At 46.0% G+C, this 288,358-nt stretch overlaps 11 protein-coding genes and 1 long non-coding RNA gene across 24 annotated transcripts; 5 read left to right on the top strand and 7 right to left on the bottom strand.

The window, feature by feature from the left end:
* Positions 1-12,707: 12,707 nt before the first annotated feature.
* On the bottom strand, positions 12,708-18,862 carry ids (iduronate 2-sulfatase). The gene is made up of 9 exons (XM_023819923.2): positions 18,621-18,862; positions 18,298-18,434; positions 17,615-17,792; positions 17,095-17,183; positions 16,250-16,450; positions 15,506-15,676; positions 15,270-15,396; positions 14,289-14,462; positions 12,708-13,917 (listed from the first exon to the last, which is right to left on the bottom strand). The coding sequence occupies exons 1-9, from the start codon at positions 18,685-18,687 to the stop codon at positions 13,391-13,393; spliced, it is 1,671 nt and encodes a 556-aa protein (XP_023675691.2). The 5' UTR covers positions 18,688-18,862; the 3' UTR covers positions 12,708-13,390.
* Positions 18,863-21,188: 2,326 nt separating this feature from the next.
* On the top strand, positions 21,189-49,729 carry LOC111848126 (uncharacterized). Of its 5 annotated transcripts, none has more exons than XM_072717307.1 (12): positions 21,189-21,331; positions 34,979-35,055; positions 37,593-37,767; positions 39,208-39,340; positions 40,699-40,857; positions 41,223-41,288; positions 43,533-43,691; positions 44,204-44,324; positions 44,684-46,318; positions 47,704-47,837; positions 48,399-48,483; positions 48,693-49,729. In XM_072717307.1, exons 2-12 carry the CDS (start codon positions 34,992-34,994, stop codon positions 48,872-48,874), a joined length of 2,913 nt encoding a protein of 970 aa, XP_072573408.1. In that variant the 5' UTR covers positions 21,189-21,331; positions 34,979-34,991; the 3' UTR covers positions 48,875-49,729. The 5 variants fall into 5 exon arrangements, with proteins under 5 accessions (XP_072573408.1, XP_072573407.1, XP_072573410.1 ...); XM_072717306.1 differs by lacking the exon at positions 21,189-21,331 and adding an exon at positions 21,601-21,771; XM_072717305.1 differs by lacking the exon at positions 21,189-21,331 and adding an exon at positions 26,864-27,135.
* Positions 49,730-54,078: 4,349 nt separating this feature from the next.
* On the bottom strand, positions 54,079-61,667 carry LOC111848133 (LON peptidase N-terminal domain and RING finger protein 3). Its single transcript, XM_023819911.2, has 12 exons — positions 60,900-61,667; positions 60,020-60,138; positions 59,723-59,845; positions 59,426-59,578; positions 59,069-59,264; positions 58,602-58,704; positions 58,027-58,141; positions 57,807-57,928; positions 57,369-57,527; positions 56,898-57,060; positions 56,601-56,750; positions 54,079-56,347 (listed from the first exon to the last, which is right to left on the bottom strand). The coding sequence occupies exons 1-12, from the start codon at positions 61,516-61,518 to the stop codon at positions 56,189-56,191; spliced, it is 2,181 nt and encodes a 726-aa protein (XP_023675679.1). The 5' UTR covers positions 61,519-61,667; the 3' UTR covers positions 54,079-56,188.
* Positions 61,668-62,462: 795 nt separating this feature from the next.
* Positions 62,463-69,180, bottom strand: commd5 (COMM domain containing 5). The gene is made up of 7 exons (XM_023819915.2): positions 68,750-69,180; positions 68,095-68,255; positions 67,931-67,959; positions 67,559-67,609; positions 66,236-66,331; positions 65,773-65,848; positions 62,463-63,245 (listed from the first exon to the last, which is right to left on the bottom strand). Exons 1-7 carry the CDS (start codon positions 68,889-68,891, stop codon positions 63,144-63,146), a joined length of 657 nt encoding a protein of 218 aa, XP_023675683.1. The 5' UTR covers positions 68,892-69,180; the 3' UTR covers positions 62,463-63,143.
* Positions 69,181-94,003: 24,823 nt separating this feature from the next.
* LOC111848142 (serine/threonine-protein kinase PLK2-like) lies at positions 94,004-100,458 on the top strand. 2 transcript variants are annotated; one of them, XM_072717080.1, is made up of 9 exons: positions 94,004-94,475; positions 96,734-96,828; positions 96,966-97,061; positions 97,159-97,275; positions 97,358-97,487; positions 97,669-97,747; positions 97,849-97,944; positions 98,275-98,473; positions 99,835-100,458. In XM_072717080.1, exons 2-6 carry the CDS (start codon positions 96,751-96,753, stop codon positions 97,683-97,685), a joined length of 438 nt encoding a protein of 145 aa, XP_072573181.1. In that variant the 5' UTR covers positions 94,004-94,475; positions 96,734-96,750; the 3' UTR covers positions 97,686-97,747; positions 97,849-97,944; positions 98,275-98,473; positions 99,835-100,458. The 2 variants fall into 2 exon arrangements, with proteins under 2 accessions (XP_072573181.1, XP_072573182.1); XM_072717081.1 differs by having other exon boundaries at positions 97,353-97,487.
* Positions 100,459-150,261: 49,803 nt separating this feature from the next.
* LOC111848125 (magnesium transporter NIPA2-like) lies at positions 150,262-156,075 on the bottom strand. Its single transcript, XM_023819892.2, has 5 exons — positions 155,646-156,075; positions 155,469-155,525; positions 155,041-155,131; positions 153,938-154,098; positions 150,262-153,505 (listed from the first exon to the last, which is right to left on the bottom strand). The coding sequence occupies exons 1-5, from the start codon at positions 155,785-155,787 to the stop codon at positions 152,937-152,939; spliced, it is 1,020 nt and encodes a 339-aa protein (XP_023675660.2). The 5' UTR covers positions 155,788-156,075; the 3' UTR covers positions 150,262-152,936.
* Positions 156,076-157,061: 986 nt separating this feature from the next.
* On the top strand, positions 157,062-165,243 carry taf7 (TAF7 RNA polymerase II, TATA box binding protein (TBP)-associated factor). Of its 2 annotated transcripts, none has more exons than XM_023819885.2 (13): positions 157,062-157,213; positions 157,556-157,619; positions 157,787-157,863; positions 158,248-158,326; positions 159,927-160,060; positions 161,351-161,468; positions 161,603-161,661; positions 162,551-162,623; positions 162,769-162,882; positions 162,980-163,171; positions 164,329-164,441; positions 164,776-164,835; positions 165,028-165,243. In XM_023819885.2, the coding sequence occupies exons 2-13, from the start codon at positions 157,601-157,603 to the stop codon at positions 165,070-165,072; spliced, it is 1,083 nt and encodes a 360-aa protein (XP_023675653.1). In that variant the 5' UTR covers positions 157,062-157,213; positions 157,556-157,600; the 3' UTR covers positions 165,073-165,243. The 2 variants fall into 2 exon arrangements, with proteins under 2 accessions (XP_023675653.1, XP_023675654.1); XM_023819886.2 differs by having other exon boundaries at positions 157,171-157,319.
* Positions 165,244-165,723: 480 nt separating this feature from the next.
* Positions 165,724-175,563, top strand: LOC111848128 (uncharacterized). Its single transcript, XM_023819902.2, has 9 exons — positions 165,724-165,819; positions 166,299-166,478; positions 167,524-167,712; positions 167,972-168,148; positions 168,448-168,589; positions 169,853-170,397; positions 170,827-170,974; positions 171,496-172,578; positions 175,559-175,563. Exons 1-9 carry the CDS (start codon positions 165,724-165,726, stop codon positions 175,561-175,563), a joined length of 2,565 nt encoding a protein of 854 aa, XP_023675670.2.
* On the bottom strand, positions 173,944-238,881 carry drp2 (dystrophin related protein 2). Of its 5 annotated transcripts, none has more exons than XM_023819917.2 (23): positions 238,769-238,881; positions 204,242-204,410; positions 200,056-200,212; positions 198,231-198,351; positions 197,777-198,045; positions 197,262-197,408; positions 196,346-196,424; positions 195,998-196,058; positions 194,887-194,948; positions 194,346-194,420; positions 193,551-193,752; positions 192,101-192,186; positions 191,146-191,303; positions 189,586-189,752; positions 189,075-189,186; positions 188,441-188,577; positions 187,785-187,850; positions 182,021-182,086; positions 180,611-180,754; positions 178,161-178,398; positions 177,262-177,379; positions 176,232-176,402; positions 173,944-175,751 (listed from the first exon to the last, which is right to left on the bottom strand). In XM_023819917.2, the coding sequence occupies exons 2-22, from the start codon at positions 204,286-204,288 to the stop codon at positions 176,266-176,268; spliced, it is 2,649 nt and encodes an 882-aa protein (XP_023675685.1). In that variant the 5' UTR covers positions 204,289-204,410; positions 238,769-238,881; the 3' UTR covers positions 173,944-175,751; positions 176,232-176,265. The 5 variants fall into 5 exon arrangements, with proteins under 5 accessions (XP_023675685.1, XP_023675686.1, XP_023675688.1 ...); XM_023819918.2 differs by having other exon boundaries at positions 180,611-180,721; XM_023819920.2 differs by lacking the exon at positions 238,769-238,881 and adding an exon at positions 237,400-237,439.
* Positions 238,882-240,777: 1,896 nt separating this feature from the next.
* Positions 240,778-270,182, bottom strand: cenpi (centromere protein I). The gene is made up of 20 exons (XM_023819913.2): positions 269,762-270,182; positions 268,097-268,234; positions 267,108-267,226; positions 264,361-264,468; positions 264,044-264,092; positions 263,891-263,937; positions 262,045-262,134; positions 261,807-261,938; positions 258,122-258,259; positions 255,799-255,919; positions 254,408-254,499; positions 254,156-254,273; positions 253,979-254,043; positions 251,670-251,779; positions 250,244-250,379; positions 249,949-250,073; positions 245,963-246,011; positions 242,275-242,493; positions 241,310-241,351; positions 240,778-241,155 (listed from the first exon to the last, which is right to left on the bottom strand). Exons 1-20 carry the CDS (start codon positions 269,925-269,927, stop codon positions 241,003-241,005), a joined length of 2,217 nt encoding a protein of 738 aa, XP_023675681.1. The 5' UTR covers positions 269,928-270,182; the 3' UTR covers positions 240,778-241,002.
* Positions 270,183-270,265: 83 nt separating this feature from the next.
* Positions 270,266-273,822, bottom strand: tmem35 (transmembrane protein 35). The gene is made up of 2 exons (XM_023819914.2): positions 273,515-273,822; positions 270,266-272,178 (listed from the first exon to the last, which is right to left on the bottom strand). Exons 1-2 carry the CDS (start codon positions 273,632-273,634, stop codon positions 271,816-271,818), a joined length of 483 nt encoding a protein of 160 aa, XP_023675682.1. The 5' UTR covers positions 273,635-273,822; the 3' UTR covers positions 270,266-271,815.
* A 7,015-nt stretch (positions 273,823-280,837) lies between these two features.
* Positions 280,838-287,518, top strand: LOC111848134 (uncharacterized). Of its 3 annotated transcripts, XR_011993547.1 has the most exons (5): positions 280,870-280,943; positions 281,206-281,266; positions 281,793-281,896; positions 282,208-282,328; positions 283,778-287,518. It is a non-coding gene; the product is annotated as an uncharacterized lncRNA (long non-coding RNA). The 3 variants fall into 3 exon arrangements; XR_002839218.2 differs by lacking the exon at positions 281,206-281,266 and having other exon boundaries at positions 280,838-280,943; XR_002839219.2 differs by lacking the exon at positions 280,870-280,943 and having other exon boundaries at positions 281,047-281,266.
* Positions 287,519-288,358: the final 840 nt, after the last annotated feature.

Genomic DNA, 288,358 nt, shown 5'->3' with positions numbered 1-288,358 from the left:
TGGTTAAACAAGGTATGAAATATGACAGCTTGGTTCAGAGTGCCAATGGCGTTGTGAGCCTTTGAGCAAAGTACCTCCTGATTTTCTTCTCACTTTAAAGGAGACTTGATTATTGGGGGGTGGGGGGGGCTACCATATCACAAGACAGGGGACACAGCAGATGGGAAAGCAGGCCATGATACTTTAATCCAAAGATACATGCAATTCAGAAGGCAAGGTCAACCAGTACCTGGTGCACTTGGAGTTTAAGGGCCTTGCTAAGGGCCTGACAGTGAAACCACTCTGCCAGCCCTGGGTTATGAACCAGCAACCTTTAGATCTCAAACACAGCATCTTAACCCACTGAGCCACACACCACCACCTGTTTTAGGCTGTGTGAGGAAACCCAGGGAAAATCCACAGCTCCATAGAGGTGTGTGGCTGAGTGTTAAGCACAGTACTGCTCTGTATGTGAAGTCATTTAAACAACCCCTGTTCTGCACCACTTACTCTTAAAGGTAGGATTTTCCACAGCAACGTTAATCATCCTGTTCAAAGGTACCCTGGTGTGGCCTCATGTGCAGATTATTGAAACTCCACTAGCTGCAGCTAAGGACAATTGCAGTGTCCTGCTAAGTACTTCCCAAAAGCCCTCCTCTTAGGCAGTGCCTCTCTACCTGGCTAATGACAATGGCAGTGTCCCACTGAGCAGCTTCCAAGGGGCCTATGTGCCTGGCTAAAGACAAGGTCAATGTCCCACTAAGCCCCTCCCAACGCCCTCCCTCTGGGCGGGGCCTATGTGCCTGGCTAAAGACAAGGTCAATGTCCCACTAAGCCCCTCCCAACACCCTCCCTCTGGGCGGGGCCTATGTGCCTGGCTAAAGACAAGGTCAATGTCCCACTAAGCCCCTCCCAGTTCCCTCCCTCTGGGCGGGGCCTATGTGCCTGGCTAAAGACAAGGTCAATGTCCCACTAAGCCCCTCCCAACGCCCTCCCTCTGGGCGGGGCCTATGTGCCTGGCTAAAGACAAGGTCAATGTCCCAGTAAGCCCCTCCCAACGCCCTCCCTCTGGGCGGGGCCTATGTGCCTGGCTAAAGACAAGGTCAATGTCCCACTAAGCCCCTCCCAACGCCCTCCCTCTGGGCGGGGCCTATGTGCCTGGCTAAAGACAAGGTCAATGTCCCACTTAGCCCCTCCCAATGCCCTCCCTCTGGGCGGGGCCTATGTGCCTGGCTAAAGACGAGGTCAATGTCCCACTAAGCCCCTCCCAACGCCCTCCCTCTGGGCGGGGCCTATGTGCCTGGCTAAAGACGAGATCAATGTCCCACTAAGCCCCTCCCAACGCCCTCCCTCTGGGCGGGGCCTATGTGCCTGGCTAAAGACGAGATCAATGTCCCACTAAGCCCCTCCCAACGCCCTCCCTCTGGGCGGGGCCTATGTGCCTGGCTAAAGACAAGGTCAATATCCCACAATTCATTAGCATAATCTGATTGTGCAGGTAAAGCAAACTGCAAGTCATACAACAACATAGTGCAATATGGTAAACATTATTACTGCATGTTATCACCAAGGTCCCTTAAATTTTCCCAAAATTACCCCATTTGCACCACAAAAGCACTGTAAACACAGGATCTGTTCCGCAGACACACATTTATGGCAGTTACTGCAGGATTAATTGATGTGTTGTCAAAAGGCACATTAAAATGTTTATAATATGAACGGCACTAATGTTCAATGAGGCAGATTAACAGATGCCATCAAACTAAAGAAAGCAGGGGCTCAGAGACCCAGGGCCACCTTCCTGCTCTAGGAACCCAGCGCCGGCGTCCAGGCCCCACTGGGATGCCCAGAACCATTTGTTAATGTAGGCCTGTCACACAGAGTGAATGAAGAGCGGTGCACAGTCCGCCTGCCATTCCGAAGCACTCACGGGCTCTAATTGAGTGTGGAGGAGAAGCCGGCGGACATAAAGGGCACCAGTCAGGGGGCTCCCCCTGGCTCCCAGAGGTGGTCATTACGGCCAACGTATCCGTGCCCAATTAATCCCCTTATGTTGGCACTGTTCTGACACTCTGTCAATTAATAAGGGGTTGTGTTATTAAAGAGTCGCATGGCAGCACATGACAGGCATCATCTGCCTTCCCTTAGCTGCTCTTAACCTCCGACCGCCCCCCCCCCCCCCCGCCACCCCCCCATGCACCTTAACAGTCATGCTTAGTTAACAAAGAGACATCGTAATTAGCAAACAACAATTAAAGGGGCCCCTCGCCGTCCGTGACTGCATGTCTCTCATTTGCTATCACTGCACCCAATTAGTTGAAGCGTCCCATTAGCAAGGGCCCGTGGGCACATGTGGTGGGGGGGGGGGCTTGGAGATGGGGCACATTTCTCCTTCAGGTATCCTGTCTGGGTGAAGCCGGGACCGATAGTGAGAAATGGACAAAGAAAACCTCCTCAAGACAAAACCTGGTAAAAGAGAGAGGGATGAGGAAGACGGAGGGAGAGGGGAGAGAGGGGGTGAAGACGTGGGGGATGTACCACGTGATGTGATTGGCGTCTTTAGACTAACTTCATGACAATGGCGGGAGGGAAATGAAGAGTATGAAGCGTAGGCCCGGGAGTCAGGATAGGCCAGAGTCCCGTTAGCCCCGCCCACCGGCTGGCCCGTGGAAGGCGACCTCACAGCACAGCTCAGACCCATGTGCCAGTTAACAGGAGCCCGACACCCGCCTCTCTGCAGAGCCCATTAAAGCATACACAGGCTGGCGGCTTTGATGGGAATGAGATTAAAGATGTAAAAATCAAATTATCTCTCGCTTCCAAAGGGTCTGATATTATACAAATCGGCTGTACAGTAATTAGTATAATTTCCCTGTTTGATGTGGAAATGAAATATTTATTAAGCTCCTTGTTTCACTGTCTGTCTGTCACTGTGGAGGCTTGGGGGGGGGGGGGGGGTGAGTGGGGCGTAAAAGCCCTTCCCTGGCCAGGAGTTAAGCCCCCTGGAGCCTCGAGGGTCCCGTGACAAAGGGGCCACATCGCCAGAGACTCTCCCCCGCTGCCCCTCCCCGATTCTGCGGTGCAATCCCCTAACCAATCAGGTTCCATTCTTTTTTTGCACATAGGACTGGCCAGTTAACTACCTCTTTCTCTTATTCACTCTTGCACTATTTGCTACATTGCACTACATGTTATATTACATAGTGCCTACATATTTATCATTATAATTGCAAATACATTTATTGTGTATTCTGTATGCACCTTGATTTGTACATGTGATCTGTGTTTTGTGTTTAATTCATGTTTACTGGAAGGACATGCAGAGTAAGATTTTTCCACATTGCATAGTGGAACTGACTGTTCACTGTGCATATGACAAATAAATTCTTCAATCTTGAATCTGAGCCTTTTCTGAAAAAGAAGCTTTATTCGCCATCTGTACAAGTAAGAGAACAGAATGTGTTGGTTGTCACGAATCCCATCATGCTCTCCTTTTAAAGACACACACACATATATAGAGGTGAGCGTGATGCTTGGGGTCTGAGCACAGGGTCAGCCGTCCATCCAGCAGAGCTGGGGCATTTTCAGGGGGGTTAAGGGCCCGGTGGAGACATGGCTTCTCTGCCAACCATGGGATTCAAGCCAGCAATCTTCTGGTTATGGCCACAGAGGCGTAATCCACCAATCCACACACCACTTGCCCTGCAGGCTGACCTATCCCTGCTCTGAGCTTCACTGGGACCTGGGAGTCGCAGAGGAGCTGGGAATGTAGGGGTAGTCACTGAAATAGCCATGATCCATATTAGTGTAAAAACCCAGCAGTGCATCAGATGCTTCAAAAACTAAATAAATAGCTAACAAGTAGGTAGCTGGTTAGCGGAACATGGTGCTTCAGCATCTCCTATATAAGTGTCCCCCCCCCCCACCTCCCGGGAGGTTACGGGGTTGGGAAACCCTGCACTAAATAACAATTATTTAATATTTAGTGTAGTATCTCAATATGGCCAAAGGGGGGCCCCAGACAAATGCGTGGCTGGAGTGGTGGTAAACACTGCCTCAGGGTAGAGTGGCTGCCACCTTAATCAAGTACATCACCAGCGGAAACCAGCGGAAACCAGCGGAGTGAGATTTACTGAAGTTAGGATGGAGCTGTCAAGCATGAGGTCAAAGGGCGCCCCCTTATGGAGTTGGTGGGGACCTGCCCAGCAAGACCACTGACTAGCGAGGGCTCCAGGAGTCAGGGTGGTGCTCCTGGGGTTGGGCACGGGGCTTCCTGGTGCTGCACAGCAGAACCCACAGGAACATGATACTTTCACAGGAAGTGGCCCCTGAGAACCACGGGGCCCCCTGGCTCTGTTTGCGCGTTAATGTTCTCCTCCTGCTTTCTAAAGGGCTTCCTGTGTCTTCCTGGAACATCTGTTTCTGAGCCCTAAGCTGCGGCAGCAAAGGCCCAGCCAGCCTCAGACACGCGTATCTGATGGAAACGATGAAGGAGCACATTAGCGGGACAGAACGGCCTTTGGTTCTGTAAATGTTAACTTCAAAGGTTATCTGCTTGCTCATTCTTACGTGCCGGCCTGATTGCCACGATTGTAACTTTAATCACAGCCCTTTTCATTCCGGCATAATGAAATTAGCTATTTGTTACCTAACTCTGGTCCTTTCTGAATACAGATGAGTGGTCGGGTTACGACCCAGCGACCGAATGTAACTAACCCACAGCTGGCTGCCCTCTGGATTTTCACCAGGTGTGAGGTCATCCGTAAATCTGAAAAATAACGTTCACAAAGAAAGAACCCATCTCAAGCTGTTGGAATTGCCTAGATGGTTAGCTAGCTGGCTGCAGTGGGCTTTCTACATTTCTGAACCTCTTCAATTTTGGAATCAATTTCATCATTTCTGATGCTGTTCGGAATGTGATTACAGTTTCAAAGCACGGGCAGCAGAGAGGGGGCTGTGCACTGTCCTCCATCAAGTTGCTACAGCGCAGATGTAAGGGTGTGTTCCTAGATGCGCAATGTCTGACCGCTCCCCTAGGAGGTGCTCATGCGCCCTCAAGCAGAAACATCCAGCCAAGCTCACCCACTCCTTTGTGGACCCCAGGAACTGCTGCTGTGATGTCCACCAAGCTTCACGGCGCCAGGTCAATGTGAGAACACCAAACCAGATGGGACCATGAGCAAAGAGCCAAACTTTGGGAACCAATCCTAAATAGCACAACAAATCTTTAATACTAAATACCATATTATATTAATTTAGCAGACACTTTTATTTGAAGCAGAGAAACCAGGGTTGCCCAGTTCCACAACTAACCCACAGAGCCACACGCTGATGATGTCATTTTAACATATTCTAACAAATTATCTTGCTCTGCGGGTGACAGGCCACCTGACTGAGACTGCAAAGGGTGTCTGTGTCTGAGCAGAAAAGCAGGGGTCACTAATCAAGCAGGCCAGTTCATTGTCCTGAATACTCACTCCTGGGATAAGGGGACACCATGCCCTCCACCCCCTCGCATCCCCCCCCCCCCCCCAGGCCCTGTTGAAGCCCTCTGAAAAACTAATCCCTCACCAGGAAGGTTATTGCGAGAAGCACGACTCAATGGGCAAATGAACGGATCGTTTTACGCGGCTGGCTGTTTGTACACATTAGCTCCTGTGTAGTGTTCCTTGCTGCTTGTGTGTGTGTGGCGGGGGGAGAGGGGAGGCTGATTTTAATGGCAACATTCCAGCTCCATGTCATAATATCTTTTTATTGTGGATGCCTGTCAGGTCAGTCCATCCTCTGATGGCCGATCGAACTACAGATCAAACATTTTACAGCCGTTTTTAAACCGCGGCTCTCTCTCAGCGCGCGTGTCCATCAAACCGCGTTGCCGTTATCAAACAAGCAGCGTTTTGGAGCCGCGACCATCCCCGAGCTCATCATGAGGGTCACCTTCACTCTACACTCCGGATAGATGGCCCCGGGGCTTCTGTTTGTGTTTGGCTTTACACTTCAGAAAATCACATGTGAACTCAAAGCAAATCTCAGTGTTGATTCTACCGGCATCTCCTGCTCTGTAATTATCAGTCCGATTTGTGTCCTTTCAATCAAACCCGATAATGACTTAAGTTTTATCCATATAAATGAGCTTCTGCTGGGACTGAACATGGACAAACATTCAACATGGAGAACCAGCTCACTGCAGGGGGTTAAAAAGCAGAGTATGAAACTGTTAAATTAAGCAGGGATATTTCTGTCATATTATGAGCTCATAATAGATCAAAAATATGTTTCTGCTCTGCACTTGTTAACAAAAAATGATGAAAATAAAATACAAAATCTGCCAACCCTAATTAGTGGCAAAACTGAATATTGTTCCAGTTCGATTCTCATATTTAAACTATAGGTCATTGTGATTAAACTAGCAGACTAATTAATCAAAAGTTTTAAAGAAAGGTAGACTGGAAAAACAGCAAATGTGCTTTTTGAGTGGCCTTCTCATTCAGACGAAAAGAATAAAAAAAATTGCTTAGCCATAACGATGTAGCTTTACTGTCTCATTAACGTGGGAAATTACACTAAATTAAATTTAAGAATTGGAGTATCTGTTATTCTGTAGCTCTCAACAACCAAGAACAGGAAAGGCTTGACTGAAAAAATATGAAATTTATCATTTACATAAAATTTATTTGGTAGACACAATTATCCAAAGCATCATATTTATTTGAGAAAGCAGGGCTCAGCCAGTCCCTGGAGAAACTGGTGGGGGTGGGGGGTTAAGGACCATAATAACGGACCCAACAGTGACATGCTTCTGCTGATTGCGGCACTTGAACCAGCAGCCTTCTGGTCACAGCCAAGGGATTCAAGGCCATACGCTACCTCAGTTTGCCAAGCAAAAGTGATTTCTACCATCATCAATGCTTGGATACCACACCGAAATCAGCGCAGGTCACGTCCCTCCCAAGGGTACAACAGCCGGCTCCTGAACCTACATGAAAAGACAAACAGTTTTCATGCAACATGAAGGATGGATCAGCGAGATGACATACCCAACATGTCACTGCAGGCGCCCCTCCCCCCCCCCCCCCGGGACCCTGTTCCCGCTCACCCACCTCACATCACCACCTCGTGACACGTTTTCAAATTAAACACTCATGCTTCACTTTTGGAGATGTACTAGTCAATGTGTGTTTGTCAAGCAATCAAATTGACGTTAAATGCTAAAGAGCGCAGATGCCAGATTGCAACCCACAGCTAAACTCTCCACAATGTCCTCTAACATGTCACCATGTAAAACAAAGCCATTCGATTTTATTTTTTAATATGTATTTATTATTTTTATTGTACAGTACTGCAAACTTGTCATCTTGTCATTTTGTAGCCTATGAGGACGATATGCAAGGAAGAATTTTATTGTACTCATGGCAATAAAGCTTCGAACCTTGAACCTCCATGCCCCTGTTTGAGGCTCTGCATCCACCCCCCAGTAAGGCAGTTTGCCCCATACCAAGGAGAGGTCTCTGCTCTTGCTCACGATGCGACGGTCACTTAACGGCGTGTTTAAATAGGAAGGGCATAGCTTTCCTGTAATGCAGCGTGATGTACGAGTGTTTCATTACCGTTAATGTGCTGGAGTGTGTTAAAGAGTCCAACAGCAGCACCTCTGGGAGAGATTCACTTTAATTCCAGGCCTCTTGTTATCGTCCTCCGCCGGTGCCGTTTTTAGGGGGCTAGGTGCCAGATGAGGCCCACTCCTCCCTGAGGTCGTTATCGGCACATTTTATGGCTGTGCCTCCGAGCTTCCCGGAAAACTGCCTGACCGGGGGAGGCCCTGAACAGTCATCCACCCCCTCCCATCCCAGTGTCCACCGGGCCGGACAATCGCAGCAGACTGGCACCGGAGACCAGAGAATGCGAGTGGATTCCCAGGCTGGTGCGAGACATGGCCGTCAAGCTGTGCCGGTCCGCCACCGCCGCTCAGCATTGAACCACCGGCGGGCGCTGACCTTTTGGCACTGCTGTAACCCGCTCAACTTCCGAGATGCCTATTTGACTTTGTGTCTTTAACTAAGATAAGTAACGACGAAGGTCAGGCAGAGTCTTCGAGACACACAACACAGCTAAGTCATTTACACGGTGTCACCTTGCGAAATTACTTAATAATTAAAAGTATTTATAATTTATTTTCTTATTTCCGAACATCTGCGTGTGCGTCAAGATTAAACCACAAGGGGAAAAAGTCTACTTGTTATTAGAAATGTGATTGGGGTGAATTGTTAACTGATTTTTGTAGATTTAGCCAGCAGTGTACGCCGATGTGATGGGGAGCTGACTGGTTAGGTGAGGGACTGTTCATTCATTGTGCTCTGCATGTAGGGCTTGGAATTCCATCCTTTTTGGGGGAACTTTTCCAAGGGTACTTGAGTGATGGGGAGAATAAGATGGGATACGTGACAATGAACACATTCCAATGTACCCGCACTTATACAAATGGCAAAAAAAAACTTCATTTTAGTAGTAGAAACTGGATAGTGAAGAAAGCGGCTTGCTGCTGTAGGACCTTCCGTTTGGACACTCGGGGCCTTAGTGAAGGTGAGAGAGAGGGGGCAGGAATCTCTGTGTAAGAAGCAGCAAGTCTGCTACAGGTCCCGCGGCTTATACTTTGTCCAGTGCAGATTCTGTCAGGCGGACGCTATAGTCACCTACAGGCAGGGCCTTAACAACCCCCAGTTGGACCCCGCCCCCCAGACAGAGGCAGTAGTACCTGCACATCACTGCACCCTCCTTCAGACCATGTCCAACACACAACTCTACTGAACCATCGCTCATCAGCACCATGTTACCCTGTTTTTATATAGCTGTATATTGCAAATATTACATGTACATTGTATCCATTGTGTGTGCTGTATCTACACTATTGTTCCCACTATTCTGTTATTTATTGATCTTCATCGTAATATGTTGTTGAAGTCTGCAGTGATGTACACAAGCGAGAATTTCATTGTGCTTGTACAAATGACAATAAAGCACTTGAATCGTAGGAGCGATGGAGGCATATGAATGTTGGTGATAAACAAGGTGGGGCCCGGATTTTAGGCAGGTTGGTCTCGCTGCGGGATACGTTTTTATGGGGTACGACTCAGGGCCCGGCAACGAAAGACAACGGTCACAGGATTCTGGGTTAATTAAGGGAACGCACGCACCTTCAAAGCGCCTTTGATTGCATGCGTAATGGGTCACAGACCGTTTGCTAACGCGGCCCAGCTGTCTTTTATGGGTGCCACATTCGGCTTTGTGTAAACAGAGCGTGTCAGCTTTCCTCGGGGGGGCATGGCCATACCCGGACAACCCCACCAGCCCCAAGAAAAACCTCCAGCAAGACCTTGCATCTAAGCCCTCCCAATTTCCCTCTATGTCACAGCCTAAATCTGTAACTATTCCCGCTTTATTCATTGCCAGTTCATCCAGGTATCCTGCAGAGAATTTTGATCGGGGCCAAATAAAGGTACAAATCTGCCAATAGCTAATAAGGACACCCATTAGTGATGCCAGCCGATGCAAACCCCAGCCAGGACGCCTTGCCCTGCGGTGGTCAGATCCTGGTGGTGAGAAGGGATTCCTTAAACGTTCTACAACCATGACCATCCACCCCCACCACATGTAGCATTACAGCGGTGTCCTGCCACCGACCCTCACGGGGCCCTAACCCTCTGTGGGGGCCCCTCAGTGACTGTGCCAAGATGTGTCTCGGCCAATTTTGCGGTCAAAGTCACATCTTCACTTCGCCCTAAATTATCGCAGACAGGTTTACAGCAAATGAACTGAAAATGATAACTGAGGTGATTAAGTCAGTTGTGTACATCTGGCACGAAAACCATTCAGAACAGAGTGAGACGTAAAATGAAATACTAATAAAAATCGACACGACAATAATGTAGTTCTCTCTCTCTCTCATATACAACCAGCAGCAAGATGATGTTATGGTCTGTTAGCTACTTCAGCAGCTCCTTCCAGAATTGAATGTGTGGCGATGAAGAAAAGATTGAATGCATCCTGCAGGCTCTAAGCATACCTCCAAACCAGACCATCAGGGCAGGATAAATAATATAAGACCACTTTATCAACTCGAACACTAGCCTTGAGTGACGTCCACATATTCCAAACAGTCCAGCTAAGTCCAGAAATCACCGCAGTGCCCAGGCTAAAGAGAGCCATTGTGGGGATGTGGCTCAGCAGGTGAGGATGCTGTTTGTAATCAGAAAGGCCCAAGTTCAAATCCCAAGAGAGGCAGAAAGATTACATTACTGGGCCTGTGAACTGTCACCATAATTGTTCCAGAGACAGGCTGATCTTGCTTTTTAATTGTACATCAGCTAAATAATGGAAGGGAGCGATGTAATGGGACAGCAGTCCATCGCAAGGCTCCGTCCAACATTCGCACACAACGATCGGATCACGAGCAGAACGGGTGATGCTCTAATCAAGAGGTATAACCCCCTGCAGAACAATAAGCCATGTGGCATCAATTACAAAGCATGACATTTTAAAAGATATAAAGTTAAATGAGTTTATACCCACCCTCCCTATTCACTGCGCATGTCCATTGCGTCCTGCAGAGCTGGTGCGATGCAGCAGACACCAGAATCCTGCCCCTTTTGCCCGCAATGCTGGCTAACCGCCACCGAGAGGCGGTGTGGGAACACGCCAGCATCACTTCTTGACAAACTTGTCCTGAAAATCGGCCATCACTCGTCTCTCTGGCTGCTCCTGAGCTTCTCCTCAGAGCAGATTTACCTTGATCTTCCCAGAGCTCACGCCATGGACGTCCAAGCACATGCTTCACCTCTGTCTCCACTTCCACGTTACTCTTCTGACACAGACACTGCCTTCTTGTACCCACTCACAGGAATCCTGCCTGTACTCCAAATATCATCTAGACTCTCATCATTTGCACTTGTCTTCCTTGGATGCATCACTTGATGAACAGGGTGATTCCTGGATATAGATCAGTATCACCACCTCAATACACACGATGGCAGAATGTTCTGGAAACTTCTGGTTAAACTCCTCTGCTCAGATTGTCATCATTTCTACGTATCTGTGAATGGAGGCCATTGAAGCCATACCAGTGTCTCACCAGCTTCACAAAGCCTCCTGTGTATGTAACACCCTAAAGCTTGCAGGTTGTTATTCTTGCTTTTTTGCCTTCATTCGAGCTAAGATGTTTACCTTGGCTTCCTCCCTCCTGCCCTCCTCTATGTTCCCTAAAGTTAAAAACAGCAGCTGGAATTTTAATCCGATAGGCTGAACATCATCTAAAAAATATTTATTTCTTGTGTGACCCAACAGCAGAGCATGTAAGCAGTGCCAAACAACAGGTTAATCCCCCCCCCACCCCAAAAACTCAAAATAATATATTCAAACCCCAACACGCACCCCCCAAGTGGATACCGCACAAGCTGAACGGGAATGAAAAACATGGACACAGAACTGGACAGAGTAAAGCAGAATCCTGCTTTGATGGAAGCAATTAAAATATCAGCCTCAATCAGTCCTGGGATCCATCTCCGGCCGGCTCTCAGGCACTGGGGGGAGGGTGAGGCACTGGAATTTTCCGGGCCCAGCTGGCAGCACGGCCTTCCTGCCAGAGCTGAACGTGCGGGCTGTCCCGGGGGAGCCGGAGAACATCCTGCTCGCAGCACGTTCGCAGTGGCGTGATCCGCAGGACGCCGGCTGGCGAGATGGACGTGCGGCATGGAGCAGCGTGGGGGTGGGGGCCGCCGCCAGACACAAGAGGGGCAAGCCCCCCACCCCAACCCCACGCCCCCCACCCCCCATACCCAGCACCCTCAGAAGGCGGCACCCTAGTCAGCTGCCTATTGGACAGACCGATCATTCCTGCAGTCTTTAAACAGGGGGCACTGCAATGTACCAGCAGACGGCTTTAGTGTCACAGAGATAAAACAAAAGCAGTAACTGTTACAAACTCACAGTGAGCCTGCGCAGGAGCAGAGAGCAGCCAGCACAGTGACGTGACAAAATAAGACTTTATTCCAAGTTAAATCATTTTCCCCTTTCTGTGCTCTGACAGCCTCATCCATCTTCTGCGCCGGACGCTCCGAGATGCATCTGCTCAGCAAGAAACGCCACGGCCATCGATCCCGCCTCTCTGGCCGCCGGCCACCGTCACCACGCATGACTGAGTGCACCCCAGGAACCGGGCAGGCCCGCCCCCAAAACAAAAACTGCAAAAGGCAGCACCAGGACGAACGTGGCTGACATGATGTTTACGGAAGAGAACATGGTGCCAGAACCTAAGCTCATTACCACTGCTGATACCGGGCCTCTGTGACCTGGTGTGGGGAGACCAGCAGGCCAGAATCGGGTCTGGTTTACATTCTTAGTCTCCACGGGGAGCCGTGGTCACCTGGGCGGGTGGTTTTCACAAGGTGCTGAGTGAAATGTGAGGCGCACCATCGAGAATCAGAGTTAAGGCGGTGGCAGGGGGGGGGTGCAGGGAGGTGGAGGTGCACGGCTGCTGTGTGATGTGGTTTTTCTGCACCTTGAGCGATTCTCATGAAAGCTGCTATTGTGAGAAGCAGTGAATCCCCCCCCCCCAACATGGCGGCCGAATCACACAGAAAAAAACACGCAACGTGTGTCAGACATGTCGATGCACTTAGCCGCCCCATTACGCAGCACTGGTGCATGGAATGAAAGAACACAAACAGCTCCCAAAGTCCCTCATTCTTACCTTCTCTTTATTCTGTGCTCATGCTCCCATATTCTTATGTTATGTTCCCCTTATTCTCTCTCTGTTCATGCTCCCTTATGTTCCCCGGATTCTCTCGGTTTTTATTCCCCTTATTCTCTCTCTGTTCATGCTCCCTTATGTTCCCCGGATTCTCTCTCGGTTTTTGTTCCCTTGTGTTACGTCTCCCTTATTCTCTCTCTGTTCATGCTTCCTTATGTTCCCCGGATTCTCTCTCGGTTTTTGTTCCCCTTATTCTCTCTCTGTTCATGCTCCCTTATGTTCCCCGGATTCTCTCTCGGTTTTTGTTCCCCTTATTCTCTCTCTGTTCATGCTCCCTTATGTTCCCCGGATTCTCTCTCGGTTTTTGTTCCCCTTATTCTCTCTCTGTTCATGCTCCCTTATGTTCCCCGGATTCTCTCTCGGTTTTTGTTCCCCTTATTCTCTCTCTGTTCATGGTCCCTTATGTTCCCCAGATTCTCTCTCGGTTTTTGTTCCCTTGTGTTATGTCTCCCTTATTCTCTCTCTGAGTGTTACGTTCCCTGATTCTCTCCCTATTCTTGTTCCCTCGTTCCTTAAGGTAAGTCCAGAATTGTGAAATGATCCCTTCAGTTTTTTTTTACATGGCCTCCCTGCATGGGCTGTCGTCCTTCTCCACCATGCAGTGAAGAGTTAAAGCATCCCTTCAGGTTTTAACCCTTTGCGGAAACAGAGCAGGTATTGCTTCAGCACATCTCTCCACGGGAGGACTGAGCTGAGCTTCCTGTAGGGGACGCTGTGCTTGCTGCTATCATACACATTGTGGTCCTGTCCCGGGTCCTCCCACAGAAGGTACAGCTCTCCGGCGTGGATGTCCGACAGGTTGGCCTGGAAGTGAGTTGGGTCAAAGGTCACCCACAACGTGTAGCGGTAGTCCCAGGAGCGCACAGAGTAACCCATGATGCGGATGTCAGGCAGGGACGGCAAGTCCGAGTCATCCCGGGGTTCGTCGCTGGGACGGGGGTACTGGCTATATGCAATGGCCTCCGTATCGATCCTGTGCTCTGGGGCCCGGAGGCTCGGAACCAGGCTGGAACCTTCCGTGCACAGCTGGACGGCAAAGGAGGCATGAGGGCAGGGTGGGGGGACCTTGAGTCCTGCCAGCTCCGCCAGCGTGGGGAAGAGGTCGACCAGCTCCACCACGCTCCTGACAGCCCATCCTGAGGGGAAGAGAGGAAGATCTCAGCTAGCAGCCCACACACAGACCCATCAAATCCCCCTGAGGGCCTGGGGGGGGGTCTCCATGAGCGACGGGTTAGTAAACAGTTTTTATAGTGTCCTTTTAAGCCATTTCGCTTCAGGTGAAAATCTGTGTAATAGCTGAGCAAATTGCTTAAGTAGCCTCGTATAGGCCTGGTAGTAATAGAAATGAATACGCTTACATAAAACATGCCCTTCAAATGGGGACAGTTAGACAACAACACATACAGCTACGGGAAGATGACTGTGGGATGTTCAGTTCACCGATGAACATGGCATACCGCTGCAAGGGAGGGGGGGGGGGGGGGGGGGTCAGTGCACATTGCCTCACCTTTGGCAAATCGTTTGTGGGGGAAGCGGAACACGTCCCAGAAGGGGAAGCTCCGCCCCACTGTCCGCCCGGCCCGTGACATCACCCAGGGAACGTGGATCAGCAGTGGCACACGCGTGGCCACGTCGAAGTTACTGTACTTGGCCCATTCCCCGTGTTCACCCAGAGACCAGCCTGCGAGCACAGAGAGGGCATGCCAAAAACACGTTAAACAAGCCTGTACACATACGACCTGGCCGACACACTCAGAAAAGCGGGGGCTTGGCCAAAACCCAGTAACAGACCACGCCAGAAAGCACCTTTGAACAATATCTAACAGCCGTGATGAAAATGAATAATTAACACATAATAAATCACATAAAAAAAGAGGAGGAATGTCTACTACGGCATTTAAGGTAAGGCCCAGACCATGTGACCGCATGAGAATTTCGGACGTGTACCTCGCTGCACAGAGCCATGTGTCAAGAAAATTCATGGAAATAAAAAAATGCAGCAGAAGTTCACCAGACAAAATATAGCACGGCATTTGGAAGAGAAGCGAGGAACGTTCTATATCGATGTCAACACATTTCAACACTAATCGCCGTGAAGCTGGCCAGGCCAGAACAAAAAAGGACTTTGAGAATAATGTTTGAAGACACTTGTTACATGGAAGGAACAGGGAAGATTAAAAACAGCCTCCAGAGTTATACAAAAAAAAAAAAAAAACGCCACAGAAACAAATCCAAAAAAACAAACCCGTTTCCTATCCTGCCCAAGCCAGACCAATGGCTCCAAGGGATTCGAAAGCCCACTGACTACAGAGAGGAAAAGAAAAAACTTGGGTGTCACTATATCACCATCTAGTGGTGACAAAAACATGGCAAAAAGCCTCAAAAGCACAGCGTCCCAGAGACGCCGGCCACATGTCCACCCACTGCCGCTAAAGGGAGCACTTGATGTACTCAGGCAGAACGAAGACTATAGCACACAGGTACTGACCGTGATCAGAGGTGAAAAGCACCACAGTGTTCCTGGCCAATCCCAGATCATCCAGCGTGCTCAGAAGCATTCCCACCAGCGAGTCCACGTAGGATACTGCAGCAAAATAGTGCTGCCGAATCCGTAACTGTGAGACAGAAGACAGCCACCAAATCATACCGAATTAGCAAGGAGGAAGCGCGTCGATTTTAACGAGCCGTCAAAGAAAATCCATATCGAGATCCATCAAGCCCGACCTGGAAGTCCGGGGGGATCGGCCCGTAGGGAAAACTGACGTTCAGCGCCTGCACATCCTCCCGTTTTCGGATGTCTGTCCAGGGATTGTAGGCCACAGGGGGCAGGCCTTTGGGGACTTCGGGGTCAGGGGCCAGAGTCATGTTCTCCAGGGGGTAGAGCTTCAGGAACTCCTGGGGAAAGAATCATACCTCCTACTTTTTTTAACCACAGCGCCCCCTGCTGCCCACTTCCGCCACATCCAATATATCAACACGCTCTTTCTACTCCACAACCAAGAGCCTGGAAACCTTAGGACAGGGGTGGCCAATCTTATCTGCAAAGGGCCGGTGTGTATGTGGGTTTTCGCTGCAACTCCCTAATTAATTACTAATTAGAGGACTGATTGGCTGAAGAGTCCTCACACCTGGGTTTGAACAGCTGACCTACAGGTTATCCCAAAAACCTGCATACACACCGGCCCTTTGTGGATAAGATTGGCCACCCCTGCCTTAGGACATCCTAGGAAGGAAACCATTTAACGGAGCTTTGTGGTTACTGTTATGCAGCGTGAGTGTCCATCCATCCATTCATCCCATCATCCATCCATCCATCACTGTTCATCCAGTACATTGTGTGGTCAATGTCTTTTCCCCGGTAAAAACACCTTTTTCTTTGGTTATCTGGGGAACCCCAGCATTGAAGTGGCATTCCAAACTCTGCTCACAGCAGCATAGTGCACCCCCTAGAGGGAAGAACTGAAATACCTGTGGGATCCTGAAAGGAATGTGAGGTTTGTGGTAGCCCACAGCTAGGAAGAAAGGCTCCTGCGCCTCCCTCATGGACTGCAGCAGCCTGATAGCCTCTGCCGTGCTCTCCATATCGGGCAAAGTCTTCAGCGGCATCTCCGACACGTTGACAGCGCATAGCAGGTTGGCATGGAGCTTCCCGTCCTTGCCCCTGCAGACCTGTAGGGGGCGTCCATACACAGTGTGCGAGCTGGACCACCTCAACGTGGTCAGCTCCGGTCAGACAACCCTAAAGCGCTAAGGAAAGGAAGCGACTGTATGGTCCACACTGCACATCTGATCGGGTCATGACTGCAGTCTACATCGGTGGGGTGTTAGGTCTAAACCCCATCGTAGTCCATACACCTTCATCCAGATGGACAGAACAGCGAACTGCTACCTTCAGGTTATTAAGCGTCGTCTTCCTGTTGCCGCATTAAGATGGCTCTTTAGAAAAAAAATGCTTGTTTGTGTGATGGCACAGCTCTGAGGGGTCTCGCTCAGCTGACAGTGTGATTATGAAACTGTCACGTTGGTGATAAATGCAAGCAGATCGCTGCAGAGATGAATCTTACGTGGTCTGCTAACATGATCCTCATAACTCTATGATACAAATGCACAAAGACCACATAATATTAATGCCAGTGGACAGAATCACTGTGCCAAACATTATATATAACAGGCAACACATATTATATATGTGTGTGTCGCCTATTATATATAATGTGACTATTCTAGATTATATATAGATTATATATATAAAAACACACCAAAATCCTGTATGCGATTATGGTAATGGCACCGGCTTGCTGAATGGCACCCACCTTCCTCTTTTCATAGGCCAAGGAGGCGGGATGATACGGCGGTACAGACCAGCTGTACGGGAAATCATCCGAGTGATTGGAGGCGATGCCTTCAGAGGGGGGGAGACGAGCACACTTACGCTTTAGTAGGGAACGTGTCATTGGCTGCCACACAGAGCGACACGCACGCAACCAATCACAGAACTACATACATACACTTAGCTGTGGCCTGCTGTTCTAGACATGCTAAATCCAAATAACGTTATCACATTAGCATAACACAGAGGGAACAAAACATTCAGGAATGTACAGGGAACATGGACAAAGGAACCAGCTACACACGGAGAACAGAGTTTAATTATTATTATTATTATTATTATTATTAATAATAATTATTAATGAAAATTATTATTATTTTCATTATACATTTAAACAATAAATCTTATTACTGTTTAATAATAGAGACTGTAGAACTCTGTGATGCTACCACAATCTAAGGCCTTATAAACAATGACTTTTAATGATATTCACATCCCCTTACCTGGGTGGAAGACCTTCCCTACAGACATGGTGTGGTAGCCCTGCTCCTTAAAGTACTGCGGCAGCGTCGTGTAATTGCCCGCGTGGACCCTCCAGTAGGAGTTGAAGTCGTAGAGCCGGGTGGCGTCGGGACGCCGGCTGGTCAGGAAGGAGGTCCGGCTGGGTGCGCACACCGCTTGCTTAACGAGATATAGGCAAATGGTTAACGACTCCAATTATCCCTAATGCGTCTTCTTAAAATAATAATAGAATAGCAATTAGGGGCATAAAACAATGCAAGCAAACCACAGTAATAATAACAGGTGCATGCTGTTAATTATAATGATCTTATTACTGTTATTGTAACCGGGGCGTCCATCAGTGCAGTCCAACATGTTTTTAAATGTATTTGTTTGTTTGTTTGTTTATTTATTTATTGGGGGGGGGGTCTTCACATGATAAACGTTCTTAATTTCGTCTTTATGTAAACCTTCAGACATAAGATAAACGACCAACAACTCTTCTGACCCTTAATGTTTAAATGTCACAGGTGCACCGTCTATGTTTGTGGAAAAATCCTTAAGGTACACAATATAATCTTTATAGCCTCATTAAAACTGGACACTCTGAGCGGGGTAAATACTGGGGGGGCATTCATTGTTCATATTGTTGGTACGGCACGGATTTCTCGCTTTCCCGATTCACCTGCGCAAATGCGTTACGGAACACGACGCTCTCCGACGCCAGCTGATCCAGGTTGGGCGTCATCACCCCTGAGAAACCATAGCTTCCCATGGCGGGCCGCAGATCGTCCGACACGATCAGAAGGATGTTAGGTCTCCCTGTGAGGGACACAGACAGACAGCAGGCTGGTGGTACACGGGTTTCGCATTAATTATGCAGAATTACAAAATGTCATGTGCACTACGGTGTCCGTGGGGTTAAATCACCGCATCGAACCTAAAGTTAAGTCTCCCGGGAGGGTGGTTAAGTTGCATAGTCTGCTGCAGATGTAGTGTTCAGCGTACCTGAGGACAAGACCAGCGATATTAACATCTGAAGAGTTAGGAAAGTCAGACATGTACAGGAAGCCATCTTCTGGGTCAAAAACTGGTCCAAGTTTTAATTAAATTTAAAAAATGTTCCCACCGAATCGCCGGTTTTTTGCAGGTCGTTTAAAGTTTAAAAACAGTTCCCGGACTAAATGACATCTGACTTCTGCTTTGCTTCCTATGCCTCGCTTCTTGTGCGTGAAATTACTTCCCGGTTGAAGCCCCGCCTACGGGAGGCGGGCAGGAGGGGGGTCACTGTGCTTTATACCAACACCAAGGTCCAGGAGATACTCTAGCACATTTTTCCTACAATAATGACGGTCATGACAATGATGATATTGCTAGTAGTAAAAATAATAAACGCTGGATTGGTTTAAATGAAACGCCACCAAACTAAACATTAGGTTTTAAAACTTAATTAAAATTATGCACTGAAAAATGTGTTTGTTGTGTATTTCAGCAATTTCTTAAACTTCCACAAACTCACAGAACTCATACAAAATAATTATATAATTAATCGTTACCAAGTACTTTAGGGAGCTTAATTATTTTTATTAACATTCTGTTTTCTTCACAAGATATATAACTTGTGCGCACAAGTTATGTATCTTGTGCGTACGACAGTTACAGTCCGTATGAATGGTCGCGACAGAGGTAAAGCGACATGAAGTTGAACAATACTTTTTCTTCGGTCCTTATCGGTAATCATAATAATTCACTATGATAAACAGGTACAGTACATACATCATTACTGACACCTGTTTATTGTATTTATTGTGCCTGTTTATACCTATTTTACTATAATTACCGATAGTGAAAGAAAAAAGTATTTTTCATGGCGCTCTGTCGCGACCATTCACACGGACTGTGTAACTCAGCCTTAATGCCAAAGTAGTGCGCAGCAGCGTTGCATTTACTCCTTCGAGTAATATTAATTGCAAGGCTACTGTATCTTATTATGTTGTACCCTGATGCCAGCAATGTTTTTTTTAGGAGAACGATTCGATTAAACAAGCGAGTAACATCAAACACACAGCAATTCGTCTATCTAATTATGTCAATGAAATCATTTTTGAGAAATCAGTAAACTCTTGAAAATTGCAAATGCAGCTTAACCTAGAGGTCTAGCAAACGTAGTACGGCAGCTATACACAGCTAACCTGTTCCTTACAAATATTAACTTGTGCGCACAAGATAAAAAAAATCACTATGGGACTTCGGTGGATCCGTAGTTATGTGACTGTTGGATTACATATTTGTTTTTTTCTAATTAATTCTGCAAATAAAATTAAACCAATTTGTGATTATAGCATATACCCAGTGAATTTACTATAATGATACAAAAGGTCGTATTATAATGTCATGTGTAGCTCTGTAATCATTTGGGAACCTTTGGGACTGGGCCAGTTAGCATTTCAACGAACCCGATTCAGGCAGACGAGGGATCCTGAATCACACGAGCGTGTTTTAAAAGCTCCAGGTCTGATACATTGTTTATACATGAAGATGGATGGTAGATGTGACTTAACATTTTCCCTGGGCAGTTTCAGGAAGTTTCTTGCTTTTGGATCATTGACTAAGCCCTTTCAAAATAGTTTTTTTTTTTTTTTGGTGAAATTTTCCAGACAAGGTTCATAAAGTAGACTGGGGACTGAGACTCAGGTTCCAGGATTCTCATCTATTTCATCATCAAGTTCAAGGAATTAGCAGGATGGAAGATGGCCCAAGCACTGCATGTTGATGTTTAGACCATTTTATCTGTTTGGTAAACATTCATATTTCTATACAAGTCTGCATTTTCACTAATGCAATCCAGGCTGTTTCTTTGTCAAAGGTACATAGGACCTCATCTCGGATCTATACCTTCAACCTTAGGGTAAGTCCTTATCCAAGTGCTTATCGTTAATATGGAACAGGAGGGCGTCGACCTTGTATTCAAGAGTCCCTGGCTTACATATACCAGCCTGAATTAAATGTTTGTTTAAGGACAGTCTCCTCCTTCTCAGTTATTAACAATGTAACCACTTAATCACGAAAAGGTTTAACTGAAATGTTCAACAAGTTAGATATAAGTCTTCCTGCACTGGCCTATTCCAAACGGGAATGAAACACGAGTTTAAAGTCAGCCAAATGGGAATGGTGCCATAGATATTTTAGTAAGGCTAAATACATGAACCCAAAATATACTTTTAGGATAAATACACAAATGACCTAGAAATGAAGGCCAGTTATTTAATGAAAGACACGTTGCAGGAAAGTGGTGAAAGTTGTATTTTTAAAACAAAGTCCTATTGACGAGCCGTTGGAAGAGTATTACATGGATTGGTGAACGTTAATTTTAAGTGGGAATATGTGTCTCGTGGTGGTTTTATAACGTCCAGGTTCAGGAAAAATACGCGCTGAATCCGGGAACACTGAATACTTTCTGCTCGTACACAGCTGCACTGCTTTATTTGCGTGATTCCTAACAATAAGTCAGGGAGGCCACTAGATAGAGCTACGTGACCAGGCGTGCACTGCGAAGTGGCTTCACTGGTTCAGCTTAAGCCTTCCTCAAAGTAACACAATGCCCTTTTTCATCTTTATTTGTTTTGGGGATGGGGGGATTACAGTCAATGTGGGAGCTTTCATTTCCTCGAAGTAAGCTTGTCATACTCGAAGGACCGCTTCCTGTTATTAAGCAAAAAGTAAGTTTGATATTATTTAAGTAGTAATAGTCCGATTGAAAAATCCCTCGTATGCTATAACTATAGCAATGGAACACATACATGAAACCAGTTCTGTGACCGTGTTTTAAATGGATTTATAAACTGTAGTTCAGAAACGTCCACAAAACCCCTTTATTTGTTGTGTGTGCTGTTTGTGCTGTCATTCTGTTTGTATGACATTTATATGAGGTTTAAGGGGGGGGGGGGGGCACTGGTCATCAGACCCCAAGCTGCTAGTTTCTGCTCAATGCTGAAAATCTCACTGAAAAGCTCCACTTCCGAGCAGAAAGGGAGGGCGGTACTGAGCGCTTGGTGGGGAAACCCAGGCTTTACCGGGACAAATCTAATAATCCCAAACTGCAGCGTTTTCTGTGTTTTGATGGATGCACAGGACCGCTCTCTGAGACGTAACCCAACCTGTAAGTACCCGCGAACCGTTAAATCCCGCTTATAAGCCTTCGGCGTGTTTTGGACGCGATAGTGGGACACCGACAGAAATCCGGAGTTGTGCTTCAACTTCTCAAAGTCATTTGCCAGGGAGGCATGGCATTTTGTCTGAGTATTGTAAGTTTCTGTAAGTACAAGAAAAAACTCACCAATCCCATTTTTTCAGTGCAGATTTCACAAAAAAAGTACACATATGATTATAAGTGCGGACAATCTGCTTTCGGTCCCGTCGACTTTTTTTTTTTTAATCTTATTGAGTGGTACGTATAACTAATCAGTGTTTTATTGTATATATTCACAAATAAAGAGCCTGTAATGTGATTAAACGATTTTAGTGTATGTTCTATTGTGTTTAGTTTTCCGTATAAACAGCGTAACTAATTATACGTCCTGATGAAATTACAGTGCTGCCCAGTTGTTCCATACGGGAATCAGTCCAGGGTTTTAAAGGTCCTGTTACGAAAAACAAGTCGTTTCAGTGGCTAACTTGTACTGAGCTTTTAAGGTTATGAAATGCTGGCTCCTGGTGGTTTTTACATGCCATGATTCGCTGTGGACCTTAAGGTACCGAGTCTCAGTAATGGGTCCTCTCGGTTTATGCTGAACCCAAACGATACTTCCTGAGACACCAATTTAAAGGTAAATGGACGGTCGGGGGGGGTGGCGGGGGCAGGGCTGCCCTCCCACTGTCTGCTGGCGGACAGTGATCCGGACCATAGCACAAAATGGACGAATGCTTTGGCGATTATTCTTGATAGGTCCTAATATGGAACTGTGTGTAAGACCCGGGAATTAACAAGGCGGTTTATGTGTGAGGCACATGGGTTCACTGATAAGGGAGAAATCACCCAGGCAGGTCATGCTGTTCTGTGTGCTTTACAGAAAGAGACCAGCGTTTCCTTGTTTTCACCATTTTAATCGATTCACCGGGCTTGGAACCTCTGCCATGTTGTTTGAGGTGACTTTTATGGACTCACAGTGACTGTCAGATAAAGAACTGTCCGTGTAGTTATTCGGGATTGTCTGTAAAACTGCTTTAGCTGACAGGAGTTACTCCTGTTTCAGTGATTTCAGGAATGTGTCCACCTTTCCTGAAGGTATAAGGGGGTTTGGTTCTGACCCTGCCAGCCAACCAGCAATGCTCTGACTCAGGACAACAGACCAGACAAACACCAGGAAGATCCTCCATCGCATAGCTAGCAAGTAGAGCAGGGGTACCAGTGTGGGACCCAGGGCAGGAAAAAAATATTGCAGGAGCATGTGACTGGCTTGAGCCAATGACAAGGTGGTAGACAGCTTCACCAAAGCACAGGGGTGTTCTCTGCCTTAACACTTTGTTAGGCTTTTGGACATTCCACTGGGTCCTCCACATAAACTGAGGTTCCTGCTGGGGAGACCCCATGATGAAGGTGCGAAGGACCAATCAGAACATGCATGCCACGATGGCTTACATCACTTCCTGCTTTGCTGCCCATCACAAACATTCACAGGCGACTAAGGTCATGGATGAAGGTGGATTATGGGTTGTTTTGTTTGTCCTCTGATGGATTGGAGGCTTTGGCCAAATTGCAACATTCACCAGCCAAGTGAAAGTAAAGATTGCTCTAAAATACATCCAGAGTATGTGGTTGTGGGCGTCGCTGGCTTGGTGCCGTGGAGTACGGTGCTGAAGTGATGTCATGATTCTGTGCTTTTGTGACAGCAATTCTGAAAATAAGAGGGTCACTTTTATGGCATATTCAGCTTTCCATTCTGCATGTGATGTTTCTGGAGGGAGTCTTTCCCTCACATCTCACTCTTGTGTTGTTTTGTTTTGTTTGCGATGTGTTTTTGGCCATCATCATTTTTTCAATGTGTTGGTGAGAAGCAAATATACATGTTTCCAGGGTTGCAAAGAAAAGACATTAGGCTCTCCAGGGGATGCATTTTCACAGAATTACTGGGGGCTCTTGTTCATACTCAAGTCAAAGTATCTTTATGTATATGATGCATGTATATGATGCATGTATATGATGCATGTATATGATGCATGGATCACACACTGAGATGAAATATCCATCTCGCTGGCCATACTACAAAGAAACAGTAAAAAAATCAAATATAAATATGTAAGTAATTTAAACAAGACATATTGAAACATGGACCTAAGACAGAAAAATGCAGTTAAAATACACTTGTGCAAATGGGCAATCAGGTTGAATGAACAGGAATATGCAGTGTGTAGATTTTGGTAGCAGCGTTATGGCTTCAGTGCAGGGCGGGGGACAGTTTGCCTTTTTAGCAGAGTCTCCTCAAAGGAGCATCAGACTCATTCTCTAAAAGCCTGCTTATGCCCCAGAGAAAAGTGCAAACGCTGGAGTTTTATTGCTGGAGGCAGCAAGGAGTCTGCACCCCTGAAATAGGGGCTGTGAACCAATCACAGTCGGCACAATATCAGGCACAGGGACCTGGCCTCTCATGTGCCCCTCCCCCCCCACCAGTACCACGGGGTAAAATTACTCCTCAGGATGGGGTGTGGGGGCAGGGGGGGTTTCGCTGATGGATTGGCAAGCGATGCTGGCTAGGGTGATGCAGGGCTGTAATAACCCAGCAGGAGGTGAGGTTATAGAGTGGATAGTTAGATGGGGCGGGACCCCACGCACCTACCTGTGCACTGAATGGGACTGTCGGGGGGGGGGGGGGGGTCCACTTAGCGCCCTCCAGTGGCAGCAGGCTCTCTGTCACTCAAACAGATGCGCTGTCCCACAAAGCTCATTTCTGCCTGTCCTGCAAGGCTGTTGCCCCCCTTTGGTATGACTGGGTACCATTTCTGGGTTATTTACGGTCTTGTGAGCATGGTCCTAATTATAAGCCCGCCAAGATCTTTTCCAGATGTTCGCCGGAATTTTGAGGGCTTTGTAAAGAAAAGAAATATTCCACAGCCCTGTGATGGGGGGGTGGTTCAGAAATTTGAGTCTGTTAAAACTGTGTTCATGACATGCACCCCCTCCCATCATCCTCCTGCCACCACTGTGGTAAGTACAGACTGCACTGGGGTCTCCAAACGGGGGTGGGGGGCAGACCTTAGTGCTTATTTTTTTCCTATTCAAGTAATAATTACTTCATATCTCTTAATACAGTGAGGAAGGGAACCTTCCTCACTGACAGTTTCCTGTCAATACAGTATGTTCACAAATGTCTGGTCAAAACAGTAAATGACTGTATACCTTGTTTTTAAGGACCATGGAAAATGGTTCTGAACTTCTGTAAAACATGGGCCCAGAAACGCTATTGGGTCCCTATGCTTGTATAAATATTTTTGCTGACCGCAGGCAGTGAGTGTGAGGTCTGTACTGTGGGAAATATTTGGAAGGTGGATACGTCATGCTGACTGCGATTTGGGTGAATTTCGGGGCTTTCAGACAATGCTGGGATCTCGAGGAAAACCACCCCCCAGGGCTGAATGTTAGTGCTTACTTTAATAATTATTAAAAAAAATCTAATGTAAATTTTTTTCAGGACGTGCCTGTGCTTTTTCTCCACAGGAAAAATCTGACCAGCATTCCTCCAAACGAGCAGAAGTGGGGCTGTAGAGGATTAAACTGGGGTGTGCTTACAAGCTCCTCCCCCCCCCCCCATGAAAATGGCAAACATGACACTGTAGAATTCAGCCGATGGATCAAAATCCCTGTTCTGGTGAAGCGCCAAGTAAAATGTTACCTTTCTGTTGCAGAAGCTTTCTTGTAAATATTTGACAATTACGCAAAGCTGTGCTGTCAATACAGAGGTATGAATGCGTCAAGGTTGTGTGTGTGTGTGTGTGTGTGTGTGTGTGTGTGTGTGTAACGCAGCCTGTCCAGGATGTTCTCCTGCTTTGCTGGGAAACAGCTGCTGCTGGATAAGCACTAATGGAGGATGGAAGGACAGATGAACTTTACTGTAAATATTTAACTATTAAGAAAATCTGTGCAGCCAGTACCACGGAATGAAGGCTTGAAGGTTTTGTGTTTGGGGGGGCCGTGGGGGGTGTAGCCACAATGGCTGCTGTTTCAGGTCCATTGGTCACCTGTAAAACTGGCTGTAAAATCCAGGTGTGCAGTCGTGCTTGAGGTTGAGGGTTTCAGACACATGCTCTCATGAAATCCATCCACCCTACAAATGGTTATCCTAATACTGGTCACGGGGGGGGGGGGGGGGCTGGGGTACCTCTCCCCGTATGTGATGCAGCATGGTTATGCATTTTATAAAAATGGAATATGAAAAAAAAAAACTGTACCTTGCATTAGCAGAACGAACCCGTTAATGTCAGTCTTCATTCATAACGAGCTGACCTCCTTCGGTGGCGAATGGCAAACTGTAATTTCCTGTTACGGTTTAAGGAATTTACCGCCGTCCATAATCGGCTCATTTACATACTCAAGTCCCCAGATGGTGCATTTCACCATCCAGAGCCCACATTTTACAGGGATTTAGGATCTGCTGGCTTGTTTATGTAGGCTGCTCCTTTCGGGATCGATTGCCGCCCCTCGCGCTCTCGCCTCGGCTGTGTTCAGCCCTCGCATTTCCCGGCCAGAAAGCCCAGCTTGACAGGAAACCGCCGGAAACGGCCTTGTTTGTTTTCCTGTCGCTCATGGGTGATCCGACCCGGCGTCTCAGTCCTGCCCTGCGGGGAGGGGGCAGCCAGAAGGTGGTGCGGTCGCTCCCGTGGTGGTGGACGTAATCCCTGAATGGTACGGCCAAGTCATATTTCTGTCATCTGTTATCATGAATTTAAATATGTGCCTCCCTGAGAGAGAAGCTTGCAGGGCTTTGTGTTGTGTGTAGTTAGCGTGGTGGTGATGGGGTGGGTTCCCCCGGGTGTGGGACTCGGACGAGGCCCCCGCCACGGGACGCGGCTCTGGGTACTCCGGCCTAATTACCATGCCGATGCTGGGCCCAGTCGCCCCGGAGCGGGATTATGGGTTGGAGCTGGGTGGCGGCTAAAGGAAGTGGAGCTTGGGAGGTGGAGACTGTCAGGGCGGGCTGAGTGAAGCCCCCCCCCCCCCCCCCCCCACAGCGTGTCGCTATCTGCGCCCGTGCAGAGGTATGCAGTCTGTCAGTGTGAGCGTGTGCGGTTGTGTGTGTGTGTGTGTGTGTGTGTGTCTCTGTCTCTGCCTTTAGAAGAGGTGGGGGGGGACACAAGTATCTGTGGCTGACTCTCACGCTCACAACTCGCTCTCAGGACGCCGGCGAGGAGAGATGATCTAGGAGCCGCCGTCCGCTCACCCCACGCTCTCTCTCTCTCTCTCTCTCTCTCTCTCCCCGTCCGTCTGCCTGCCCATCATGACCAGCTTCTACAGCTGCCTGCGGGGGAATGAGTGAGTGGTGCTGGGGGTACGCCGCGCATAGTCCATCTCCGGGGGGGACTCGCAGACCGGCATGATGCATTGGGGGGGCTCTGTCTCTGTGGCGGGTGGCCCTTTTATCTGAAGGAACCATATGGTGTTATCATTGTGCTCCTGGGCTAGGGCTGCATGAGTGTGCGCGGCTCTGCGTATGTTTGTGTGCATTTGCACAAGATCGTCACTTATTCCTAGGCACTTAAGTGTGTGCATTTTATGACTTTTCCTTAAGTTGTGTTTATGGAGGGGAAAGTTTTGATGAATGGCGCGTGTGAAATTGGCCCACGGCGTAATTTAAATCGGCAATGGAGTGGAGTATCTGCGGATTATCGTACGGCGGCCGTGAGAGTTTGGCCATATTTGGCGATTAGTTGTGGGCTTTACGTGGTGGAATCCGCCTGTGCTCCTCAGGGGCCTTTGTAAGCTGCGGGGAGGTGAGCGATGGACCCGCAGCAGTGACGCTCCCACCGTCCTGGTCTCCGAGGTATTTTTAAGCTCTCATAGCGGAAGGAGGGAACCAGGAGTCAGCTGCCCAGGGAGATCTGACCCCCTCCAAACTTCTGCACAAACATAGAAGGCTTAATTTGTTACACTGTCCCCCCTTCCCCAGTGCAGTGTTCAATTGTACTTAAATTAACTCAGAGTTCACTGAGCTCCTCTAATTTTACTTGTGCTTGCTGAGATGCAGGCTGCTTCTGCTGCCCAAAAACCAAATGGCGTCATCAGGTCCTCTTCGAAAGCTGGGAGAATTTCTCCTAGTGATGACGCATGTCATGCTGATGGACCATCACCTAGTTCAGCCTTCAGTCCTCCGTCGTCCCAGGCTTAACTTGCGTGAGAGACCCCTGGACCGTAGGATGACCTAGGTGCCCTAATCACCAGGGTTAGCACTGCATGTCGCGTTGTCCCTGAGGGAGGGGACATCTAGAGGGGTTTAAGTGCCTCCAGATCCCAAGCCAGCCGCTGTCGCCACACTGCCGTGCCAACCTTGCGTAGAAAAATGGGGGCGCAATTTCTCTGCAGTTACTGAAAAAACAGAAGGCCGTCCTCCCCACCCCCGTGCCCCTGTGGCCTGGAGCGAGTCCACGTCTGCAGAGTGTCTCTGACTATGGACGTGGTGTCCCGGCGCCGTGGAAACGGTCTGCGAAAGTACGGCTGGCACGGTAACGTGTCATAAGAGGCTGCGGTGACCCTCGGCAAAAGCTTTCCAACTTGGAATGTTGTTCCACTCTATTTGATGCGGAATTACCCACTATCGTTACCAGGGGGTGAACCAGGGTTCATTGTTTCTGGATTCCCACTAAAAAAATCTCTTCAAAGCACCAGTTTAGTGACTGCTTATGGCCAGCAGCCCCCCCCAAATGTCAGGGGCCCCATGCAAATGTGAGGTTTGAGTGATAGTAAACACTGTTGCTGATTGTTACCCATGTGTGAGCTCCTCTTTATGGGCTCCATCCCCTTTTGGGTCCTGCCCACCCAGCCACGCAGGTGCTTGGGTCACGCCCCCTAAAGACCTATGAAGAGCAGGGGTTCACTGCAGAGCTACCAATCCAGCGCTGAAGGATTAGCATGTGATCAAACCACCCAATGGCATTTAATCAGAAGTTATACAGAACAGGGGGTGAAATCTCATTTAGACTGAGGAAATTCCCTGACAAGGACCAGTGACGAAAACAGGAAGACGGGCTGAAACGGTTCATACAAACGATATAAACCCGTACAGGTTGACACTGGGGTCCGCATGAGCCTGGCGCGTTTTACTGGTCAGCGCCATTGGTTCTGCTCCAGGGCTCCAAGGAGACGCGCTTCAGGTATGACAACAAAAGCAGTGTGTGACGTGATGGCTCTGTGTTGTGTAACCACGAGCAAGCTACTGTGTGTCGATGGTGACTTCGTTAACATTCCCCTGACTGAAGGTGGTGAAAGATATATGGCCTGTAGTTTGGGAGATTCTGGCGTGGAGGTATGAAGATACCCCAGCAGTTGCCCTTTGTGGCGTCAGCCCGTGCAAAGGCTGATGTTTGTGTCTGTCATGTTCCGATCTGCACACTTACATGCCTGGATTATTAACAGTGTTTACCATGGACACGGTACCCTTTTTTTCTTTTATTACAAATGGGTTTTCTTGAGGCTAATGGTCAAAGTGCAAAGTCAAAGTGATGGACAGACCCGTTAAGCTTCCAGATGCTTCCAGAATGTTCTTTTTACTTTTCCTTATTTCTGCTTCTGGGTTTGGATTCCCAGGACCCGGGCATAATGATCTTTATTCCCAGTTTATCTGGTGATGCCTGAAATATCCAGATAGTCAAGAAGATCTTCAGGATGCCTTTGATCCCCAGAGCAGTGAAGCTCGGGTCCAATCTTGCGGCCTCATGATTCTTCTGGAACGTCAGCCTGCACACCCCCCGGCGAGTCATACAGCTCCCTCCCCAGTACCACCGACCCCCCCCCGCCCGGTGCATATTTTCTGTATCTTGTCAGCGTGTAATAGAGTCAGGAACTCTCTCATATGTTGACAGTGTGCGTGAGTTTATGGCCTGCCTTTCTATATTGGTCGCTCAAACTAAACACTTCAGGCCTTGTGTATAATTCAGGCCCCTGGTTCCTGGTAATTAAAGGCATGCCCCTTTTACTTCACCCGAAACAAAGCCACGTTTTTCCCGTCGGCTTTCTGGAAAGTTCTGTAAGAGGATTCACATGGTCAGCTTCTCATACCCCCCCCGAGCCGAAGCCCGTCCAGGGCACAGATGGAAGCGGCCTTAAAGGACCCAGATCACCCCGCCCCCCAACATCATGGCCCGTCTGGCTTTGGGGGGATGTGGCCTGCATAGCTCCCGCATGTGTGCCTCAGGGCCTGCACTGCAAATGTGAGAAAATATTAGGAATTAAACAGTTTGAAATGAGATTATGTCCCTAAATTAGTGTGTTGTCACGATACCAAAATTTCAAACTTCGATACTATACCAAGAAAAGTATTGAAATTCAATATCATTTTCAACACAGTATATAATGTAAAAAAAATGTAGATCACAATTTTGTTTGCAGTAAAAACTTAACCTTTTGTAAACTCATGTCTTTATTTCTAAAAAAAAAAACCTCACTGCATTGTGAATCAAAGCATAATAATATTAACTACAGTAGCGACCATTGTTCATAATAGAACTGCTATACTTGTATGAAATACTGATATGATTACTTTTATATGCCTTATCTTGTGCCTCAAAGCACAAACACTTCTAATAATCACACGGCTCTAGAAGTTTCTATCTGAATGATCAACACTAATCAACATGACCTTACAAGATCGTATGGAGCCGAATGCAACCCACAGGGTAAAATAATTTCAGACTGACTACAAAAAATGTTTTAACCAACAGAAAAAAATTACATCATCTCTATTTCAACTGTAACAGAGATTAATATTCCATTCATTAACAAATTAGATACCTATCTCTCGAAACTCTTTGTACTGTATTGTGTCACGTGTCAGTACTTTAAATGTTTAGATAATTCGTGGTGTGTGCCCCCCTTTGTCAGTATTGCTTCCAGCTTGTATACAGGCTTGCATATGTCTTGTGGTATAATGTCTTCATTTGGCACAAAGCCAAAGTATTTCCCGATGTCCCTCTGGCCACACTCTGCATCGTTTCTGAACGAATCATCTTAAGTGACACCCCATGTGTGAGACTGCAGTCAGGTCTACGCATGCGCATTGAGAGCCTACGAGCCTCAGTGGTTACAGTGACACGGAAGAGCAGGCTATAGAACTAATACTATAAAAAAATTAGCATTGTGGGTACATTATGAGACGGTTTTATATGTGATGGAATCGATATACTCTGTATTTCTAATTTTTGACAACAATACCATAAATAAAGGCCTGTTGACTTATTAGCATATACGGACACTGCCCAGGTTACGATGGTCCGTGTTTCAATATTTCGACTTTACGATGGGTAAATGTTTTCACCGTCAGTACATTATTCAATAAATTCCATGAGATATTCAACACTTTACTATAAAATAGGCTTTGTGTTATTGATTTTGCCCAGCCTAATGTTTAAGGTAGGCTAGGCTATAGCCTGTGTTTGTTAGGTTACGTGTACTGTATTAAAAAGCATTTTCGCCTTACGTTTTTTTTTTTGCCTTGCAATAGGTTTGTTGTAAGGTGCTGATTTGCTGACGTGAGATTTTCAGTTTGAAAGAAGTCTGCGCAAACCTTTACATGTATGTTACAGGTTCATTACCTTGTAAATAGTCTGAGGGTTTGCAAAGTACCCCAACGCTTTTGACGTAGCTAATTTTAGGTTTATGTTGGAATAATATAGATTTGCTGTAAGATTTCTTGTGTGAGCGCGAGAGTCTGAAAGCGTGATACGCCAGATGTGTGATACTTGGCAACACTGTCCATGACCGGTACCAAACTGCCAGTGCCCTTCCCAAAATGGCGTTCCCCCGGTAAGGTCAGTGACCACACCATCACCACTCCAATTCCTGCACCGATCCCGTCACCCTCACCCCTGTCCCCACCTCACACTTGGGCACCCGTTGGTAGAGTCTGCATCAAGGGTGATTTTAGTGAGCACAAATCTAGAACCTTCCTGGCCCGTGTTAAATCCCCAGGTGGAAGGTGTCTGGTCTGCAGTGGCGATGATGGTCCTGCTGCACTCCAGAGCTCCTTCTCTGTGTTGGAGAGATGGATTAATGATTGAAAGCCGCTGAGTTCGCCGGCGGTTTTGGTAGAAGCCTCCCCAGGGAAACCATCAGGATATGGAGTCTGTGATCCAGGGTCCCCACGGTCCTCTCTGCATCGCGTCGAGGTTCTGTTTCCTATTGGCTTCCCAGAACCGGAATAACGTTCAGCTACTCATGGAATGTTTCAGAACACTCCGAGCAATTTTGACATGTCTCCAGGGCAACAGAGCCATTTTCCGATCCAGCCTCCGTGTCTAGGTGATCACGTGTCACGGTGACAATCATTGTTGACACAGGTGACCTGTTTAGGATTGCTTCTTGCTGTTGGGACATTTGGTAAATGGCATAAACATCCATCGGCGCACACTTTGGGCCCAGCGGACCTGACTCACCGCAGTGCCCTGCTTTGAATGTTGGTGAGGGTACCACAGCGCCCCCTGGATGGCAGTGCTGATGCAGCTGCTGCACAGCAGACTGCAGGGACCTGTAACCCGCGATCTGATTAAATTCCCCATTGAGTGACGACGGCGGTGATCCTCTTCCTAGCATTTTCCAAGGTTTACCCGTCTGGAGTTCTGACTGCCTTTCTGTTATGATCACAGTGTTTAATGGTAAGAGAGCTGAGATTTCCCTGTTAATTCAACAATCGTCAATAATCCGTACACAGCTCAGCCTGACACTATATCACATGGGCTTTGGCGTTTCGGATCACGCTGCTGTGTGATTTTTAAATGTGAGGCCATGGCTGACTGAGCCCCAAAACCGGCCTTGCAGTCCTGGCCCTTGGTTGCATAACTGTAAGGTCCAGGAATCAGCCACTTTAGCCTCTTCTACATGAGAATTGATGCTGCCCCCCCCCCCTGTTCAATTACTGTCGCGGTTACTGGAGGAGTCCTGTGTTGATTGTAGCCATCTCAGTGCTAACTTCATTACTGACTGCATTTCAGGGAGAGGGGGTGGGTCACAGCTGAGGCGACCTTATCTGACATCTCCTGAGTGGACTGCAGCAAGCAGACTCTTGGAGGGTGGGGGGTGGGGGGGGGGGGAGGAGGGTGGAGTGTAGATTCACACGGTCACAATGCATCTGGCATCAAAACACACAGACAAAAACTAACTAGCAGTAGGAGCAGTGCAGGCCTGTAGTTTGACCCAAACCCAAGTAACCTCGCCCAGTCTGCATTGTTTTGGACCTGCAGCCTCTGATGTTTAACTCTCTGCTCTATGCAAATAAGAGCTTTTATGTACGTGTGGATGTTTTAAATGCCTGTGGTTCGAGGACTGAAGCCCAAAAGAATAGAACAGACTATGGTGGCTAAACGCCCCTCGCTGGGCATTTAGTGAGCCGCTAACATTGCGCCGTCATGTGGCTATAAAAGCACTTCTGGGAATAGAACGGCGCCTCACAGAGGCGGGGGGGACACGGTGCGGTGTGTCGAGAAACCAGCTGCAGAGGGTTGCTGATTAGGGGCTCATGACATTGGACATCCAGACGGGGCCAGTCAGAATTAGCAAATGCATGGGATTGGAGGGTTATTTACACCTTAATGCCGCATCCTCAGAGAGCCACGTCCCCGCCTTGTCTTATTCCCGAACGCGGCGACTTCCTCCCCTGTGTCTTGTTCAGCGTTTTCCCGCGGTCAGAGATGGTATCGCGGTAATGGATGTTCCGCCGCACGTCTCGTATTTGCTCATCCTTCCTGGTGGCTTTATCAGCGTCCAGGTTATTTACGGCAGCTCGCCATCCCGCGGTGAGTAATGTGTGGCTCTTCCCAGATTTATGCTCTCACTCGTGGGAATCGAGGGACTCCACTCCCTGCTCTCTCTTTTTTTCTGTTTTCCTGTCAGCGATTTATATGCTGAGGCTGGAGACGTGACCCATAAAGTTAGCTGGTCCCACAAATGCACCTCCCCTGTCCTGCCCCCTAAGCCTCCACCCAGGGGCACAAGATATTTGTGAATTCTGGTACCAAACAGAAGCGTTAATGACAACGAGTCCACTTAGGCACATTTACAGAATCATTCACTGTACAACCCATGTAATAATATTTTTACTGAGCCGATACTTACCTTGATTCTTTGCACTGTTACTATTTATTAATGACAATAAAAGGTCTTAAAGTCTTATTGTTGTCTATTACTTGTTACTGTTTATTAGTCCGAATGTCTTTTTACTGACTAAATGTGTGTATTATGCTACTGCAAAGCTGAAATCTCCTTCAGACTGAATAAAATGTCTGTCTGCCTCCCTGTCTGTCTATCTGCCGCTCTGTGTATCTGTCTGTCTGTCAGTATCTTTCTGTCTGTCAGTGTGTACTTGTCTGTGTCTGCCTGTCTGTATATCTCACTTTTTATCTGCCTGCCTGCCTGCCTGCCTGCCTGCCTGTCTGCCTGCCTGTCTGTCTGTCTGTCTGCTTGCATGTTTGTTGGGACCAGCCTCTCACTCACTGGAGGCGTCCGCTCTCAGAGCCTCCTGTGATCAACTTTCACACAAGATCTCTGACCCTGAAATCCCACCCCAGGGGTTCACTACTTCCTCTTAAACTGGAGTCGGCGAAGGCCTTGGGGAATCCCAGGCAGATCCAATAGGGTCTCATGGTTCCCACAGGAACAGGAAGCTGGGTTATGGCACAAGGCTGGCTTTGAGACAGCCACATTAAGTTGGAGTGATGTAGGGGAACAGTGTGACTGGCCTCAGCATCCCGTGGGATCTTGCGATGATTTCCTGCTAGTGTCTTGGCTTTTTCCGGGATGGCCGTTACCATAACATATACTATCTCATCTGTCAGTGATATCGGATTGTGGTTTCTTATTACATTGCTCATCGTAGTTCTGTCTTTCTGGTCAAGCCATTGCTAACCCTCTTCTCCACCCTGACTGTAAACACTCTTGATGAAACTCGTTCTTCATAGAACGGCTTCTCCTCAAATTCATTCCCAACATCAAGTCTTCAGATTTTTCCCACCATGCACCTGAGTTCATTATTAGCATATTCATTCACCTTATGAAACACAGATTTTTTTTCAAGCTACCATCGACCTTCTCTATCATTTTAAACTTCTCTGCCTGACAGGAATCTCCTTAACACTTTTCACTCCTCTAATAATGGCCTTTGTCCCTCCAACAGTGACTGCGATATTATGGCTTCGGGACCTGATGTGACTGGCAGTCAGGAGCCCAGCGACCCCCTGGTGGACTGTCCAGGTAAAATCCCCCAAGATCGGTCAGCCGGGTAAATACAGGCCAGATTGGCGTGTCCACCCCTTAGCTGGCTGGTTTGCCTGTGTTTTTGTGATCACGCCTCAGTGACATACCAGGACGGGTGTATTTACAAACCAGCCATTGACCCCCCAGGCCACAAGCCATGGTCATCCATTTCCACGGCAGAATAACCAGGGAGACCGGGCTCAGCGCCTTCCTCCAGCGCTGGGGATAATCCCCTGATAGGATTTAAAGGCATCGAAACGGGGATGATGTCTATTTAAACGGCTATTTGTCGATGGTGGGGGCACGCTGGGTCACAGGCCAGGGGGTAATCCCTAGTGATTTCGCTGACAGCCTGCAGCGTTATCCACACGCAGAGCGTGTCTCTGTGATTTCAGAGGAAGGATGTACAGCACTATTAGCAGTGGGATGGCATTCGGCGAGCGGTGGCCTGAGAGCTGTCACTGTCCCCGCTGAGTGACGCAAACGAAGGCTCCCTGTCTACTGTCTCTCCCCCCCCCCAGCCCTGCCCATGCCCCCCAGTGCTTTGCATAGTGTGAACTGGGCAGAACGTAGTGATTGTGCTCAGTATTAGCTTGGTACTGTCGTTGAATATGATATAGCATAAGGGGGGGTGAGACCCCAAAGGTGACATTTCATCAGGGGGCCTGAATGTCTGGCTATTCTCCTGGTTCTGGAGGGTGTCTAGGCTGGGTGTGGCCCGGTGTCACTGGGGCTGTGCGACAGAGACGCCCTCACACCCACGCACCAATGCCCCGCCCCCATACCCATGCACCGATGCCCCGCCCCCATACCCACGCAGCGATGCCCCGCCCCCATACCCACGCAGCGATGCCCCGCCCCCATACCCACGCACCCATGCCCCGCCCCCATACCCACGCACCCATGCCCCGCCCCCATACCCATGCACCGATGCCCTGCCCCCAACATGTGCACTGACGCCCCCCGCCCCACATACACACACTGAAGCCCCGCCCCCCACACGCGCATGCCGATGCCCTGCCCCCCCCACACCCATGCACTGATGCCCCGCCCCCCCCACAACCATGCAAACACACACATGTACCATGGCTGCACCCATCATAAGCATTGGACCGATTTAGCAGCTGATTTAGGACATGATGTGTAACTGGACCCTAGAGCTGGGTGGCCACATCTCCCATGGAGAGTCTGTGCTGACCTTTGTGCTCCTGAAACGGCCCCCCGAACGCCCGGTGCAGTGTAAACACTGCAGGGTGTGGCTCTCCCCTGGGGGCACTGGCTGGGCCTGAAATACGCTTGACCTTTTTAATAGCATGTGACCTTTCTGCAAACCCCAGCGTCACCCTGTCTCCAGTAATGACCCATTGTTCTTATGATAGGGGCCTTATTGCTATCGTCATATCAGTAACTGTGCCCATGCTGCTGATTATTACTAACAAAACTTATCAAACCATGAAAGAGAGGTACAGAGACTCATACGGCTGGGGGGGGAGCAGGCTCACACGGCGGGAGCCATTAAACAGACATGCCGGCATTTACATTGTGGTGATATTGTGGACAGAAGCATCAGGAGCAATTTAAAGCTTCCCTCATTAAAACAATGCAAGGTTCACTACTACAGTCAGGTTACCAAGCACAGGGTGGGCGGCTGAGGTCTTAAATATGTCTTACATCCGACTGCTTGCTGGGGGGGCAGTTTGTGTGTGTGTGTGTGTGTGTGTGCGTGCGTGTGTGTGTGTGTGTGTGTGTGTGTGTGTGTGTGCGTGTGTGTGTGTGCGTGTGTGTGTGTGTGCGTGTGTGTGTGTGTGTGTGTGCGTGTGTGTGTGTGTGTGTGCGTGTGTGTGTGCGTGTGTGTGTGTGTGCGTGTGTGTGTGTGTGTGTGTGTGTGCGTGCGTGCGTGTGTGTGTGTGTGCGTGTGTGTGTGTGTGTGTGTGTGTGTGCGTGTGTGTGTGTGTGTGTGTGTGTGCGTGTGTGTGTGTGTGTGTGTGTGCGTGTGTGTGTGTGTGTGTGTGCGTGTGTGTGTGTGTGTGTGTGTGTTCATGGGTTTCTGTCAGAGGTCTGACCTTTTACTAAGACCAGTCCTGCTGACCCTGCCAGTAGAGGGCATGGGTCCTGATTTAGGGATCAGCATGAAGACCGTTTTAAATACTCCCATCTCCAAGGAAGAAATCCAAATTTATGGCAGCTAGGGGCCGTGTGTGTCTGGCTCCGTAATAGTGTAGCCAGTCTGTTTGGGTTCCCAGGGTCGACTGAGGGCCAGGATGGGAGAGACACTGTAAACGGTGCGTTTAAAAATGAAGTGGGCAGTAGTGTCACTATGATCAGCTGACTTTTACCCCAGTCCCCACTGTAGGGCTGGTCATCAGTGCGTCTTGTGTAAACGTGTCGGCCCAAACATGTCATACCTACGTTTATCGCAAGGGGCGATGGGCAGCACACATTCTTTGTGTCTGAGATGATCAGAATGTCCCAGTGTCCCCTTTAATGTGTGATTAATCTTGAATCTCTTTTTGTTGCGCTTTCTCTCATTCCAGGAAAGAAGAAGTCAAAGTTTCAGACCTTCAAGAACTTCTTTGTCCGTAAGAAGCGAAAAGGGGGGGATGCCCCCCCCGGGGAGGCCGTGTTGAAGGCCAGTCATTCCTCGGACAATGTGAGTGACGCCAAGCCCACCGCGGCCGACAGCGACGGCGACACAGACGCGGACGCCGGGTGAGCAGGCCCCGGGGAGGCCGACCCGCACTCAGCGGCCGCCGCCAGCGTGGAGCTCTACCTCTCTGCCATCACTCTTAACGGCTCTTTTGTGTGAGAAATTCCTGGCGTTCCTTCGAGGCCGCCGGGATGACTCCGTCCCTGTGTTTATCACATATCCGTGAGCGGCACACCTTAAATTAGAGCAGTCGCAGCTGGCAGAGGACCAACATGGCCATTCGCTTGCATAAGATGGGCATCGGGAGAAAGTGCATTCTGTATTTCAGAATAAGAGTCTGGGTGTTTACTGTGGAGATCCCCAGCCATCTCTGTGTGGGCTTCATACTTTAAAGGCAAATTGCTTTGCTAATTTAAAATGCACTTCCCTCCTACGGATTCAGGTTTATAAGAACATTAGTATGAGAAACAGCTGCTCCACTCATAACGGGAAACATTTCAAACTGCATGAGATCAATGCTCATTGGCCATTAATAGGTCACCTACTTGTTAACACAAAACAGCCCGGTTCTCCAAACAACCAGTCATGTGGCTGGACCTGAATTGCAACATGCAGATTTGTGAAGAGGTTAACTTTCTGATTAAGGGTCATAAGGACTAAGATGTCAGTGAAGCATTTCCACAAAGCATTTCTTGCTTAGCTGGATAACTTGTTGGACTTAAGGTAGCCTGGGCTCAATGGACTTTATCTTTGTTCCCTTACATTTAGCGAATACCTTATCCAGCTAAGCAAGAAATCCTGCTTTGCGGAACACCCCCCTGGGTGATCTTAAACGTGGTGTGATTGTTGATGCCAGGCATGGCGGTTCCAGAATCTCAGAAACAGACACCCTCCTGGGATTTTCACACACTGCGGTGTCTGGAGTTCACGGCGTATGGTATAATGAACAAAAAACACCCAGTCAGCAGCAGTTCTGTGGGTGAAAAATGCCTTGCTAATGAAAGAGGTCAGGGGAGAATGGCCAGAACTGGTAAAGCTAACAGAATGCCACAACTACAAGAATAACAACAACTGTGATGTTCAGAGAGGCTTCTCTGAATACAGAACTTGTTTACACATGATGACAAAAACTGGGACCTACTGGTATTACATACAGCCCCCTGGGGAATTGTATACGCAAAGGATAACCTTTAGGTCAGCTGTTCAAACCCAGGTGTGAGGACTCTTCAGCCAATCAGTCCTCTGGTTAGTAATCTAATTAGGGAGTTGCAATGAAAACCTGCATACACAACGGCCCTTTCTGGATAAGATTGGCCACCACTTATGTTGAGGTACCTAATAAAGTGGCCACAGGGTGCAGACTTCTTTCCTTCCTGGTGATTATTCTTGATTACTCCTGATTTTGTGATTACTGGTTTCTCTCAGTATGTGCAATGAGCCTGATTGAACTGCTCTGGCATTTTTGGGAGATATTTAATGTCCTACTGTGATCTGTCTCACAGCCAGAAGGTCAGCATGGGGAACAAGGCCAAGTCACATGACAGTGTGTTCGTCACCGATTCGCCTGCCTCGGATGGCTCCGAGGACTTGACCTCCACGCAGGACAGTGTCCAGGAGAAGGTGAAGGCCCTGCAGGTACTCCACAGCCACATTTATCTCCACTGCCACATCTCTCTCCACAGCCACATCTTCGCAGTGTCTCGTCCCTGGCTCTGACTCCCATCTCAGCCTGAACTGTTCCTTCTCACCTGCAATCCTTTTCCTGGTTCAGATGTGTTACCAGAAGCCCCACTGGTTCGCCACATGGCCTGGTGGAGGGTTAGTCACTATTGCTATAAACTGAAAAGCATAAGGGTTGCCTGAACACATGTACCAGGAGCGAGGGATCGTGGAAGATGGGGTTCAACCGAGTAAAAATAACTAGAGTTAGGAACCCCTTACCACTCCAGGAGAATCACCCGTAAATCATCTTCACTCCTGGGAGTGGGGGGACTCCCACCACCTACAGATTCTGATGACGTTTAGAAATTTTTGCTCAGAGAAAAAAACAAAATATGAGAATATCATACTTGTGTTATAAGCCACCAAAAAATATCTTAGGTATATTGCATGAAGGTGTAAACAGCACATTTTGTCAGGATTTACTGAATGTTTCTGCGGACCTCCACTTGACGACCCTTAGCCTCAGGGTGGGGGGGAAGTGCGAGCTGCTTCCTGGAGCTGGTTTACCACCGCATGCCTCAGCTGTGACACATCCCTCCAACAATAAGGAAGAAAATGAGACAGAGAAACAAACCGAAAGCCGCAGATGGAGGGCTGGGCCCGCATGCCGCTTGTTTACGATATGCTCCTCTGCAGCGGGGCCATCGTGTGGCGCTGTGCCCTTCTTTGGAAGAGGAGTGGAGACGGTGTCTGCCTCTGTGTGCAGACAGCACGGGCAGTCCAAAGCTGCTTCAGGTTCTGCTGCCATGACGACAGTGCCCTACATAGCTCTGATTCGTCAGGCCTATGTCCCTGCTTTCTGTGGACCAATCGGGTGCCCCTCCCTTTCAGTCCTGCCCAGTTGATTGGACGCTGCTGTGGATGTTGCATCTCCTGAGGGTTAACTGCTCCACGGCACGGAGGTTTTTGCTATTGGACATGCGTTTGTGCCTCTTGAAAGATGGAAGCCTCCTCTTGGTGTTATTTTCCTTCATTTGTACTCCATAAATGGATCAATTTTCTACATAATTAAGACCATATAGATATTCAGTTATACGATTGTTCTGGGGCCTAGAACAATTAACTAATCAACCAATTACTTTTAATTAAGATGCTTTCCGATCCATATATTCACTCATTTACTCAAAACTCGGAAAGGGGAAACATCAGTCATAAATAGGCTGCTGTTTGAGACACTCTGGCCTTTTCTACAGCTGGCGGCTACAGCCTTGGCCTGTAGGGGGTGCAGTGACCTATCGGTGTCTGACTGCGTCTGGGGGCCTTCCCAACAGCTGCAGCTGAAGCAGAGCAGCCGGCAGGCCACGCCCATCACCCTCATCGGTGTGAGGAAGGATGACGACCCGGGGGCTGTGTCTGAGGACGACGGCCTCCCCTGCAGCCCACCAGAGATCTCCACCCTGCACGCCGTCCTGGCTGGTCCTTCGCACAAAGTAGGGAGCCTCCACCCCGCCTGATCTCACTCCAGGCAGCTGGTGTTTCCTCCCTGACCACACCCCCCTCATACCCTACATGCGTTCTGATGGGACCCATGAAATAGCACCCAAGGCATGTTCAAACGGGACTAACTTTAGATGATCACATCCAAACTACTCACGTTCATACAGGGTAGGTCTTTTTGGACACACCTGTAACCGATACAGGGTTAAAAGGTAAACGGTCCCTGAATTCACACTGCACACTGCACCTCAGTTTCACACTGCACTCCACACTGCCCAGGTGAAACATCAACGCAGTTGCTCATTCTGAAGCTGTCACTTTTCTCTTGTGTGTTTCTTTCTTTGCGCTCTCCATCCAGCCCTCGAACTCAGTCCAAAGAAGCAGCTCGCTCAGCCAGGAGGGGTCTGACACTGACGATGACCAGGTAAACACTCGCCATGTGCCCTTGGCATGACGTCTCGGCAGTGGATGCTTACAGAGTTTCTCCACTTTTGTTCCTCAGTGATCGATGGGATGGCCCTAGCTTATTGTTGACCAGCTACCTTGCTGTGGGCCTTCAAAACAGGCACCTGGCGACATGCCACCATGTAATGCTTACAAAATGCAACACAATATATCAGACCAGTGACAAAGTACCCTCCCCCAGCCATGCTGCAGGGGGCGACAGTGAGTCATAGGACGCCTGCACATTCACACACATGGCTATGTGTTACAGAGCCACATCCCCTGGCTTACATGCCTCTGGGATGTGTAAGGACTCCAGCAAAAGCCGAGAGAGCTGCGACGGCCAGATGCAAAGTCGTAACAGATATTTAATAAGCTTCCCCATAAGCAGAGATGAGCCTCGGTAAGACAGCTCAGGGGGGTCCACAGGGGACAGGGGACGCTACAGGCTCATCAGGCTATGAGGGAATTGTTCCAGAAAGCACTAAAACTCTGAGGGTGGAAGTGAGACACAAGGCATGAAGAAAATCCAAGCACTGGACAGAGCTTTACTTTATGGTTAATCTGAAGAACACTGGCCATTGGGGAAGGGGCTAGGGGTTACCTAAGGGCCTAAACTTCCTCTTCATTGGGGGGGGGGTATGGGGGCAGGGGGGGTTGAAGGCGGGTGGACGGCCTACAGGGGTCCTGCATTCCAGCTGTGTTCTCCTGGGAGCTCTGTCAACACATCGGAGATGGGGGGGCGGGGTGGGGGCTGTGTCAAGTCCTCACCCATCAAAGGAGCTTGTCTTTTATGAGGAGTTTACAAATGAGGCAGGTCCTTCCAGACTTATCTTTTGACACACGTGCAGGTCGCTCTCACGCACTCACGCGCACATGAACGACAGGGGAACGTCACGACCTCTGACCCCGCATTCCCAGAAACACACAAGCACAAAACGAGCCGGGAGCCGCCAGCAACCAGCCTGACTCAGTACTTAAGGGGCAGCCAGCTGCACTGCTTCGAAATCCTGGCCCTGCTCTCCAGACCAAAGATGCTGACGTGACAGTAGTACTTTTCGAGTTATTTTGGACGTGTTTTTGAAGGATTTATGGTCAGCACCGCCTGCCGTTCCCGCAGCCTGGTGGCTCTCCAGCGAGCTCCCGGCGTGCCAGGGAATCGCAGGACGGCGGGCAGTTGTGACAGCAGACCATGCCTCCTTGGAAAACAAAGGGCATTTATTACTAATTCCGGAGTCCTTTTTTTGCTGTGCTAAGTCACCCACAGAGCCCTCCTGCTTATATGGCTTTAAGATCAGTTTGGCACAAAGCCTACATGCATGCTAAACTCGGTATGGTTTCCTTCTAGCGCATTTCCCCGCTCAGAATGACGAGTATGACGCCTTGCAGCGGGATCACATGTAAACAAAAATATGTGCCGTACGTCAGTGGGGCCGGGGCTGGTTATAAATTCCCAGTAACTTATCCACCAGGGCCTGGAATTCAAACATGGCTTGTAAAGTTGAACAGGAATGCTAACTGTGTTTATCCGAAGCCAAGCAGGCACAAAACACTGGAACAGAGAGTGGGCTTTTCAGAGGAGAGTGTTTTAGCTCTTGTTAATGTTGAAAACTGACGTCAACTTGTTCTTCTCGTAGGATTTGTTCAGCTCGACAGTCTCCTGAATGCACACATAATCCATTTCTTCCTTTTCCACTAACACAAAGGGAGGGTGAATTCCTAACAGTAAGGCATAATCATGAAAGCAGGAAAAACAAGGGCCTGCAAGGAAATTTGCCGAAATACCAGGGGGCGAAGTGTAGCTCGGCGGGTTAGAGCGCTGTGCCAGTGACCCGAAGGTTGCTGGTCCAGTCCCATGCAGAGTAGAATGATTTCTGCGTAATGCCCCTCAATGTTCCGGGGACTGACTGACCCTGCTGTCTCAAATGTGCGTCGCATTGAATGAACATGGCTGCTAAACAACTAATAATTTGTTTTAAAAAAGCAAATATCGAGGGTAGCTGCATTTTTTAGAATGACATGAATAATTTTCATCATTTTAGTTGATACTGTGCTCCAGCGGTGTGTCAATTTGCACGTTTGTTGGCCAGTAAGAACAGTGATGCTTAGGAGAGACATCAGAAGTATGAAATATTGTCTCTCTTTTTCACTATCTCTCTCCCTCTCTCTTTCTCTCTCTATCTCTCTCTCTCTCACACACACACACACACACGCAATTGTCCAGATGTCCTTTGAGGCGTCCTCCAGGCCGGTCAGCCCCCCCCACTACCTCCTTGTGGACCTCGGCTGTCCAGCGACCCCATCAAGCTGCCTGGACAACTCAGCTGCTCGCCACCGCATCGCTGTCAAGAACCGGGCCTGTGCTAAGCGGAAGCCAGCCAGCGTAAGAGCGCCCCCTGCTGCCAACCCCAGGGACCTCACACATCGCTAAAATTAAAATATGGATTACAGATTCCAAACACGATCTATTTAAAATTTTTATTTAAAAAAACATGGCTACATTGTGGAAAAACAAATAATCCATCTGCCAACAAACTATACAGGGTTGCAAAATACCATTGTGCAAATAATTTTATCGTAAGATTTGCATGATGTGATATCAAAGCTACTCTGACCTTGAGAGGTCCTGGTAGGTAGAAGGGAATAAACCCTTTCAGTTTGTCACACAAAAGATAACGGGGAAAACCAGCAGTTTCAGTATGTTCTGGTACAGATTGGCAATGGAAAAAAAAAAAAAACATCACCAGATTTCGCAAGTCATGAGCTCTCAGAGTTTGTACATCTTCCAGCTTCAAGGCTGAAAGACTTCCTTCAGCAATCATGTGATGCTGCTCTCTTCAGAGCTAGAACCTGGTATTGGTGCTTATCGTCCTCGTTTTTTTCTTTAACCTTCAGAGAGAGTTCCTGGACAGTGGAAGAGAGAGGGATCTCAGTGGAAAAGTTCCCCGCAGAGGAATAGAGAATGAACTGGGTGATGTTACCCCAGAACCTTCTTCAGCAGAGGAGAAATATAAAGGTATCCTGTCATCTGAAGAGTTAGATGTTTTCTCATCCAAATAGTTGATATAACTAAACTAGTACAATAACAAAATCAGTACTAGAATCATCTACACCAGGGGTGACCAATCTTATCCGCAAAGGGCCGGTGTGTGTATGCAGGTTTTTGGGATAACCTGTAGGTCAGCTGTTCAAACCCAGGTGTGAGGACTCTTCAGCCAATCAGTCCTCTAATTAGTAATCTAATTAGGGAGTTGCAGCGAAAACCCACATACACGCCGGCCCTTTGCAGATAAGATTGGCCACCCCTGGTCTAGACGGTTATAGCTATGTATTGACAGAGATGGCTGCAGCAAGCTCACTGTTTGTTTCTTGCAGATTTTGCTGTCCAGCAGATGCACTCTGCTGAGAGGATTAGTGAAGAGCGGGAGCTCCTGGATGAGGAAGTGCAGCTGGTCCCAGAGGAGGCGCCACCTGTGATGGAGCAGTCGGTCCCAGAGGAGGAGCCTCCTATGTTGGAGGAGCCAGCTGGGCTCCATCAGTGGCCCAGGATTGAGTCTGAAGAACAGAACACTGTAGATGAGAGCTCCTGCTGCGAGGATGCCCCCTTTCCTCCTTCCTGCTCTACGTCTTCCTCCTTTGTAGATAACTCGCAGGAATTTCTCCTGGATCCATCCTCAGAGACACAGAAACACCAGGGGAACAGGTCTCTGCTGACAGGTTCTCAAGAGTCTCTGGATTCCCTAGAGCTCCCCGCTGAGGATGACACGAATCTTATGCTGGAGTTAGGGTGCGAAGCCCCAGTGGAGGAGTCAGGCTCGCTCCTGCAGGAGGTGCTCAGCTCTCTGGAGAAGCCTCTGGTTTCTGGGCTTGTGCTGGAGCCTGATGCTGAAGGCCAGGAAATGGAGAAAATGAGTGAAAGCACAGAGAAGGTAGCGACCTGCCTAGGTGAGGAGTCGGGGCCCTGCAGCCCAACCTCCCAGCACAAGCCGGTGGCACAGGGTGGTCCTAGAATCTCCAATGTAGCTGCGGATCAGGAAGAGGACGAGTCCAGTGCATCAGGTGAAGGGGAAGAATGTTCTGAGGATGAGGGACATGCTGAGTTGGTGGAGGTCAGTGATGAAGATAGTAAAGAAGCAAAGAGTCTTATAGTTGAGCCAATCATGTCAACTGGAGGTGAGAAACACAAGGAAGATGAAGAAGAGGAAGAAGAAGATGATGATCATGATGAGGGTGATGATGAAATGGATGCAGAAGTGGTTTCAGAGACCCAGGATCATGAATGTCTAGTCGAGGTTGAGAGGCTGAATACACATCAGCAGCCTGGGGCCAATATCCAGGCAGTTGTTGGTTTGGACTCAGAAAGAGACGGTGGGCCTAGCTCAGATGAGGTTGTTCAGGTGTCCAGCCAAGGAGATGGGGACTATGTCCCGCCTTCAAAAGACAGCTTGTCCATGACAGACCAGGTGGAGCCTGAACAATTAATGCCCAGCACTGAAGAACCTAGCCAAGATACCATAAACCTGTCTTCCAGAGCTAGCATTAGCCTACAGCACAGTGAGGAGGAAAACAGTGCCAAAGAGGATTCTGGGAAGCATCCAGTCCGGTTTACTATTGCTCCAGCATGGCAGAGGTCACTATCAGGAGATGGCTTCAAAGAAGCTTATTGCCATGCCCACTCCATCACTGCAAAGGCTTCTGAGGCATGTGCTGAAATCAGACCTGAGCCAGGTACCCCCCTAAAGGCAGATATCAGCCATGGCCACAGCGATGCATCTCCGTCTCCCGTGAGAGACCAGGACGTGGGCGCACCTGAGACACCGTTTGGTGTTCGGCTGAGGAAGACTTCTCTTAGGAGCTTCTGCTATGGCACAGAGGACTCAGGAGAACCTCCTGGAACGGCTAGTGAACCACCAAGAGCCGCCTGCCCTGAGATGCCCTGCAGCAAGCCTGTCCTGCCCAGGAAACCTGAGCTTCTGGAGGACGACGTAGCCAAGTTCAGGAGGACAGCAGGTATGAAACCTCTGTAGCTGGCCTTCTCATCGCTAATCTCACTTTTTAAAAAACACTATCACAGACCACTTAGGTTGGAGTCCTCATGATGATGTGCAATAAATGTGCAGTGCGCTCACAGCAGAACCAGAAACCTAGTGCACCTTCTGTTCCCTCGGGCAGGATTATGGACTCAAGGTTGCAGATCCATTTAAATTTCCTCATGAGCTTTTCACCAGCACAGGGTACAAGGGAAGGCGTACTGTGTAATATAACCGCATGAAAAGTTAAGGAAATTACCCATCCAAATACACATGTGATAGAAAGCATTCTGATATGTAAGATAAAGCTTTATTGATTGCATGAAATTCTTGAAAATATGGATTTAAAGTTTTATATTATCTATCCATTGATCTATCCACCCAACCGCTTCTCCAGATGGAATTTCAGCCCATTGCAGGGCACACACTCATAGTCATGCGTATTATGGGAGGTTTAGAGATGCCAGTTAGCAAAATTTGAACAGTTTAACACCCAATATTCTGCAGTTAATTGCATCCAGATGCACCTGTCCTTATAACTGAGTGCTTGCTCAGGGTGTTTAGCTTATCGGCAGCTGAAGCAAAGATCTAGTATATAACAAGTAGATGGCAAGAAGTAGGATGGTGCTCAGAAGGTTAGGACTCTTCCTGTGATGGGTAGGTTACCGGTTCGAATCCCAAGGTCAGCAAAGTGACTTTGGGGTTGGGCTCGTCAGCAGGGCCCATAACCCAGGGACTGGCTGACCCGGCTTCCTCAGCCGAACGTTGCTTTGGACAAAAGAGTCTGTCAATGAAATCACATGTAAATGATGTAGCAATCTGTATGCTTGTTTGCGTAGTTTCAGAGGGAAACCCCTTGCAGTTTAGAGCACGGTTCTGATTTTCCTTCCGGCACAGTGAGACATAGACGCTCTGGAAACCACGCAGTCATGCTCTGTAGACTGTAGTGCATGTTTCAGGGGGCTGTGCTGAGGTCAGTCCAGCAGAGTGACCTGTAATGAAACCTGAGGTGCCCTTCACTGAAGGCCATGGCAAACACAACGTTAACATAAACACACTTACATCACTGTGCTGGTAGGACAGAAAATGTGTGTGTGTGTGTGTGTGTGTGTGTGTAGAGGAATTGTTATATATAATATATATTTCATATGATATTATATATTCTATATTATAATAAAGTATGATTTGCTTTGTTTGTCCATTATTTACTTGTAAGACCCAAGACTCCCTCCCCCCTGCAGTTCTGTGTTTATGCTTGCAGTGTTAAGGCCTGACTCATTTTTGCGAAGCCTCCCCCAGTTTCCCACAGTCCTCCATTTGTCAGAGGGGCGATAAGAATGTCTGATGCACTCATGTGTTTTTCAGAGCCGGGTGCCGGTCAGTCTCCTGGGGGGAGCATGGCTTCACCAAGCTGGGTCTATGTTGCCAAGCAAAAGCAGAGGATCTTCAGAGAGAATTCACTGGAGGAAAGTCCAAGCAGGAAAGACCCTTTTGAGAAGGTGAGCTCTGTGTCCCTGCTGACACAGGCTAGTGCTGGTCCTATTGAAATAAGCTTCTCGATCTTCCTCCCCATGACAGGGCCACCAATTACACTGTGAAGTGGTGAAATCCTTCCCCTGTCTTCCTTATCTAATCGTTACAAAAGCCACTGTAATCCTATAATCTCATTGGTTCGTAGCAGACTCTACGTCTGGAAGGCCTGAGGTAACAGTCTCTTTAACCTCCTATTACACAATCGCCCTTGATTTGGCACAATAGCGACACCTGTTGACCACACGTCAAGATGACAAAAATCAAGACTGTTCTCTTGAGTAGCATTGAGAAGGGCCCAGTTAATCAGCTTGTGGTCTCTCCTAAATAAGCCTATATGGAGATTCCATATACCTACATACATAACAAACATGAGCAAACACAAGCCATGAACCAGGGTAAACGCGTGCTTAGCCTGTGTTGGATGTGGACAGAAATGTAGCATATTCAAATCTGAATTGTGTGATTTTAATTATGTATTTATTTTAACTTTTCTGTCATTGGTTTATTTTTCAAAATACATTTTCCAGGATGCAGCATGCAGGAAAAACTTGAGTGTTTCTTCTAAATCGACTAGTAAGGACCAGGCCAGGATTTCAAACCCAAATGCAACTGGTAAGTAGTTCTCTGTTCAGCCTGTGCTGATCTGTAAAACCCCTGTTTTAATGTAACCTCCAGAGAATTCCTGCTGTCGACTGTGCAGTAAGTGATGCATTACTGCCCCCTTGTGGACTAAAGTCTGCATTCATGGGGCTCTGTATTGTGATAAAGTTTCCTCTCTCCAATCAAGGAGGAAGGGCTTATTTATTTTTTCACACTCACAGGTCTTCCTCCCACTGCCCCATGCTCCCTGGAGATTTCTAACCCTGCGTCTTCGGACAAAGACGGGAAGCGGGCCATGATGTCGGCATCCCCCGCAGCCCTGGGCCCGGAGGAGCCCCCCTGGTTGGCGCTGGCCAAGAAGAAGGCTAAGGCCTGGAGCGAGATGCCCCAGATGGTGCAGTGACTGAGCGGCGGGGGCCATCCGCCCCGCCCCCCTCCCCCAACTTTTCCTGTGAAAAGACACGGATCACGTTTGCACGCAAAGCGCCGTTACGTGTTTCAACATTCACTCTTCATTGGTGACACCTTTTGGGTTGTAGGTCTGAGATGAGCTTTTAAAAACAAATATATATTACCACTTCTGCTGTGAAATCCCCCCCCCCATTTCCAAATTATGTTCTGTACATGTACTCCATGTACACCATGCCAAACGTCCTCCAAAGACCAGCCTTACACCCACATCCAGGAGCTGGGTGGAGTCCTTCAATGGGTTTTGTATTTATTTCTATTTTTATACCCCCCCCCCTTTTTTTGGGGTTTGTATTGAGTTTGCTATTGCCTTTAAAAATGCACACATCATCATGTGATTTTGTATATAAATTATCAAGAAAAACAAAATGAAAAAATGCAGAATTCACATGATTTTCTTTAAACCAATTTATTATGCTGGGATAAACGCACATTATATTGTGCAGTTACGTTTTCTTCCTGAAGGGGGGTTATAACTGTGTCCAAATACTTATGTAACCTATACTTTCATTTCTTTTTTAAAGTTCCCGCATTTTCACTGAGAACTCCTTATTATGACTGATTACACATTATTTTTACAAGCGTTTCGTAATATTTTTTCTGGAGTATCTTTACTGATGTTTTTGAAGAAATTATAAGCACTTTTCAGCTGTTTAATCCATTGTTTAGAGGATTTTACACTGGGAAGTTTTGCATTTCAAATGAGCTTTTTTTTCTTACAGATCTCAATTATATGAAAACATTGACAGCAGGGATTATTACATTGTTAATAAACTTTATATTACTACTCTATTGTGGTGATCTGACGCCTTTATGTGTGTTAAAAAAATCATATATTACATTCATAGAAAGCTGACAGGCTTACAGATATCTTAACAACTGATGAAATCATATTTTATATTTAAAAATCTCGTATGAGTTTTAGGGCACGTCCATAATAAGCGTAATATTCACAAAAGCACTACAGTATCAGTTGCAGTAACGAATACATTTCACTAGCGGGCGCTGTACTACATGCGCTTTTTATGGACTTAACCTAGTTTAATATTATGGCCGGTTTCTGTCCTGTCATCCTCAGCTGATCTCATGACGACGCGTAAAGGATTTGCTATTTTGAGAGATACACTTACATAAGGCTGCGTTTGCATTTTTCAGGAGCCACGTGTGAGGATTCGACTTGTACCATGATTAGCATCGATATTATAAATACATTGATTTTTATCTAGAGTTTACCTGAATATTAGTTTTTGAAACGCATATACTGTAATGGAAGACAGTAGGCTACCACTGGCAAGTAGCCTAACCGCGTGAATAAATGACACATGGTAATGGTTTTATAAGTATTTCTTATGTAGTAAAATGATTGTCTAAATTGCTACTTGAATAGCACCTATACTCCTCAGGACTGTAACATAAATAGCTTCGGTATAACCTATTATAACTTGCGATTATATGTCTAATGACACCTAAGTCCATGTTTAATAGGCTATTGGCCGGATGAAAAGTATATAAGAAAGGCGTACGATCAATGAAGTGTATAGACAGGTAAATATGAATGGGTTTAACCTGTCACCTGTCAGATGCTTTAATGAGCTCATTAGAAATAACTTTTAAATAGACGAAAATGGGTTTAGCCGGAAGTCGGCCAGCTCCGCTTGCTTTCCCAATTATACCTGTCAACTGAGTGTCTAAGTTCAGATTGGTGACTAATACTACAGTAAAATCCCGCATGGAGCTGCATACAAATGTGTCTTCACCGGTTAACTCTATATTCACAAATTATGGGCTTAATCCGTTGGTCAGAGAAACGTGCCCTAATTAATCAATTTATTAACCACTTTCAGGTGTCCTAAATTATAGTCAGTTGTACTTACGCAATGTCGCAGGTTATTTTATTTATATGAAAAATTGATGGGGGTTTTTTTACATGAAAATGCACTTACACTGAATGATCCACCTTAATCTATCTTTATTGGCGATTTGACCGAGACAATTGCTCTTAACCAGAAGCATCACTAGGGATTTATGAAAGGGGGTGGGGCGGGCGGGGGGGGTTGGTGGAAAAAGCTTAATAAAAACGAATGAGAATACACTAAACTAATCAACGTACATTTATTTTGGCGCCCCCCAAGACAGCTCTAGCGACGCCCGTGCTCCCATTTATCACTGAAGTTTGAAAATGTTTAAGTAACTGTAATTATGTGAAAATTACCTACGATCAGAAAACAGGTTGGAAGAAAAACTTGAATATATGGGTCACAGTGACCTCTTAAATGGCCGGTTTAAGAGTGACCCGTAACGAAGGTAAAAACACACCGTTGCTCCCTCTCGGTGAAGTACTGCGTGTCCTTCAAACAGGAAGGAACAGCGAGTGCCAGCTCCGCATTACCGTCTGACAGCCCGCCGCCTCCCAGGGAGGGACATCAGAGTGACGCCGCGCACCTGTAAATACTGCAGCCCGATGGGGGCGCGTCCTAAGCCCATCCGCGCGTCCCGGGAGACGGGTGAGCGCTCCGTGCCGGGAACGCGCTCCGGGTTACGCAACCGCGTGACTCACGCGCTGGCCTGCCCGCGCCTGCTAAATGAGGTGTCCGCGAGCGCGTCGAGGGGGCACAGTTACATAAATAAATGATATCCGTCGACGAAGGATGCGTGCCCGCGGCTCGGTTCGGCACTGCCGTAGATGTTATTACGGTATAACAAGTGTGGCGGTTTATAGATCACAGCTCCCAGTCTCCTCCTGGACATCTATCCCTGTATGTACAGTAAGGCACAGGTTGGTTTCATGTGAGACCCCACTCAAAAAGTCATTTCTGGGGCCCCCTGCCTTAGTGTAGTGACTGTTTGTGGCCATCAGGGGGCCCCCAAGCCCTGTAGGGCCCTATACAAATGTGTGGTTTTAGTGGTGGTAAAGACGACATCAGACAGGGGTACTCATTACTCATATCAGCTCATCGCTTGATAAACCTGTTAAGGCAGTATTGCGGATAACTATTAACATACCTGTAAATAAACTTCCTTAATCTCCACACAGCCCTACCCAACATGGTGCATTTACAGATAATTATGTAAAGGCAGCTAGACTGTTACTTGTTTGGTTAACTGATTAGAGCAGAACTTCACTAGAGCTGGGTCCATGGTTGACAAACACTGCATCTGGGATTTGGGATCCACAATCTGTAAGCTCAAGTCCAGATCTTCAGTCACACTCCATCTGGAGCATCTTTTTCCTGTTTCACAGTGTTTTACCACCTGTCTCCACAGGTCGCTCACACCCATCACTTATTTAGTTTTTGCAGGGGGAGCATCTCTGCTGTTTTCACAGTAAGCTGACATTTAATCCCTTAGGAGCATGATGTAAAGATTCCCATTGGCCTCTGTGGCAGCATGTCTTTAATAATTTCTGTTCTTACAAAACAAGCTGTTTCCTGCACCAAAAGCTTTTAATAAGCAGCCAAAAGCAAATTGACCAATCAAGCCCTTGCCTAACTAGTAAAAAGCTGTCCTATAGTAGCCATGAGATGAGGGATGGGGTAGAATCTCCTATTAATGGAAATGCAAGTTGATTTTTATTGGGTGGGAATGTGCATCACGCAGCACAGGAAATATATCTGAGACCAGCAAGAAGGTGCCAGCAGTGGCTGCCTCTGGCCGGGGGAATGCGTTTCGTGTAATAGGGATGGCATTTCCTGCATTTCAACCATACTACACAACATGAGGAATGCTCTTGACCTGCTCCAATTCATCTCCCACAAAGTGTCCCCCCCACACCCTGCTCAGACCCCTAAAAAAAAACAAGGTCTATTTATAGCATCAGCTTGAAGGTTAGCAGGGATGTGGAGGCAGGCAGCGGGGAGACGCCTCTCTGCGGGGTCCTCGTGCTGCGCGGCCTGTTAGCACATCGCTCCTGCCGTTTCTGGGTGAGTTAGGTAACCACCTCCCAAAATGCACTGCTCTGGCCTACTTATGCTAGCGTGTTACGTTTTCATACTGGCGGAGTAGGTGTATCTGCCAGGTCTCCATGGCAACCCCCGCCTCTAGTGACCTTATCTTTGTGGTTATGCAACCCTGCTTGGCTGGAGGAATGAGAGATGTTCTGTGTGGGTGGGGCGACTGGCCCAGGAGCTGTTACATGATATGATTTCAGGCAGATGCTGAGGGGAGCCAGCCTCTGCTGGTGGCAACCCGGGCCCCAGGGCTGCCTGTTGCATCAATAATAAAGTTGGTGCTTAAATTGCCGCGCGGCACAGGTGGCAGACCCCCCACACACACACTCACCTCCCCCCCGTCTGCGCCGTGAACCACTCTTCCAGAAGAGGTGCTGAACTCAGCATCTCGGAAGCAGCCCAGCGGCTCTGAGGTCACCGAGAGGACTTCAGTCCCATGTCCACTGCAGAGGACACCAGTGCCTCATTTGATGAAAAACATGCTGACTGGGACAGAGCAGTGAAAGCCACAGGGGGGGGGGCTGCCTTTTGTAAGTCACCTCTTGGATGCTCATTCGATACACCGGTGGAGGCTAGCCCACTTTGGAACTTTATGCAACGTCCGAATTCGCCCTCCTTACATAAGTGTTATGAAACCACCCCCCACCCCCGGGGTCAGGGACACATGGGGATCAAGATCGCTGGAGTCTTCCAAAGAAGGCAGGCCAGCGGTGTAAGAATGTAGGCCACTGGGGCGGGCAGTGTGGGAGCAGCAGGCTGACACGCCTTCAGCCTGACCTACATTAGCAGGCCGGCCCTGTGTCACACCACTGCACCCTCTGTCCCCGTACTTGTTTGCTCCCCCCTTCACAGCTCCCCTGCCAAGCCCGATCCTCAGCCTGCCCTGTTGGATAGCCAGAGATCTCAAAACGAAGTCTGATTTTTTCCACAGTGAATTTGGGACTTGTTACAGGAGTAGTGTGGCTCAGTGGGTTAAGACACTGTATGGGATCAGAAGGTCATCGGTTCAAATCCCAGGCTCCCTTCGCTCCAGGGACTGTCTAACCCTGTTTTCTCAAAAGTATATCACTCTGAAGCGTCTAACCAGAAACATTAATGGTTCTGGAAAAGGTTTAACCACTGAATTCTTCTGTTTGGTTTTGAGTATGACTCAGTCCAGTTCTGAGGAGTTAATGAAAAATCAGTCTGGAGCGACAGAACGAACACTTTATTTTAGTGTAATATGTACAGCATGTAACGCAGCACTGGCTAAACGACAGAGAGAAGTAACATACATTCAGGTCGCTGTAAACAGATGTACAGAGAGGCAACTTCACACAACAATGACAGTAAGAAATTAGAGTCACTACTGTATAAATACAAACACCCAAAATCAATTTTTTTTTTTTTTTAAGCATTTTTCAGTGGAAGAACGAAATTCAGCTGTCAAGGAGGTAGGTCAACGTAGATACTAGTGCAGGATAACCAGATGGATCCAGAAAAGTCAGGAGAAGGTTTCACAGGTCAGCTCAGCAGACCGACGGACGGCAGAGAAGCTTGTGCTCCTATAAATTCCAGAGCTCCTTCACAGCTCTCCCCAGCTTTTGGGTCTGGGACTCCTGACTTTTCTGACTCCAGTAACAGAACCTGCAGCAAATGTAACATCAGACCCAATTTAACAAAAGTTTAACTATTGCTTTTTTTAAACTGAAATTAGGTTACATTTGGGCTCTCCATTGGTGAAAGGAGAACATCCACGATAAGTAGAACCAGAATAGATATGGTACTATTAGGGATTGAGTTTCATAATCCGTACGACATAAGTGCATTTTATATCGTTAAATTGGGTCTCATCTCTGAAAGCAAAAAAAAATAAAAAAATCATTAAGACAAAAGTCATTCCCTATGAACTGTGGAGATGCTACTTTCTGCAGTTATTGCCTGGTGTGAGCATCATGGAAGAAATTCAGCTTAAGGCACAAGATATTCACAGAGCGAGAAACGGTGACCAGAACAGGGTGTTCCTGGTGGAAATCAAACTCCATTTAGCCACCGGAGAGGCATCAAACACAGTCAAACTGTTTAGAGGGAAACTCCCTGTCTGTACCAAGGGTAGGGCAGGGTCAGTGTGTTACACTGCGGTACAGAAACAAAACCACACGACCCCTTCGGAAGCTTCAAACCTAAGCCCATATATGCCCCTCCAAAAAAAGAAAACAGTTGGGGTTGGGAGGGAGGGGTGCAAGCTCTCTGGTTTTACTGGAAAATCAGGAACGCCAGATGCCAGAAGGTCAGGGAGAGCAGCGGGTCAGTGAGCCGATTCACAGCTGATGGGGAGGGCAAGAGCTCTCCCTGGACAAACAGAACCAAACCCCGGTCCCGCCTGTACCCGCCCCACCGAGACCCGGTCCGTCCCTTTTTGGCTACTGTGCATGAACAAACCAATGTGGGTTCTGGGCCTCGGAGAGCAGTGGCGTGGATCACACTGTGGGGGATGGGGGCCACGCAGGACAGCCACAGCGATGAGACCCTAGACATGCTGATATGTGGGATTAAAAGTTAACTTCAAAATGGCCGCAAACTATGCCAGCATAATGCAGGGCCATGATAACATATGCCGGAACATTCTGGAAGAAACGGGAGGGTTCTGGCAAAAAAAGCAGAGGCATATAATAAAGTGAAAGCGGAGGCCCCTCATCTGCACACGAGCATTAGGGTGCGGCTACTCTTTACTTGAGGCTGTCACTGTTCTTCCTGCCTTTGAAGCCCTTGCCATCATTCCCTTATGAAAAGTTCACGTAGATCGCGAGAAAGCACATTTTTAAACAGATCTCACTTCTGTTTGTGAGTGGCTGGGGCTTCAGGCCAGGTGACACTGCCCAACCCGGCTCCTAAGCGCTTCAGTACTATAGGCCCGAGAATGTCTGCATGCCTTTCACATGCAACTGCGGACACTTCAGTGGCAGCAGAAAGAGGGGGAGGGACATTTACATCACTTCCTCCTTTTGCAGGAAGGGATATGGGCAGCCACAGGGCCACAGAGTATATGATGCATATTTAAGGGCTGCCACACAGCAATCAGACACAGAATTAGTCATTCAACTGAAGAAAACGACAGACAAAACAGATTTTAAAAAAATGTGTGTCCTTTTTAAAGCACGTAGGTTGAAAAACACAGTCTATAGCGAGTAAAATCCATGTGGAGGCCTTCTCCCAAACAGCGATAGGCTGATACAGTATAGATGGTCGGCCAATGGTAGCTACACACAGAACGCTGTCCGATTTGGTCCGATGAGGAGGCAGGAAGCAGCCGTCCTGCCGGGTCATCGCGAGCGATCTCGGGACATGAAGAGGAGGACCCTGCGGATGCCGGTCAGCCGCTCCTTCAGGGAGGTGAGGGCCAGGAAAGGCAGCTGGGCGCGGCCTTCCAGCGGCAGAACGGCTAGCAGCCACCAGCACCAGGACGGTCCATTGGGACTCCCCTGGAAGAGCAGGTGTCAGCGGTGAGACAGCTGGTTTCACCTCTCATCTCTCTATAGCACCCCCTACTGCCTGCAAGGTGCCTTACAGAACTGAGGGTAGAACTGGGCAAGTGTTACGTTACTACGGATGAGAGCACGTGTGTGTGTGGTGGGGCATATTACCCACGCTCTCTTCAGGGACATTTTCACCCATCATGAACAGACATCCAGTTACAGAAAAAGTGTGGGAGACTCCCCTACACGCCAGGCCTACCTGGAGATCCGAGTCCTTCTCGGGCATGAGTCCGAAGTGGCCCACGATCCTCTCCTTCTGCTCCGGCTTCAGGGAGTTGACCCAGACCAGGGCCTGGTCGTAGACGGCGTCGTGGAGCTTCCGCAGTTCGGCCTCAGCCTCTCCCTCCACCTGCCGGACACAAACCTCAGTTACCAAGGCAACACATAGCTGGCAAACCTCGCCATGAATATGCAAAGCTTTCATCCTGAGGCGGGGCATCTCGATCGCCACCGCACCCTGCCGGCACAGAGGTCGAGGCCAGCAGGCACCGCCCACCTTCCTGTCCTCGAGGTACTCGATGTCGGCCGTGTTGTAGCCATCTCTCTCCCGGTGCTGGACGACCTTGAACCTCCTCCGCCCGATCGTGTCCACCACCGAACGCCCATCGGCGAAGAAATCCACACTGCGGATCTCTAGGATGCAGCCATAATCGGCAAATCTGGAAGGTGGGAGGGAAAGTTAAAAGAGTAGCAAATAATAATGAAACTTGCTTATTCTTACATAACCTGTTAATTTAGCCGATACCTGGCCATTTGGAGCGATTAAAGCCACGTTTTCACACACTTGCACACTCACTTACCCAAAAAGCGCCATCCTGTGCACTTAAACTGCCCATTTTCCCACAATGCCTTTCAAACTCGCCATTTGCCACAGGATACAATCTACTCTGATGTCAGCTCTACACCGAACTTACATTTGAACAGAGACAGAATCAAAGTGTGCGGGACTTTCCCCGGGGCCGCTTACCCTTTGAGGGAGTCGCTGAGGCACATGCCGAACTGCTTGGTCCCCGTCTCCATGCACCTGCGGATCATGAGCCGGTAGCAGGGCTCGAAGATGTGCAGGGGGCAGGGCACCGTGGGGAAGGCCATGGTACACACGAATATAGGCACATTCTTGTTCAAGCTGTAATGAGACAACAGGGCACACCCTAGTGTCCGTTATTTGGCTTCATCAACCGCCTCAGGCATGCGGCTCGTACAGGACACCCCTTCACTTAAACATCTCAGGAGGGCACCTCTGGCCTGCAGGAAGTTAGCTCATGAAAGCTTTATTAGAGCACACAAGCAAGGCAGTACTATGCTGTCTGAAACAACTTAATATTGGCTACCTGGGCCCTGACTTATGATTTGCTGACTGGATTGGGCCCTGACTTATGATTGGCTAGTCGGGCTGGGCCCTTACTTGGACAGCTCAGCCATTTCCTCCTCATTGGCTCTCTGCCTGTCGATCAGCTCCTCCGGCAAGTATTTCGCAATGAGGCCCTCCATCAGCACAGTCTTGCAGTACTGCCTCCGTGCCAAGTACTGTGGATGTCAGAAAAAAAACCATAAGAGTCAAGGGCTCAGACCCAGGTCCACAGTCTGTAGCGGGCAGCCGCTAACGTAAGCCGTGCGGAGCTCACCTCGGACAGGTCTTCCTTACAGAGGGGACATTGGGAGTTGTGGTCCAGGCATCGCTCCAGGCATTTCAGGCAGAAGGTGTGACCACATGGAGTGGTGACGGGTTCGTAGAAAAGTCTAGAATATGGGTGCGAGAGAAGAGTATATCATGCTTCACCCACACCACCAAGAAACGAAGGGGGAATTAAGAACCTCCCAAAAATAATCACCCGTGAATAGAAATGCTGACTGACTGGGGGCTTTGGGAAATAAAAATCCCTGTGTCACTTATTTGTTGAACCCGGTGTTCCCTCTTTATGCCCTTGGGCTCAGAGGTAAGAAACAGGAACCCAGAGCAGCCTCCCGGGAGACCCAGGTTACAAGAGGACTCAGCGTGCGTCATGATCTCTGAATACGCCTCTGAATCACTGGGTTCGGCACCCGGCTGGAATTTAAACACCGGAGTGCTTCCTTAATGAACATGCGCCACAGTGTGTTGACCAGGAAAGGCTATCTGGATATGGTGCAGGCCATGTCATGTGACCGGAGACACACAGCCATGACTAAATGTTATTGCCACAGTGGGACTGAAGCATACCTCATACACAAGGGGCACTCGAGGTCAGCGACATCAACGGTGCCAGCCACACTGGTGAGGTCAGGGGCCTGGGGGGACACATCCGCATCTTGCAGGGCCCCTACTGCAAACAGAAAGACAGGGTTAGGCGTTGAGCCACTCACACCCCGGTGTGAGGATGCACTAAACAGCAGGTTAGGATATGAACACCCACACCCGGGGGGTTGTAGGTTAGAATCCCATGGATGGCAAACTAATCACATCACCACTTGGCCCTTGACCTCAAAAACAGATGCTAACTGACCCTGTACTCGGCTCTATCACTCGTCATGTTTCATATGTTAGGGCGGCGTTTGCCAATCTGATCCTTGGGGACCCACAGACAGCTCACGTCTGGATCGGGAAATACTGTTTTAAGGTATGAAATACTGCACTACTTTCAGAGCTGTATAGTCAGTCACTCATGCTGTGTGCCCCCCCAGGCTTACCTGACTTCTGCCGTTTGCTAGGCCACTCGTGCCTCCCCACACCCTCCTCTTCCTCTGAGCCACGCTTGTGCTTCTGATGGAGTCTCTGGCTGGGGGCAACAGGATGCTGGCTGCCAGGCTGGCTGGGGTCCCCACTTTCACCCCCATGACCCCCAGCGCTGGACGGCACCTCAGCTGGGCAGCCCTTCTTGTGGTTCTAAAGAGAAGTCCAAATGGGAGCCATTAGTAACAAATTAATCTTCCGACACCGCTGCTGTCGTTTATATCCAACAGCTGACGTGCAGAACCCCCTCCCTGGCGGAGGTGCAGGTCCCTCCCCTCCCAGCGTGGCAAGAGGAGGCGCCCACAGACCCTGACCTTGCAGGAGTGCAGGAGGCCGCAGCAGGTGCAGGGACCGGAGGCCCGGAAGGCACCCCCCTTCATCCCAGTCCTGGGCGCCAGCAGGCTGCTGCAGTTCGGAATCCCCTCCTGGACCCGATCAGGCAGCGGGGCCAACAGTTCACTCAGCAACTGGACGGAACAGAGGCGCTGTTTCAGCCTGGGGGAATACAAGCTGGGAACCCCAATTCTACAGGAGCGAGTGATGGTGGGACAGGGTGGGCTGGAGCACCACCCGCACCAAGAAATACACCCTGATGTGGGGCTGATGCTCACCTTCAGCGCTCCGGACCTGGCCGGCTTGCTCTCCGGCTCCAGAGCGATGCAGAAAAGGTATTCACTAAGTGCCTCTTCAGGCTGCCTCAAGCTGCTCAGAGCCTGTGCCTTCCTGAGATGCCCCTAGGGAGCACAAAGGAGTATATAAATGTTGCAGCCTTGAAACAGTTTCTGGGAAATGTTCGTACAGCCTCGATTACAAAACACCAAGTATGCACTAAAGTGCTCACTGACAACTGAGAGGGAACTCCCCCACACACTATTCCTTAAGGTCTACAATCTTCGCGGGATCGTCACCTTGGCCCAGCCAGGTTGCAGTCTGCAGGCTGCCTCTGCGTCGCGCAGTGCGGCTTGCAAGTTCCTCAGACTGGAGTTTATCAGTGAGCGGTTACTGAACAGCACGTGGTCCCCCGGAGCTGCAAAACACGTTACACAACCGAGCATGTCAGGCGTTACACAACATGGGCTGTTTACACACACACAGTGGTTACACACCCACACCTCCACCTGCTTCACCATCTGAGGCGTTCTGACTGGGTCTTTATTCCGGTTGGCTCATTTCAAAACACGCAAAACGGTACAACGATCGAATCGACCGCCGATCGAATTTATGGGCGGGAATTAATATGGGTGATTAAGCAGTCAAAATAAGCACCGCTGCTCTGCCGGTACACGTGGGGACAAACGGGCTGTATATGGATTCGATGATAATGAAAGCGCAGTCTATTGATATAGACATCCTAACTCGAGTTTACAGGAAACATTGCTGCACTGAGTCCAGGACACATGCCGGCGATTACCAACATTCACAACGACGATGATAATAATACTAATAATAATAGTAATAATAATAATAATAATAATAATAATAATAAATTAATCTTAATAATAATCGGACGGCAGTACCACCAGGAGCACACCGAAGCAGGTCCTGCTGAACTTCCCTGTCACTGACCCACATACCTCACTTTCATTACCCCTTACACAATTATACGGATATAGCGGGTTACACAACAACTGCCATCGCCCAGCTGCACCTCGACACCCTTCGGCGTGCCCGGCCCGAACAGAACCGGCCCCATTGCGTCACTTTACACGGATCACCGGCCCCGGAACGAACCGGTAGCCCTACAGTGTCAATTCACAGAATGACAGGCTCCGGGCAGCACACTATTACCTAATCGTATCGCTTGATCGTACTTCTCCAAGGCGGCCTCCAGCCGCCTCTCAGCGTACAGCGCATCGCCTTCGTGCCGTAGGCGCACTGCCAGCTGCCGGCTCGGGAAGCACTTGGCTAGCAGGCTGCTGAGCACCACGTTGACCCGGTAGCCGCGCACGTCGGACAGGCGGGAGGCGTCACCGCATTCCCCGCAGCGCGCTAGCCGCCGCTCCCTGTGCAGGCAGCGCTTGCAGAATGAGTGTCCGCAGAGCAGCGTGACCGGCTCCGACAGGATGCCCAGGCACAGGGAGCAAGCGAAGCATCCCGCCGCCTTCCGCCTCGCACGTCCCCAGGCACTCTCCGTCCTCCGGATGCCGCCCAAGCAGTCGAGCAGTGTCTCCAGCTGCGCCGGCCGCAACCTCTCCAGCCTGGCGGCTCGCCTGTAGAGTTGAAACGCTTCGGCCAGGCGGCCCCCAAGCGCCAACGCGTCCGCCCGCCTCAGCGCCATCTCCCGCTGGCTGTCCGGCTCGCCGGAGAGCCGCAGCTGGCCGCCGTACATCTCTGCGGCCAGCTCGAAGTTCCCGGAGCTGAAGGCTTCGGCCGCAAGCTCCAGCATGACCGTGCTCTCGGTGCCCATGTCCGATAAGCGGTTCCTCAAGGGTGCCGGCTGGAGAGCGGTTCGCTGCCCCGCGTCGCCTTCATCCCCCTCCGCTCCACTCCTCTCTCCTCCGGCCGTCTCCGCGGCGCAGCCATAGCTCGGCGGTTCCGAGCCAGAGTTACATAAAGAGCGTCACGTGAGCACTAGGACCGCGCTCATTGGACAGCTCTCGATAAGGGTTACATAAAGTGCGTCACGTGATCACCAGTAGCTGTGTTCATTGGATGGCTCCAGAAAAAGTGTTACAAAACAAAACGCGTTTGAAACATCGGCTAGCGCCGGCTGGCCCGAGGCGGCCGCGCCAGACAGCCTATATTTCACAGCATCCTTTAATATCTGCCAGGCAGGGTACGCGCTGTTCTTACACAAATCCCCAGAAGGTACACACACGTGGAGCTTAAACACAAACGCAATAGACGCGTGATTACGCTACCGATGCATCACCCGGAGTTTACATCATTCACTTACACCGATACCCAGTCGTGTGTTCGGGTCTGCATCGGTATCGCCATGACTTTTAGTGCAAAACGTTGTACTGCTTGATTCAATCGTCCCAAGCCGTGCCACATGTAGGTCACCTTGTGTGTTTGTCATGGTCCCAATCCCGCTTTCAGACAGGATTCCGGTCCTCCCTATAACTTGGGGAAAGTGGGCCAGTGCGGCCAGCCTGTCTGGACCTGATAAGGTTTATTGTGGACTTAGTACCGGGTCATGCGTCAACTAGCTAATTACGTACAGCCCGTTATGCCGGTCTTTAAAAACTGCGTAACTAGACGACGTGTGAATCCGACTTAACCCCACAGATAACATCTGCTAGACACAGCGTGCCATCATAGGAACGTGTCTGCCAGGCACCTATAAGCAACAAAGCGGAATCCTCTGTAATGCATTCCAGCGATAAGACAAAGAAATACAGAAACGAATCATTTCAAGTCAAGTATATTTAGTTAAAAGATTTTCAAAAATTACAGTATAAAAGGTGTAAAATTATCACGATTACAGTAGAGGGCTACAGGTTTTCTTTGAAGAGATTTTACTGAACATCATATCACTTAATTACAAATTAATTACAAACCACTTAAATTACTAGTGCTGCCAGAGTGAATATCATAATTTAATCAACGGAGCTGTATGGCACCAGTCAAACTGGATATTATAAAATAACTGCACAGTGCCCCCAGTGACCTGTACGAAACAGACGATGTAATACCGCACAGATTCCTATAGCAGTAACACCAGTAGGCTATGTTAAGGGGGGTAGGAAAATGCTTTAAAAAAAATTCTGCTGACGACTACAGATGTCTGCACCCCACCGACCACCCCCTGTATATGAAGCCTAGGAAATATTACATATGTTGATAATTAAAACTGAATTCAATTCAAGCAAGTAACCATCTTTTAGCCTCACAGATCCCAGCTGTAAATCAGCGAATCACACTCAACATGTGCTCTATGTTTAGTTAGAAGGAGCAGTATCATCCTTGCGCCCAGTTCGACTTAATTTCTGCCAAAAACTGCCTAAATATGAGAGGGCTAATATGGTGATTTATTAGTTAAGAAAGGGGGGCATGGTCCGCCAGACAGAGCCAAACATCACTGGGAGGTTAGTCCTGGATCTTCAGAATACTCCTCTTCTCCAGGTCGTTCATTTCCTTCAGAATGAGGGCAACATTGTAGCGCAGGTCTTGGAACTTGGAAATGGGCACCTGGGAGGAGGTGAAAACAGTCTTTGATTTGGAAAAGACAGGACCTCACCATCCTTGCCAAAGGGACCCATCGGCATTCCTGATTAATCTCATAAAGGGTTTCATGAGTCAAAACACAAAATCACATGTGCAGGAGGTAGAACCTAAATGTATAGGAGGTCAGGGCTGGACCAACAGGACAACAGCAGTGTAATACAGGGCAAGACAGCACAAGACAAAGCAGTGCACTGAGAATGAATAACAGTAAGTAATAAATGTGCAATGGGGACAAGGAATCAAATAGATCAACAGATAGTAAAACACGTAATGAATAATAAAGACAAAAAGATCAGAGTGTCATCGATATAAAAGACAGGTTCGGTGACTCAAAGGTGTTGCTCGAGTTCTCAAGAGAACCGGGGTCTGTCTGTCTACTTAACCTGAACCTCTTTACCAGAAAACATCGAGCTCTATAAATAGGTAATGTGTCAGTGAAGAAATACATGAGCAAACAGCCTATTCCCTGCAGGCTGCTTTTTTATGGACTCTTCCACACAGCATTTGCCGAACGTTCAAAAGCCAGACGCGGCACCAGCCGTGCGGCACGGAACTGCGGTGGAACTCTGGCCAGTCACCGCCACACCGGCGCCTCTGACAGAGACGTGCACTCATCTCCCCCCAATGCGCAGCAGTGCACATCAGAACATCAATATAAAGTGGGAAGAGATGGTGTGTGGCTCAGCAAGTTAGGATGCCATGCCTTTGATCAGTAGGTTGCTGGTTCTAATCCCAGGGTAGAGTGATGCAACTGCAGGGCCCCTCAGTAAGGCCCTTAACCCCCTACCACTCCAGGGACTGGCTGACCCTAATTTCTCAAATGCATTTGGGTTTGGATAAAAGCAACTATTAAATACTATGTAAAGCATGGTAGTGAACATAGCCGCAATGTATCATACTGATGTAGGCCAATAAAAGCTCTGGAACCAGCATCATTTGGGAATGGCCCAGTATGTGGCAGACCTCTAGCTACATGCCCCTGGAATGGCTGGTAAACTGGGCCACAATTTCTGGGGGCCACCCAGAAATCAGTGACACAGATTCTACGTGAATACATGGTGGAAGGATGAGATTTAGCTGAATCTCACATACAACAGTCATTTTATTAATGTCACAAGCGCATCTTTAGTCCAGTGAATCAGTTCTAATAAAAAAATCTGTCATCGTGATTTTCCATTTTTAGTTATTACAACTGAAGGTTTTGACATACACCCTTGTATTTTCCAACGCAACCCTGCAGGTTAGAAACGGCATGTTTGTGTGTATGTACAGCTCCTGACTGGTCCAAAAGGAAGCAGATGGCTTAATGTAGCATGATCGTGAAGTCAAACAAAGGAAAAACACTGAGGAAAAACACAGTGTCCTTCAAAACCCCTCTTAAAGGGGACACTCTGTCAGGCTGTCTTATCTGCTGGGGCTTTCAGCAGTTTACAGAAGTCAGTCCTGCCTCTCCTGAAAATCACGCACTCCATCTTTAGCTGTCTGCCTATACCTTCACAATGTTCACTTCCTGAAGCTCACATGACATAAGGTCATCAGAAGGCAAACAGCATCATCAGAAGGTTCCACAAACACACCGTTCACCGTAAATGTGTTCTGTACTCAGTTTGGTATAAGGTGGGTGGTGTGAGGCTCAACAGGTTAGGGTGCCATGCCTGTGATCGGAATGTTGTGGGTTCAAGTCCCAGGGTCGGCAGACTGATGTCACTACAGGGGCCCTGAGAGAGGCCCTTAACAACCAATTGCTCCAGGGACTGTCTGACCCTGATCTATCAATTGTATATCATTTTTTGCACATCTGCTATATAGATTACATTTTACATTTTAGATGTTAATTTTAAAAATGCCAAATCGAGATATAGAGAGTGTACCACATTTCATTTCACAATGATACTCCAGTTTTGGACCTGTGTCCAATCCCTTTTTTATTCGTTTCTCAGTTGAATTATATTTCAAGTTCAAGACAATCTACTTTAAAAAAGAAGCGTCTTTTCAAGTTCAATAAATGCATGATATTTCCAAAGTCAAAGGGTAATCATGTTAAATAATGTTGGTCTAAATCAGGGGTCACCAACTTTTTTGAAATTGAGAGCTACTTCACGGGTACTGAGCCATACGAAGGGCTACCAGATTGAAATGCCCTCCTAAACTTATCTAAACTTCATATATATTAAACATGTTTTAAATGCTTTCTTTAAAAAAGATATTGTCATTTTCAAATCTATATAAATGCAAATGTGATTAAAGAAGAATAGCAACAGGATAAAATTAAATTTTAGACGCTGCTCACTGGCGAGTTGTGCTATTTCTAGAACAGGTCCGCGGGTGACTTATGTGGTCCTTGGGGGCATCCTGGTGCCCGCGGGCACCATGTTGGTGACCCCTGGCCTACATACTGGATGATATTTTCCTTATTCAAGCAGCCCTACTCTGTGCTGTAATGGGGAGTGAGGGGATTAGAACCCTCAAAGCAGCACAGCTGCATCTTTACCTCAAACTGGTGGATCTTTCCATCTGAGAGCTTCATCCTCATCAAGATGGACGGCTGGAGAGCACGAACTAAGGAGCTTTTGGGATGGGAAAGGAGATGGGCGGGGGGAGGGGGGGTATGATGAGTAAAAGAGCTGTCGGTAAGAATGCAGTACAACTCACAATCAACAAGCAGGTACAGCCATGACCACAGATTTCAGAGCAGGTACAGGCAGTCGTTTGCCCCTTCCAGTCTCACTGCAATTAATTTCTGGTGATCCAGCACTGGAAGGACATGCTGGAGAATCATCATGAACACCAGCTGTGTCCAGGTACAGTGTGAGGAAGGGAGATCCGCGGTGCCTCTGGATTTTTGGGTTACTTTGTTAGCAACTAATTTACATCTGGAGTACCTAGTAAACTAATAACAGAGCCCGAAACAGCTTGGGTTCCCAGCACAGCACGGCGAAGGAGGACAGGTTTACCTCGTCGAAATGGCCACATCCACCCTCCACTGGAGGTCCTCGATGCTGGGCAGCCGCGGTTGTTGGTGTGTGTATGCAGCTTCCAGAGCCGCGCGTCTGGGGGAACAAACACAGCTTCTGGGTACTTTACTGACAAGGACCAGGGATAGTAGACAGCTACAGGAGATTGGGGGGGCGGGGGCTCTTTCAAGACGGCCAGGAAAGACAGACCTCTGGAAAATGATTAAAAACGATGCAGCACGTGAACCACAGTCAATTCAAAGGCAAGAGCCACAGAGAGTGAGAGGGGAAATAGTGGCCTTATGAGCCCTAGCGGTTAGATTCTTGTTCTGTCAATCAAGTCACTACCAATAGCTGCAAGTTGGTTGGACTAAGCAGTGATTGACAGCTTGCAATAAGCCCACCCATCAGAGATTTAAAAGCTCATTTGTCACTGCATATGTCTGCCAGAACACTCTTCTGCTGGCTGAAACTGTGGGCAAATTAAAGTGGGGCTTTTCACTCCCCCCAGGAAAGTTTTAATTCATTCCACATGCAGGGGGATAAAACGCAACATCGACAGGTGAGGTCTGGAAATGAGACAATAGAAGTAACTAAACTAAATTTCATCGGTCATCCAGAAGAACATTCTAGATGCCGGTGGCTTGATCCAGATATCTGGGGCACAAACATCTTCTCACAGTGCTTCAGTACACCCACAAAGGTGCAAACCTGAGACACGTTTAGCAACGGCCAAAATCGGCATTACAGGTTTGACATCAAGCGTGGGGCTGAGAGCCTACTTTGAGTATGAAACGCATTGCTTCTGGAAACTTCCAGTCACTAAAGAGAACTGGACCCCCACACGTGAACACGGGCCACAGTATGACGACAGCATTCACAAGGAAAAACGTTCAGGGGCAAATAAATGCGTAGGCTGTCCTGCGCTAAAGCCCAGGGCCCCACCCTGCCTCCAGAAAAATCGGCAACACGTGAACGTCCATCCTGTTGTCAGCCTAGGGCCCCCAGATAAATGAATTCACCCCAGAACGAGTCCAATAAAAACAAGCCTCAGATAATTTTCCTTCCATGTCCAGAGTCTTGGCAAAGTTGACCACTAGCCTGTTTTCACTGGTACGTTAAATCTACTAGCTCCTCGTGGACATTTCACCCGTACTTCTGTAAGAAACTGACATCTATTCTAAGGTGGTTGCTTACACAGAATATTTACCAACAAGATTTACCCACACGTACAGTGTCAAAAAGAATATTTACTAACAGCTATCAAAAATAACTTTGTTTACTGTGAAATTTGGCATTTACAGATGCTATTTCCATACAAACCTGTTTCCGAAGACAACGCTCGCAAAATCTGTAATGAACTCCTCCGATATCCTGAAAGCAGAGAGCAGCGAAACATCAAGCCCAGCCTGAGGTCAGACGGCAATCTTTATTCCTTTTGACTTTATCATCTTCATGATCCTTTAACTCCATCTCTGGATATTTACAACTCAGTTCTTAAGAGAAAAAAAAACACCTCCATTCATTAAAATCACCATGAGATGGTCACTCTTCAACCGTAAGTGTCAAATCTACACTTTGACAGTTTTTTGTTCAGGTAATCACAGATTTAAGACGAATATACCCCAAAACTTCACTGATAGGCCATGCTTTATGTAATTAGAAAAGGTAATAAAAAAAAGAAAATACCATTACCTAAGTTCCCGAAGATCGTCTTTGAAGACCTGAAATACAGAGATTTTCCAAAATAAATGTCTACAGAAGAACAAGCTCACAGCAAACCTCAGGAGGACACCTGCAGATACTTCAGCCACCAGGGAGCATTGGAGAGGCAGTGGTGGGGTTCCTCGGCCACCTACCTCCTGCTTCAGTGAAGAGGTGGGAAGTCTCAGCGCCTCCTTCAGCAGGCTATACATTCCTGCCACTATGAGGCTCAGGCGGTCCTCGGGAACGTCACTGTTTTCCGCTATGGATCTCATCAGGTCCCTGCAGTCCTTCCCCTCCACGGCGCTCACTACCGCTGAGGAGAATAAGGAGCAATCAGAGCCACTGCAGTCCGTGCCACCTGATGGAAGTGTCAGCACCCATCCGATGCATTTGTCTTGTGTTGCACTGGCTTTCAGATTTCAGGCGTCCTGCTTTTTTGCAATGTAAACCAATTACCGATAAACAGTTTTAGGGTATGAAATGTCCTCTGTATGGACTGCCTCTATAAAGTTAGCAGCAAGTTTTTTTTATTCCTGCAAATATCTCGATACAAACATTAGTGTGTGCACAACGGATTGCAACATGCAAGCAATACAACTTTCGCTTTCGTGCATGAAGGGAGGCACACAGACGCTACCAGTGTTACCCTTTTTAAAGCCTTTATAAAACACGTACCTTCATAAAAGACCCGCGTGTGAGCAAATAAGATGCAAATATCGGCGATCAGAAGAAAAGGTGAAATGCGACAGACGAAAACGCTCGTACAGCATACAAAGACTGCAGGTGATGTGCACGGCGATCACTCACCTTTCAGTATTTTCCTGAACAGCTCTTTATCCAGGTCTCTAATGTGCCTCGCCATCGCATCGATCTCAACAGGAATCCGGCCCCCCAGGAAGCCACTGCCCTCCGCCATAACGCCCCCCTTGGCGCTCCCGGGCACGGACATGTCCGCGGTGCAAATCGCTCCTCGTCTTTAAAAATCCGGCCGATCCCCAAACAAGAGCAAAGGGATCCAACAACGGCTGATCCGACAGATTCCGCGGCTCGGATGCGGGAACAGACGAGTTACGATCCTGATCGGATCTTCAGAAGGCTCATACTAACTGATCACACCAGAGGAAAGTAAATGTATCATTTTCTACGGTATATATCCGATACTGTAGCCAGACTCCCCAGGACTGACGGCGCGGCTCCACGCTTCCGCCTTCTCACGTGACTCAGACGCAAGGCTGTCGCAGGGGAGGCGACCCCTGTAGGAGACTGTGGGAACTGACACTGCTTTCGGCAAGGAGGCTGGATGAAAGCATAAGCTGCTGAAATGCAACGATTTTCTACGGTTCGACCAAAAACATCACCTTAATTTTTCCACATGAGCATAAGCTTGAAAAACAAAGTTTTCTTTATCAGAATCAACGGAGGGAATCTGCCCTGGAAATGAAAATGGATCCCTGCTCAACAGGTCAGGGGTCTCTCAACAGCCAAATCAAAAACCGAATTTATGTCGTTTTTTATTATCAAAATAACACATTCTGACTTTAAATTTAACCTGAGGATTTTTTAAACTATAGTAGCCTTCTGTTTGTTTTTAATATTTATTGAGACATGTAAACTCAACAACATACATCTATCACCATAACTTTAAAACCACGTGCCTAATATTGTGTGGAACCCTCTAGTGACACTAAAACAGCTCTGGCCTGATGAGGTATGGACTCGACAAGACCTCTGAAGGTGTCCTGTGGTATCTGGCCAAGACGTTAGCAGCAGATCCTTTAACTCCTGTAAGTTGAGAAGTGGGGCCTCCATAGATTAGATGTGTGTGGAAGGGTTGCATTATTCTGCTGAATGAGGCCACTGCTACTGAGAAATGCCGTTGCAACGAAGGGGTGCACATGCTCTGCAGCAATGTTAGGTAGGTGGTACACGTCAAAGTAATATCCACATGAATGCCAGGACCCAAAGTTTCCTAGCAGAACATTGCCCAGAGCATCACCCTGCTTCCACCAACTTGCCTTCTTCCCATAGTGCATCTCTTCCCCAGGTAAACGACACACATACACAGCCAGCTGTCCGCATGATGTAACAGAAAATGTGATTCATCAGACCAGGCCACCTTCTTCCATTGCTTCCTGGTCCGGTTCGGATGCTCACATGCCCATTGTAGGCATGTTTAATGGTGGAGAGGGGTGTGCCTCCTCTAGGTCTTCTGTGGGACCAAACCACATCGGCATTCACATCAGTGAGCCTTAAGCACCCAAGACCCCATCGCCGGTTCACCCTCTATTCTGGAGATGCTCTGACCCAGTTGTCTAGCCATCACAATTTGGCCTTCTCACACTTGCTGAGATTCTTACGCAAGCCTATCTTCCTGCTTCCAATGCATCAAGAACTAACTGATTGTAATGAGATTATCAGTGTTATTCACTTCACCTATCAGTGGTTTTAATGTCGTGGCTGATTGGTGTATACCACTAATCTCATTAGTAATTCATTTTTAATTAAACCAAGTTAATTAAGGTTAGCTGAGCTGCAATGCATATGCATTGACTCTGGAAAATTCATTAGCTAAATACACCACATGTCTTGTCCAAGTTAGTATCAGTTAAGCACTAGTCAGGTAACCAAAAAATTTCAATCTCATAAATGCAACCAACATGCACAAGGTATGCAACACAAAAAAAGTAGAGCTCATGTTAAAACTCAAGAGAACGAACATCTCTTCTTGAATTTCAGATGCATGTTAGAAGAAAGTAAAACAAAAAATTGCCTTGACGTATCTTGATTTTAAAAAACAATGTTAAAGAACTAAGTAATTTGGAATTAGGGGTCAATACCTGCTCATGGGAGGAAAAAATTATTGGTTCAGAGAGAAAACCAATCAGATTGTAGAGGAGGTAGGTCCAAGCAACTAGAAGAGGCGGGACCAAGACATCTGATTGGTTGGTCCTGTCTCCTCTAGTTGCTTGGAAGTACCTCCTCTACAATCCGATTGGTTCTCTCTCTAAACCAATCATTTTACCTTCTGCCCTCAACATTTTTGTGTAAGTAAAACTCCCACAACCTCAATACCATGCCGAATTCTGACAGGTATTTTGATCAAAATGCAAATATGGTATCAAAAACATAGATTTTTTTCTATCAAAATAATTTGCCATGGACACAGATGAGCCTTGCCACAGACACCTGTCTGTACAGAAAGGTTGACGATCCCCATACATCTGTGAAAAATCTTATGCGTTTTTTCAAAAAGCTTCTGTGGATGTAATGAAAAGCGAATGGATGGATGGGATGCTGAAGAAATAAAATGCTTAGAATGAACCTGAGAATTGTCTAGAAAAAGATGAGAAAGGCGGCAGGAAAAGCAAGCAGGGAAAGAGATTAAGGAAAGGGGAAAAAAAATAAGGAGGAAAGACAAGATGAGGCATGAAACGGAAACACCTCAACAAGTCAATTATAATCAGGTGAATAATTCAGGTACAGAAGATAATCAGGAAAAGAGAGAAGCCATCTGCACAAAAATCCGGGGCTGGTTTGGTAGAGCAGTGGCTAAGGACCTCAATAAATGTCAAAATACAAAAAGAGTCAAATGGACAGGAAAAATGCAAAATGCCACGGGAAGGGAAGTTCAGTAGGTTCAGCTGCAAATTTACTGTAAGCAGCAAAAATAACTACCACAGTCTGACCTTTCAGCCACTGTAAGGTTTTATAAAAATCAAACATGGAGCTGCTGCTACACATTAATGATATCATGGGGTTATAGTTTCAAGCAGTATTGTTTCTGAAGTCCCTGCAGCCCTCAGCAGAATAGGTGGTTAGAAGATGAATGGATTGGATATTTTTGTAATTACCTAACACTCTAATTGGGTTCTCTAGTATAAATTTAATTAGTATTGTAAGTGTATAGTTCTTGGTTATTATGTTATTCCCAGTTTTTCTATCAAAACTCTAATGGGTGATACTGTCTACGCGCATAGTGATGTTTTTACCTTCCACCTTATCACTATACCCACACTACTCAGTCTACCTGGTGACATAGTTCCTGAACGTGCCTGGAATCTTCAGGGTTTGGGATGCCTGACTCGGAATGGCTACTTTTTTCATTTTTTTTTACTGTGTATGTTAATGACCTTTTTTCAAAACCTAAATACAGAATAAAGTGCTTTTCAGTTTTCACTGAACCAAAGGGGTGGAACCTACTTCATTGCCGGGGCCAAGACAGATAAATGCACAATTTGAAAAGTAAACCTTTAATCTCATTTAGGTTCAACTTTTAAAAGTTAAAATGAGTACAGCATTCACAAAGCATTTTTGTATAAAACTGGCTTCCTCATGGGACAAATTATTGTTCTCCAGGTATAGCATTATTTTCAATCAAAGCCAGTTATTTCTTGTTTTTCTGTATTGCTGGTTCCAAAAAGTCTCATTAAACACTGTTATCCATTTCATCCATCTGTCCTGGTCCAGCGGTAGAGTCTAATTTAGCTCATACTAATTAATAATAAGGAATGTTTCCCAAGGCACTCCAGCATCTGGATATCCTGCTTGCACTTACCATGTGCAGACCAACACCTCCAGGGTAAATATGTATAGATGCACCCAATGGTCCAGAGCCGTGTCTTCAGCTGTACTGTGTACTTCATTCCGATGCAGGTCCATCCAGGCCTGTTGAAAGCACTGCTTGTTACTGGGGTGATGTGGTGGAGGTGCCTCTTCTGTGTTGTGTAGATGGTAGGTTGGGTACCTCTGGCAAATGGGGGGGGGGGGGGGAGGGGGGTGCTCCCTATTTTTTTTGCAAAGGAAGGAAGAGGTTGTGTTCCAGCTATGGTTGGTAGGGGGGGGGGGTTCTAAGGAGGCTGAGAAACAGCTGTTCCATATGGAGTCTCATTGGATTCAGAGGGACATTGTGGAGTTCGGTCTGACCCTGGAACAGTGGACCAGCTCCTCACTCTCTCACAGCTGTGCCAGCACAGTGTACAGTGCCTTGAAAAAGTATTCATACCCCTTCAACGTTTTCACATTTGTCACCTTACCACCACAAACTTAAATGTTTTTACTGAGATTTTATGTGATAGACCAACACAAAGAAACACATAATTGTGAAGTGGAACGAAAAAGATGGTTTTCAAAAATGTCATCTATGACCAATATATGTATAACTGAGGCTGATGTGGTACTAAGCCTAGCCAAGCTCAAAATAAATCGCAGGGCCCTGATTGCATCTTACCTATAGTTTTAAAAGAGATGAGGGACATTATTAGCCAACCATTAACTTTAATATTCCAGAAATCGTTATCTGGGGGTGTGGTACCTTCTGATTGGAAGGATGCTAATATAACGCCCATATTCAGAAAGGGGGATAGAAGTAATCCAGCAAACTATAGGCCAATCAGTTTAACTAGCATTACTGGAAAAAAAATGGAAGCTATAATCCAAGTGAAAATGGTAGATTATCTGGATGCAAATAACATTCTGAGGGATAGCCAACATGGATTTAGGAGAGGTAGATCCTGTTTAACGAATCTACTTGAGTTCTTTGAGGAAGCTACAAGTGAATTTAATCACAAAAAGGTCTACGACGTGATCTACTTAGATTTACAGAAGGGCTTTGATGTTGTCCCCCACAAATGGCTCTTGCTTAAACTCAAAGCTGCAGGGATTTTAGGAATTGTAGCAGCTTGGATCAAAAACTGGTTAACTGACAGGAAGCAGCGAGTAGTTATTAGAGGCACAATGTCACAGTGGGCCTGCGTTCATAGTGGGGTACCGCAGGGTTCAATTTTAGGACCACTAATCAGGGTTCCCACTCTTTTTCACTGACAAAATTTCAAAACTTTTCCATGAATTTTTCATGACCTAAAGTGAATTTTCCATGACTTTACGGCACCCTAAGTGTGTAGAATTTAGCATACATTTAGGGCTAAATATGAAATGTTAACCCTTTCCACTGACCTTATGGTATGGTATCATATACATTCAAAATACTGTCAATGCATTTGTTGTAGTCTTTATTAAACAAAAGACCTTTACGACCAAGTATGAAAATGACTTTCAAGCTCATGGGAAAATAGTGGGCTTGTTGAACAAAGACTATTGTAGGCTGTAGGCTTTACAAAAAACAAACAAAACACGTCTGCCTCAGTGTTTAAATACAAAGATTGCGCGAGTGTAATTCTTAATGAGGCTTTGTCGCCACCTTGTGGCAACAGTTTAGAATGTCCTTAATTTTCCACAGAGAAAACCCAGATGAAATCGCGAGTAGTTGGCAAAATATTTCAACGGAAGTTTCATCCTTATTTTCATGTTAGATTCCTGCTCTCTGCGTTCATCTGCGTTAGACTCTGATCAACTTAAAGCCTGTTACTGTGTGGCAGTGTTATTATAGTTGATTTTTCAATTTAGTTTTTATTTTCATATTAAATTTTTATTTGAAATTCTGTTCTGTTCCATTGGTTTTAATTTTATACCTATATTACTACTATGTTTTGTATGTAATGGTTTAATAATTTTATATGTAGAGATTATATCTAGAGAATGAGGGTTGTAGAGCTGTTTTATAGTGATGCCCATTTTATAGCCCTTTTTGAAGAGAGAGCACCATCTGGTGGTACAGCAAATGATTCATGAAGCTTCATTTGGCCATCGCTACTTTTTTTTCTGATCTTTAGTAAATCCTTCATTAAAATTCAGTGCACATTTAGCACTAATGCCCTCAAAACGGTCAAAGATTTTGCACGTGTTATTAATGGTTTACAAGTAAGACTGAGAGAGACCAGTAAAAAAAACTACCTAAACAGTATTAAAAATGGTAAAGCATTTGACATTTGTTATTTTATTTTGGATAAATTTGGAAGCGATATTTATAGCTTTAGTTTTTCGTATATCGTTTTACAAAAAAATGTTTTCTTATAGTTTTAGTTTTTCGATGACAGTAATGACCCTGCTGTGCGGCTTCCCCCGTGTCACTGTGACTGATCCTGCAGGCCAGCCGCATTGGTTCATCCTCGTTGATTTGTGCCCTTCATTTTTAAACTGATCAAATTATCTTCTGTACAACTGAACACGCTGCTGCTAACACGACATTGAAATCTTAGCTCCTAAAAATGAACCCTTAGGCTTAGCATATTCATATTTCGGAACCACTTTATGTTATTATTTTTAATTAGATACTTTTCTGTAGAGAATACTGTTCAGGTTTTTGAAATAATTAGCATCGTACTGGGAGTCCAGATCAAATACACCGAATAAAATGCTTTTATGTATCAAACGTCTAATTTAATTGTAAAAGTCTCATTTTCAGTGTCATTTTAGCTCAAGTTCTTCTCCAAAGTTGACTAAGAGTACGATCTGTCTAAATACTTTTCCGGATGGGATCAGTTAAACACCCCTGCCTGTTTTTTATTTGAAAGTTCATCAACAACATTAATAGATGCATTACCTGACATATATGTAGAAAAGCGCAATGGCCATGGTGGACTGATAGAACATACTCAACAGCTTGCTGCACACATCAAAAAACCTGAGTTTCTCAGTGCCACTGTGATTTCCGCCCAGTCCAGTCTGCTGTTCAGGTGGACCCACCTCCACTTCCTGGATGGTGACTGGTCTCAGGGGCTTCCTGTTACACCGGAGGTCCACCACCAGCTCCTTTGTCTTGTTGATGTTGAGCTGTAGATCATTATCCCTGCACCACAAGATGAAGTCCTCTAATAGTTCTCTCTACTCTGTGCATCTGTATGATTGATGTATCCTACAATAGTTATCTGAGAACTTCTACACATGGTAGGAGCTGGTGTTGTACTGGAAGTCTGACACGTTCCCTGTGGTGCTGTAGTACTGCTGACCACCATCTCCGACATCCAGTCCCAGAGCCTCACAAACTGCCATCTGTTACTTATGTAAAACAAGATCCAGAAAACTGTGGGGGCAATAAGCTGATTTGTCCTGAGCTTGTTCCCCAATCAGAGAGACTGGATGGTGTTAAAGGCACTGGAGAAGTCAAAGAACATGATCCTGATTGTGATGGTCTAGGTGGGCGTGGTCTCTGTGAAGCAAGTGGATCAGAGCACTGTCCACACCTGTGTGTGCCTGGTAGGCAAACCGCCAGTGATCGAGCTGGTTGGCTACCAAGGATCGAAACTTTCAGTATCAACCTCTCAAAGGCCATCATGATATGTGAAGTGAGAACCACTGACAGGCACATTCCCATTAAAGCTCTTGATTCCTATTGATGTGCGAGAAAAAACCAAGAAAGTTAAACAGCACAGAAATAAATGTCACTTAATTGCTTCACTTGCATGTATTTTAAAACTGAGTTACTGTGATTCTTTGTAAAGACCAATTGTCAATTATTTTACTATGAATTTGATTCTAAAATCATAACTGTAGAATTTATTAAAATATACAGAAGAAATACACCGAAAATGCAGCAGTGCACAAACAAATTCTCTCAAAGTAAGGATTAAACAATGGGAAAATAAGCATTGAACGTGGCAATATTTTTTTTGTCAATAAATATACCACATTGGCGTATAAAACAACTAGGGCTACCTCTAACAACTATTTTTCTAAAGATTAATCTGTCGACTATTTTATGGATTAGTCGATTAATCTAACAACATCTTTTAAAAGAGTAGATGGTTAAACAAGGTAAAAGAGGTGTGGCAGTACTTCACGCAGATTCAAGTCCAACACTCATTTGAGTTTTAGTTTAATATAACAACACTGGTCCCAACAAGTCCAACGTGCACAAACTTACACACCGGCACCGTCAGTCAACGGAGAATAACCCCAGATTTTAGACTGAACATTTTCACAAACCCTTATTCAATGAAGATTCTAATGTAGCAGGCAGATAACTTCATACTGTAGCTTTAATAATGAGTGTATTTAGCAGCTGAATGGACAAAAGATATTAAGTTCTCTGTTCTAATGCTGTTCTAATGAACAGAGCACTTACAGTGGTTTTTACTACTCTAGCGGTCCGGCCATCATCCAGAACAGCGCCTGTGCGTTTCCTCTTCAGGTGCTCATGCATAGCGCTGGTGCCGTTGTGGTATACCATTGCACTTTGCACAGTGTAAAACTGGCTTTTTTGTTTCGTGAAAATTTGAAGTATTCCTATAATTACAGAGTGATATTAAAGGAAAACATCTGTTATAATTATTTATTATATCGCGGCAGTCCTAAAGACAACGACTATAAGATGACTCCCAACTTTTTGGCAACTTTTTTTTTTTTTTTATCTTACCTTGTTAAAAAAACAAAAATATCTGACAAGAATATACACTCACCTAAAGGATTATTAGGAACACCTGTTCAATTTCTCATTAATGCAATTATCTAATCAACCAATCACATGGCAAAACATCCAGTATGCGGCAGTCCTGTGGGCGAAAATGCCTTGTTGATGCTAGAGGTCAGAGGAGAATGGGCCGACTGATTCAAGCTGATAGAAGAGCAACTTTGACTGAAATAACCACTCGTTACAACTGAGGTATGCAGCAAAGCATTTGTGAAGCCACAACACGCACAACCTTGAGGCGGATGGGCTACAACAGCAGAAGACCCCACCGGGTACCACTCATCTCCACTACAAATAGGAAAAAGAGGCTACAATTTGCACGAGCTCACCAAAATTGGACAGTTGAAGACTGGAAAAATGTTGCCTGGTCTGATGAGTCTCGATTTCTGTTGAGACATTCAAATGGTAGAGTCAGAATTTGGCGTAAACAGAATGAGAACATGGATCCATCATGCCTTGTTACCACTGTGCAGGCTGGTGGTGGTGGTGTAATGGTGTGGGGAATGTTTTCTTGGCACACTTTAGGCCCCTTAGTGCCAATTGGGCATCGTTTAAATGCCATGGCCTACCTGAGCATTGTTTCTGACCATGTCCATCCCTTTATGACCACCATGTACCCATCCTCTGATGGCTACTTCCAGCAGGATAATGCACCATGTCACAAAACTTGAATCATTTCAAATTGGTTTCTTGAACATGACAATGAGTTCACTGTACTAAAATGGCCCCCACAGTCACCAGATCTCAACCCAATAGAGCATCTTTGGGATGTGGTGGAACGGGAGCTTCGTGCCCTGGATGTGCATCCCACAAATCTCCATCAACTGCAAGATGCTATCCTATCAATATGGGCCAACATTTCTAAAGAATGCTTTCAGCACCTTGTTGAATCAATGCCACGTAGAATTAAGGCAGTTCTGAAGGCGAAAGGGGGTCAAACACCGTATTAGTATGGTGTTCCTAATAATCCTTTAGGTGAGTGTATAACAAGTTCACCAACAACCACAACTTAAAAAGCAACCACATGCAATCAAAATAGAAGTGTATTAAACAGCAAATATTGCTAAAAACAAATGTATTATTTGTGGGGGAGGATAGATAATGAATATTATGAAGTCCACAACCCTCGAGGGCACAGAGTGTTTTTGATGCAGCAGACCCACATACAATATTAATAAATGATATGACAGCTCTTTTAAAACGAATGTTACTACCTTTATTAACAGCCACTATTGGTTTAATACTAGCAGCGGCACAGCCAGAGATGCCAACAATTTACACGACACTCAGGGATATGCGCTAAACACACACATTGCCAGGGATGCTAGCTCTCACGCATCTGGCATGACACTCACGCTTTTTGACTCTCACCCAAGAAATCTCACTGGAGACCTATATTACGGTAAGTCACACTTGTTACAAAATCTCATATTTGGTGCCATCTATTCCCTTTTTTGTCTACACCCCGATTATAAGTTGACACCACTTTTTCCAAACATATTTTGAGGAAAGAAAATCTTATATTCTGGTCAACATGGTACTTCCAATGAGGGTATTGAGATTTTCACCATTGGTATTAACTCAAGAAATCCATCCATCCATCCAAGGGCGTAACTTTGGTTGGAACATTGGGGGGGTCGAGGTCTCCACCCATTACAGGGGAAACATGATTATTGGGGGGGTTATATTGGCTGGATCTGATTATTGGGGGGGTCATGACCCCCCTAACCTCCCTGGAAATTACGCCCATCCATCCATCCATTTTCTAACCCGCTTATCCTTCTGCTTTCTAAAGCAGCTACAGGCAAACCAGAAAGACCACCAATCTCCATTTAGCCCTCTGAGCCCGTCTACCACTTCAAAACCAGAGATTTCACAAAGGAAGTGTGACCTGACTGTGCACAGACTAGTGGGTACCCTGTCTGCCCAAATGTCCCAGTGGGGACCATTAACATCAGAAATTTGCATATCAAACACTGTGTGAATGCAGAAGGTTAAAAATGGGGACCACGCTCCCAAATGCATTTAACAACTGTATTGTTTAATGATAATGAAACATTTTTTGTGAGCGGTGGTGGCCTAATGATTAGGGAAGTGCACTTGTAAATGAGGTTGAATCCCTGACCATCAAGGTACCACTGAGGTACCCTGAGCAAGGTACCGCCCCCAAGCACTGCTCCCTGGGTGCTGAATCAGCTGCCCCCTGCTGTGTCACAATGGCTAATCATTTCACATTTACTGTAAACAGTAACAAACTCTACTTTGGACACATTTGGTAGGTCACGCATCAGTATAAATATAAAAAAGCAATTAACACTGTAAAGATTTTAAAAATCTCCCCTTTTTACACATTTGATAGGTAACCTAATTACATGACAAAACTCAATGAATGATGAAAAATTTTATTTCGGTATAATAAGCATAATCTAGAGGGCTTTGCCTTTCTTATAAGCCATTTCTGATTCCAACTGATTAACTACAGGTCAAGTTATTATTTGTTGTTCCTACAACTTGGTTAAGTGACAAGACTTTTGTCAGGCACTGTATACTGTACTGACTCAAAAAAAAACACACGGTCAGCAGCCTCAATAATAAAATGCATCAGCTTTGTTTATCTATAAAATGATGTGTGTGTGTGTATGGGGGGGGGGGGGGTGTACCATTGCATATGACTTAAAAGGCACAACTACAGAGAATACCATCCCACTTACAGCAGGGGGTGGTTGCCTGTGGGAATTGATATACTGCTGTGATTCGCCTGGCTTTTGCTATGTGTTATGTTACAGAAAATTCACAGTTTTATGACCAATCAGATTTGACAATTCAATAGTGTCTTGGTATAAAACAAATTAAACTAATAAAGAGAAATTACAATAACATATGCAGCCACATTGGTCTCCGGGGTCATTGGCCACCCAGGTCGTACACTTTACTACAACACTTCAGTTCAAAGATAAAGCATTTGTCAAAGAAGTGGATCACACAGCGAAATTTTGTAAATTCAATAGAAGCATTAAGGTAAGCATCCCTTGCTATGATCACTATTCGTTATAAGAGATTAAAAGTTTACTTACAACTTAAATAATTTAGTTCATAATTTTGTAATCCTGTAGTAAAGTGTACAAGGTGCTGCTCTTGTGGTCAATTCTAGAAAAGAAAAGACCAATGTATGCTCTTGGTGGTGCCGTGGAATATCCTTTTAGGCATGTGCAGACCATACTGGAACCCACTGACTGAAGTTGCCCTCTTCTTAAGGAGTGTTACGTAGTGTGTCCTTCTTATGGCTTCTTGGGGTCACCATACATCTTAAGTTTATACAGGTTGTATATTGCCTAATTTGTGCACCGTATGCCTGCTTCTGTTTCTGGGTAATCCTTAAGTTAGTCCTGTGTAGACCATGATTTAGTTGTACATGTTTTAAACTCTTGTGTCCAATCTCTGGTATGGGGGAACTATAAAACTGATGCTGGTTGCATGTGTAGAAGTGCATCTATGAGGATTATAAAAAATGAAAGACAACATTGAACACCTTACTTCCATTAAAAGTTATTATTGAATAATATAAGATCCTTAAGGTTAGTTTGTCAGTGCATTTGATGTGCTTTTATATATTAAAAAGATTATGTTCATTGAAATTACTCCTATTATTCATTACTTGCAGTAGAGTTTGATACATAACCATTACATGAGATACATGCTAACATATTTTGTGATTCCCCTCCTTGTTTGTGTGTTTTTTTTAAGTTTAATTAATGCTGATGGAGTTTGAGACTTTGGACTGAAGATACACCATTAACACCACAGCACAAAGTACTTGCAATAGTTTACACAGATGGAGAGGAAGCATGGAGAAAAATTTCTAAAGTAGGAAGTATCCTGGAATTGATTAGCACCACCAAAAGTCAGCGGACTAGTCTTGTAGAGTTAGACAGAATTTTAAGATTTGATGCAGATTTTCAAGATTTTATTGACGTTGATCAGACTGATGGAGTGCAGGAGCTGGACAAGTTCAAGCTATACTTCATCCATTTTAATAAACAAAATTTCCAGGAAGCAAGCAGACAATCAGCAGGTAAAATGTATCTTTTGTTCTTTTGAATTAAAAAAAAATAATTGAATAGATTTCTTATTTCTATGTGAAATAAGCTTGCATTCAATGTTGTGGCACAGGCCTTATTTTTTCTGTCTTTTAGAGGATGTAAATGTGTTTTAACTGACACAAAATATACTTTGACGATATAATTTGTTAATTTAAATGTTGTGTATGTTTCTCCATTTCAGAACGATTCCTTCACTGTAGCAGAGACTGGCGTCACTCCTGGCCTGCTTACACTGCTTGAACAGGAAGCATCCATGGTCTTAAGAGAGCATGAAGAGACAAAGACACTTTCGATTTCATCAAGAAAACTTGTTAAAGTCTGTCAGTAATTTGGTGGAGATTCATGGCTTGTTTTTGTTTAGTGTGTACAGTTCATTTCTGTCAGCGATGAACATACTACAGGTACCACACATCTTGTTAGGACAACTGTTCAGAGAAAACCATGATTCACTAATTACTTAATTTCAGTGAATTCTTATATAAAGTTAAATATTTGATTCTATTGGTTGCAAGGAAGAAACATGAGCAGGTAAAATTGGAGACTGTTTGTATCATCACTAAAGATGTGCTTCAAGTATAATAACTATATCACTAAAAAAGTATTTTTATGCTGTCACTTTAGTTATCCATTTGTGGCCCAAAAGCTAACACTTGCAAAGGAAGTAGTGTCACTGTTTCCTTCACTAAAGATTCACGTCCCATTTCGTGAAAACGAAGGACATATAAGCTTTTCATGCTATACTTTTTTATGGACAATTTTTGAGGTTAACACTATATTAACTTGTTTATATATGATTTTTTCTTTTTCCCTCAATGTTGTAAGACAGCTTATTACACATCTGTTCATTTATTGATTCCATATTATTACCAGGAACATTTTTTTGATCAGTCGTCACACAGTGGGTTTATAGAAATGAGGAACCTCAGACGTAAGCTTCAGCAGAACCAACGCACCTACAATTTGAAACGCCGTCATTCTACTGAAATGCCTTCTGTGCAAAGTACAAATGAAGCAGAGCCAAGTGATGAGGCCATCATCCAAAAATGCAGCCTCAATAAAAGCTGCAGTTGACAAAACCTTCAATTACAGAAGAAAATGGATTGCAACAAAATCACCATCTGTATCTGACATCTTGTGTGAATTTCCAAGATTTCTGGACATGCCAACACTGGTAAACTTTATAATTTAAACGTACACGTGTTTTTTGCATTTTTTTTAATTCCATGTTATGCCTCTCTGCATGTTTTATTTATCTAGGACAGGGGTTCCCAAACTTTTCAGCTCACGACCCCCAAAATAACCGTGCCAGTGACTCGTGACCCCCACTATCCTCGGAAGTGGTTAAAATATACAAATGTTGCGCGCAACGGTGCACATGCGCCAATAGGCCTATCCAAACATGAGCATGACAACACAAAAGAACACAATGGTCTAAACAACCATATATATATTTTTTTTTATAGTAATTAACTAATTTGTTTAATTTCAACAAAATATCCTATCCAAAAAAGAGCATGACAACACAAAAGAACACAACGCTCTAACAACCATATAACTTTATTTTAAATTGTTTACTCATTCGTTTAATTTCAACAAAAATAATATCCTAAGCATAAAGCGATGAAAATTACCTACACGTTACGTGCACATGTCGGAATGTTTAACATGGTGCTGTAAATTCTGCTGCAACTGATGCTATTGATGTGTCGTTAATCTGTCGTAATCACCTCAGAGGTCGCGATCAAACCGAAAGAAATTTGAAAGGCTGGTGGCTTTTTATTTGCATGTTTTTTTTTTAAATGTAACTATTAACTACTAGTTTTTATCTTTTGTTATTTTTGGATAAAATGTTAATATAAAATGTTCAGGGATCGAATTTATCGACGGCAAAAGCCGCCGTGCCTTAGCAATTTGCCGTGCTGCCCTGAATATTTACAAGTTCTTGCAGGTGTTCTGTCGATATATGCTGCCTTGTCGAAAAATGCTACCGTAGTGCTAATCGATAGCCCTAACCCTAACTCTTACCCTAACTCTAACCCCCCAAAACCCCTAAAACCCTTACCTTAAACCTAACCCCAACCCCTAAAACCTAACCCTAATCCCAAAACGGTGGAACTGCACATGCGCAGAAAGGCTCGATAGCACGTCTCGATAGGTAGTATTTTTCGACAGAACACCTGCAGATACTTGCAGTGCCCTCTTCCTCAGTTGCCTTTGTGCCCTATTGTGTATGTTTAGATCATAATAAAGTCAATAAACTTATGAAATCAAGAACAAGTTCTTCCGTTTTTTACTTCTCTGTCGCCATGTCCATGATATCTGGGTTGATAAGTGCATCCCATAATTTTACGTTAGCCACGCCTCCATGGTTAAATTATTCAGAGCGGCTATTCTATCCGATGCTTACCTCCCTCCGAAACTAATAGCAACATGTTCATAGAATAGGGAGGGTGAGAAGGTTTAGAAGTTCTTTTGAAAGTGAGGCTGTATTGGTGGTATTTTTGACACGTGAACAATCATCGATTTACATCGACAAATACATGTTAAGGACCTGTTATAAGGCCACAAATTTCCAATTAAGATGCCTACCAAAGATCGGGTGAGAAAAAGAAAGCAGGCTGAAATGACGGCCGCTGCTTCTAAGACCCTGAAAATAACCAGTTTTTTTTAGGTAATTTCACTGGTTATGCATGTCTTTCCCAATCATACCGCATCTATTGTTATGGAAATTATCTGTCATTACTTGACGTTGTAATAATTTATAATAAACTGTAATAATTCATAGAAGATTGAAATAATTGATACCAGATGTGCATTGAATTGAAGTGAAAACGGAGAAGGAGTTAGAGCATAAACTGTACTGTCCTGCAGCTGCTGTCACGGGACAGTTCGTAGTGGCTCGCGGCACTGGGCGGGACAGTTCGTAGTGGCTCACGGCACTGGGCGGGACAGTTAGCGAGCGGCTCGCGACAGTATTTGAGTGGCTCGGGACAGTTAACGAGTGTCTCGCGACAGTGTTTGAGTGTCTCGGGACAGCGGGCGAGTGGCTCGGGACAGTAACGACAGGACAGTGACAGTTTCGTATGGCGTTAAATTAGTGCCAAAACTCGCGCGCATAAAACCTACGCGCGCGTATGCGCTCGTGAGCAGAAAATCCATGCTCTCTACGCGCTTGCGTTTGCACAGCACTCGCTCGCTCGGCGTTATATTAGCGCCAAAAGTCGAACCATCTCCGCTCCTTTGATTGTTTTTTAAAAATTTTGACTACGATTGGCAATTTGCTTTGGTAAAAGATGAAGATAAATTGTCACTGACCGCGGTTAAGTTAGCCTCATATGGATTTTCAGATTATTTTTCTCTGTAATAGTTATTAATTATTATATTGCATCCACTTAAAGTGCAATGAAGCAACAACTAAGGGGTTAATAGCTCTAAAACAAAATGGGACAGCCATGTCCTATGGAGTATGCTTTCATCAGTGGACTCTTAGTGATAATGCACACCCCTTGGATTTTCAAGATCACTTTAAATTTGACGAAACACTGCGGTGCATTTGCTTTGTCCCACGGTGCACTGCCTAAATAACACATTTACAAATTATTTATGTATTAATTTGTGTCATCAATTAAATGTCAATATGTATGAAATGGAGCAATGGCATGTAATATGCATACAATGTGTTAATAACTGTTAGAGAGAAAGTTATTCTGAAAATCCAAGGGGTGTGCATTGTTCCCTGTAGTCCACTGATCAAAGCACACTCCACTAGATGTGCCTGTCTTGTCTAGTTTTAAAGTTACTAACCCATTCATTTATTGTCCCATTGCACATTATACGGATACATTCGAAAATTAAGAAATGAATTAAAATTCGTATGTAAAGTAATATGGGAAACATAGGGGTGTGCAACAGTCGCCATGAGCCCAAAATGCTAAACCACCAATCTTCATCTTCTACCAAAGCAAATGGCCAATCGTAGTAAAAATAAAAAAAAAAACAATCAAAGGAGCGGAGATATTGAGAAGGGTCCAGCTGCAGACGCCTGTCAAGTGGAGCTCCACCGGAAATACGTGATTTTAAGGGGCGTAAAGTGGAGCTCCACAGGAAACACGTGACATGGAATTATTTTTACATGCCTGTGTTGACCAGCGGGGCCTCCGGGTTAATGCTGTCTGTTACGAGAAAGATTAAATTACTGGCACATGAGTGCGTTGATTGATTTTTTTTTAAATTTCATTGTTTGTTGTTGCTGTCTAAATAAATTTAGCAGTTGATTGAATATAATTGTTACATGTTGATCATCATTTATACAACACATACAGGGCTGCATATAACTGGTACGCAAGTACGCATTCACCTTTAAAAGCGATACGTGCGGCAATCGATTGCTGTGACAGTGTAAATGCGTACGTATTTTATGTGCATTTGCGCTGATATGACAAGAAAATACCGTGCATTTCAACCTATATACCGCAAATGAAGTACGAATTAGCATATACAGGTTAAAATGCACAATAATTTCTTGTCATATCAGCGCAAATGCACATAAAATACGTACGCATTTGCGCTGTTCCAGCAATCGTATTTAGTATATGTTTATAACAGTTAAGGCAAGACCAATATATATATTAGTAATGTGTATGGAAAGTAACATAATAGCAATTGCGTATGTATGGCATGTTTATAACTGCTCATCTTATGACCAATATATATATTCCACAAACTAGATCAGACCAGATATATATATATATATATATATATATATATATATATATAATTTCTCTAGCGTATAAATGAACAAAAATATACTTTTTGAGAATTTTACAACTGAAATTCCGCTGTAACACACAGTTTGGTCACGTGTTTCCTGTGGAGCTCCACTTTACGCCCCTTAAAATCACGTATTTCCTGTGGAGGTGACGTATTTCCGGTGGAGCTCCATGGTGCGTTCGATTATTTCTCTCCAAGTCGGAACTCGGATGAAAACGTCACGAAACGTCACGAAAAACATCACTTCCCGTCGGAAACACGCCCCTTTTATGACGTTGAAGTCGGATAAGATTTTGTTGCCCGAGTTGCCCTTGTGACGTAATTTCAACATGGCGACTTGGTTTGTTTGTAGTTTATTTACTGTTCGAAAAAAGAATATCGCTATGAATGTACTAAAATATTTTATAAAGCTTTTAATGTGGTTTGACTAGTTCGTGTTTCTTGTTTGTCTCTCGGAAAAATCTAAATTTCTCCATTTTCTTCATTTGTAAAACTCCAAATCTGCTAAAATATAAAGCAACAACACACAGCAACGTGTTCATGGAGGCAGCCATGTTTGTTCCGAGATGTGGGTAGCTCGAACGGGAGATTGTCGGACGTGATGTCACTCAACTCGGAATTTCCGAGTTCCGAGAGAAAAACGAACGCACCACCACTCTACAGGCGTCTGCAGCTGGACACTCTTGGGCCACTGTTCCCGCCTCCAAAGTGTCAAAATTCATCATGTCGAGCGAGCGAGTGCTGTGCAGACGCGAGCGCGTATAGAGAGTGCATGGGTTTTCTGCTCGCGAGCGCATACGCGCTAGCTCCATACCCACCCACCCGTTAAAACAGTGCCAAAAGTCAGAAGCAAAAAAGCGTTCCAAAAGCAAAAAAAAATTGCAGAAGCAAAAAAAATTATAATTCAAAAGCAAAGAAAAGCATTCCAGAAGCAAAACAAATTAGAGAAGGAAAACAAATGATTTTATTCAACTTTTTTGATATTTGGAAAACATATTTTCATTCTGATACTTAATGATTTGCTTGCGGTTTTCAAAATTTTGATTAATACTTTTGGCACAAAATTAATTCCATATAAGAACGTGTAGTCTTACGTTTACTATTCTAAGAAAAGCTAAAGGGTTCCCAACTCTTAGTGACAGACGGGCATATTGTATTAAGCCCTAGGGCTTTAATCCTGAGCCTGTGTTACTGCATTACCGAAGCCGAATGTTTCGTGTACATAATGGAGACGATTTTCTTTTTTTTTTTTTCTTCACTAAAGTTGATTGTCATAAAAGTTTTTATCCGTGTTTTGTTACAATATCTTAGCAAGCTTATTTGTTTTTCCGTCCATAGAATGTTCGATGTGGTGACGTAATCCAGCTAACAAATTCGAATTTGCGGGTTCATTGACGGACATTATCAGCGATCAGTTACGAATCCGTCGAATGCTCGATATTTATAGTGAGCGCTAAATGACGCAAAAAGCATTCCAAGACTGACACAAAAAGCGTTCCAAGACTAAGGCAAGTCTTGGAACGCTTTTTACGTCATTTAGCGCTCACTATAAATATCGAGCATTCGACGGATTCGTTACTGATCGCTGCTTCTCTTGAGACATAATGGCTGTCAATGAATCCGCCCATGACCAGATGCAACCCGAAGTGGCTGAGATTGTGATCGATCCCAACACTTCGAGGTCTTACAGCAGAGATGAGCTTTTGGGACAGGTGTGCACCACAAAGTGCTTGTTGAAAGTGATTGCAGTTTATCTTTTTCAGCGTAGAGGAGATGCTTGAAAAGGGTCAATCAGAAATAGCCACGGCATAATTTCTTTTATCGGTAACATGTTGAAATGTTTTTTTAGGGTTCTTACGGCAAGTGCTACAAGGTGACAGACCTTGTTAGCGGTGACAGCTTTGCCATGAAGGTCATACCTCTGTATTCCTGTGAACTGGAAGAGGTATGTGGTATGGATTGTGCTTAATGTCATCCATCTTTGCTGTTCATCTGCATTTCCCTTATACTTGATGAGATGGTGTGTTTGACATTTCACTCAGGTGTACCAAGAAGTAGAGATTTTGAAGAAACTGCGGCACAAGAATGTGGTGGGCTTCTCCCACTCATTTGAAGACCAGCAGTTTTTTTATATTTTCATGGAGTTGTGCAGTAGGCAGGTGAGTCCCTGAATTTTATAGACATTTTATTAAGGCTAAGACTATGTGATGGATCAGGCAGGTTACCCCTGTTTCTCTCTGTCCAGACACTTGGCGACATCCTAAAAAGTCGAGGAACTTTGACTGACCCCGAAGTCCGCTATTATATGCGACAGCTGATTTCGGGGTTGAAATACATCCACCGCCAAGGTTATGTCCACAGGGACATCAAGTTGGGTATGTGTACATGTACACATGATTTACTCAATTGTCTGTATAATAATGCTGGCATTTCATATGGCATTGTTAGCGTAGGTCGTCTGAATTTCAGTGTAGCATTAATTTTGCAATTTGGTAAAGTCTGTAGTTTGGCAAAGTATTTGAGTCTATACTTAATGCAAATTCGTTTACCTTCTAGATAATTTGTTTTTAAGTAACAAAATGGAGTTAAAAATAGGGGATTTTGGACTGGCGACCAAGCTGGAGCCGAGGGACAAGTAAGTGTTTTTTGCAGAATCCCCAGAAAAGCTTTCAAAACGTTTATACAGCAAGCTAAAGCACATGTGCGCTTAACATTTTTCATTTGTGTGTGTTGTAGAGAAGTTTGTGGAACACCATATTATATGGCTCCAGAAGTGTGGAAACGGGAGGGACATGGACCAGAAACTGATGTCTGGGCACTGGGCTGTGTCATGTATGTACACCCTATCAACCCTCCTTCCCGCCAAAGATCGGCATGGCTACTAATATCTGTTTAGTATTTTAAGAAGACACGCTTGAAACAGGCATAAATATGTTTTTTCTTCTTGAAAGAGAAAAGAAATATGAATACTGGCACACAGCTGAAAGGAATTTAGCGTTGTGTCTCTTCGTTCAGTGGATACAGTTAATGCTGGTCTCATGCTCATCCTTGATGGTCACACACAGGGCCAAGAATGCGCAACACCTGAAATGTGCATGAGCGCAGTGTTTTTATGTCAAATGTGAAAGACCTCAAACCCCTTTGCTGCCTTTCTTACTACAGGTACCAGCTTCTGGTTGGGGGAAACGCCTTTGATTATGGCGGTTTCTTGGAGATGGTGGAAAATATCAAAGCAGCAACATATATTGTTCCCCAAAATGTCTCTGAAGCAGCTGGAAAACTGCTTGGAAAAATATTCCAAATAAATCCAGAGGATCGCCCTTCATTGCAGAAGATCCGTCGCCACAAGTTCTTCACAAAGGTTGGGATACTTGCAAACTATTGGGATGTGGATGACTTGCTGGTCTGCTGGAGGTCACTGGTATTTATATGGGCTGATATTTGTGCCACTAGAAACTGAATCTGAATTTATGAGTTGAATCTGAATTTATGAGTTGAATCTGAATTTATGAGTTGAATCTAAATTCAGTTAGCAAATTTAATTTCAACTTATTGAGATGCACAATCTGGGTCCTCGAAGAAAAGTAATCAACCGCAGGTTCACAATGCAACTCATTTCCACGTTTATGACAGTTCTGCAAGTCGGGGTAAAGTGGAAGCATGTGCCAGGATGTCACAAGAGCAAATGCGGGATCATATACACAGTTATCATATATGTAATAAAAATTAAGCAGTACCGGCACTGCTATATTTTAATCTTTATCGTACCACCACTTCTCACAATATAAAGCGGGTTTGAGGTGCTATGCATTTGGTCTGATGCATGTCTACAGCACTCAGTTTGCGAACTGAATTCAGATTCAACTAATAAATTCAGTTTCAGTTTCTAATGGCACAAATATCAGCCCATATATTTACCCTTCCTTTAAAATTAGAGTAACAAAATGGATGGATGGATGGACGGATGAATGAATGGATGGAATTGGTTTGCTTAACTGATACATATTAACCAACACCCTAGGGCTTTACTCCTAAGGCGCTACCACCGAGTAGCTGTGATACAGTGCCACAGCTTAAAACAGTGAAGAACCGAATTGTTAAGGTCTTCAACTGGGTGGCCCGGCGCCTCTTTCATAGGAAGCGAAACAGAGGTAAACTCCATCAGCATAAATCCCACCAGTAGATCATCTCTCAGTTCCTCAGGCTCAGACGCTTGACCGGGCAAATCCATGTTTTCTTGCAGTTGAGCCTTTATGGGAGGATGACATGCAGAGCAGCATTCAGGTCCCCCAGCCTGTGGAGTCACCAGCTGTTGACCAGGTCGACGACAAACCCATCAGCGTCTTGGCCTGGTCGAGTTGGTCACAGTGGTTGAGGTAAAGATGTGCTATTCACAATAGTGAATCCTTGTCCTGTTCCATCTCTGATACCATTCTGTAGCTTAAGCTTGTCTTGGTGTTTTGCATGGATAAAGCTGGTGTATGTTGATTATTAGTGTAGTCCTCCTTGGACTGTGGTGAATACCATGTTAAATGGAACCCTTTATTTTTCTGCACAGGGATGTGTAGACAGGCTGCAAGTTAACACCAGCGCAGAGATGGCTGATTTGGAGTGGTGCTGTCACTGGGAGGCATGGAATGATGATGAGTTCTGCATTACTACGGATGACCGTCATGTGTGCATATGGCGGCGCCGCAGGGAGAGGACCAATCCTGCCAATGCTGTGGAGTGACACACCAGCGTTACTCCTGGCATCATGGTTTGGGGAGCCATAGAGTATGACTTCAGGTCATCTCTGGCAGCGATTCAGGGGACTCTGACGGCACAGCACTACGCCAGTGACATCCTGCGTCCGCATGTCTTACCCCTCCTGAGGCAGCACTCTGGTGCAGCCTTTCAACAAGACAATGTCCATCCACACGGCACATGTGTCTATGGACCGCCGGCATCATGCTGAGGTTCTCCTGTGGCCAGCCAGGTCCCCCGATCTTTCCCCAATCGAACATGTGTGGGATCAGCTTGGACATCGACTCAGACTCAGTGTCAATCTACAGCACGGGTCACCAACCCTATGCCCGCGGGCACCCGGTTGCCCATTGGCTTCATCTCAGTCGCCCGCGGACTTGCTCTAAAAATAGCAAGTTGCCCTTGTGTTTTGCAAAAAATATAAATATATATTTTTTTAATGCTGCGCCTTATGTAAATTCTAGTGAAAGTTTCACACATGCAAATTTTATGGTGGTAATCAAAATAAAAAATATATATGTATAAAAACAATGCATTTGTATGTTTCGAGGTCATAGTTCACCTGTCACCTGCGCATGACAATTAACCCCGCTTTTGCTAATACATCCATGATTACATCGCGCTAAAAAGTATGGCTGAGAAGAGAAATAACACATATATTTTTTACAAAGACTGGGAAGAAGAGTTCTTTTTTACATAAATACGAGATAAGTGTGTGTCTCATTTGTGGAGCTACGGTGGCGATTTCAAAGAGGCACAATGTGGAAAGACACTATCAAACCACTCACGGCAGCTTCCACACAAACTTCGCCCCCAAGAGTGCGCCTCGGGCGGAGAAAGCACATCAGTTAAAGGCTGCTTTGACCAAGCAGCAGTCTTTTTTCACAAGACCGCTGAAGAAGTCCAAAAAGGCAACCGAAGCTTCATTCAGAGCTACACATTATCTGATTAAAAATAATAAGACGTTATCTGATGGAGAGATTGTTAAACGGGCTTTGATGATAATCGCGGAGACTGTTTTTAAAGATGAAAAATATCGGTCAGATGTCATCTCAAGTCTAGACGATGAACAACTTGGGGCTATAGTACAATGACCAGAAGAGTGTCAGCTATGTCCGAAAACTTGAATGAGCAGCTGGACAAGGACTTAAGTACTTGCCGGTGGTTCAGCATCCAGTGTGACGAGTCTGTGGACAGCAGCAGTACTGCACAACTAATGGTGTTTATTCGGATGATATTTGAAGATTTCTCTACTAAAGAAGAGCTCCTCACGCTGATACCACTGTGGACATCTACACGGGGAGTGGACATCTACAACGCGGCAAAAACTTTCTTTGTGGAGAAAAAAGTACCGCTGGAGAAGCTTGTGTTGGTAACAACTGCAATGGTGGGATACAGTGCGGGCTTCATTGCGCATTGCAAGAATGACCCAGACTTCCCAGCTTATGCTACGTTCACACCGCGAGCGTCAAAGACGCCACCCGTCGCTCCCGCCGCCCTGAACGCGACGCTAGCCAACGCCAGAGACGCTCTCTGACGTCATAGAGTGGGCGGGGACAAGGCCACTCAGAATGCCAGGCTCTGAGAACTTTTTAAAGGGGCCGCAAAACAAACAAACGTGTAGCTTATATCTTTGCGCCGACTCCTGATAGGACATAATTTGTCAAATAAATATCGTTGTGAGCCAGTTATTTGCATTCCCGTTTAAAATCAAGCGTTCTGGAGGGAAAATGTTACCTATAAATAGTGTAGCGCCTCTTTTCAAATTTACCTTGGATCACAATGGATGATCGCCAAGTAGTTGCTTGTGCTTTATGTTTCTTTAGTTAACATAAATAGTACTTAAAATGTATCACAACAGTTCTACTAAAACACATAATTATGTTTTGACAAACACTAATGCTATAAATAGGTTTAACATTACTGACAATTTGCACAGTTTTCTCTGCTATGGCACCTAAATCACTACTGATCAAAAAAATATATTATGCACTTCACCATCTCACCTGGAACACCGATTGTTTTGGACACTCTGGTCCATGCCTCATTTTTTTTATTTATGTCCCTGTATGCAAACAGACACATCATATATAACTGGGTACCCGGCCACAGCAATAATAAGTCTCTCCTCCATTGTGCCTAGGAACGGTTGGGTCGGAACAAAAGTTTACACGCTTATGTTCTGCGGCGCTCTCTTTAGCGGAGCATCTCTACATTCAACCCAACCGCGTCACAGCTCATTACCATAAAGTTGAATGGGATTCAACTTCTGTCTGACGCTCCCGCCAGTCACCGTGCGTTCACACCGCCGGCGGCGAGAGCGTCAAAATTCGCCCTGGCCGCCCTGCCAACGACGCTGTACAGAGATTTTTGGACGCTTTGACGTAGATTGAATGCTTGTCTTGTATTTAAAGGGGCCGCAAATCAAACAAGCTTGTTAATCTTGTGCAGACTGACCACAAGGAGGGTATAAGATAACCTCATGAAATATATTGAATGTGAAAGTAAGAAATTGATCGATGGAAAGAACTTTTTTGTAGTTACATGTTTTCTTTCAATTAAAAGCCATTTGTGTGGTGTGTAATTTTTATGTTCATGGTTAAGTGCTAGTCTAATTTCAGTATTATAGGAGACATGTATTTACTAGTCTTGGTCTTTAACATTAATTAATTAATTAATTATCCAATATGTTTTGATATGTCAGAATATTCTGCAGCAGTAACAGCTTTGCATGCTCTGGCGCTAAAGTCAGCTTGAAATTCCCGCTTATTTTCAGAAAATACATAACGTTAATGCACATTAGAAACTCACCAGGAACCCCAACAATCTCGGATACCTTGGTCCATGCATCATTTTTTTTGTTTATGTCCCTGTATGCAAACAGGGACACGTCGTAAATTACTGGGAAACCCGCCACAGCAATTATTAACCTCTCCTCCATTCTGTATGGGATCTTCTTCTTTGTTGCTTGATGGCGGTCGGCCATGGGAACTAATGTGGTCGGAACCAAAGTTTACAGGACTGCGTTATCTGGAATCTGCTCAAGCGGAGGACTTCTACATTTCGATTGGTTGCCGCCTAACCGCGTCATAGCTCATTACCATAAAGTTGACCTGATTTCAACTCTCTTTGACGCTCTCGCCGTCCAAGACGCGCCGCGCCGCTGCTCGCCGCCGGCTCACATTGAAAATGAATGACTTCCGGTCACTTTGACGCTCTCGCCGCCGGCGGTGTGAACGCACGGTACACTACCACTGTATCATTCACCAGCAGGCGATATGCGCGAAGTGACCGGGTTTGACCATGTAATGACGCCCGTTGTAAAAATCATCAACAGCATTCGCGCCAAAGCTAAGCAACACAGGACATTCAAGGTGCTTTTGGAGGAGCTGTCCGCAGAATATGGAGACCTGTTGCTACATACAGAGATCCGATGGGTCAGCAGAGGGCGGATTTTGAAACGTTTCTTGGCACTTTTGGGTGAAATAAAGGAGTTCATGCAGAGAAGAGGACACCTCTCTATTGGACGACATTGAGTGGTTGCTTGATCTTGCCTTTTTAACAGACGTCACAGAAAAACTGAACAATTTGAACTGTGAGCTGCAAGGCACCGGTAAGACTGTCACAAACATAAGTGCTGTAAAAGCTTTTAAAGCTAAAATGAAAATTTTCTCTGCGCATTTACAAAGAAAACGTGTTGTGCACTTTTCCTCTGTGCAAAAAGTTCTAAGTGACAATGCTTCTGCATCTGTGGCTTTTGATGAAGCTATAGAAAAATACCTGCAAGTGATTAATAGACTGATGCAAGAGTTTGAGAATAGGTTTTGTAATTTTGATCAAATTGAGCTATGTGTGTCATTCATTTCAAATCCTTTCATGTCAGTGGACATTATAGGCACAGCTGAGAACCTAAGTACAACATTCACCTTGGATGCAGGGCAGGTAGAAATGGAAATAATAACTTTGCAAAATTACCTGCACCTCAAAGCACACCTGAGCAGTCCAAACTTTTGGAACCTAGTGGACACAGATAAGTACAAAGCTGTCTGCACAGCAGCTATGAAGGTTGCTTGTCTTTTCGGATCCACCTATCTCTGTGAATCAGCCTTTTCGAATATGAACTTCATATAAAATAAACACAGAACACGCCTAACTGATTCACATCTGTAGGAGTCACTGAGAGTGGCAGTGTCAAACTATACAGAATACAGCAAACTAGTGGACAACATGGAATGCCAGGTTTCTCACTAACTGGCAGACAAGACTTAACAGTGTTTTAGTAAAACACCATGTTACCTGGTCAATTTATCATTGTTCATTGATTAAGTCAGATTCAAAGTTGGAGTTGAAAAAATCTCATGTATTGGGGAAAAACACAGTTGACCTCTGTTTTTTGTTGAATGAAATTGTGACATGTTCATTTGCACAAAATAAATGTCACTTTGACAATGAAACATAAATATTCTCATTTACAAATAATTGTCAAAAAGTTATGAATGCAGTTTGTTGTAAAAAATGTTAGTAATATGGTACCTCAGAACTCGAATTTAATCCGTTCAGAACTCCGGATCATATCCTAAAAACTTCGAGTAGTGATCGAATTTTCCCCATAAGAAATAATGGAAAACCAATTAATTGGTTCCCGGCCCCAAAAAATTACACCTAAATATGTTTTTTTTAGCATTTAATCACAAAATGAACCGGATAAAACAAGAAGAGCATATGCTGTACTAAGCACATCTAAGCACATTTATCAAAACAGTAATTTGTAAAGTAAGAAAATAAATGTATCCAAACAATGTGTCCTGCCCCGATCGTCTGTCCTTCCGTGTGCCGCCCCTCGTTAACCCCGTGTGGAATCCCCGTGTGATCAGCTGTTTCTGGTTGTTGTCATTAGTTCTCTGTATTTCGTCCGCGTTTCAGCTTGCTTCCTCAGTCCGGTCATTGTATTGTCCGTCTGCGTTTTACCTGCCTTACCTGTAATTAAACCCCGTATTCCCCGATACCCTGACGTCTGCGCCTTTGTCTCCATTCCGTCCCTGTTCGGCACAACAATATTATTATTATCAAATGTATTAATGGTTTATTATTAATATTAAAATAATTAATGAGAAATCTTTACTTTTAAATGTATTTTATTATATAATAATAATTACTGTTACTGTCTATCATTGTCTAAATGTATTTTTACTGTCTAAATATATGTATTCAGATAGCGAATGCGAGGCTGAGACTGAAGCTTTACCTTTTGTTTCCGCTGAGAGACATGCCGCGTGACTCATTTTCCAGCGCGAACAAGTTATCTTAGGTCAGCGTTCACGGTTTGAATTCTGAGATTCAGATCGAACGCTAGGTATTTTTTTTTCTAACTGGTTGGTTCGACTTTTAAGAAATTCGAGTTCTAATGAGTTTGAGAACTGAGGTACCACTGTATTTGTAAAAAAAAAAAAAAAAAAACCTGTAATGAAATGTATTTCTCTGCTGAACTTTTTATTTTATTTATTGCAAGAATTTAGGAGATATCTGTAAAATAGCAATATTTAACTGTTGAACTTATAGAACTGCCATTTTAATTAAGATATTTAATCACAATAATATTAAGAAAATATTAAGAAAAACTAAAATAACAGTATTTGTTGGACTTTTGGAATTGCCCTTTTAATTAAGGTATTTGATCGTAATATTAAGAAAAACTATAAAATAAGTGTTTTTATGCAAAAGGATAAAGGACATTTTTTGTAAATTTAATGTTTTTGCACTTCATTTGAAATAAAACATTTTACTGTAATTTCACGGTTTTTGTTTGGCAGCCGCTGCTGCCAGTCATTTTACCGTTTTTTATGAGATTTTTTATTTTTTCTGCTTAAACAGAATCCGCCCATGACCAGATGCAACCCGAAGTGGCTGAGATTGTGATCGATCCCAACACTTCAAGGTCTTACAGCAGAGATGAGCTTTTGGGACAGGTGTGCACCACAAAGTGCTTGTTGAAAGTGATTGCAGTTTATCTTTTTCGGCGTAGAGGAGATGCTTGAAAAGGGTCAATCAGAAATAGCCACGGCAGAATTTCTTTTATCGGTAACATGTTGAAATGTTTTTTTAGGGTGCTTTCGGCAAGTGCTACAAGGTGACAGACCTTGTTAGCGGTGACAGCTTTGCCATGAAGGTCATACCTCTGTATTCCTGTGAACTGGAAGAGGTATGTGGTATGGATTGTGCTTAATGTCATCCATCTTTGCTGTTCATCTGCATTTCCCTTATACTTGATTAGATGGTGTGTTTGACATTTCACTCAGGTGTACCAAGAAGTAGAGATTTTGAAGAAACTGCTGCACAAGAATGTGGTGGGCTTCTCCCACTCATTTGAAGACCAGCAGTTTATGTATATTTTCATGGAGTTGTGCAGTAGGCAGGTGAGTCCCTGAATTTTATAGACATTTTATTAAGGCTAAGGCTTTGTGATGGATCAGGCTACCACTGTTTCTCTCAGTCCAGACACTTGGCGACATCCTAAAAAGTCGAGGAACTTTGACTGACCCCGAAGTCTGCTATTATATGCGACAGCTGATTTCGGGGTTGAAATACATCCACCGCCAAGGTTATGTCCACAGGGACATCAAGTTGGGTATGTGTACATGTACACATGATTTACTCAATTCTCTGTATAATAATGCTGGCATTTCGCATTGCATTGTTAGTGTAGGTCGTCTGGGTTTCAGTGTAGTGTTAATTTTGCAATTTGGTAAAGTCTGCAGTTTGGCAAAGTATTTGAGTCTATACTTAATGCAAATTCGTTTACCTTCCAGATCATTTTGTTACTTAAAAATAAATTGAGTTAAAAATTGGCGATTTTGGACTGGCGACCAAGCTGGAGCCGAGGAACAAGTAGGTGTTTTTTGCAGAATCCCCGGCAAAGCTTTCAAAACGTTTATACAGCAAGCTAAAGCACATGGGCGCTTAACAATTTTCATTTGTGTGTGTTGTAGAGAAGTTTGTGGAACACCATGCTATATGGCTCCAGAAGTGTGGAAACGGGAGGGACATGTACCAGAAGCTAAAGTCTGGGCACTGGGCTGTGTCATGTACGTACACCCTATCAACCCTCCTCCAGGCCAAAGATAGGCATGGCTACTAATATCTGTTTAGCATTTTAAGAAGACACGCTTGAAACAGGCATAAATATGTTTTTTCTTCTTGAAAGAGAAAAGAAAAATGAATACTGGCACACAGCTGAAAGGAATTTAGCATTGTGTCTCTTCTTTCATTGGATACAGTTAATGCTGGTCTCATGCTCATCCTTGATGGTCACACACAGGGCCAAGAATGCGCAACACCTGAAATGTGCATGAGCGCAGTGTTTTTATGTCAAATGCGAAAGACCTCAAACCCCTTTGCTGCCTTTCTTACTACAGGTACCAGCTTCTGGTTGGGGGAAACGCCTTTGATTATGACGATTTTTTGGAGATGGTGGAAAATATAAAAGAAGCGAAATATATTGTTCCCCAAAACCTATCTGAAGCAGCTGGAAAACTGCTTGGAAAAATATTCCAAATAAATCCAGAGGATCGCCCTTCATTGCAGAAGATCCGTCGCCACAAGTTCTTCACAAAGGTTGGGACACTTGCAAACTATTGGGATGTGGATGACTTGCTGGTCTGAATCTGTATTTATAAGTTGAATCTGAATTTATGAGTTGAATGTACTAGTTTGAATCTGAATTTATGAGTTAAATCTGAATTCAGTTTGCAAATTTTAGCTTGCAATTTTAGCTTATTGAGACACACAATCCGGGTCCTTTACGAGGTCGGGGTAAAGTGGAAGCATGTGCCGGGATGTCGCAAGAGCAAATGCGGGATCATATACGCAGTTATATACGTAATAAAAATTAAGCAGTACCGTCACTGCTATATTTTATTCTTTATTGTACCACCACTTCTCACAAGTTGCCAGTACTCTGCTACTCAGAGACAAGTGTCACACCGACAGTGTTGTTGAGGCACTTCTGTTGTTCCCAACATTACGCATCATCATTCCCTCAACCATTCACCATCGTTGTTTTCTCCCTTGATCCACACCCCTAGGTGATAAGGTGACAATCATCTCTTTTACTGTTTGGTCCCTCGGCTGAACATAAGGGTGACGTGACCATCTCTAGTTGGTTTTTTTAAATACCCAGCTGTGAACTTTTGGTGAACTCAGGCAAATCCCTTCCTTCACTAGCAAACCGTGGCAACTTCAGCTTGTTGCACATTGTCTGGCTAGATGGTTAATAATATATTTGTCCTTCAACATAGTGATAAGCTGCAGCACTAATAAAGTACATCTTCATACATCAAAGGCTAACAAAATAGCTAACAGATGTGCACAGCAGTAATTGGTCTGCATTCTCTTAAGGTTACAAAGTCACTCTCTGCACAGTTGACATCAGCTTCTTATAGAGTCCTAATGATTACATTCTCTATATGTTATGAAGTGCTAAATAATATTCCATAGTTGCATATTATAAATTAATACTGACTTCCGTCTCATATCGGCGAGACGAATATTTTAAAAGATATTTAGCATAAACACCGCTAGAAAGCCACATGAGATGAACAGGCGAGCCATAACTTAAACTAAACTAGAAGTAAAATTCATATCCCTAGCTAGTTTTGCATTAGTCTACCATATTAAGATGAACGATTTCTGGCACTGCTAGTTTATTTAACCACATAAACTACCATACTAACCAGACATATGGTTAATGTTTATGCTATCGCTTGTGTATATAAAGCTTATTCTCATATATATCATAAGGTAATGCTCTTGCGACACTCTGGCACACGCCTCCTCTTTACCCCGACCTGCAGAACTGTCATAAATGTGGAAATGAGTTGCATTGTGAACCTGTGGGCGATTAATTACTTTTCCTCAAGGACCCGGATTGTGCATCTCAATAAGTTGAAAACAAGCAACCCCATGTTTTCTTGCAGTTGAGCCTTCATGGGAGGATGAAATGCAGAGCAGCATTCAGGTCACCAGCTCTTGACCAGGTCGACGACAAACCCATCAGCATCTTGGCCTGGTCGAGTTGGTCACAGTGGTTGAGGTAAAGATGTGCTATTCACAATAGTGTCCTTTTCCATCTCTGATACCATTCTGTATCTTAAGCTTGTCATGTTGTTTTGCATGGATCAATCTGGGGTATACTGAATATTAGTGTAGTCCTCCTACTGTGGACTGTGGTGAATACCATGTTAACTGCAAGCCTCTTTTTTTCTACACCGGGTCCTGTAGTCAGGCTGTAAGTGAAATGACGCCCTACTCCTGAGTGCCTCCCTCAGTTTCCTGTGCACTCTACAAATAAAGTTCTTTTGTGTTTCAAGTATACAGGCATGTATTCAAGTTTCTGGGACAGTCTACCTATCTCTGAGTTTCAGAAATTTACTATAGAGTTTAAAAAGCCCCACTGTGGATCATGACCTACCTGACCAACCGATGATAGTTTGTGAGGCTGTGTGTTAGAGATGGTGATGAACAACACTGAAGCATCTCAGGGAACCATACTGCCCATATTAAAAAAAAAAAAAAAAAAAAACACACGCAACTCAGGCTATCAGGTGTTTTTCTTATTTCAATTATATATGACACTGCATGTTGTTTTTTATATGTTAAAATAAAATAAAACTTTTAAATGTCAAAACATGTAATTGTATATTATTGGTATGAAGACTAACTGCTCATATGTGGTTATATGAATATGAATAGTAATACATCAGTGTGTAAGTAAAATCAACACATCACTTGTGTATATTGATAAACACATAGACTGTGTTAAATGTTACACGTGTTGTTCCTGAACACACTCACAAATGTGTTAAAAAATAACACATATTGTGTTGTTTTTAACACATTTGTTTTAAGAGTGTGGTGAAGTAAGTAGTACACATCCGATGGTAGTAATTGCACTTAACTGATGGCCATTGATTGTTGCAGAAGGATTGCAAAAGCCCAAATACCGTAAGTTTTACCCGATGCTAAGCATCAAGGTAACCGGTTAGCTACAATAGGAAATTGCACTAACCTATATAACTCACTAAATTGCACTAACCTATATAACAATTCGACCAGCTACACATGTAAAAGAGGTAAATACTACTACTCGGTATGCGCAACCAGAACTCAGGGAACAAATGCAAGGAACCAAAATAAAACTTTAAAAACGGGGAAAACAGTGGCACCCCCTTTTGGTTGCAGTAACCCTGGCCGCCCGGCCGCAGCACGCCGCTATCTAGGGGAATCCACCCGTTCCTGAATGCGGCAACGGGAGGTTCAACATTAGAAGACGTTCCCCAACTCACTAGTGCACAAAAGACCGGGAGGGCCCACACAGTACATGGACGCAATTCTTGTTTTATCCTGTTCATTTTGTGTTTAAGTGTTAAAAAAATTTCTTATGGGGAAAATTCTATCAGAATTCAAACTTTTTGGGATTCGAACCCGAGTTTTGAACGGATTGAGTTTGAATTCTGAGATACCACTGTATAAGCTGTACAGAAATGGTTCTCATGTCGTTTTAAAGCTATTGACCAGCTCTATAGATTGAATAAATATGCCATCCCCATATTAATAATTACTATGTAATAACTGGTTAAAATATTTAAAAATCAATAACAAAAAAAACCTATTCCAAAATTGATGTTTTTTACTAAAGTTAGCTCATAATGTCATGAACATCTCCAGAAAATGTGGTTTTTGAGTTGTTGCTGAGATATCATTACTTATGTGAAATGTGTATCAAAACCACAGTTCCTTACAATGCTGTTAGCAATAACAGAATAGCAATTAGTGATCAATGCATGGTACTGGGTTATTTTTCACGACAATTACAACTATTGCCAAAACTAGCTGTGGAAATGTAATTTAAATTACTATTAAAAATGAATAAAAAGACAATATTGCCAAAGTAACTGGAAAAAAGAGAATGGTACAATCAGTACAGTTTATTTTCCTCTGTAGTTCACACTTTTGACCAGACACTGGCCTACTAAAAAGGGCCTTCATTTGTCAAAAAACCTGAAAAACTAACAAAAATAAACACATCCCAAGCTTATGGGGCTGTCACGTCATGAACGAACGACTCAAACCGGAAGACTCGAGAGATGAACTACTCAATTCTGTTTCTGGCTCAGACTGCATACTAGGTTAAGCTTATGGGGCTGTCACGTGATGAACGAACGACTCGAAAAACCCGAAGACTGGAAACAGGTGAATCAATAAATTCCAATACAGAAACTATAGGAAGTTGTGCAAATGCGCATCCGCGACTGAACGAATCACTCCCAGGAGACGACTCGTTCTTCTAGAATCACATTAAAGATTCGTTCAAAATGAACGAATCGTTCAAGAACGACCCATCACTAATCTCCACTAGGTCTATTACGAGATTGTTATCTACTATGCGCCTTGGACCAGGGTAATAGGCTCGGCTTCAAAGGTCGGAGTGAGTATCGATATGCACATGAGCCTATACGCAGCAGAAAATTGGGCAACAGTTTTATATGAAAGAGAAAAATAAACCATACGTTTAAACAAGATAGACAGAAGATAACACAATATTCCACTTTCGCAAAATAATTCACCCTTTTCCCACAATGCACTGACTTTAAATTTCAACCTAAAAATCAGACCCTTTAAAACAATGCAAACTCAAATCGTCTGACATTCAGTTAATTAAAACAAGTGAAAATAGCACTGGAAACCAGTATACAGAACAAAAACCAAAAATGACAAAAAGTGCATCCACCGCCAGGAATATGCGTTGGCTGGGCGGGGATCATCAGTCATGGTTGCCGTGGGGTTTGGCACGCCATCGTAGGAAAAAGAAGAAAAAAAAACGAACGTGCTCCAAGGGAAAAACCTGACCTGTTCTAGCAACAGGCATAATTAATGCCTAAATTAACATTTCTTTCCATAAACTCAAGTCAAAAATAAATCGGCGCACTCTATATACAAATATAAATACATAAAATAACTTTTCTCCCATATCGCATTCCCCACAACTCAGGCAAGTAATTCCCCTCCATCTTTCCCTTTAAACGAAAAGTTAAAAAAAAAAAGTGCGCATCTGTCTTTCCACAAAACAAAACTAAATTCAACATAATGAGAAATATTTTGCTCATTCTACTAACGATAACAACTTCAACTTTAAAATCACAATCCCTCAGCGACATTCAGCGTTTCACTGTCAGCTGGAGAAACTGAAGCGAAGACGACTGTCATTTAAATGAGCGTATCTCCCATTAATATATCACAGCCCCTCTGTTCTTCTCCCCACCACCCAAAACCAGGGGTTTTAGGCTAGAACTATCGGGTGGGCAGGTTTTTTCCTATTTTTTAATCCTTATTTCCCTGTAGGGGTATATACCGCACTACTACAATATGGTACACTGCCAGCTCTAGACTGGAGAAAAAGATGGCTTCTATCGCGGTTCAATAAGGGCGGGGGATCACTGTGAGCCTAGCCCCTATTGGCCAGGGCTTGCTTGCTGGCGCGAAGCTGGTCTTGGGGTTAAATTAGCCTAAATTGGCCTGGGCTTAATTAAAGTGCACCTATGGCAAGCCGTTTTAACATTTAATCAAGTCACCCTCCTATCCGTAATTACATTTTAGATATACATAATATAATTTCTCCTACTCAAAATTATATTCTTACTAGTCAGAATGGCAATTACAGATATCCACAATTGCATTCTTACTAGTAGAAAATGTATTTCAAGTATAAATGGCCATTTTGACATTTAATCGCTAGACTGGATATGTATTGCAGATATCGCTAATTCAATTCTTCCTAGTCAAAAAGAGTATTTCAGACATCCACACTGACATTCTTCCTATCCACAATTGTCATTTCAGATATCCACATCATCATTCTTCCTAGGAGAAATTACGTCACTTTTGCCATTCATGTTTATTGGGCTTTCAATTTCAGATATCCACAATTACATTTCAGATATCTGCAATTCAATTCTTACTAGGAAAAATTCCCATTTCAGATATCTACAATCCAATTGTTACTAGTCATAATTTTAATTTCAGATATCCGAAAGCAAAAAAAAACATTCCAGATATATATAAAATGTAATTTTGAATATCCAAAAATACATTGTGAATAGTAAAAATGTCATTACAGATATCCACAATTCATATTATGACTAGTAAAAATGCAATCACAGATATCTACAACTAGAATTATGCCTAGGAACAATACAATTGCAGATATCTACAAATGTATTGTGGATATCTGTTGACGAGTAGATAGGACGCTGTTTTAACATAAAATGGGTCCATTGACTATCCACAATTACATTTTAGCGTCCCAGCTAACACGCCCTTGTGGGGCCAACATGGGTTTAAAGTGGGCTGGTCGGGCCTAGGAAAGTTTATAGTGGGATGTATGTGGGAAGCCCAGCAAACCTGTACATATGGGGCACACATGGGCCCTTTGTGGGTTTATTTGGGTATACAGAGATTTAGTAATTTTGGCACAAATATATCCAAAATATTCATTTATGTTACTTTTACTATACTGTACATACATTTTAAAAATATATGTTTTTTCCATTTTGCTTAGTGCATTTCACCATAAAAATAATTTTAAATTGTTTATTTTTAATTCACACTACTTTTTATTTCAATATTTGCATATTTTATTAGTGACATCATCTGTTTCGACAGAGTAAATTTTTTTTCTACTTTCGAAATAAACATTTTGTTTTAAAACCTGACATTCTATAAATGCCACATGTAAGTATTTTGGATGTTAGTGGGGCCCATTTTGGTTGCCCATTCAAACATAATGAATATGTGGGCATACCAGAAAATGTTCTAAAGTGCTAAAGCTTATTGTTTATTTTGTTTTAAGCCTGTGTGCCTGTAATCAGAAGGTCGCCGGTTCAAACCCAGCCTCAGCACGTCTGTGGGTCCTTGAGCAAGGCCCTTAACCCCCAGCTCCCTGGGCGCTACTACAGGTGGCTGCCCTTCACAGACAACTTACTCTACAATATATATATATATATATGTACATATATATATATATATGTATATGTATGTATATATATATATGTATATGTATGTATATATATATATGTATATGTATGTATATATATATATATATATATATATATATATGTATATATATATATATATGTATATGTATATATATATATGTGTGTATATATATATACACTCACCTAAAGGATTATTAGGAACACCTGTTCAATTTCTCATTAATGCAATTATCTAATCAACCAATCACATGGCAGTTGCTTCAATGCATTTAGGGGTGTGGTCCTGGTCAAGACAATCTCCTGAACTCCAAACTGAATGTCAGAATGGGAAAGAAAGGTGATTTAAGCAATTTTGAGCGTGGCATGGTTGTTGGTGCCAGACGGGCCGGTCTGAGTATTTCACAATCTGCTCAGTTACTGGGATTTTCACGCACAACCATTTCTAGGGTTTACAAAGAATGGTGTGCAAAGGGAAAAACATCCAGTATGTGGCAGTCCTGTGGGCGAAAATGCCTTGTTGATGCTAGAGGTCAGAGGAGAATGGGCTGACTGATTCAAGCTGATAGAAGAGCAACTTTGACTGAAATAACCACTCGTTACAACCGAGGTATGCAGCAAAGCATTTGTGAAGCCACAACACGCACAACCTTGAGGCGGATGGGCTACAACAGCAGAAGACCCCACCGGGTACCACTCATCTCCACTACAAATAGGAAAAAGAGGCTACAATTTGCACGAGCTCACCAAAATTGGACAGTTGAAGACTGGAAAAATGTTGCCTGGTCTGATGAGTCTCGATTTCTGTTGAGACATTCAAATGGTAGAGTAAACAGAATGAGAACATGGATCCATCATGCCTTGTTACCACTGTGCAGGCTGCTGGTGGTGATGTAATGGTGTGGGGGATGTTTTCTTGGCACACTTTAGGCCCCTTAGTGCCAATTGGGCATCGTTTAAATGCCACGGCCTACCTGAGCATTGTTTCTGACCATGTCCATCCCTTTATGACCACCATGTACCCATCCTCTGATGGCTACTTCCAGCAGGATAATGCACCATGTCACAAAGCTCGAATCATTTCAAATTGGTTTCTTGAACATGACAATGAGTTCACTGTACTACAATGGCCCCCACAGTCACCAGATCTCAACCCAATAGAGCATCTTTGGGATGTGGTGGAACGGGAGCTTCGTGCCCTGGATGTGCATCCCACAAATCTCCATCAACTGCAAGATGCTATCCTATCAATATGGGCCAACATTTCTAAAGAATGCTTTCAGCACCTTGTTGAATCAATGCCACGTAGAATTAAGGCAGTTCTGAAGGCGAAAGGGGGTCAAACACCGTATTAGTATGGTGTTCCTAATAATCCTTTAGGTGAGTGTGTATATATATATATATATATATATATATGTGTGTGTGTGTGTGTGTGTAATTCCGTTTCTTTGGGAGTATCAACATAGTGTAAGAGCAAGCAGGAAGTAATACTGATAATTAATAATTTAGTTAAAGCAGTTGAAATTTGTTTTTGATTTTCTATGTATTTTTATTTATTTATTTATTTATTAGCAGTAATCAACCGTTTAAAGGTGTTTTTGTTCAATAATATCCCGGAAAGTTCGTTAATTTTATACATTTGTGAAGAACTATCTGACGAGCTGCTGTCACCCTTCTCACTAGTTGTTTTGTCGTGTATCTCATAATTTATTTTCCGCGCTATTTTAACATTCAGGAGGTTTATTCTTTTCAGCGCGAAAAGAATAAACCTAAGCATTCTGAAGAACAAGCCTGAGGTAAGTTATGTTATTTTTTAAATGCTTGAATAGCAAACATGACAAAAGGTGCCAATTACTAAAGTATGTCATCCTAACTTTTAAGGATTTGTCATGTCCTATGATGATATGCCTATTGTAAATTAGCACGCATGCTAACGTAACTAGAAACTTAAACATGGCATTTTTGTTGCTAAAACGTTTGAATTTGTTAATTTATCATGAATACTGGTGTTTATGGCTGTTTAATAAACCGTACCACTTGGTATTTTAATGTGCTTTAGCTATATAGCTAAAATAATGTTGTATATATTTGAATGTGTACTCCTCTATTTACGATTATTAAATAATAAATGCTTGGATGTTAACCATACTGTTTTCATTTACAAATGACATTTGCCGTAGATTGATAGATCTTGTATTTTCCCTCCTAAAGTTTGAGATCACATATGGAAACTAGGTGGTGGTATGCGGTGGGGAAACATATACATTTGTGAAAATTAGTTGTTTTGTTAATTTATTTGGAATATAATATTGCCTTCTATACTATACACAGAGACAGGGGTTTCTGTACATGTTTGCAGACCTGCTAGTTGGAAAATTGACTTATTTGTTCTATATTTTAATTTAATTGTTTCTGATTGAAAACTACTTATTTGAATGCAGTCATTTTAACTTGAACTTATTAAAATGCATAATGTATGTTTTTCAAACTAAAATGTATTTTGATGAAGGTTCTGTGAGGACTAACAGAAGAATTTTTTTTTAATGAGTTATGAGCATTTCAAACACAGAGTCCTCCACTGTTCCTTTTGAACATGAGGATGTTTTTGACTCTGCTGTGGATTTTATGCCAGAGGAATTACCTACTGAGGAAAATGTCAAAATGCATGATTCAGTTGAGATTTGGTCTGCCATTCCAGTCATACAGTCTGACAAAGTTAGTGACAGTACAACATCAAGCTAGTGTGAAAGTGAAGATGGTGATTCCTGCATTTTTCTATCAGAAAATTATGCCCTTGCCAGAATGAAACTTCTTAAGGCTGAGATCTGCTCAGATCTACAGACAGATTCAGATAGGGCAGAAAAGAAAAGAAAAAGGAGGTATAACACAATATTAATTATGTTGTGTGGATCAGTTACTGCATGTGAGGGCTCACCTAGAAGACCAGTCACTAGTTGCTATTGCGCTGAAATAATAAACCCAGCACAGGTATAAAAACAACCACTGACCATCACTGTTTTATAAATGTAGTTTTTTTTTATAAACAAATAAAATATAAAAAATAAATCCATTCACTAAATAAACTAAACCTGCATAAGAACATAAGAACTATACAAACGAGAGGAGGCCATTCGGCCCATCGAGCTCGCTTGGGGAGAACTTAACTAATAGCTCAGAGTTGTTAAAATCTTATCTAGCTCTGATTTAAAGGAACCCAAGGATTCAGCTTGCACTACGTTATCAGGAAGACTATTCCATACTCTGACTACACGCTGTGTAAAGAAGTGCTTCCTTAAATCCAGTTTGAAATGTTCTCCCGCTAATTTCCACCTATGGCCACGAGTTCTTGTATTTGAACTAATGCTGAAGTAACTATTCGGTTGAACAGCATCCAAACCTGTTAGAATCTTATAGACCTGGATCATGTCCCCCCTCAGTCTCCTTTGCTTGAGGCTGAACAGATTTAGCTCAAATAACCTTTCCTCGTATGACATTCCTCTAAGACCAGGAATCATTCTTGTGGCCCTACGCTGCACCTTTTCTAAGGCCGCTATGTCCTTTTTAAGATATGGTGACCAAACCTGTACACAATATTCTAGGTGAGGTCTCACCAAGGAATTGTATAATCTTAGCATTACCTCCCTTGACTTAGACTCCACACACCTGGAGATATACCCCAACATCCTATTGGCCTTTTTTATTGCTTCCCCGCACTGGCGAGAATGAGACATGGAAGCATCAACATACACACCAAGGTCTTTCTCATAATCAGCTACCTTTATTTCAGTAGGTCCCATAAAATACCTGGACTTTATATTTCTGCTCCCTACATGGAGTACCTTACATTTGTCTATGTTAAATTTCCAGAAATCGTTATCTGCTGGTGTGGTATCTTCTGATTGGAAGCATGCTAATATAACTCCCATATTCAAAAAAGGGGATAGAAGTAATCCAGCAAACTATAGGCCAATCAGTTTAACTAGTATTACTGGAAATGGAAGCTATAATCAAAGTGAAAATGGTAGATGGATGAGCTCCACTTACATGCTCTGGTCAAAATGATGCATTTTGTGAATAAATGACCGTCCCATGCACTGACTGCGAACAGCTGACAGCCCTTCAACACGCCACTTGCGCTAGCTGTCTGTCTGTCAGCAGACCCTCTGTGTGACCAAATCAGAAATGAAACTGGAGCAAAACTGGTAAATCCGGTTGATATCTTGAAATATATTTTCTACTAGTAAGAATGTAATTTTGACTAGGAGAAATGATATTATGTATATCTAAAATGTAATTGTGGTTAGTCAATGGATCGTTTTTATGTTAAAACGGCGTCTTATTGTCACGCCCTGCTCCGTCCGCTCCCGATGTGTGCCACGCCCCCTCATTAGCCACGTGTGCTTCCCCGATCGTGCCCAGCTGTTCCTTGTTATTTTGGCTTGTCTTCTGTATTTAGTCCGTGTCTGAGTACGTTACCCCAGATCCGTCATTAATGTTTGTTGGTGTCTCTGTCCTGTCCTTCAGAATAAACCCCGTTTGCCTGCATTCTCGGCTTGCTTTGCCTGCTTCCCGGTTCGCTCGCTCACCCTTCATGACAGAATGACGGATCTCACCAACGCGTCGATCTGCTCCGCGAGGTGCTCTACTGGCTCCACCAGGCGGAGGTCCGGGAGGACTCCGGACTACTGGATTTAGCCAGCAAGAGCGGGACCCTCCTTCAGGAGGTAACACCGCTCACGGCAACACATGTTAAGGCGGAAGTGCGCGAGAACCTCCGGCAGCTCGTCGACAGGGTTACGGAGAAGCGGCTGCAGCCGCTCGTCTTCTCCGAGGTAACCCCGCCGCCATCGACATGCCCTAGCCGGAGGAAGAAGAGGCGCAAGGGGAGACGACTGGAGGAGACCCCGACCGTCTTGCTGGAGGCCTGCTCATTACTCCCCGCCTGGGATGACACCGCCGCTGCACCGCCGATCTGCCCGCAGCTGCCGCCTCTCTGCCCGCGGCTGAGCTGCCTGCAGCTGCCGCCTCTCTGCCCGCGGCACCGCTTGCTGCAGCTGCCGCCTCTCTGCCCGCGGCACCGCCTGCTGCAGCTGCCGCCTCCCTGCCGGCACCTGAACTGCCTGTCCTGCCTGCTGCAGCTTCTGCTGCTCCGCCTGCTGCTGCCACGCCTGTCCTGCCTGACCCGCCTGTCCTGCCTGACCCGCCGTCCTGCCTGACCCTCATGCAGTCCCTGCAGCTGCCACCGCTCTGCCTACACCAACGCCCGAGGTGTCCGCAGAGGCGCCCCCTCCCCCTGATCTGCCTGTCTCGCCTGTCCTGCCTGTCTCGCCTGTCCTGCCGGCGCCTGTTCTGCCTGTCTCGCCTGTCCGTCTCGCCTATCCTGCCGGCACCTGAACTGCCCGAGGTGGCCGCGGTTGTGCCCCCTGCTGGCCACACGCCCAAGGTGCCTGCCGAGGCGCCCCCTGCTGGTCAAGTGATGGCGGGGCCCGCCGAGGCGCCCCCTGCTGGCCACACGCCCGCGGCCCCGCCTGAGGCCGTCTCTCCCGTCCTGCCCGCGGCCCCGCCTGAGGCCGCCTCTCCCGTCTTGCCCGCGGCTCTGGCTGCTCCGCCTGCGGCCACGCCCGCACCTCTGGCTGCCCCGTCTGCGGCCACGCCTGTTGCCTCGTTAGAGGCCCTGACTCCCTCGCCCTTACCCCGGCAAGGCCAACGCCCCCCAGGACCCCGCCTGTCAGTGTCCCGTAAGGGACGGGGACACAGGCGTCGGGCCCGGGTCCCGCCCGCCCTGCCCTCGGGCTCGCCCATTCGACCCCTGGCCGTGGCTCGGTGGCTGCCTGCGGGTCCTGCGCTTCGGGGTCGGCGGTCGCCGCCGGGTCCCCCCCCTGGATCCTCGGTCCCGGTCCTCAGTCCCGCCTCCGGCTCCATGTTGGCTGCCTCCGGGCCCCCCTGCTCCGGCTGGGCGTCGGACGGCGCCTTTGCCGGCTCCGCCTCCCGCGGCTTCCCCCTCCTGCCCGCCTTCCCTGGGGTTCCCTCCTGCTCCCTCCATGTCCCCTCCGTCACTCCCTCGTCCCGTTCCCTTGGTCCCTGGGTGGTCCCCTCCTGCTCCCTCCTTCCTCTCGCCTGCGGCCCCTCCGGCCGCTGCCCGTCGCCCGCCTGGGTTCCCTTGGGCTCCCCAGCTTCCTCCTCCCTTTCCCTCCGTCCCGCCTGTTTCTGCTCCTCGTCCCTCTGTGCCTCCTCCGTTCCCTTCTGGTCCCTTTGTCCGTCCTGTCTTTGCTCCTCGTCCCTCGGTGTCTCCTGTGTTCACTCTTTGCCCTGTTGTTCCTCCGTTGTCTGTTCCTTCTGTGTCTCCTTTCTCGGTCTGTCTGTCTGCCTTCCCGGTTCTTTGTCATGTCCTGTCTTTCGTTTCGTCCTTGTTCTTGTTCTGTGTTTCGATCCTGTTCCCTGTCCTCCGTTGATGGTTTTGGTTTTCTTTTAGGTCCTGTTTTCCCGGTCCCGTCCGTCGCCTCCCCTTGGTGCGCGCGCGGAGTGCGCGCCTTTGGGGGGGGGGTCCTGTCACGCCCTGCTCCGTCCGCTCCCGATGTGTGCCACGCCCCCTCATTATCCTGCTGCCGCCGCTCTGCCCACGGCCCGGCCCGATGCCGCCACTCTGCCCACGGCACCGCCTGTCCAGCCGGTCTCTCCGGCTGCACCGCCTGCCTCCACGCCCGAGGCTCCTAGGCCTCTGCCTCCTGCTCCGCCCGAGGCCCCGGACCAGTATCTGCCTGTCCCGGTCCCTACTCCAGTCCCCCAAGCCCTGGTCCCAGTCCCCAAGGAGGTCCCTCGCCCCGCCTGGGTTCCCTCGGGCTCCCCATTGTCCTCCTGCCTTTGTTCCGCCTCCTTCCTCTGTCCCTCCTGTTTCTGCTCCTCGTCCCTCTGTGCCTCCTCTGTTCACTCCTCGTCCTTCTGTTCCTCTGTTCTCTGTTCCCTCTGTGTCTCCTTTCCTTGTATGCCTGTCTGCGTTCCCTGTTCTGTGTCAGGTCTTGTCCTACTTCCTGTCCCTGTGCCTGTTCTGTGTTTCCGTTCTGTTCCCGGTCCCTTGTTGATGTTTTTGGTCTTGTTTTTCAGGTCCCGTGTCCCTCATCTAGTCCGTCGCCTCCCCTGTGGTGCACCCGGAGCGCGCGCCTTTGGGGGGGGGGGTTCTGTCACGCTCAGCTCGTCCGATCCTCGTGTGTGCCACGCCCCCTCATTACCTACGTGTGCTACCGTGATCATAATCACCTGTTACCTGTTATGTTCAGCCTGTCCTGTGTATTTAGTCCGCGTCTGAGTTAGTTTCCCCAGCTCTGTCATTGACATAGTTTGCTGTGTGCTCCCCTTCGTCCTGTACGCTCCGAAAAAATTCCCGTTTTCTATTATTCATGGCTCTCTCGCCTGATTCCCCGCTCGCCCAACATGGATCCTGACAATACTATTTCATGTCAGTTTGGCTGCCATTAAAAAGGCCCATTAGTGATATGAAACCTTGTGACGCTACATTTAAGTCAAGATATCTGAGCAACACCTTAAAAACCAAAGACCAAATTTTCTGGAGATGTTCATGACATTATATAACATTATGTTTAGTAAAAAAAAGGATCAATTTTGAAATATAGGTTTTTTTTTGTTATTGAATTTTAAATATATGAATCAGTTATTACATAGTAATTATTCATATGGGGATGGCATATTATTTGTTCAATCTATAGAGCTGGACAATAGCTTTAAAACAATATGAGGGTCATTTCTGTGCAGCTTATATTAAGGTTAATATATCCAGTCAAAGTCATAGTGCCCCCCCAAAAAAGTAAAAATTTGTTTGCTTAAATCTCCCTCGATATTGATCCAAGACACACCCAATATCAATTTCGTGAGTTACTCATGTGACCAAATCAACATGCCAGGTTTCATTAAAATCCGTCACGATGAGGTCCGAAAGTGTGATGATTTGACATGGAATGACCCATACACTAAGCACCCAGAAGTGATGATCCGATTTGCATGTTATTTGGTACACGTGCAGACCAGTGATGGGTATGTACATGATTCGATTTGCAAGAAGCTGACACGTTTAATCATCAGACACAGAGGATGCCTCTTAAACGCATTAGACAGGATTAACGGAGTTTGATATGGGTTGCATTGTGGCTTCGCATGAGGCCAGGTGGTTGTATCGTGCAACTGCCTAGCATGTGGGGCATGCGGATATCACAGTCGCCTGATGTTGGAACCAATGGGAACGTGAGGGCATCCACACAGAGAACGGGATGTGGGGTGATGGTGGCGCAGGAAGTTGTGCTACTGTTTGGCAACCGGAGTGTTGCAGGTTTGAGCCCCGGTTCCTCCTGATCCCATTGAAGTGTCCTTGAGCAAGACACTGAACCCCAAACTGCTAACAGTGAGCAGGTTGGCACCTTGCATGGCAGCCTCTGCCACCGGTGTGTGAATGGGTGAATGTGAGGCAAAATTGTAAAGCGCTTTTGAGTTCTTGTAGGAGTAGAAAATGCGCTATATTAATGCAATCCATTTACCACAAAGCAGACGCCGATGTCGTTCTTGAAGTTTATTGAGCTCTTTTGGGAAACAATTAGAAAGGGGGTAAACCGCTCAGGCCCACTCGCTCTCTCTCTTCCCACGTGTGCAGTACAAGAAAGGGCCGACAGAAGAAAACACGCACATTATTTGAACTGAACATAAATGGGAATTAATACAGAAAATAATGTTAATTAAATAAACTAATACAAATGAAAACATACCTGTTGGGAAACAACTAGGAAGGGGGTAAACCTCTCATGTGCTCAGGCCCTCTCGCTCCCTCTACACAAGGTAAAATAGTGCATATGCTTATCATATATGGCATGTTTTAACCCCTACTTATATTGCATCATAGATCAAAATGATCATACCAAATAACTGATTTATAAACCTGAGGGACCCTGACACTAGATCCTCACCTCTTCCCACGTATGCAGTACAAGAAAGGGAAGAGGAAATGAGATTGGGGAAAAGACAGAGGGAGAGGGGACGCAGGACAAGACCATCATGGGAATTAAAGGGGTATTGTACCCATCAGGTTAAACAAAAAAGGAAAACAGAATTTTGTGTAATTAAAAACAAAAGTAAAATAACAACCTGTTACACAAGCATTATAGAACCCCGTGACATCTGCGCTTGCCATCTGGACACAGGTATTGGACTCTCTACAACACCCTGTGTTATCCTGCACCGTGTCTCAATGGCATCAGCCAGACTACAAGTTCACCGTCCCATGCGTAGGCTACCGTAAACACCAGCGGAGAGACGGCTGCATTTGGAGTGGTGCCGTCAATGGGAGGCATGGACTGATGATGAGTAGCCATGTTCAGCGATGAATCTCAGTTCTGTATTACCACGGATGACCGTAGTGTGTGTGTATGGCGGCGCCATGGGGAGAGAACCAAACCTGCCAATGCTGTGGAGTGACACACTGGCGTTACTCCTGGCATCATGGTGTGGTGAGCCATAGAGTATGACTTCAGGTCATCTCTGGTAGCAATTCAATGGACTCTGATGGCACAGCACTACGCCAGTGACATCCTGCATCCACATGTCTTATGTAACCCACATAAAAAGAAAGCGACTTCTTTAAGACACAGGGTAGCGTGTCAGAAGTGTGCAGAGTGGGGGGAACTGCTGGAGCGGGAAGGATGGAGCAGTTAACTAAGCAACAGTTTGGGTCGAACTTTAGAAAAAGAAATGAAAACTCACTGCACTGATTCTTACAACCGAAAGGGTTGTTGTCGGTAGATCACCCTGGTTTTGGTGAGTTATATATATTCATTTTTTTTCTAACTTGTTGTAACCAGCAGACCAAAAAAGGAAAAGTTGAAGGTTGTAAAAAAGTAATGTAAGCGTGATCAGTTTATAGTTATGTTATAATTATTAGGGACCAGAGTGAATCACATTTGTCGATTTGTTGAATTTAATTTATATGATTTAGCCGGACCATGTTGACTGCACACGAGAGCAGTGAAGGAGTTTTACTCCAGCACCATTTTAAGTTGCAGTGCGGAATACACGGCTGCACATCTTTGTTTGTAGTGTTAAATTATTTTGAAATATTTAATTATTTGATGTATGGTTGACGGAGTTATTTGTTCTGTATGACCTGTTGTACAGGTCAGGTTTTTCTTTTGATGTATTGGTGTCCACCATTTTGGATCTACATTCGTTGCACACGGCTGCATGTAAAGCCCGCGCGGAAACAAGATGGTGAGCCAACCCCACCGATCACGTACCTGGATCTGAACAATGAAGTGGATTATAACACTTGGCATTCTAGTGTGGAAGTGCTCTTGGACGATCCACACCAGTCAAACCTTTACAAATCCCAGAGGCTGCTCAAAAGTCTTCAATCCTCTGCCATTGATATAGTGAAACACCTGCCACTTAGTTGTCCTTTGTCATGCCCACATCAAACCGCTAGCGTGGGAAAACAAAGTTGCATCTTCAAGACCTAGTGATTTAAACTAGACTCAGTTCCTGTTGAGGAACAAACAAGGACTGGAACACTGACTAAGTGTCCCAGAAGGAAACATAGGACATTGATGGCCTGCTCGCATACGAGACCAGTTCTCACTCTACCACAAGGGCTTGTCGGAGCAAAATGCATTGCCCAAGTATCTATAGCAGGAGTAGATTGTAATTGTCTGTTGGATACAGGTTCCTAAGAAACAACAATTCCAAGCTCATTCTATAAAGAAAATTTGACACATCTACCTGTAAAGTCTTTGAATAACTTGCTTGAAGTGGAGGGTGCAAATGGGCAAGATGTCCCTTACTTAGGTTACATTGAAGTCAGCATCAAATTTCCCAAGAGTTTCTGTGGGTTAGAGATTGAAATCCACACTTTAGCTTTAATTGTGCTCGACATGCAATCAACCCAATCTTTAGTTCTAATAGGAACAAACACTTTAGATGTTCTGTATGAACAGTATTTGAACTATTCACCTAAAAGTTCTCAGACATTACCCTATAGTTATAGAGCTATTCTTAGAATTCTCAACGTGAGACAAGCAAATGGTCAATTCCAATCTTGGGTTTGTATCATTGAACAGCAGGGAGCCTGAAGTAATTAACGCCGGGTGAACCAAAGTTCTAAAGGGATTAATAAGCTGCATGATACCAAATACAGGGGAATGGGTAGTCATTGAGTCAACAAAGTTACGTTCCTTGCCTGGTGGCATATTTGTCACCAATAGCATTGCAAGTATGCCAACTAAATCTCCATACTGCATACCGGTGATTCTTAAGAATTAATCAGAACATGACATTATTGTTCCTCCAAAAAGTGTGATTGCAGAAATAAATGCTGTTCTTAGTCTCTATACACGTACTCCTCAAGCTTCAGATGTTTCGTCTAAACCTGACCAAAAACCAAGGAAGGCTGGAAAACCAGCAGTGCTCGGACTTCGAGGACCGTGATTTGAATAACCCTGGTGTAGACTTTGTATAGAAGCTCAACCTTCAAACAGTAAAAGACTCATACGGCTTGCCTAACTTGGAAGAGGACTTTTCAGCATTAAATGGATGCAAGTGAGTCTCAGTAGTAGGGGTGTGCAAAACAGCCGGTATTTGTATTTGTTGAGGGGGGAAAAGTATTTCTATTTGTATTTTTCATCATCATCATCATCTGCCGCTTGTCCGGGGTTCGGGTCGCGGGGGCAGCAGCTTCAGAAGAGGCACCCAGACCTCCCTCTCCCCAGCTTCCTCCACCAGCTCCTCGGGGGGGACACTGAGGCGTTCCCAGGCCAGCCGAGAGATATAATCCCTCCAGCGAGTCCTGGGCCTGCCCCGGGGCCTCCTCCCTGTAGGACATGTACGGAAAACCTCTCCAGGTAGCCGCCCAGGAGGCATCCGCACCAGATGTCCAAACCACCTCAACTGGCTCCTTTCGACGTGAAGAAGCAGCGGTTCTACTCTGAGGCCCTCCCGGATATCCGAACTTCTCACCCTATCCCTAAGGGAGAGCCCAGACACCCTGCGGAGAAACCTCATTTCGGCCGCTTGTATTCGCGATCTCGTTCTTTCGGTCATTACCCATAGCTCATGACCATAGGTGAGGGTAGGGACAAAGATGGACCAATAGATCGAGAGCTTGGCTTTTTGGCTCAGTTCTTTCTTAGCCACGATGGACCGGTTAAGCGCCTGCAGAACTGTAGACGCTGCTCCGATTCGTCTATCCAGCTCCCGATCTCGCCTACCCTCACTCGTGAACAAGACCACGAGATACTTAACTCTTTCACTGTCGCCGCCTAGTGGTTCGGACGCATACGTCCAAATTTTCAATAACAAAAAAAAATGACGTTCAATAAAAGAAACAAATGTATCAAATCAACCAAAAACGGCTTGTTACACTACAAAAAACCTTTCAGATAATATCTGTAGAAAGTTGCGCAATTTTTGTGCCATGGTTTTTTTGTAACAAGTAAAAATAAAATGACCATGGTAGCCATCTTTAAACGGGTCGAGTGTCAGGAAGTAAAATATAAGTGTTAATAAAATGAAAACTAAGCACTTCAAACTATTTCTTTCATGGCCAATACTTCATAAACCGTCACAGTATTAAGACAAAACACGCATTTTTCCATAAATATGACTGTAATGCTCTCAAATAGCTTGCTCACTCATCGCGGAAAAATGTCAGTCGGCATTCTGTACATTCGTGCAATGTTTTTTATCTTCGGAGTTTTAGAAGAAAACCAATGAATAAAATGACAAAGTTACCCTCGTTTGAAAGCTTGATCTCTTATGTACATAAATCAATCACTGTAATCCTTCATTGTCAAGTATTTTTTCAGATATATGCTCTGCTTCCCTGCTAGCACATTATTTTTTACGCACTGAACCTTTGCCCATGGTTATGTTTCACCATAATAAACTTTTTACATGAACATCAAATTACAGTGTCATTTGCTTCATCCAATAGAGGTGTGTCTAAGGTTTGCAAAATGGTATGGGATGTGCTGATTGGGCATTGTTTTTCGTGCTGGGGACATGAATGCGTAACTTATTCTCTGCAGGTGCAGTATTTGTGGGAGTGTCTCGAGTACGCATTGCGCACGTAGTCTCCGTGAGTTTACCCAGTTATTTTCGGACAACAACTTTTTTGACTGAAGAAAAATGGCTCGGATGACTTTCACTGTTGAGAAAGCACAGAAGATGATTTTGAAGAGTGGTTCGGGGGAAGAAAGTGTCGCTTTTATCCATTGATTCGATGGAGGAGGACGCTTTTTTGCGCGGAGAGGATGCAACGCTCGACATAAGTACATTTATTTACAGTTTACATTTTACTCTTTTATTCTATAGATTTTTATAATTCCGTGATTCAGCAAATTACAATTAACATTTGCTTTGGTAACACTTGTATTGTGGTACATTGGGAAAAGTTCCGCATCGCCTTTGTCAAGCTTTGAAGTGTGCAAAGTAATGCAGCGCTTTTGGCTTTCACTTGGGCAAAGTTACGCGGGGCACTTGTCGGCCTTGTTTGAGCAAAGTTATGTACAGTACTTGTCGGCTTTGTTTGAGCAACATTATGTACGGTACTTGTCGGCTTTGTTTGGGCAAAGTTATGCAGGGCACTTGTCGGCTTTGTTTGGGCAAAGTTATGCGGGGCACTTGTCGGGCTTTGTTTGGGCACAGTTATGCGGGGCACTTGTCGGGCTTTGTTTGGGCACAGTTATGCAGGGTTATGGTTAGAAACAAAATGTTTCTTATGACCCATAAGTGGTAATGCATTTAGAAAGAAAGACGCTATCCCAAAACACTGCTAGTTACACTGCGGCCATTTTGGATAGGTTTTGGATAGGTTTGGCACAAGTCGTGTGAATAAAATATAGATTTTCCTACAAATGTGTGGTGATTTTGTGTGACAAAATGTTACTTATGACCCATAAGTGGTAATGCATTTAGAAAGAAAGACACTACCCCAAAAAACACTGCTAGTTACACTGTGGCCAGTTTGGATAGGTTTTGGATAGGTTTCGGATAAGTTTGGCACAAGTCGTGTGAATAAAATATAGATTTTCCTACAAATGTGTGGTGATGATGTGTGACAAATTGTTACTTATGACCTATAAGTGGTAATGCATTTAGAAAGAAAGTTGCTACCCCAAAAAACACTGCTAGTTACACTATTGCCATTTTGGATAAGTTTCAGATTAGTTTAGGTTAGGTTTTGGATAGGAAAGGCTCCCAGTTGCACCATTTGCTCTTTCCTCCGTAAAACCTGTTGGGCTGCATCAAATGATATGAAATTGGGCACACATGTAGAAAACAAGTTTGGGAACCAGATTTTTAAAATTGGACCTATTCCATCATGTAGTTTTTGAAATATTTACAAAAATCCAAGACACAAAGACAGGTTTTTGTATTTTCCAGCTGTTTTTGTTATATTCGCATGTCCATAAATAATACACAGGTTTTTCATTTCTGTCACGCCCTCGGGGGCGGGGCCAGTCAAGTGCAACACGTCAGCCCTTGCGTAACCCTGTTTTAAAAGGAGAACAGTTACCTATGCGCATCGCGAAGTATTGAGCCCATGTTACCGAGCCTTGCTGAGCGTTTTCTCTGTCTCCCGTCTTCCCACATCATCCTGCCTTACCTGTCGTCCCGGTGTTTGATCCCTGCCTCCTTGCCTTCCCTCCTCAGACCCGCTCCCGTCCTTGATTCTACCGTCTCTCCACGTCCTGCTCTCCCCGCCTCTTGTTCCTTGTCTACCTGTGTCATCGTCGGACGGACTTCACTGGCATCGACCCCGGACCACGCACCTAGACCACGATACCTGCGCGTCGTTTCTGCACTTCTGCACCGACTCTCCGAGTGGGAGATCCCACTCGCTCCAGCAGCCCTCGCCCGTACCTGCGGGAGGGGAACGCAGATTTCGCCACAGAGAACGGGATTGTTCTCCTCCCGTGTCTGTAACCTGTTCTCCCCATTAAACCCCTCTGGTCCCTGCAGTTCTGAATCCCCGCCTCTTTCCTGGCTAAAGTGTGACAGAATACTTCGCCTCAAGATGGATTCAGCAGGGACCCTCGAGAGTCGCGTGACCGCCATGGAGCGACTCCTAGCCTCCCACGCAGCGCAGGTGCCGTTACCCGATTCTCCTCCTCGTTCTCCCGCTTCTCCACCGATCGCTCTCCCTGAATGCTATGATGGACACCCAGATCGATGCAAGGGGTTCCTCATGCAATGCGGTATATACGTGGAGGAACACCCTGAGATGTTCCGCACTCCTGAGGCTGAAGTGCGGTTCACAATCTCGTTACTTACCGGACAGGCTAGAGAATGGGCAACAGCGCTGTGGGCCGACGACAGCCCCTTACTGCGATCCGCACGAGAGTTCCACCGCGCCCTGGTGGAGGTCTTCAATCATCCGGCGGTAGGGAGGAGACCCGGATTTCGGTTACTCGAATGTCGGCAGGGCAACCGCATGGCGGCTGAGTTCTCTCTTGAGTTCCGAACCATCGCGGCAAACTTAAGGTGGCCGGACGACTGCCTTCAAACCATTTTTCTCAAAGCATTGAATCCGGATCTACAAGACGAACTCTCTCATAAAGGAGAGGCCCCTTCATTCGATGAGTTGGTCAGACAAGCCATTCGACTGGATAACACGGTGAGGGATCGTCGTCGCCGGCGTCACCTGGCAGAACCCCCCCGCGGGCCTCCTCTCCTCGCTATAGAGCCAGTGGAGCCCATGCAGGTGGGTCGATCCCCCCTGACGGCCACGGAAAGACGACGACGGCTCCAAGGGGGTCTGTGCTTATATTGTGGGGGCACAGGGCATTCCATCTCGTCGTGTCCTACTCGCCCAACTCACCAAGAAGTCATGCTTCCGGTAGGTGTTTCCTCACTTTCCATGACTTCACTTTCTCAGTTCACTGTACCTGTCTGTTTAGAGTGGGGAGGTAGGCGACATAGAAGGACCGCGCTCATTGACAGCGGGGCAGCAGGCAACTTCATAGATGCCCAACTGGCCAAACAGATGGAGCTGCCTCTCCAGAAGTTAGCCTATCCCATCTCAGTACACGGGGTAACTGGGGAACGGATGGAGAATGGAACCATAATCCATTGTACTCATCCCTTTGTGTTACAGGTGGGGGTTCTACACTCTGAATCACTCGAGGTGTATGTACTGCCCAAAGCTAAAGATTCTTTAATCCTAGGACTCCCGTGGTTGCGAAAGCACAATCCCCGGTTTGATTGGCGAACGGGGGAGATCGCCGCCTGGTCGGAACAGTGTCTACGTGAATGTATGTCTGTGCCCTGTAGAGCTACCGGAGTGGAGAGCCCAGCACCGGAGAACCTAGATGCCATTCCGGGGGAGTACTCAGACTTCTTAGATGTGTTCAGTAAGGAGGGTGCCTCCGGCCTCCCTCCTCATAGGGCTTGCGATTGCGCAATCGAGCTTTTGGATGGAGCAAAATTGCCCCGAGGCCGGTTATACCCTGTCTCTTTGAGAGAGGAGGAGGCATTGGAGACCTACATCCGAGAGGGGCTAACACAGGGAATTATTCAACCCTCCACCTCGCCCGTGACCGCTGGGTTCTTCTTTGTTAAGAAGAAAGACGGGGGATTGCGACCCGTGGTGGATTATCGAGCTCTGAATGCCGTCACTGTCAAACGTCGAGAACCTCTCCCCTTAATTCCTTCGTCCCTAGAACAGCTCCGGGGCGCTATGATCTTCACCAAACTGGATCTACGGAGCGCGTACAATCTGGTGAGAATACGTGCGGGGGACGAGTGGAAAACCTCGTTTGTCACCGATAGGGGGCAGTACGAATATCTCGTGATGCCTTACGGATTAGCTAATAGTCCCTCGATATTCCAGTCCTTCATGAATCACGTCTTCCAGGACATGATAGGCAAGTGTGTCGTAGTGTATATAGATGACATTTTGATTTACTCACCCTCTAAGCAGGCGCACGTAAGACATGTACGCCAAGTTCTGCAGCGACTTCGAGAACACCACCTCTACGTAAAAGGAGAAAAGTGCGAGTTCCATCAAAACCAGGTGAGGTATTTGGGTTATGTCATACAACCTGGGGCTGTGGCTATGGACGAGCAAAAAATCACGGCTATCCAGAGTTGGCCACAGCCCCGGACCCTCAAGGACCTCCAACGTTTCCTGGGTTTTGCTAATTTCTATAGACGGTTCATACGGGATTACAGTCGGATAGCCGCTCCTCTCACTTCCCTGACTCGCGACAAACCCACTCGGCTTCGCTGGACCCCTGAGTCCAGTCTTGCTTTCGCTCGCCTGAAGCGAGCCTTTTGCACTGCTCCAGTACTCCGCCAGCCTAACCCAGAACTCCCGTTCGAGGTTGAAGTAGATGCTTCCGAGGCCGGGGTTGGAGCAATCTTGATTCAACGCGATCCAGAGAACGGACGAAGACATCCTTGTGCCTACTACTCGAGGAAATTGACGGCGGCAGAACGTAACTACGAGGTGGGTGATCGAGAACTTCTCGCTATGAAATTAGCTCTTGAAGAATGGCGACACTGGTTAGAAGGGGTTCGTCACCCCTTCGTGGTATTTACGGATCATCGTAATTTGGAATACCTCCAATCTGCCAAGAGGCTCTCATCCCTCCAGGCTCGCTGGGCGCAATGGTTTGCGCGTTTCACCTTCAGAGTCAGCTACCTCCCAGGGAAAAAGAATATCAAAGCAGATGCCTTATCTAGACAGTTCGATCCTCCGGAGAGCGAGGACCGCAATGACCCGATCCTCAGCCCTTCTTGCTTCATCTCCTCCATTACCTGGGGATTGGAGGAGGCCATCAAGTTAAGAAACGAACATCGTGCGATCCCGTCGGGATGCCCCCCGGGGGCGCTGTACGTATCACGCCAGCATCGCCTGGAGCTGCTACAGTGGATACATGCGCAGCCCGGGACAGGACACCCGGGGGTGTCTGCTACCCAGCTCCTCGTGGCACGCAGGTACTGGTGGCCCGGGTGGCGCCAACAAGTTCGGGATTTTGTAGACAGCTGCCCGGATTGTGCGCGGTGTAAAGCGTCCTTTTTAAGTCCCGCCGGTTTTTTACAATCCCTACCTGTGCCCTCGAGACCGTGGTCACATGTGGGGATGGATTTCATCACTGACCTTCCTCGCTCCGCGGGTAGGACCGTGATTCTAACGATCGTCGATCGCTTTTCTAAAATGTGCCGGCTGGTTGCACTACCGAAACTGCCTACTGCTGTCGACCTCGCTGACATCCTGATTAGGGAGTTATTTCGTTTCACAGGCATCCCTGAGGACATCGTCTCCGACCGCGGTCCTCAGTTTGCTTCCCGAGTTTTCAGAGAGTTTTGTGCCAAGTTGCATATATCCCTCAGCCTTACCTCAGCGTATCACCCCCAGTCGAACGGTTTGGCCGAACGAACGAACCACGAGGTCTCCAAAGCCCTGCGACTTCTATGTCAATCAGAACCCACGAATTGGTCAGACCATCTAGTATGGGTGGAATACTCCCTAAACTCCAAGGTGAGTCCGACTACTAACTTGACTCCTTTTCAATGTGTATTGGGTTTCCAGCCTCCCCTGTTCCCTTGGGACGCACCTCCAGGACCGGTGCCCCGCGTAGAGACCTGGTATCAGAACAGCAAACAGGCGTGGCGCCACATCCAAGCAGCCCTGCGAATACAATCCAAGCGCTACAAGGTCCAAGCCGACAAGCATCGCCGCCCCGGGTTCCCCTACCGAGCAGGACAAATGGTGTGGTTATCCACGAAGAACCTCCGCATCCCTGGTTGCCGTAAGCTAACAGCACGGTACATAGGACCCTTCAAAATAGCGCAGAGAATGGGACCTGTGACGGTGAAACTTCAATTGCCTCGTATGTATCGCATCTGTCCCACCTTTCATATAGCCCTGCTTAAACCTCTTAAATATAGCAGGTTGCGTCCCGTCTCGGAAACCCCGGTCGAGGAACTTCCCCCCGTCGCCGAGGAATGCCCGTCTCAAGTCCAAGCCATTCTGGATTCCAGGCGACGTCGTGGGCTCTTGCAATATCTGGTTGACTATCGATCTCACCCTCCTCTCCAGTACCCCGGAATAGACTTTCCCAGGGAGGCTGAGAAGTGTGATCCCCCTGTAGTTGGAACACACCCTCTGGTCCCCTTTCTTAAATAAGGGGACCACCACCCCGGTCTGCCAATCTAGCGGCACCGTCCCTGACCTCCACGCACTGTTGAGAAGGCGTGTCAGCCACGACATCCAGAGCCTTCAGGTACTCCGGGCAGATCTCGTCCACCCCCGGGGCCCGGACACCACGGAGCTCTTTAACCACCCTGGCCACCTCAGCCCCAGTGATGGGCAAGCCCCCCCCCAGCACCCTCGGGCTCTGTGCCCTCAGATGTCTTAAAGGCAGTGTATTTGAGGCAGGGTTGAGGAGGTCCTCAAAGTACTCCTTCCACCTCCGGGTGATGTCCCCAGTTGAGGTCAACAGCACCCCCCCCACCCCACTATAAATAGTAGGAACCAACATTCTGGATTCCAGGCGACGTCGTGGGCTCTTGCAATATCTGGTTGACTGGGCGGGGGACAACCCAGACGAAAGCTGTTGGGTTTCTGCTTCCTCCGTGACAGATGCTGCCATACGGGGGGCTTTCCATCGAGCTCACCCGGAAAAACCGGCCCCCCGTCCCCGGGGACGACCCCGCAAGCGGCGACGGCCTCCGGGAGGCGGCCGTCAGGGGGGGGTACTGTCACGCCCTCGGGGGCGGGGCCAGTCAAGTGCAACACGTCAGCCCTTGCGTAACCCTGTTTTAAAAGGAGAACAGTTACCTATGCGCATCGCGAAGTATTGAGCCCATGTTACCGAGCCTTGCTGAGCGTTTTCTCTGTCTCCCGTCTTCCCACATCATCCTGCCTTACCTGTCGTCCCGGTGTTTGATCCCTGCCTCCTTGCCTTCCCTCCTCAGACCCGCTCCCGTCCTTGATTCTACCGTCTCTCCACGTCCTGCTCTCCCCGCCTCTTGTTCCTTGTCTACCTGTGTCATCGTCGGACAGACTTCACTGGCATCGACCCCGGACCACGCACCTAGACCACGATACCTGCGCGTCGTTTCTGCACTTCTGCACCGACTCTCCGAGTGGGAGATCCCACTCGCTCCAGCAGCCCTCGCCCGTACCTGCGGGAGGGGAACGCAGATTTCGCCACAGAGAACGGGATTGTTCTCCTCCCGTGTCTGTAACCTGTTCTCCCCATTAAACCCCTCTGGTCCCTGCAGTTCTGAATCCCCGCCTCTTTCCTGGCTAAAGCGTGACAATTTCGTTATTGAACTTCCTACAATCAATTGTAAAGGGGTCAACTTTGCTTTTAGGTATCAGGCATGTGTCTGTGACTTTTATATCTGAAGTTATAAGGTAATTATTCCAAAGAGGGAAGAAATGCCCCCCCATGCAAGGGGCCCCTGGTTCACTCCATAGGGTTAAACTCCTCCACTCGAGGCAGTACATCTTCCCCAACCTGAAGAGGGCAAACCACCCGTTTCCGGCTGAGGTGCTAATCCTCATCCCTGCCGCTTCGCACTCGGCTGCGAACCACCCCAGTGCATGCTGGAGATCCCCAGCAGATGAAGCCAACAGGACGACATCGTCTTCAAAAATCCTGGCAATCCTGAGGTCACCAAACTGGACACCCTCAACACCCTGGCTGCGCCTAGAAATCCTGTCCATAAATATTATAAACAGGACCGATGACAAAGGGCAGCCCTGGCGGAGCCCAACACGCACCGGAAACACGTCCGACTTATTACCGGCAATGCGGACCAAGCTTCTGCTCCGTTCGTACAGGGACCGGATCGCCCACAACAGCGGACCCCGGACCCCATACTCTCGAAGCACCCCCCACAGAGTACCTCGGGGAAACCGGTCGTAAGCCTTTTCCAAATCCACAAAACACATGTAGACTGGATAGGCAAACTCCCAGGTCCCCTCCAGTACCCTTGCAAGGGTATAAAGCTGGTCCAGTGTTCCACGGCCAGGACGAAAACCGCATTGTTCCTCCTGAATCCGAGATTCGACTATCGATCTCACCCTCCTCTCCAGTACCCCGGAATAGACTTTCCCAGGGAGGCTGAGAAGTGTGATCCCCCTGTAGTTGGAACACACCCTCTGGTCCCCTTTCTTAAATAAAGGGACCACCACCCCGGTCTGCCAATCTAGCGGCACCGTCCCTGACCTCCACGCACTGTTGAGAAGGCGTGTCAGCCACGACAGCCCCACAACATCCAGAGCCTTCAGGTACTCCGGGCAGATCTCGTCCACCCCCGGGGCCCGGACACCACGGAGCTCTTTAACCACCCTGGCCACCTCAGCCCCAGTGATGGGCAAGCCCCCCCCCAGCACCCTCGGGCTCTGTGCCCTCAGATGTCTCAAAGGCAGTGTATTTGAGGCAGGGTTGAGGAGGTCCTCAAAGTACTCCTTCCACCTCCGGGTGATGTCCCCAGTTGAGGTCAACAGCACCCCCCCCACCCCACTATAAATAGTAGGAACCAGGAGCTGCTTCCCCCTCCTGATACTCCGGATACTTTCCATGGCCTCACCGAACTCCTCCCATGCCCAGGTTTTTGCATCTGCGACCGCCCGAGCTGCGTTCCGCCTGGCCCGCCGGTACCCGTCAGCTGCCTCCGGAGACCCCCGGGCTAATAATTCCCGGTAAGCCTCCTTCTTCAGCTTCACGGCCCCCATCACCTCTGGTGTCCACCATCGGGTATGGGGGTTACCGCCACGACTGGCACCGACCACCCTGCAGCCACAGCTCCGTACGGCCGCTTCCACAATGGAGGTCCGGAACAGTGTCCATTCAGACTCAATGTCCCAAACCTCCCCCGGCATGCAGTTGGAATTCTGCCGAAGGCACCAGACGTTCCCTCTGCCAGACGTTCCCAGCATACCCTCACTATGCGCTTGGGTCTACCAGGTCTGACCGGCTTCTTCCCCTGCCACCTGAGCCAACTCATCACCAGGTGGTGATCAGTTGACAGCTCTGCCCCTCTCTTTACCCGAGTGTCCAAGACGGAAGGCCGCAGATCAGATGATACGATTATAAAATCGATCATTGACCTGTAGCCCCGGGCATGTTCGTACCATGTCCACTTATGGACACCTTTATGCTCGAACATGGTGTTCGTTATGGACAAACAATGCATTGCACAGAAGTCCAATAACAGAACACCACTCGGGTTCAGATCAGGGAGGCCGTTCCTCCCAATCACCCCCTTCCAGGTCACACTGTCATTGCCCACGTGAGCGTTGAAGTCCCCCAGCAAAACGATGGAATCCCCCTGCGGCACGCCAAATAGCATACCGCTAAGGCAATCCAAGAAGGCCGGGTACTCCGAACTGACATTCGGCGCATAAGCGCAGATGACAGTCAGAGACCTATCCCCGACCCGAAGGCGCAGAGAGACAGCCCTCTCGTTCACCGGGGTAAACTCCGTTGTTAATGCACCGAGCTGTGGGGCCACCAATAGCCCCACCCCAGCCCAGCGACGGTCACCCACCGCAACTCCAGAGTAAAAGAGCGTCCAGCCCCTCTCCAGGAGATTTGCTTTTAAACTTGTTCATGGGGTTCTTTTGGATTGCTCTTTGTCTGGCCCCTCCCCTGGGACCTTTTTGCCTTGGGAGACCCTACCCCCAGCCTTCATGATGCCCCGGACAACATAGCCCCCAGGTTCACGGAGGCACGCAAACCCCTCCACCACGATAAGGTGACAATCCAAGGAGGCGATTGTATTTTTCTTATAGTAAAATTCAAAATAGGCGTAAAAATCCATTTTTTTTGTGTTACACTATAACGTAAATTGGAAGTGTAAGTATTCTTTAATTATATCCATTATAATAATTATGGATACGCAATAGACAGAGTAGACAGAGTAACTTAAACGTACCATATAACTCCCACAAGTGCATACAATTCGACACAACTACACAAGCATTGTTTTAACCTTTTTAACCGAATGTTAACGTTACTCTGTCAACAGCCTATTGTCTAAATTACCGAGCTAACAGAGCTACGTAAACAGAGCGAACATGAGAGCACCCGGCTGCAGACGTCAATAATGCAGCATAATGGAATAATCTCCCGATGAAACTCCGCTTCCCGAAAGTTATAAACTGCCTCCAGAGCCCAGTTAAGGTACAAAAATCTATTCAACAAAAATAGTGATACAGTTAAGTCTTTTTCTCGCTCAGCCGAGCCTTCTCTGTTGCTGTGTGGAGCAGCCTGTGTCAGTCACCTCTTTTACTGCCCCCTACCCCCCCCTCCCCCCCACTCCTGAACTTCACTCACTCACTCACTCATCCGGGCATGCACTGCGGTCTCATGAGGAAACGCAGCTTTTTGATAGAAAGTTTTTCTTGTTCCCGAATACAAATATTTTTTAAAGTATTTGTTTGAAATAAGTATTCGTAAAAAACACATTATTTGTGCCTTTCCGAATACCATATTTGGGTTCGGCTCCACCCCTACTCAGTACTTGATCACAAATCTGGTTATTATCAGATTGAGATGGAAGAAGCTAACAAGCATAAGACCGCCTTCATTTGTCCTCTAGGATTCTTTGAATTCAACTGGATGCCACAGGGCATCACAAATGCCCCCAGCACATTCCAGAGACTTATGGAGCGTTGCATGGGAGAGCTGAACTTGAAGCAGGTCCTAGTTTTCCTCGATGATCTGATAATTTTTTTCACAAATGCTTGAAGAACATGAGGAAAGACTGTTACGGTTCCTTAACAGACTAAAAGAGTATGGCTTGAAATTGTCACCCGGAAAATGTAAGTTCTTTTAGACCTCTGTAATGTATCTTGGGCATATAGTGTCTGAAAGAGGCATTGAGACAAACCCTGAGAATATTGCAGCCTTCAGGACTTGCCCTCAACTAACTAACCTGAAAGAGTCAAGAATCTTCTTAGGTTTCTGTGGTTATTACCGACGATTCATAAAAGACTACTCAAAAACCATGAGACCCCTAAGTGAACTTACTGCAGGATACCCACCACTACAGAAGAACAATAACATCAAAGTGAACAAAGGGAAGTACTATAACCCTAAGGACTCCTTTGGGGATAGATGGACGACGGCTTGTCAAATTAATAAATTAACAACTGCTCCCATCCTTGGATTTGCTAACCAAAAGTTATCTTACATTTTACATACTGATGTAAGCACTACTGGGTTAGGAGCTGTGCTCTACCAAGAGCAACAAGGACGGTTTGAGCTAAGTGTTGCACTCATGTTTTGGAGCATAGTACTTGTTATAATTGACAAGTAATGCAGACTGGGGGACAAAGGCGTGAACATCGAGCGCACGTAGCAGACATGGCAGGAACATCACAAAGACAGATGACAAAGACAGTCTATGCAAAAGCATAGGCGCTCCCTCACATGCCCCAGGCCTGCAGCATGCTGATCACGTTAAGTGTACATGTTTGAATGTTTTATCTGGTTCAGAGGAAGGGGTGCAAACTGAGAATGTACCCCTACAAAGGTTATGTTGACCAGAAAGTTCTTTGAGCATTACCATGGAGACATCCTAAAAGTGGTTGCTCCCTGAGCTCAGCAATAAAGCGACATCATATTCTGAAGCACCGGCTCAGTGTCATAAATTTCTACCACACCACATTTGACTTTCAACTGCAATATAGAGCAGGAAAGCAGAATCAGGATGCGGACAGGTTGTCCCGAAGTCCTCAGTGTGGGTTAAGCAATGATGTTGCATCACAGAAAGAAATGGAGAGAATAAGACAGTTCACTCAGCGACACCTAGTGGAACCTGGCCACTCAGGTTGGATGACTGAGAGCACAGTCAAGGACATCTGTGACAAACATCTCCATCATATGGTATCATACTGGGTACCACCTTAGTTGAGTCACTTGCACATCATGCCAGAGCAATACCGCAGAGCTTTGAAGACGAGGACCAACTTGGCGGATTACCTGTCATTCCCCATCTGACGCCTGCAGAGTTGAAAGAGAAGTAAAGAGCTGATGCTTGTATCTGTGCAGTGATCAGCCAGATGGAGTCAGGAGAAAAAAATCCACCATCCATGAGGAAGGAACTCCCTGAACTGTATCTAATGCGAAGGGAGTGGAACTGACTGGAACTACTAGATGGTCTTTTATATCGGAGACGTCAGGAAGGTGCACATATCTCCCACCAACTTGTGCTACCAGAAGAGCTGAGACCTGTAGTCTCGAGCAGCCTTCATGATGATATGGGCCACATGGGTGTGGAGCGGACACTGGACTTCATTAGAATACGGTTCTACTCGCCAAAAATGTCTGCTGATGTAGAACATAAGGTAAGGACTTGTGGTCGCTGCATACAACACAAAGTCTTACCTGAGAAAGCTGCCCCACTGGTGAACATCACTGCCACAAGAACTTGTATGCATGGATTTTCTCACAGTGGAGCCAGATTCCAGTAATACCAAGGACATCCTAGTCATTACGGACTATTTCACAAAGTACGCTGTAGCTATTACTACCCCAAACCAAAAGGCCCATACGGTTGAACCTTATGGGACCACTTTATCTCCCACAATGATATACCTGAGAGACTTCACAGGGATCAAGGTCCAGATTTCGAATCTTGGACCATCAAAGAACTGTGTGAACTTATAGGTACTCAGAAAATACGGACAACACTAGAGGTAGCAAACACCCTCTGGGGACTAGGGGTAGGGAACACAGTGTTCCCTACCCCTAGTCCCCAGAGGGTTACAGCGTTCAACGGGGTTCCCTCTTGGGTGATATGGTGTTGTCCGTATTTTCCGAGTACCTATAAGTTCACCTATAAGTTTTTCTCTCAATCTTGTGATTATCTAGCTGTTTGGTGTCTTTCCTTTACTCTCTTTCAGCTGCCACAAAATATTTTGCCATTATCTGATCTCATTATGATGTCTTGACCTCTCCTGCATATAAAACGTCGAATCGCATTAATGCAGGAGTCCGTGTCGAGGCTATCCGCTATTTTGATGTGCACGGCTCTGAGAGTGAGGCAATTGAACATCACCCTGTATCTTTTAACTGTACCCTAGCCTTGCTTGACATCAAACAACCCGAAATAATCAACATCAGTGTTCGTGAAAGGAGGTTTGTCTGGCAAGAGACAACACCTATGCATATGAGGCAACACCTGGGGCCTCATGTATAAACGGTGCTTACGCACGAAAATGTTGCGCACGCCCGTTTCCACGCTCACGTCGAGATGTATAAAAACTAAACTTGGCGTACCGCCACGCACATTCTCACGGCAACCCCAGACAAGGCGTATGCAAGTTTCTGCTCGATTTGGCAAAATGGAGGCACCTACTGGCAAAAGAGTGCTACTGCAGTTTCACTGTGTCAGACTCGCATTCATGACGCGGTCTGCATGAAATACACCGAAATTATTTGGCCATCGGTCACCTGATCGTAATCAATCTGTGACAATAAAACGGTGCAGGGAAAGACAAAAAATATTCCAACCATGGCTGCTCTTGCATTGTTAGAGGACATTGCAAATGGAAGAGTCAGAATAGAGCTCGTATTCAGGGATCATATACTGATTTCCTGGCCCATGATGATGACTGGCTTCTAAGTCGATTCAGATTTCCAAGAGCAATCCTTTTGGAGCTGTGTGCTAAACTGGGGCCAGCATTACAAAAGCAGACGATGAGGAATTGCGCTATAGGCTACCTGTTCCTTTACAAGTTCTGTCCACTCGCGGGTTCTTAGCCACAGGTGCTTTTCAGTGAGAACTTGCAGACTGATCGGGTATTTCTCAGTCAACACTGAGTCGCGCCATGCCGGTGTTGTATGGGACAGCAAAATCTGCTTGTCACCCAGATACATGGGCGTAATTTCCAGGGGGGTCATGACCACCTCCCCCCAATAATCATGTTTCCCCTGTCATGGGTGGAGACATCCACCCCCCCCCCCCCCCCCAATGTTCCAGCCAAAGTTACGCCCTTGCCCAGATATATAAAATTTTCTTACACTGTGGTTGAACAGGCAAATATTAAAGTGCAATTTGCAGCGTTGTCCAGTTTTCCCAACGTAGACGAAGCTATCGTCTGCGCGCACATTGCTATTAAGTCACCTTCAGAGAACGAATTTGCTTATGTAAATAGAAAGCACTTTCCCTCTATTAATGTACTCTATTAATGCATTGAGGGCACCTCTTGTACTGTTGTCTGTAAGAATAAACAAACAGAATAAACGAAAGTAACACCGCATCTGCGCCCTACGTGTTATTCATAAACATGTAAGTAATTCAAAGAAGTATGGTACAAGAAAAACTCACCCGCGATGACATCAGCGTCCCCCTCACCCGATAAAAGTGTGTCCCCAATCATCGCAGCAACTAGTTGCTCAAAGGGTGTGAGACCGGGAATTCCGCTACCTCCGCCTGTGCTGTTAAGACTCTTACGGCGAGCGGCCGCTCGTTTTTTCACGTTGATTTTAATGTCCGACCACTTCTTTTTAATTTCGGCCACCGTGCGAATTTTGGAACCAACACTTTTAACTGACTCCGCCACGCTGTGCCACTCCGTCAACTTTCGTTTATTGCTGATGCCACTTATACCACCAAATAATATCACTTTTCTTTTCTCGATTTCTGTTAACATGACCTCCACTTCGCACTCGCAGAAATACTTCTTTTTCCCTCGTGGTTTGTCCATTGTTGTTTAAGAAAAACATAGAACAAAGCGGGCATTTATACAGATTTACATATGCAAATATACATAAATATGGGCGGGTCGGGGGAGTGGCTGTGGGCTCGTTCACGTACGTAAAATTTCACGCTCATTGGGATTTATAAAGGGAATGTGCGTAGATCTGTGCTTACGCACAGTTTTATGCATCTGGATTTTTTCTTGCTTACGCACATTCCTAGTTTTGTCCGTACGCCATGTTTTAGTGTGAATTCTACGCACGTTGTTATACATGAGGCTCCTGGTGAGGAAGTGGCTCCGAAGAGCTGCACTGTCAAACGGGATTCCTTCATAGGCTCATCTAATTTGCCATTGGGACACCAAAGAAATCGAAGGAGATCCACGTTGTGTTCTGGTACTTTAACTTGATAAAACATTGACTCTGCCATTACTACTACTGGCTCCTCATGAAACCTTAGGAGGATGCCTACTAATGTGTTGGACAGGTCAGGCCCCTGGAGTATCTCACTATTCAGAGACCTATCCTGGAACGAGGCTGTGGAGTCAAATACCACCCGCAGCTGTCTTTTCTTCGGGCAATAAATTCCGTGATGTGGTATATAGAACACCCTGTTGTCATCACGGTTCAGTTGATGTGCCAGAACCTGGACAGCATAGCCATTGCCAATGATGGTCTCCATGAAACTTCTGTAATCTTCAAAGAATTCAAGATTCTTCTTAAACTTCCTAAGCAAACATGCTATACACTGTTCCGTCACACAACGGTTATTAGGCATTTGGAGCTTCTCATTCCTGTCATTTTCTCCACAGACTGCAAAAACTAGTTATGCTCTGGAAAATTAGTGCCGTACTGTTGGGCCAGTAGCTTCTCAATTTCCATCACAGAGATTCTGCTTACTGAGAAATGAGGCGGTTCATTATATGTGCCGTTCAATTCTTTCCTTATGGGTCCATTCACAACCCATCCAATGGCTGTCTTCACTGCGTAAGGACCTCCATTTCAACCATTGATTATGCGCCATGGTTCCAACGCTATTGAACAGTTAGCTCCAATAAGTAGGCCTACCTCAGCTTCTATCTCTGGCATGTTTACTTCATGAAGATAAAGCCACGTCTGAATATCTGACTGTTTGGGTATGTTACCAGTATGGAAAGGTATACTGCTATGCGTGAACACCTTGGATAACTCAATGAACTTGGTGTCTTCCAGCCTGCACACTTCTAGGTAGGATATCGCTAAACTGTTCATGAGCTTCTCTTCTCCTGGTTTATCTTGACTCATGGTGCTAAGAAGAATTCGTGTTGGTTTTCCCTTCACATTCAATTTCCTGCATAGGACTTCTGTGCAGAATTTTGCTGTGCTTCCTGGGTCCAAAAAGGCGTACATTTCAATATATTTGTTACTCTTCTTTGACTTGACCTTTACTGTTACTACTGACAGCACACATTCAGCTCCTCCAGCCCCTGTAAGGCCACAGGATTCTTGAGTGACAGGAGCTTCAGAACATGATATTTGATTACCTTGAGCACCATCTTTTCAGATAAGACAGAATTTTCATCTTTTACTTTGTGTCGAATGTCTAGGTGCTTTAATTCACATTCTTTACACTCAATTCTTCTTTTGCAGAATTTGTTAAGATGGCCCGGACCCAAACATCCAAAACATAGGCTCTTTGATTTTAAAAATTCCATTCGCTCTTTACGTGGCTGACCTTGAATATTACAGACATGGCTTCTCAAAGGCACTGACTGCTTTGTCTGAGTTTGCTGGCTTAACAAGGCCTTTGTTTGTGAGGCCTTTTGCTTTCGGCATAAACTTAAATAAAATTAGTTGTGAGTCTGCTTCCACGGACCTCTTTCTTTCCTGTATGCTTTTCCTTTTGGTCACTCTTTCCACTTGTGGTTGGGCAGCCATCTGAAATATTATGTCATGGATCGCACTGGAGAATCCCCATCGCCATCTCAGCCACGCCCGACCGATAGGGCTTCCCCGAGGCTGTGACGTGCAGCAAGGACAGAGGAGGCAGACCCTGTAATGTGGTAGCAAAATGGTTTAATGAATAAGCTGGTAATAAACACAGCCAAAGGGGAAATCCAGAATCATGATCGAGGGGCAGGCAAGAGGTCGGTATCCGGGAGAGTCAGTCCTTGGGACGGGATGACGAGGGGAAGGGAGGAACGAAGTGGATGGGGTAGCAGGGCAGGACGGAGCAGGCAGGAGGAGGCAGGTGTCACAGGCAGAGCAGGCAGGACGGAGCAGGTAGGGCAATCGGGGAGAACAAAAGAGAGAAAGACGCTCAGTAAGGCACAAAAGAGATAATGGCAACAATACTTCGCATTGAGCCTCTGGGTTCGGCAGCTTAAGAAGCGGAGTGATTAGCCAGTGATTAACTGCAGATGCTTGGTCCCGCCCGTGTGGGCGTGACAGAGGCTTCACGCCCAGTTGTCCATTTTGTCTAGTTTGACCGAGGTATCGCTGTGTAAGTAGAGGGATGTGCTGAGATATAATGCGCAGGTTTCAGGAGGGAAATGTGGAACGTGGGACAGATACGATAAACTTTGGGTAGTTGCAACCGGAAGGAGTCGGGTACCACGCATTTGATGATCCTAAAAGGTCCAATAAAGCGGGCCGACAGCTTACGGCAGGATGGGAGTTTGAGGTTGCGGGTCGAGAGCCATACCCATTGGCCCACCCAATAGGGAGGAGTAGGGCGTTAGTGCTTATCGGCCTGGATTTTCTGTTTTGAAGATCATCTGGAGAGAGCGAGCTGGGTTTGACGCCACATGTCCCGGGCTTCCTGGAACCAGTCTTCCACTTGAGGGACATCACTTGTTGGGGAGTCCTAGGGGAAGAGCACATAGGAACGGTGAAAGCTTACTGACCGGGTTTATTTGGGTGTTGAGGGCGTATTCTGCCCATAGAAGGTGGGTCGCCCATTCGGTGGGTCTATCCTTGCTTTGGAGACCTCCTGGTTAGTCCTTTCCGCTAAGCCGTTGGATTGAGGGTGGTATGCTGACGTGAGACTGAGGGAGATGTTCAACTTGGTGCAGAAGGAGCGAAACACCTACAAGGAGAACTGAGGCCCTCGGTCAGACACTATATCTTCAGGGATACCGTAATACCAGAACACCCAGGTTAGTAACAACTCGGCTAAGTCTGGATGTCCCGAGCTGCGGGAAGTATGCACCCACCTGACCACGGCTGACCGATGTGGGGCTGGCACGTACAGTCGTCCAGGGGGGGCCAGTGGGTGGCATCGAGCGTTTGTTAGCAGCGCGAAGGGTTTCTTCCAGCGACTATGAGATGGTGGCCGTGAAGCAAGACAGGGCCAGGATGGGTGCGGTTTGGTCCACTGCCGTCTGGGAGTCGTATTGGCGGGATAACGCATCAGCCTTCATGTTCACAGTTCCTGTGAAGGTGAAGCGAGTAAAAAACATGGCCCAACGAGCCTGCCGTGGGTTCAGTCTTTTTGCATTCTGTACATATTCTAGTTTGCGGTGGTCGGTGAAGACTTGGAAGGGGTGCTTAGCCCCCTCCAACCAGTGTCTCCACTCTTCCAACACTAATTTAATAGCCAGAAGTTCCCGGTCCCTTACGTCATAATTACTCTCAGCAGGGGTGAGTTTTTTGGAGTAATACGCACAGGGGTGTCGGCGGCCAGTCACTGGGTGCTTCTGGATGAGGATGGCTCTGACGCCTCTCTGAGGCATCCATCTCTACCTCGGACGGGTCTTCTGGACGTGGTTGTTGGAGGACTGGGGCCGAGCAGAAGGAAGGCTTGAGCTTCTGGAAAGCGAGGTCAGACTCCGGAGTACACTGCAGACGGTTACCTTTTCTTCTCGTAAGGGAAGTGAGAGGTGCAGCTACTCGGCTGAAGTTTCTAATGAACGTGCAGTAAAAATTAGCGAACCCCAGAAACCGCTGTAGTTCTTTAATGGTACGGGGTAGCAGCCAGTAGTCAAGTTGTAAAAACAAATCAGGGGGGATGGTGAATTTTATCATTTATCAGACATATTTTGTACATGGTGGGAGACCAACTGTGTACCCTTTTTATTGTTGTTTAAGCAAAAACATAATTAATATATTCTACTATACTAAAACAACATGCATGGTGTGGATGTTACGTGTCAGATACTCCTGTCATTGATCCTGACCAAGGCACCTCAGAATTGGAGTCAGTCCCCTGGCTGGCATAGCTATCACATGCTCCATAGTTAGGGTCAAATGCAGAGGACACATTTTCCCACTTGATTCAAGTGCAGCTTCATACTCATGGAACAAAACACAGAAAGACGCTCGGTAAGGCACATTAGAGATAATGGCAATAATACTTTGCATTGAGCCTCTGGGCTCGCCAGCTTAAGAAGCGGAGTGATTAGCTGGTGATTAACTGCAGGTGCTTGGTCCCGCCTGTGTGGGCATGACAGAGGCTTCGCACCCTGTTGTCTAGGAAGAGAGGCAGCACAGGAATTAATCCATGTACGTCAGAGAAGTTGGTCGGTTTCTAATTTTGCCATACAGTTCAGGACTCTGGCAATGTCCTGGGGATGGGGTCCTACTGCACTGTTTGATGTCTTTTATAATGGTTTATCTCACACTATAAAGGACTTAGCCATTCGGATAGACAATCGCATTCACCAGTGACGGGGAAGAGATCATTTTTCGCGATCCACCGTTCCAGTTACCGTCCCAGTTGAGGCAGCTCCTGAGCCCATACAGGTGGACAGAACACGATTGTCTCCAGCCAAGCGACAACGTCATATGGCCTCCAGGGCATGTTAATACTGTGGGCAGCAGGGACATTTTGCTGCTTCATGTCCGGTAAAAGGACGCGCCCACCAGTGTGGCCACAGTCCTGCCCTCTTCCCTCTTCTGCCCACAGAGGTGTCCTGGGCGCTACAGCAACAATCACTGGCCGCCCTCATTGATTCAGGAGCGGAGGCCAGTTTCGTCAACACCACTCTGGTCCAGCAGTGGGGAATTCCCACCACTCCTATCCAGGCACCCCTGGTGGCTCAATCCCTCACTGGAAGATGGATGGCAACTGTGACCCACACCACCATTCCAGTTAGTCTCCGTCTGTCAGGTAACCACGCTAAAACAATATCTTTTTATGTCATAGACTCACCCCAAGCCCCTTTAGAACTGGGGTATTCTTGCCTACTCGGGCACAATCCTCACGTTGACTGGGAGAAGGGGATCATCGTTGCCTGGAGTCCTTCTTGTCATTCCCAGTGACTGCACTCAGCATTGACTCTGGGGGATTCTATTCCTGAAGAAGTTCCTGACCATTCTCAAGTGCCAGGTGACTACCAGGACCTTAAAGGGGTTTTCAGTAAGTCCTGGGCCTTGTCCCTTCCACCTCATCAACCGTGCTATTGACCTGCTTTCGGGCACTAGTCCCCCTAGGGGGAGTGTTTACTCTCTTTTGGCACCAGAGAGGATGGCCATGGACGAGTATATAGGCCAGGCTTTAGCTGCTGGCATTATCCATCCCACCTCTTCTCTGGTAGGGGCTGGATTTTTCTTTGTTGAAAAGAAGGATGGCTCTCTACATGGTGCCAGGTTTTTTTTTACCAAGCTAGACCTGAGGAACACCTATCATTTGGTCAGGATTTGGGAGGGTGATGAGTGGAAGACTGCATTCAACACACCCACTGGTCATTATGAATACCTCGTGATGCCTTTTGAGCTTACTAATCCTCCGGCTATGTTCCAGAATCTGGTCAAGGAAGTCCTCCGAGACATGCTTAACAGATTTGTTTTTGTATATCTTGATGATATCTTGATCTTTTCTCAGATCAAACAGGACCATGTTCGATGTCCACGAGGTTCTCCAGAGGCTCCTGGTCCATCCATCCATCCATCCATTTTCTCCCGCTTATCCGAGGTCGGGTCGCGGGGGCAGCAGTCTCAGCAGGGAATCCCAGACTTCCCTCTCCCCGGCCACTTCATCCAGCTCCTCTGGGGGAATCCCGAGGCGTTCCCAGGCCAGCCGAGAGACATAGTCCCTCCAGCGTGTCCTGGGTCTTCCCCGGGGCCTCCTCCCAGTGGGACATGCCCGGAATACCTCACCAGGGAGGCGTCCAGGAGGCATCCTAATCAGATGCCCGAGCCACCTCATCTGACTCCTCTCAATGCGGAGGAGCAGCGGCTCTACTCTGAGTCCCTCCCGAATGACCGAGCTCCTCACCCTATCTCTAAGGGAGAGCCCAGCCACCCTGCGGAGGAAACTCATTTCGGCCGCTTGCACTCGCGATCTCGTTCTTTCGGTCACTACCCATAGCTCGTGACCATAGGTGAGGGTAGGAACGTAGATCGACTGGTAAATCAAGAGCTTCGCCTTTTGGCTCAGCTCCTTCTTCACCATGACAGACCGATGCAGCGCCCGCATCACTGCGGACGCCGCACCGATCCGCCTGTCGACCTCCCGCTCCATCGTCCCCCCACTCGTGAACAAGACCCCGAGATACTCAAACTCCTCCACTTGCGGAAGGATCCCATCCCCGACCCGGAGAGAGCATTCTACCCATTTTCCGGCTGAGGACCATGGTCTCGGATTTGGAGGTGCTGATTCTCATCCCAGCCGCTTCACACTCGGCTGCGAACTGTCCCAGCGAGAGCCGAAGGTCACGGTCTGATGAAGCCAACAGGACCACATCATCTGCAAAAAGCAGAGACCTAATCCTGAGGTCACAAAACCGGACACCCTCACGGCTGACGGGTACCGGCGGGCGGTCGCAGAAGCAAAAACCCAGGCGTGGGAGGAGTTCGGTGAGGCCATGGAAAGTGACTTTCGGTCGGCCTCAAAAAGGTTCTGGCAAACCATCCGGAGTATCAGGAGGGGGAAGCAGCTTCTGGTTCCTACTATTTATAGTGGGGGGGGGGCTGTTGACCTCACCTGGGGACATCATCCGGAGGTGGAAGGAATACTTTGAGAACCTCCTCAACCCTGCCTCAGATACATCTGCGCACACTGCCTTTGAGACATCTGAGGGCACAGAGCCCGAGGTTGCTGGGGGGGGCTTGCACATCACTGGGGCTGAGGTGGCCAGGGTGGTTAAACAGCTCCGTGGTGGCCAGGCCCCGGGGGTGGACCAGATCCGCCCGGACTACCTGAAGGCTCTGGATGTTGTGGGGCTGTCGTGGCTGACACGCCTTCTCAACAGTGCGTGGAGGTCAGGGACGGTGCCGCTGGATTGGCAGACCGGGGTGGTGGTCCCCTTATTTAACTCTCTGGGGTCGAGTATGTCGTCGGCGACATCACGTACTTTTCGCGTCTATTTCAGTTTATATCTCGCTGAAATCTTAATGTAGAATCATGAAAAAAACGCTGGCTAAATCCGTAATCTGTCTTCTTTTTAAAACGTCCATTGTCGGAATTATTAAAGTTTTTTTAATTAGGTTAAATCGGCAGAAAAGTAAACCATGTCATCTTACTTTGTTTTACCTGCATCGGGGGCGTGTAGTGCCGCTCTCACCCGAAGATCGCTATTCACATTCTAAATAGCCGCATTAGTGCGTATTCAAATCGCATTCGCATGGTAATTTGATTAACAGCGCAACGGTGAAACGCTGGCTCCCGGAAGGATTTACAGCAGTTTTTGGGGTTCGCTAATTTTTATTGGCGATTTATCAAGGGGTACAGCATGATTGCCGCTCCATTGACTGCGCTCACTTCTTCCAAACTACCGTTTCACTGGACTCCTGAGGCTCAAGCGGCTTTCAGTGACCTGCGGACTTGGTTCACTTCAGCACCCCTTCTGCAGCTCCCTGATCCTTCAAGACAGTTCATAGTTGAGGTGGATGCATCGGGAACAGGGGTGGAGGGCATTTTGTCCTAACGTAGCTCTGGGGATGATAAGATTTATCCCTGTGCCTATTTTTCCTTGAAGTTAACACCAGCAGAGAAGAATTATGACATCGGGAACCGGGAACTCTTGGCTCTTAAACTGGCCTTGGAGGAGTGGCGGCACTGGTTGGAGGGTACTTCGGAGCCATTTCTGGTTCTGACTGACCACAAGAACCTGGAATATTTGTGCACAGCTAAGCGTCTCAACTCCTGTGAGGCCAGGTGGTCACTGTTCTAAGCCCATTTTAATTTTTGTTTTCCTTTAGGCCTGGAGACAAGAACCTCAAGCCGGACGCACTCTCCCCTCAGTTTGGGGAGGATGACCTCAAGGATGAACCTGGTCCTATCCTGTCTCCTAGTTGTTTTGTTGGTGCTGTTTCGTGGGGAATTGAGGAGGCAGTCCAGGCGGTACAGCGGTTTCTGTGCCCCCCAGCTGGGACTCCCCCAAACTGTCTATACTTCCCAAAGTTTCTACGCTTCCACACAATCCAATGGGGGCAGTCCTCTCTCCTAGCCTGTCATCCAGGGGCGCATAGGACAAGGGCACTTCTCGCACAACGTTTCTGGTGGCCTTCGATGCTTAGTCATGTCCGTAGATACATTGCGGCTTGCCCCATTTGAGCACAGAGTAATACCCAAGCTCTGGCTGCGGTTTTGCGCCCGCTCTCTATCCCACGCCGACCCTGGTCCCATATTGCATTAGACTTTGTGACCGGGTTGCCATTGTCCAACGGATACACAGGAGTCCTTTCAGTAGTCAATCGTTTCTCTAAATCTGCCCATTTCATTCCAATACCAAAGCTTTGCTCAGCTGTTAGCTGACCATGTGTTTAAGCTCCATGGTCTGCCCACTGATATGGTCTCTGATAGGGGCCCTCAGTTTGTGTACCAGTTCTGGCAGGAGTTCCATCGGTGCCACTGCCAGTTTATCATCTGGGTTCCATCCTCAGTCTAACGGCCAGACAGAATGTGCCAACCAAGACCTTGAGAGGATGTTACGATGTCTGGAGTCACACTCTCCCAATACCTTCATCAGCCGCTCCTTCAACTCTGCCTTCTGGACCTGGCCCCACCTCCCTCACCTTCGGAGCAGTTCCCGGTTTCCGGTTTACCTACAGAAGAGGCCGCCACTTCGGCTGCTTGCTGGTCGCTCCTCGCTTGTTTGCTTGCTCTCCCTTCCCTTTTGCCTTTGCTGGATTGTGTGTTTTGCTCTCTCATGTATGACTGTTTTTGTTCCTGGTTTTCCGGTTCTCGCTTCGCCTGGTCTTATACCTTCGCCCCGATTTGACTGCTTGCCTGGTTTTGATCTCTTGCCTGTACTTCGACTTCCCCTCTCGGTTACTGCCTCAGATACCTTTGCTTTGGTTGTGTGCTTGCTTGTTTGTCTATCACTAGGTGTGTAAGGAGTCGTTTATCTGCAACGTGGGGATTACTGTTTGTTTGGCTAGGAAGTAAGGTTTAGGTATTGTTGTTTCGTTTCCACCTTTTGTTTTCCATTAGGTTTAGCTTATACTGGGTTATGTTCAGTAGATGTGTTTTTTTAATTTTCCTTTTTTTCCTTTCTTTTCTGTTGGGCTCCAACCTAGACTGGAGCGTAACACCAGCCACGTGAACTGGCCCCTTGTGTTGTTGGACCTTTTCTGGTGTCCGAGGTCATTAACCCCTCAGTGGTACGTCTTCAGCTGCCTGCTACCATGCGCCACGTCCATCCTGCCTTCCATGTGTCCCTGCTTTGACCCCATGTGAGCAGTCTTCTGACTTCTCATGCTCTATCTCCACCCCCACCCCGGCTAGTGGATGGGGGCGAAGTATTCACTGTCCGCCGGTTGCTGGATGCCCGTCACAGGGGACGGGGCCCCCAGTACCTAGTGGACTGGGAAGGTTATGGTCCTGAGGAACGCTCCTGGGTGCCAGCCCGTTTTATCCTTGATCCATTTTTTATTTCAGACCTTCATTGTCGTCATCTGGACCTCTGGTCTTGTCCATCTGGAGGCGGTCATTGGAGGGAGGTTCTGTCATGGATCGCGCTGGAGAATCCCCATCGCCATATAAACCTCGCCCCCCCGAGGACTCCGACCGATAGGGCTTCCCTGAGGCTTCGCGCCCTCGGTTTTCTGATCTGTGCGAGATCTTCATGGTGTGCCCTGAGTTCGAGCGTTTCTCCTGTTATCGTGTTTTCCCGTGTACCAACCTCTGCTTCGTGTTCCAGACTCCGAGCCTTGCCTGAACCCCTTTTACTACCGACGCCGATCACCTGACCCACACCCGGTTTTTCGACTGCGATCTTCGCCTTCTCCTTCTGGACCCCGTCACCGATCGCCCGACCCACGCCTGGATCACTGATTCGGATTTCTGCCTCCGCTCACTGGACTCTGTCGCCGATCGCCCGTCCCCCTGTGCTGTGCCTTCAGCCACCTTTTCCGTCTCCGGGTTTTCTGAGTTTTATTGGAAGCCTTATTCTATGGTGGTTATTTTCTAATGGCTCGACCTGCAATAAAACCGCTTACCTGAACTTGGTCTGCAGAAAATAAATTTGATTAATAGTGATAATACAGTTTCACTCTAACCTCATCAGCAAGCCAATTAGTTCCTTGCAGTGTCCTGAAGGAAGTGTTGTAAAGCTTGCATGGTCCCACAACTGCTTCCACCTGCCCATGAGCTCTTGCAGCCCACAGCTTCATGACTGAAAATAAATAAATATATATTTATATGTATGGCTTAACCTTTATGGACAGAATTTCTAGGCGCAGCCAGGGCATTGAGGGTGTCCGGTTTGGTGACCTCAGGATTAGGTCTCTGCTTTTTGCAGATGATGTGGTTCTGTTGGCCTCATCAGACCGTGACCTTCGGCTCTCACTGGAACAGTTCGCAGCCGAGTGTGAAGCGGCTGGAATGAAAATCAGCACCTCCAAATCCGAGACTATGGTCCTCAGCCGGAAAAGGGTGGAGTGCTCTCTCCAGGTCGGGGAGGAGGTCCTTCCCCAAGTGGAGGAGTTTAAGTATCTCGAGGTCTTGTTCACGAGTGAGGGAAGGATGGAGCAGGTGATCGACAGATGGATCGGTGCGGCGTCAGCAGTGATGCGGGTGCTGCATCGGTCTGTCGTGGTGAAGAAGGAGCTGAGCCAAAAGGCAAAGCTCTCGATTTACCGGTCAATCTACGTTCCTACCCTCACCTATGGTCATGAGCTGTGGGTAGTGACCGAAAGAACGAGATCGCGAGTGCAAGCGGCCGAAATGAGTTTTCTCCGCAGGGTGGCTGTGCTCTCCCTTAGAGATAGGGTGAGGAGCTCGGTCATTCGGGAGAGACTCAGAGTACAGCCGCTGCTCCTCCGCATTGAGAGGAGCCAGATGAGGTGGCTTGGGCATCTGCTTAGGATGCCTCCTGGACGCCTCCCTGGTGAGGTGTTCCGGGCATGTCCCACTGGGAAGAGGCCCCGGGGAAGACCCAGGACACGCTGGAGGGACTATGTCTCTCGGCTGGCCTGGGAACGCCTCGGGATCCCCCCAGAGGAGCTGGGGGAAGTGGCCGGGGAGAGGGAAGTCTGGGTTTCCCTGCTGAGACTGCTGCCCCCACGACCCGACCTCGGATAAGTGGAAGTAAATGGATGGATGGATGGATGGATGTATGGCTTTAACGTCATCTGTGAACAGCTGAAGATGGCCAACAGGCTCTTGTAGTCTTGAAAAGGCAATAATGTACAGGGGATGGACATGTAAGGATTGATTGACCTTTTATCCTGTTTGTTATGAAACACAGGCTGAGTAACCCTAATCAGAAATTATTGGGACTAAAAGCGTTTTGAGTTTTGGAACACATTACCTATTTAGATATATTTATGTATGGGATTCTTTTAGTTCATTCTAACCAAACTCATAACGATAACAACCCTTCAAATTTCCTCCTTATACAAGTCAATTAAAAAAATTTGCAGTCTTAAAATTTTAAGACTGCAAACTTTTTCATTTATAATAATTTGTCGCCTCATGAATTATGCCGAATGTTTTACAGTTATTTACAGTAGGGTAGTTTGTACAGCCCCTGTATTTCACATTCAGCCAACAGGCCAACATCATGCAAAGAAAGAACTGGTGCCAAACCGGCAACAAGAACGTTCATGTTAGGACCTTCGTCTTGCGTGTTCGTGGTATCTGTCTGGATCTTCACTATTGCCTCAGCACACGATTTAACCTCTTTGGAGACATGCAATGTTTCCTCTTATTTGGTTGATGCAAAAGAGATGACTGAAGGCCATGTAGGAATGTCTTTGTTCTGAATTTTTTAGGGTAATTACTTTACTACTAATGGACACAATAATGTACGGCCCTGAGAAATCTGGCTCCATTCTTCCTCCTTTTCTCCCACGTTTCCTCATGTTGAGAAGCAGAACCTCATCACCAGGACTGTACACCACATTTCTGTACTTCTTCTGGGTTTTCCTGTCATATGCATCCCTTTGTTCTCTTCAGCTGTTTTTCTAACAGCCTCTATTTTTTTTTTTTCTGATTGAAAAATTCTACATAACTATCCTCCTCAGGTAATGGTGGTACAATTAAAAGTGCAAATGTAACAATATGGCAACTTAGAGATTAACTATAAGAAACTTATTTTTTAATAAAAAGAAATAAATATAAAACTGGTACATCTGTTGAAGAAACAGTAATCTACAAATAACAGGGCCAAAAGCATGCCAAATACAACAGAACAACTACACAACTGTTATTGTTAAACCACACATACTACTGCTAATCACTGCCTCCTGAAGTCAAGGTCACTGAGTAACACACAAAACATACATGAATAATTTCACATCTTCAGTTCACCTAACATCCAAGTCTTTAGGCTGTGGGGGAAAACTTAAATACCAGGATGTAACCCCTGATTATGGAAATGTCATAAGCATGCTAAGCAATGCATCTATGAACTAGAACAACAAATAACTTCAAATAAGTGAATTATTTTATCACCTACTATTATTTTATATGTTGTGGCATATAAATCTTCATTATTCATTATATATATATATATTTATATACACTCACCTAAAGGATTATTAGGAACACCATACTAATACGGTGTTTGACCCCCTTTCGCCTTCAGAACTGCCTTAATTCTACGTGGCATTGATTCAACAAGGTGCTGAAAGCATTCTTTAGAAATGTTGGCCCATATTGATAGGATAGCATCTTGCAGTTGATGGAGATTTGTGGGATGCACATCCAGGGCACGAAGCTCCCGTTCCACCACATCCCAAAGATGCTCTATTGGGTTGAGATCTGGTGACTGTGGGGGCCATTTTAGTACAGTGAACTCATTGTCATGTTCAAGAAATCAATTTGAAATGATTCGAGCTTTGTGACATGGTGCATTATCCTGCTGGAAGTAGCCATCAGAGGATGGGTACATGGTGGTCATAAAGGGATGGACATGGTCAGAAACAATGCTCAGGTAGGCCGTGGCATTTAAACGATGCCCAATTGGCACTAAGGGGCCTAAAGTGTGCCAAGAAAACATCCCCCACACCATTACACCACTACCAGCAGCCTGCACAGTGGTAACAAGGCATGATGGATCCATGTTCTCATTCTGTTTACGCCAAATTTTGACTCTACCATTTGAATGTCTCAACAGAAATCGAGACTCATCAGACCAGGCAACATTCATCTTCAACTGTCCAATTTTGGTGAGCTCGTGCAAATTGTAGCCTCTTTTTCCTATTTGTAGTGGAGATGAGTGGTACCCGGTGGGGTCTTCGGCTGTTGGAGCCCATCCGCCTCAAGGTTGTGCGTGTTGTGGCTTCGCAAATGCTTTGCTGCATACCTCGGTTGTAACGAGTGGTTATTTCAGTCAAAGTTGCTCTTCTATCAGCTTGAATCAGTCGGCCCATTCTCCTCTGACCTCTAGCATTAACAAGGCATTTTCGCCCACAGGACTGCCGCATACTGGATGTTTTTCCCTTTGCACACCATTCTTTGTAAACCCTAGAAATGGTTGTGTGTGAAAATCCCAGTAACTGAGCAGATTGTGAAATACTCAGACCGGCCCGTCTGGCACCAACAACCATGCCACGCTCAAAATTGCTTAAATCACCTTTCTTTCCCATTCTGACATTCAGTTTGGAATTCAGGAGATTGTCTTGACCAGGACCACACCCCTAAATGCATTGAAGCAACTGCCATGTGATTGGTTGATTAGATAATTGCATTAATGAGAAATTGAATAGATGTTCCTAATAATCCTTTAGTTGAGTGTATATATATATATATATATAAATTTACACACAGAGCTGTACGTAAACACTCACTGGCAAGTCAACTGGAACCTCTGAGGGGAACACTGCTTCTCTTCCATACATAAGTAGAAATGAGGAGTGCTTTGTTGTAATGTGAATTTTGGGCCTCAATGAAAAAAGTGTGTTGTCCAGAAACAAGTCCCAGTTGTTCTGCTGGTCGTTGAGTAATTTCCTTAGGCTCTAAAACGCAAGCATGACCAAAAAAATAAAATATTGTAAATAAATGTACCCTGGGGAACCTTCCAATAATACTTACCGTTTAATGTTATCATTAGTTTTCTCATCCAGACCATTTGTCTGGGGGTGATAGGCTGCAGACACACTCCTCTCAACGTCTAGCACCTGACCCAGCTTCTGGTTTATCTTAAGAATAGCAAGAAAATATAAAATAAAACCTTATTTCATTAACAAATTCCCTGCCTTGGTCAGACAGGATTCGTTTGTGGCATCCATGCCTATATATTATGGAGCACAGATACCGTCCAACCTCTCCAGCAGATTTTGTTTTTAATGGATATGCTTTGACCCACTTTGAAAAGTAATCGGTGGCAGTCAAAATGTATTGGTGGCCTTCTGATGTTTTTGGCAATGGGCCCGTCAGGTCAATTCCAATAAGGTCCCAGACAGCAGACACCTTTTTAGTCCAGGGGTGGCCAACCTGGCCGGTGTGTATGCAGGTTTTTGGGATAACCTGTAGGTCAGCTGTTCAAACTCATACACACTGGCCCTTTGAGGATAAGATTAGCCTGTGAAGGTCCTGGGTTGGTGTGGTTACACGTGGTCTGCGGTTGTGAGGCCGGTTAGATGTACTGCCAAATTCTCTGAAACGCCTTTGGAGACGGCTTATGGTAGAGAAATGAACATTCATTTCACGGGCAACAGCTCTGGTAGACATTCCTGCAGTCAGCATGCCAATTGCACGCTCCCTCAAAGGTTGCGACATCTGTGGCATTGTGCTGTTTGATCAAACTGCACATTTCAGGGTGGCCTTTTATTGTGGGCAGTCTAAGGCACACCTGTGCAATATTGATGCTGTCTAATCAGCACCTTGACATGCCACACCTGAGGTGGGATGGATTGTCTTGGCAAAGGAGAAGTGCTCACTAACACAGATTTAGACAGATTTGTGAACAATATTTGAGAGAAATGGGCCTTTTGTGTATGTAGAAAAAAATTCCGATGTTTGAGTTCAGCTCATGAAAAATGGGAGCAAAAACAAGAGTGTTGCGTTTATATTTTTGTTCAGTGTACATAGAAAAGTATGATGGCCATGGTGGACTGATAGAACATACTCAACAGATTGCTGCACACACCAAAAGACCCAAGCTTCCTCTGAAAGTAGAATCTGCTCTGGCCGTTCATGTACAGCACTGTGTCTGCCCAGCTCAGTCTGCTGTACAGGTGGACCCACCTCCACAGATGCGAGCTCCTGATCTTCGGGTGATAGCATGGCAGGACCCTTCCTCTTGCATGCCTTAGGGAGATCTGTCCTGAGGGTCCTCCTGACCAGGAAACAGGATGCCCAGCAACTCCCACAGCCAGGCCCCCTTCTCCGGAGACACCTGGCAGTGCAGCTTCCTCCTGGCCCTTCTTCCTCCCTTGCTTGGTGGGACCTTGGTGTTCTGTGCCATGCTGGTCCTCCCACAGGCCACCTTTCAAGGTTGGGCGGCCCTGCACAGCCGCGCCCAGCCGGCCATCTCCTCCCTGGCCAGCTCAGCCTCCAAGCAAGGCATACCCCCTCACGGTCGTGCAGTCAACCCCTCGTCATCCTCCAGCACACAGCACATTTGAGCCAGTTGGGCTTCCAAACCACGACTCACCTTCTCCCAGCCGAGGAGCACCATCTTGCGGCCTCAGAATGCCGCCTCTGCTGCCTCAGCCAGACACGTGCGCCAGATGATCTCGTAGAGCACCCGCTCCAGCAGTGCCAGTGGGATCGCTTCCAGAATCTCACTTCTGACACCAATGTACTGCCAGGCAGACTTGAGGCATCACAAGAGCAGCGAAGGAAGAGACTTGTTTGCCAGGAAGAACATGCTCTTTATTTGCAGTCTTTAATGGGACTATAACAAGCGCCCAATGAACACCGAACAGAACATAGTAGGGAAACACAGGGACGCTGGACCGTCAAATACACACATTCTGGGTAATTTACACAATGCTAAAGACATGCGAGGCTCAGACAGGGTTCACATAAGTCATGGGTAAACCATCAAGCCACAATCAGGAAATACAAGTATTAGCCATAACCAGGGATGGATTATGGGTTGTGTGGGCCCCTGGGCAAAACGTTCGCGAGCTTATTGTAGTTTCGCTGCTGCACCTCGGTGGCTCGTTTTTGGCAGTTTATCATAAGCTTTGATGAGTCTATATTATTTTCCTGTTTCATTCCACTGTATTACACATAACTTCAAGGACTGGAATGTTGTGATTTTTTTTGTGTGGATTTCTTGAGTTAATGCCAATGTCTAGTGAAGGTTTCAGCTGAATAGTATCATTGGAAATATATTTACAGGATTCGGTCACAGGATTCGGACACCAAGGGAAGGAAGCTCACTGATCGACTCACTTCAAAAAAATAACTGATGATTCTGCAGGTCCAGGGATCCAGATAAAGTCTAACAGCCAAACCCATAAAGAACTATTCAGTACAGTTACCCTGGCTTCATGAAAACACATCCAAAGTGGACCTGCACATGGAGATCAATGTCCAGGACCTACTTCAAGTAGTCCTGAAAGGCAATGGCATCTTTGGGTTAAACGCTCAGAGTTTCAGGATCACTGTTCAGTAGCTGAAACCCTGTTCATTTCATGCTTAAACAGGAAGAGCCACAAACTTGTGCATTTCAGATAATAACACACTGGATCGGAGGAAGAACTGTTAGCTTCGCTATATGCTACCCGTTATTCTTCTCCGTGACAGAAACATACATGCCTCTCTGTTGATATTGAATGAGAAGCCTGACAGTTTGATTAAATGCTGAGCTGGAATAACCGGAGGGATACCACACATGCAGTACACCTGCTACCACTAGGTGACAGTATTATCACACATAGCTCAACTCAACATCTTCCCAGCCATGGCATGTCGGCATTAGTACCATATTCACCACTGGGTGGCAGCATTATCACACGTAGCTAAACACGGCATCCTGTCCAGCCATGGTATGTCAGCATAGGGTGTAGCACAGTTCGTCACATCAGACCCAGGATTCAATCACAACAGAAACATACAGCCTAATTTATTCGGCTTTGATTCTCTGTCTCTTGTTGGGGCTTTTTCGGAAAACGTGGTTACTTTTCCATTACTATTTAATAACTTTTTCCATTACTATTAATAACTGCACTGTGTCCGTTTAAAGTAAAAAATATGGAATCTTTTTATGGACTAATAAGCATAAACCTAAGTGATACAGTCCAGTAAAGTTATACAAAGGCATATATCTATTTCTCAGCGTCTTGGATAGTAAGGAATCATCATAGTTTGGTGATACGTTACATAACTGTAGGAAACATACCTTTGATATTGCATCCACATGCAATTTGAATGAGAAGCTTGTATTTAAGATGACGCCCTGATCGCTCAGCTGCTGAGGGAAAAGTTCAGCTCCTTGAAGTGAAGTCCAGAGATTACAGCATTCCTATCCGGTATCATTAGGCATAACAGAAATGTATATTTGGGTTTCGTCGGCATAGGAGTGATAATTAATGTTATGTTTTCTCATTATATTACCTAATGGCAACATGTAGAGAGAAATAACAACAAAGGGCCAAGCACTGATCCCTGTGTTACACGGACTGCATTTATATAGGGCTTTTTTACCCCTACGAGTACATTCACATTCACACACCGGTGGCGGAGGCTGCCATGCAAGGTGCCAACCTGCTCACCAAGAGCAATTTGGGGTTCAGTGTCTTGCTCCTGATGGGGTCAGGAGGAACCAGGGCTCAAACTGGCAACCCTCTGGTTGCCAAACGATAGCACTACCTCCTGCGCCACCATCTTCCCCAGTGGTACTCCATATTTGACTGGTGACATTGACAATGGAGTACAGTATATCTATATATTGGGGGCAGCGTGTAACTAAGCCTCTGTGCCTGTGATCAGAAGGTTCAGGGTTCAAGCCCAGCCTTGGCATATTTGTAGGTCCTTGAGCAAGACCCTTAACCCCCCCAGCTCCCTGGGTGCTGCTATGGGTAGCTGCCCTTCACAGCCAGCTTGCTCTCATCTATTGAGAGGGGGAGGCATGAAAAGAATTTCCCCATGGGTATCAACAAAAATTATTATTATTTATTATATGTCTGTTACGGATAAAAATACTGAAATGGATATTGAAGGGATTTTCTCTCTGACAAATGGTCTTCCTCACTAAAAAAAGCATCTAGACAGTTCTTTTGATGTTTCAGTTTCCAAAGTATTTAAAATTCCCTATTTCTCCCAAAGCTAAAGTGATTAATTTCAAGTTGCTTAATGAGGTATATTCTTCTTTTGAATTATTAAGAATTAGATTTAATTTTGGTAATACTGTCAAATCTACAAAGGTATTGAAAGGGCTGACATCTGCTCATACAACATTCATACTCCAAAGCTTTTTGGGAAGGTTTCATCCAGTGGCTTGGAACAAAGAAATAAAAAAATAAACAAATACTATCAAATATGGAAAATATGGATTCTGGATTAATGAAAGTAATGTTAAATATATACCTTCTTAATAAACTATGCATTTTAGCTACATTTTTATACATACATGTAGAGTTATTAAAACCCCTCCTATACTGATTATATTTAACAAATAACCTTTGTCATTTGGTAAAATATAAAATTGTATGAGAAGTAAAGAGTGTCAAATTCATGGAATGTATTGAAAACTACAGCTTCCTTGGGCTGTATATTGCATGAGCCCTGAAATATGTTGTATTCATGCTTTATTATGTGTATGTGTATATTATATATACACCACCAGTCAAAAGTGTTTGCACACCACAGGTTTTTACTGCTTCTCCATTTATTTCATAAACTGCAGATTTTTTTATTCTTGTTAAGCATTGGAAGGTTGAGTGAGCAACTATAAATGAAAATACAAGTCAAATAAAACAAGTTTCCTTTATAACATGGAAAGAGAAGGTACCAATACATGTCTGATATCCTATGGACTGGTTGTGTGGTGATGGAATAGTCAAATTCTAGGCTGTTCTTTAAATGCACTAGTTAACTGTTTCATCCCATGAGACAGAGCAGTATTTAATGTCCCTTCTAGAAAGAATGGCTCGAATTTTCTCTGCTGTTATAATTGCTCGAGGAGGTTACTTTGATGAATCAAAAATATATTTTCTTGCTAATGAAGGTACTTAAATGGTGAACATACTGTAAATGTTTTTGTTAGAAAAGAATATTGAATATATTTTAGTAAATGTTGAGTAACATGCAAATGTTGAAAATCTCAGTGTGTGCAAAAATTTTTCACTGGTAGTGTATGTATGTATATTTATTATAGTGTATGTAGTATAGTGTATGTATGTATATTCATGCATAAATATTAATTAATTAATATATGTATATACCTTTTATACCCATTTTATAGCAGTTAATGTAGATATAGTATTTATGTATTTTAAATAGTGTCACATACAATGCATGTCATTTCTTAAGTCTGGTTAAATGTCCTTAAGTTATATCTGACCTCACTTTTCTATTCCAGCTGAGTACACGCCTGTTTATATGACCCTAGATCAGGCGAAGGCCTGGAGTGCTGGTATCCAGCAGGTTTTCTGTCCAACCTCATGAGTTCCTATCTGTCTGAGATCAGGTGTGATTCATCAGAGCCTAGATGAAGCGAGGTTGATCCATTTGCGATGGATGAACAGAAGAGTGGATCTGAGAAAATGCACAACTAGGCCTAAGGGTAAAATAAATATTTTGAGCAGAACTCAGCCTGTGCTGTAAAAGTAGGCAGCTGAAATGCATGTTCAAGACAAACCTACAGAATACTAGGATCTTTGATGAAGGTAACAGTGTCATATGCAGACAAGCTGCGTTTGTGTTCCTGTGAAGTGCAGCATGTGGGAAACGTCTGTTGGTACAGACGCTACATTGTCCTCTGTGTGAATACAATATCGCCTAGGGAGGAGCATCGTATCACTCCTCCTGACTGGGGTGAATGCTATGGCTCACTCGTCCACTGGTGTGTCCTCTTGTAGCAGGGCAACGTACGTCTGGCGCCACAGCACCCCCTGGTGGCCCTGGCGGAGGAAGATCGGCAGAGTGTCCCAGGAGAACGGGACATCCTTGAAGGCATGCAGAAGGAAGATGCCCAGGATGATGCCCAGAAAGCCACCCACGGTTCCCACGGCCCGTTCCAGCGTCATCCACAACCACTCCTTGAAGAGGATGGCAGAGCAGGCCACGACGGCGGTAGTGAAGAACACGTAGTAGATGGGTGTCACCACGGAGGTGTTGAAGATGTCCAGGGCCTTATTCAGATAGTTTATCTGTGTGCTGATGCAAAGCACCAGGCCCACCAGCAAGCTCCAAAACAGGGGGTCTCTCAGCACAGCCTTCCCCCCAAACAGCTGCTTGATGCCGATGCCCAGGCCCTTTACACACGACACGGACAGCGAGCCGATGGCTGAGCAGATCAGGATGTACACCAGCACGTTCTTCTGGCCGTAGCGCGGGGCGACCAAGAAGATCAGCAGCAGGCTGCTGGCCACGACACCCACGGCAAACACAATGAACCCTGCAGCAAAAAAAGCACACTGCACAAGCCACGCTGTTGCCCATCCCCATAGGGCAGAACTTCAACTACCTCTGTTTCACGCTTGTGGGAGTTTTACTTACACAAAAATGTTCTGAGGGCAGAATGAAACATGATTGGTTCAGAGAGATAACCAATCAGATTGTAGAGGAGATGGGTCCAAACAAGACATCTGATCCTGCCTCCTCTAGTTGCTTGGACCCACCTTCTCTACTGTCTGAAGCAATCATTTTTCATTCTGCCCTCAGAACATTTTTATGTAAGTAAAACTCCCATTAACCTGTTTTGCAAGGTTTCACTTCTGGATGAGCTGCGACTTTCTCATTTAATCACAAAATTTGGAATTTCAACCAAAAATCACTCCCTCAGAGGCACGATGACACCATGAGCCTAGTGACCGAGTGTGTGACCTACCTGGCTCCTTAAGCTTCTCAGCCAGTGTGCTCAGGGACACCACCTCCTCCTCCTGCGGGGCGTGGAGGACCACGACCGTGGAGCCCAGGATGCACAGCAAGCAGCCCACCTTGCCGTGAATGTTCAGCCGCTCGTTGAGGAAGTACGAGGACAGCACTGCACTGTGGAAACCATGGGCACAAAGCTCAGTCTCGCAGTACGCAAACGAGACCTTCTTGTAATGTGTGGCTTTCTAAGAAGCACTACAGGGGATCCTTTCTACCTGCTGCCATCACGCACTACTGCGCCTCCTCCTGGCGTGTCATCCCTGCACCCCCAGCCACAACACACCATATAAGTAGTTAATACTCAATTATGTATTCCTCTTTATAGGTGGAAGGGCAGTAGTGTCTTTGTAATAAATGTGAACTTTGTGTAAAGCAACTGTGTCGTCATTATTGAAAATATCGGGCCACAATTCTGTCTCTAGCAGTTATGATGTCTACAGTATAAAAAAGCGCCGTTTGCAAAAAAATCTCAAAGCAATGCATACTGTCTGTGTGGTTGTGAGAGCCCGACTTCGCCTAGTTTGACTTTGAATATAAGCTGCTAATAAATCTTTGAGGTACAATATTCCCCTTTGGCTAAAGTGGTATCTTTCGAAAAGAATTTCCTCCGGGAGCAATAATGGATCTTGTCGATCGCGCAAAACTTTCTCTATATGAAATTTTCTTATAATTTGCGCACCGATATTAATTCAGATTTAAGGTAGTCTAGGCAAAAATGTAAGTGAACGAATATGAAATCCATTTAAACTGTGGTACCTTAAATCCGACAAGTTACCCCGATAAGCCATAGTAACCCCGCGTCGTAGTACATGCCACTGGTTTGAGAATTTTGATGTGTTGCTATGACAACACATCCAGAAAGAGTTTCGAAAAACCGACAGATCCAGGATCATGCCAAATCGTCAACAATTACATCCGGCTAAACGAGTAATCCACGTACGAAAAACACCCCCCTGATCTTATGTTATGAGGCACTGCTCCCCATCACTGAGGAATAAAGGAGGAGGATCACTGTCCCTTCCAAAGCCGCCCAAATCAGACCCCGGCATCGCTCACCTCACCAAAACACTCAAGGCTCCCAGCGGCGTCACCAGGGTGGCGGGGGCAAAGGCGTAAGCAGCGAAATTGGCCGCTTCTCCCACCCCCACTGCGAAGCAAGGCAGTCATATTTAGGTGAGGGCAAAAGAGCAAAGGTTGCCCGCAGGCGGGCATTTTACAATAAACTGTCCCCTCTCAGGCGGCTTAATGCACGATTGCTTTGTGGCATGCCTGTTGCGAAAATAAAAGCCAGTATTATACCCCCGTGGAAGTCAACGATCAGTCCTGATAAACCAGCAAACGCACCAAAATGCGTCCTTCCTTCCCAGATACACAAAATATAGCAAGATGAGTAAGTCTTCACGTTGCAAAATGAAAATATGCAACTATTAAAATTTCTTCTAATGTCTTTGTATCAAAAACGTAGGATGAAAACACAGACTTACTTGAAAGGAGCCCAGCCCACCATAAGGACTCCTTAAGATAAGCATGTCCACCCTGTCCTGAGCAAATCGGCGCAAACAAAATCCGTTAAAACAGCGTGCAATTTCGCATGCAGGAAATTAACATTATACTAGAAATATGTAAAGTTTCATTTTAAGCTGTCAGATGCCCCCGAGTACCTGCTCTTGTGGAGCCTTTCTGCGCTAGGCGCAGTAGCCCCTGCTTCTTCAGGATGAAGCTGCTGCCGATGAAGGCGCTCGAACCAACGGCCAGACATAGGCCGATGTAGAAGTCCAGGTGGCCGGCGGTACTCGGGTCCATCGGGGAGTCAGTCTGCTCCGCCAAGTCATGTAAGCAAACAAGCCCGAGCACTATATACGACTAATTTCAATCCGAGAACTTGGAGCAGTTTTAAAAATAGCCTATGCATATTAAAATAAAAAATATATATACGACTCTTATCAGACTGAGAACTTACTAAGGTTTTCAAATATTTATATACAGTTAATGAATTAAAAGAGAAAGTTAATGTGAATAGTGAGCAAAAGGAACAAGTAGGTCATTGTTAGGGAGGCGTTATCACGAGTCCAAGTATGCAAACCAGCTGGCCGGGGCAGGGAGCCGCATATAAAGCCCTGGTTTGTTTGTTAGCAAATACTTCCCTGCTATAATATACGTGTGTATTTGTATTCACTGAAGGGAGACTTTAGGAATGCTTGTTACGGCCATGAATTATGGTGGTGTCACTGGAACGTTTCTGTATCATGTTATACCCTTTTTGGAATTAGTGAAAGCAGTAATAATGTAAAAGGTGCTCACTTGACAGACAGTGAGGTTGTTATAAACCAGTTAAGAAATTTTGGTTTACTAATTAATGCAAACTGCACGGAGTCCCCAGAAAGAAAGTTTATTCAGCGAAAGGTATCTGTCGTGTCATGGAGCTTCGCAGTAAATGCTGGCAATGCCCATATCAGACTCATATTCAGGCAAACTTAACTGTTGCTTCTAAGTTCGCACGATTCGAATTTATATAATTCGTTTGCATTGGACGTCACCTTCCTTTGTGGACAAAAACTGCTAAGGCCACTTAAAATTAATAAATTGTTTTACATGGCCGCCCGCCTCAATTTTTTGGTGCCGCCTCGATTTTTTTTATATTTTATATTTTTCAAAAAGTCCGTTTTTTTCACCTCAAAAACTGTGGGTGAAAAATCTTGAATGTCAGCCTCGGATTTTTCAATTTGACGCTTCTCGGACAATGGTTTTTATCGTTTGTCAGATTGTGTGTGGGCCCACGGTATTTAAATTTTGGCAGGGCATCAATATACCGAGTAATATTACCCTTCGCGAGCTGTTTGAGAACGTTTCTAGTTTTAGTATATCTCTGTTGCCGTTCGTCTTTTCGCTAAAAATATAAAATATAAAATCCCCTACTCACCAATATTTTAGAAGTTTGAGTCATGTAAAACAATTTATTAATTTCAAGTGGCCTAATGGGAAACGTTTACGATAGACGGAAAAATATTTAACCATTTATATAAAATGTATAAAGCTATTTAATTACAATGTGTATCGTGCCTACAAATAGGATGATGCGCATCCGGAGCACTAGATGGCAGCAAAGCAGCGTTTAGAAAATTGTGAAGCGAAGAAGAATAAATTTCCTGTTAGCGCAACCGGAAGCGTCGTATTCAGCTTGCAAGGGTTTATTTTGCTAGTTAAAGGCGGGCGCATTTTTCTGCAAAAGGTAAACTAGATAAATTACCCGAAATGCGTGTATCTCATATAACTTCTATTAGGTTAGTTGATTCCAAACTATGATGGTTGTTGTTTCTACATAGCGGTCATACCAAGTACGTCCCTGGTTAGCCTGTTGTCTTTAATGTTAAATTATTTCCTAGGAAAATAATTTGGGTATACGTAATTTATTAACACCAGCCATGTAGTTTTGTTCATTATACCTTAATTATATCTGATTCTAGATAGCATAGCTTTTCCGCGTCAATCGGCTTAAACAGTCGCTAGCCTGGTTATCTGTTTAATTTTAATTTTAATGCTGTAGTTTTATTTGGTTTCGTTATTTTTAAAGCCGTCAGACTCCGCACGGGGTTCCTGTGCAGAGTAAGAGACCAAAATGACGTCCAAGGCGAAAGGTAAATTTATAGATATTTCTTTACCTTTCACATATTCATGAATTTTTCTTTGTGCTGCTTATACACGTTATTCGGTTCTGTGGAGTGACCCTGCGTGCTGGGACGATGTAAACCGCTCTTCATAGTCTGTTTCCTCCATTATTCTCGGCTCTGTCTCTCTCGTCCAGTTGGGAAGGTCGGATCCAAAAACAAGGACGATGCGCCATATGAGCTGGAGAGTCAGTTCGTACTGCGGCTGCCCCAGGTAGGGGCGCCGTGCATCGCCCGCAGAGACACAGACTCACACTCAGCCACCTGAACTTACCTCTGATCTGTGCTCCAGCACAGTAAGGAAGATACACCCGAAACTAAAGCAGGCTACATTTTAAAATCATGATCCACAAATAATACCTTTACCTTCAGATCTTTTCTGTAATTGTGTATAATCTTGAGGATTATTGTAATGCCCAGAAGTAATTATTATTTTATATCACTCTAGCTTGGTTTTGTACAGTTCTGTTGAAGGTTTTGGCACATAATGTTTTTTTTTGAGCGACCCCATTATCACTGCATATTAATTTATTTGGTAAAGAACCTTAATCTGACTGGTTTGTCTGTGATATGATTACTGTTTGTTGCTGTGTTACAGGAGTATGCTTCGACTGTCAGAAGAATGGCCCAGTCCAGTAGCATGAACATCAAAGACAGGCTCACTATAGAGTTGCATGGTGAGTGTCTTTTACACCCACTGTATTGCATAGTACATAACATTTACACAGTTACATGACCCGTTTTTACAGTGAGTTGTGTAGAGCACCTCTATGTGGTCACTGTTAACCCCATCAGGTTATCAGGTTCTGATAATTCATAATGTATTCTTTAGTTTGAGTATCATGGCTAAAGTGTTTAAAACCTTCTGATCCTTTATCTATCCAATATGGATAAACCATAGCATTACATATAGGGATGTATATATATGAAATTAGAGCTGGACGATATGGCGTAAAAATAAAATTTCCAATTTTTTTCACAATAAATCCGATTTGAATCGATTTTTCCCTCCCCTACTCAAAATGAAACTACAGATGAAAAATAAATGGTTCAAAACAAGTTTTAACTTTATTTAGTTTTTTTTTTTTTTACTTTAGGGTTAAAGTGCAATCTGACAAGCCAAAAAAGATGCTTGTGAGATGGTAGACCACGTCTTTGAAACTTGTAAAAACTTTTAGCATGTTAATGAATCCTGGCTTTTCCACAGTATGTATGGGCACCATGTCTTTTGCAATACACATTGCGACAGCGTTTGTTATCGCCTTCCACCGTGCCCCATTCTTATCATATGGCACACAGTTCAAAAACGTGTCAGGGACGGTTGCTTGCTTAACTTTGGATGTTGTGCTGGTGCTGCGGCTATTTTCATTTCACTGGGAGCTGCACTTCTCCTACTCCGCTGTGTGCCTCTGCTTTAGGTGCTGAAATAAATTTGTCGTGCTGCTTCCTTTGGTTGCAACAGTTTTTAAACAGACTTTGCAACGAGGACTTGTTTGGTCTGTGTCCGACGGCGCAAAACCGGCTGCAGACGCCTGTAGAGTGGAGCTCCACCGGAAATACGTGATTTTAAGGGGCGTAAAGTGGAGCTTTTAAAGGTGAATGCGTACTTGCGTACCAGTTATATGCAGCCCTGTATGTGTTGTATAAATGATGATCAACATGTAACAATTATATTCAATCAACTGCTAAATTTATTTAGACAGCAACAACAAACAGAATTAAATAAAAAAAAAAATCAATCAACACACTCATGTGCCAGTAATTTAATCTTTCTCATAACAGACAGCATTAACCCGGAGGCCCCGCTGGTCAACACAGGCATGTAAAAATAATTCCATGTCACGTGTTTCCTGTGGAGCTCCACTTTACGCCCCTTAAAATCACGTATTTCCTGTGGAGGTGACGTATTTCCGGTGGAGCTCCACTCTACAGGCGTCTGCAGCTGGACACTCTTGGACCATTGCCATGTTGTTTGTGAATCCGCTACAGTGTTTGGGTGCGCCGCACTAATGTACCCGTGAAGAACGGTGCGTCGCATTAGTTCCGCTTTTGGCGCTCGCGTGTAAAATGAGTAATAAAATCGATTTTCATAAAAACGCATCGTAAATTCGAATTAATCGATAAAATCGATTTATCGCCCACCTCTACATGAAATATACTATACTGCTGTATTCAGTGGCCTGGGGCACTTGAGACTGAATACTCAGAGTGAAATCTCAGACTCACCCCTTTCCATGTGCACATGTTCTGACCTCTCTCTGAAACGCGCCCTTCCAGCGGACGGTCGTCACGGCATCGTGAGAGTGGACCGCGTCCCGCTGGCCTGCAAGCTGGTCGACCTGCCTTGCATTCTAGAGTCTCTGAAAACAGTAGACAAGAAGACGTTCTACAAGACTGCTGACGTCTGCCAGGTACCACGTGACATGCATGAGGATGCTTACTGCATGGGCCAATGCAGCCACGACAGGCAGAGGGAGGCTAGAGAAGGTGTGACAGCCAGATCACGGTGCTGCCAAAACTGGTTAAAGCCTCCGAAATGAGCCCCCCCCCCCCACACACAGCGAGCCTCACGCCACGGGTCTGTGCAGACCAGCTGCTGTGTTGGGGTACATGCCATTTCCACTCACTGATACAAAGTCGGCTGAAAGTTCCACCTGAGCTTGAAGTTGCTTCAGTTTGACTTTCTTGTAACTGAGGGAGTCTCTTCCCGGTCTGTGTGAATATATGTGCATCCTGTTCACGTCCTCTGCCACTCGCCATATGAGGTTAGGTGGGGGACAGCAATGAAATATTCATGACCCCCTTCTATCTGCTGCCTGGATCTTCATTCTGAAACTCGGGTACTACTTTGACCAGTTATTTATGTAGCACAGTGGGTTTAGACTGGTAGACCTCGGGTGTTGCTGTATTAAGAGGGCTTTATTAAAGGCTTTAAGAAGGCTTGATTAAAGAAGGCTTTAACAAAATTCGTTATAGAATTTCTTCCTCTCAGTTCCTTTCATTTATGTGACAGAGTGGTCTTCACAGGCTATAGGCAAAACTTCAGATGGGGGGGAAAAAAAGCATTGACTATTTTTAGATGAACCAGGTTTGGCTATTGACAGGGATGCACATAACTGGTATGCAAGTATGCATTCACATTTAAAAGTGATACGTGTGGCTTTCAATTTTATGTGCATTTGAGCTGCTATGGCAAGAAATTACTATGCATTTTAACCTTTATAGTACAAATTAGCATATAAAGGTTAATGCTTGGTAATTTCTTGTCATATCAGTGTAAATGCACATAAAATGCGTACGCATCTGCACTGTTACAACAATCAATTGCCGCACGTAATACTTTTAAAGGTGAATGCGTACTTGCGTACCAGTTACGAGCATCCTTGGCTATTGATTAGTTTTAAAAGCTTGTCCATTGTGGCGTGCAACTGCCTATTTCTAAAATTATTATTATTAGCAAACCAGATTCACTTATTTGTCATGCTTGCATTTACTGTAAAAAAAAAAAAAAGAAGCTGAATTAATGTAATGACTGCATGCTTCTGTGGTTGTGGAGGGGTGGGGGGTTGGTCAACTATCTTTTATATCAATGTTTTAAAATTAAAATATTGCATATTTTCATTAATATTGTTCAGTTTATTTCAGATAGGAATATCACTGTATGCTGCTCCTGATTGATTTGTTGTTTATCTGGCGTGCAGATGCTGGTCTGCACTGTAGATGGGGACCTGTACCCACCATTAGAAGAGCCCACTGGCACCACAGACCCCAAGAGCAAGAAGAAGGACAAAGACAAGAAGTTTGTGTGGAACCATGGCAGTGAGTATCCATGGCCGCCATGCCATCGATGCGGGTCTCCGCGCTGTGCCTGGGCCCCTCAGGTCCCCGAGCAGCCCACTCCTGCACAGCGGAGCGAGTCGCATTTAACATCGATTGTTCTTTTCTCCGTCTAGTCACCTGCCCTTTAAAGAACACGAGGAAGAGAAGATTTCGGAAGACTGCAAAAAAAAAGGTAGGTACTTCATTCCTTGTTACAAAATACATTTCTAATTTTGCCTGAGGATGAGAGAAAGTTTTGAATGTTTAATCTACAGCTCTGGAAAAAATTGACCACCGCAATATTTTCGGTTTCTTGGTATGCGCATGAGTAAAATATAATTTTTTTATTGCAAACTGCAGCCTGGCTCTTCTCTGCTTCTCATTGATAAAGGGCTGCTTCTTTGCTTTATGGGTCTTCAGTCCTCCTCCTAGGAGCCTGTTATGAACAGTTCACACCACTTAGTTTCCCTTTCTTCCCTTTTTGAAGGTCACTTGAGGTCATCCTCTGATTTATGTGGCACTGCTGGATAAGTTGGCATTATAAAGTTGCTTCTGCCCTCTTCCCGGCTGGTTTTTGGTTATTGCCAGTGTCTCCTGCTTCACCTCCTGCTTTAGTGTAGTCTTCTGCCAACAGAACCAGGATTAAACTAGGATTTAAGAATGCACATTTTGTAAATATGTAGAGTGGACTCTTAATTTTTTTCCCAGAGTTGTTTGTGAAAAGATTGAAAGAGAAACCAGGACTTACACACACACCTCTCCACACCCCCACCACAAGATGTCTTGATGGGTTTTCTGATCTGGGTGTTGGGAAGGGAGGGGCCAGGCTTGTCAGGCCTTTGGATAAAGCTTTTAGGGCGTGGGGTGCCTGGATTTGCATCCCATTTTAGTTCCTAATGCGCTTCCTGGCACGGTGTCGGCTCTGCTGGGGGTGTCTGCTCGGCTGGGGGGGGGGGGTTGCTGGCTCTGCTGCACTGGTGCTGTAGATCTCTCTGGCTGGAGATACTAGCAGATGGGGCAATAATATGTCGTACGTAATAAGTCATAATAACGCTGGTGAAAAATACTGCCCTCTTTTGCAGTACATTGAGTCGCCAGATGTGGAGAAGGAGGTGAAGAGGCTTCTGAGCACAGATGCTGAGGCCGTCAGTGTCCGTATCCTTTACACTCCCTGTTCAGGGGTGGGGCCTGTTTGTCTCCCTCAGGACCCAGTTTATCTTAAGATAAGTAAAAACAAAAAACCAAGATGGCCACCTCCGGAGGGGAGTCCTTGTCTATCTCCCTTGACTCTGCCGGTCAGGATGGGAGGTGATTGCAGAGGACGAGACCAAGGAGCCAGATACCCATGGCTCTCTGGCAAACCTGGACTCCTCGCCAGGGACCTCGGGGCACAAACTGCCCCACGGTTCCTCGGGTAAGCAGGGGGGAGGGGTGCCTGGGGGGGGGGCTGTTTTATGGCCGTCGGTGGGGTGGGGTATTGATGCCGTGCACTTTATCACCATCCCTCCCAGTGCAACGCGACGAGCTGCGTGAAATGTTCAATGACATCAGCAGCAGCGAAGACGAGGAGGACGAGGGGGACCGGCACGAGGATGAGGACCTCAACATAATGGACACCGAGGACGACCTGGAGCGACAGCTGCAGGAGAAGCTTAACGAGTCGGATGGCACCCGCGACGAGGGCGACAGCAACAGCCAGATCGGTGCGGGAGAGTGGGGGCGAGGCGGGGAGGTGGGAGGGCGAATGGCAGGGCGGGGGATTATGCTCGCTTAGCCATTTAGCTGGTCATTTCCGGCAAAACCACTTCAGCAGATTGTGTGCGCCGCCCGGATTGGGAGGCTAAGGAGGGTTAATGCTGATACGTCCTGCTCTGCTCCCTTCTGCCTCCTGAGGCCTAAAGTGGAATTGCATTAAATTGGGGATTGTTAAATAGAAGTCCCCCCTGGGGCCGTAGCAGGTCCATAATACTTAATTGAACCACCTGTGTGGCCCAGTATTTGTCATACTGACTGTTCTGGGTCGTTTCTCTCCTGTTGAGCCCTCAGGTAAGTTTATGACCAGGCTGCATGCACATTTATACGCACACTCACTGCTGATTTTGCTTACGGCTGATCACAGATGTTCCCCGTCTCCCTCCTTGCGTGTTATGATGCCCCCTCCCTGCTTGGTCTTTGGCTGACACCACATGTATTGTCACCAAGGTGCCCTTTGGTAGTTATAGGACCTAAATGTATTTGAGGAAATGCTTTTGTGACTCTGCAGGTAGGCGGCAAAATTAGCTTTGTGATAAAATATATATTTTGGGGGGATTTCTGTCCTGCTTACACTTAAAAATACCTGAATTAATGTAGAGTTGTGACGATCTAAAACAACTACTGACTGCATTCTTCTTTGGTTGTGGCTTTAAAAATAACATCAAAATACATCATGCTGTGATATAACGTCTGGATGGTTTGATGGTATGAAAAATTAGATACTACCCAAGCTAATTTTTAGTTGTCAGTAATTGTATTTTGATGGTATATATTTTGTCAAATGGCAGATTTTCCAAACCCCCCCTCCCCTCAGTTTTACTGCAAAATAGTGCAGTATACTTTATTGCCCCATCTGCAGGCTTCGAATTCCAAAGCTCAGTGCCGCTGTTCCCTTGAGCAGCTTAAGCCAAAAGAATATCAGCTGTGAAAGTATCACGGTGCCGTCTGCCATGAGAGAGTCCCTTAGGCCTCCCTAGGCCGCTGTGCTAACGCCGGGCACGTCACGTCCGGTCCGGTCCGGTCCGTATGAGGGAAGCCTTCCCCTGGAGGTGGTCTGGGAGCTGCCTGAGCTCTCCTGACCTTAGCCTTGCACTCGCATTTCCAGTGATGGAGTACCAGATGCAGATCAACAGCGTGAAGACCAAGCTGCAGGAGACGCGTGCGCGCAAGAAGCAGCAGGAGGACCTGATCATGAAGGTGGAGAACCAGGCCTTGAAGGTGAGGAGCTGGAGGGCCCGGGGTGTGAGGACATCGCCATACACACACTGTCAAGGTGGCTGCTTTTGGGGGGGGTGGGTACACCTGACCTCTAGCCATGTCTGATCCAAGACAAAACTGACATGGCTCTCAGACGTAAAACACACGACCTGCAGCATCTCCAGAGCCCCGGCTGTGGGCCTGGAGCAGAGGCTGGGTCTGATCCTGTTCCTTTGCGGTCAGTCTGAAACGGTGCTCCTCGCTCTAAAAAGCGCAGGAGTGCTGATGCCATTTCTGCAGGATCATGATGTCGTCGTTGATGGGCGGTTGCATTATGTCCCTTCTGTCTTTCCAGAATCGCTTCCAGGCCATTTTAAATGAAATCATCCACCAGGAGCAGCGTGAGATGGAGCAGGTGAGATCCTTTAAATGTCCAGAGCACCGCAAGATGAACGCCCAGGGTCAAGATTTGGCCAATCGCAGACCACCAGTATATTTTCATGAAAACAAATGTATAAAAAAATTAATGGATAACCTTTTTAATCAGCATCCACTAATTAATTCCCAGTGCTGGCAATCAGTCACAGCTCATTTTCTGCTTCAACAGCTGGCCTCGTTACAAGAGCAGCTGGACTCGCTGATCGAGAAGTGACCTGCAGGGGGCAGTGCAGATACATGGGCGGTCGGCGATGCCCATGCCGGCATCTGGAGGCTCTGCTGCATCTGCGTGGGAGTTTTTCTGTATATGAAGCACAGGACTGTGTATCTATTTTCTGTTCATTTTGTCACTTTTGTTGAATAAAGCCATAGCTGTGATTGGCTACATTTGTGGTTCTGTCGTCCCTTTAAAAGCTAAACGCTTTTACTGTTTTGTATTATATTAAAAGACAGACAGCAGAGCAGTGTGTCTGTCCTTATATAAGCACTGCAGACTGTGCACTGGATCTGTATATCTGCCTTTAAATTCCCATCATGCTGCCTGTTGGTGGTCGTCGGCTGCGTGTCCCCCGGCTCGACCCTACGATGTCCCCAAAAAAGCCACATGCTTGGTCACAGATTTGGTACGTCTGGCACCTCCCCCCTGGCAGATTACAGTGTGGGCTCTGGTTGGGATTAGGGCAGGTGGATTTAAGGAGGCCGTCAGAGAGCCAGGGGGATGAGATGCCCGCGGTCTGGCGGTGCTCCCTGCAGGGGCCTCGGCTCGGACCCGGGCAGCAGGCCGCTCCGTGGGCTTTGCCACTCCGGCATCATTCTCCAAGGGCCTCGTTCACAGTGTCTTTAAGAAGAATAAAGTATACAGAAGATGGAGGAAACATATCTTCTGCATCACCCTGGGGTTAAGAAGAAGATCCTTCATGGAGGTCTGGGACCAATGCCCCACTTTCCTCCAGGGACAAAAGTAAGGAGCAGGGAGGGAGCCGGGGGGGGGGGGGTGCACCCTGTGTACTCCTTTGTCTTCTATTATTTGTTGTAATTATGTATGTAAGAATGATTTAACTGCATTACTCTTGGATTTAAGGGCTTATTTCATGCCCCTGAATTGAAATGAAGCTGCAGCCTTAAGTTGATATGTGGGGTTTTTAGGAAATGTGTGAAATCGAAGGGGTGGTATTTGAATTTTTTTTCTGACCGTCTGTGGGAGAATTTTATCTTTGTATATGTTGCTTCTAAGGTCACAAAAAAGGTTTTTTGGATACACGATTCTTAAAAATAAAAGATCTATGTTTTTCAGAGCTTCCTCGCTCTGTGCGATGTGAGAACTGGGTGAATTTTCCAGAAACAAACAGCCTCAGATCTTTATCTGCATCTCCTAATCCCCTCCTGCTTAGTCACTCACCTACTTTCTCTTCTTCCATCCATCCCTTTTTCTCAACAAAGCTCGTGTTCCACTTCCAGACGACGAAGGACAACTTTGAGAGGACAGTGATCGATGACAGTCGTAGAGGCAAGCAGCCCATGGAGATCTTTGTGGGCAAGATGTTCAAGATGGAGGTGTGGGAAGTCCTGCTGACCTCCATGAGGGTTGGCGAGGTGGCAGAGTTCTGGTGTGACGCCATCGTAAGTCCATAACGAGACACGCTCCTCTTTCCCTACTCCTGTGCTCGTCAAGTTCCAGTAAATGCCATAGCAACTTCAAATCAAATTTTAATTAGCATTCACAAGGGTGGACGCTATTCTGGTCCTCATTTTCTTACAAAGGAGTCACCATCTCACAATCTTCAGCATTAGTGACAAAAGCGGCCATTATCCCTGGAGCGTGCAGCGTGTTCTAATCCCTGCAGACGGGGAACAAAAGGGAGCAGATCTGCTCATATAGGCCTGAGACGCCGCTGATAACTTCTCCAGACGGCCGCCAGCCTCAGCTTCTGCTTTCTGACTTTACGACCATTGGCCGCACTCCACAGCTTTGGCAGGAAACTTCAGATTCCTGGTTTACTTTTGTGTTTGTGTTTTCTAGTCCTGTCATAGTGCATCTTGAGTATTGTCCTCTGTGGTCACGAATCAAAGGTTCACAACAGCTACATTCCTCCTTCCTGAATAACAATACAATAATATTGAGCAATGACTTTTGCACCTTCCTTGTGCCTCTTGGTTCTCTAAATGATTCTTGGGGCCTCTAGAGTCCACATCCTCTAAGCAGGGTTGGATTAATGCTTAAGCTTTCTTAGGCTGTAGTCTAGGGCCCTAGCAAAAATGAGCGGCCCCACCCCACCTCGGGCAAACAGTTAAACTTATTACTAATAAACTTAATAGCGATCGATCTGCCAGCAAGCCCACCCCCAGCTGTCGGGTGTGCTTTAGTGCCGACAGCCCTACCCCCGGTTAGTTTTGCTGCCAACAAACCCTCCCTGCTCAGTAAATCTTACCACTCACTGAATAACGGATTATTGACGTTACGCCGTTTTAAATTCTCCCTTGTGTCTCTTTTGGTTCTCTAGGGCGCTGCGTCTAGGGTGAGAGTTTAAATGGCCCCCTACCCGATATATCTGCTCAGTGGAGCTAAAAGACTTTGTGTGGCCGCCCTATACGGTCACAAGCTTCTCCCTGCAGGTTCTGGGAGGCCCATGTCACGTTGGACTTTTCTCTGTCTCTCCGTGGGCAGCACACCGGCTTGTACCCCATCGTCTCCAAGGGCATGCGGCTCATCGCCCAGGGCAAGGACCCCCTGGAAGGGCAGGAGCACATGTGCGGCATGGGAAACATGTTCTACTACAACTGCTCGGGCTTACCAGAGCTGGATGAGCTGACGAAGGAACCCCAGCCGCTCATCTTCATCATGGAACTGCTCTCGGTGGGGCTGCTCAAGCCTTCTTCTTAGCCTGACATGAGAAAACATTTTATAGGGTGATTAATGTACCACAGTCCCTATGACACACTACCATACAAGCAGTGTTGGGCATTTCAGGTGCAGTAGCTACAAATGTAGAGGTTATCAATAAATGATGTATGGAGTGCACAATTATTTACAATTTACATTGCTGCAGAGTGATTTAGAACCGAATCCCTACAAAGACCCGCAAAATATAATCTCTGATGATGTCCCCCCCCAGGTGGGTGACCCCTACTCCTACAAGCGGGAGTCCTGGATGATGGGGAAGGACGAGAAGCTGCAGGTCGTCCCAACGCTGCACCTGCAGGGCAACACCCTGGTCAAGCAGGGCCGCTTCCGTGACGCCGCCAGCACGTACCAGGAGGCCGTGGTGCTCCTGAGGACTGTGCAGTCCAGGGTGCGGGGGGGGGGTGGAGCTTCAGGATGAAGATGACGAGACAAAATACATCACTGACAATACATGTGTTCTCGTGTGTTCTGGTGAACTGGATGTTAGTCTTGCCCCACCTGAAATATCAAGGATACATCGGTTGCATCCTGGGCAAATGAGATCAATCCCATGATTCATTGCACCCGAAGTTCATTCTAGGGAGGCAAGACCACAAGAACGGTCTTTGCATTGTTAGTATTAAGAAACACTCAGAGGAAGGCATAAGCCCAGTGTCCCGTCCACCCAGAGGTCGTTTCCTTTTGCAGGAGATGCCGGGCGACGAGGTCCATGTCAACCTGGAGCGGCTCATCGTCCCGCTCGTGCTGAACTACTGCCAGTGCATGCTGGAGCTGCAGGAGTACTATGAGGTTCTGGAGCACACCACAGAGCTCCTGGAGAAACACAAAGGTTGCTGTCTTCGCCCCTCCCCTCAGCCGTCCCCGCATGGGGTCCCCAGATACCCCTGCCCTTGTTTTTGTGTCCTTGAGAACAGTCAGCCTCCACCCCTGTACTTATCTGCAAAGGCACACAAATGTGTACTCTGACTGGTCCAATAGAAACGTGACATCTTGGCATTGCCACACTGAACAGGAGTCGTCTTATTTTTTTGATCTCCACGGGGAGGGGGGCTGCTCGCTCATAACTCCCCTTGGCCGGGCTCCGCGCCTGTGGCCGGCTTAGGCACCAATCGGTTCCTCTGCCAGTGCGCTTGGCTTCAGCTTCCTGCTAGCAAAGCTAGCTAGCGCATAGCGTGTCCTCCAGATAGCCGCCACACTTTTACCTCCGCTGGCTGGATTCCGCCGGCCACACGCTGCCAGCGCGTCTCGGGGGGGCATGAGAGTCAACAAAGCCAGGTGATTATAATGAGGTTTATGCTACTCGGCCTGGGAAGCTGAGCCAGGAACCTCGCTTCATCTTATTGGGCCCATGAGGATGAGCCCCCGCCCAGCCCAAACCTCAAATCATGGACCTTCCCCAGTGCAACCCCCGTTTGTCATGCTATCCCCATCCACCATCTCTCCCCTTACAGAAGCCCTCTTGGGACGTTTCGTCGCGGTGACTCGGTTCGTGGAAGGAAACTGCAGGGGAAGTAAACAAACAATTTAATTATTGATGAAGTGAGGGAAGCAGGTCAGCTCCTCTGGGGCGGAGGATCTGCAGTAATCCCGCGCCCGGCGTCCATGGGTGGCGACGTGCAGAACGGGGCGGGCTCTCAATTACCCAGGCCTGAGAGCACCGATGCACACTTATGCGTCGAGAAAAAGTGAAGTACACAGTGTTGGGTTCATGCTTAGGATTAAAATACGAAGTCAAGGCCAAGAAAGAGCAGTGGAGTCTGTTTTGTACTTTTAAAATTCAGGGAGGGATATAGTCAGTTGTAGAGCAGACACACACTAACTTAACAACTAAAACATGTCGTCTAGGCGTGTCACAGGCCTCACAAACTGTAATGGGGGGGGGGGGGGTCAGTGCTAGTGGTAAAGCGTCAGGAGTCATTAAAAAAAACATAACATGAAAAGATACAGTTTATTTAACCTTCCCGCCCCCTTAATATGACTAGTGATCCATGGACCCCTGATTTGCAGAATTGTCTCTCATGTATGTTGCTTAGATTGGTCATTTTAAGAGTACGATTGTGACTCATGGATTGTCCATCTCTTCCCTGGCAAGACAATGTCAAGGCCTACTACAAGCGGGCCAAGGCCCACGCGGCGGTGTGGAACAAGACGGAGGCCCGCCAAGACTTCCTCACTGTGGCCAGGCTGGACGTCACCCTGGCAGCGCTGGTGCAGCGAGAGCTGAGGCACCTGGCCGACAGGATGCGGGAGAAGCACCTGGAGGAGAAGAACAGCTACCGGGCCATCCTGCAGGAGAAAGGAGGGCAGACCAGTCTACGAGGGGATGGAGGGAAATGGGAGACCACAGCCCGAGAGGAGGGTGCTGGGGGCACCTCACATGGTCCTGGGGAAGAAAAAACACAGGAGTCAAAAACGGGCCAAAGCGGGAACCAGGAAGCAGCCGGAAAACGCGGAGAAAGGCAGGAAACCTGGCGGGGAGCTTCTGCGCCGACGGAGGGGAAGGACTGGCAGCAAATGCTGCGGCTGGTTCCTCTGCTTCAGGACGAGGGCAACTTCCTGGTCAAAGAGCTCCGCTACCTGGAGGCCGCTGAGAAATACCAGGAGGCTATTGAGTACATTCATTCCCTCAAAGACATGGTAAGGATGGATCACATCTACCTCACACTGGGCTGGAGTCACCACATGATCCCACATCATTTTAACTAAAACCATTTGCAAAGTACAGTACAGTTGGCTGTACAGATATGTAAAGTAATCTTTCTACTGGAGAAAGTCAGGTTAAGTACTTTGCTCAAGGGTGTAATCAACTGCTACCTCCCCATCACCAGCAAAGGTCCTTACCTGGCATGATCTGCTGATGATGTCAACTCTGAGTGTTTCACATTCATATTTAGCACTCCTCAAGTACTCCAGAGACCCCAGATCTCATAAGAACTACCAATTAGCAGCCGACACATGGTAGGCTGAACTCTAAAAGGGTGAAATATTGAGTGTCAGAAAGCGTGGGCTTCATTATGAGAGCTTCACAGGTTCTCTACGTTCCCCTGTCCATCTCCCTCCCGCAAGGTGGACGTTGACCGTAATAAGGAAGACTGGGACTCCCTGGAGAAGCTGCATCTCCCCCTGTCTCTCAACCTCAGCCAGTGCATGCTGGAGCTGGGCGAATACCACCAGGTGCTGGAGACCAACACAAAGCTGCTGAGAAAACACAGAGGTATGGAGTGGGGGGGTCAGCATGATGGCCACTGGGCCACATGGCAGCAGCTGGGAGTCTGAATACCCAGCGTCCTATAAGCAAACTGGTGTGTTCTCAGCAATACTTACTGTTAGGCACGCCCAAAAACACAGCACACCCTACCCCATTTTCAGAGACTTCAGTCTGACTGGAGCGGGTGGAGCTGTTTACATTACTGTCTGGTTTCTGTGACATTGATCTCCTCGATTTCCAAAAATTTGTATTTGAAGTCAAGTTACATAAGAAGGAGAGTAGAACAAGAGAACAAACAATATGATGATAATAATAATAATAATAATAATAATAACAACAACTTAATAATAATAATAGTTAAAGGTCTAAGTTTTGGTTGTCTGTGGTAATAACTATTATCAATGTGATCGTTCTGCCCTGGGATTTAAGGTTTGTCAAGTAGGATGATTTATTTGTCTGCTCTTGCATGAGAATTTTTCACCTAGTTTATGAATAGTTTTTTTTTTCGTCTCCCTGACCCACTACAGGGAACCTGAAGGCGATGTTCCAGTCTGCGCGGGCTCACGCAGCTCTGCACCAGGAGAACGAGGCCCGCAAGTCCTTTGCTCACATCGCCAAGCTGGACCCCAAGTTGAAGCCCATTGCCTGTATGGAGCTGAAAAAGATGAGCGAGAGCATCCGGGCCAAGCATGTGCTGGAGAAGAGGAGCTACTGGGCAGTGGCGGAGGAGAGGTGGGGTCAAGGCGGACCGGGGAAAAATGGGGAAGCGATTCAGCAGGGGAAGGAAGCAGGGGCCCTCAGAGAGGATAGAGTGCAGCTTGTAAGGACCACGAAGAACAGGGAGAGCAAAGATGGGCATGAAACCACAAAGACGACAGAATCACTGCTAGGTCCCAGTGTGGAAATGGCATCAGAGAATCAAAGAACAGTTGACCCCTGTGTGGAAATGGCACGAGAGAACCAAAGAACAGTGGACCACGGTATGAAAATGGCATCAGAGAATCAAAGAACAGTGGATGACAGTGTGAAAATGGCATCAGAGAATCAAAGAACAGTGGACCAAATTGTGGAAATGGCATCAGAGAATCAAAGAACAGTGGACCACAGTGTGGAAATGGCATCAGAGTATCAAAGAACAGTGGACCAAATTGTGGAAATTGCATCAGAGAATCAAAGAACAGTGGACCACAGTGTGGAAATCGCATCAGAGAATCAAAGAACAGTTGACCCCTGTGTGGAAATGGCACCAGAGAACCAAAGAACAGTGGACCACAGTGTGGAAATGGCATCAGAGAATCAAAGAACAGTTGACCCCTGTGTGGAAATGGCACCAGAGAACCAAAGAACAGTGGATGACAGTGTGAAAATGGCATCAGAGAATCAAAGATCACTGGACCACAGTGTAGAAATCACATCAGAGAATCAAAGAACAGTGGACCACAGTGTGGAAATGGCACCAGAGAATCAAAGAACAGTGGATGACAGTGTGAAAATGGCATCACAGAATCAAAGATCACTGGACCCCAGTATGGAAATGGAATCAGAGAACCAAAGAACAGTGGACCACAGTGTGGAAATGGCACCAGAGAACCAAAGAACAGGGGACCACGGTATGAAAATGGCATCAGAGAATCAAAGAACTGTGGATGACAGTGTGAAAATGGCATCAGAGAATCAAAGAACAGTGGATGACAGTGTGAAAATGGCATCAGAGAATCAAAGATCACTGGACCACAGTGTGGAAATCGCATCAGAGAATCAAAGAACAGCGGACCAAAGTGTGGAAATGGCATCAGAGAATCAAAGAACAGTGGACCACAGTGTGGAAATGGCACCAGAGAATCAAAGAACAGTGGACCAAAGTGTGGAAATGGCATCAGAGAATCAAAGAACAGTGGACCACAGTGTGGAAATGGCATCAGAGAATCAAAGAACAGTGGACCACTGTGGAAATGGCATCAGAGAATCAAAGAACAGTGGATGACAGTGTGAAAATGGCATCAGAGAATCAAAGAACAGTTGACCCCTGTCTGGAAATGGCACCAGAGAACCTAAGAACAGTGGACCCCAGTATGGAAATGGAATCAGAGAATCAAAGAACAGTGGACCACAGTGTGGAAATGGTACCAGAGAACCAAAGAACAGTGGACCACGGTATGAAAATGGCATCAGAGAATCAAAGAACAGTGGACCAAAGTGTGCAAATGGGATCAGAGAATCAAAGACCAGTAGATCCCAGTGTGGAAATGTCATCAGATAGCCAAAGAACAGTAGACCCCAGTGTGGAAATAGCACCAGAAAACTGAAGTACAGTGGACCCCAATGAAGTGAGGATGTCAGAGAACCAAAGAACAGTGGACCCCAAAAAAGAAATGGCACCAGAAAACTGAAGAATAGTGGACCCCAATGTGGAGATGGTATCTGAGAACTGGTGAAATGTGAACCCTAGTGTGGAAATAGTACGGTGCACCCCATGGGGAGAGAGTGTCAGAGAATTCACCTGGAGAAAAGGACAATAGACACACAGATTTGATTATCAGTATAGAAGCGTAATGCCTCCAGCACAAAGATTTGAGTACAGGACACCTTGGAACCCTCGCAGTCAGACATGGGCAGTGCCAAGGCCATCTGGGAATTGGGCGATGACCTAGGTCATGGAGACCCGGAACACTCAGCTGGGTGATATCACATCAATGGAACAAAGTGAATGGGAGAGGGTGTTTGCTGAGATGGATATCAGCAATGAGGATGGGAGGGGCTGACTTGAGAAAGACAAGTGCACTGGTCGAGGAGGAGCAGGAATGCATCAGACTGACACTACAAATAACATTCATCAAAAAAACACAAATTCAGGTTCCGAGTAAACAGAACTGAAGCAGGAGGCAATAACATTGTAATAAGCAAAATAAATAGATAAACCTTGAGAAGTTTTATGAGTTCTAGGCTGAATAAACAGAGAACTTCCACACCAGGTATTGCTTATGACAAATACAAATTTATTTCTGTACACGTCAGTAGAAAGCAACCATTTATAATCTTTCCATTTTGAAAATCACTTCTTTTTAGTTTCTACAAAAACAAATTGTGTCATTATTGAATGAAAACAAAAGTGAGAATAAATACATTTCCAAACAGTGACACAAAAAAAAATCACACTGTCATCAGACAAAAGGAGGGAGGAGGAGAGCAAATTAGCTGTTTGCTTTGAAATTATAACGTGGTAGCAGCTGAGAGAGAACATGAGCACTTCCTGCTGTAAATCCATGGGATTCACACACAGACACAGCAAATACAGGGGTCACATGACCTCCCCTTGATCCAATACATTAATAAATGTGAGCAGGTTCCTATAAGGGTGGGAACTGTGAAGTCCTCCCTGATAGGTTACTTCTCAACAATATGTTTCTCAGTCACGAATCACGCTCCACTTCCTGGCTGAGCTGTCATATACTGAAAATGCAGTTAGCTGTGCTTATTTATGTTCACCAAATACAATAAAAGGTTCAATGACCCAAGGATATGCAGGTATGTGTGATTTCAAGCACCTGGGAAAAACACTGATGACTCTCATATCCCTCTGTGGTGAAGTGATGCTGATCTTGAAGAGTGATGGGGGTGGGGGGGGGGTCAACACAGAGGCACAACGATGGTGGGCTAGATGCTCCGCCAGCCGCTCAATCACCTTAACATATGGAGATTTGTTATTTCTACAAAACACGACCCCTCCTTGAAAGCATTCTGTAGCTGGGGCACCCATGGAGACAGTTGCCTAGTAACCAAATCACAACAAGCAGCAATCTCTGCGTGTGGAGGTACGGAACAATGGGTAGAAAAGCCATACAGATGTGGAATGAGATTATTGCCGACATTCGTGTTTGACGGTGAGGTCGGTGTACCCCATTGGGGTGACCAGCCCTGCTGAACTACATATCCTGAATTCATACAATAACACACTTCAGTCTGGGACGAGTCCGTTAAATGGCGCTGGTGCTGCCTTTGAAAGCTGGAAAGTTTTCAGTGGTATCCTAACCAGCTTCCTCACGCTACTCTGTTTGTCACCTGCTTTTCCTGGTTTTCACCACAGAATCACCATCAAGCGCCCTTCAGTTCACCATAAGACATTTCCTTCCCAGTTGTGAAGATGAGAAGTGAAAATGGCTCGTGTGCATTTATGGTGTCCACACACCACCACGCACAAATGTCACTGGGACAGTGGTAAAGGAGACCCAGGGTTGCACCGTCTTCCGCTGAATCTCCCAGGGTTTTAAGGCATGTGAACTGTGCTTAAAGTTCTTTATTTCACCTGGGGCCAGCAACTCTGTCTGGCCCAGGTAGGCAGCCTTAGCACCCGGTGGGGTGGGGGCAGGGGGGGGGGGGTCAGCAGGGGTGTGGCTGATAAAAACGCACCACCTGACAGTGACAGTCACTTACAGCTCTGCGCGCTCGATGCCTTTGCCAGCATGTGCACACGCAGTCTGTCCATTCTCTGCCGCAGTGGGAAGGAGTTCAAGGAAACCGAGACACTGGGGACAACAGACCACCTCTCTGTCCCCTTGGGGACAACAGACCACCCCTCTGTCCCCTGTGCAGATTGAGCTCAGTTTCGTGCTGCATGAGTTAAAAAAAAATAAAAAAGCTTCGCAGCTCATATGGACCCAAAGCTGGTAAACACAGTGTTGACACAGCAATGAGCTTCTGGAACCACACTGGTGTCGAGGCTGGAACACGAGGCGCTTGATGGATGTGGGTCACATGGTCCAGCTGCAGTCTCTCCCGGGGAACTCTGGGTAAAGGAAACAGATAATATTAAAAAAATTCACTGTCCACAGCTGAGGGGGGTGGGGGGGGGGGTTGATAAAATGTACAGGGAGTGGAGAAAGAGGTTAATCGTCAATACAGGGGATGAGAGGTATAATCATTTAGATGGCTCTGTGTACGATGTGCTGACAGACGCCTATATGGTCATAAACAGGCATTTTGTGCCAGTTTATCAGCATGTCGATTATCTCTTCAGCGTGCATCTGTAGGGCAGCATCGATCTCTCCTCTCCTAGGTCCTTGCATCTGCTCCTGGGTGCTCATTTCTGTCACCATGGTAAGCATTTTCTCGGTGACCTAATGCATAGTCAGTGAGAGTGTGTGCGTGACGCATTTCCTGCGGGATCCCCCACAGCACCTGCCGGACCACAGTAAGCAGATCCACTCCCTGCCTGAAAGCCACAAGTCTCCTCCTCCTCCCGCGCCTCTACTGGCTGCTGTCTTACCCTCTGTTGAGCATGGAAAGTCCTTCTCCTTCACTCACGAGCGAGGAGCGGCCTGCCTCTCGGGCCTCATCCTGGATGCGCCTGCCTCCGACGGGAAGACATTACGCAGCTGCTCGATGACCTCCTGCAGCTGCAGCACCGTGTCACGTTGGCCCTCATTCTCATCATCCCCTGTGGAGAGGAGGGGCCACAGTCTGCCTCAGCTCAGAGGAGGCGCCACAGTCTACTTCAGCTCAGAGGAGGGGCCACAGCCTGCCTCAGCTCAGAGGAGGGGCCACAGTCTGCCTCAGCTCAGAGGAGGAGCCACAGTCTGCCTCAGCTCAGAGGAGGCGCCACAGTCTACTTCAGCTCAGAGGAGGGGCCACAGTCTGCCTCAGCTCAGAGGAGGGGCCACAGTCTGCCTCAGCTCAGAGCAGGGCCCACAGTCTGCCTTAGCTCAGAGGAGGGCCCACAGTCTGCCTCAGCTCAGAGGAGGGGCCACAGTCTGCCTCAGGTCGGAGGAGGGGCCACAGTCTGCCTCAGGTCGGAGGAGGGGCCACAGTCTGCCTCAGCTCAGAGGAGGGGCCACAGTCTGCCTCAGCTCAGAGGAGTGGCCACAGTCTACTTCAGCTCAGAGGAGGGGCCACAGTCTGCCTCAGCTCAGAGGAGGGGCCACAGTCTGCCTCAGCTCAGAGGAGGGGCCACAGTCTGCTTCAGCTCTGAGAAGGGGCCACAGTCTGCCTCAGCTCAGAGGATTGGCCACTGTCTGCCTCAGCTCAGAGGAGGGGCCACAGTCTGCCTCAGGTCGGAGGAGGGGCCACAGTCTGCTTCAGCTCAGAGGAGGGGCCACAGTCTGCCTCAGCTCAGAGGAGGGGCCACAGTCTGCCTCAGCCCTGAGAAGGGGCCACAGTCTGCCTCAGCTCTGAGAAGGGGCCACAGTCTGCCTCAGCTCGGAGTAGGGGCCACAGTCTGCCTCAGCTCAGAGGGGCCACAGAGGGTCAAGGCTGCTGTCACACCATCCCCATCCTCAGACCTCCTCCCCCCGTCTCACCAGCGTCCTCTGTGTCTGGAGTCTCTCGGCTGTGCCGTCGCCGTGGGTAACCGCCCGCCGACACAGGCGAAGACAGGGAGGACGCTGTTGATCCATTGGCCTCCGAATCATCTTTGGGCTGGAAAGAAAAAAAGGAGCAGCTTTGCTGGATTACCACAAGTAACAAAACATCTTCCTCAGCCTTAATTTTAAGAGCTACATTTTAAATAAACCTTAAGATTAACTGAGGAATCAAATCTGCTTTTTAAAGGCAGAGTCACTGTGAGTGATTTAATCTGCACGACACTGAGAGGAGCTCCTACCGCCTGGTGAAACTCCTGCCTACAGCCAGACACCTACACCTTCAGCACAGTGTGACACCCCCGACCAGAGCATTCCTACTCCAGACCACACACTACTCGCCTGACCCAAATAGCCCTTCCCCTAATATTGTTTGTCCCTGTTTAATCTACCTCGATTTAACAGCTTTTGTACTTTAATTGCGTTATCTCGGACGTCAATCTAAACCCTCTAAAGAATGTGTGGTTGTTTTTTGGTGAGTGACAGGTATCACTCACCATCGGTCCCATAATGTTTCATTTCTTTCTCACCCCCCCAACATAGCTTTCTCCATACATAATCCACTGTCCTCTTCATCATTCATATAATCCTTTTAATCCAACACCTATTATGCCAATACAACAATTTAGTCCTTCACAATGCATCTGCCCCTTTCCTACTCTACCCACTCCCCCATCTCAGTCCCACAATGCAGCTCTCCCTGTCTCTCACACTCCACATTTCACTTCTCCATCTCATACCCATAATGCACTTCTCAAAGCCTCTCTCACATCATAGGTGTTTCTTCATAGGTGACCCCCCCCTACCTGACCCCCTCCATCCCCAGCCCGCACTCAAACCTGAAGCAGCAGCTCTCTGAGCCTCTGCAGCTGGGACTCCAGCTGCTTATTGTGGTCCTCCAGGATCTGCATGCGCGTCTCCAGCCGGGTCTTGTGTTGCCTCAGCACCCGCGCCTCCGCCAGCAGCTCCTCGTCCTGGTGACTCGCTGGTGATCCTGGCGGACCTCCCAGTAGCTGCGGCGAGGCCGCAGCCTCCTCATGCCTCCACTTCAGACGCCGGTACTCCCCCTGCAGGACCCTAGAGGGATAGAATCCTCATCAAAGTGATTGTCCATCTCTTCTCAGCTTGCTGGACTAACACCAGACAAAGTCTGACAGACATTTAGCTCATTCTGGTTCATCTTTGCCATTTTTGTGTCTCAGTGGGCAGCACTGTGGCCCAAACTGCTGAGTCTATGAGGTTCATGCCCAGCAAACTGTGTGTGCCTGATCCAAGCGTGCTCCTCTAGGGAGGAGTCCTCCTCCTACAGCCCAAGGAGGTGGATTTTTGAGTCTAAATTGGTTGTTTGCTCTGTGATGAGCCTGCATCCCGTCCGCTGCGTTTCTGCCACGTGTCCTGCGCACCTGCTGTAGGTTCCGAGCTCGCTTTGGCCCTGTACCAGGTAAACACTCATGCAAAATAAATGCATGGATGCTGGGACAAGTCGAATTTTCATTTATGACCATTATTCCCATAACACACTGCGGATCTGTGTAAATTTAGCATCCCACTGATGTCCATCTGCCCAATGTTTAGATGCAGTCAGAGAGTGATCTCGCTTTTGCAAATAACCAGTAGGCACCCTGCTAACTGCCCTCAATCTCATACCTATATTGCATCAATATTGTATTATATGTTTTAGGTTAGGCATCATTCCTTCCAAATCGTCAATGAAACGCGTTGTAAATAAAACCCTTTGCACCAGGATTAAGCTGGCCGTATGCTTCAGATGAAATCGACAGAATTGACGTCGTTTTGGCAACACGGCATGGTATACACTGTAATCACCACAGTGAACGCAATGAAATCACCGCCTACACAGGATGCCCAAGCCAAACTTTTTCACACGTTCTGATCCCACCCACTGTCCACGACTGGCTGACATAAATGTGATGCTATGGGGTTGGTCAGCAGGACTCATTATGCAGCTACCAGCATGCTTTGCACCACACCACACAATAGGTATTAATATGTGTATCCCTGTTTTTATATTAATTGTGATTGTTGTAACTGTGTAATGTTTGCCACATGATATGTGAGTGTTGTTACCGTGTAACCGTGAGTGTCATGTAAATTGCTGGTTTCCCAGTCTGTGCCACTGCTAGCATTACACCAATAGTGGATGTTAAGAAAGAGAGCGACTTCCATTTTAAATGTGCTGTCATCTCCTGGACATCTTGGCTTTCCCAAATTCAACGTGTTCCTGAGTCAACAAGAGAGGGGCTTGTGTTTCATTTCTATAACCAATCATAGTCTTCATCGTATGATATTATGACACTGGTCTTTTTTTTCTCATTTTCAAACCAGCCAGCAAGCGGCAGCTAGTGTGAGGCTCAGTGGGCTAAGCCTCTGTGCCTGTGATCAGAAGTTTGCTAATTCAAGCCCAGCCTTGTCAGACACACGCACATGGGCCCTCAAGCAAAATCCTTAACACCTACTTTATTATTATTATCATCATCATGATGAAATAAAGATGCACCTTTACATCTCTCCATTGTGCCTTTGCAGATACCATGTTCCCATGTTATGTGTCCCTAACATGTACCTTAACAATACACAGATACTTTAGGAATCCGTGCACCTTGCCACGTAAGAGGAAACACTGGTTTTAATTAATGCGGTGATGTCATACAATGAAGACTGTGATTGGTTAAAGAAGTGTAATGCAAGCCCCTCCCTAGTTGACCCAAGAACAGGTTGAACTCAGGAAAATCAGGATGTGTATCATGCACTTGCCACAGTTTGTTTATTTGTGCTCTGTATGGGGGTCTGCTGCGTCAAAAACATTTGGCGTCCTCTAGGGTTGTGGCGTGACAGAACGAACAAGGCAGCAGCGTTTAAGTTTCATTTTAAGTATGCGACAGATTGTTCTCGCTGACATGTTCATTTTCGTTTTGTCTTGATGTTGTTTGAAGTATATGGCCACCTTTAGAGTGAAGATTAAAAAACAAACTGAATAACAACAGAGAACACAGTCCTCGAAATTTTGCCTCGGGTCTGAAGTCAGTTTCATAACATTTCATACATTTCTGAACACCGTACATCACTGTCTGGGTACACACTCTTATCGTTTGATTCCTTCTATGGGAATCTGACAGAAACTTAACACAGATAAAGAATTACATGGCTTCATGTGCTGGTAAATCGACAGCCGAGCCCCGGAACAGTGGGTATCAGATGGAGGGGAACCCCAAGGTTCCTGGCACTTTCCTGGAACATTAGAGCCGACGGCAACTGATCCCGCACCCACCTGTTCTCGTTCTCCAGCCGCTCCAGCGTCCTCTGCAGCTCGTCCTTGTCCCCACAGTCGATGGCGCCCAAGATATGCTGTCCCGTGGGGGAGTCCAGATCGAGGGCAGCACTGGAGTGACGGAGGAGGTACTGATCTTCATCCCTGACTCCCCCCACAGAGGAGACAGCACACTGAACTGCACTGACGCCGAGCCACGGGCCCTGACAGCATGGCTCAGACTAACGAAGGACGGACAGCCATGCTGATCCTGCCACATTCACAGCACCAGCACAGACCCAGACCACAATGGTGCCAGCAGACACACAGATACTGAGCTGCACGCCCCAGCAGCATGGGCAGAACTGACACGGGCAGTACAGACGAGCTCATCCTGTCACATTCACAGCAGCAGTACACACTGCTCAGCAACACTGACCGCTGAATCATAGACTGACAAACAGCCAAATACTGGGGCAGGACAGAGGTGACTCACAGCACAGACACAGATTGTGCTGACATCAAACAGCGATGACAGATCCAATGTGGATATGATAAACTGATCTAAACATCACCAGTTCTCCAATTCATTGACTTCACACTCCCTGACATGCCATTACTCTCCAACACCCCTTTACACTCCCCGACACCACCCAAAATCTCCAACACCCCTTTACACTCCCCGACACCACCCAAAAACTCCAACAACCCTTTACACTCCCTGACACCATCCAGATACTCCAGCACCCCTTTGCACTCCCCGACACCACCCAAACACTCTAACACCCCTTTACACTCCCTGACACCACCCAAACACTCCAACACCCCTTTACACTCCCCGACACCATCCAGATACTCCAGCACCCCTTTACACTCCCCGACACCACCCAAACACTCTAACACCCCTTTACACTCCCCGACACCCTTTCACACTCCCCAAACAACCCCCCAAACACTCAAAAACCCCTTTCACTCATTGACACCCCACTCATTGACATTCCCCAACACCATTTCACTCTCCACACCCCTTAACACTCCTTGTCACCCCTTTACACATTTCTCAGCACTCCTTAACATTTCAAGACAGCACTCCTCTTTGTTAGCCATGTGTCACTTCTCTCCCTCCTGTTATTCAAGCAAACCTCCTCCTCCCCCTCCAAGCCATCACTGTGTTTTTGAGTCTTCCAGTTGCTCCTGATGAGCCTCTGTTTAATCCTCTCCATATGAGGAGGGGGGAGATTCATTCTGCTCCTGACTGTGCCCACCACAGGGGTCACTTAAAAAAATAACATAAAAAACAGTGTTCATTTTTCGTTCATTTGGACTCATTTGCCACCCCCCTGTCTCCAATACGCCCCAAGGAGGAGGAAATCCATGGTTGAGTAGGGGTGGCAAGGGCGTGGGTGGGGGGGTGTTTCACTGTGTACTCACAGGCTTTCGTCGGGAGACAGGCTGCCTGTGAAGAAGGTGCAGGTCTGGTTCTCCATCTCTGCCAGTCTGGGGGAGGGGGAGCACAGAGGGGAGAGAGTGGGGAGTGAGGGATGATGGGTACGAGCTCCAAAATCTTTTACTACATTATGCAATGTAACATATTTCACCATATTACACAGTGTTACTGTAATACATTTAATCACATCACACAGCATCATGCTTAACCAGGAGATGGTCATGGACTTCAGAAAGGAGCATCAGAGGATGTACACACCTCCCAAGATTTTTGGGACTCCAGTGGATTGAGTTAGCAGGTACTTCGGAGTACACATCTCTGAGGACCTGACATGGACAATGTGCACCACCCTAGTGCAGAAAGCTATGCAGCGACTGTATCACCTGAGGCAGCAGAGGAAATTCAAAAATGTCCTCTGCACTGCAAAAACCCTTCTACAGTGCTAACGTGGGATCTGTGCTCTCTGGGAGCATCACTGCCTGGTATGGCAGCTGCAGCTCCGAGGACCACAGAGTCCTGCGGAGGGTGATGCGGAGTGCCAAGCAAATCACCAGGACCCATCAGGAAGTCTGTATTCAACATCCAGGGCAGTAAGCATTATCAGAGACACTCAGCACCCTGCAGGACATCTACATCCAGCGATGTAGGTCCAGGCCATTAAGCATTATCAGAGACACTCAGCACCCTGCAGGACATCTACATCCAGCGATGTAGGTCCAGGCCATTAAGCATTATCAGAGAAACTCAGCACCCTGCAGGACATCTACATCCAGTGATGTAGGTCCAGGGCAGTAAGCATTATCAGAGACACTCAGCACCCTGCAGGACATCTACATCCAGCGATGTAGGTCCAGGGCAGTAAGCATTATCAGAGACACTCACCAACCTGCAGGACATCTACATCCAGCGATGTAGGTCCAGGGCAGTAAGCATTATCAGAGACACTCACCAACCTGCAGGACATCTACATCCAGCGATGTAGGTCCAAGCCATTAAGCATTATCAGAGACACTCACCAACCTGCAGGACATCTACATCCAGTGATGTAGGTTCAAGCCATTAAGCATTATCAGAGACACTCAGCACCCTGCAGGACATCTACATCCAGCGATGTAGGTCCAGGGCAGTAAGCATTATCAGAGACACTCACCAACCTGCAGGACATCTACATCCAGTGATGTAGGTTCAAGCCATTAAGCATTATCAGAGACACTCAGCACCCTGCAGGACATCTACATCCAGTGACGTAGGTCCAGGGCAGTAAGCATTATCAGAGACCCTCAGCACCCTGCAGGACATCTACATCCAGTGATGTAGGTCCAGGGCAGTAGGCATTATCAGAGACACTCACCAACCTGCAGGACATCTACATCCAGCGATGTAGGTCCAGGTAACAAGCATTTAACTGCATCACATGTTGTAATCACACAACGTGATATGACACGTCTTGCTACCTAACACAGTACTGCAAAACATTACAGATTGCTGCTACACTACACAACATTTTTCAAAATTACGCAGCATTACACCACACATTCCAGTACATTTTATCACATTGCACAAAACATTATTATTATTATTATTGCTACATTGTCTACATGATTTTCAGATGCTTCCATCCAGAGTGACACAGGAAGCAGCTTGGGATTTAAGCCATTTGTCTCTTTATATATTTTTCTGTGTATTTTTCTGTATGTCAAGCTCCCCCCCCCCACTTCACAAACGGCAGTTTTAATCATGTTATTCACTACAGCTGGTCTAAAAACATACAAAGCTCATAATGGGCAAATTGTGGATGAAATAAAAGCAGGACGGTAAGAATACAGACTCGTAAACCCAGGAACATCTCATCTTAACCAAAACAACTCCGCCGTCCATCCCTGGGGAGCTCATAACAGCGGACAGCATCAGCATCCACCCTCTCCTCTGGGCCAGGCTACAGATGCACTTTTCCCCATTAGAGCTTCTAAAAATGCAGCTCCACAGCACCGGCACAGAGACGTACATTTCCATCAGAAGTCTAAAGATATCACAGCATCAGCAGGAGACAAAAAGCATTTTTTTAAATGGACAAATGTATTTGCAGGCCGTAAAGCAGATCTGCAGACTGATCTCCAGCAGTTTCATTCATGTCATAAAGGAGCTACCATTTTTTGGTTGGGCTAACCCTCAGATCTTCAAAAAGCTTAAAAAACTGTTCTGATATTTTCATTTGCCTTTTGAAAGTGTTGTTGGGAAAAATAGTCTAATAGCATAGTCATTAAACATGGATGAGGCAGCAGCAGCTCGAAAATAAAGACTCCTACAAATCCCTCACCTGTGTAAGGAGAAGCCCTGACACACCGGAATCTCCCAGGGAAAGCAAACGACACAAGTCCACAGCTTGTGCTTTTGCTTCTTAGCTGTGGCTGAGCGTTTGATTTGAGCCACACGCTCCTGTTCCTCTTTGTCATCTAGCTCCCATATTCCGGTTGTAGTCTGACAATTATGGGGATGTTCATCCACATAAACCTTTGGTTCACATGTCACCAATGTACCAGAGAGAAGTATTTTGTTTTCTTGTTTGGCTTAAGCCAAAGCATGATGCCAACAACATCTAATGAAACAACGCAAGTGGGTTATTTCTGAGGGGCAATTAATACTCGTAGACTCAGTGGGTGAGAGAAAAGTCAAGCAGAGTGGGAGGGACAGGTGGTGGGTTTTGGTCACCTGGATCACTTTGGTACCTTGATCTTTACCTTTGAACACGTGAACTGCAAACTACCTACTAGTGGACTATAGCGCAAAGAGGAAGGTGTGTGTTGAAGGGACCAACACAACAAGCAAGTCCTGGTCCCATGCTGGTATAAAATGATGTAACTAAAAGAATGCATGTAAGTCCAACAGGATGGGGGTAAGACAACAAATTTGACAGGACAAACTTAACAGGGAGAAACTAAAAGGATGAGGTTACTGGGAGAAAGCCAAGAGAGCAAGTTTAAGATAAATCCCACATCTCACAGTAGGTACAGGATTCTCCCACAAATTGACATCAGCTCCCTGGTACCTGCAAATGATGTCCTCGAAATCTGACATTACCTGACAAAAAGTATAACCACAACCCCTCCCCACCCCCTCAGTAAATTGTACTGGCACCCTCTAGCCCGGGTTGGGAAATTTCACCACCAGTATCTCAACCCCCCCCCCCCCCCCCCCCCAAAGCAAGCACTACACTTGGGTGATAGCTAATTTTTAATACCATCATTCTGTCCAGACATAATGCTGCAATATAAGGCATTTTAAAAAGCAACACTACTCTGGTATTTCCCAATAAAATTCTCTGGGGGGATGTGGAATTTTTTACCAAAAATAGAGTGCTATACAGTACTACCGGAATACCACTAAAGCCTAGCCAGTCCCTCCCTCATCCACCTACTTGAAATCATTATGCACATCTGTATACCTAACAGAATGAAAATAACACAACAAGCCAAACCAAGATAAATGGAAAGCAGCTAAAGACCCAAGGCAAATATGAGCAGTTAACAGCACAAAACAAACAAAGTGCAGCTAACAACACAAGGCAAAGGGGATGCAAATAGCAATGCAAAGCAAACGGGAAGCGTTAACAACACAAGACAAATGGAAATTGGCAAACAACACAAAACAAACAGGAGCTAATGAAATTGGAAGCAGCTAACGATAAAAGACAAACAGGAAATTGCTAATAGCACAAGGCAAATGAGAAGAGGCTAAAAACACAAGGCAAACAGGAAGTGGCTAATGAAATGATGAAGTGGCTAACAACACAAATCAAGCAGGAAATGGCTAACGAAATGGGAAACAAATAACTACACAAAGCAAATGGGAAGCGGCTAATGTAACAGGAAGAAGCTAACAACACAAGGTAAATAGGAATTGGCTAATGGCACAAGGCAAACAAAAAGAGATCAACAACATAAGGCAAATAGAAAGTGACTAACAAGACAAAGCAAACGGGAAATGGCTAAAGACGCAAAGGAAAATGGGATGTGGCTAACGACACAAGGAAAACAGGAAGCGACTATACTAGGCAAATGGGATGGAGAAAACAGCACAAGGCAAATGGGAAGCAATAACAACACAATGCAAACAGAAAGCGGTAACAATACAAGGCAAACAGGAAGCAGCTAATGAAATTGGAAGCAACTAACAACATAAGGCGAACAGGAAGTTGCTAATAGCACAAGGCAAATGGGAAGGGACTAACAACACAAGGCTAACAGGAAGCAGTTAACAACACAAGGCAAACACAAAGTGGCTAAAAACACAAGACAAATGAGAAATGGCTAACAAAATGGGAAGCAGCTAATGTAACAGGAATTGACTAATAACACAAGGTAAATGGGAAGCATCTAATGACACAAGGAAAACAGGAAGCGGCTAACGACACAAGGCAAACCGGACAGTCCACTTTTGCAGTCCTCTGTCAGGACTGTAGGGTGTCCTCCCTTTAGCTCCTTTGTCTTCCATTTCTCCTTCCCCCACCCGCCTCCCCATCGAGTGCTACTCTCCCTCACCCCTGGTTGCACAAAAAACACGAGACATCTGCACACTCTGAATACGGAGGCCGATCGCAGCCATGGTTGCAATTATGTTTTAACGCTGTCCACTCAAGAAAACAAGATAATATATTAACAGCTATATTGTTTTTGGCTACCATAGTATGTATATGTTACAATGTATATGTTACAACACCCCCACCTCCCCCACTTCACAGCTATTCATGCATGTCCTCCTTTTTGAGCCTTAGTCCTCCTTTTTGGACACAGGTGTCCTCCATTTTAGAGTCATCACATTAGGTGCAGCTAACAACACAAGGCAAACTGGAAGTAGTAACAATACAAGACTGACAAAACAAGTGTAAGGTACAGCAGAATGAGATTAACAATGAAGACCAATATGAGTATAAAATTCAACAAGACAAGGCCAAAAGGACGGACCTGAGACACACCCAAAAGAATGAGACTAACAGAATGAGGCTAAGGGGACAAGCTAAGACAAGCCTAACAGAATGAGGCTAAGAGGATAAGCTAAGACAAGCCTAACAGAATGAGGCTAAGAGGACAGGCTAAGACAAGCCTAACAGAATGAGGCTAAGAGGACAGGCTAAGACAAGTCCAACAGAATGAGGCTAAGAGGACAAGCTAAAACACCTCTAACACAATGAGGCTAACAGGACAAGCTAAGACACTCCTAGCACAATGAGGCTAACAGGACAAGCTAAGACACTCCTAGCACAATGAGGCTAAGAGGATACTCTAAGATAAGCCCAAAAGAAATAAGCTAAACAGACAAGGCCAGGAGGATAAAACCAAGAAGACAAGCCTATGAAAAGCAGAATGAGACTAACAGTCCATGGCTATTTATAGGGGTCAGATGCAGTCACTGATCTTCCAGTTGAGTCCAAACAAGAATGATTCAATGAACTGTTGCAAAATCATTCTGAAGTACACATCCCTCAGCAGCAAGGTGCTCACTAAAGAGATACAGTTTAAATAAAATTAAGAGCAGGTTAAAGGAGTAGGATTTAGTTCAAACAATCGAAGGGAAACAGAAGACAAAGCAAGAAAGGAGGTCATTTTGATCACCTTGCTCTTTCAAATGAACAGTGGCAGCTTTAGGGAGCGAGCATCACTCTGAACAAGAGCATTGGTTAAATGAATGACTGCAAATACAATTGAGCTCTTCACACACGGAGGGTCTCTTCAGACAGAGGTCTGCTCCTACCTGCTGGCGAAGTGCTCGATCCTGGAGTGCGTGTCGGCGTGCGGCAGCTTGGGGGAGGAGCCGGGGCTGGGGAGGTTGGGGGCACAGAGACACAAGTACTACAGTCACGGAGCTGATCATGTGAGGTTATTGGCTGACAAACTGAAACTGCCTCCATTTCCCTGGTCTGAAAGCTCTTTGTCTCCCCCTACTGCTCTTTGTTTGCTTTGCCCCCTCACACTTTCTAGTACTGTCGTTTACATTTCAGAATCGGGGAACGATTTAACTGTACTGCATCCTATTGACTTTCCCAACCAATACCACACCAGGCCCGTCAGGCTTTCAGTGATCTGAATGATGATGAAACAGTTTATTAGCAAAATTACATTGGCAATGTTCATTCATTCATTCACCAGGTATTATTATTATTTGCTTTAACCATTATTTTTCCAGGCAAGTCAATAAGAACAATTTCTTAGTGGGTCAGAGGCAGTCACTGATTTTCCAGTTAAGTCCCAACAAGAGTGATTCAATGAAAGAATCGTAGCAAAATAATTCTGCTTGTCCTATGCAGTGTCACAGGGACTGGTTATGGGTATGAATTTGTCAGTGATCTGCTCTGTTAGAGCTGCTAGTTCATTACTGATCTCACGCCCACCATGGTTGACCATGCTCACCTCTCCACGGTCTCTGCCTCCAGCACAGATTGCACGGGAAGGTAGCCTCTCTGCGGATGCTTGCTGAAGTACTGCTTGGACCGGAACTTGTTCTTGAGCGTCTTGGCGAAGTCGCGCATCTTCTCCCCAGAGGTCGTCTGTCCCGAGCGTTGATGTGAAAGGTGGGGAGACAAGTAGAAGGGTAATGTAGAGTGAGATCTTTCCTGCAGACCCACCCCACCTCAACCCAGCTTAACTGCCATCTCAATCAGCTGCCTCTAGTATCCCCTGGTCATTCAGTCAGGTTCATCTACTGTATGATTGTGGAGTCATTCATCTATGATTGTGGATTCAGCTGAGGGACGATTTTGGGCATTCCCACATTTAATTGTGCCTTGGTGTTCTGAATAACTCAGCTGCCATTAATGAAATCCATGTCTGCAGATACCTCAGAGGCTGGGCTGGTCAATCCTTTAGGCGACAAAGGGCATTGCTCAAGGATGATTCCTTCTGTTAAACTCAGGATTTGAACCTGAACCTTCTGACCATAGGCACAGTATCCCAACCCGCCGAGCCAGACATTTCAAGGAAACACTTTCCCAAAGGAACTTAAAGCCTTAAATGGCTGCAGTCGGGGCTGAAATGACCCCCTTACCGGGGTGTAATACTCCATAATGGGGTAGTGCAGCCGTGTGCCCTTGCTGGTGCGTCCTGTCAGGAAGCACGTCTGACAGATGTCCACGTTAAACTGCTTCAGACTGCGGTACCTGGAATGAGACGCCGAGGTCACGGAACTGCCCATATACCCAAGACAACCTTGGCACACAGCTAGAATCTATAGCTAGGATCTTGTCTATACACACATGCTCACTATATAAATATGTATATTAGATGTTTATTAGATGTATATATGTCGAAACTTTATGTTTTATTGGACCAATTCAGTATTTTGCAAAAGGTTCCAAAAACTCCAAAAGTCCCTGCAGGATTTGAACAGGTAGCCACTAGGTTCATATCCTTAACAATTATGCCACCTGCTGACTACTGTCAGCTGTACCATGAACTGTAATGGCCCTCAGTTGGAGCAGGAAAACAGATTAACTGTGTCCATTAAATGCTGCCTTGGGAATATAAGTTGGCTCCACAGTGCCCCCTACTGAGCTGACCTGAAGCCCTTGATTGGGCATTGCTTGCAGACGGAGCACTTGGCCTGGTGCTTGGCCGACTCGGCGGCCGTCACGCGGTGCAGCACCGGCAGCCACACCATCGACTGCGGCTCTAGGCTCATCCACTCCAGGAAGTGGGCCAGCTCGATGGCGGACCGCCCCGGGGCCTGAATGATGAGGAGGAACCAGGAGGAGGTGCAGTGGGGGCGGGGGGTGAGGAAGTGAGAGTGACAACAGGGGGAAAAAGGAAAATCTAACAAAGGGGTTTGGGAAGCACAGGCAGCTCTATCACCTTGGGGTGTGAGACAGTGTAACAGCACAGTGCAGGGGAGTATAACATGAGACACAGTGTAACAGCACAGTGCAGGGGAGCATAACATGAGATACAGTGTAACAGCACAGTGCAGGGGAGTGTAACTTGAGACACAGTGTGACAGCATAGTGCAGGGGAGCGTAACATGAGACACAGTGCAACAGCAAAGCACAGGAGAGCGTAACATGAGACACAGTATAACAGCACAGTGCAGGGGAGCACAACAAGAGACACAGTGCAACAGGACAGCACAGTACATGAAGGAACAGTGTAACACAGAGCGCAATGCAGTCCAGAAAAACACAGATCCAACTCTTAAACACAGCCCCAACGCAGTTCATCTGCCATCAGCCTCACTGCACCAGTACGGTAGCAGGGGAACACGAGTTACCAAGGATCTGTCACCTTCAGCAGACACAGAGACAGAATAATCCCCCACCCTGCACTCCCCTCCCTGAGTCTTGCCACAGACCACATTAAACGCGCCAAACCGTGTCACTGTGCTATCAGGCTGCATTAACGCCGCCGGTGATGAACGTCGATAACGGCACAGGCTGACTGGCAGAACACTGATATTCCAGTCAGGATTAAAAGGGTTGACATGAAACAAATGGCAAAATTAATGAATTTTAATTAGCAGTGGCAGGCATGGGAGCTGCCGTGTGAATAAAGTGAGGATTAAACAGGGGATCAGCTGTAAAAACCCCAAAGGATGGACAGGCCCAAAACTCAGAGCCTCTCAGATGAGGCATGAACATGTTGACAGAAAGATAAATCACAGCCATCGCTTAACACACCCAGACCCGCATTGTGGGATATTCCATGCTATCCCTTTGGAAAAGCATTCAGACAGCATTATAATCGCTGCTCCTGCGCCAAAGCGCTCCGTGCCAGTCTGTCGTGAAGGTCACTCTACCTAATAAATTGTGTTATTATTGTGAGTACTGAAGTAAACACTTTCATTGGGAAGTGAACATCATTTATGGCGGGTGATTTCAGCCTTTCTTAGAGCAAGGACCCCCCACCAGCAATACTGTACATAATAAAGGTAAATAACTAAACACTGGGGAGATTAAATAATTCTTTCTCTGAATGAGGAGGAGCCCTTTTGACCTTGTAAAGAAGCTTCTCTGAAGACCCCCTGCAGCTGCGAATCCAATGAGGCCTAGCTGTCACTGGATGCCATATATGGGCGTGGTCATTCCCGGTGGGTGGGGTTTGTGACAAACGGGCCCCGGGCTGCTCACCACTCGGAAGCAGCTGCGCACGCTGGGCTCCACGTTGCTGCCCCCGAAGGCGGCCACCTCGCCCAGCTGCCGCGGGATCTGGATGGCCTCGTGCAGCAGCATGCTGAGGTGCCGCTGGTCTGTGAGCCCACCGGGCCCCGACACCTGGCTGAACAGGTCTGAGAGGGAGGGGTTCCGGCCATTAGAGGGCGCTGTTTCGAAACCGTCTGCCTCAGCATGATTAGAAAGGCATAATAAAACAGGAACATAAGACAAAGTGACTGGATTACCCACAAGGTCAATGCACTTTTTGTGCTTATGGCTAGTTTAGCTTTTGGCTGTACCTCATAGTGACATTCTCTCACTGCCTGACAGTGTTTCTATAGCGCAACTGTCTGTGAATGTGCTCCACCTGCGGTGATAGACACCCCCATCAATTGCCCTGAAACCAGTGTGCGAAATACAGGGGGTCCGGGGGGGGGGGGGGTCCGACACCCCTGATTAACTCATGAGACCCCCTGAAAGCCTCAAAAGCAAAATTTTAAGGGGGTCTCAAGATCGGTATTGCGCAACAATAGGGACCCCCCCCCCCCCGAATACTGACGGGTATTTCGCACATTGACTGAAACCCACCAGTGGTCAGGGTGTTAGACTCCGCCCATCTGCCTTGTGGCAGCCGGGCAGGATCCCCAAAGTGGTTCGAGGTTCCAGACACAATCAACCATTTTATTGCACTCGCTCATAAAAAAATGCATCGTTAATTAATTTTCTCTTCTGTAGTTGCAGCCTAATGCAGGGGGATTTTTCCCGCAGTTTCATCAACAGGGCAGAAGGTAAAGAACGAGAGGAAGTGATTCAGCATGGAGCTGCAGCCATAAGAGGCCCCTCCTTCAGGGCAGTGGATGCTCATGTGGGACTCGCACCACCAACTATCTCTATGTTTGGTTTGTTTGGACTTGAAAGCACTCTTACTTACACTTGTACTTGTCCTGGATGTCAGCTTTGCAAAGGCACACCAGACCCGTCTTGAAGGACAGGACCCGTACTTTCCCATTGCGACCACTAGGGGGAGACAAAAGGAATTGATGAGGGGTTAATGCTCCATTGGGGTACTTTAAATTCTGCACCTTGCTGTAGGCCGACAGCAAACTGCCCACGGTAAGGTGTGGACTAGCACACCTATACAAATCGGACCCTATACTCATAGTCATGGATGTGCTGCAGTAATCACTGCTGCTCACTGCTGTCCGGCAAAAAGAGCAGCTTTTGAATGCTGCACTGTGACCTTGGTCTGACCCCCCCTCTCCACAGAGATCAAAATAAACGAGTGACCCGAAGTGTTCCGACCCCCCAGGTATGAACTGCAAGCACTCGACCCCCAGTCGGTACTACAAAGGTCGGTGCAAAAAACCAGCCAGGCTCAAAAGAGGAGAGTCTGTTCTGCACAGCTCTGTCTCCATTGCAAAATGATGTTTGTTTATTTCTGTTATTTTGGGATTATTTGCTTTAAAGGCACAAATAACAGAAGAAATTATTTAGATTTATTCAGAAAATGGAAATGTCAAAAGAACAGAAATTCATGACAGACAGAGAGGTTCTATTGCTCTCGTATGTGTGCTGTGCTTCTCTGTGAAGATACCCTTCAGATCCTCAATCAGAGTCTTGGCAATAAGACAGGAGATCAGAGGGGGTGGGAGGAGGGGGTTGATTCATTTGCTCGGGGAGAATTCCTTCCCTGTCAAAGGGCGTGACTGCATCCCAGGTTCACGATCTTTGCTTGGAATCATAGAGCGGAGTGGGAAGGAGAGGAACTCAAACATAATCACCAGAGGTCCAATGTGAGCACGTTTTGGGGGGGGGGGGGCTGGTTGTGGGGAGTGTGTTTTTGAGCATGGTTAATTTTTAAAGGATCAGATGAAACCACAAGCCGGGAAGCTGTAGGCGGGGGTGGAGGCGCCGGAGGCGAGGGGAACGGGATCGCCAGACTAATATAAGTTATGTCCATTACATTATTCATTACAGCCTACAGACAGCTCCCGTGTTACAATATGTAAGGGTGAAGGCCGGGAAGTGAGCAGGCAGTAAAAGCAGGGAGGGGCTGAGCTGAGAGGGATAGCAGGGTGAGGTGGTAGGGCAGCTAGCTAAGGTATATGGGAGGAGAAAGAGCAGGGCTTACCCAGTTACTGAGGAGGAGGGGCTTAACTGTAGTGCACAATAAGCATCTGTTATGGCACATGCATGCGAGGGACATGGGTGCGGATAACCTGACATTCATTAAACTGCTTGCTGAGCCGTATATAATAGGGTGGAGCTTATCAGTTTTACACCCTGAGAATCCAATTGAGGCACTGATACAGCAGAAGGGGGAGGGGCTGAATCATCCATTTAAAGAATGCTTATAGGAGGGGAATGGGGGCAGGGCTTACCTGTCATATACATTGAGCAGCCAATTGAGGCACATGTCAACACAGAGCGGGATGTTGATGAGGGCACCGCGCTCCTCTTCCAGTCGCTCATACAGGCCCGTCAGTGCGTGGATCACCTCCACCACGTCCATGCTGTGTTCTAGCTGCTCCAGCGCCTGCTCCCGGAAGACATCCACCACACTGGCCAGCAGCAGTGAGTCCACTGCAAAGACGCAGTGACGCAGACAATGTAGACGATGCAGATTACACAGGCGATACAGACAGAGAATACAAAAAAATCAACTAATGATGCTTCCTGCCACCTGTATGAGTGCAAATGCTGCTTCTCTAAATGGGCATTCATTTCACTGCGGAAGATATGGGAGGGAGGGGACCGCCAGCTGCTGACGTGATTAGACAGTATGCAGGTTTGTAGGAAAGCCGTAGGAGAAGCAAACGTCCACATGGTGATTTTTTTTTGTAATAAGCTCAGGTCTGCAGTTAATGGGGGCCTGAAAGAGCCCTGTGGTTACTATGGCAGTGAGGTAATTAAGTCATATAATGATGCAGACCAGCAGGAAGAGAGAGGAGGGGTGACAGGGCTGGGGTACAGCAGGGTGGGGGCTGGGGGCTTATCCACACAGCATTCATGCATGTCATCAGAAGAGCCACCGCGGGCTGACTGATGAAAGGCTACCCAGGGTCTGCACACCAGTCCCGAGGGCTCTAGTACCTTGGCCATCGTATCTGCTAGGTGTGGTGGTCCTGGGGGGGGGGGGGGTCATTTATCACCCTACATTGGGGGTGTATACATACGCCTCAAGGCTTTCTGCACCCGCCGCAGTTTCATAGCCGTCCGGTACGCAGAGAATTTGATGTCGTTCAGATCCGCTGAGGAAGATTATGGGTAAACAAAAGGGAGAGAGCAGAATACTGAAAAAAACACCATTGACAAGCTACACACATCCGCATATGCACAATATGCGTCACCATGTCACACAACCGGCCATCTTGCCGGGCTCCCAAGGCTCCAATGGTGATCAGGTAAGTCATCAACAAGATCTTACCAGCATGCATTGAATTCTACATGGTGTCACTACCTGGACACCCAGAGTCAGAAGGCATTAATTACGGAGCGGAATACTATTTAATCATGATTAATAAGAGATGGGTTGAAGAATAACAGGGCTGGTTAACATGAATGGCACTCTGCTCACTGAGGGACCTGAAATATCCTAGACTACTGAAGTTTAAGGTGAATTCGGGATTTTGGTCCCTGCACCCCTCCCCCACTCCTCACCCAAACACACACTTCTGTACGCAAACAGAGAGTCTGGCAGAAAAAAATCAACCTTACACAGCGCCTGGTACAGCTCTGTCATCTTTGGATGGTCCCAGCAGGTTGTCTGGGCCTGATGGCTAGGGAACAAGAGAGAGACGTTAGAGAGCACATGGGCCTGTTAGGGGTACCGTGTGCAGCTCTCTTCACCTCGAGTGAAGTGTCACTCCAGATGGGTCACATGTGTAGTTCCCTGGGGGTAAAATGAGCTGCCGAACCACATCCAGTCATCAGACCCCCTCTTCACCTTCAAGAAACACCTCAAAACCTGTCTTTTGATCTAATGTCACATTTACTGGCCCTTGCATAGTCTTATTAGGGTCTTCCTTTGTTGAATAGTTATATGTGAAGCTGTTGTGTAGCTCTTGCTCCAGTACTGCTTACATTTGTGCCTGGACATTCACTGGAAGCTCAGCCTAATCGACTCCCTAACAGCATTTACGTTTGCAATGTGCTATTTGCTTCACTTGTACGTCACTTCAGACAAAAGCGTCTGCTAAATTTGTGAAGGTAAATGTCACTGTTAATGGTCCAGGCACCAGAAGCACATAGCAGATTGGTGGGGGTGGGGGTGGGGGCACACAAACCACACGCATGCAGACAGCACCAGCTCCTTCGTAGGGGGCCTCACATCGAGTTCCTCTCTTGCCCAGGTGAGTAACCCCTCACCCCTGTGGGTCTCACCACAGCGCCCCCTCAAGTCGGTGGAGAGGGAACGTCCACCACCCCCCCCCCCCAATCCAGAGGTTTATAACTATCCCACTGTATGGTCGTTTCGTTGGGGTTGAGAAGTCTGATATGCTGAGAAGTCACATTCAACCAAGCAAACCCAGGGAAGCTGGGAATATGCAGAAAAGTAGTAACCCCCAGGCTTGAAGACCCTTGGGAGACGGAGCGCCCAGCTGGTCATGACAGGCAGGGAGTTGGGGCCCCTTGTGCTGATGCTCCAGGGGCCGTGAGGGAATAAAGAAGCACACAGGAATAAACACATGCAAAGGAGCATGCGTGAACAGGTGTACATGGATGCCACACATACGTATGTCACATGGGGCTGCTGCCCCCTGGGGCTCATGCCACTGAGAAAACACAGTCACGAAAAGCCCCCTCCCCCCCAAGCAGACGCACTCACTTGATGTAGTATGGCACTTTGTTAGGCGATATGGCTCGCTCCCACGGCATCTGCACAGAACCTGTGGTGGGGGGGGGGGGGGGGGAACAGTGTTAGTAGGCTGCCCTGGCACTGCAGAGACCCACACACTGCTGCCCCCTACTGGAGATGGGGCCCAGCATTGCCTGGCTGCAGAAGTCAGCCAGCTGACCAATGGTTGGTAAGAGTTTACAGGTTCTTAGGCCAGGTTGCAGAAATTATATGGCGCTGACTTCTGGACATTTCTGTCAGAGAAAAGCAGCTCCACAGCGCCCTCTACATGCAGACACACAAGTTGCCCCTGGCCAGCACACGTGGCGGGCGTCTTACTGGAGAGGAAGTGCTGTGACCCAGGGCCAAAGTCCCGGTGGGCATCCTGCAGCTGCTTTAGCCTCTCCTCGATGGAGCTCTGTGCAGGAGAGATGGATGGACAGAGGGTGAGAGGGATGGAAAGAGAGGATGGGAGGGAGGGTGGGGGAGACACAGAGAGAAGGAGAGACACAGACGAAGCCTCAGGCTCACTGCATGGGAGGGGTAATTCTTTTACCACTTCATTCTTTTTCCCTTTCATTATCTCAGTTTTTAACCCTAACCCCGCCAGGGAATAGGCACTTGGCACGACCCCCACTTGCTCTACAATGTTCCCTGTTATCGCCGGGGAGTGGGGGGTACCGGGGCCCTAAGACTGGCTAATCCCGGCTTAACTCGCAGGGAAATGAATTTAGTGTGCACATTACAGCCAGGGAACGTCAAAACATGCGACTTAGTAAAGCAGAGGCGCAGAATGCGCTGACAGGGACTGGCAGCCCACGGAAGCATCACGGTGCGGCGCAGGGCTGCTCTCCCCAGATAAATCCACCTAACATTTAACAGCAGCAGTGCAGCAGCAATATCCCGATAAACTCTGCCTCCCAGCCCCTGCAATGTCGCATTTGTAACACAGCTGGACTGATGCAATGCATTATTAAATATAACAATATGAGAAAGAAACCACTGATATTAGCTTGTAATTGTATGTAATGTGCTGGGAGTCACAGAGTAGAGATCAGTCCCTTCTTGTGAATGATTCATGCGGATAATTTTCCATCAGTCATTTTGTGTTCATCAGAAGGATGGAGTGAATGGAGAAGAGAGGGAACGATCTGCCCTGTGTGTACTCCTGCCACTGGCCCGCAAAATGCTGCCTGTGCCCTGCAGGCGGAGTCGGCTGGAGGCGGAGAAGGGGAGGCGCGGCACCTCCTCATACCTGCAGGAGCTTCCAGCGGCTGTTGAGCTGCTCCAGGCAGCGGGCATTTTCCACAGTCAGGTGCACGTCCGAGACAGCCAGCTGATGTGCCAGGTCGTTGATGTGCTTCATGCCCTCCTTCACCTGAGTCAGCTCCTCCTTAAACAGCTGCGGGCGGGCGTGGCACAGTGGGGTCAAAGGTCAGTCCATCGCTCTCGAGCTCCACTAATATTGCTGGTCTCTGGTGGACTGTAGTGGTGTGGCCCAGGTTTCTGGTGAGCCAGTGAAGCTGAAGCCTATCCCTCTTAGAATGGGATGCCAGGCGACACAACACTGGAACAACTGGAGGATTAAGGGGTTTCACTCAGGGCCTCACAGTCAAGCCACTGTGCTGAACCTGGGATTCAAACCAGCGCCCTTCCCATCATAACCCGCCGAGCCACATGCCACCCCGAAGAAAAACACACCTATTGCATTGGAATATTTTTTGATCGCAGCAGCATGTCCCATTCGGAGCGGTGCACTGGCCTGTGTACCTTGGTGGCGTCGATGTGTTCCTGCAGAGCGTCGATGAAGAGGTCGCCCACGGGCTCCCAGGAGTCGCGCACGCTCTCGGCCTGCTGCAGCGCGCCAGCCAGCCCCCCCATGGCGGCCTGTGCCTGCAGCAGCTGCTCCAGTGTGCGCTCCATGTGCCGCTGCCGGTCCACGCAACGTGCCGTCAGCTTCTCCCACAAGTCGCCCGCCACGCTGGCCTGCTTCCACACGGCACGGCTGACGTTCAGGGCCCGTCGCCGTGGCGATGCATCTGCGGGGAGGGTCAGAGCCAAGGACAGATAATGAGTCCTCTGGGAGTCATGGTAACGAGAGAAGTCGGGGTGGGGGGTGGGGGGTCCATCTCCACATCACAGAAAGTCCCAAGTGATCAAGGCCTGAGAGCCTGTGGCTGCAGTGTTACAGGAGGGCAGGGTGCAGGGGTTGTATATTACAGACCTTTACTGTCAGCCAGCGTCTCCTCCACCTCCTCGAAGGGGTTCTGCGTCAGGAAGGCCTGGGCTGACTCCAGCACCGAGTAGATGAACGGTCCCCTGGACTTAACTTCCTCCATAAAGGCCTGCGGATAAGTCAATCATGGCGCAGTAAGCAGACATGTGACTCCCCCCGCCGGCCAATTAGGCAGCCAGTAGATCTATACAACTAGAAATGATATAAACGAGACACGGGAACACAAACATCCCGGAAGTAGGTAAGGAACAGCCAACGCGCCTCAGCAGACTGAAAATCGATCCGGTCTGAAGGTCTCCCATAGGGTTACTGCTAGTTGCACTGAGATGATTCATAGTTAACGACATGAACAGATAAGGAAGAGAGATGAATCAGTCTGCCCTATACAGCAGCACCCTGTGAATTAATGCAGATAGCAGAAATCCCAGCGGCGGGGGCATAAATGTCAGGGCTTTGCCTCTGGCTCCTCCAGACCGTCGCCTTCAGATGAAGCAGGTGGCACTGGCTTCCTTAGATCATGAACTCATTCATATTTCAATGAAATCCTCCTGCTTTGGAAGCTAATGATATTCAGGTCGCCATAGCAGCCCAGTCTGGGGCCCTAGCCGACCCCTAAGGAGCCGCATGATGTTAGCAAGATTCCGTCTCTGGAAGTCAAGATCCTGAAATGACATCTATGGATGATAGGTTGCTGTAGCCAAGTTGACTGTCCAGCCCGCTGTGAGCGAGGCTCCTGATGTCTGGTCTGAGGGTTTAAAAAAGCTCCCTAACAGAGCAAAAAAGCTCAGAAAGACTACACATCCTATTTAGCTAAATCAGGCACGTGAAAAAGCCGAATTATACACGTGCATAAGAAGGTAAAATAACTCGCTGGAAGACGAACAGCTAGTCATTATGTAGCACATTCAGGATCCCACCTAAAAATTCAGTTTGCCCCCCCGATGTTTCACAAAATAAATAAATAGCTAGCAAGTAGGGTCAGAAGATCACAGCAGAACATGTTGCTTCAGCATCTCCTAAATAAGTATTTAATTATTATTTATTTATTAGTATTATTTATTTAATGTTTATTGTAGTGACTGTTTGTGGCCAAGAGGGGGCCCCCCAAATCTCAGGGGCCTCACATAAATGCACGGTTTGAGTGCTGGCAAACACAGACGCTGAGCAGGGCATGATGGTGTAATGAATGCTGCATGATTAGCCAGCACGCACACGCATGTAGACGGCCGGCAGCAGCAGGGAGGCCACGAACACACGGCACGGAGTCACACTCAGACCAGTAATTCACATTCTGTGTGATGGAACAAATTAAAAAATGGAAAAAACTTTATCTGTAACCTTGTGAAGGAGACAGAATTAGGATGGGGGGAGTAAGACCCTGAGGGGGGGTTCATCCAGTATGTAAAGGAAACTAGTAAACTTTTGTATCACACCATAGTTACTGTAACACAGTCACCGGCTTCATGCTAATGCCTGTTTGCATGTTTACATGCGTGTGCATGTGACAGACTCACATGTCATCAAGCTCTGTACAACACGTGTGTCTGCTGAAACAGAAGTCTTGCCGTGGGGGAGTTATCAGTCTCTGTGGCCTGGGGTCAGGGACTGACACATTTAAATGTCAGGGTGGATCCAGCCTTACCCAACCCACGTGTGTCTCAGAGAGAGGTGTTAGGTTTGACACCTGACCACAAGTCAAAGACGGGCTTTCGGTTGATAGGACAGGGAACAGTCACACAGCCACACAAAGACACCAAACAGGCCCTAGCATCCTGTACGCATTTGGCTTTGCATGTTTCTGTGCAGCTTGTACCTGATGTAGCTCCCTCTGCTGCTGGACGGTCTCCACGTCGCCCCCTATGGGCAGCTGCTCTGACAGCTCCTCGTCCTTCCCGGTCAGCCACTCGATGATCTCCTGCAGGGACAGCTGCAGCTTCCCACTGTTGTCCGATAAGGCCTCCAGACGCACCCTGGGGGTAGAGAGGACACTCACCTGACTCAGATGGGGGGGTGTACTGGACTAGGTGATGCCGGTAAGCTGAGGAGAAGCACAGCTGGCAAAGAAAACCATGAGCCCTCCCCATTTGGGCCGTGGGGTTAACCGGCTTTTAAACTCCATTGCTAGGCCATAGTTTAGGGGAGGGTGGTGATTTTAGATGCCTGTATGTTGTCCCACAGTTCAACCAGCATAATACCAGTGGTGGTATTAAAAAAAAACACTAACAAGAAGTGTCACTGCAAAAAAAGTAAACTATGCTAAGTTAAAACAAAACTTGCCAAAAGTGCTGGCTCCTTTTTCTCACTGCAATGTGACTCACGGGGAGACAGCTCTTCACTGTACAGTGAGGAGGGGTATGCCCCCCCGCCCCTCAAACTAAAATCCTCCAGCGAAACTCTGGAGAGCCAGAGTGAGATCCAGACTCGTCTCAGGCGGACACTGTGGCCTGGGCTGCTGTCTGCAGTGCGGACACTGTGGCCCGGGCTGCTGTCTGCAGTGCGGACACTGTGGCCCGGGCTGCTGTCTGCAGTGCGGACACTGTGGCCCGGGCTGCTGTCTGCAGTGCGGACACTGTGGCCCGGGCTGCTGTCTGCAGTGCGGACACTGTGGCCCGGGCTGCTGTCTGCAGTGCGGACACTGTGGCCCGGGCTGCTGTCTGCAGTGCGGACACTGTGGCCCGGGCTGCTGTCTGCAGTGCGGACACTGTGGCCCGGGCTGCTGTCTGCAGTGCGGACACTGTGGCCCGGGCTGCTGTCTGCAGTGCGGACGTGCTCTGATCCGCATGGCTTTGCCAGCACATCCCAGGTTTCCATGTAGAAATGAGACCCATCTGTGGGGGAGGCAGGCAGCATTGAGGTCACCCTGCTCTGCACTGGACACCCAGAATGAGCCTCAGGACGCCGTCCTCTTCCCAACAGCTGACTATGAGTAAATGGGCCTTGACAACGGCCAGGAAGGTAACCGTGGTTACGATGGCTGCAGCAGCACAGCGCGTCCCTGTAGGCGTAGCGCAGAAGCCGCACAGGCTGACAAAAGCAGGCAAAACACCTCTGGCCCAATCACAGGCCGGCCTAAGGACCTCAGCCTGGTCCTGGGTGCTCAGAAACACGTTTCCCGGGAAGCTGCGTTGCCTGGCACCAAAGTAACCACGGTGATGGAGGCTAATTTTCCCTCTCTCCCGGCCATGCACCAGTCTGCCATTCTCACAGCACATTCAGGGCCACGCTGTTGTCACGGCAACGTAACAAAGGAGCACGAGGCACTACGCGTGCCAGGGAGGGGACGGTGGGCTTAGAGGGTCGCGGGGGGACAGGAGGGCAGAGGGTTTGATTGGCACATATCCTCGGTGAAACGGTGTTCGCCAGACTCGACACACACACACACACACACACAACCACACACCCCCCCACACACGTAGACAGAGGGAGGTCTGTGACGTGTGGCGCCTTGATGATACACAGCCTCTCACTTTCTTCAAATGTGCGTGATCAGAGTGACACAGACGGGGGCCCGTCTCCATCCAGCAGAACACCTGCCTCCTGTGCCCCCCCACCCCACCCAGCCACTTCCTGAATTAGCTCAGACTGATTGCGGTCTCACCTCATCTGAGTCATGTTCAATTTTATTTGCATTAGTTGATGAATAAGAGCATTATTTATGCCTAAAGGGCTATGTTTGCCTATCAATATGAGTAACAGTGCGTTCAGTCAGTACATGATTGCTCTCTGTTCTTAGTGCCTGTGCAATTACATAACAAAAGCATAGATTCTTTAAAGTTGGTTTAAGCTTATTTATTGCAGTTCACAAAAATATCAAATACCTACAGTTCTGGAAACAATTAGGAGACCACAGCAAAACTTTTTGTTTCACCAATTTCTCAATTTTTGGGTGTGCGTCTGTGAATAATATATTTTTCTTCCTTGCTTTATGGGACTTCAGTCCTGCTTCTAGGAGCCTGATACGAACTGTCCTAGCAGTGCACCTCACATCTGCACTTAATGTTTCCCATTCCTTTTGAAGGTCACTTGATGTCATCCTCCGATTCATGAGAAACTGTCAGATAAATTAACTGTCACCTCTAGCATTAGAAAGTCACTATTGCACTTTACCTGGTTGGTTTCTGGTCATTCCCTGTATCTCCTGCTTCACCTTATTCTTGTGTCCGCTGTCTTAGAAACATTGAATCTGAAAGCATCCTGCTGCTCAGCGTAGCCTCTGCCAGTGGAATCAGGATGAAACCAGGATTTAAAAATGCAGATTCATTTAAAAATATAGAGTGGTCTCTTAATTTTTTCCAGCACAAATAAAATGATAACTAAATTAACGAGGCTGCAAATGATTTATTTTTAAGAAAACGATATGAGTTCGAAAAGATTGTTTATTCGAAAGTGATGTGAATCAAATCATTTGAAGGCCATATCAGTGAAAGCAAATTCATAAAAATGTTTAAGCTTGAACCAAAACCTGACATACTAAGAAATCACTGGTACTCTCTCCCTTATGATACCTTTTAAATGAGCATCCAGAACCACAGAACATCAACAGAACATCCTTGACAACATTTAAAAATTGTGCTAAACTCGAGATGAGCAGGATCTGCACCCACAATAAGACAGGTCACTAATGCTAATTAATGTTAACTCACACAGACAGCTGTGGTTTAGCTCCTCTCCTAATGTCCTCTGTTCAAAGCCCTTGTCACTCAGAGCGACCCCCTCCCCCATCAAAGGAGGTCCACAGAGAGCCTAGAACACATCTACACCTCCGATCCCACCCAACAATCCGCCCATCCCCGCAGACAGGGGTTATAAATCAGTGTTTTATTTGTCATGATTAGACAGAAAAAAGGGGTGCAAATGGTTTTCTAGAAGAAGTATGAGTTCTCATGGTCAGGGGAAGGGGGGGGGGGGGCACACAGCCTGTAGTTCTTGGAGGGGAGAGCGCAGGTGATAACTCAGACAGAGCCTTGTGGAAAGTCACACAAAGGGTGACCTCAAGAATTCATTCCAGTAATGGTCGGCCATACGAACTCTCCATCATTCATGATGGCTACACCCCGCCAACACGCCGACCATGATCGCCCCCGCAATCCGCGTAACACAGTGGGGGGGGGGGGCTTCACAGACCTCATCACACTAACGTCCCTGGTGCCGTCATCCTGTACTGTACTCATCACTATTTCACACAGTTTGACCTATAAATACAAAGACATTATGTGCTAAACCCCAGGTTTTAACCTCCGACTGGGCTTAATTATCTCGAGACGTTTCTTTTGTGTTGTTCCTTCATGATTGAAGAAGCTATCTGCCCACATCCGCCCATCCGATTCCTTCACAGCCTTCAAGAAGCACCTGAAGACCTATGTGTTCCAGGAAGACCTGAAGGAGCCCTCTGGCCACTGGGCCGCTCTGTCACCCCCCATGCTCCTCTAGCTGTACTTTCATTTGAGTAGCACTCTTACTAGCTCCTACTAACTTGCACTGTCCTCGCCTCTCACTAGAAGCTCAGTCTAGCTGCCCTTACACCTTGCTGGGTCTTTGATGTACTATTTATCTGGCCTGTACACTGCATTGGCACCAAGGGGTGTGCTGTTGACGGGGCAGGACCATGTGGGAGCCAGCGGGCATGGACCCCCAGGCAAACCGCAACATCTGAGGCTATCCTGCTTCTCCATGGCAGATGACAGGGAGAGTGAGGGACATTTCATAAAAAGACATACATCTAGAGCCATACCTCTAAAGACACTTTAAAACCCTGAGCTTGACTGGTAGACCAGCACCCCCCCCCCCCCCCCCATTTCCCAAATGGCGTCTGTGCTGATCACATGACTGTCCGCCAGCATCAGCAGCCTGCCGACCCCATTACAGGCCCCACAGTCACTCTGGGCCGTCGTCACTGATGAAACAGGGCCAGGCCGTCGATTACGAGGATAACAGGAAGGATATGCCGAGGATATTGGCCGTTTGCGGCCTCGTGGGGGAGGGGGGTGGAGATCCCTTACCGGATACTGTGGGACTTGCGTTTGATCTCACTCCAGCACAGGTTCATGTCAGCGTCTCCGCGTCCCACACGGCGCCCCCTGGACTGTGTGCCGAGCTCACGCCCCTCAGAGTCCCACGTCCGACAGCCAGGCGCGCGGAAACATCCCGGGCAGGGGATCCACGCCGGTACTGCATAAATACGAGACACGAGGTGGGTTGTGACTATGCAGGGTCATGAAGAGGATCACCTAGACCTTCCTAGGTTCCTCACACGCACGCATTATATCAACAACAACAACAAAAAACCATGACCTCGTTGAAAGAGGTTCTGGACTTTTTCCGGAACATTCCATATCCATAAAGTGACATGCCATGACACCCCCATCTGCTTAAGACAAACTTTCTTGACCCTAGCAGGTCTGACCGAGAAGCAAACCCTGACCTCTCACACGGCAGGTGAGAATTCCACCACAGAAGCACCGTGTAAGACCAGGACCAAGAGAAAATGAAGGTAGAGCTTCCACAATTCCACCTGTCTGGGAGCAGGGGGCTGTTTTCAGAAAAATGGATCATCTCTGCACTGCAAAAAAACTATTGTTCCACAGCAATATATAGGTCTCTTATGAATCAGCAGTAATCCACAACCCTCCATGATTAATCTTCTCTATTCATGGGAGCCGGATAAGAGGCATCGCACTTTAAACACCCGGAGACTGGCGTGGGAGGACCTGACGTTACATGACTCGGGGTAAATAAATCCACCCCCACATCCAAACCAGGAACCATTTAGCAGTAACAGCTCAGTTTTACTGGGCACACCATGCTTGCGGTTAGTAGTACTACTGCTTGTTTGTTTGTTTGCTTATTTGTTGGGATTTAGACAGAAGGACTGTAAACAGAAATGCAGCCATGGGTAGTGAGATCCAGGGCTCCCTCGTCCTTCACCTCATCCATCTGAAAAGTCAGAAGCGTCGTTGCTCCAGGATGACCTTCAAAGAACATACAGCATCTAAGCGCTTACAGTCACAAACACCAGCGATTAGAGTTTCCACTTTCAATCTGAAGAAATACATATCTTGCAGCAAACCATACTGTTTATTAGTGTTACGCTCTATGACAAAAAGGTTTATTTTTCTACCATTTATTTATTAAAATTACATTTCAGGTTGCACTCCATTCAGTTTGTCTCCCTTTCCATGTCCTGAATCTGTTCAAGGGGAATCCTATGGGAATATTAAGAAAAAGGGAGCCTTGAACTAAAGAAATAATGACTTAAATTACATTGTGAAAATTATCAATATCAACTGATATGAAAAGAATTATTGTGATAAAATATTTTGCCATATCATCCAGCCTATGAAATGTAACAGATGCTCTTTAATTCTGACCAGAGTGCAGAACCGGTCAAAGCTCATGTGGTGCCCTAGGCAAGCTTTACTCCCAGCGCCCCCCCCCCCCACCCCCACCTGAGAGAAAGTGAAACTGGCTCGCTAGGTCAGCGGTCAGCGTCCCCTCAAAAGATGGCGCTGCTGGAGTGATGTATATGTCTCACAGCACATGCACCTGATCCTGAACCGAAACAAGGTGACATGGTCTTCACTCCAGACGCAGATGGAAATGTTCCTCCTCCAGCTCAGGCACCCAAACTCCTCACCCAGATGCACCCAAAATAAACTGCAGATAAGGGGAGAGGAAATACCTCACGGAGCACAGCTGCATGCTGTAAGGCGGCTCTACAAAGGAATCGTCAGGTGTGGCTGTAATATAAGATACCCGCACCCGTATTTAATCTCAGCGGCAGGACTTTGTTGGTGAAGACTCCAAAAATAAAACACCCCCCACCCCCCCCACACCCAGTCCAGTCGGATGACAAAGACAGTAACGAATAACAAACTCTTCAGCAGGGATGTGGGTTCCGATCAGATCGCCATGACTATCCAATGACCATCAGTGATGACAAAGTCCAGACAATAGAAACAGGCTTGTGTTCGGTCAGCACCAAGACAGCCACCGTCAGTCACATGCCAACAGGACCGGGGGGCAGGGGGAGGGATGGCAGAATCGAGTGGAAGGAGGCCGCCTCCCAGCGGGTTACGCTGCATACTGGATCCTGTGGCTCGGACGTCTGACAGCGTGTGCACGCTGGGAACGGGGAGGCATTTGAGAAAGGAGCAGGCGGCTCTCCCACTGGGAGACAAACACTCCCACAGTGGACATTCAGTACAGCGTGTGATCCACTGACATTCAGTACAGCGTGTGATCCACTGACATTCAGTACAATGTGTGATCCACTGACATTCAGTACAGCGTGTGATCCACTGACATTCAGTACAGCGTGTGATCCACTGACATTCAGTACAGCGTGTGATCCACTGACATTCAGTACAATGTGTGATCCACTGACATTCAGTACAGCGTGTGATCCACTGACATTCAGTACAGCGTGTGATCCACTGACATTCAGTACAATGTGTGATCCACTGACATTCAGTACAGCGTGTGATCCACTGACATTCAGTACAATGTGTGATCCACTGACATTCAGTACAATGTGTGATCCACTGACATTCAGTACAATGTGTTATCCACTGACATTCAGTACAATGTGTGATCCACTGACATTCAGTACAATGTGTGATCCACTGACATTCAGTACAATGTGTTATCCACTGACATTCAGTACAATGTGTGATCCACTGACATTCAGTACAGCGTGTGATCCACTGACATTCAGTACAATGTGTGATCCACTGACATTCAGTACAATGTGTTATCCACTGACATTCAGTACAATGTGTGATCCACTGACATTCAGTACAATGTGTGATCCACTGACATTCAGTACAATGTGTTATCCACTGACATTCAGTACAGCGTGTGATCCACTGACATTCAGTACAGCGTGTGATCCACTGACATTCAGTACAACGTGTGATCCACTGACATTCAGTACAGCGTGTGATCCACTGACATTCAGTACAATGTGTTATCCATACGTCGGCAGAGAAAAACAAAGAGGAATATAGAGAATAAGTACTAGATTCAACGACTAGTCTATTTCACTTTTTACAACTCTGACACATTCAGTTAGTACTGACCAACGTTTAATGCTGACATTGTTAGCCACACACAACCATAAAGGCTGTAACACAACAACCTTTTTCTATGAGGAGGGATTTGACTTCGTTTTGGTTAATGGAAGGAAAGTTAGCGCAGAAAACAAAGTTTGGTGGGGCAGTCCTTAAAAGTCCCAATGGAACTGGAAGAGATCATCCTCACCACAGCCAGACAACCAACCAGCTGTCCTCTCCAGCAGCCCACAGGCAGCCAATGGGCTTAGCAGGCACAGGCCATGGAATCTACTCACCAGCCAATCAACATCAATCAGGCAGCCAATCACGACTCTCACAGGTGGGAGGGGCAGATAGTTACACCTAAAAACTACAACTCACTGATCACTTATCCACAGGACAGTGGCTTAAAAGAAACATGTAAAGTGATAATAAGCAAGACCGCCTGGATAGGAAACCTTTCAGGGCAGCAGCACATCCTGTAAACACACACACACACACACACACACACACACACACGCACATATGCATTCACTGCCCTTGTTTTCACTTCACAGAGTCCCAGTTCTAATTAGAGGCTGATTAGCATAAACACTCATTATCCCAGGCATCCAGAGGAAGTGAGGCATAAGATGTGTGCGGTGGAGAGCCAAAGGCACTTAGCCTTCCTGAAGAGCAGGGTGACCCCATCCACACCTGACCCAGCACTCGTCCCCCGTACAAACACACACAAATACGCAGATTGTAATGGCCAAAATGCTAGCATTAAAAAAGAGACTTTTAATCACATAGGAACATCATGTGCTGTTTCTCTCAGCACATGATGATGATGATGGTGCATTATTGATCCCCAAAGGGAAACACCCCAGGACACAAGAGCCATCCATGTTCATGCCTGTTTTCCATTAAAATCCATACACGCAGATTGGACTGTAGATGTTTCAGGGTATTATTTATAGATACCCAGGCAGAGTTAGGGTGCTAGAAAAGGTGACAAGGACAGTAGCAGATTCTTGACCACACTCCGTGACTGCATGTGTATTGGTGCTGGTCTTCTTTGTCTCTGTGTCTGATGATCACCTCTGTAGGGCGTTAAATACAGTACAATGAATGAGAGCTGTAGTGAGTTCAGCAGTGAGATCAATGGCAAGATCAGCAGTGAAATCAGCAGCAAGATCAGCAGTGAGATCAACAATAAGATCAACAGTGAAAGAGCAGTGATATCAGCAGCGAGATCAACAGCGAGAGCAGCAGTGAGATTAGCACTGAGATCAGCAGTGAGATCAGGGGCGAGATCAATGGTAAAAGAGCAGTGAAATCCGCAATGAGAGCAGCGGCAGAATCAGCACTGAGATCAGCAATGCCTTCAAAGTGAGAGCAGCAACAAGATCAGCAGAGGATTAGTGGGTCTGATCTTTTTCTGAGTGGACTGACTTGCCCAAAGTATGACCTGAAATTACAGCAGCTAAATTAAACTAGATCGCTCATGCAGTCACCCTAGCATTGTAAACTTATTATTGTATGTAAATTAGCAAGATCCGCCAAAACAATAATAAATATGACTAGAGAAGGATGATTGAGAGTCTTCTGGGGTAGTCCAATAACTGGGAGAATGTCCAAAAAATCACAATTAGTTTGGAAGTCTAACGAGCACCCCCGTAAATATAAAACAAGCAACATCCTTGATTATATCTGAATATCACACATATAAAACTAAATTAACACATACATAAATAGAATGCATATGTTTAGTACAGATCAGTCGCCGACTTCACTTCCCACACAGATGCCTAAGCTGTGCATCAGAGCACATTAGGTATGATTTAGTAACAGCAAAAAGTGACTATAGCTAGGGGAGAGTCATTTCCTGTAGATTCAAATACAAAATAAAAATATAATTCAGCCATTGAAACTCTGGAGGACACTCTTTTGCCACTCCCTTAATGCCATCTAAAGAAGAAGATGAAGAAGAAGATGATGAAGAAGATTACACCAGCATGGTCAGGGCAATTGTTGCCAAATGGATTTAAGAACATCTCACTCGGCTGAAGCAGATTGTTAGAACTCAATCCCTGTCTCTAAATCCAGCAAAAAGAAGGATTTACTCTATGAAAAACGCACTCAGGCTGCTGTTGGTTTATATCTTTTGTTTACACGGCTCTATTGCTCAGAGCAAGCTTTCTGAAGCACACTCAGTACACTCAGAATTGTCAAGTCGGTGGCAAGTAATGAAAATATGGAGGAGGAGGAGGAGGAAGAGGAGGAGGAGAAACTAAGGGACAAACAACACTTGTGCGGCATTATGCTGTCGGGGTGCTGACAGGGGGCGCTGACAGCGGTAACCAGTGAGTCCAACCTGGATCATGGCCACTGTAATGGTGCATGGCGTGTGGAGAGATAGACCTGCACTTTCATAACAGATATAGTATAAACACAGTACAGACTACTGGGAATACACTCAAGCTTCAACTTTCAGCAGCTGCAGTCATTTCAGAGCTGTCACGGATTTCGGTGGCACACGCTCGGAGCCGGGGACGACGGCAAGAGCTCCCAGTCTCATTAAAAGGGAGACGGGTGTCTGGTGATGGGAGGGGCGTGACATTTCGCTTTCTCCGTTCCTGTCAGATTGCGGGAATCCATGAGTGTGACCGTGCTGCTGGGTAAGATCAAGCCACGGCGAGTCAGCGGCAGCCCGGCGTGTGAAGCAGGTGTGATAGCCATCAGGAGGCAGCAGGTGGCGCCGCAGTTAAACAGCTTGACCTTGCGACAAATTGGCTACAGGTGCAGGTTCCAAAATCTGGATCCTTGAGAAAAAAAAACTCATTATTTGAATTTCTTCGGCAAAATGTGCGGAGGAGAAGTTATAGCTATCAGATCAAGCCAGGGTGAGCAGTGACACTATCATTCTGAAAAGCCATTCATTTCTCCACTTGTTAGCAGGACAGCGAGTCCAGCAGTGGGTCATTATATTCAGCAAAACCACTGTTAGGGAACAAGATATGTGATTGAAATAGACAAAGGCTGCCTTAACTATTCCAGAGCAGTATCAGAACACCAGGCCTGATATGGGCCAAGGAGAGCTTCAACCTGGTTGTTCAGTGAGGAGGATCAAGGGCCACCGCTAAAATGGAGCTCCTCAGAATCATATTGACCCGACCGGGATGCCTATATGGAACGGAAAGTGCTTGATGTTTGGCTCAAGATCCCTCTCCGTTCATCAAAAGCATGGAAGCACTGCAGGGCTGAAATAAGAACTTTAAAAAGACCATGCCATTTCTAAAGAAGGAGAAGAGATTGTCAGGAGGCAACAGAGCAAAGGGAGAGCGGGGTCCCTTCACCCAAACCGCCGGCAACAAATGACCCACGTAGGAGCACGTCCCAGTGACCTGGGAGGCTTTGTCTGCGTGATCCTTCAAACAGCCTTAAAGGTCCTGTTTGATTGGAGCTGTTAAGGTGAACAGAAGATTTAGTTGAGCAGTCTCAGGTGGGAGGAACTGACTGAGCAGGTCAGCCTGGAAGGTTATGATTCAAAAAGACAGAGAAAGGCAGGCAGGGCTAGCCAAGAGCACCAAGCTGGTCTGGACTCTGAATTCCCGCTAATAAATGGCAAAACCCATAAGAGGTGATTTTTATAGGTTGGCATGATGCTGGTGAAGGTCTGGACACATTGTCTCAACTACTCAGACACTTAACTGGAGATATGGAACCAGCTCATGTGAGGGACTGCTGAAGGTGCTGGAGAGAACCAAAGAGACTCAAAGCAGCTCAACCATTCAGAGGCTCCTGTATTCATATCAGCACCCGCTCCGCGGTAGCATAAATGAGATGATGTCACCAGAGAAAAGAACAAAGGGACATGATTTTATTTCATACATTCCTACTGCTTCTGTCAGAGCAACACCCATCCGGTGCTTTTTCCCATCCGGTGGTCTGAAAAGATACCAAAATGGGGGTGCAGTTTTCTTGTGGCGCAGGTGTGGAGATGTGACAGCACCCAGATGTAGACCCAGATTTATAAGAGTCCTTTTTAATACGAGTAGCAGAGGCCCCTCTGAGAGGAATGAACACATCCGCTGACGTCCCCTCTTCTTACCTGGGGCTATGAGCAGATGATGAAGGACCTTGATAAACGTCACATGAGTTCACCTCCACATCACACACTCACACACAATGTTGTGTTTTCAGAGGGAAAGTGTGAAATCCGCAACGGCCATGTTTACCATTACTCAAGCCACCCCAGAGATGTGGAGGCCCCCTGTTGGGCACAAAAGGGGGGGGGGGGGAGGTTGGGAGCGGGTGACCCTGAAGGGGGGACAATCGTATTGTGGTTCATGGCAAGTTGTTAAATAAAATAAAATAAAATTTGACTGATTTATCAACTTGTGAATGCAAGAGGGCCTTCATCAACAGCGGCTCATCAAGCTGGAAGACCTGGGCTTCCACTGACGTTAGACCATGACTGGGGGGGGGGCAGGAACACAGCCCACCCTGGTTTGTGATTCACAGGGAGAGACTGTTGCCTGGAACGAAACTGAGTTAGGAAATAAGACTCACCCTGCAAAAGAAAACCTGTCCATCTTCTGCTGTGTTTTAGGTTAGACAAGCTGTTTTTCTGGCACCAGTGTGTGTGAGTAATTCACTTGCAGTAGGAGTCACCTTTTTCATGGTCACTCAGTCAGCTTAGATCTTTCTGGAAAGGTTCCAGTGAACAGGAGCTGGTAAGAATGAGGCTGAAAGACCTGAGCTGAGACAGTGTGAGTGACTGCAGCAGGGCCACTGCGATCATGGCTCAGACCCACCACTGCGATCATGGCTCAGACCCACCACTGGGAGCACCGCAGCCGCTGCTGCTACGCCGCCGTTAATATCTTCTAATAATGGGTCTAATAGCAATGTAATTATATTATTTAATGTATCCGTCCGTCTTCAGATTGCTTATCCTGGTGGTTATTCCATTTCTCATATTTTAAATTGCATACATTAGGTAACTGATGTTATCCAGGAGACCTACTTGCAAGATAAAGCGCGTGAGAGAGAGAGTTCCACACGCCTGGGCAGGAACACGGAGGCCAGACGTGTAAAATCCACAAACAAAACATGGAGGAGTACGCAGCTCGCCAGCCTGTCTGCGTGGGTGAGGACAAGCGGGGAGGCCGGCAGCAGCTTCAGCAGCGTTATCCTACCACAGCCAGGGGATGGAGACAAGACAAACAGGCAGATATGGGAGCAGCTCATTAGAAAATAGCCAGGGGGGAGGGGGGTGTGCGGAGAGATGTTTGTGTTTCTCTCATTCTTGTCTTTTGCATTTTCCACTACCGTTAATTTCTGGGCATGTTTTGGAAAGCTCAACTTGAATTTAAATTTGATACAGATGGAGACTATTACAAGTCAACCAAGACAGAAACCGACAAAGAAAGAGACCATGACTGGGGCAGACACAGACACTGGGATGGAGAGAGAGACACAGGCAGAGACAGAGACATTGACTAAGACAGACAGACAAACCGAGAGACACAGAGGCAGAAATGGTGACTGATGCAGAGGCAGAAACACAGAGAGAGAGAGACATGGGCTGATACAGACATAGACAGAGAGAAACAGTGACTGATAAAGAGATAGACAGAGAGAGAGAGAGAGAGAGAGAGTGACTGAGACACAGTGACTGAGACAGACAGAGGCACTTGGGGACATAAAGACGGAAAAAGTGAGACAGAGTGACTGAGACAGACAAAGTCATCAAAGGATATAGAGACAGTGACCAAGACAGACAAAGACACTGAGGGACATAGTGATAGCGACAGTGATTGAGACAGTCACTGCCAGTGAAAGAAAATCACCAAGTCCACATTCTGCCAGAAGGTAAGAAAACCACACGTCTCAAGGCAAAATGTGTCATCCTAGCACAGCTGAGCGACAGTGAGTCATTTCTGTGCAGTAACAGCATTTTATGTATGTTCCGCTATGATAGATGCTAGTGTGATACAGATATGAACATTATTATTTCTGATGCAGCAATAGTGTGATAGTTCTTTAATTTATAATGTTTAATCATCATTTACATATAGCAATAATTCAGCTGGATAGTTATTTTTAATAGCATTGGTGGTGTGATTCTAAACCGTCGGGCCAATAAAGTTGCACAGAAGCTGAGGCTAAAACTAAAGGACGAAGAGAGAGAGAAGGCAGATGCAGAAACGGAGGCAGAAAAAGGGAGAGAAATAGTGAAAGAGACAGGTGGAGTGCACGGGGGGAAGCACAAGAGAGGCCAAACCAAAGCCAATCCATCCATCCATCTAACAACCGCTTAACCGGTCTGTGGTCGTGGGGCAAAGGTAATTAATTAGCAAATTAAATTCATTAAGGAACCCCATGGCTGGATCGAAAGTAACAACCCTCAGCTGGCAGACCATCAGACAAACACAAACTGCATAAAAAAATCACTTAGACAGAAAAGTGTAAAGCCACAGACAGAGAGGGGGGCAGCGGAGGGGAATCTCTGAGGAGGCGGAGCATGTGTTGCCTTGGGGGGGGGGGGGGGCGCAGTACCGGCAGCTTGTTTTCACTGCTGATGGAGCTTTGAAGATGTGGTGCACAGGCCCATACTTCCTCTGGCTACCATCCCTCTGTTTCCAAGCTCTCTCTCTCTCTCTCGATTCCCCCACACCTCCCAGCCCCGGATAGGCGCGATCCCCCTAGGGAAGCCTCAGAGAATGCTCCCTCATGGCATTATCCTCCCAACCCCCATCCACCAAAGCAGCCACCAGACCTGAGGACCATCACAGCTTTGAGGTGACTTCTCATGTCCCCACCCCAGCCATCAGCTTGAGCTTCCAGGAAAGGCGTCATCTTCGGAGGTGCAGAAGCTGGAGTGACACTCGCAAACCACGCGTGTGTTATGTTTACATACATATCATCACAGATATTTCTCAGAGTTCAGATTATGGAAAGAGGGGGGTGTTAGGGTGCTGTGGCATGATGGCAGGGTCCAGTGTGCAATTTCCCCCCCCCCCCAGCAGAGGACATCTTTCTGAGGCCTGACCGCCCTACAGGATGCGGCCAGCTGCGACATCCCCACACGGCGAGCAGCACGAAGCAATCCGCTCTTCCTTTTGTTTCCCAGTCAGCACATTCCTTAATGCGCTTAATGAAAATCCCAAAAGTGATGTGCCGACATCTGCATGCACATAAATATCTCTGTTGAAGAATGATCGGTGATCCGGCTACGAGAAAAGGCAGAAGCGGCAACAGAATCGAAAGGAAAATCATAAAAATTACAAAAGCATCATGGAAAATACCAGGCTGTACATCCACCGTTGGCTGAGGATGGGGAGCCGGTGGGAAGTGTGTCCATTTCTGCTGGAGACACAGATCGCCCTGAACATCTGTTGACGTCCTAAAAGCTTAACCATGACTCCTGAGCTACACGAAGCAGCTGGACCTGAGCCCGGTCCAATTCGTCCTCAGGCATCATCACTTAGGTCCAGAACAAATCCCACTGCCAGCCTGACTCCCTCCCTCGCTGTGCCCGACCAGAAGTTATCCTTTACTTCTGCAAAGTTCTTTGGGATTCGGCCCTTGTTGTGTGACAGGCACCAAGCTGTCAGGGAGAGCGATCTTGAGAGGACCGCAGGTCCTGCTGAAATGTCACAAATGTGCTCGAGGAACTTCATAGTACGACAAAAACAGACGCCATCACAGAGTGTTCCTGACTCTCACACGTACTCTCTGGCCGTACTCTGACACGATCGGCTGAAGTCCACGCCAATCATAGCCGCTTCTCCCCCTGATGCTCGAGCACACAGCTGTCGGACCTACGCAGCGGCCCTCTTTGCCAGGCATCCTGTCTAACGTTGGCTCCCGCCGCCAATCGCACTATGCCCACCGCAGAGGTGTGAAAGAGAGACACCCGTTCATATTCATGATCTGAATGATTCAAACGCTCCCTGAGGTGCGTATCACATACCGTCTGACGCAGTCAATGATAAACAGGACTGATGACGTCTGATATTTCCAAGCCACAAACCAAACTCAGATAGAATCGGGAAAAGCAGCTGAGGGCCAAGGCAGGGGCAGAACTTAGGGAAGGTCTGAAAGCGCTGGTTCTGGCAGTTATTTAAAACTGTGCTACGACTGCAGAATATGGAATTCAGGCTATAAGGTGGTCATCATTAAGACTCACACAAAAGGGCAGTCGTGCTAGAAGACATCGTGAGATGGGGGGGGGGTGGCGTGTCTTAGCCTAGCAGCTAACCCGTAGGCCAAGTGCTACTCAGGGAATTCTGGGAATAACTATAGCTGTATAGCAAGATTATTTGTGGTTGGTTGATTCATTTTATCATCAATAAAACTGAAAATTTAGTTATGAATTTTAACACAGGACCCTGGGATAATGTTGAATAATTTATGGAGAACATTATGAAGAGTCACCTTCCATGCCTATTAATGTCACAAGGTGCCCTGGCAACGACATCAGAGTTAAGTGACGCAATGGGCAGCTAGTGGGCAAATATTGAGGTTAGGAGGTTGAGTGTGAGGTTAGGATGCGTAAGTGGGGTTTACATCATACATGATGAGGCCCTGTGGGACCTGGCTAACCTATGGCTATTCTGAGCTCCATTACAGGAAATCTGAGCCAAACTGCAGCTAATGTGCATGTGCCACAGCCTCAGCATTTTATTTTAATTTTTCTTTTTCTTTTTTTTTAAATGTCTGTAAAGCACTTTGTAAACCCTGTGGTTAAAACCGTGATATATAAATAAAGATTGATTGATTTATTGATTGATTGATTGATTGAAAATTTATTTTTAATATATGCACAAAATTAGGTATTTAACCTGCAAGACATTAAAAACGAAACATTGATTTTGGCCTAACTGAAAGAAAAGCTTAACAAAATGCTTTTAAAGAAACAGTACAGACATCCGTCTTCAACCCAGACGTGTCGCGCCCTGTTTTTCTTAACTGAATGGCTGCTTGCTGTCTCAGATTTAATTTCACACGCACGTGCACTTTGATTACCGCGTGCACAGTGTGACACAAAATTGGCAGGGCTGTAGGTAATGGTGTGACAAGCACAGAGTGACACTAACACAAATGCTACAGCTTAAAAAAGGCAGACACAAGTACAATTACAGTGTAGAAGAACAAACGCAGTTTAGAAGAAACACAAGGTGCTCGCCTGAGATACTGATGGGGGACCTTTGTGAATGAATTCTCCCAGTGCACGGTATTATTTCTTGGGGTGTATTAAGAAGCTTCCCCGCTGGGGGTATCCATGGTGACGGGGGGGGGGCACTTGCTGCAGGTGGTGCCACTGACCCAAAACATGAATTCCAGGACAGGCAAGGCAGAGAGTCCGGGCCCTGAATGTGTCCTGCATTTGGGGGTCACCGTCAGACCTGGACTGGCCCCCACCACTGAGCAGAACTGTTGCAGAGTGAATTATTAAATTAATTTCTCATCAAAGAACCGCAGAGGGCAGTGCGAGCCAAAGCAGGGATGCCCTGTGCCATGGCAGCGGGACCTGCAGACAGGAAGCCGGCCAATCAGCGCTCGGCACTGCATGGGACACCCCCAGGTCCCGGGGATCCGGGCATCAGGTAAATCCCTGTGGCTCCCCACCTTCCCAGGCCTCTGCTGCATCCCTCCTGCCAAATCCCCAGGATTATCTAGGCCTCCCCAAGAGAGAACAGCCCACATTTTTTGAAGGGTGGTGGGAAGACTGCTGCAGAGGGCAGGGTTAATGGTTTAACCCTATGGGAACCAGTAGAGATTATCTGCCTCAAAGTGGTAACTGTAAAAGCAGACTGCAGTGTTTATACTCCTGAAATACATTTATGCTTTCTCTAAACTGAGAGAGCCAGGCCCCACCTGACAAACTAGCAGCAGATTAAAATCCTGTTTTCCAAATTGAATTTCGACAGAATGACATTTTCTTCTTCAGCCAACAGGGTATAACAAGCAAACAATTTTTCCTGGGGTTTCCTCTGGTCAATTAAGACAAGCTGGAGCAACAGAAAATGATAAAGCAAAGTAGCAAAATGACAGTGAATCCAGTCCCTGTGGATGCAAACTGCACAGTCAGCCGCAAATTGTAATTGACAAATCGTTCAGTGGTAATTAACACTCGAGTGTGAAGCGTGATTGATGTGATGGTCCTCCAGCAGGATGAGGAAAAAACCTCTTTCCAGGTTGTGCAACTAAGTGAAAGCTAAGGCACTATAACTATAATCCACTGTGGGAGACTGGGTCAAGTGGGGTCTATGGGAAAAGGGGTTTCATGGTCTGCTGCCCTCTGCTGGATGGAGGACTCATAAGGAAGTCAAGAAGGCTTAACGATTTTCTCGGCTTAATCACTCCTGTCTCCACAGAAAACCGAACTCCATTTACACCAGGCATATCATATGTCCATGTGACCATATGAATCAGCCCCTGGAGGGCAGGAGAGATGGGGGGGGCAAATCAGGCAGATGAAGATGAAGATGAAGACTATGGCTCCAAGTTCATGCAGCAAGGGGCTGGGCATCTGGTTTTTGTGTACAAAGTGGATCTGCTTCAATATGCCCCAGAGGCCAGGACCCAACTGCAGCCAGTGGACTTCCATCCCCACACCCTCCCATCCGCAGCCCCCACCCCTTGCCTTATCCACAATGCACCTCCGCAAACCATAAGCATTATGGAGTTCCTTATCTGCAGAAGCAGGACCCCAATCATCTAAAGGGTAGGTGGAGGGAGCAGTCTGTACAGCAACAAGCTTCAAGACACTGGGGAGGTGGGGGGATTACTTCCTGCTACCTTTGTGAGAAGCAGTAAGACCACCAATGTTGATTTTCCTTTCTGAAAACCAGTCCCAGGCAATAGAATGTGTCCGATTGTGCGCCTACTCAGTGGGATCACATGATTCAGCTGGCCAGCTGATCATCCAAGGTCAAGCAGGGTCACTCAGTCCCTGGGGCAACTGGGGCTTAAGGATCTGGCCCAGGGGCACAAAAGCAAAATCACTGCTGAAATTGGGATTTGGACAGGTGACCTTCTGATGACAGGCCCAGTGTTCTAACTGGCTGAGGCACACACCACGCACCAACCCCCCTGTGTGGGGTTCACTGGGGGGCAGCAGTGGGCAAACTGATAACTCACATATAAGTTGGTCTCCCCAAAACAGTCAATGCTTGGCAGTGGGATGTGGGCGGTGGGGGGGTTGCAGGTATGAGCCAAAAAAGCTGAATCCAACCCTAAAGTCTTCAAAACAGTGGCTTGAAAGTTTAATGAGCAGCTGGCTGGCGGCAAAACAGGGAAGAGCATCCATTTCCACAACCCTGACCATCATTCGTCATTGATAGTGCTGATTAGTATTGTCTGTGAATTTCATGACCCCCCCTCCTGCTTTGGCATCAGCTCAGCTCTTACTCTAACCCTAACCCTCCTGCTGCTGGCACAGGCTCAGCTCTTACTCTAACCCTAACCCTCCTGCTGCTGGCACTGGCTCAGCTCTTACTCTAACCCTAACCCTCCTGCTGCTGGCACAGGCTCAGCTCTTACTCTATCCCTAACCCTCCTGCTGCTGGCACAGGCTCAGCTTTTACTCTAACCCTAACCCTCCTGCTGCTGGCACAGGCTCAGCTCTTACTCTAACCCTAACCCTCCTGCTGCTGGCACAGGTTCAGCTCTTACTCTAACCCTAACCCTCCTGCTGCTGGCACAGGCTCAGCTCTTACTCTAACCCTAACCCTCCTGCTGCTGGCACAGGCTCAGCTCTTACTCTAACCCTAACCCTCCTGCTGCTGGCACAGGCTCAGCTCTTACACTAACCCTAACCCTCCTGCTGCTGGCACAGGCTCAGCTCTTACTCTAACCCTAACCCTCCTGCTGCTGGCACAGGCTCAGCTCTTACTCTAACCCTAACCCTCCTGCTGCTGGCACAGGCTCAGCTCTTACTCGATCCCTAACCCTCCTTCTGTTGGCACAGGCTCAGCTCTTACACTAACCCTAACCCTCCTGCTGCTGGCACAGGCTCAGCTCTTACTCTAACCCTAACCCTCCTGCTGCTGGCACAGGCTCAGCTCTTACTCTATCCCTAACCCTCCTGCTGCTGGCACAGGCTCAGCTCTTACTCTAACCCTAACCCTCCTGCTGCTGGCACAGGCTCAGCTCTTACTCTATCCCTAACCCTCCTTCTGTTGGCACAGGCTCAGCTCTTACACTAACCCTAACCCTCCTGCTACCGGCACCAGCTCAGCTCTTACTCTAACCCTAACTCTCCTGCTGCTGACAGTGGCTCAGTTCTTCCTCCTGCAGCATCATTCGCTTCCATCATTATCAGGCCTCTTCATTTGTGACTCGGGGTCAGCAATCCATGGCATTGCCCAGGCCAGGCAGGATGCCCCCGTATCCCTGCTAACCAGAGGAGGAACATCACATGCCAGTGAGAGGCACTAAGACAGGAGGCAGTTGAGGCACAGCAGCCCTCGCGCCGCCTCACACGCTGCAGCAGAAGGTCACCAGCTTCCCGGCCCTGGTACCGCGATGAAACTGCAAACTCAGGAATGTAACTTATTAACATTACGGGGGCGGTGAGGAGGGGGGCTAGAGCACAATTAATTTGTGGCCTTGTTTGTGGAACACTGCCCTCCCCCCGCGCTTGTCCGAGCATCACAGAAGAGATCTTAAATTAGACCATCGTGCCAAACCCCCCAACCTAACTGTGTCCCACAAGACCAATAAGCACAACTTCCAGATGCTTAAAACACCATAAAATGTGTCTACTTCTGGACTCTTCAAATAGCAGATCACAAAAAGCTCCCCCCTCCCCACGTTTTTACCAGCCACAGCTCTGGGTCACTGGCTTACTTATCTATTTAAAGATAAGAATTGCTTGAATAGCAGCTGTGTGTGTGGCTCAATGATTCAGGATGCTGTGATTGGAAGGTTGCTGGTTCAAATCCCAGGGTTGTCACAGTGATGTCACCCTTGGGCCCCTGAGCAACGGCCCCTAACCCCTAAACGCTCCAGGGACTGGCGACTCTACTTTCTCAAAAAAATAGATAAAAGCATCTGCTAAATAAATTATACAAAAAACAAACAAACTGAATACCTAATAAGCTCATTCCAATCCCTCACCACATTTTAAAAGTGATAATTCCTTTATTTCCAGTTCAAACTGGTTTCCAGCAGCCGCCAAAGATGTACACATTGAAATGAAATGCTTGATGAGGACATCCTTCCAGGGATCCATTTGTTGTTTTTGGGGCCCCCCACAGAGCTAGTTAGATGGTTAGCAGAACATGCTGCTTCAGCATCCCCTGAATAAGGAATGAGTGTAGTAACTGTTTCTGGGCAGCAGAGGACCTCATGCAAAAGCATGGTTTGAGTGCTGTTAAGCATGGCTGGAGCCTTCACTAAGTGCAGAACTGCTGAATGGCATTCATGTTCCAATCGAGGGAATGGGCAGGAGTGCGCCCCCCCCCCCCCCATTCCCAGCTCCCTCCCTTTTGTAGGTCCACAATCCATCCTGCCAGTGCCCATCCTGCCAGTGCCCATCCTGCCAGTGCCCATCCTGTCAGTGCCCATCCTGTCAGTGCCCATCTTGTCAGTGCTGTCCAGTCTGTGCCCATCTTGACTGTGACCATCCTCTCGCTGCCGTCCTGTCAGTGCCCATCCTGACTGTGTCCATCCTCTCGGTGCCGTCCTATCAGTGCCCATCCTGACTGTCCATCCTCTCTGTGCCGTCCTGTCTGTGCCCATCCTGACTGTCCATCCTCTCTGTGCCGTCCTGTCTGTGCCCATCCTGACTGTCCATCCTCTCTGTGCCGTCCTGCCTGTGCCCATCCTGTGTCCATCCTCTCTGTGCCGTCCTGTCTGTGCCCATCCTGACTGTCCATCCTCTCTGTGCCGTCCTGTCTGTGCCCATCCTGACTGTCCATCCTCTCTGTGCCGTCCTGTCTGTGCCCATCCTGACTGTCCATCCTCTCTGTGCCGTCCTGTCTGTGCCCATCCTGACTGTCCATCCTCTCTGTGCCCATCCTTCTTGCAGTACGATCTTCTCTGGCAGTTGTAAATGGACCCATTGACCCTTACAAGCCTCAATGTTCCCAAAAGCCTTTTGACGTCAAACTTTGGCTTGAATAAATGGGCACGAAGCCAGCAGATAAAATGACGGGTCCCTGAATGAAAACTGTTGCAACAGCGCTGCCAGGTCAGAGGAGTCAGTCTCGCCAATTTGCGGGCACCAGTCCCCCCGTGACCCCAACTGAGAATAACAACATTGGTCTGAAGTGCAGATATTTTCTGGTCTTACCCAATTCACATGCAATTTCCATTTTGTTTTTTTCCCTGAGAAAGAAATCGCATTCCTAAATAAACCATCATTCCCAATCCAATCTCCATGTCACGCAATTCTGTTCGCTGTCTCAACCCAAGGGAATCTCATGATAAAAGAGGGCAATCCAAGACATCTGTGCTCCCTGTGGATGACTGAAAAAACATTAGCTTTCTTTAGGAAAGTTTGACTAATCGAGAATGATATTCCTACAGTTACATAACTAATCCAGTAGTTCTCCACTATAACTCATACCAGGACCAGCTTATTTCAATTTATTTCACCATTATCATATAAGGGTCTGAGAATATTGCTCTTTGTCATGTGCAGTTAATGCCTTAGGCAGCTTACAATATGACAGTGAAGCATTGGGCTTAGAAGTCCGACCAGCACCTTTCAATCAGCCTCTGCAGAAGCAGTCAGCGATGGCCGAGGGCCCAGCCTCTGACCACATCACAAGTCCGGCTCCTCACCTTTCATCCGGCTGGCTCACTGGCATGAGTGCGGCTATCCCAAAGGACGCAGAAGGCCTCCCACAGAGCGGCAGAAAGGGCACAGAGGTGAGGAGGGCACAACAACAGTGAAGGCACAAAGGCAGGGAGGGCACAGTGGCGGAGAGGGCACAATGGCAGGGAGGGCACAGTGGCGGAGAGGGCACAGCGATGGCGGAGAGGGGACAGCAGCGGAGAGGGCACAATGGCAGAGAGGGCACAGCGATGGCAGAGAGGGCACAGTGGCGGAGAGGCCACAGTAGCGGAGAGGCCACAGTGGCGGAGAGGGCACAGTGGCGAGGAGGGCACAGCGATGGCAGAGAGGGCACAGTGGCGAGGAGGGCACAACAACAGTGAAGGCACAGCGGCGGAGGGCACAATGGCAGGAAGGGCACAGTGGCGGAGAGGGGACAGTAGCGGAGAGGCCACAGTAGTGGAGAGGCCACAGTGGCGGAGAGGGCACAGTGGCGAGGAGGGCACAGCGATGGCAGAGAGGGCACAGTGGCGAGGAGGGCAGAACAGTGAGTAGGGCTCAGTGCTTGTGCAGCTCTTTTATCATGCTCAGCCTGTTCCTGGCCTCTGCATACCCACCATGACACAAGCCCTCCGTGCCCCCCCCCCACCCATGAAGGTCTGCAGCTCCACAGGCCGTTTCTCACCGGGTCTCTGGTACATGGTACCTCAAACCCAGCCCAGTGGGGGCAGCACCAAGTAGCACTTGATGAGGAACTCTCAGGCAGCGTTAACCACATTACGCCATATGAAGGATTACTAGCATCCTGTAAAAACATCGGACAGATCGACCAATCAGGCCACAGGCATCGGGTCTCGGGGTGTTGTGGGGGTCATGGTTTAGTCATGGTTTCCTGCTATAGGGGCCCTGTGCTGGGGAGCTTCACGTGCCAAAGCGCCTGGCCATTGCTGAAGGGTGGTATGTTCTAGCTGGGGTCACATTCTGCTTTGTGTTAACATTACCTGAGATCAAATGGACACCCTTTGGTTTATGCAGCTGTTTCTGGATGGGCTGTAAATGTAGCCCCCCCACCCCCACCCCTCACCTCTGAGGAGGATAGGATCCTCCTCATGGGAACTCCTAATTGTGGAAATTCAGCATGCTCTGCGATTCTCCACCCCAGGGCCGGGATCTACAGCCTGGACGATCGACCGGATGATTCTGCTGCCTCTGAGGAAAGCATTTGCTTTGTTTATCCACGCTGACGCTTAGGAAATTAGATCCCAGCTGTTAGAGCTTAAAAAAATGAACCAAAAAGCTCTTAAAGGAAGATGTCAGGTGTCCCTGGGTCCTTAGCAAAGACGGCGGACGCTCACCGCGTTCACAAGTCCACTGGTCCGAGGCTCCAATTACATACATTTGTTAACAACTGGGCGGATTATTTGGGAACAGTTTGGGTTTTATTAGAGTGTCAGCTCTCATCTTAAGTAAAAAGAATCATCACTATCATCACACAACACTGAGGACAAATGGCTTTCCTGCCCACTCATATCGCCTCTGATTCATTCCAAGCTCGTTGCTATTCCTCTGCCGCTGGAGAACATGGCTGGGGGGCGTCCACCAAATTACATGATCCAGGCTCTCAGAAAAGTGAATATTACCAGAACTACAGCTCAACTAAAAATTCAGACTTTCCACTACAGGCTGTTCTGTGAATAATTCAATGTAAAATCAAACCCGGAACCTCCTGATTCGAGTCTCTCAGAAGCACCCAGCACAGCAATGAGAGGCGGGGTTGGGAGCTTTACCCAACGAGTGTAAGAAAGTCATGGGGGGGGAACAGAATGAAAAGCACATAAACTAAAGGCACTTCTTTTGGGGGCTGTGGGACTTTGTGCCCGTGATCAGAAGGTCACGGGTTCGAATCCCCCATTTGGCAGGGTGGTACCACCGCTGGGCCCTTGAGCAAGGCCATTAACCCCCAATTGCTCCAGGATGCTGGACCCTGCTCTTTATGCCCCAAAAACTTCCCCTCACCTCTATATGTGTCTGTGTGTCTCATGGAGAGCAAGACGGGGGAGGAAAAAAAGAGAGTTTCCCCATAGAGATGAATCTCCAATCTATAAAACTGAAATGAGTGAGTTGAGGATCACTGCACTGTGAGGTATCAGTTTGGACATCAGGGTCTGATCATGAGTTTTGGGAACCAAATAGAAAACACCCAACATCATATGTTTGGTAACAACACACAGCCCCGGGACACCTGAACCTCCTTCCTATACCTTCCTGAAATTATCTTGAAACAAATAAAGATCCATTTGCTACTAAATCTCTTAAATAGCCAAACGCAGTATTTTGTGAGCTCGTATTCCTGACTCTGGCAGCCGGGCTGGGCTCTGAGCGCCGCCTGTGTAGCAGATCACAAAGCGCGCAGCCTCTGATGCCCGGCGCCGTGGCCAGAAGCAGGGAAGCCAGGCGCGGAGGCCCTGCTCTCAGCCGCTTTCCCACTCCGCTCAGGATGGAATATTTATAAGTCATTGGCAGGTCAGGCCTGTCTTTTCTGCCGTTCTTATTGCATGGAAATCGGATCGTCCTCTCAGATCGCCGAACGCAAGCTGACCTACAGGTCCGAGGTTCCACCAGGCAGGAGAAGTGTGGGCCAGATCCCCAGTCGACGCCACCTGCAGATACGACGCCCACAGGCTGACCAGGCCAGGGAGGGCCGGGCAGCAGGTCCCCAGGTCACGCTCCAGGGGAGGGGGGGTCATTCCTACTATAACCATCAGTGAAGTTTATTTCTTCTTCTCTCCCTTCTTTAACCCCCAATGGTTGCTGAATGTATTCCTTTGGGGCATAATTTAAAAATAAATTACATGAACTAGCAGGGACAAACATGGTTCATACTGGAGTAGAGAAGCTGTTATTGTATTCTAAGTACAAACACGCATAGTGTTTTATCTCAGTTTTTATGTGGTGGCAAAGACTGAGTAGTATAATTGTGTTTTGCACCAAAAAATAGAAAAATAAAGTAATCATTTTTTTCCCTCCAAAAGATGAGTCCACTAAGGAGATAAATACTTAAATAAGGTCCCTGCAATTTCTCTGGAGCTCAGCATGAAGATGGTGTAGCAGCAAATGGATGCAAAGATCAATAACATACTTGAAAGCAGTTAGTTTGTTTCCAAACAGAAAAGGGAGGTTAATTAACAGGTTACCCAGAATGCACTGCTGGGGTCCCTGTGAGCTCAGGGTTCATTACAGGTGACGGTTGTATGTGCATGGAGGACAGTCAGACCAAATGTCCTTAACTCCTTAATGCTGGAGAAGTAACATTGTTGCAGAGGTGCATCTTTGTGTGGTGCTGAGAAAAAATAATACTGCTGAAGCAGTCGTACAAGATAAAAAACAGTCAGGCTGACCATTGTATTGTGCTTTACTCTTCCGTGCAATATATTTCCGTTGTATCACTACATGTTTCCATCATCCTGCCGTTTTATTGCTAGGTTCTTTGCTGGGTTTTATGATGTATCGCACCTGTGAAACCATGGTAACTGTACCCCTGAAGCTGGAGGAGGTCACAGATCAGGACAAAGAGCAAGACACAAGCTTTACTGATCACCGGATGCAGGAGCGCTGTGGGTCTGCGCGAGACACTACAGAGCTCAGTCTATAGAACCCATATTGACGGCAGAGAATCAATTCATCTGGCAAAAGACGAAGAGCGCTATTCAGGCTAATCACAGGGGACGGCCCATAATTTCAAATGATATCACGTCATTTAACTATGGCACCCACACAATGCAGCATTTGAAATACTGATATAAAGCCATTTCATTTCATATTTTGCTCAATTTCTGTTGATAATCTTGCTTTCTTATTCAAACTTCTTTATCCATTTGAATTGTTAGAATTTCCATGATTATTTGAACACCTCGGTGGCTTTTCTTTTTACTAATACATTTCTAGAAATGTCTATAAGTTTGTTTTTTGATTATTACAGGCCTGTTTGGTATCATCCACTGTAAAAATAAAACAAACAGGAAGGATATTCATATATAATTTGGATCAAACTAATGTTAAGGACAGGGGAACTTCTCACTCAGATAAGGTGAGCTTTCTGCCTTCCTGAGGCCAAACGACAGGCAAACAGCTCTGTAGCACGGCAAGCCGAGATTTACTGACAAACAGCCCTGCGAGCGATTACAGCGTAAAATAGCTTTGGATTGAGATGTAGCTATTTATGGATGCCGCCTTGGGCACCTGAGCAAAGGGCGGCAGCTCACGGGAGGCGCAGGAACATCAAGGTCTTCGCCTCACACTCTCATGAGCTCTGATGTTCTCAGACACCGGCAACAGCTCGCCTACAGACACTCGCCATGAACCGTCACATACCTGGCATTGAAACTTTTATCGCCACTCATGAGTGCCCACTAAGGCGCATAAACAAACTTTTTGAACGCTGCGAGTGGAATTACGCGCAGTAGCCTGTCACTCAAAGCGGCTTTGTGTGTGTGCCTGTATCACGAATTGAGATTGTTTTGGCTTGCAAGATAACTTCTCGGATTTAAGGTAGCCCAGTTTAAACGGACTTGATCTTCGTTCTTAGTTTTTACATTTAGCCCAGACTATACCTTAAATCCAACAAGTTATCCTGCCAACTAAAAATCCAGCTTCGTGATACAGGCCCCCCAGTCTGTCCATCCTCTCCCATCTGGGGGTCAGAGGCAGTACAGTCACGCCATCCATCACAGTCTCAGCAGTCTTCAGAACCCCCCCTCCCTGCTGTCCCCACTCGCCTGTCCCCATCGTCACTGGTGCCTATGCAGTCTCACGCTTCCCAGCCTGCTTATTTCCCCGTTACGTACCTCAGTGTACTGGCCAAACACAGCCAAGCGGCCATCTCAGGGCGTTTGAGTGATTTGAAAGATAAACTTATATCTTTAATGGTGGTTATTACTGACAGCGCACTTGTGTATGAAACGCGAGTATGTCTACGTTGCTCTGAATGTCATCTACAAAAACAAAATGAAGAATGACTTAAAAAGAAGGCACCTTCTCCGAGGATTTGAACATGGAAACGGCAGTTTGATTTCCTCTCGTTTAAATGCCAAGTCTCATTGCCTTCCCCCGCTTTCGGAGGCCACGTGAGACCGCAACACTGTGTCGCGTCATGTGGTCGTGCTGCTTCACAATGGACTCCCGTTTCAGCGAGTGACATTTCTAGGCCCCGGTGACATTAACAAGGTGCAGAGACGCCTCCTGAGGACAGAGATAAACAAATTACATGCAGCCGGACGACAGGATCTACCAGCAGCGCAGATCGCAGTCTGATTGGCAGGAGCTGCAGAGCATGAGTGATGGCGTGAAAGCTGCCCCCCCCCCCCTCCGGGAAAAGCTATGGAGGATGAGGGACTGCAATGTGTAATTCAGGGAGGGAGCCCTTGCCTTTGGCAAAAACCCGAATCCCATCTCGCTCACCCATTAGTGGGGATGTGATTGACGGACTCCTGTCAGACATACAGCTCTGTGTGACGGGGGGGAGGGCGGCCAGGCGGCGGTGGGGGGGGGGGGCCTGCTGCACCTCACCTGTTCTTCTTCTATGGCGTTCTGAAGTCCAATCCAGGCATGACTAAAAAGCCAGATCCTTTCATCACATTGTACCCATCCAGCTCCTAGTCCACAAACCACTTTCCCTCTCTCTCTCCTTTCCTCTCTCCCTCTCCCCATCCTTTTCTCTTGCACAAACACCAATACTTTCTTCTCTCTGAAAGGAAAATCTGCACTTGTGACATCAGAGTCAAATTTGGTGAAGCACATCGCTATCTTCCTTTCTGCTGGACACTAAATGCACACCCCCCCCAACCCCCCACACCACCAATAGGCTTAACACAGGATGGAAATTGCCTAATTAAACATCGACGTTCCAACTTGCTTGACAGTTCTTCCCCTTTGTGTGGGAAGCCCAGATTTCTATTACATTCATATAGTTTCACACGGGCATGAGATTCCCCTTCTCAGTCCAATCAGACCAGCAGACCAAAGCCTCTCGCTGAAAGCTGCGAGTCCAGCTCAGCTCTGCAGAACTGAACACCAACCCTGCACCAACGCGATCCTCAATGGGGCAGCGACATCAGTCAGGACCACCTCGGCTGCTCGCGACATCAGTCAGGACCACCTCGGCTGCTCGCGTCTTCCCCACGTCCATTTCGGTGACCCTAAAAGAGTGTGTGCAGGAACACAACAGCAGCTTCTGCCCTCAGGAGCTCAGCTGTGTGAAGCTGGAAGCTGGTACTTCACCATCACATCATCACTGTTCATCACCAGTGGAAGACACCAATAAACGTGTAACTACCCCGGTACACTGTGGCTGCACTGTGACCTCCAGCATTTGCCCGTTGCATACATAGTTACATGATGGAGGCCAGCCTGCCCCCCCACCCTCACACTGGACAGTCAGCTGCATACCCCCTGCCCCCTCACACTGGACAGTCAGCTGCATACCCCCTGCCCCCTCACACTGGACAGTCAGCTGCATACCCCCTGTCCCCTCACACTGGACAGTCAGCTGCATACCCCCTGCCCCCTCACACTGGACAGTCAGCTGCATACCCCCTGTCCCTGCACACTGGACAGTCAGCTGCATACCCCCTGCCCCCTCACACTGGACAGTCAGCTGCATACCCCCTGCCCCCTCACACTGGACAGTCAGCTGCGTACAGCCTGCCCCCTCACACTGGACAGTCAGCTGCATACCCCCTGCCCCCCTCCCATCTTTAAAGTTTAATGAATTCAAAGTCATCTGCTCAGTGCCCCATTTCCACCTCATTGTCCCGGGTCAGGGCCCCATGGTGCAGAGAGGAGAACAAAAAGCCGTAAATTCGGATGATTTCATGCAGCTAAAACCTTCAGTTCTCCTCCAAAGAGGCCCCTCCCGGCAACGGTCTCCCTGCCAAGGGACAGACACAGCACCTCCTCTTCCTCATTTCATCTTATAGCACACCCCCCCCCCCCCCAGGCCATTTCTCTTCTGACGCCCAGCCTAGTATCCCATGCTGACGCCATGGAGAAACCGCGAATTAACAACTCCATCTGCCCCCAAAAGTGTATATGATTTTTATCCTCGGAGAGAGGAGGTCACAGGGATATCTATTTGTACAAAGAGTCAAGCAAGCTAAAGAAGCTTAAAATGGCTTTTAGCGCGGAGCTGCCGGTCAGTCCAGGCTGGTTCAGGGCAATATAGACCAGTTCGGGCAGGCCGGTCCAGGTCGGTCCAGGCTGTTTTGGGCCAGTTCAGGCTGGTTTGGGCTGTTTCGAGCCAGTTAGGGGCAGTCTGAGCCGGTTCGCACTGTCTTAGGCTGGTTCATGGCTGCTGTTTCTGAGCCTCAGCAGCGAGTGCGCTGATGGTGAGGCGTCTTTTTAGTTTCCGATACCAGCCTCATTCCTGATGTCGGGCTGTATTCTTCCTCACGATGCTTTACCCCTTAAACCACCCCTCGCCGATCAAGGCGGCAGTGACCTCAGCCAGACCCTCCGTGTCTCCGTGTGCATGATGGAACTGGCAGGAGCTGAACGCTATGGGCCTCAGGGCTGAGCAAGCCGCTCCTGTGGCGGGAGACACCTCCCCTCTGCCGCTCCGCCCCCCAAGCCTTAATTAGAAGATTTCGCTGACTTTCTTCAAATTTGATCCAGACTACACCCCCCCCCCCCCACTCGCACTTGACCCCGTTGTGTCCCTGAGCACTTTCAGCTGGAAGCTGAGGTACGGTTGCTATAGCGATGGTCTTTGTGTTGTGGACTACATGCCACCTTGTTACTCTGTAACTTATGAGGGAGGAGCGGGTGGGGGGGGGGTAAGAGATGGGGGCTGGGGAAACTGCAGCGATCATCACCTGCAGCAAGTCCAGCTGCTGGACTGCTACCAAATAGGAGCAAGTAACCAAACACAGAGCTTAGCCGGCCTCCATGAGCCAAACATCGGAGTGGAGCCAGCATTCCCAGCAGAGCAGAAGCAGCATTCCCAGCAGAGCCAGTATTCCCAGCAGCTCCCAGGGAATGAAATAATAAAAAGACAAAGATAGTAGCAGTTATTGCCAGTCTCCTTTACCAGGAAGGAACGGGGCTCCAGTCATGTCACAGTGCTGATGTTCAATGACCCAAAGCATTCAGCCAATCAGCAAGCAGGGGCTGTCTGTGGGTGGAGCAAGAGCTCCATCCAAATGGAGGCTGCTGTCTATGCATTCAGAAAGTAACTAACCAAGCGAATTGGCAGGCCGGTACCAACAGAGTGCACGTTCAGCCAGACGTGGATTTAATCATGACCAGGTACTTCAGTTAATCAACAGTGTTCAGTTATGTAGCAGTGTTTCTCCTCCACTGTGTTATTTACCATTATTTCATTAACATTTAATTTCACTCGTCATTATTTCCCACCATTAAGAGAGACGCAAATCCTCCAATCAAAGAGCCTCTGTGCTAAAGGCTCCTCTCCCCACCACATGAACCACATGACCGTCTCTTTGACTTGTGCTGGTCTTAAGCGTGTGTATGTTCATGCATTTCACCTCTCATCTCTCCATTTGCTCGCTTGCATGGAATCTGTCCGAATTCTGCATGCCAGTTTGCATTTGAGCCTTGAACACGCCCACCCCCCCAAGAGCCTGCAAGCAAAAAACATCCCTCTCGAAAACTAGTTAACAGACAGGAAGCAGCGGGTAGTTATTAGAGGCACAATGTCACAGTGGGCCTGCATTCATAGTGGGGTACCGCAGGGTTCAATTTTAGGACCACTATTGTTCCTAATTTACATTGATGATATTGACACCAATACATACAGTAAACTGGTTAAATTTGCAGACAACACCAAGGTGGGTGGTGTAGCAGATACCGAACTAGCAGTACAGAGGCTACAACGGGATCTTGATTTAATTAGTGGCTGGGCTGATATCTGGCAGATGAAATTTAATGTAGATAAATGTAAGGTAATCTGTGCAGGGAGCGGAAATATAGACTGGCTTATAAACCCTGAACCACTTGAACCCTGAACTTGAACCCTGACACCAGAAATCATCTCATTTTAGTTTGGGCTTAGTATGAGATGCAGAAGAACATTTTCCTGAATATTATTCACACAGCCCAACACAGGCAGGACTGAGAACCCATGAAAAATCAGAACAGCTTCTCCTCAGACACATGCACATGTAAGTCCTTTCACCCTCAGCTGTTTGAATCAGCAGGCATTGATCCTCACCCAGGGGGCCAAGGCTATGGAAGACAACGCCATTGTAAAAACTGCAAGAACAATGAGCTTCACTCCTCAAAAAACCCATTCTGCTCTCCATCAGACACGTGGAGTCAGAGCTCAGGGTCAGCCATTTATCTTGGGTTAAGCGTTTTGCTCAAGGTTCCAGTGGGGATATGATTCCTCAGCTGACCAGGATTTGACCCAGCAACCTGAGCCCCAGAATCTAATACCACCTGCTCTTTCTTAACCATCTCTTCACTACCATCTCAACTGATTAGGTCACTTGCAGCTGCCACACATCACAAATCAGGGGACAGGAGGGGGCCACAGAGAGAGTGAATTAGCCGGCTGTACTGGGCATGGCATAGCGAGCGGAACACGAAGGCTGACAGGGCTCGGCCAAGTAAGGACCACCACTGTGTCCACAGGATCCTCCCAAGTTTCATGGCGGGTTACTCAAACCAGGGTCACGTGGGCGTGTGTGCATTCAGACTCCCTGCCGCCACGAGAGCATGGCACCCGGCACGCAAGCTCACTCAGTGTGTCTGAAACGGGGGGGGCGTCCATAGCCCTGGTACTGATGCAACACTCACAGTCAAGGAGACACAGAACAGGGGATTAAAAAAAAATAATAATTAAAAACCTGGCTCCTCTACAAATACGATCCAAAATAGCATCCTCATGACATCGCCCTGGGCCGAAGTTCCTCGTCCTCCATTGGGCCTTCGCTGCGGGTCTCTACGTGGATCATATGTGTTTACATTTACCGCTCTGCCAGCCCCTTACGGAGGCCGTGGGGGCGCCGACGCTCCAACACAATCGTTATACGTGAGGAAGAAGCTCAGCATAGGGCGGACACTGGATTACCAACAGCCGACGGCAACGTAGCCTCAGCGGGGGAGGGCAGAGCCTGTGGCAGCGGCAAATCCGGCAAGGGAGAATCACACAGGAATCCCAGCCTAGAGGCAGTTAGGGGGGTCGTGTCTCAGGAACCGCAGAGACCACCCACGCCAGGGGGGAGGGGGGAAGGCGTGATCCCTCCGTAAAGGGAGACACAGAGGAGCGACCGCAGTCCCCCAGGAAGGGGCAGATTTGCGAGATCGCCACTGAATGAATCAGGCGTACAAAATACAGACTCGACCTGACTTACATGGAAATGATACCTCGCCTGACCCCCCCCATCTTGGAACAGCACTGACACCCACCTGACCCCTTGCCTCAGAACAAAACAACTCCTCCACCTCAGAACAGAACCAACACCAACCCCCCCACCTCAGAACAGAAGCAACATCACCCCCCCACCTCAGGACAGAACCGGCACTGATTCCCCGCCTCAGAACATATCCGACACAGACCCCTCACCTCAGGACAGAACCAGCACCGACCCCCCTCACCTCAGGACAGAACCGGCACTGATTCCCCGCCTCAGAACATATCCGACACAGACCCCTCACCTAAGGACAGAACCAGCACCCACCCTCCCCCACAGGAACCCTAAACAGCCCCAGACCAGCTGCCTGGAGCCACTGAATCCTACTGGTCTTTTCATTTTGATGTAACTAGCACAAGATGGACACCTGAAACACCAGGGAAGGTAGCTTACCATCAAAACGGCGTCTTTACTGAAGTTGTTCAAACTCAAATAGAAATAAGAAAGCATGAGTACAGGCCTGGGGGAGCAGGGTTTGACACCCCCACACCCAACTGTTTGGCTGACTCAACACCCAGACGAATTTCTTAATCTTTGATGGGAAAAATACTTTTGAACTGTGGAAAAACTTCTTCAATATACTCAGAAATATTTTTTGCCTGTATGTGACTAAATCCAGCTGAGCTATTAAAAATAAAAAAAATCCAATGTCAGTCTCACATTTAAAGGTCAGAGCTGTAATAACGATGCAGCTGAATCATTCCCTGAGCATCTCCCGAGCATCCAGTCCAAATGTTCCGGAAAGGGCAGGCGAGAGCGGAGAAGCGGGCTCCCAATCCGCACTATGCTGGATCGGAGCTCTGAACTCTATCCCTGAGTGTTGGAGAGCACAGACTCATAGGACTATCAAATTGACCAAAGCAATAGTCCCTTTGTAATTTTGTTTCCATAGAAACAATAACCAAGAAAGTGGATGCAAGGCAGAATCATGCAATGATCAGTAAGGTGCGGATGTCCCACCAGTCACATAAATGCTGTGTACTGGCTTCTGTTCACGTGCTCTTTCCAGACAGAATGAACGGGGAAGCAGCCACAGTCCAGCTGAATAAAGGCGAAGCAGAAGGTCTGGACTTGGGCTCTCCACGTCAGCCTTATGTCTCCCCAACAGCCTGCACCAATGTGTGTGATCCCACCTCTCCAACATGCAGACCTTCAATGGAGTGAGAGCTGTCAAGGACCAGGGCAACAGCTCAGCGATCGTCTTTAGCACCCCCTGCAGGGATGGTGCAGAAATGCACTGGGCAAGTCAAGCATTAAGCTCGTAAGCACTAGAATGCTGGTTAAGAAATCCTCCACAGAGACGATATTTGTCAGCATTATTCTTATTGTTATTAAAGGCTGTTGCAGATGATGGCAGCACTATCACTAAGCTGGTCTGGCAGTACTGGGAAGTCCCAAGAAACACTCTGTAACCAGCAGCATCAATCCGCTTCATGATGGGACAAACCCCCTCCACTGGCAGCGAATGAGGCCACCCACTGTCCCTACAGAGACGACAAGCAAAATGACATAAAGAGAATAAGCACCTAAGACAGTGAATGAGCCCAGACAGAATTAATTACTGGCCAACAGAGAGACCTTTCCTGTTCGATAAAGTCATAAATCTGAGAGGCTGATGGGAGTGTGGGGGGGGGCGAGGGTGTCAGGATGTGATAAACGATCTGAGGCCTCCGTCGACCAAGCAGAGCAATGCCACTTTGGCTTCAGAGCTGGGGGATTGTGGGAGCCCCCATTGGTCCTGCCTTTTCCCAGAATGCTCGATGAACTTGTTCCCTTGGTGGGTTCCTGGGTGTTCGGGTGATAAGGACGGGATCACGGCATTCGCCCCCCCAGGCTGCACCTGCACAGAGCTTTAGAGAAAGCATGAAATCCCCCCGCCTCCCACATTCAGGCTTTCAAGGGACGATATTCAATTAAGCAGAGCACAGAGCAATTAGCAGAATTAATGAGCGGCTCAGATAGAGAGAAACCCTGAACAGATCTTGTGTCGACAGAACGGTACTTTCCAGAACCATATGGGGCGGGGATGTCACAGGTGCTGCTGAATAGGTGCGATGCCAAGAATCGAAATCACTCCTGTTCACACAGATGATGCTAAATAGCAAATCACAACAGATGATCAATCAGTTACCTATAGAGGGCAACCAAGAGTCCCCTCATCTCCATCCCCTCATTCTGTATACAGCCTACTCCACTGAAGTCACATTTCAAACGCTTACCCATGGCCCTCTGTCCCCAACGAATCCAAAGTCATTCGGGGTTTTTTTTTTGCCACCTTGTAAATATTGAATATCTGTTTCTCTGCCAGCCAAAACCATAAACACAGTCTGTAAGGCATCAGGAGAGAGAGTGCAGACCATCACACAGGGATAATTAATTACCACTGACGGCATGCCGCCCTTTCTGCTCTAACTTGTAATGCCAAAGAAATAAAATAAAGAAAAAATAATAGAAAATAAAAAGCACAAGAAAAGATGTGGGCCAGTGAAACCGCATCCGATTAGCACGCAGCGTTTAATTACAATACATTAGGAGGGGAGAAGGCGAAAAGGCAAAGCATCCCAGAATCACAGGATGAAAGACATCAAAAATTAAGAAAACGGAATGCCGCCATCTCGCTGTTTAAATGTTCACCTGCGCAGGCAGACTAATGGGCCACAGATAACAGTGGCTGAGGCGCAGTCATAAAACAGGCGGCCATTAAAGGCGGCAGCGATTAGCACCATCATAAGTTGGAGTTGGCCCCCATTGATGATAATCACAATAGTCTCCCCAACCCCCCATCCAAACACTGAGGCTATCTTGCTGGAGGGCTCCATTATTTTTCAATGTTTAATTAAAGAAACTGCCCCCCCTTAGCCCAGGGTAATAACTACACAGTAACTTTTTCAAGTTGTTAGAGTCACTATTATTTTTGTACGAGTTACTGCAGCGTCCTGGTGAAACACCAGTAAGGAGTTGAGCTCTGGTACTCTGAGTACTGACACCCTGTGTACTGATACCCCGAGTACTAACACCCTGAGTATCTACACCCTGAGTACTAACACCCTGAGTACTAACACCCTGAATACTGACACCCTGCATACTGATAGCCTGAGTACTGATATCCTGAGTACTGATATCCTGAGTACTGATATCCTGAGTACTGATATCCTGAGTACTGATATCCTGAGTACTGACACAAAGCAGCCACTTTTCTGGAACGTGCCATTTTCAGGCCGAAGCTGACAGCGCATCTCCAGAGGTGCTGGGTGGTAAATTAGCCCCATAAATGTGTTAGCAGTGAACTCGCTGGACAGGAACCTATTCAGCCGGAATATAGGAGCATCTCCTTCCAGATACTAAATAATACTCACTAGTCACCAGGGACCAGGCTGGCTGCTTTTGGGGGTGGGGAGGGGAGATTTATGGAGTTACAGGATTGTTTCCCTCCACGTGTTATACTGACCCCAACTTTTATTTCGGTTTCAGTCCATTTCAGCCCTGGGTCCTTGGTGATGCGACATGACAGGCTGTGCCAGGTACCTTCTGACGAGCCAATCAGAAGTGGAAATTAAGGGGTGGGTAAAATGATGGACAGCCACCTGAGGCTCTAACCTGGCAAGTAGGTGTATCCTTTGGCCAGTACACACACAGCCCCCATCCAAATAAATCGATTACATCCTTCCCACACATCTGTAAGTCGGCCCTCCCCAGTAACCCAAAACATAACAGGATAGTGAATCCCAGCAAAACCGGGGGATCTTACAGACTTCCAGATCGCTGGGGGCACTTTGCAATGGCTACAGTGTTTCCCCGTCAAATGTCAACTACCCGATTATTTTAATCACCTGCAAACCAAATGCTGATTTAAATCAAGCAACACCTGTGTATCACACTTTTCAAAAGCGCCCTCTATAGGTGCTACCTGTAACATGATTACCTGCCAATCAATAACTGGAAAACAGAAGGAGTTAATTTCTTCTCTAGTGGAGAGCACAAATCACAAAGAATATTTAAGAAGTGCAGAATCACAATCATCTTATTTGTGCATTAAATGTCCAGCCATATTTCTGGACCAGAAACTGATAACTGATTAATAATAGCAAAAGACTGACCAGCATAAGTAAAGCAGGGAACCCTCATAAATATCACACATGTGAAATACACACTTAGGAGGAACCATGAAAGCAATTGAAGGTTAAAAAATCATGCATGGAAAATAGATTATCCATGCCCTCTTGTCCTTGTCCTTATAGACAATTTGGCATGTATAACCCTCAAAACCCCCCCAATTCCATTCACGGATTTTTTACAACAGAATAATGCAATTTAATATCTAATATTTTAATGTGATTGCATATTGTTCTGTTAATATGGCATACACTGAAAAGCCTATACGTAACGTTATCCTTGTGTTAGGTGCATTTCTGAATTTCGAGAGCCACCAATCAGCTCCTTTTCTTTCTGACCTGACGTCATATGTGCTGTTGCCCAGGGCCACTTAATACTCTTAAATCTGGCCCTGCGTGTTTGCTCAAAGGCCATGAGTCTAATGTAAGATGAAGGATCACATCATGGCTATGAACCAACCTCCTCCATTACCAGATAAATCCCGTTTTATATCGTTGATCTGTACAGCGGTTTCCAGCCATCCATGGTTTTTTTGACCCTGCTCAGCTGCGGAAACTTAACGCCTCAGTCTAATTAGTGTCTGTCTTGTGTTTTGATGAACGCTCTACGTGAACATAACAGACGCTTGTCTTGGGGCTGGATAGACGGAGAGAAAAAAAGAAAATACAATGTAAAGGCGGTAAGTGAAGGCAATAAAGGGCTTTAACGGCGGGCAGGGAAGGTGTGAGAGAGGTGGGTAGGTGAGAGTCCGCGTTTAATAAGCCGGCTTATTTACTGTTGATTACCTTTTCCCGGAAGAGGCAGACCGTTTTCTTTCTCTCGCTCACTCCCTCTCCCACACAAACACAGACTGCGTGTCGCAGGATTTACGGTGCGACTGCCCAGCCGAGGACCCCAGCGCTCCCATACCGAGCCGACTATAAGGCCACCGCCGAACCGAACCGCCATCAGCGCTCTTGCCCGTAGTGGTTTTAACTAAGATCAGATCACGCTTCGTACCTGAGATTTTTAACCGTCTTCTCCAAGCTAGGCATTGTTCTGCAGACTGTGGAAGGAGATGTTTTTTATATACGGTTCTAAATTTTCAAGATTGAAGTTTCAACATTCTTCATGTCTATATATAAGGATACATGTAGCCTACAAAAACATTTTTGCACCATGCCCCACATGGCGAATGAAGTATCGTTTCTTCTGGACCACCGAGCAGTTTAGGATGAAATAACGATCAATAAAAATATAAAACCAGAAAGGGCATCCGTTCATCATTGACACCCCTGTCAATCATACATCCAATATACAAGATATTAAATATTAATAATAATATATACACCTGTATGCATGCGTATATACCGCATCTATACGGATTCTATATATATCGGTCCTACATATAGATAGGCTACATACAAACACATACATATTGCACAAGGCTAGAATATCAACTGCTCTTGTCAACTTGTTAACAAAGTTCAGTCATTGAATGATCTAATGTAATCCATTCTGCATGCATGCATTTTCTATTCTGGAGATTTATTATTCGGGCACCCGATAAAAAATAGCATATATTCAAATATGTGATAATGCGTAAGTGGTCATTCTCGTTAAAAGGCACACCCCAGCATGTAAATGTAATACTTTCGGCAACACCAGATAGAACACCGCATCTCCGAAACGAAATATCTTTAACTAAAGATGTCAGTATTCACCTAACTGCAAATCCTTCCGAACCCTTTATCCCAAAAAACTACTCGTTTCCTCTTTTGCTCCACAGCAAAACCTCCCACCAGCAACGTAATTCCTTCCGCACACTTTCTGTCCAATATATAAATATAAAATATAAATATAAAACAAATACTCATGCAGGCGCTTAATGAGGCAGACATCTCCATGCACACCATAGTAAACATATGGCAAACATCTCCACTTCACATATATACGGACATATCCATTTTAAATCGATCCCGGAGCCTCAATTTTCCCACGCAACCTGAGCCTGCATAAGACTTCATGCTTGCTTTAATGCACCAATCAGCGATGCTTCCTTTACATTTTAACCGAATTAAACCACACTTATTCCAAAGCCACGTTAAATCCACATTATACGACGACGGAATCACTCCCTTTAATCAAAGCAAAAGTATAACAAGTATATCATACCTTGCTTCGGTACCGTCTGGTACCCCCGGTATCGTAAGGACCCTCAGAGAGCCAAGGAGCAGACTTGGCTTGTCTGATAGAAACGTTCCAGTGTCAGATAGACGGATGAATAGAAAGTGGGGAGAGAGTGGATCGGAAAGAGAGGGAGATGTGCTTGAGACGCCGATCCGATGAAGAGAGATCTCTCGGGTCCTAATGCTGACATCAGAGGGGGCTGCTTAAGGGGGATCGCAGAGCAGCCGTCACCGAATGCCCCTCCGTTTGCTTTATTTACATCCACCTGTTTTATATATATATATATATATATATGTATATATATATGTATGTATATATATATATATGTATATATATCAAAATTTTATGTAATCGGACGTCGACAATATCTAGGGATGAGTCAGCATCGTCAAATATTCTGATATGTATAAAAAATCCATCCATTAGAATCTTACAATAACTGCACTGTTGGAAATATTGTTAGCAATATAATTAGTTGTGATTTATCCGTTCTCCAATAAGTTCGCGGTTTTTTCGTTCTGAAGTTTGCCTCCACTTTTTTTGCTTGAGCTCTGCATGCGATCTCCGAGCCAGACGTAATTATCTTCGTCTAGGCACATTCATAGCGTGGCGCGATTGTGAGAAATTTAAGCAAAATGAGTGAGGTGAACAAGTACTGATCCCCCGGAGATATTAATCTTTCGCTGAATAAAAATATTTTGGATTCCATACGATACACTGAGCAAAAGCAAGTGATTTATCGGCACAGATTGTGTCTGTTGGCAAATCTCGTGGCAACAATGATGTTTCTGCTGTTAATTTTATATGTATATTTAGGTTGTCGTTAAAATGTTCTTGAAAATCGTGCTCAGTGAAATACGTTCTTAAAATTTTGAATGAGAGTGAACGCGAACTATTGATTTGTCTTTCCCAGTAGACAGACTATTGGTAGATACGTTTTATAGGATTTGTATTATATAGGCTTACAGTAAATTTTCAACTCCTTTTCTTGTCAATGGCAGGTAATTATTATACGATTGTGTAACTAAAAAGAAATTCCATTCGCCGTTATTGCCCAAGGCACAGGATATGAAATGTTATTGTATCCTAGTAGGCTACATTTGAGGTCTCCCATCAGTTTAATTTCACTTTCAGATACATTTATTCACGCTACTTTAATACCTTCCGTTTTCCTTTTGAAACGAGTGATCTCAATTTGTATGGAAAGAAAAAATATTTTGATCCGCACAGCATACATGGTTCTCCGAGTGTGGTGGGATTTATCGAATGTTAATCGAATAATCACTGGTGAAATTCTACCAGGAAATCTTGCCCTTAAAGACCATCCCTGCTAACTACACCAAATTATCTACGCAGTCTTCACTAGGATGACCCTAAATACAAAAACAAAAAAAACAGAAAAATCCGCTATGCGGATTTCCTTATAAGAAAAACTTTTATTTTATTTTTTTTACAGGAGTGTCAATACCTCTTGGAAGGAAATAAATTAAACGTTAAGGGCTATAATCCTCGAAGCTTCTATCGCGACCTTTTAATAAGCCTAACTCACCCTAATCAAAACTCACCCATACACAATATGATAAAGAACTTTTTTAAAAAAACAGATCATCAGTATGTGTTAGTCACACTGGCGCAGAAAGTTTCTTCAGCTCAGACGACATCACTTCTCCCAAGTCTGAACTTCCTAAAATGCACCATCACACCTGGTGTTTCACCTCTCCAAACTAAATTCGCAATTTATTTTTGCTGGACATGAACATGAATCAAGGTAGCAGTGGTGGGACCTTTCTTTAACTGTTCCAAGGAGGTTTTCAATTACCGCAAAATGTGGTTTTCCAGATGGCTGAACCAACGACCCCCAACAGACACAAATGATTTAACAGTAATCAATGACCCCCCCGCCGAGTGGCAAACAGGGTGGCCAGTTCAGTCAGCTGGGTCATTGAAGCGTAAACTGTGGTACATTATAAAACTCACCAACATGCACAGGCAGAAAAGCTGTTTCATTGTTTTTATTGCAGCTAAGGTTTACACAGCATGATACACTGTACAAGCGAGGAAACTATATGTAAAAAATGCTATACATTAAAGTTACAAAAGTATACAGAGTAAAATACTCAAGTTTATTTACAAAGGAGAAGGCAGTGATGTTTGCAGGATATTTATTACAACAGGACAAGTTTAACCTCCCCTCTACCCATAATCCTCCAGCGCATTCGTTATGAAGCCACTGCATCCTCCTGGCTGCGGTTAGAGTTCTGCTTGGACCCTTGGGCAGATGTCCTGCGATTCATGCTGCTTTGGACGAACTCCTTCAGGCCGTGGAAGTCCTGGCAGAAGAGGAACTCCACGAACCAATCCCAATATTTACCCTGCAGGAGAGAAGATCGCCAGTCTGAGGCCATTTGAGTGCATACCAGTCCCTCCAAAACGACAGATGACACATTCCAAAATTCAGGGAAGCATCGCTCTGAATGCCTTTGGCTTACAGCACATTTTTATTAAGATGTATATGGTGTTTCATACCTTTATTGAACCAAGGTCCATCGTCATCTTCTCTGGCCAACACTGGACATGGAAGAAATTTTTTTTAAAGGATAAAAATAAGTGAGTGAGTGTCCACCATTCACCACAGGATAATGCCAATAGCTGGATTAGAGCCAAAGACACTTCTTATATTAAACCCCTTAAAACAGGCACCTCAATATTCAACATCGCAAATGAAATCTGATGCTGCTGAAAGTCAATAAAGTTCAATGAGACAAATTGGCATCACCATTCCCAAGTACCTTTGGCTCAACAAAAGACAATTTACAGCACCTGGCCTGCATCAGTACCCGGCCCCCTGGGCATCAGTGGGCCTGCATGTGGTACGGTACCCAGCCCCATGAGCATTAGTAGGCCTGCATGGGATACGGCACCTGGCCCCATAGGCATTAGCAGGCCTGCCCGGAGCACAGCTTCATCTAATTTGGCCATGGTATTTTCTGGACAACATGTACCCTCCTTTCCTGGTTGCAGGAGATTTCAGTGACTTCAGCAGAAGACCAGCACCAGCATGCACAGGCTTCCCAAGGGGAACTGAATCCCATCGGGTAGCGACCAATGCCTCTGTGGTGACTTGTTGCTGGGCACCCGACCGCTCCACCCCTGCCCCACCCTCACAGTGGAATGAACTTCTAACATTGGTCAAACTTCCTGGCTTTTCAAAACCATAGCTCACATGATTATTTTATAGCAGCACAGTTTTAAGAGCTGTTATATCCAGCACTTTATTGCTATAATACAGCGGCATCAGCACTAATTCTACATTAAATGGGTAGAGGGCAAACTGGGACTAAAGCATCAGACAGGCAGAAAATAAATGTACCTGCGATAGAGAAGAGAACAACCCTAAACTACTGAGAAATCTACCAACCAAATCACCATGGATGTAACACCAGGCTCAGGTGAAAAGCATGATGGAAACTCATACAGAGCTGTGCACTCACGTTCTGGTGAAAGTCGATAGCATAGGCCAGGAAGGCCGGGTGGTGGATCAGGCTGAAGCGAGCCCAGTGCTCAGGCACCCGGCTGCGGGACAGCACGTCGGCGCCCACCTCCAGGCCTGTGCCAGCCTGGAAGGCCCTGGAGTTCCACAGGCAGCTCACCATGGACACCACGTAGTGGTTGAACTGACAGTACGTCTTCCTGCTGATCTCGATGGGCTTCTGCACAGGGATGTGGAAAAGGAAGCAGGTGATTTCCCACCCAATTCAGCATGTCATTCCACTGACTGCCCACACAGATCGCCTCATTTTTTAAGTAATATGAATCTCTGCCCATTCTCCTTCCTTGATCATGCGATTAAACAGATTATGTGGCATGCATTTCCACCGATTCAGACACCTGTAAATTCATTACAAATTCAGGTGAGCGCACCTCCTTAAGTCCAGAGGTTTCCTACAATGTGACCCTAGCACCTTCCACTCTACAGCTTAAAGGCTTATTCACCGTTATCTTGGCGGCCATTGCCAGCCGCAGGGTTTAAGTCTTTGAGAGCGGGAGTCCGCGATTATCCATTTATACGTGAAGGACTCCAAGGTGAAAGATTCTGTGGGATTTAAAAGTCGCAGCCTTGAAAACACCATTTCGGTTTTCAAAAATCACTACACTCACAAAGCGCACAGCACCTGAATCGGTCTGAATTCAGGGACGGGCAGCCCTGTGGCAGGGGCTGATGGGACGGAACTTGTTCCCCCGTGTTCACTGAAATGGGCTGTTCTGAGTACAGGCTGTGTCACCTCACTGCTGTGACTGGGTATCTCTGGCAGCAAGAGAACATGGATGCATTCTGCTGATAGACACATGAGAACTGGCTGGGATCAGCTGATCGACAGGCGTGGGGGCAAGGATGGAGGGGTTGTGGCACTTTTCCTCCACAAAAAAGTAAAGATCATCCGTGGATCAGCAGACCTCACCAAACTCTACAGGCTCAACTGATACCAAAACCAGCCAATCGGCAGGCTTGTAAACATATGATTTAAACTATAAAAATGTAATAGAAAATACAGCACACAAGCAAATGTGGACGTGCATTACGTACTCTAGGCTTCCCATCCCTGCGGCATGTGTGTGCTCCTCCTGTTGATGCGAGGTCGACCTTTTCCATACACTTGTTTTTTTTTTTTTTTTTTTAAACCACGGTTTCCCTTTAGGGTGCCAGCATGCAGGCAGTTTTAAGCCCTGACCTCCTTGCCACTGTTCCCCATTGGAGAGCGGGTTCTAGGGCGGTAGGGCTGCACGATACACCATCTCAATAGTAATCACGATTCACGCATGTGAAATAATCACATGGTGGGACTTGTAATGTCAAGTAAGGCAAATTAAATCAAACACGTTTGCTACTTTTTTGCTGCTTGATACAAAAGAAAAACTTCGTATGGTTCTCATTTTCCATGACTAACCTAGAAGTCTACCTTGTACAATTTACTCAGATTTAAAGGTTTTTACTAGTAGAGCTGAACAATGTGCAATATTGACATTGCATGTTATTCACATTTCAAGGATCACGATAGTCTGCTGGCCTAAGACAGTAAGTTACATTAGAAACATTTTTTCATGATTATGGAGTGTATGATTTAAAAAAAGGTTTAAAACTACTGCCACTCCTTTTGCACGAGCTCCTTTTGTCTTTGCTGTCAGACTCACGGAGACCGTGTGGTGCGCATTTGTGAGCAAAAATGAGTGAGTGGGAGAAAGTAAACAAGAACTATTCAAGACATCTTCATACAGCAGAAGATGAATATTTTGTATTCCAGAGAGAACTGAGAAAATGCAAGTGATTTGTTGGCACTGTTTTCTGTGTAACTCGCAGCAACTTAAAGTATGTAAAAAGTGTACACACCCGTTAACGTGTCAGGTTTTTGTGATGTAAAAAAATAGATCATGATAAATGATTTTAAATTTTTTCTCACCTTTAATGTGACCTATAACCTGTACAATTCAACTGAAAAACAAATCTGTTGGGATGGGGGATATAAAAAACGTACAATAAGTTAGTTGCATAAGTGTGCACCCTGAAACAAATACTTTGTTGAAGCACGTTTTGATTAAATTACAGCATTCATTCTTTTTGTATAGGAGTTCATCAGCATGCCACATCTTGACCTGCTGATATTTACCCAGTCTTCCTTGCGTAAGCACTCCAAGCTGTCAGATTGCAAGGGCATCTCTTGTGCACGGCCTTCTTTAGGTCACCCCACAGATTTTCAATTGGATTTAGGTCTGGGCTCTGGCTGAACCATTCCAAAATTTAAAGTTTCTTCTGGTGAAGTCATTCTTATGTTGATTTGGATGCATGCTTGGAGTCATTGTCGTGTTGAATGGTGAAATTCCTCATCATCTTCAGCTTTCTAGCAGATACCTGAAGGTTTTGGGTTGACTTTGACTACAGGCCCAGTTCCAGCTGTAGAAAAACAACCCCAAAGCATGATGCTGCCACCACCATGCTTCACCGTGGGTGTGGTGTCTTTTGGTGATACGCAGTTACTTTTGTGCCAAACATACCTTTTGGAACTGTGGCCAAAAAGTTCAACCTTGGTTTCATCAGACCATAACACGTCTTCCCACATGGTTTTTTATTTTATTTTTTTTTTATTGAATCGGGCTTGGATGTTTTTCCTTTGTAAAATATTTTGCACCTTTCTATTGACTGATACCTTTCAACAATGAGATCCCTTTCATGCTTAGTAAGCTCTCTGCAAACCATGGTTTTTGCTGTGACTGAGTAAATGTCAGGAAAATCCGACTAACACAGCTGAACTTTATTTGGGGTTCATCAGTCACCTTAATTGATGGCAGGTGTGTATCCAGAAAGACTAAATGCTGTAACTGAATCAAAAGGTGCTTCAACAAAGTATTAGTTTAAGGATGTGCACACTTATGCAACCAGCTTATTGTATGTTTTTTCCCCCATATTTTCCCCCTAACAGATTTGTTTGTTTTTCAGTTGAATTGTACAGGTTCCCCTTCTGGGTGCGAGCTCGCGGGCAGCATGACGCCCCGATCCCCTCATCGCCGTTCCCCTTCTGGGTGCGAGCTCGCGGGCAGCATGACGCCCCAATCCCCTCATCGCCGTTCCCTTTCTGGGTGGAGCTTGCGGGCAGCATGACGCCCCGATCCCCTCATCGCCGTTCCCTTTCTGGGTGCGAGCTCGCGGGCAGCATGACGCCCCGATCCCCTCATCGCCGTTCCCTTTCTGGGTGCGAGCTCGCGGGCAGCATGACGCCCCGATCCCCTCATCGCAGTTCCCCTTCTGGGTGTGAGCTCGCGGGCAGCATGACGCCCGATCCCCTCATCGCAGTTCCCCTTCTGGGTGTGAGCTCGCGGGCAGATTTACACCTCAACCCCTTTGCTGAAGTTTCCCTTTGGGGGCTGAGCTCGCAGGCAGCTTTAAGCCCTGACCTCTTAGCCACTGTTAAAATAGCACTGTCTGACATTTCAGCACCCTGCTACGATCTGTTTGACATTTACTGTGATCCATTAGGAGTGGCTATCAACAGGGACCCCAGAGCAGACCAGGCACCATGGCCAAGCAGCGTCTTGGCCGAGCATAGCCATTATGCCTCATAAGCCCGTCTCCAACGTGGCCAAATGGATGGATTTAAAAAGACAGTTCATATGTGACATGGTCCATACCTTTTCATCCTGCTCTTGACTCTTGGCAGATATTAGATTTGTTCTGTACCTAAAAAAAATACATGAAACAGAAACAAAAGTTCAACGGAAACAGAAATCAGAATAAAAGGCAAGGTTAAAAATCAAGACTTCAAATACCAACTGAACCACAGTATCCATCACTGCAAGCATTTCATCATGCTTTAAGTTCATATTTCTGCAAACATCTGTAAAACTTATTCTGCATCATGCTACAATCTCAGGGGTGGGGGAGGGAGGTAAGGATCGCATTACGGGCATGCGTTTCAGTGTTATCGCAAGAAATAGCTATACAGCACATTTACTGTGCAGACACTTTTGTCCATAGTGATGTACAAGTGAGTCAAACTGCACATTACAAATAGGGGTGCACCGATCGATCGGCGCACCGATCGATCGGCCTCGATCACGTTAATTTGAGGGGATCAGAAATCGACCATATTCCCATGAGATCCACCGATCTTAGTTATATGCTTTTAACTCTTTGGGGTCGAGTATGTCGTCGACGACATCGCGTACTTTTCGCGTCTATTTCAGTTTATAAATATCTCGCTGAAATCTTAATGTATAATCATGAAAAAAACGCTGGCTAAATCCGTAATCTGTCTTCTTTTCAAAACGTCCATTGTCGGAAGTATTAAAGTTTTTTTAATTAGGTTAAATCGGCAAAAAAGTAAACAATGTCATCTTACTTTGTTTTACCTGCATCGGGGGCGTGTAGTACCGCTCTCACCAGAAGATCGCCATTCACATTCTAAATAGCCGCATTAGCGCGTATTCAAATCGCATTCGCATGGTAATTTGATTAACAGCGCAACGGTGAAACGCGATCCAGATACATCCCCTTCAGCGCCATAAAAGGGGGTTGGGGACGTGGCCAGGTGACAATGGCTCATTCATACACATGAAAGTTGCTACATATTCAATGAAAGGAGCCAGAAATAGTTACATGAGTTAGGTTTTTCTTATTTATTTATCCAAATGAATGTTGCATCTACACCATTTAGTCATCTTCATGTAGCCAAGACTTTGGTGATCAGATATCTGGGATCAAAACAAACTGCCAGCATTACTTACTATGTACTTTTATAATGTTTCTGCAAGTGTTCCAAACTGCATTTTGCAATGTCTATACTTTGATGTCAAATTTCAAACTTAACAAAAATCTGACATATTTACAATATATATTAAAATAAAGATGAGTGTAATGGCAAAACAAATATATAAGAAATAATTTATTTGCCATGAATTAAGTGTGATGAAATGTGTGATCATGCCCCAGTCAGTGAAAGTGTGTTTCCTACCCCTAGGCCCCAGAGGGTTAAATCAGCCTTTTCTCCCATTCCCGAGAGAGGTGCAGTGCAGGCTGCCTCCCTCCCTATTTTTTGGACAAGTGTGTCATAACAGCTATATATATATTTTTTTTTTACAAAATTAGAGAAATTAAAGTCTGGAAGAAAAAATATGATTTTGTAGTTCAAACAGCAATTCTCATTTATATGTTCGTTTATATTTGAGGACACTACCTCATGTTTTGTGAGTATTCATATCAATTTACTCAATAAAAATGGAAACATTGAAGTAACTGTCTTTTAGTTATGAAAGAAACAAGATCGGCAAAAAAAAATCGAGATCGGCAGGTAAGGTTGCCTAAGGATCGGTGATCGTTGATCGGCCAGAAAACTGCAATCGGTGCACCCCTAATTACAAATATACGTGCTTGCAAGGAAGCTTGCTAGGCTGAGCTTACAATGAATGCCCAGGTACAAGTGCACTATTAAACACTATTATTATAATGACAGAATAAACCAAAAGAAATTGACTCAGCTCATACGAAACCACACTTAAGTTTTGCAATTTTAATGATGGTTCCTTTTAACTAGTCTAAAAAGTCTAAAGTTTTCTGCCTCAGCTTTTGTATGAGCTCTGTATGTGCTGAGAAAATCATAATCATTCTCGTCCCTGTTGTTGGACTTACTCATAGATCTTGTGGGGTGTTTGTGAGAAATTAAACAAAAATAACTGAAGAGGGGAAAAGTGAATAAAAACTGGTAACGAAAAGACATTCATCTTCCACTGTATGGAAATATTTTGTATTCCACAGAGAGACAATATTGAGCAGAAGCAACTGATTTGTTGGCTCTGCTTTGTGTCTTCTGGTACAACACAAGGCACCACTAACTTTTTTGCCAGACGCTGTTAGAGGAGTTCTATTTGAAATTCCTAAATAATAGCAAAAACTTCAAATATTGCAATGTGAACTTTTTCCAGTATTGTTCGGTGCCAACACAATACATTCATAAAAAATATATATTAATTGGTTATATATACACACACCATATTATATAAAATGATGTGGCTAATCAAAGGGGTTAACTTTCAATTTATCAGCGATTATTGTGATATACCGGAGTCGTAGAAATTGAGCAAAATAATTTAAATGAAAGTGATCACAAAGACAGGCCAAGCTACTCCGAGAGGCTAAATGGCAAATGTCTATGGCTTAACTTGCATTATTGGGCAAGTCCATCAAATCTGAGTTCCTTCTTTTAACATTTGTTTGTATTGCAGTTGTGCTGTGCTGATATTTAAGTTCTGATCTGCAATACTGGCCGACAGCTGCATTCTCATTCAGTTTTAATGTGAAGTGCTTCCGCACAAATGATGCTCTCACTCTTTATTTGGACCTTCACCCTCTATGCACTGTCTTCCTTCACCCACACTGCAGTGCCGGGCGGTATACCGGTTCATACCGAAAACCGTTTATTATTATTGATATGAATTTTTCTTATACCGCAATACCGGTTTAAATAGCCTACACAACGTTCGGAAAGTGGTGCAGCTGTTAACTGCTTAAGGGGGGACCTTTTTCACTGCTGCACCACTAAAAATGTACCGCGAAAGATCAGAAACGGAAGATATAGCTGACGCTGGAGTTGAAAATAATGAGACACTGGGGTTGTCAAACATCGATTCACAGATACTAATCGATATTAAAAATTAGTATCTGATTAGATACTTATTTTCACCATTATTAATACCAACAGTGCGGTTTTCGCCTCAATCGCCACACTTCACACAGCACTGCTACAGCACGGGCGCGTGCGCACACACTAACTCACGCAGCCCCATCCCTCCTCTCAATAGCCACTTAACGCATTTGCGCTGGTTACCACACAAATACCAAGTTGGCCGAACATGGCATATGCTGAAGTTGAAGGCATTTTGCATGCTGCTTTAGTAAAATAAAAAAAATATATTAAAAAAACGCAAAAGTGCTGTTTGGAAGCATTTTGCAGACGAGCATGGAAAAGCTAAGGACGTCGATAAGCCTCTGTGCAAACAGTACTACAAAGTTGTGGTGGCAAAGTCAAGTAGCAAGTCAAACCTGGCGAAGAATCTTAAAGACTGACATCCCGTCTTTTGAAATGAGAAATTTCGCGAGGTCAGTAAAGCTTGCGTTCCAGCAACACTGAACTATTAAACACTAATATAAAATGTTAATTTGGCTGGCGCACACCTTAACATTAGCTGTTTATCTATAAGCAGTTAGCCAACAAACACGTTAGCCGCATATTATCATTAAGGTAACGGATAGGCGCAATGGCTAATAAAATAATATAGTTAATGTGGGAACAATGCAAAAATGTAAAACAAAAATGTGTCGTGTAAAATGTGGTAAACGGCCAGGCATACTTTAAAAAAAAAATACAGTCATATACCGTGAAGTTTAAAAAATACCGTGATATAAATTTTTGGTTATATCGCCCAGCTCTACCATATTGCTAAGTAATTGATCACAGGAATTTTAAATGAATGCTTTTTAATAATCAAGTAATCGTGACAGCTGTATTGGTTAACAAAAAAAGACATTATATCATGGATCATGATTCTGACCAAGAAAATTGTGAGATTATATTTTGGTGATAACGCCCACCCCTACTGGGGGATGGGTGCGGTCAGCTCACCTGTACATGATGTGGCAGAGTTTATCCACACTCACGGGCTCTGTAGCATGGAGGGCTGGGTAAAACACCCCCGCCGGTGGCAGGACCACCAGGGGCATGCCGTACTTCAGGAACATGTCACTGACCTTAGAGAGACAAGAATACAAACATATCCATGGTGGGAAAGGTCCTTCACACAAGACTAGAAATACAAGGTGTGTCTGCACTGGTTAGTCCGTAACCTGAACACATGCAATACTCCACATACCCAATGGCACAGAAGAACGAGTTTTTAAAATTGTTTTTACAAGGGTACCGTCTCATAAAAGTCCAGGGTGAAGTTGAGTAGCAGGGGGTGGTACTGCTCCAGCTGCAGGCCAATGGTGGAAATGCGGCCCACGAACTGGACGAGAGCCATGACGGAGTCCATCAGGCCAGACAGGGTCATGTTCCTGAAGGGGGCAACAGCAAGCGTAAGGGGCTTGTCTGGCTGTAAACCGACACGTGCTGCTGAGGGTCCGTGAATGACAATCCAAACCCAGATGCCCGATCACCCCCTCGTATTAAACTCAACAGGATATCAGATGGTACGATGCCTTTCCCCAGAAATCTTATGCAGAAAAAGATGCATCTGAAACTCTTCCAACCCCCTTTCATCCTGGTTTTCTGAAATCTTATTTCAGCACTGAACTGGTGAACCTCAATCATATTCTTTGAAGCAAAAAAATTCAGGTAAGAATTTAGACCAAGTAATTTTCGATCGACCGTGAAGTGCGTCGCAAGCGTCTGTGCACTTGCACGCCCATTTTTCAGTGTACAACTAATCGTGTACTGTAAACATTTAGCACGCAAAGATCTCAGAAGCCAATAGACCAAAAATTAACCATTTTCATTCAGAGTGGGAAGAGGATTATTTTTTTGTTTACTCAAATTCTAAGTCCATATGTCTTATATGCAATGCGAGCGTGGCATTACCGAAAAAGGGCAAATTGGAGCGACATTTCAAAACGATGCACAAAAGCTACGAGCCTGAGTTCCCTGCTATAACAGCCATATGCAGCCGAAAAGTGTGAGAACTGAAAAGTCAGTCAGCAGCACAGCAGTCAATTATTAACTAGCTGCATCTTCCCAGTGGCCCCACTAAGGTAGAGAAATACATTTATTTACACTTTTTCAATTTGGAGAATTACCTGGATTTGCTGTGTGCATGTTAACTATGTAGAAAGGCAATAGCTAGAGTAATAATAGAGTAAAAGTAATAGGTATGGCTCCCTATCTGAACTGGTAGATCTCGGCACACTGGCCACTTGAAAAGTAGAGCTTGAGTTTAAAAAGGTTGGGCGTCCCTGGTTTAGACCTTGTGACAAGGGCTATAAATGAGCCACATCCTGCAGCCTCCTCATTCCGGCAAGATGTGGACCATAAATACAGGGAGAAGTCGGCCGCGCACACCTAAGCGGAGAGGGTGGAGTACGGCAGCAGAAAGACTAGGATGTGTCGAGCCGAGGCAGATTTGCTGCCACTTTGACAATAAGCCCCACCCTGACGGGGACAAAGGCAGACACTGAAGCAGTTAAGGAATCAAGGCTGCTGCTCACATGCCAGGAGCAGCCATCAGCTGGGGGGGGGGGGAGATACTTATTATTGCAGCAGAAACACTAGCTGTGAATCGGGAAAGAAAGTGCAGACAACGATGGGTCTCTCTGAAAATATGTACTGAGAGTGAGTAAGGGGGCACTGACAGCGGGGTCTGGCTGGTCACGCTGATGTCCAGCTCGTCCTCGAAGGCGTAGACAGAGTGCCAGGTGAGCCACTTCTGCAGCATGCTGTTCAGACACTCCACAACGCTGCACTGCGGGGGGGGGGGGTATTTAAAATGAGTTATATAAACACCGCGAATAGAGCTGCAAAAACCAGATAATCATGAGATCAACTAATCTATTGGTTGAGCCAGAACAAAAACTTTACAGTGTAGACAGTCTCTATTTAAAAGTGCCAAAGAAAACTCCTTTTTTGTTTATAAATATCATATCACTCACGGAAATTTCACTTATCACAATGCAATATCATGCAGTTCTACTTTACACCACAGTATGCAGCATTTGACGACATTTTCCAAAGCAGCACTAATCCAGCATTTTGAAATCACTGCAAAAATTCAGCAAGCAGGAGGTGGTCCCAGCTAATTTCAAAATACCGCGTTATACTATATTACCTTAATACCATCCAGAAACAACTTTAAAACTGTTCATAACAGTATACCCATTTCACTACATCGTGTATATTTGTGTTTTTGCAATACATCTGCCCTCTGCTGGTCTGGTGTAATATCAATGGTGTACACCATCTGCATCCATGGACACCTGAGCACAGTTTGTAACAGCACGCAGAAAAATTAAGTATGACCTAGTAGGGCTGGGCGATAAAACGATTACGATATGTATCGCGATAGACACGTGATCGATATCAATAAAAAATGTGTTCGATAAAACGTTCGATATTTTTTATTCTTCGTCGGAAGAAAACAGAGGTTGCGAAGCTAGTTTGGATCCGTACAGGTGTTCCGGGCAATTCGGTTTCCCTATGTTTCCCCTGTCTATCGGGAAATAATGTTTCCCCTAATATTAAAGCAAAGAGGTATGTGAAATGTCTGAAAATCACTCAAGTACATTATTACATGTGAATACTGTATTGTTATTAGTACCGAGGCCCAGAGTTGCTGTATACCTGTTTTAACAGGGGGGAACCAAATATCCTGGATGTCAGGAAATAATGTTTCTCCTAATATTTAGGCAAATATGTATGTGGGATGTCTGAAAATCACTCAGGTACATTATTACATGCGAATACAGTACTAGTTCGTCACGCATAATATAGTCTTATAAGCAATACTATACCGTTTTCATCAAGAAATATCTCTATCCAGCGAATTAAATACTTTCATTTATTATCAGTAAAAACAAAAAACATGTGATGTTTTAAAATATGTGGCTTGTTTACCTCAAGAGCTTCGTAAAAAGAGATGAAAACAACAGCGAAACCGTGTACAAATCAGCGCGCGACAGGGGAAACATAGGGAAACTGAATTGCCCGGAACACCGGAAACGCAGCTGTCATAAATGGTCGTAGCACAGCAAAACAACAGCTTTATGGAAGTTCTGCCGGTTTTTTGTGAATCACTGTGACGGTCGCCTCGCCCTTCCCTAACGCCGCTCGCCCCCCGTCTCCTGAATATTAAGTTACTGTATAGGTCTGTATCCTTTCGGTTTGTATGTGTCATGTTGTCCGGTTTTTCGCGTATCCCGTGTTTCGTTTCGAGTCTGCCGTGTCTTTGTTTCCCCTTCTCTCTTTCCTCTCTGTGTTTACGGCGCACTTCCGGGTTCCGGCTCCCTACGTATCGCGTCTTCCTCGTTAGTGTTTGCATGTGTGTCTTTTCCTAGCACAAAACCTGGACTGAAAATATACTTGAATAGTTCAACTTCAAGTATGATTAGAGTAAGAATAACTTGAAGAGTTACTTTTTCATATTTCTGCAGGTTTTATATTTCAAACAATGTTACTGTACTGTATCAGGTTTGTTTTTTTATATTACAGATGTCAGTTTTATTTATGTTTACAAAACACTGCACATATTTTAAAAACACTTTATTTTCCATGGTTGTTGACATGTTTAAAATAAAAATGTTTAAATGTAATATATTTTTCTCCTGGTCTTTATTTTAAATGGGTCATAAAAAATGTCAATAATTATCGATATCGACCGATATGAAACACTCATATCGTGATACAGTTTTCAGTCATATCGCCCAGCCCTATGACCTAGGTGGTGATGTCGCAATATACACAGCAATCCGAAAAAATGCAACCAATCAATGCCAAAATTCACAGAAATCTATGTTTATGATTATCAATGTTATCAATGGACACAGCCCTAACAGTTAGACAACATGCTTTCTAACACCATTTTCAGAAGCGTGAGCAATTCAGAATGTATAGCACCGGAGTAGTTTTGAAAAATAAACCTGGAATACAAGAAATGCATTTCAAATACCTTGAAAAATAAAGAGGATGTGAAGAAAAGCTGCATCAGAGGCTCAAAAAGACAGGGTTTGATACCTGGGGAAAAGGAAAAACACAAAGTGGGAACAAAGAAACTGCTCCTATGACAGTTCTATGAGCTCTATAAGGAGAGCGGAACACATCTCACTGGAAAGGGGGCGGGACTCACGAGAGCACGGGACCACAGGGATGTCACTCAACAGGCCCAGCACCTGGGGGCGGAGCAGCGAGCCATCCCATACTCTCAGGAACTTGTACAGGAAGAGCTCTGTCGCCGTAAAGCCCTCCTGGAAGGAGGGCAAAGAGCAAAAGGAAGGGGATTCACCACGGCAGACTCCCAAACTCCCAAAGTGAGATCTGGGGAAACCTGCAGCTCTGCTTCAAACACTGGGGGAGGAGGGGCAGGCAGAACGCCACCCACCTGAAGGAAGTGTTGTACGCTGATGAGAGTGTCTAGGAACTGGATGACCTCAGGCGCATCCTGTGCCACCGTGTCCTTGTGGAAGAGAAACTCTGTTGACATGAAGAAGAGTCACGAATGAATCAGTTTTAACAAGGGATGACCTGCGAACAATGAGAGACAAGTTCAGTGTCCAGAAAACTGAGGGCCCCAGACTTTCAGAGGGTCCATTTTTCACACTTATGTGGCAGTTATTTATTTAGTAGATGCTTTTGTTTAAAAAAAGTGATGATTAGACAGTCTTTGGAGCAACTGGGGTTAAGAGCGCTCAAAGGGTCCACTGGTGACATCACTGTACCGACCCTGGGATTTGAACTGGTAATCTTCCGATCACAGGCACAGAGTCCGAACCCTCAACCATACACTGCACCAGCAGCCATGTCAGAACTTTTTGGTGTCACAAAATCTTAAATGCAATAACTCTTGTATTTACTTTTAGTTCCTATTTACCCCAAAATGCAGAAGCCTTGACCATAAAAAAAAAAATACTTCCAAATTATTCACAGAATAAAATATTGTCAGATTTGTCACAAATGAATGCTTGGCCTGAAGTTTATGCTTTGGGAGTCAAAATTCAACTCCACAAAACCAACAAGTTTTTAAAATAAACGTAGGTCTTCAACCACATGAGAAACAGCCACTCCCAAAAAGACCCGTAAGAATGGAACTTTCCATTAATCACTGTCAACACACTGCTTGTCAAAAATAACTGGATGGAGGCACCAGCTTCATTTATGCAACTGACAGGATAAAAACAAAAAGTAAAGCATTTACTGTCCATACAACTGCAAACACCAAACAGGAGAAAAATGAGCCTGGCCACTTTGCACCATCTCACAGCATTAAAGCGAAAGTCAACACAGCCCAGTCAGACTTCTTACTCAGTAGGTACTCTCCTGGATAACCGACGCATAAAAAAATAAAAAACTGTCAAAACCTTTCACACTGAAAGTATGACAGAAGTAAAATAAAGTGCACTGGTGTATTATTGGTGAATTTATTATTATTTTGTTCTTTATATATAGTGCATAGTCCATTATGCACAGGCAGGAGAGGATTCATAAAAGCACACAAATTAAAATTTCATTAAAATGATTATTCTTGGAAGAGGACACACTAAAGCATGTTGGCCACAAGCACCTGGCCGTTTCTGTCCTGCCCAGCAGCATTTTAATTAAAAATTGAGACTGCAGCCATTATGCTCATTAAATCAATGCATTAAAGATGTACAATAGAGATGATGCATTGTGCTTTATTTAAGGCGCCACCAACTCAGGAAGAGATTTCCAGGGAAAGCCATGATCATCAAGCGGCCTTGTGTGGGTTTTGTACGAGCCGCGGCCCAGACTCACCTTCGTGAAGCGTGCTGCCCAGCCAGTAATTGAGCCTCAGGAAAGCGCAGCTGTCCCTCATGCAGTCCAGGAAGTGTAGCGCCAGCGAGGAGCCCAGCATGGAGCCCATCTGGGCCGGGAGCTGGAAAGCAGTCGGGGGGCGAGGAATCGGTCACAGGAGGCCAGTGGAGACATTTCAGGTTAAGCGGCTTGCGGGCCCCTCCTGGAGCCCGTAAAGTGGACACCTGCTCAATGCGAGAGTGGCTCCCGGCGGCCCACACTAAGACCGACCGCTCACTTGCCATGCTTCTGCCGATTGGCACGGTCCATTTGCCACGCGGGGTGTGACAGTGGGACATTCCATCTGCCTATTCAGCTATCCCATGCACAGCTGTCTCAGAATAAGGGAGCTTGTCTGTAACTAAAAAACAAAATAACACGGCCTTCTGGAGACACCATGGAACCCTCCCACAAACAGGAAATGGCAGATTGACTATGCATGGCTGTCCTGTCGTTTTGCTCTGCCCGCTGTACCAGTTCAGCCTTTTCTGATGTTGGGCTCTTTTCTCAGAAACAGCTAGAGTAAGGTCATTGAACGGACAAATGCTGGAGGTATGCGCGTATGCGTGTGCACACCTGTGTATATGCCCCTAAAAGCACTACGCTAACTCCTAATCAGCTAATTGATGATGCTACCTGGTGGGAAAGGCCCGTGGCCAATCAAGGTGTACATTAATTAGAATTATAACAATCAAATTTGGCACGATGGTGATGAACCACAAAAAGATTAAATAATCGCTCATTATTTTGCCCTTAAATCAGTTAACTGTATAATGCTTTGCCGGCAAATATGTCCAGAGTTGTCAACTTTGTAACCTACTGTGCAATTAATATATAGGCAGATAAAAAGCCCTGCCGTAATAAAACAGCTCCATCTTGTGGAATAAAATAAGGCACGATCCATGAAGATGCATCCAAGAATCTATTGTGATTGAAAGTCATTCAGTCTTGCCAAAAAACTAAAATCTGTATACATTTTTGAGCATTTTAATGTCTGACACTAATGAGATGACTCAGAAAACATTAAAAATAAGATTAGCATCTACTAAAATAAAGCATGTACATAACAAAAAGTAAATTGAGAAGAGAAACAAAAATGTGATTTTGTCAAACATTTTCCAAACTGGCCCAAAGGGCCAGAAGCAGGAACAGTTTCTAATGGTTTCATATCCGTGGAAATCAGGGCTACCACTATCAGTTACATTAACAATTAAAAGGGTGAACACTGGCTCAGTCACACATAAGGGCAATTTAGGCACTCCCATTCATTTAAATGGATTAAAAAGACACACACACACACACACACACAGGAAGAACATGCAAACTCCAGATACACACAAGCTACACATTTTCGATTCCATACACATGATACTGAGCCAGAACAAAGATTTGTCAGGACTGCTGTGTAAAGCTGTATCAATACTACAATTAAGAATTAAATCGCAATTCAGTTTACCATTTTGTGATGCATAAATATATCGCAATACCATTTAATTATAGTAGTCAAATGTTTTTATTTTACATTTTTTCAACATTTGCTGATTAAAAATACGCTGTTTAGCCAAAGCTTAGTGCACTACAATGCAAATGTGTTTACCTCTGAAACGTTAAAGAACAAATTAAATGCTTTGTTTTGGTTTTTTCTCCCATAGTTGACATTAAAAAAATGGCTTGTTCATGAATATGCACGTCTTCTGTAAAACTGCAAATCTACAAAGCAAAAATCCATCAGTTAAAAATATTAATTAGCAATGTTTTGTAGTGTAGCTATTTAATGATTTGTAAAAAAAAAAAAAAAAAGAAAAACTTAATTAGCATCAGCCTAAACATTACCCATCAAAAAAAATGTAACTCAAAAATATTACACACCCGGCGCGTGCGTACTTGCCAGTTGTATATACATGTGATTTTGACCAGTGGAGATGTCAGTACCGGCATGGCACTAGTGGAAAAACTTAATGGTTATCTACAGCTAACTTTGCATTATTGGGCAAGTCGGTGAATGTCTTTTCAGATGTAGTTTAATTGCAGTCATGCTATTGTAATATTTATGTTCTGCTTTGCAGTGATGAAAGAAGAAAGCATTTTTATTCACTTTTAATGTGAACTGAAGTTTTGGCCTATTTTTACCTGGACCCTTGTCCACTATGCTGTCTTCCTTCCGCATTCCGAATTATAGAAGAGTAATCGAGAAGGTAAATGTTACATCAGTTAGCTAGTAAGACTGAAACCATAAGGGATGTGAGAGTGCCACTAAAGGGTGAGGGGCAGAGCGGGAAGTCACCTCGATTTGGTGGAGGTTCTCCAGCAGCTGGGGGAAGGTACGCAGTTGCTCCAAGGGGAAGACTCTACTGCTGGGGGGTCTGCTGCTGCTGTGAAGCGTGGAGCTGACAGGTGGGATGCTAATGCACCCATTCAGCTTCTGAGGGAGAACAGGAAACATGGGGGGTGGTGTGTCATGGGGGGTGACGCTGCAACCACAGCCAGCCTGAAACCCCAAACACTTTGATGGGTGAACAAAACATGGGGAAAAAAAAAAAAACATTCATGCACATGTATCACTCACAAGACTATCCCAACAAACCTAAATTTTGACTTAACGATACCAGCTTGGTACCTCAATCTCAATACCAAAATGATACCGTAAAATATTTCCATTAATTATACTGCTTTGAAATAAACAGGCCTATTTATGGATTCAACTAACAGCAACAGCCAATAACAGGGATGGACAACTGGCAGCCCGTAGGTCACGTCCGGCCCCCTCCACGCTTTTCTCTGGCCCATTCTATGTGTATAAATATTAAATGTGTTTCATAAATTAAGTAAATAAAAACACTTTGATATGAATACTAGCGCATCATGCTGCCTGACCACTAGGAGGAGCTGGAAACAGTTACCAGAAAAAATGTAAAACACTACGGGTAAGCCGGATATCCAGCTGAAGAGAGAAACCAGCCCGAATAATGCCTTCTTTCAGAAGCCAACTGCCACCTGACCATTACTGACAAAAATCTATGGTATATCTTTCGCGCTTCTTTCCATTTTCTGTTCCATTTTTGAAATCCCTTGTAGTACTTGGTAGCCCAAAATGAAATTTGACTAGCCCAAAAAAATATTTAAAATTATACACAGACATACACTTGCAAAATAATAATAATAAAATATATATATATATATTTTTTTTTTTTTTTTTTTAAACAAAGCCTAAAGGCCATTCTTATTTCAAGTTTGGCAAACCAGCCACTATGTATGACAGAGGCAACATTAACTCGCACCAGCAGCGAACCTGGGACACAGCAGTCTGTCAGCATCACAGACATTAAGAGAAGAAAGCAAAAAGAAACAGTCAGGCTCTGCAGCCACCCATCCAGGGATAAAATAAATCGATAAACAATTTGTAAAAACAGGCACAGCACTGTAATATTAACATTACAGCTCAGAGAAACAATTGCTTAGCATTACCATTACATGATGAAAATAATATAACAATAAATGAAAAATAAGCATGACGTAAACTTACTCATGAATACACTGAAATATTTTGTCCACACTTATTCCTCCACAAATAAAAAATGAAACCTCCAGATTGTTACTTTAATTTGCTTCAGTGTTACCCACGACATTTAAAAAACCAGATAACGATATCCTCAAAACAACTAGTGGGCGGCTCACAGCCATGTTCCTTTCGCTGTGTATGGGTCCCATCCAGCAGTTTCAGTTCTCTCTTTGTATCATTTGCTTTTACATAATGTTTACGTTTATGTAGGACTGGACGATATGGCAAAAAATTATATCACGATATATTTCTTAATTTTGGTCGATACGATATAATTCCGATATCGATATGGACAATATTAAAAAGCCTCAGGAAAAAACTGCCGAGGACACACACAATGGATGTCTGCAAACTGAATTTGCAAAGTCTATAATACCTCCAGGCTACTCCTATTAAAATTCTATAATTTTTTTTAAAATAAAAACAGTACAAAAAAAATAAGGTTCACTTTTTATTTGTATTTAGCCTTTACAAACAAGAAATGTGAAATAAACTATCAAATAAATAAAACTCTCAGACTCAGCTTATTAACAATAATATATTTCCATTTAAACTAAAATTTACTAAATTATTCATATACTGTATATTATATGATACAGTATATATGTATATCGAAATATCGGAAATGTGTTTAAAAATCGTATCACTGTTATTGAAAAAAATTATATCGCGATATATATTGATATCGAATTATTGTCCAGCCCTACGTTTATGTCACTTCACGTCACCATATGCAGTGTACCGAATATGATGGGTGTGATAATAAAGCCGTATTTAATTTATCTTGATTGCTTTAGCGTGTTTGGAGTACCCTATTACCATGACCAACAATGCACAAGATGATGTCACAAGGCGACCACACAATAAACAAACCCTCCTATAAATCAAGGCTTTAAGCGGACATTTCTTAGTGGACAAACCATTACCATGATCAATAAGTCAGTGGTCAATGGTTTTCCTTCAAATAGACAATCAAAAGAGAAATAAAGGTGAATAAAGGAATTTGACTTATTCTGATGGCAATCAAATTTTCCCCCACCGGGCTACCAAAATGTAACAAAGCTTTGCCCAACCTTGTCCTGGGATATTGGGCTAGCAATTTTGTGAGCCCTGGTTATATTATGTGTTTTAAAATCTCTTGGTTAGATGTAGGCTTGGGCAGTATTGGGGTAGCATGAGATACCATCCAAGTCTACTGTGATATCAGTGTATCAATGTATACCATCTCATTAAGAGCTCCGCAGTTTTCAATGATGTTAATATGCCCAATATAGGAAGTACAGTGGCTAGTGGGGAAATGTACGGAGCCTAAGAGGTCGGGGGGGTGGGGGAATATTTTTCAAAATATTTTTGCATTCCCTCGCAATAGTTTTGCGATCCCACTACACTTGGTCGCCTGCTATTTGCTGCAATATGACAGAAAGGATAAATCTACATAATACAGTCCTGCAAAGTGTGCTTTAAGCATTAAACTATGGGGGACAATGTACATCGTGTAACTTTGATATTATGTGTGTTTATTAATAACTGCACTGTGTTCATTCACCACCACTGACTTCAAACAAGACAGCTGGGCTATTGAACGTGAAGTGCACACACAAACATTGAAAGATATTACAGCCGTAAAACTGCATATAAAGCTAACTTCACTGCGGTGTCGTATTTAAGGTTTAAACTGGAACCTGCTTTCTGGAATATTTCATTATAGGTCGGTGTATCCCCACATGTATCATCAAGCGAGAATACCAAGGAGGTATAGCCGAAAGTGGGTTCTGGTTTAAACCCTAACTATGACACCATGGTAAAGTTAACTTTCTATTCAGTTTTCCGGCTGCAATATCTTTCAACAAAATCTTAGCTTTCCAGATTTCTTTACGGGTGAATTTTAATGTAAAGTAAAAGCTGTTACCTAGCTGATTTAGTTTTTAAAAACTTACGGAAGGTTCAGAATACAAAAATATAAAAAATTTGAAGGGTAATGCCATAAACGGAGGATCTTTCCAGTTAAGCCACTTCCAATGGTTATCAGGCTTCTGTATTAAAGCCATTTGCCAAACAGGACTTAGATTTCTTTGTTGTTGTTTTGAGCGCAATGTCATAAAGTCTGCGATACCAAGTATCGCTATTCTGCTTAATAATACCAAGATACGGTTTTTGGTCCGTAACGCCCAGCCCTTGGTTACCATGCGCACCTGATGATCATTAAATCAGGGTGAGGAAATGAGACACAGGCTTTGCCAGGTTACAGGTTAGACATGTTGCCCCCTTGTAGAGGTGCTTGCATACTGGGGCTCTCGGGCCTGTGGGTTCACCTTTTTAGTTCAGGTTAAAACCGAACCTACAAAATTGCCCACTTGAGCAGGATCTGCAGGCGGCCCCACACAGCAGAGGCAGAAGCGGCTGCACATACCCTCTTCCTGGCAGCGGGGCGCTGGTGAACGCCGGTGCTCAACTGCAGATCTGACCACAGCTTGGAGCGGCTGCTCCGCTGAACAGCGGCGAGGGCCGACTTCCAGGTGGAGTTATGGTTCCTGAAGCCACTCTGAGCAGAAAGAGGGGACATTTGAAAAGAAAGTCATGATTAAGTATTAAGCAGGCCAAGCAGGGCCCATAGCCACACCCCCTCCTGCTTCAAGCAGAGCACTGACCTTCATCCTGGCCGGCATAGACACGATAACCAGATCCGGGCAGAAGATTTTGTACAAAGACAGCAAGTGCAAGAGGAAAGGCTGTCGGCCCTGGGAAACGACACCACAAGAGATATGACCACATACATTTGCAATCAGCTTATGTATTAGCAGACGCTTCTATCCAAAGCAGCATGGAAGTGAAGAGAGTTTGTGGTCAGACAGCACTGATAGCTAAAGTTCCTGGGTTTAAGGGTCTTGATCAAGGACCCAGTGGTAATATGATTACTCAACCAAGCCACTTCCAATGGTAATATGATTACTCATGGGATTTGAACCTATAAACATTCAGACACAAGAGAAAAATCCCTAACCTCCTGGGCTACACTCTGCCCTGAAAAAAGTTCCTCTAATAAGAAAAGTTAAAACATTATTGCAAGAAACAAGATTCCACAGTCACAAAGACACCTACCACGTGACTGGGGCTGGTTGCAGAGACAAAGGTGTGCGCAACTGATTCCGACAAATTCGCAAACTATGAACAAGCACTAGCAGCAGTGACAATGAAATTCTCTTGCTTCTTTTGGGCAGGCAAGTGCAGCAAAAAAAAATAAAAGGCAAATACTGTATACATCCAATTCTAAATAAGCTTATACTTTACAACAACCAATTCAGATGGTCAAAAAGAGCTTTAGATGTATCCATCTATTATCAGTTAAATAACTACAGGGGGTATTTCCAGAAAGCGGGTTTATCGGTAATTTCTGGATAAGCAAAATTTTAAGAACACTGCAGTAACATAATCTACTATCAGTTACTACAGGAATAATAATGGCCTACCCCAATGTGCTCTCCATAACATACACACACACACACACACACAAAGTTGGTCTTCCTATCTAAATGGGGACCATCCATTCATTTCTAAGGGAAAAACCATAATCCCAATCATGACACCCTTAACCTCTACCCATCCCTAACCTTAACCATAAGTAACCAACCCAAATACAAGACTTTTGCCATTTTTTCTTTTTTGATTGCATTCACAAATTTTTATGAAACTGAAGTTATTCAAATGGGGACCTCAAAAGATGTCCCCAAAAGAAGGGAAATTTCAGGTTCTACTACACTTTGGGGACAATTTGGTCCTCAAATGTGATCTATGCAAACACACACACACACACACACAGACACACAGACAGAGACACACACACACTCTTGGCAGCGAAGGGAAGCCACCTGCAGCGGTGCCCAAGCTCAGGGGCTCACGGACCTGTGGCTGTTCTGCCGAAGCCAGGCTCTAACCGGCGACCTTCCAATCACAGGCACAGAGACTTAGGCCATCGAGTAACACACTGAGTAAGCAGAGCTTATTGATTATGTTTTAACTGGATTTTTATTGGATATTGATTGTATACAGGCAGGTCTATAAATCAAGCAATATATTAATATCAATAAATAACTACAGTCTAATGTAATCCAACAGGCATATATGCATGCATATATATATATATATATATATATATATGCATGCATATATATATATATATATATATATATATGCATGCATATATATATATATATATATATATATATATATATATATATATATATATATATATATATATATATATATATATATATATATATATATATATATATATATATATATATATATATATATATATATATTATTCCCGTTTAATTGTTCATGGCCAACTCGCGACCTCAGATCTCAAATTCGTGAATGTGACGAGTTTCCATATTACTGCAAATCGTTAAAATATCACTGACAACCACCATATTCACTTGAATCATTCGAACCTTTAAGCACACTTATGGTAAAACGTACGCTCGAAGGGCTTACCATTTTACCCTGAAGTTCAAGAAGCTTTCTGACCCTGTGAAGTCGAACTGGAAGGGAGAGGGGTAAAGGGTTAGCACTTTTCCTACTTCCTGCTTCAAGGCAGAACTACGACAATGTTCTAACAGTGCCAGGATCTAAGAAAACATGACTTACCATTTTCTTTCCTGGTCAGCAGGTACAGAAGATGGCAGATATATGGACACTGTAAGACACCACAAAAAAAAATAAATTATACCTCTCATGACTGAACCCCTTGTACACACACTCACACGGAGCTAGTTTGGTTTCCTAAACGTACAACAGACTTGATGCTGATATTTAGAGACATCCTTGGCTCTCATTCCAATAAGTTAACCACTATGATCCCGCAGACGGAAACAGGCATCTCTGTGCAATGATACAAACCAAAACCCATCATGTATACATCTTTCACGACAAACCATTCACAGAACAGGGAGCTTTCCACCTACCATCGTCTCCTGTGTCACAAAGCTGAAGATGAAGCCATAGACAGCCCTCAGCTTGTCCTTGGAGTCGATCAGGTCAAACATAGTGATGACCCAACGAATGAAGAGGACCTGAAAGCCCAGGGGAGAGAGAAAAAAAAAAAAAAGTGATCCACAATGCGCAAGTTACTGAAAATTAGTAGCTACAGTTACTTCATTCAATATACCAATTATTGCATATAAAGGTAATTAGTTACTAGGGAAAGTAACTTCAATTCTCTTATTAATGCATATATATCCAGACAGCACACATATATCACCAGGATGTTGGTTAAATGATTGTGGTGTACACACAGACACACACTTTACATATATAGATAGTATAAACCTATTGTGGATAATTTAGCCTAATCAAGATAAATAACAGAAGGCTAAATGTTGCATAGTGATCTCATTAACATCATGTTGCTGTTGAAATACATCACACAGACATCAGGGGAATGTCGAATCAATGATCAGTAGCGATGTCCCTGTGACAGATGCTTTGCCGATGGATTTTCAAGCATCGTTGAGACATCATGCCAATGCATGTGTGCTGTCTGGGTACTTATTTTAGTATTGCTGCTCTGACAGTGTGAGACAATACAATTGTCAAGTTTTATCTGCACCTAATATCATCCATTCTTTGCACCACAGTAAAGTCGAATGATGTTAGAATATTAGGGGGATAGCCTGCAGTGTTTCCCCTAGGTTTACTGCTTTGAGGGGGGGAGACAGATGGACAGACACAGATATTTTTGTCTGCTTTTCAGGTGATTGACGCGACATATTTTCCGAAGCACGCTTTCTGTCGGCTGGTGGGAGTGTGCTCACCTGTATGTGCGCACACGTGTCTGTGCACGCGCATCGGGGCGGAACTCCGCCATGCGTGATACAGAGCGCGTAGGAGAATCGTAAACATGCGACCGTGTAGAGACAAACATGACAAGTTGTTGTGTAAATAAGATAAATAGCATAAAGCTATTTAGTCTCTTTAATAAAAGGACAATGTATAGACCTGTTCTATAGGAAAGGTAACCTTAAATTACTTCTGTTGTGATCTGGCGCTATATAGAAAATAAAATTAAATAAAATGAACAACCTTCAAGGGGGGGCAGGAGGTGCCGCTGGGAGGGGGGGGGGGCACCCCACTAATATAATGGTAGGGGAAACACTGGCCTGCATTTGTCCAATAAGATGTTAACGCAAGACAAAAGTGACAAGTAATTAGTCTATTTAAATTTCAGTACTTCTGAGTTATTTAATTTGAAAAGGTGATTAGTTACATTACTCATTACTGCCAAAAGGACTGGAATTACAGTAATGTGAGACTTCCAACACTGGTGACCTCCAGCCTCCAGTAAAGGACCAGTCATCTACACTACATGGACAAAAGAATTGGGACACACCACTTAATCACTGATTTCATCCGTTTTGTTCAGAACAATTGTGTATAACAAAAAAGCACCTAGCCTTGTCAGATTTACAAACATTTGTGAAAAAATGTTCTGAAGAGCTCAATGAATTCAAGCACGGTACTGTCATCGGATTCTACCTTTGCTATAAGTTCATGCAATTTCTTCCCTTCTAGATATTCCACAGTCAACTCTAAGTGATATTACTACAAAGTGAAAGCGTTCAGAAACAACAAACACCCAGCCATGAAGTGGCAGACCACATAAGTAACAGAGCAGGGTCACTAAATGTTGAGGTGCATAGTGTGAAAAACTCACAGATGCTCTGTTGACACAATAACTGCAGGGTTCCAGCTTCCTTTAGCACTAACCCCAGCACATGAACTGTAAGCCGGGAGTTTCATGGAACAGGTTTCCATGGCTGAGAAGTTGCATGCAAGCCTCATATCACCAAGTGCAAAGCCAAGTGTCAGATGAAATAGTGTAAAGCACACCATTACTGGATTCTGGAGCAGTTGAGACATGTTCTGTGAGGTGAAGAATCACGATTCTCCGTCTGGCCTGGCCCCTTAGTTTCAGTGAAGGGAACACTTAATGCTTCACCATACCTATTTTTGGACTATTCTATGCTTCCACCTTTGCAGGAACAGTTTGGGGAACACCCTTTTTTGTTCCAGCATGTCTGTGCCCCAGTGCACAAAGCAAGGTCCATAAAGACATGGTTGGGTGAGTTTGGTATGGAAGAGCTTGACTGGCCCTTACAGAGCCCTGACCTCAACCCCATCTAACAACTTGGGAATGAACAAGAAACAGAGATTGCGAGCCAGGCCTTTACATCCAACATCAGTGCCTGACCTCACAAATGTTCTTCAAAATGAATGGACAAAAATCTTGTGAAAAACCTTCCCAGTATAATGGTAGCTGTTATAGCTGAAAAAGGGAGGACCAACTCCATACTGATGCCTATGGATTTATAATGGGATGTCAAAAGTTCTTGTAGGTCGAATGTACTTCTGCATGTTGAGTTTGATATTGATATTTCTCATTTCATGAGTTTTACATTTTATATTGCTAGATATATTTTTTATGAAGCAATCCTGGTTAAATAAGAGTGATAACAACATGGATTCTCTTTGAATCTGCACCCTTAGCTTGCCAAGCCACCGTTAGATTTCACATTTCCTCCAATGAGACATATTAGCAAGGATCACACAGCAAGGTCAGCCAGTCCCTGGAGCAAGCAGGGTTAAGGGCCTTGAAAAAAGACCAACAGTTCCAACCCACTAAGCCACAAACTCCTGCTTCTGCCTCTTCTACCTGCATGCTCATTGGCATCTTGTCCACACAGAGCCAGGAAATGCCCCTGAGGACCGCTTCCTGTGGCACTGTGGAGGCTGGCACCAGAAACTTCAGGACACGTGTGCTGATGACATACCCTGAAACAGGGGAGAAAGAGAAGACACTCAGGAGTATAATGATTTAAAAAAACAGACCTAACAATGACAGCTAGGCCTGTCAGAATTATTACATTATCACCTGATTGCGATTTTTTTTTTAGCTGACTATGACTATTTTGCATAATCACTAGAATCTTCTCCCTTCACTTGTCCAAAAATAGCTGGATGAAACAAATGTCATATTTCAATAACTATTTCTATGTCATTTTCTACTGTGTAATGTTTGACTGGCGTTTGTTTAATGACATCATTTCCTTGTGCACAATTGGAGTAAACACTTAAAATGACAAGCATAAAAAATTATCATGTCAATGGAATCATTAACATCAGGGGTCTGTATCCTGATTCACAGAGTTTGATTTCTTGCAGTTAGGCTAACTGGAGTCCCTAAATCACCCTTAGTGCATGTGTACACCCTGCAAAGGGCTGGCATCCCACCCTGGGGGTACCCCAGCTTGGTGACCTGTGCTGCCTGGAATAAGAACAGGTCCCCCATATCCGTGACCAGGATAAGTGATAAAAAATAAATGGATGGATACAACTAACACTTAAAAAATATATATCATGCAGAAAAAGACCAAAATGACAAACGCCATCTCCTGATTGGAAGCCATCTGTTCATTGTAAATTTAAAAATGTAATTTAGGCTTAGATATGGAAACATTTTTTAATTTACAATGAACATAACATTGTGTGTTTTGTAATGAACATGGGCATAACACAGACTGGCTAGGGGCAAGATTCTGACCCCCAAATGAGGCAACAGGGCTACCCAAAATACAGTATATACATTAAAAAAAAAATAGAAAAATAAAGACTACAATCAGAACCCTCCTGACTTCTACTCACCCATGCGGAGGCTTAGGGAAAACTCCAGCAGTATGGACACGGCCTCCGGGGGAAGCCCCTGGCTGAGGGCCACTCGCTCTACAGCAGCCAGATGTCTCTCCAGAACATCATTGCTTCTCCATGGGGTGCCTGCCTTCACTGGAACAGAGCAACGCCACAGACACACAACTGCATGTATTACCTGACTTTTCTGAGTATTTTCCAGAAGTATCACACAGTACTCCTCCTGTTGGGTAACGTTTTCACTTATCAGTAATTGTGTTTTGGCTTCCTCCGGCTTTTTTATTGCCTCCAGAAAACAATAAATACAAAAATGAACTGCTCTGTGACAAAAACCAAAAGGATAGGGTTCATCCCCATGATGGAAACTGGGTAGTTTTCACATACATAGCAAGAGTTTAAATATGAAATTTTCAATCATTAAGGATTACTTGTATAAGTTGGGGAAGATATTTAACATAACAAACAGAGTTAAATGAAGTGAACAAAGACTATTTACAGGATTATAAGATATTTAATACATAAAAACATAATAAAATGGTGATAATACAACCAATGTCATGGAATGTATTACAGGAAAAATTAAGTCGAAAATAAATTAGTTCTGTGTATAGAGTTCCGGATACTACTATGGATTTATATATGAACAAGCTGAAATTTTTGCAAATGTAAGGAATAAGAAAAGAGCTCTTGTTTGTGGAGATTTTGTTATTGGCCTTTTGAATCCAGATGGTTTTATAAACACACTGTATAGTTTAGATCTTTATTACACCAACAAGAATAAAAACATTGCTAGAAACTATAGAGATTACAATTAAGTGTGGGATACTGTTAACAGATATTAGTGAACACTCATCAGTTTTTTTTATAATATGCAAGGTTAATGTAAAAAGACATCAATAAATACTGTAAAGTTAGTTAGATATAGAACTAAACTTAAGAGAATAGTTTTTAAACGATCTATTAAATCAGAACTGGGATAATTATACCAGTGATGTAAATGAGGAATATAATTCATTTATTAATATATTGACGTTATTATAAATAATTAGGAGAAAAAATTTCAATTAATGCCATACCAAAAGAAAAAGAAATGAGGACAAATTCTGGATCACTAAGGAATTCATTATTGAAGACAGTAATTGAATGTCATTGAGCCTTTACATTTGTAATTTATATCTGACTCTAAAGTTTGGCTGGCAAATCTGTCTCGCTCAGAGTGCCCAGTCTTTAATTTTTAATTACAAGGCAATAAGAATTCATATTACATAACGAAAGGATATTTCACAAAGATACAAGGCACATCTGTAACATTCAACCGTTAAGGGTCATAGACTTTGTTTGCATGCACGGACGTGTGTGGCCGCCCCTCCAAAATATCTTGCACTGGGGTCCATTTTAAGAAGCTTGTGCTCGGAGATTAACAACAAAACACGGCGAGAAGGAGCAGGCCAGCGTTTTGACGGCTGCACGCGAGCTGGCCTGCAGCTGTTTGTGATGACGTCAAGATGGCTGTCGGGTGACAATCACCGTAAACGAGCCGCTTCAAAAAAAGTCGCCTTCCTCTCTCAAAATGCAACCAAACGCATAGCGACACTTCATATTCATAAATATAACTGACTGAAAAGACCTCTGGGTCCGCGACGGCAACGCCGTAATTCTTACCTCGGGAAAAGTAGCTCAGCGCGGATTGGAATGACTCTCCGGCCTCACCCCTTTTCTTCTGCTCCTCCGCCACACGCGAACTCCGGAGACTCCGGGAACATCCCGTCGTGTCGTTTTCCGAGGAGCAACTTAATTCCAACCGCGACGGGTCGGATTTGCTCGCCATTGCTGCATAACCCAAAAAAGCCCTAAGTCCCCCTGAACAACCGGCCCCTCCGCAGAAACTCAAAAATTCGCGCGCGACGCCCTGCGCATGCGTCGGCTTTCCGGGAAGCGCCTGACTTCCGGTGTGCAGCGAGTCGTTGGCTTATGGCAGTGAGGTGTGCTTAAAAGGTCTGGGGAAGTAAGTTTCTATTTGAAAGGACGGATGTAATGTTTAATAAATGCAACTGTCGGGGTGGAATGCGTTGTCACAAGAAAAACAGCGTTAATAAGTGCAGTTGTGTATCTGCAGCCTTAAAGGAAATAAAATTAATTATTGAAATAAAAAACACTTCAGGTCCGTTATTTTCGACCCACAGCTTTATTAAAACAAACAGGAAAACGAAATGCACATTTTATCTAAATATTTTTTTTTGTCAAATTTTGTACCACGTTGTCAAAAGGATCGCTGCCTTCCCGGAGTCAACAGAACAGTACGGTGTGCTACGAAGCGAATTTTACACGCCCCTACCTAACTTTAACTATAAAAAACTGGCGAGGGGTTTGTCTGCGCACTTTGACATGAAGGGGGAGGTCGACACCGCAAACTAATACCCGCCCCCGCTCGGAAACTTACGGCCGTTTTAACCCAAAGGCTGCAGGTAAACGTAAGGCAGCTTACGATTCGTAGTACCCAAATGCCTCAAAAACCTCGCCAGTTAACATACTTCGTAGTACACCCGTCAGGTTTTCCTACTAAGGCAGGAAAACCTGACCTGCGTCTTCTCCTTTAAACCTGAGTTTGGTTTCATGTTAATTGCCCAAAGCAGTGCAAATATGACATGTTTGATGCGGAGTTGTAAAGTATGCCTTAACAATGGATTTCACGATCCACAGCAACAACTCAAATCATAAGACCAATTGTTCCCTTTTTGGTCCGAAACATTATGCACGAAATAAATAAATACCTCAAACAATAACCAATTTTCCGAATTTACAGTACTTTTAAAAAGCAAAGATCCTGATAAGATCGTACATGGATAGAAAACTCGAACACAATACATTTCTTGTGACCTATTATCTCTGGACTAATTTGTTTCTTCAGTCAGATAAACAAATAAAGTCTAAAAGTTGTTTTAGAGATGACCATTAAGTATGGCAAGAAAAATGACAAAAAAGTCAGAAAATTATCAAAATGGCTTTGCCCTTTAAGAAAGGCAGAACTCTGCCCTATAACATAATGCAACATATTCACTCATAATATGGAGAGCCTATTGAAATAAATACAAACACAATTGGTCATTCATTTTGTAATGCCTGCAAATGATATAGCAAAAAGAATACATAAAAATTCATCTTCTTTCCACATATTTGTCCAGGCACGTACCCTATTCATGACACACATTGAGACAGTTTAACCTAAATCTAATGCAAGCCTCAGTGGTAAAAATTATTAGGACTCAGCTATTTTTCCTTTGTAAACTGAGCAATACAGTTTACCTTCTTAATATAAAAATACTAAAAAGAACAAAATGTTTTAAAATCACATAAACCACAAAGCAACATATTCCAATAATCAATTTTTTTGTGAACTAACATGGTGTGTCAATTTTAAAAGTTTTAATTGAATAAAGAATTTTAACAACTTTCCCTATAAATGGTGTTTTCCTCCAAAGCTGGTGCAGTGACACCATGTGACTGTTCCATGTTAGGGTGAAAGGTTATGGTGGTTGGAATAACAGAGTGGAGGGAATTGTTTAATGTAATCTGACCACCAGATGGCCAGATGGCAAGCATTCTGGATCAAAAATTTTGCAGCAAGTGGCCATTTTTCCTCTCACTAGTTTAGAATCTCTGTCATCTGAAGATACTCCCCAACTTTCTCGTGCTATAGCCATGTTCCTGTGCTTGATTTATGACAATTTTACTTTATTTTTCTCCTGATTGTTGACCAGCTGCTCCCTGCTCTCCTCTCTTTCAGGCTGGTCCTCATTCTGCCGGGCCACCAGGAGGCGACAGGTAAGAAGAATGCCAAAGACCAGGGCGTGGGCATAGCGTTTCAGGGGGTCACCCACCAGCTGGTGAAAAAACAGCACCACCAGCATGACCAGCAGCAGCAGGAAGTTGGCCACGTCCTTGGGCTTCCCGGGGACCAGCGTCATTACTATCCCACAGGCCACCTCCAGTGTTCCAATGACCTTGCGCAGCAGTACTGAGCTGATGCCCACCTTCTTCAGGCCTGGCAAAGCCTTGGCATAACTCTTGTACGCCCGTTTCTGAAATGCACCCAACAGAACAAATTAATCGGCACTATCCTTTTGACATGGAAACATTAGGACATGTTGGACACATATTTTCTATCATTAACAGACACTAATCATCCAAAGCCATCCATGCCCAGTACTTTTTAGACCTGTAACCTTAATACACCCAGAAGCTGCTTTCCCAGCCAGCTGGCATCCTCATGAGGAGCAGTCCTATTTCGAGGCCCCACCAGATCTCTGAATTCCTCCCCCCACTTTAAGCTCTCGGCCTTGTTCTGCTGGTTATTACCCACAGCCCACGACCATAGGTGACAACAGGGATTGATCCAAAAACAAAAGCCATACTCACTCCTGCTTCCCCTCCACAAACCTGCTCAATACTGCAGCCATCGAATTGGTCTATTCAAAAGAAGCAATGCACTGCCTCATGCTTTAAAACATTACAGCCATAGCTATTGCATGTACATTGAACAAAACAATTACATCATGTTGTATGTGTGGGAATGTGGAACTAAATGATGTCATCTCAGTTTCCCGCTACACCACCAAAACCACATTCAATGTTTTTAACCATACCCACGTTGCTACTGTTAATCTACCCAGTGCTTGAAGTAGGCCAGTGGTCACAAGCAGGCAATACCAGCACCTCGCTGTTTGTCTCTTCAGAGTACTGAAACCTCTCAATATCACAAGGGGAGTTCCAGCACCTGCCTGTCCCCATCTCAAGCACTGAATCTACTGTATAAATAATGTTCATTAGTTGATCATTCAAAAAATAAAGATTATCATTACAAAAACAGCAGAAACAAATAAAAAGAATTTACGATAAGAGAAATCGTTTAAAAGTAATTGCTGGTGTAAAAGTAAGAGAATGTCAGCAGAGGAGTCTTACAACATCAGCACCTGCAGATGCAGGATAGAATTTGCTGGAATGATCCGCCATTGTCCGACAACGGAATAACTCTGTTCAGTGACAAACCGTGATCTACTAAACTGATCTTTTTAAATATTTACTAGACATACAAGGGTTCGCAGCCTCATATGCGTTAACATTGTATTCTGATAAATTTATAGTGAAATATTATATATGCCCTTCTATGCATAGCTCGCCGCTTTTGGTATTATCCCGCCACATTTTATAATAATCTATTTCGTAGTTTATCCAGTGAGCAAATTTATACTTAGGAAATTGTTAGAACGCTGGTCTGGTTGGTTCGCATAAATTGATCGGTGGCTTTCTGCTTTCTTTTGTCCAGTAAAACCGCTTTCTGCAGGGAAGCAACATCTGCACCCGGCTCCGAGTCGGATCGGGATCGCTTCCCTCCCCCACCTACTTCTGCAGACTTACCATCTCACTGTATGCATCTTTGCTTAGTCTCGGTGTAAGCTTGATCGTGCCCATAAATACAAAAAACAAGCCAAGGGCCAAAGAAAGGGCTACGATGGTGATTGTCCTTGGAGAGGCCATCTTTTTCTTTGTCTCCAAGCGGAGCACTTCACACCAGAAAAGCGGCTGCTTCCGAGCGCTGCCTGGGTTACTCTTTGGCCCAGCGTAATTATATAAAGGAGATTTCGGACCGAAAGGGGATTGGTAGAGGATAAAAATGGCAATCAGCCGACTGCCACTGGGTCCCAGCGCCCAGTGTATCCAGCGTTTATTATATAAAGATGATGACGAACGCCTTGCAGTTCGTTTTCTTACGTAGTGAATTGAACTTCAAGACAGTATGTATAGTTCCTCGTAAGATACATGAAAAATTACTGATGCAACGTTCAACGACACATTTGAAGCTAGTATCCGGTTGTCAATACACATTTGTGATCACAGTTGAAAGTACAGAATTAATTGTTGTGTTTCTTCAGTTTAGGCTATACCATCGTGCTACTTATTGTTTTTGTCATTCACCATGTGGCTTAAAGCATTACATATATGACGTGATAATGTGCAAGTTAGAGTTAACCTGTCCTATATTCCATCATTCTCAACATTCAACAGCAGTTTCCTGTTTTTTCAGCCTGTTCAGCCCTGTGGTTACTACAGTGGTTCCATCTGTGTAGTTGTGAGATAATATGACTTAATCATCAAACTGGACTGATAAGACAATAGTAAGTTCCAGTATTATTGAAAATTATTGATAGTATTAGATTAGATGGACTATGAAAGCTAAAAATTTTGCATGTGTTCATGACCAGGTCTTGCCCCCTCCAAGATTTTACCTGTACCCCTTCTAGAAGTGTTCAGCCAGTTACAAATACTTTCCTTACCATTATCTCAATTATTACCTTTTTTGGTTGTATATAAGTCTATACTACAGGAATAGTATGCGATTAAAGTGATGTCCTGCTGTGGCCGGATCAATCATACGAGCAACTTGGGCATGAGGCCTGGGGCCCTTTTTATCAAGGGGTCTTTGAATATGCCAGATTTAAAAAGAAGTCTAATTGGAATAGGAGTTTAGTAACCATCAAATATTGGCAGGTGCTCAGTCATTGGCTTACATATAATGTTGTGGGTGGTAAATTCTGGAGTCAATCTCTTAACCCTGAAAACCCATTGCGGTATCTAACAGAAAAAAAGAAAAAGATGCAAGAGGTGCTGAATTGCTCCAAAATGTGCCAGAAATAAGCAAGTTTTTCCAAAAATCACTAAATGAACAAAGATACAGCTAGTATAGACACCACACACACCGATGTTAACAGCAAACAATACAGCTGCTGCTAAACCAACACTGTCAAAAAGAAAAGGTTAAGACAACTTAAAATTTCAAGGCAACTTTCGAGTTTGGAGGACTCAAACTTTTTAGGTTTGAAAAGAACCACCTATTGTTGTGCCAACTAATTTTTTTTTGTTCAGATAGTTTATCTTTCATGTCGATAAAAACTTCAAATTTGTAGTTTTACATACTAGTTTTACAATGAAAGTTGAGCCACCTTAATGTCTTTTGTTCAGATGATTTATCTTTGCTATGCGTAAAAACGTTAAAATTTGAGTTTAACATACTAAGAGTCCAAAACAGCAAAATTTGTGCCAACTAAATATTTGTCACGATCAGGCAGGACACCAGAGTCGGGACCCAGAATGCGGGAGACACCAGGTTTATTGCGGAACCAATAAATAACAAATCCAAAGGGCAGCACTGGAGACGTAGTCGGGGACGGAGCAGAAAGGTCGTGAGCCAAGGGGATCAGTCCTACACGATCACACAGGACATGGGGCAGGGCAGGACAGGAGGCAGGATGACAGGAGGTCCAGGCGGGGCAGGCGAGGAGGACAAGGCAGGCAGGATACGCGGGGCAAGAGAGAGAGACAACAGACGATCAATCGCTCAGCAAGGCACATCTAAACAATGGCAACAACACTTTGCAAAGTCTGCTGGTCCAGGAGCGTCCTTTTAACTAAAAGGGGCGGTTCCCTTCCGAGTTGCGTCCGCTGTGGGGCGTGGTCCAGGTCCCAATGTGACAATATTACTAATTAAGATAAACATTAAAATAATTTGATTAGCATGTTTATTTTATAGATGATAACAATAATAATATAAAATAGTATTTGTCGTTTTGAGGATCCCTTTGAGGAAATTCTCCTTCTTCCATTACAGCAAGCTTGGGTGTAAAGGGCAGCCACCTGTTGTGGTGCCCAGGGTGCTGGGGGGGCTCACTCAAGGACCCACATATGGCTGAGGCTGGCCTTGACCTGGTTACCTTTGTACTGTGGGCACAGAAGCTTAGACCACCACACCACACACTCAGGCTTATGGGGCATGAGCTGAATGACATGCTAACATAAAGCACTGTTTACAATTTTATAACTGTTTAGAGTTTTGGTTTAAACTCAAAGTTTGTTTAAACTTAAAGTTTTTAATTACACGTCCATCCATCCATCACCGTAACCACTTAATCCCAACTGGGGTCATGGGGGGGACCGGAGCCTATCCCGGGAACAAGGGGCACAGGCGGGAACCAACCCTGGGCAGGCTTGGCTACACATAAGAAAGACAAATCATCCGAACAATAAGTCTGTACTTTTGTTGTTAGGAATACTTAGTATGTAAAACTAAGAATTTGAAGTTTTGATTGATATGAAAGATAAATTAACTGTTCAAAAAATAATTACTTGGCACAACAATAGGTGGTTTTCTTCAAAACTCAAGATTGAGTTGCCCTCAAAACTCAAAAAACTAGTGCAGTAAGTTGCCTTGAAATTTTAAGTTGTCTCAACTTTTTCTTTTTTTGACTGAACAAAACAACTTGCCGTATGATTTCGTGTTACTTAACACTGATGTGCACCCCCCTGATGTGCACAACAATGTGGTGGATGTGGGAGACAAAAAAGCCACTGAATCAGGTACGCATCAAACTCAAAACATGAAAAAATATACCCCTCCAAGGCATCCTGTGTTATGGGGATTTATGACTGAGCAGATGCAAGAAGTCATTTTAGCACAAGGCGGACCATTTTTACAGAAGGAGACGTCCAAGGATCCAGGCTGAGAGACATTAAGGGCATGACACGTCGACTCACTAATGGCGATGGGGTCTTTTTGTACTGATTCACAGGGGCCCATAGAGGTCTTAATCTGGCCATCTGTCCAACCAAAACCTATGATGGCAGCCCTAAGCCAACTAAGAGTCAACATTACACTATGAGACATGTTAGTTGTATTGAGGATTATCAGATACTTTCATTTCACTTGATTAACTTGGATGACATTTATAATGTGTCCTGCCAAACAGGAGTGACAATTCATGGCGCCTGCAGGATGTTGAGCAGGTCAGACCAGACGCCCTTTTCTATGACCGCTGATGCTAGCTTATGCTGGAGGATCCCCAGAGATTCCCAAGCCAGCTGGGAGACATCATTCCTCACCATATGCTGTGTCTTCCCCACCTAGGAGAGACATTGCCAAAACATCTCCTTTGAGAGACCATGGGGAACATTCTTTAAGATACTAGATTCAATCAACAGATACGTTTGATCAGGACTCCGCAGAGGCACATTGACTTGGGTATGCCTGTGCACTAAAGTGCCCCCCAGCACTCAGGAAATATTTCCCAGGTTCCTAGGACCACACCTGGAGCCATGGATGGGGGTGGTCAACAAAGTGATGTCACCATGAGGCTCTTGAGCAAGATCCATAACACCAATTGCTCCAGAGTCTGACTGACCCTGCTTTCTCAACTGTACACCACTTTGCATAAAGGCTAAATAAATAAATGTAAAAATATGTTTGCAAGCATGGGCCCAGTGGCCCAGCCACCCACATTAACTAGGCCAGGCTCACGTATGTGGAGCTACCTTGTAGGCTGTGTAGATACAGTGCCTCCTGAGGAATAAGCATGTGCAGGAAGCACCCAGAAGAAGCAGCAGTCAGTTTATTATTTGGATAGTGATTTTCTGTACAAATACACACTTCAAAGCTGAAAAGTATAGAACCACAAACAAAGTGTATTAAACCTGGAATCACATTAAACATTGTGTGAAATATTGAAATTAATAGTAATCTCCCAAGCACATGTGGGAATAGCTGGGACAGCCTGGGCCCCTCCCCTTTTTGCTCAAGCTATTTAGTGTGAATTTGTGCCCCTCAGATAGTCTCTGATACAGGGGTTCTATGTATCAACAAATATGTCAAACGGACTTCTCTTAATGTGTATATTGTATGGGATTGAGAGACAAATAATGAGCAGGAACAAATCAAGCAGCTAGGTGTAGCAGTAGGTGTTAGCCTGCGGTGCTTTGCTCACTGTCAGACCTCCACATCTGGCACTGTAACAGGATCCAGTTTGCCGTGCCTTATCCTTTTCTTTGTGAACTGAAAAGGGTGGAGGCTATGGAAGATACTCACTTATTAAATCCACAGATTGATCCACTAGGATTCCCCAACACACACACACACACGGTGAGCTTTTCCTCCACTTCCCCTGTGGCCCGGAGCAGTGTGGCTCTATGGCCTGTTCCAGGATGCAGTGTACAGACAGATTCCCGGGAGCACCCACGAAGAGGGACCAGCAAGTGGCGCTGAACTGCAAAACCGAGACAACCAAAAGGAATAGTGATAGGCCGATAAGGCTACATAAAGCTTTCCAGGGGTTCCCCATATTGTCCACAACATGTTTCGAGGCTTTGAACCTTTTTGTCAAACACAGGGAGACACCTAGTTGGTTTCAGCAATGTTGTAAACAATCTGGGGTACATTCACAACTTACATAGTTGAACTATGCAACTGAACAATCTGAACTATTTCAGGAAACATACACCTGAATGAAGTTTCTGCGTTTGCATTGAATTAATAGTTTTGCTTGTATGACAGCAGGGTCTGTCTGCGTTATGCTAAATATAATCTTATATAATATTATATAGTACTCACAGAAAGTCTTGGGACATTTGTTTAATTCAGTAAAAAATATTGCAAATTTATTGGTTTTAATCTTTTGTTTACAAAAAAATATCACATAAGAAACAAAGAAAGGTAATGTTGTGCAAAGTCTGTGATTCATCTATAGCTTATCAGGTTATAGGCCTCCGAGATTCAACAGTAACTCATCAGGTGATAGGTCTCAATCTTTAGATGATGCTCTATAGCAGGGGTGGCCAATCTTATCTGCAAAGGGCCGGTGTGTATGTGGGTTTTCGCTGCAGCTCCCTAATTAGATTACTAATTAGAAGACTGATTGGCTGAAGAGTTCTCACACCTGGGTTTGAACAGCTGACCTAAAGGTTATCCCAAAAACCTGCATATATATGTGTTACCTTTGCGGGTAACATTGGCCACCCCTGCTCTATAGCTTTGTAAAGCAAGGCATGGGTCAGAACTACTGTCAATGGCTTCCTTCAATAGCTGTTTTGGGATATTGACCCCCTTTTCAGCTTTGCCATTTGACCGTGGATATGATGGACTAGAAGTGACATGACTGAAATCATATTGTGTTGCAAATTGTTGCCATTTGCTGCATTAAAACAAGGCCTATTGTCACTCACCACTATCCTTGGTATGCCGTGTCTGGCAACGACTGAGTTCACTTTTGTGATTGCTGCTGCTGATTGGTTAGGTATAGCAATGCCATTTCAGGGTAGAGAGATAGTCACTCACAGTCACATAGTCTTGGCCACTGAAGTGAAACAAGCCTGTTCCTACCTTTTCCCACAGCATAGCAGGACGGTCAGCAATCATTATAGGCTCTTTTTCTTGTCTACTTTGATGTTTTTGACAGGGTCTTACCTACTTATAAAGTTTTCAGTGTCCTGATTTATCCCTGGCCAGCAGACACACTGCCTCACTTTTCAATGCCTAGATGTCCCTCGTGTATTCTGTTCAGGAGCTCTTGGCACAGACTTAGTGGTATGACTATTGTGTTCTGCCTCACTAGCATGCCATTTATGACACTGAGCTCAGATCTGATGTGACACAATTTTGTACATGATCCATTTGGCCAGGTCACTTCCTGTAACTGTGGATCTTTGGCATTTTCTTCAGCTAATTGTTGTGATTTCTTGTCTGTCACTGGCAGTGTGGATGTAACCATGGTGACATGACCTCCAACATCCTCTCCTGATATACTCACCAGACTCACTGCTGGTGCATCAGCTAATATTATGTGCTTTCCTGGAGTGTAGATTAGCTTGAAGTGGTACTGCTGTAGCTTAATCATTAATCTCTCGATTCTTGGTGACATATCATTTAAATTCTTTTCAAGACCATTTCTGGATAGGTCAGAGCCTATGGAATCTGTCATTTTTTATTTTTCTAGTGTGGGGAGGACAGTTAACCTGGTTGTTCTTTTCACCAGTCCCTTATCTGCTGAGGCTTTGTCACCAAGCAGCGACGTCACCTTATACACTTCGTCTTTCACATTTGATTTACTTTCAGCCTGCATTGACCCACACTGTCTATCTTTTGTAGTCTTTCAGTACAATAAACTTTCCATAGATCTGTGGTTTTTCTTTAATCTATTTAATGTCACGCTTACTTATTAAGTAATATTCTACTGCGGCGAGCAATATGCGGTGAACTTGTCAAATACGGAGTCTTACGTATCTTTCGGGCGATCTTCCTTGCACCCGGCTTGTTAACAAGCCCGACGGCTGCCGTACAGCTCGAATTGCTGCTTGAATGCCCTTCAACTGCTATCGACGTTCCCCGACAGCTGTAACTTGTCCGGTGGATGCAAAGAATCCATTATTAAACTGAGGACTGCAGCAAACTATTAGTGCACTTCCGGTACCATGTCATGAATAAACTTTTTACCATTTTATTCGCGCGTATCCTTCACCATCTCCCGTATATTCCCCAGTTGTTTCTCGCTCCACATCAGCATCACGTTCCGCTATACAACAGCTGCGCAGGACCAAATCGAAACAAACATTTCCGCATATCAACACATTGTCTAGTCTTCATTGCACTGCTGTCTCGTCCTGTAATTGCACTGCTGTCTGTCCTTTTATCCCCCCTTCCCTTGCACCTGTCCCCTTCCCTGCAACTGTGGCACAAGAATTTCACGGTGTACCTCGGAACACATATGACAAAAAATATAAAACTAAAATTTTCAACTTGCTACACACGGAAAACGCAGCCTAAGTTTAACCAATTTCAAGCTGTTCTCCAAAGGGGGGGGGTGGGAGGTTGATACTCTGGGGTACACGTGATAGTCAGGGTGACACGTGATTATGTGGTCAGGGACATACCGATACACGCGGGAAGGTAAGTGGTTGGATGATCGCGCGGTGGGGAGCAGTGAACTTCATCCGTGATTGAAGGGGGTTCTTAGGACCGCAAAAAGAGGTACGTTCAAATGAAGACAGGTGCTCGATTGTGCACCTACCCCGCCCCAACCCGTCCCTGCATGGGGACAGGTGTGCAGCAATATTGTTCACGTGCACTACAAAGATGAGACGCGTAATTTCCCTGAATATTCAAGTTTAGTGAAACTGAAAGTATTACGTAACACTCGCAACAGGCTAAATCACGGAAATATACAGGAATATATATACACTAACGAAAAATGACGTGCCACATTCAGATGCGATTTCGGGATCTCACGCAGAGTTGCAGCCGGTCTTAGTGGACTGATGATTGCAGAAATGGAGGCCGCAATAAAGAGTTTGGTACGTTTCTTCGCAAAATTTCAGATGTTTAAAGAATGTTGTCACTGCGCGTATACTGCTGTTTAAATGAAATATACATATAATACTAATTATGCTTCAGAGTGAAAATAGTTATTCAGGGGTATGTTTCTCCAGAGCATATTTGCTAACAACGTTAGCAACTTAATAGTTGGAACCATGCATCTGAGGTGCATTTCTCAAAAGCATAGGTAGTAACTACGTTAACGTATATAATCGGAACCATGCAACTGAACCGATCCAACTATGAAGCTGCTAATGGAAGCTTTTGGGAATCGTACCCCGGGTTTGCTTTCTACATGGGAAAGCTTGCGCTCCACTCCGCTTGTCAGCTTTTCTTTTGATTGCTGCTCTATCCGTTATTTCCGCCTAGCAAACCGCTATCCAAATGCAGCAATATATCAAGTATGTATCAATCAATGTATCCTGAAGTTCGGCAACAAAAATCCGAGTGTGGTTTATAACTGAAGGAAACAATAGGTTGTCATTTGTGCTTCTTTTAATACAGAGACATAAAGTGAAGGAGAAAGGTGATACTGCGGATATGTGGTTATTCAAACAGCCGATTGCTGTCATCTGTCACTTTGAGGATGAACTCGGCCGAATGCCTTTGTACGTATTCTACGAGGAGACTTCTTCCACATCTTGTTTTAACAAAATGTGATACCTTGTCGCGCCAGACAATGTTAGTGTTTCAGCTGCAGCAAGTTTAAAACATTGTATTCATAGTGGTCTCAAAACCAACATAAAACTGGTGTAATTTTGAATTTGACCCAAGTTAAACTAATTGTATTATAATTTTAATGTTCTTTACCATGATAAAATCACACTGAAGAGTGGTAAAGCATAATATATATATTTCCATAATGTGAAGGCAGGAAACATCACAAAATAAGCTGCATTGTTGTGCCTTCGCTTTGCAGAAGCTTGTTGCTGTACAGCACAGAGTATTTGCGCCTGTTCTGCTATGGAGGGGTAATGGACATCCACCCAGAGGAGCTGCTGCAGAAAACGTGTTGTTTCATCAAACAGCTGGCAGCCTGTGTGAGTATCTCCTATGTGGCCTCACCGCGATGGAGTACATGCCACATCCTCCATTTTCCTGCCACTGTGTGCATAACACGGGGGGGGGGGGTTTCTGCATTTGAATTGTGTGTGTGAGCCTTGCGGTTGCATCATATGCCTTCCAGCTGCACATTTTTTTAGACCTGAAAAACTGAAAACTGTAATTGACCGGTGAGAGTTTTATGGATAACATTAAGTTTTAACTGCAAAGATTTATGGAATTCTCAGAATGAAAGGTGGCGTTCTTAAATAGATTGTATTTTCATGTAAAATGAAAAATTTAGTTTTATTGTTTTAGTTTAATTGTTTTTGTGGCACTGTGCAGGTTATCCATAAATCTGTTCTCATATTGTTTAAGCAAGATAATAATAATATTTCATAACAACACCAAAATAAGGAGTTGGAAGATGGATGCCTATAATATACTCCCAAGCGTGCTGATGGAGCTGATGATGTCCTTATTTGGGTAACACTTTACTTGATGGGGCACAAATAATATAGTATTATGCCATTTCATATGTATTAATTAACCACAAACTAAGTCTTAGTTACATACTGATTCCATGTTAATTCATCATTAATGACAATGACGTATGTTTTATCTCAAACAGTTATTATATTTGTTACTATATCTGTTAATTCTGCAAACCTTTGTGAACAACTGAAGGAACTACTGTCATGAATAACAAGTGAAATTCTGAACCCATGTTTGTTCATCATTAATGAATCGTGATGCATCTATGATCTCAAATAGCGACTATATTTGTTCATGATTTGTACTTCAGTAGTAGCTGTGTTGTCACTTAGTATTTATGCCCTGATTTGTTGTTTGCAGTGATTGAAGGAATAGAATAGAATAGAATAGAATCTTTATTGTCACTGTAGCAATGAGATATTGTACAACGAAATTAAAGTGCAATTCTCCAGTGCAAAATAAAAACAGTCACTCTGAAAGAGCCTGAACGCTACTTTCTTTCGTACCTACAAACAAACAGTTACAAACAAACTACATATTGCACTTGTTTCCTTAGCCAGTTTTGGCATGAAACATAAGGCTGTAATGTAAACAAAATAACACTGTAGTAATGTAAACATGAACGGTGCCCTAGCTCAAATTGACCACCTAGCAGTGTTCAGCATGGTAATGACTGAGGGGTAAAAACTGTTTCTCAGTCTGTTTGTTTTGGTTTTTATGGATCTGAAACGTCTGCCTGAGGGCAGGCGTTCAAACAGTACATGTCCTGGGTGTGAGGGGTCCTGAAGAATTTTCTTTGCGTTCCTGAGACAACAGGAGCTGTGAAGTTCTTCAAGTGAGGAGAGAGGACAGTCAACTATCCTCTGAGCAACCTAGCATTTGAAGGATTCAAATGATTGAATTAGCTATATAACAAGCACTTGCAATTAACCTCCATTTCTGTTTGTTTACAGAACTGGAATCTGGAATTTACAGAATCAGGGCTTCCCCTTCTAGTGGACGACCCATCAGCTACCAACCAAGGGTAGTTCTTCCTGTGATGCAAGGATAAACCTGAGCATCGTAACCACTCTCTCCTTTGTAAAAAGTGAGACGACTCTCTTAAGCTGGTTCAGGGCCAGCATAGGCAAACTAGGCAGTCACCCAGGATGCCACCAGCTCCAGGGAACACCAGAGAGGCAATTTTAAAATTAATTTATTTGGTTCTCTGCTGATTTAAATCAATGTTACATCCAATGCCCATGTTCCGTTTTCAAATAAGTAAATGCTGCAGGCTACACCCAGATCTCCCCGAGAAGCGGTACCCTGTGTGCAGACCTGTGACGATGATGCCCTCAGACAGACTTGAGAGCAGCGGTGGGTGGAGCACATGCCTGGGGGAGGGCTTCAACAGCTATTACTCTCTCTGCAGTTATTATGTGGCGGTGGCCAAGTGATCGGTTAATAATGAAACGATCAAAGCAATCTGGAGAGAAATATAGGAAACGCAGGAAAGAGAATGAAGGAAAAAAACAGTTTGATATAGAGGTAAAGATGTACAGTTTGAATGTCGTCTCTTTTGTTTTTGTCATCATTCTTGCAAGCTAATTTACTAATAATAATTAGTTGACCCCCCCCCCCCCCCGAAATATATAACTTGAAAACATAGGATAAAATTATAACTTTATAATCAGTGCCCAAATAATGGGAGATTATTTCTCATATGCACCAAATAATATAATTCAACACTACACTAAACAAACTACATAAACTATGAAGTGTTTGCTCCTTCATGTCCCCATTTGGCCAGAAGATGTCGCTGGTGATCAAGTTTTCTTTGCAAAACTGTATATTGTTTAGAATGGAGTCGTGAAATCATGTAGGTCATATTAATTATTTGTATATTATGCTATTGTTCTGTATTGTCGTGTTTATTTTTCATTTAATCCAGTTTTTTTTATTTAATACTTTTTGCATTTTGAATTATCTACATGCTCATAATTTTGAGATTTATTGTTTTATGTATATTTTGATATTTAAGTATATTAATGTAAAGCTGATTAGAAAATGAGTAATTAAATGTGATTGCTGTGTTTTATGCACACTAACTGAAGCATTGTAACAACTGTGCCTTGTCTTGTGCATGTGTACATTGGTGATGAGTGGTGAAGGGGAACTATTTGGACTCTCGCCTGGTGCACAAAAATGTTCAGAAGTGGCCCTGCTCTGGTCCCTAATGCACATGGAAAGGCTGCTCTCTAAATCAGGGTGAAAATATTCAGTGCCATATTGTGTCAAGCATAAAAAGCATTCCTCATACCAATGATGTGCCGTGCACATTCTTCCCGTTTTTCTTAACTAGGCGCATAGCCAGAAATGCCTGCCCCCCCGACAAAATGACACTTTGGTCCCCCACCTTGGATTGGCAGTTTCAATCTGAATAAATACGGAACTTACAGCAGATGGAGTTTGCTAACTGGGGGTGTGGGCATCCCTTTCACCCCCCCTTTAAAGGGCCCCCAGAATCTGCCAGGGTATCCATGCCCCCTGCTCCCCCTTTAAAGAGCCCCCAGAATCTGCCAGGGTATCCATGCCCCCTGCTCCCCCTTTAAAGAGCCCCCAGAATCTGTTAGGGTATCCATGCCCCCTGCTCCCCCTTTAAAGGGCCCCCAGAATCTGTTAGGGTATCCATGCCCCCTGTTCTATCCTCCACTTCATGAGGACTTTTCACATGCCTGAAAATTGAAATCAGAATCAGGTATATACACTAAAACAGACACAGAATTTGTTTCTGGTTGTCTGTGGCTGTCATATACACTCACCTAAAGGATTATTAGGAACACCATACTAATACGGTGTTTGACCCCCTTTCACCTTCAGAACTGCCTTAATTCTACGTGGCATTGATTCAACAAGGTGCTGAAAGCGTTCTTTAGAAATGTTGGCCCATATTGATAGGATAGCATCTTGCAGTTGATGGAGATTTGTGGGATGCACATCCAGGGCACGAAGCTCCCGTTCCACCACATCCCAAAGATGCTCTATTGGGTTGAGATCTGGTGACTGTGGGGGCCATTTTAGTACAGTGAACTCATTGTCATGTTCAAGAAACCAATTTGAAATGATTCGAGCTTTGTGACATGGTGCATTATCCTGCTGGAAGTAGCCATCAGAGGATGGGTACATGGTGGTCATAAAGGGATGGACATGGTCAGAAACAATGCTCAGGTAGGCCGTGGCATTTAAACGATGCCCAATTGGCACTAAGGGGCCTAAAGTGTGCCAAGAAAATATCCCCCACACCATTACACCACCACCACCAGCCTGCACAGTGGTAACAAGGCATGATGGATCCATGTTCTCATTCTGTTTACGCCAAATTCTGACTCTACCATTTGAATGTCTCAACAGAACTTGAGACTCATCAGACCAGGCAACATTTTTCCAGTCTTCAACTGTCCAATTTTGGTGAGCTCGTGCAAATTGTAGCCTCTTTTTCCTATTTGTAGTGGAGATGAGTGGTACCCGGTGGGGTCTTCTGCTGTTGTAGCCCATCCGCCTCAAGGTTGTGCGTGTTGTGGCTTCACAAATGCTTAGCTGCATACCTCGGTTGTAACGAGTGGTTATTTCAGTCAAAGTTGCTCTTCTATCAGCTTGAATCAGTCGGCCCATTCTCCTCTGACCTCTAGCATCAACAAGGCATTTTCGCCCACAGGACTGCCGCATACTGGATGTTTGTCCCTTTGCACACCATTCTTTGTAAACCCTAGAAATGGTTGTGTGTGAAAATCCCAGTAACTGAGCAGATTGTGAAATACTCAGACCAGCCCGTCTGGCACCAACAACCATGCCACGCTCAAAATTGCTTAAATCACCTTTCTTTCCCATTCTGACATTCAGTTTGGAGTTCAGGAGATTGTCTTGACCAGGACCACACCCCTAAATGCATTGAAGCAACTGCCATGTGATTGGTTGATTAGATAATTGCATTAATGAGAAATTGAACAGGTGTTCCTAATAACCCTTTAGGTGAGTGTATATTACAGTAGATACATACAGGTGGTGCTCCTCAACATACGATGGGATTATGTTCAGATGAACCTATAACAAGTGGAAAATATTACAAATCAAATGTGAATATATCATAGTGAGGAATGAGGGATGACAATCCACTATGCGGTTTAGGTACAGGGAACTTTCTTAGAAACAGAACTCAAAAGGAAAAAATTAAGAGACCACAAGGGGTCTATACCAAGTCAGGTAGACAACATTGGAATTAACTAAGACTGAGCTGAAAAGAAAAGGAACATGAAACCAACTGAAAAAATGGGAGGGTGTTTACAATGAGGGGCATTAACAAGGAATACAGGAACATACAATCCAACACATACAGGAAAAAGGCACGGGCAGGTCACACATACAATGACCAACTGAGGAACAGGGCAGACACTCCTCGTTTAATGACCGAGTTCCCTTCCTACGACTAGGTAGTTAAGCAAATTGGTCACTAAACGAGGAGTCGCCCGTTACTGATATTTAAAGCATACTGTACTGGTAGTGGGTTTGTCAACCATCTTTAGATATTGTTTAAATGTCACCTTATAACATGTTTAGTATATTTATAAATTTTTATACAGTGGTGTACTGCATACTGTAATAAACTTAGGCTTGCATACTGTAAATACATGCGATCATTTTTATTTATTCTGAATAAAGAAAAGGTCTAAAGAAAACTCCAACTTGATAACTTTCTTTTAATTTCCATATCTCAAGTTCATCAAATTGGTCAACAAAATTTTCCGCTGCTTCAACATCCCCTCTTGCTGCCTCACAGCTGGTACTCTGATTAAACAGGTTGAGTCTCCAACGATACAAATTTATAGACAACATATGTAATCTTGGAGATTATGAACGCTACTGCAGACACACGGTGCTGCCATTTCCACAACCATGGAAACTCATTCCATGAAGTTCTCTATGCACTGGTCTTGAGCTAATCTGAAGGCTACAGGAACTTTGTAGGTCTGTAGCTATTGACTCTGCAGACAGCTGGCGACTCTGCACACTGTGCGCCTCCGCATGCGTCGTCCCCGCTCTCTGATTTTATGTGGCCTACCACTTCATGGCTGAGTTGCTGTTGTTCCCAATTGCTTCCACTTTGGTATAATACCACTAACAGATGTATCACCTGCCACATGGCTGCACTCAGGTTCTCACCCCTGAGGTGGTTTGTCTTGTGATGGGTGCAGTAATGCACTGTAATCAGTGCATGCTCCTTACACACTGTAATCAGTGCATGCTCCTTACACACTGTAATCAGTGCATGCTCCTAACCCCTCTCTCTCTCTTTCCCTTCAGATGGGCTGGATGGTGTTAAGTCTAGTTCATGCTTCACTTTTATGCATCTATATTTGGATCACAGACAGTCATACTATATTTGTTCGTGGATACAGATGGTCTTGGTCGCTGCATGCATACAGCAGTGATATTCCACCAGAACAGCAGAGGGCAGGTGTATTGCAACAAACACAAGTAATGTAATGAAATGGGTAAAC

The sequence above is a fragment of the Paramormyrops kingsleyae genome, chromosome 10, assembly GCF_048594095.1.
Source record: "Paramormyrops kingsleyae isolate MSU_618 chromosome 10, PKINGS_0.4, whole genome shotgun sequence".
Classification (NCBI taxonomy): domain Eukaryota; kingdom Metazoa; phylum Chordata; class Actinopteri; order Osteoglossiformes; family Mormyridae; genus Paramormyrops; species Paramormyrops kingsleyae.
This window is presented reverse-complemented; position numbering and strand designations above follow the sequence as displayed.

Coding starts and splice junctions, on each gene's coding strand:
- ids (XM_023819923.2), bottom strand. CDS start 18,687: ATGGCTTCCTGTACATGTCTGACTTTCCTAACTCTTCAGATGTTAATA. Junction 17,184..17,614: donor AGGGAAGGTCTTCCACCCAG/GTAAGGGGATGT, acceptor CCCCCTCTGAAG/GCATCGCCTCCAATCACTCG. Junction 15,677..16,249: donor TTCCTTTCAGGATCCCACAG/GTATTTCAGTTC, acceptor TTCTTTCCCCAG/GAGTTCCTGAAGCTCTACCC.
- LOC111848126 (XM_072717305.1), top strand. CDS start 27,101: ATGACCAGCTTCTACAGCTGCCTGCGGGGGAATGA. Junction 37,768..39,207: donor GACACAGACGCGGACGCCGG/GTGAGCAGGCCC, acceptor TCTGTCTCACAG/CCAGAAGGTCAGCATGGGGA. Junction 47,838..48,398: donor GGAAAGACCCTTTTGAGAAG/GTGAGCTCTGTG, acceptor TACATTTTCCAG/GATGCAGCATGCAGGAAAAA.
- LOC111848133 (XM_023819911.2), bottom strand. CDS start 61,518: ATGGGCACCGAGAGCACGGTCATGCTGGAGCTTGCGGCCGAAGCCTTC. Junction 58,705..59,068: donor TAGCAAACGGCAGAAGTCAG/GTAAGCCTGGGG, acceptor TTCTGTTTGCAG/TAGGGGCCCTGCAAGATGCG. Junction 57,528..57,806: donor GAAATGGCTGAGCTGTCCAA/GTAAGGGCCCAG, acceptor GTCTCATTACAG/CTTGAACAAGAATGTGCCTA.
- commd5 (XM_023819915.2), bottom strand. CDS start 68,891: ATGTCCGTGCCCGGGAGCGCCAAGGGGGGCGTTATGGCGGAGGGCAGT. Junction 67,960..68,094: donor CCTCTTCACTGAAGCAGGAG/GTAGGTGGCCGA, acceptor TCTGTATTTCAG/GTCTTCAAAGACGATCTTCG. Junction 67,610..67,930: donor GACGATCTTCGGGAACTTAG/GTAATGGTATTT, acceptor CTCTGCTTTCAG/GATATCGGAGGAGTTCATTA.
- LOC111848142 (XM_072717080.1), top strand. CDS start 96,751: ATGCAACCCGAAGTGGCTGAGATTGTGATCGATCCCAACACTTCAAGG. Junction 96,829..96,965: donor GAGATGAGCTTTTGGGACAG/GTGTGCACCACA, acceptor ATGTTTTTTTAG/GGTGCTTTCGGCAAGTGCTA. Junction 97,276..97,357: donor TGGAGTTGTGCAGTAGGCAG/GTGAGTCCCTGA, acceptor CTCTCAGTCCAG/ACACTTGGCGACATCCTAAA.
- LOC111848125 (XM_023819892.2), bottom strand. CDS start 155,787: ATGGACCCGAGTACCGCCGGCCACCTGGACTTCTACATCGGCCTATGT. Junction 155,132..155,468: donor GTGGGCTGGGCTCCTTTCAA/GTAAGTCTGTGT, acceptor CTTGCTTCGCAG/TGGGGGTGGGAGAAGCGGCC. Junction 153,506..153,937: donor TGAGAAGCTTAAGGAGCCAG/GTAGGTCACACA, acceptor TTTTTGCTGCAG/GGTTCATTGTGTTTGCCGTG.
- taf7 (XM_023819885.2), top strand. Junction 161,469..161,602: donor GTTTGTGTGGAACCATGGCA/GTGAGTATCCAT, acceptor TTCTCCGTCTAG/TCACCTGCCCTTTAAAGAAC. Junction 163,172..164,328: donor CGACAGCAACAGCCAGATCG/GTGCGGGAGAGT, acceptor TCGCATTTCCAG/TGATGGAGTACCAGATGCAG.
- LOC111848128 (XM_023819902.2), top strand. CDS start 165,724: ATGGAGGAAACATATCTTCTGCATCACCCTGGGGTTAAGAAGAAGATC. Junction 166,479..167,523: donor AGTTCTGGTGTGACGCCATC/GTAAGTCCATAA, acceptor CTCCGTGGGCAG/CACACCGGCTTGTACCCCAT. Junction 170,975..171,495: donor GCTGCTGAGAAAACACAGAG/GTATGGAGTGGG, acceptor GACCCACTACAG/GGAACCTGAAGGCGATGTTC.
- drp2 (XM_023819917.2), bottom strand. CDS start 204,288: ATGAACCTGTGCTGGAGTGAGATCAAACGCAAGTCCCACAGTATCCG. Junction 193,753..194,345: donor GGTGCAGAAAGCCTTGAGGC/GTATGTATACAC, acceptor GCGTCTTTGCAG/TGGACTCACTGCTGCTGGCC. Junction 189,753..191,145: donor TGCGCAGCTGCTTCCGAGTG/GTGAGCAGCCCG, acceptor CTCATCATTCAG/GCCCCGGGGCGGTCCGCCAT.
- cenpi (XM_023819913.2), bottom strand. CDS start 269,927: ATGGCGAGCAAATCCGACCCGTCGCGGTTGGAATTAAGTTGCTCCTCG. Junction 254,044..254,155: donor CCCTGTGGTCCCGTGCTCTC/GTGAGTCCCGCC, acceptor CCTTTTCCCCAG/GTATCAAACCCTGTCTTTTT. Junction 246,012..249,948: donor CTCTGCCACATCATGTACAG/GTGAGCTGACCG, acceptor TATTTTTTTTAG/GTACAGAACAAATCTAATAT.
- tmem35 (XM_023819914.2), bottom strand. CDS start 273,634: ATGGCCTCTCCAAGGACAATCACCATCGTAGCCCTTTCTTTGGCCCTT. Junction 272,179..273,514: donor AAGATGCATACAGTGAGATG/GTAAGTCTGCAG, acceptor GGTGCATTTCAG/AAACGGGCGTACAAGAGTTA.